This window comes from Tachypleus tridentatus, chromosome 7 (assembly GCF_004210375.1).
Source record: "Tachypleus tridentatus isolate NWPU-2018 chromosome 7, ASM421037v1, whole genome shotgun sequence".
In the NCBI taxonomy this organism is placed as follows: Eukaryota; Metazoa; Arthropoda; class Merostomata; order Xiphosura; family Limulidae; genus Tachypleus; species Tachypleus tridentatus.
In genome coordinates, this window is record NC_134831.1 from 9,136,691 (window position 1) to 9,392,180 (window position 255,490).

The 255,490-nt window shown below is 33.8% G+C and overlaps 2 protein-coding genes across 2 annotated transcripts; one reads left to right on the forward strand and one right to left on the reverse strand.

The window, feature by feature from the left end:
- Positions 1–6,131: 6,131 nt before the first annotated feature.
- On the reverse strand, positions 6,132–161,612 carry LOC143255065 (uncharacterized). The gene is made up of 3 exons (XM_076510114.1): positions 161,495–161,612; positions 133,818–133,993; positions 6,132–6,482 (listed from the first exon to the last, which is right to left on the reverse strand). The coding sequence occupies exons 1-3, from the start codon at positions 161,599–161,601 to the stop codon at positions 6,460–6,462; spliced, it is 306 nt and encodes a 101-aa protein (XP_076366229.1). The 5' UTR covers positions 161,602–161,612; the 3' UTR covers positions 6,132–6,459.
- LOC143255064 (neural cell adhesion molecule 2-like) lies at positions 142,306–241,678 on the forward strand. Its single transcript, XM_076510113.1, has 14 exons — positions 142,306–142,690; positions 189,442–189,774; positions 213,864–213,974; positions 217,643–217,846; positions 218,541–218,837; positions 220,816–221,106; positions 222,431–222,718; positions 224,172–224,477; positions 225,833–225,964; positions 227,725–227,752; positions 230,066–230,151; positions 230,926–231,062; positions 231,479–231,691; positions 241,346–241,678. The coding sequence occupies exons 1-14, from the start codon at positions 142,594–142,596 to the stop codon at positions 241,394–241,396; spliced, it is 2,574 nt and encodes an 857-aa protein (XP_076366228.1). The 5' UTR covers positions 142,306–142,593; the 3' UTR covers positions 241,397–241,678.
- The last annotated feature ends 13,812 nt before the right edge of the window (positions 241,679–255,490 follow it).

Below are 255,490 nucleotides of genomic sequence, written 5' to 3' on the forward strand. Positions count from 1 at the left end.
AAGTACTTTTCATGAATGAAACCACAAGTTCTTTAATGTATTCACGTAAATAATTTTCGATACAATAATTTTCAAAGCGTGCCGCTAATGCGTTAGCTCTTTGAAGCGATATTACCTATATATATATATATAAAGACAGAATATGTAAAAATAAAGACACAACTAAAGATGGAAGAAAATATCAAATTACTATGTACAAGTTATACAATCTGTTCGTACTGCTGCTACACAAAGGAGACAATATTAATAATAAATATTGGTTCTTGAGTGACACACAAATAAACATCTGTGTTTAAATCTAATACGCTAACCATGTTCAACCTATTAAAATATTTTCTTACGAAAGTTTTTTTAGCAAGAGCTGGTGCATTGTTCAAAGTTTATAATCATGTTTAACCTATTTCAGTATTTTTGTAAGCGAGTTTTAGAAAAAAAGTTAGTGGAGGCCTGGCATGGCCAGGTGGTTAAGGCACTCGACTCGTAATATGAAGCTCGCGGGTTCGAAACCCCGTCGCACCAAATATATTCACCCTCTCAGCTGTGAGAGCGTTATAATTTACGGTTAATCCCAGTATTCGTTGGTAAAAGAGTAGCCCAACAGTTGGCGACGAGTGGTGAGGACTAGTCTTACACTGCAAAATTAGATAGCCCTCGTGTTGCTTTGCCCGAAATTGAAAAAGAAACAAGACTGGTGCATTATCAAGAGTTTTCAGCCACGTTCAACCTATTTCAATATTTTCTTACGTGAGTTTTAGCAAAGGCTGGTGCATTCTTCAGGATTTTAATTTAAAAAATGTTTAAAGTTATATACATATTTTACGTACTGACATATTATAGTAAGCAAATTAGTTCATCCTTAGAGACGTAGGGGGCAATGAGTATCTTTATATGTATGAATATATTAATACATCAACCAAATCATCTTACTCCAACATAAAAGCAAATTCAATGTAATTGAATATTGGAACTGAATATAATTGAAAACTCTAAGTTTTTAACATATGTAATAATACGGATACAATAAACAGGTGTAATTTTAATTTACGCACGCTGAATTTAATTTTTAAATATTTATGTATAAATTAGTCATAAGTTTAATTAATTCACTTGTTCTCATTTTCTTAAATTTCCTTTAAAATATAAGACTTTATTAAGTTGAATATTTTCTGTGGTAACAACAATACTGCTTCCAAAACAAGCCCTTTGAGGTTTTAATTCGCGATTCCAACACAACAGTTCTTCAAAAGTTGAGAACTTTAATAATTAATTGAAGTTAACTATTTACTGTTTTATCTTAACCTTTTTTATTTTCATATTCCTACGACGACTACAAGCATTTAAGATTTAATAATTCAAACCGCACATTCTAAACAAACGTGTCACCAGACCTTTATAAATCCACGACCCATTTCAGCCATAATATCGCTTAAACGTACCAAGTTGTATGTACAAACAACCAAAGTCGAAATTGAGTGATAATCTTCAAACAGAATCAGATTTCTAAAAGGTTCGCCGTGAGGTAGAATATGTGTTAATACAGTATTATAAAATAAAGTTATTAATAAAAGGTGGCTCATGATTACTGAAATTCTCTATATACATGTTCAATATTTCTTCTCCATTTTTTGTAGTAATAGCATCATGTAAAAGTTAAACATCAGTGAATATTTGTTATTTCTTACCCAGCTACAAAATCCCCAGCAGGTACTAGAAAATTCAATTATGGACTGTCTCTTCCATACTTCACGTTCAACAGAAATGCTTCGAACATACCCTAAGAAAACAGGATTTCAAGAATGCACTTGTTTCATAAAGAGAAAGATCGCATGACATGATGACGTCATCGCCAATCTCGGACACATGACATGCAAAATGCGATCTTACTTAGTAGTTTTTAGTTTGTAAATCAAAGCGGGTAAATTCAATATTTGCATATTAAGTGGGTAATTTCATTATCAGTTTGTTACAAGTAAAGATATAACGCGGAATGGGGATATTTATCAACGGTAGTTTATCTTTTACATTTTACTAATATCCTACTTCTAGACAGCATTCCTAATCATAACATATCTAATTAGAAGATACACTGTTATATACGTGCACAACGAAACAAATATATTTTGCTAAAAGAAGTGACCAATAAAAATGACTTTGAAATATTTTAAAACCCCTTATTTATTACTCTTAATTTTAGAGAAACAAAACAACAAATATCAGTTTCGTATCATTTAGAATATTCTTAAGTTTCTACAGTAAAGCTTTCTTGAACGAGACCTACTTAACAGTGTAAAACTCCCAGATATATTTTACCTCATATTTTATGTTTTCAACTCCCTCTGTATATCAAAATATGTAACAGTTAATATGGTTTTAAATTTATTAATAAAATACTTTACATAAAACATTCTTTATTTTTCAACATGAACACCAAAATGGAAATATTTGGAAAAAACGAATCTTCCAAAGTCTGATATATTTCCATAATACACTTCTTAATGTTTTTGTTCACAAGTAATGAGTTTTTATTTCTTATATAAGATTTATGTAGATTTATTCTCAAAATATATTTTTTTCCAAGATACATTCGCTTAAGAGAAATACAACATAATAAATGAACAATATTATGTGAATTACAACTAATTATTAATTATTTATGCGTTACGTTGTATTTGTTGTAAGCAAATATATCGTAGAGACACAGAAAAAAAAATACGTTTGGGAATCAATTTACACAGATCTCATATCACAAATATAAATAACCAGTTTACAAACACACTAGTAAGTGTATCAGAGGGCGCTACGAAAGAAGACGTTCTAAAGACAAGCTATTGTACCATTATAGATTTTTCAATATTATTTAATATTATAATTTGTAATGATTGGGACAAATAATAAAAGGATAACCAGATTTAATAAGATTGATAAATATAAATACTAGGGTTCAAGTTCTAAGTTAAAGCTTAGTGGTCTAATCGTAATCTGTACAACGATAGATTAAGCTTACGGCGAGTAACGGTACTTTTAGGCTTACCTGTAATTCATCTTAATAGTAAATCGTATAACATGTTAAATGTATTCTTTTACTAAACAAATACAATCTAAACCTAGTTAATTGTCTGTTTGTATTTAAAGATTATCTTATTTAAATTCAGTTTATTGGGAGGTTATAAATCATGTGAAATAGACTGTATCGTTAATACGTAAACATATCAAAATAACTTGTTAGCTACAAGTTAAAAATAAATTTAATTACTTTAGTGTTACAAAGTAGTGATAAAATAGTGTACTATATTTTATTATAAAACATTAGGTTTAACAGTGTTGGGAACAGACTACTGGCATTTATATTTAGTATTTAATATTTATTTCCAGCCTACAAATGGCTAGTGTTGGAGTTAAGTGTTCACGGTTTGTTAGGTGTGATGGGTACAATGAGTGGATTTAGTTGACTCAAAAGATTTTACCAAACGACATTAAAAGCAGAAAGTACCACATCAAGATCCTGTTTCATGGATTATGTCCTTCGTGGATGAACCTTTAACTACTTGCCTTCTTCAAGTGATCAGAAGATCTGGTCTGAATATCAAAATCATACAAAACCTAGTAGGAAACTAAAGGATATACTCATTCGTTTACTACTTAATAGGCCCGGCATGGCATGGTGGATAAGGTATTGACTCGTAACCTGAGGGTCGCGGATTAAAATCTCCGTCACACCAAACATGCTCCCCCCTTTCAGCCGTGGGGGCATTATAATGTTACGATCAATCCCACTATTCGTTGGTCAAAGAGTATCCCAAAAGTTGGAGGTAAGTGTTGATGACTAGCTGCCTTCCATTTAGTCTTACACTGCTAAATTATAGAGACTACTAGCGCATATGACCCTCGTGCAACCATGCACGAAATGCAAAAACAAACAAACAATACTACTTAATAACGATAATACATGTAAATCAAAAAAGTGTTTTGGAAAGATGAAAGACTTAGAGAAGTCCTGCACACTTAAAAACACTGTCTATGAAGACACAAGTAGAGAGTGCTTAACCACACATATTTATGTAGGTGAATCCAGTCGTCCAAGACACGATCGTTTCAAAAAACACATTCGTACCACTGGAAATCTTGACAACAAAGAAGCTACCGCCTAACATTATTCAAGAGAACATATCACAATCGATGGAATACATGATACAATCAAAGTTTTAGAAACTTATGACAATTTTCTCGATAGAAAATATAAAAGATGGCTTCAGATTCAATCCACACGTCCTCTCATTAAAAGATACAATGTTGGCCCCGTTAACATTTTATTATTATTATTAAGTTTGTGATTTTTTGATTTTTATCTATTTTTACGATCAACGGCTCAATACTGTTCGACTCTACTTGTATTACGTATACTTTTTCCTGATATTGTTGTAGCTGTATTTTGATTTCGATTAATATAATTTAAAATCAGTTTAGTAACCAGTGACGTTCATAGTCTCTTGATTTGTTTTTGTTTTTGTTTGGGAATTTCGCACAAAGCTACTCGAGGGCTATCTGTGCTAGCCGTCCCTAATTTAGCAGTGTAAGACTAGAGGGAAGGCAGCTAGTCATCACCACCCACCGCCAACTCTTGGGCTACTCTTTTACCAACGAATAGTGGGATTGACCGTCACATTATACACCCCCACGGCTGGGAGGGCGAGCATGTTTAGCGCGAACCCGCGACCCTCGGATTACAAGTCGCACGCCTTACGCGCTTGGCCATGCAGTCTCTTGATAAAGGCCTAAGCTGAAACGTCGGATACAATTAATTAAACATTTTTTTCTGAAGTTGTTTGACGTTTTTACATAATAGTTTATATTCTTCAATCAGCACTGAAAGTTTTTAAAAATAGCAATAATGCTATTTTAGTTTTATTGTTAATTGCTATTGTAGGAACTATTGGGATGGTGGACACTGGAAAGTATCTGGGTGCAAGTGATCATTGCTCCATTACGTTTAATGTTTTTCTGGATATGGAGGTCAGGAATAATGATATTTTCCTTACAGATTTCGAAAACAGCATATTTTAAACGGATGCGACAAAAACTATTTGTTGTGAATTGGGCAGCTGAGTTGTTTAAAAATTAATTTTCAATAATTAAAATAAATACATTCCTTAGAGAAATAAAAGGGTGGCTGCAAGTAAAATTCCAGGTTGCTCACAAAGGGTTTAATGTATTTAAATTGATTTTAAATTGTCTACGTCACTGATTAGGTCACACTTGGAGTATTGTGTTGAGGAAGGATACTAGAATGATATCCGAATAAACCCCAGTAGTAAAACATTACATACGAGAAACAAAAAACTTTTGGAGGCACGTTACCCAACAAAGCAGTCTTTAATCACGTATTTTCCGCTTCCTACCTCCTCTCCCACCTAGGATTTAACCCTTGTTCAATTGTTTTTCATGATTTAACCCTTGTTCAATTGTTTTCATGATTTAACCCTTGTTCAATTGTTTTCATGATTTAACCCTTGTTCAATTGTTTTTCATGATTTAACCCTTGTTCAATTGTTTTTCATGAGTAACTTGAAGAGACGGAATTTACTAAACTTTTTTTGAGTATGTTATGGAATGATCGCTGTCTTTATCGTTGTGAAACTACACCCTGTGATGTTCTACGAACAGTATAATTATCTCTATTTGTTTCTGGGGCGCTCCGTGAGTTTAATTTCATTGCTTATCTTTGCATTAAAGTTCTGAGTTTATCACCCATTTCCAGTAGAAGATTATATAGTTATGTAGCATTTATATGCAAAGATATGAGGACTTAATATAAGTTTCATTTCTTATCAGTTTCGCGTTTATATATGCTCTTCAGAGTAAAACCATAAAACACGAAAACATGAATAACACGATAAACAAATCTAAATACATACTTCACATTTTAATATCGTTAAAAGAATAGTTATTCAGACACACACACCGAATATTGTTTTTCAAATTATCTTTACGTTCTGTATAAACATATATAAAAATACATATATATATATATATATATATACAAGTAAATAATGTAGTATAATTTTTGTTAAATTTCGCGCTACGCTAATCGAAAACAGTCTCTAATTTTGTAGAGATAAGACAGCAAGTCAACATCGCCCACTGCTAACTCGTGAGGTACTGTGATCGAATAGTGGAAGTGACCGTCATTCCACATCCTTAAAGTGATAATAATATATGTATTTTTTTTTTCAAAATTCAAACCCCCGGATAATAACCAGCCACCTCTTAATTTATGATATAAAATGCTTCAAAATTAATGACAAAAATTTTCGTCATAAAAACTTTCAAAAACCTGGATTATCTGAGAAAGTGTGTGTGTGTGTGTGTGTGTGTGTTGTTTAAACACAATCACATTGGACTATCTGTTGTGTCCACTGCGGGGAATCGAATCTCACATTTTAGAGTTGAAGGTCCTTAGACTTACTGTCGTTCCACAGGTGGTTCTGAGAAAGAAACAAACATATTTAAAACAAAATTACACAAAATAAATGACTAACTTACAGATATAGCGGCTGATGAAATTCCCAGGATAGTCTGACAAACTTCAATGGTAAGTACAAAATTGGTCGTTTTTACTTTTAGAGAAAAGGAAAATTTTAAAACCTCAAACTTCAGCTTCTCGTTCAAGTTTTAACTTAGCCTAATAGTTAAGTCGCCGCCTCAAATTACGGGTCATACATTCGAATCCCTCACCGAACATGCCTGTCCGTAAAGAGTTGAAGGTATCTTCCTTCCCACTAGTTCATCACTTCTAAATGAAGAATAGATAGCAGAGATAACACTGGTGTAACTGTACGCAAAATTAAAACTTTTCTTTCATAAAAACTTCAAGTTTTAATTAAGAAACGATGTTAAATTTCTGAAGTTTCTATAATTCATGAGAACGTAGGGGAAGCTTCAATTCTGATATTACCAGTTTTTGTTTTTTTATGTTCGGTAACGTTGGAGTCCATAAGTGTTGGTGAATTTTATATTTTTCGTGCTACAAAATTCGGTGTAAAAATGATCAAAATATACGTAGAAGATCGTTCAGAAAATGCTAAAGATTTGACAAAACATTTAATTTATTATATGTGACTAATTGTTTATAAAGCACCCTGTAACCAATAAAATCGTGGATCGAGAAGCCGTGTGGTTCATGGATTGGTAAAAAGTTAGGGGGATTAGGCCCACTTCGGTATTTCTAAAACTAAAGATAGCGTTTTCAAAACGTGATGTTTTTACCTCTGTACAGAGCTAAGCTGTAAACTGTTCAACGTAAAATTTTCTTCGAGACAAACTTCACAGGAATAAGTTCTTCGTTCGTGCATTATTTTAATCTACAGCCAAAAATACAACTACAACAAAAACAAAATTCATATAATTACATGCAAACAACCAAAAATTTCATAATGCACTAAAGAAAAACCAAGTAGACACAGACATCTAATCAATAAGCCAACAACTTTCTTCCAATGAAGAAACGAACCTACTGCCCTTCAATAGTTACTTTTGAACTAGTCTCTACGTTTGGGCGTCACGCACTGGGTGTTTGAGATACTTCTGGTAAATTTTCGAAACTTTATTTTTTTTGTCCATGAACCACTTCATCTTTGTTATGGGAGAGCGATATCATCAAATCTGTCGTAGAGTTCTTCGTGACGACAGCCACCCGCGTGACAGCTCATTAACGGATACCAGGCCAGTGAACAAACAAACAACTTTCAATTGAAAGAACAAAAAAAATATAAAAGAAAATTGACTGAAGAAGAAAAAATATTTGCGTTGGCCGAACTCAATTATGGATAGTAACACACATGAATATCGATTTTCACGTAACAGACTATTTGTTTTTCTGATGTTAGCTTCAGTTTCAAAAGAAATGAACTATATGTGTGTTTGTTTGTTTGTTTTTGAATTTCGCGCAAAGCTACTCGAGGGCTATCTGCGCTAGCCGTCTCTAATTTTGCAGTGTAAGACTAGAGGGAAGGCAGCTAGTCATCACCACCCACCGCCAACTCTTGGGCTACTCTTTTACCAACGAATAGTGGGATTAACCGTCACATTATAACGCCCCAACGGCTAAAAGGACGAGCATGTTTGGCGCGACGGGGATGCGAACCCGCGACCCTCAGATTACGAGTCCCACGTCTTAACCCACCTGGCCATGCCGGGCCCTATATGTGTGTGTTTTCTTATAGCAAAGCCACAATGGGCTATCTGTTGAGCCCACCGAGGGGAATCGTACTCCTGATTTTAGCGTTGTAAATCCGTAGACTTAACGCTGTACTAGCGGGAGACAGTGATCTATATACTCACATATATTGCTCGTTCTAGACTGATCAGTAAATAATTAAAGATGAGAAGTAAAATACACTTTGGTAAAACATTAAATTTTATATTTTAGAAAGAAAAGGATTTGTGCGTTCGGTTTGTGTTTTCTTAGAGCAAAGCCACATCAGGCTATCTGCTGAACCCACCGAGGGAAATCGAAATCCTAATTTTAGCGTTGTAAATCCGGAGACATACAGCTGTACTAGCAGAGTGCATTGTGCGTTCGGAGAAAAAATTCTTAAAAATTCATTGATCGTGCACGAAACTAAGTTTATTCTTCCTGCACAGGAAACTAAGGGCTTAACGTTCTAGAAGAAAGTATACATATTGACACAAGAAAACATTGAAAGTGTTTATCACACTGTTGGTAAAAGTGTCACAGATGATTGTTATAAACACAAAACACCATAATTCGTGACTCAGTAATACTTGTTTATAGCACACAATACTTTAGAAATATTTTTTCTGTATCTATGGAAAACGACTAACTGGTATTTGGTCATATTAAGAATTAGGCTTAGCTGTATTTTCTACGACAAAACATACATGTGTATAGCGATGGCAAACGATCAATTATTCCAGTTTTATTTTTGAACTTTCATCGAATATTTCTCGTGTTTAAGCTTCTATTTTCTTCTTTGATTATACAAGGAGAATTAAAATCCCAAGAGTGTATTACTGATAATGTTTAATAAGAAAATGTAGCAATAGACTAACATGGAACGCTTATCTAGCTTTATCTATTATACCATCGTTAGATTTTATATTCCAGACACTACTTTTGTTAGATTAAAGGTTGTGTTATATACGAAGAGTGAACATGACATCACACAGTTCTGAAGGTATTAATTTACTTTTTTTTTTATATTAAAGTTTTCAGAAAGTAAAGGTTAGTTTTACGCAACAAAAGCCCTTCAACCAATTAAACACTTATTGCGAAAACAAGTAAAATGTAATTATTAACGAAAAATCAACTTCTAATCGTGCAATTGTTTGTTTTTAAATTAACTTCATATTGAAGTTCGGATTAACAACAGTTACTCGTCGAACTAATCCTTTTCTCATATAAAATAATAACATTTTTCATTTCAGTAAACTGGATACAAAATAACATATTGCACTTATTGTCACGTTTCAAAAAGTTGATGAAATTTAGATATAATGAGTGATGGCTAAACAAACGTCAAAACGGCCCTTATTCCTCGAATCAACACAGAATGTTGCTACTCGTTATTAATGGAAAAGAAGTCAGTCATCAGTAAATCCCCAGACCTTGCCAGAGATCTCTTTATCTTACCCACAGACAAACAACTGAAGTTAGTCCTCACAAACTTAACATCATGAAGTTTGTGGATAGAGTCTTCGGATAGCGTAAAAGAAAAGGTGGGAACATTACAAATAAAGGTTCCTTAAATAAAAATTATACTGTTGTTAATTGTATATCTATGTTGTTGTTGTTTTTGCCCCTAATTCTTCAGTGACTATAGTGTCTAGAACAGTGGTTCTTACGATATTCTTGTCTGCAATGCTACTACAGAACAATGGACCCTATACCAATTGTACATTTTTATCTACAGTGTTACTCCTGGAGTAATGGTTCTTACGATATTCTTGTCTACAATATTACTTCTAGAACAGTGGTTCTTAACCTTGTTGAAGGTACTGAACCTCGGAAGTTTCGTACTTGCATTCACTGAACCCTTCGTAATTGGAAAAATAAAATATGATATTTTCAAATTCAAAACATAAGTAGATATTTTATTAGTGCACAAAACCAACAAAACATGAATTTCACACAAAAACAAAAACATGACTCAATGAATATTTACTGCAAATCAATGTGACTTTTGCTGTTGCCTTTCAGAGACAAGTTCAGAAATGCGTAGCTTCACCTTGGCAAGTGCCATTCTCATATCATTTTCGCAACAAAGTCTGTTCCTTTTCTTCGTTTTTATGTCTACCATCCTCGAAAAGGATTGCTCGCAAAGATACGTTGTATCTTTCGATGATGTTGAATCCACCGCCCTGCATCTGTTGATTGAGATGATTGAGAGCATTGAAGATATCGGCCATGTACGGCAAAATGAGAATGAACTCAGATTTTTCGAAGCAATCTGCATGACAATGTTGGTGCTTTCGCAAAAACAGGGCGAATTACACACGCATGGCAAAAACACGATTCAGCACCTTTCCCTGGGATAAACAATGAACGTTAGAATGGTACAGAAGTACCTCAAATTCAGAGCCAATTTCATTACACAGGTCTTTGAAGATGCGGTGCTTCAGGGCACTATTTCGCAGAAAGTTCACACATTCCACTGCAATTTTTAATACTTCTGCCAGTTTCGAAGGCAAGATTTTTGTTACCAACGCATGCCTGTGCAGAATACAGTGCGTTACAGTGATGTGTGGTGTATCGGCTTTCACCAGTGCACCAAAACCAGAGTTTCGTCCCAGCATGACTGGAGCTCCGTTTGAACAAACTGCATAAACCATATCCCACTCAAGATCATTGTCTCTGAAGAAGTTATCCGCAAGTTTCTTCACGTCGGCTGCCTTAGTTGTTGTTGTAAGAGGCTTACAAAATAAAAAAATCTTCTTTTATCTCGTCGTTCTTCACATAGCGCACGAATACAACAAGCTGGCTTAGACTGGAAACGTTGGTGGTCTCGTCGAGTTGAAGGATGAATTTTGCTGCGCTTGAAATCAGATCTGCAACGACTTGAGCCAAAATGTCATCGCTCATGTCATCTATTTTACTGCTGATGGTGTCATTTGAAAGAGGAATTTGGGATAACTTATTTTCAGCAGCTTTTCCCAGCATGATGTTCGCGATTTTCAACGCAGCTGGTTTTACAAGTGTTTCACCAATGGTGTGTGGTTTGCTCTGCTTTGCGATCAAGTACGCAACTTCTTACGATGCTGTGAGGATCGGTTTGTCGATGGGTGCAAAGCTGAGAACAGGCAAAGTAGCCTTTTCATCGAACCTGGCTCTTTTTACCTTGAATTAAGCAAGCGTTGTGTTCTTGTATTTCCCATCTCCATGCAGCTTTAGGGAGTGTCATCTTAGTTTTACCAGTGGTAGACTAGAATTGCTCAACTTGGCATTGCAAATCATGCATTGAGGACGCTGACTCCCATCATGTTACGTTATACACGTGAATCCATATTGTACTTATTCGTTCGACCACTTTCTGTTTTTGCTCGACATAGTTAGTATGAAGGGATTGAAAGATTAGGAAAAAATCACAAATGATGCACGATTACTACAGTCACAAGTAGACTGATAAGCGCACGAAGTTCCCTGCAGCACAGATATCAAGACCAAGTGATGTGACGTGATCAGCCGTAGCCAATGATGGCCAAGTGGAGCATGACGTCACGAATCATACGATGGGGTGAACGGAACGGACACACACACAGTGTGTGTATCTTGACTTCCGCGGAACTCCTGAGACTGACTCACCGAACCCCTAGGGTTCGATTGAACCCAGGTTAAGAACCACTGTTCTAGAAGTACTTAAAAATTTACAAGCAGAAATCTATATCTGATACAATGACATTTTGAACAGTGTTACAAGATGAAGCCCCAAAGGTTTTATATTCAATAGTAACTTAACCAATGTTCGGTTATTTTTAAAAATAGGCATATTTCACGAGATACCCTTACCATTACTTTTAACAGCTATTTAAACCTATTTTGAATCTCAATTCTTCTATAATAACATACGTTCGTTGTCGTAAAGCAAATTTGTGTGTAATGGACCAAAGTACAACCTTGCCACGTTTCAAGTCAATAGGCCGAGATATAACGGAATATCGATCGATTAAAAATTGTTTGGAAAATAATTAAAGAATAACGAAAGAAAATGAAACATAAAAAACAGTAACACGTGTCAGGTCATATATCTCTAGGTTACACATAGGATTACCCTGTATATACAATAACCTTCCTCAATAGAACGAGGAATTGTCAAAACATGTAGTTTCTGTGAAGCTGTAGATCGTTTTCATTAAATAAATAAATAAAAATGGCTGAAATCAAAAGTTGTCTACATTATTTATTGATTTCAGTGTGAATTAAAGTTTGATTTGGTTTCTTTTTAGTTTCGCGCAAGCTCTCCCTAATTAAATAGAGATGGACTACTTACTCAAAACCATATGCTTGAGCTACTCTTTTTTCAACGGATAGTCGGATTGACTCACGACTTATGGGGATTCAAACCCGCAGCTTACAGGTTGAAACCCCTTCACACTGAAATGTTGGAAGGTGGCATTTTTGAATAAAAATAGCTTAGTATAAAGTCCACGATAATCTCAAACTCTATTAAACGTTATCATAAAACCATATTACATTCAGCAAAAATTGTTTTTATTTTTATAAACATCTTATCGTTTACTTCAAGCTTCAACTAATGTAAAACATTGTATCTACACACATCCGTTTCTTTTACAGGCATGCCAATAACATTTATGAAAAAAAAAGAAAAAGGTATATAGCTTGGCGCCAGAGGCCCCACAGCGCGACGCAGCCGCGCCTAACTAGGGGGGTCCGGGGGCATGCGCCCCCGTGAAATTAAAAAAAAAATGGATGCTATTTGGTGTTATTTGGTGCAATCTGGGACATAAATTCTTTATGTTTTTTGACATTGCAATGTTGGAAAAGTACACAATATATATCATATAAAATAACAAAAAGAAATTAAAAGACTAAATCAAACTAATAAAACCTATAACTTTCATTTACAGTTTTTAGCAGATTGATTTATTCTTTTAATTTGCATTCATTTTTTAGAAGATATATCAAAATATCTAAAATTAACAAATAAAATAAAAAGTAAATAAATGAAATTTAAGATTGTTTGTTTACTATTTATTCAGTTTATTTTTTTTCTAAATCAAAATATATAAGTAATATGAGATAATAAAGCCAAAATAACTCAGTAAATATTTCAAATACAAATAATTTCATTATTATCCTTTTTGTCATCAATAACATCATCATCATCAACTACTGGTATGCTGTCAATTAAATGTTTTACAGTCATTGCCAATAACGACTTCTCTGCTGCATATATTCCATACAATTTTCAAATCACATAAAATTACTCTTTTGACTAATCATGACTACCAACAGTTCAAATTTTTCATCTATGCAATCTTGTCATTATACTACTGGTACCTTAATGTCAGTGAATTTTCCATTCTTTCACAAATTGACAATACAAACTAAAACAGCATATGAAGGAAAGCTATGACATGGCTTAAAAATTCAACTACTGATATGGTTCAATATTAAACTACTGATATCAGTGATATGCCTCAGAAATTAAATTTTGTACAGTCACTGACATCAACAACTACTGCTCTGCTGCATGTTCCCATTAAAATTTCAAATTACTTAAAATTACTCTACATGACTACCTACAGTAAAACTTGTTCATCTATACAATCTTGTCAGTAAATTACTGGTACCTCAATATCAGTATATTTTTCATTCTTTCACAATACAAACTGAAACAGCAAATCAAGGAAAGCTTTGGCATTGCTTCAAAATAAAATTAATGATATGCTTTAAAATAAACCACTGGCACTGTATGCTGCAGATAATAATAAAATGTTTTTCAGTCACTGATATCAACTTCTGCTCTGCTGCATAAATTACAGTCAAATTTCAAATCACTTAATTTCCTTTAATCAATCTTGGCTACTTTCCTCTTTTTCGAGACAAGGGTTTCCAGTGCTCTCTTCCGAGCTTTTGTTCTCTCCTTCTCTGAATGGGCAGCTCTCTGTGCCTCTGCGGCTTTCTGGACTTTTTCTTTAGCCAAGGTGGCTGGGCCAGGTTTCACAGAACCATAGGCCTCAAGCCTTTCTGCCCTTTTCTTCTGATTCTCCCTCAACTTTGAGGTATACTTTGAAGCTGCTGATCTAACGTCCTTACACATTCTCTTGTCTACAGGATCAAAATGAACATCTTTCCTTTTAAACATTTCAATCGCTGTTGTTTCTTTGGAGCGTAGAGAATATTTTATCGTCTGGTATGCACACGATACCAGACCACGAGACCTGCAACGAGACGACACGAGACTGCCTCCAAGATGGCGGTCAGATTTTTTTTTTTTTGCAATAAACATTGAAAAAATACGATTTCTCCTCAAAAACCACCTACCCGGCCCCCAAATCGCTCATATTTTCTCCTCGAATTTACACGAATCTCGTGGGTGATCGTTGGCCGTTTGAAAACCGCGGAAATCCGCGTTTCAGCGGAAAAATGGCACGCATGCTTTTAGATCACAACATCTAATTCAACTTGCTTTTACCATAGTTATGGAAATTTTGTTTTTCTGCTTATCAAATTTATGGTTTTAAGAAAACATGAACTGATTGTGTGTTTTTTTTATAATTATAAATACAAGAGTTTGGGAAAATAAATAACACTGGTACATTTGTACATTTTTTTCTTTAAAATCGAGAGAGGACTCAGTAAAGCGCATACGTTCGCCAAGCAAGTTGAACATTTATGTGTATGTTATGAACAGAAACGGAACATTTTGGGAAAACAATTAGAAATATTATTTTACATTTGTCCGCCATATTTGTCAAAATACGATCACTTTCGACAGACTTATATAGTAAATATTGTGAGGAAAATTGTTGCTTTTGTTAACAGATCGGGAGGTTCGTAACCTTAATCTTTGCCCTTATCCTCCAAAAATTAAACACTTCTAAATGGGACCATGCTCCAAATATAAACCAATTTTCGCTTTAATCCACTCAGTCATTTTGAGAATCATGCTAGCAAACACACACACATACACATGAGAAAATATAGACCCTCCTGCTCCCTCTGGGGTATATTTTTACTGTATCTATCTCGTTGGGCAAATGCCATAAAATATAAAGACTCATAGATCTATGTAGCCGAAAAGGAAAGCTAGTGCCATCGGTAATTTGTGTGTTCATGTAAATGTAAACATTATTATAAGATATAACATTAAGTTTTAATATAACTAAACGAGGAAAAGCAGTACATGAAAATGCTTTCTGTGTTCTTAGTGAGCGGATTTATTTTGAGACGTTTCGGTCTTAGACCCATTTCAGACAAAGGACAAAATACAACTGGCTTGGAAGAAGAGTCAGTTGAAAGTAGAACACAACACAAGATACACAGATGTGGCACGTGACAGGTCGATAATACGTAAATAAAACATCATTAGCGAAGTACGGAACAAAAAATGCTTAGACACACATAGAAATATGAATATTTATATTTGATAGAAATGTTTTTATTTTGAGTGTTTTATGGCAAGAGTAACATATAAATATAAATTTTATCTATAATGAACAACCACCTTTTATTTAATATCATTTATAAAGACAATTTTGTTACAACTTTTTTTTCTGGATAATAAATTTCAGTGTTGAATTATATTATTTAATTTTTTATACTAAAATCGTCTACAGAGATCTAGGTTATTTTGACTTCAATCAGAGTTGTACTACACACAGCACAGCATCCTATATATCTTATCATATATGAGAAAACCTGCGTTCGATTCAACCAACAGCTAACTCAATTTTTAACGTAACGGAAATAAAAAGCGAAAAGAAGACATGCAAAGGTTAGAATGGCTTACGGGAGCAACATAATATACATACAGAATACAATCATAAGCCTTCACGGTTAACAGAGTTAACATAAGATCTTAGTTAATCCACGGTTACAATAAATTAGCTTCAATTACCTAATTATAAATAAGCTTTCGTAGCTGTTTCTAAAATATTATATTTCACATTTCGTGTCATAACTAAAATTACTTTTCAATGACTATTCTCATGAGGCTTTCGTTCGTCAAAATTTATATTTATTCTTAAAACTTAAATTTAATGTGACGTATTTAATTAAAATAGAAGGAAAAAGCCGTAGCACGAAAATTTTGGTATTGTTTACGGACAAAATATATTACTTGCTTTATTACTAGGTCAGACTTTAATGTGACGTATAATTCACAATGATCTCAAATCAGCTCATCTGTCCACACATGTAACACCAGTATAGCATTGGAAGTAAATATAAGACACTGGGTAAATAGGAACTTAATTTCCTAGATGTGACGTATGTTTTCAGTTGTCCCACCATCGACATTTCATTGCAATTACATAAAAAAATTATAGCTATCTTTGTATCGTAGTAACGTAAGTATTCTTCTAGCTGGTCCTTTGAAGATTTTTTACTCTGTGTGATGTTGATATGGTTCATATTTAGCTACTGGACAGTGCTTGACCAGAACCTTTAAATAACTTTTTTTATAAAGTCCATTTTACATAAACAATTTCAATACAACTTAATCCTTTCACTTCCACAGTAGGATATCTGCTCTATCCACCATAGGGAATCGAATCCTGGATTATAACGTTATAAGTCTGTTGCCTTACTGCTGTCCCATCAGGGGAACTCTTATCATAAGAATTGTTGTGTGTTTTCTTCTACAATTCACAACACTAGCCGTTTTATTAAGGTCAAAACCAAGTGATGTTTTATCATTATTTATAGCAGCTACCATGTCATCGGAATGGTTTCATGATAACTGAAACCAAAAAGAAGACATTCAAGTACTAAGTTGAATAAAGTTTCGTACAAAATTACCTTAAGGTAATTCCGGAATTTCAGTTGTGTTGTAAGAAAAGACACATACACTATGGAGGCATGCAACTTTGGAAAACATTTATGCCATATTTTTTTGTATTTTATATGATGTGGTTGTATTTACGAAATTCTTGTACAGGAAGTTTTGTATATTTTAAACTGTGCAATGACATCAAACCATCTGATGTACAACAACAGAATAAAGGTTCTATTGACATCAGAGTTTTGTTATTTAACTTTTAAAGGTAAAATATAATTCTGGAACAACTACTTTTCTAACAATATCTATTTTTATTGCAGAGAAATTCTTAAAACATAACGTGTGCCATAATTGATGTGATTCGCTAAAATATATGGTGGCTTTTACAGTTATTGAAGCAATCCCACAAAACCTGCTTCAACATTAATGTAATGGCGCCTTTCCAACAGACTGATCCACATTTTCTTACATCAGCATTCTGTTTTAATAACATGACGTATGTAACGGAGCATACTCTTAAACTTGTATCTAGTAATAGGTTTTCAATATCCTTTCTTAAAATATTCGAGACATGGTTGAATATTTTACGATACCAAATATGTCTGAATTTGTTGCTTTTAAGAAAAAATAAGGAAATTAAAAAACATGCATCATCATCTCCAAAACGCCATTTTGTTGAATTCCAAAGCAAAAGAAAATGAATTACACTATATCACAATAACGGTTTAAATCACGTAATTCTTTACTGGCCAATGAAAGGTTTCTTAAGAGTTCAGTAATAAACTGAACCTTGTCAATGTCGCTTCCCATTTCTCCTTGTACTAGAATTAATCAGTGAGATTAGCTTATTTATATTATTAGTTCGTAAACTACAAATCTTTGAATGTACCCTTATTAGGTAGAACACTGTGTGTAATAGTAATGTATAAGTAATACCACCTCATAATAAACCACACTACTCACAAATGTTAATGTTTCAGGGCTGTTTTAGTATTTTAATAGTGTAGAAAATATTTTTTATAAAAAAATAATCATAAGATAAGATGAAGATTTTAATTGAATAATTTGCTTAAAGCAAAACGTAATTAAATATGTTTCAGTTTTGGTTTTTAAATATAAAATGTAAACATTTAGCAATCATCGTCCACAAGTTGTTCTTCCAGTGGCTTAGTGGTAAATCATAGGAATTATAATGCTAAGATTCTGGTTTTGATACCTGCGAAGATAAGACTACTGTATAGCTGAAAATAAATAAAAAGAAATTTAAAATTATTAACTTAATTTGTAAAACATTAACTCCTTTCTTACTACTTTTCTCTGGTAAGATGTGGTTCACCTAACACAGGAGACTAAGTAGTTTTTAACATACACCCATTTTAAATTCGTGACTTCTTTATGGTCACTATGAAGTTAACTACGATATTTTAACAGTAAAAAAGTACCTCGACTCTTGTGATTTTATATTGAAACACTTTTCAATACAAAGCTTTAAAGTTGCTAGCACCTCTATGCGATCAGTATTGTTAGCAATGGAATTATATGCCAGCCTGATCAGTGAAGGGTACTTCCACGTCAGTAAAGGGTACTTCCACGATCTGGTCAATAGTTGCGAAAACTTGAGCATTGTCATGGTATTAAACCACGTGCTTAATGTGCCAGAAAGGTATGTAGACTAAAAAAAATATTTTTTTCTTCTGAACAACGGTTATTTGGAGATCAGTAATTTGTTATGGGTGTAATTACCTGTGTCAATGTATCAAAGTAAACTTCGTGTTTAAAATATTTACGGGTAATTAAATCCACTCGCTGTTCCAACATCAAATACACAAAGGACAGACCACAAAATACTTATCAGTAAAACAAAACGTTTGTATCACAACATAAATCCAATGATTTTGCTTTTGTATAATAACAATTGAAGCACCGTTATAAATAGTTACATTTGTCATAATACATTAGTATCAGGGATTTACTGTTTTCATCCAGTGTAACAAATTCTAACAGCAGGAATGTCAAGTAACTCTGTTACCTAAAGTATATTTTGTAACAAATACTGAACTAAATGTATAAAATACATAATTTATAGTGGAATCTGATAGAATAAAAAATTAGTTTGTAATCAGCTGCTTTATTTTTCTAATATAATACGTAAGGTTGTAGATACTAGACATTCTCTACACATAACCTCAAGTTATTTAAAGGATATGTGTAGCATCACAATGGCTCAGAGATGTCAAAATGTTATGTCTTTCGAATCTTTTCACTGGCATAATGTTTTATCTGTAAAAATAAAAACCACATAAAGTCTGAAGTCCATTATGAAAATACTACTAATAATATCTTGTAAGAAGAAACCTAATTTGAAACACTTTTCCAAGTTATATGTGAAAAACAGTAGTTTTGTGTGTGCGTGTTGTGTGGTAATGTTTCTTATGTAAAAACTTTCAAAACGGTAAAATGAGACAGAATTATGACAGACGGACACAAAACACGATATCACTTCAGTGTTCGCCTAATGACTGCAGATACACCTTGGTGGATTTACGTGTCGTTATATATTCTTTGTAGTACAATGTTAACAAGTCACCATAACTGATATTTTACAATGAGTACTGTTTGTTTGCAATGTTAACAAGTCACCATAATGAGTACTGTTTGTTTGCTAGTCGTTCTTATTAGAATTACGTCAGTGTCTGGGAAGTTTATATACAGAGTTAGTTAATGAAAATAGAGGAATAATATAATAACCTTATTTTATTGTAATTAGAAAAAACATCCGATGGAATCTAATGACAAAAATCTAATTTTTGTTTAGTAAAAATTAACAGATGTCTGTGTGCTTCAAAACTATCGCCAGTTGGTGTGCATTTATTTATTTAAACTCGTAAACATGTTAACCATGCTAATTGTTCCGTTTGATAAAAAAACAACTTTAAATTCACGATTATCAAGTAAAATTAAATATAATTGAAGTAAATGTACGTTATTTATAGCGTAGTTGACACAGCGTATATTTTTCTTGTTATTCCTTGTGCTTTTATAATATTCTAATTTAGAACTACTTTTAGTCGGAAACATCAAACACACAGTAGTTCAGTCTACAGCTATTTTGAGCTCTGTGTTACACTGATATATCACTTTGCTTTGACCAGGTTGGCAACAAAAGGTGATTTTTGTTCAGCATGAAATAATGTGAAGCCAGAAACACCAGGCCAGGCATGGCCAGGTGGTTAAGGCACGCGACTCGTAATCTGAGGGTCGCGGGTTCGAATCCCCGTCACACCAAACATGCTCGCCCTTTCAGCTGTAAGGGCGTTATAAAGTGACGGACAATCCCACTATTCGTTGGTAAAAGAGTAGCCCAAGAGTTTTTAGTGGGTGGTGATGACAAGTTGCCTTCCATCTAGACTTGCACTACTGTATTAGGGACGGCTAGCGCAGATAGCCCTCGAGTAGTTTTCCGCGAAATTCAAAACAAGCCAAACCAGAAATAGCATGTAGTTCTGAATCTTTCAATGATTAAGACATAGCCTATAACATTATCATATCATTTAATTGTGAAACCTTAGCTTTTCGACTGGGGACACAAAGATATTTAAACAAGGTAGAAGCCGTCTTCAGCAAGTATAATTTTATTTTTCTAATAGGGTGACTGGCCTATGGAATGGGATTCTGATGTTGTTGAGACAGAAAAGTTTAGTGGATTTTAAACAAAGCTTGACAGATTTATGAATGATAAGAGCTGGCTTTAATTATTTTTAGTCTCTTCTTCTTAAACATTATGTTACATGTTATGTCGATCCAAGAAGTTCAAATGTGCAACATAATTCATACACATCTTATGCTAAGACAGGGTAAAATCTCAGTTCCTAAAATTTGTATTTAGCTCACATACAACTGTCCAAATTGAATACGGTATCTAATTGTGATACATTTGGATAAGGCATCTTATTGTGATATATTTGAATATGGCATATTACTGTGATATATTCTCAGGAACATATAGTTTCTGGGTATTTTGGTTATTTAATTAACCTGATTTTTCTTTCATACTTAACACTTGGAGAACGTACATAACGCATGAGTTGAAAGCTTCTACATCTTCACCGTAACTACTTTCTGACCAGCATTTTCACTAATGTTCACACTTCATACTAGTTTTAGGAATTATTTCTACTTTTTAATCGTATTTCGTAACCCTTACACTGTGCCTAAATAAATAAATAACAGATTCTAAGAGCTTATTTAAGTTTCAAAGTTCGTTTACTTTATCCTATTATGTATATTTATCCTATTAGGAATAAACATTCATTAGCTTGTATCATTATTAAAATGGCCACTCAAATAAAAACACTCAACGACATTAATATCAGCATTTCGTTCCTGCTTTCCTATTTATTAAGTTTCAAATATTTCGTGATATTATTTTAATGAATGGCTATTTTGATTGTATTATATGCTGTGTTATCATCACTCAAAGGAGTAAAAATATGTGCAATTGTATGCTGTTTAGAAATTTCGAAATATATTAGCAACATTACTCTATTAACACCAATAGCAAACTAACACCACAAGATGTGTTCATCTCAAACCTACGCAATGGACTATTTGTGCGATGCCCGTTACAGGTATCGAAACCAAGTTTTCAGCGTCGTAATCTTTCAGATTTATTTATGCTTAGAAATGTATCAGTTAAAAACTCTGTCCAATCCATTTTATAACAGATAACTGTTTCCATTCCTAGTTCCTTATATACTCTAACTTAAGTTATAAAAACGTTCGTAGTTCACTGTATTCTATTATTTAATTAATATAACTTAAGTGATAAAGATATTTTTTACTTTTCTATATTCTTTAACTTTGGTAATAAAGGCATTTGAATGAATATTAGCATGATTGTAGCGAACACACTTCATCATCTTTAACTGAATAGTTCATGATTAATGATCATTTAGTTTTTATAATTTTTCACTTCGTATTTCAGAGAGTTTTTGGAGTGCTTGGTAAAATTAACTTCTTTTTTCAGACAACTAAAGACAGCTCAAATTAAGACATATCTAACAAATAATTAAGCTGGAAAAGTGAATTAACCTTTGAGATCGGTTAATAAGACACTCGGGTTTATTCGCGAACCGCGAAAATGAAATATGATTATTGCAATAATAAACACGTAGCTCGTTAGAATATATAAATATATATATACAGTAAATATAGTACGGATGTTGGAGAGAAAGTTTAGATACACAATTGGCAATTAAAATAAAACTATATATTAAACAAGTATTGAAAACTCTTAATATTACTGGGAATATACATTTAATCTCCAGGTTTTTACTTCGAGAGATTTGACAGCTCTGAAAATGTTAGTTTAACAGCGTTGAATTACGACCATTAAATTATCTCATATTTTTAAGCGCGTCAGATTGATAAGTAAATAAATAACAGTTAACTCACAACGACTTGTTGAATATGTAGCATTACAGTTAACTCACAACGACTTCTTGAATATGTAGCATTACAAGAACATATCTGGATAGTTATAAAAGTATAGATGGAGAAAGCGAGAGAAGCGTATGCGTATAGGAACGTATGCATCTTTCATCTAAATACAACAAGGCCTAGAAATCGATTAAATGGAGATACGAAGGACTGAGGCATAACAGTGGACTGATTGAATGATATAGGAATAAAAATTATGGTGGTGTCTCTGGTATATATTAAGTAAGTTACATATTTTAATGAAGCAAGAACAACTGCCTTAGTTTTCTGTTGTATGTACAAAGTTTCGGCCTACGAAAACATTTTCATTAGAAATGTTATTTAAAATACGAAAATATTATGTAATGAGCATATTATTCATAACGAAAGTATGTTCGCTGAGTGAGGAGAGAAAAGAGAAGGAACAGCGTTTAGAAAACGAGGAAATAGTTTAAAAGGAAAACATTTTATCCTATTTATTATTCAATGGAAAATAGTAGTTTTGTGAAGCATTGTAGAAATAAGATAAAGCGAACAAGAAGTAAACCGTAAGTAAAACAGAGACTGAAGTATACGGCTTTTTGTGTTTTTTTTTTACGATGTAAAATTAATTCATTTATATAGAAACCAAGTTCAAGAGAAATTCTCTCAGTCTTACACTGCTTTCGGGAAAGAAGTTATTTTTAGTGGAAGTACAAATATTTCTAAGATCTCTGTTTATTCAAATAATAATTAGTTTCTTTTTCTTATCATTAATAAAACTTCTTTAATTACGATGGTCATTATTAAACAGCATATTATAAAGCGAGATAATGTGTCAAAATTATTTATGCTTTCAATATGAATGGTGTCTTATATGTGAGCTAAACAGTAAGGTCAGAGACATCTACGCTATTTACAACTGCTAAACAGAAGTTTACCAGCTGTGATGTATGTTCAGCAACATATTATGAAACAGAAAACCGTGGAATTTTCGATACTCAGCCCAGCACGTTATTAGTACATTCAAGAAAATATATCCACGAAAGGAAAAACAAACACCAATTAACACAGTTAAAATCAGTCTTCACATACTCGTGAATCAGTACGTAATAAAACTAATAATAACTCGATATATACCAACAGAATATACACAATAAGCTATTGTGTAAAAGTCATTCATAAAGTTTTAAACTGGCTTCGTGACTGAGCTTCCATGGGTGACATTTTGAACGGAAAGGCTGGAAAAAAGAGCACCCATCGTCAATCTAACAGTGTAGTTTGGCCAGTACTTTTCATACTATCACACCCATAGGCCTAATGTAACACTAGATTGCGAGAAATGGACCTCGGATTCATAATCCGCTATTCTGACTCTTAGACCACGCTCGATCCAAGTGGTTTGTTTTGAAGAAGTGAAAATATAATTCATAAAGAAAGAACAAAACACTAAACAGTGAATAAATCTGTGAGTGACATCACGTTTTCACACTTATCACTTCATTACTCCACGACGTTTTATGTACCACAAATAAATGATTTAACCAGAAATAAGTATTTATTATAGCATAACTTTTGCTAATCTGAATAAAGTCTTGATTAACTTGTAGTCAGAACACACACACGCCCGACTTTTTTAGCATTTAATAGGTAAAATGTGAACACTATGAAATTAGTCTAAATACTAGCTGGTCAAAAATTTAAAACCATACCAAAAAGAAGTCCTAAACAGGGTAGGAAATGCCCAACAAGCGGCCTCACTAGTGAGTTGCACGGCCGTCATTCCGAATAACTGCAAACATTCGCTTTGGCATGGTCGATATAAGCGTTTGCAGAAGGCTGGCTGGAATGTTATTCCAAGTGGTAAAGATGGCTTCACGAAGATCATGCACTATTTGGAATTTACGTCCATTTCTATAGACTTCCCTTGCCATCTACCCCCAAACGTTTTCAATGGGGTTCAGTTCGGACGAACACGCTGGATGGTCCAAAAGAATCTCATTATTCGCCATGAAAAATTCCTTTGTCCTGCGGGTATTGTGGATTGCAGCGTTATCCTGCTGAAAGATCCAGTCATTTCCACACAAGCGAGGATCTTCAGTTAATAAGGATGCTCTCTCCTACATGTGAACGTATCCAGCTGCTGTTTGACGCCACTGTATAACCTGAAGCTCCATTGTTCCATGGAAGGAGAAAGCACCCTAGATTATGATGAAATCTCTTCCACTGTGTTGTGTAGAAAATGTCTCCGGTGGGATATCCTTATCATGCCAGCAACGTTGGAAGCCATCTGGTTCATCCAGGTTAAATTTTTTTCTCTTCAGAGAACAAAATCTTCTTCCACTTTTCATCGTCCCATGTTTGGTGCTTCTCAGCAAAGTTTAACCAAACTGTTTCGTGATGAGGAAGGAGGCGTGGCCTTTGAAGACGTTTACGGTTTTTAAAGTTTTTCTCGTAGATGCCGTCTTATTGTTCTTGAGCTGCATTCCGCGTCCGTAAGGGACTTAATCTGGTTCAACGATCGGCTGGTGACTTTGCGGACAACCCGTCGAATCCTCCTGCTCAACGCCGGCGAAATGTTCTTGGGCGGATCGCTTGAAATTCTCGTTCCGTATCCCTCAGGATGTTTTAAGAAATTTGCAACAGCAGTTTTGCTACGCCCAATCTCAACAGCGATGGCACGTTGAGAGAGACCTTTTTTTGCATCTTGACCATTCAGCCACATTCAAAGTATCACAACTTTTAGCCTTTGTCATGTTTTAACTCAATGTAACATTGGAGATGTCAGTGGGTAATGTTGACAACTCTAATGTTTGAACACAAATGACTAAATTTCGTTACGTGTTTACCGATTAACGCTTCATTTCAGTATGGTCTTAATCTTTTGACCAGCTAGTATTTAGGCTAATTTCATAGTGTTCACATTTTCCCTATTAAATGATAAAAATGTTTTTATTTTTATTTTTCCTTTTCTTATTTTCATCTTTCGAAGCTCTACTCAAATACCTACACTCATATATATGACATATACACTGCTGGCCAAAAACTTAAGGCCAATGAACATAAAGAAAAAATATGCATTTTGCGTTGTTAGACTCAACCACTTATTTGAGTAGAGCTTCGAAAGATAACACACGTCTCTCTAACTTTTGTTTCATCACTTATAAATAGACTATTTAATAAAATAAAATCATTAGTGAGACGTGTATTATAGATAACATATAAGTATCCTCTTTGAATATTGATGTAATGGCAAGTTATATAATGAATGTTTCACTTGCACATTCTGGAAAGAACTTTCAACCGCTAGCCGAATCAATACCTTGTTAAATCATTTCATTTTAATACAAATAAGATGATAGATTTGTTTGTTTTGGAATTTCGCACAAAGCTACACGAGGGCTATCTGTGCTAGCCGTCCCTAATTTAGCAGTGTAAGACTAGATGGAAGGCAGCTAGTCATCACCACCCACCGCCAACTCTTGGGCTACTCTTTTACCAACGAATAGTGGGATTGACCGTCACATTATACACCCCCACGGCTGGGAGGGCGAGCATGTTTAGCGCGATGCGGGCGCGAACCCGCGACCGTCGGATTACGAGTCGCACGCCTTACGCGCTTGGCCATGCCAGGGCCGAGATGATAGACTTAGTAGAGAAAGTAATACAATTCCCTAACAAAACACGGTATTGTTATTAATTAAATGTATTAAGCAAATGTATTAACTAAATGTATTAATTAAATGTATTAAGTAAATGTATTAATTAAATGTATTAACTAAATTTAAATACTTTTATCTCCACCTTTTGTAAATTTTAAAATCAAAAAATATATAAATAAATAAATGTTCATTTGGCAAAATGAAGAAAATACTCTCATTTAAACGTTTTTATGTATTAGAAATATTATAAATATTCCAACTGGAATAATTCTAAATACTTGCATCAACTTAAAGTGTCGTTCAAGATCGTCTAATTAGTTTCATCTTATTTTTAACTCAACAATCTACCTAGAACTATGGTAACAATTTGTTCAGTAAATTATTTAAAACTAAAATCTAGTTTAAACTCGCCATTTTAGTTTGAGCTTACATATAGTTCATTGCTTTAACTATGATATAGTTGTATAAATATATAATTCGAGCTAATAACAAATTTACGAGAAATTTTGGAGAATAAAATAATCTACTTTAAAGTGTGGTATTTAAATCAACAACAAAAAGTATAATTCACTTCTTCCTAAAGTAGAAGCCAAAACTATCCACTCACGAGACTAGTGTATAATGTAATAATTTCATTATCCTTAATGAAAACACAAAAAAAATGTATCACAAAATTCAGCCTTTATTACAAGAAATTGGAATGTTGCCAGAGGAAAGATCCCTCCTGATACACGTTTTACTAAAATGTATTACGAGCGTAATATGGACTTGTTATTCACTTTGGTGTTACTAAGCAACTATGTAAAGTATTAGAATTATTTTGATAAACTGAGAAAAGTTCATAATTGGTTATTAGATCACATAATTTTAGTCACAACGTCTGTTGTTTCGTGAGAGAGGATTAATCTCATTATTTATATATAAGAGCCCAGCATGACCAAGGGGGTTAAGGCGTTCGAATCGTAATCTGAAGGTGCGGGTTCGAATCCCCGTCCCACCAAACATGCTCGCCTTTCAGCCGTGGGGGCGTTATAAAGTTACGGTCAATACTACTATTTGTTAGTAAAATAGCCCAAAAGTTGGCGGTGGGTGGTGATGACTAGCTGCCTTTCCTCAAGCCTTACACTGTAAAATTAGGGACGGCTAGCGCAGATAGCTCTCGTATAGCTTTGCGCGAAATTCAAAAACAAACAAGTAATTATCTATAACAACCACCGAGAATTTACACGAAACATTAGCGAACTGCGTTAGTTACCGGTTTATCACATGTTTTAATATTAAGTTAAATGAATTTCATTAATTATCGAACAACATTATTTTGATATGAATATTAACGTTATTACAGGATCATAAACTATGTTACCTAGAGCGTATACCAGGTGTGTAATGAATATAAACTGATTGTGTGTTCAGCTATTATATATGCTTTCAAATTATTGATTTCATCAATTGTTAATTAGGCGATTGAATCAGCATTATAAAACACCAGTGAATTAAATATAGTATTACCGTTATCAGCTTAAGTTGTCAACTTAGTGTAATAGCGAATAATGTCTGTGTTGCTTAATCGATAGTTTAGTTAATGAAATATTTTTATGTTTATGAAAAAGTAATGTACGGTGTTTCTTGTTTGTCTTTATAGTCGTTATCTTACAGTTTATTTTATAATAATAAAACATTATCCACAAAAATACAACTATCACAAATTATTAGATACAGTTTCACTTGAGATGTAATAATACCTTTTAATATGATACAGAGAATAACACTGTTATGTGAGTACACCAAGAATGAGAAAATTCTCTTTTATCAAAAATAGTCAATCACATTGTTCCTTCTACAAAGGCAATGTCCAAATCTAAATAATTACCATGGGTCTTATTATTACTTTCCTATTGTACGTTTTACTAGATATAATAAATTTGGTTAAAATTCATATTATTTAGGATTGTTACACCATTTACGTAATGGGAAGTGTAAATGTGTAAATTAGAATACAGGTTGGTGAAATTTGAAGAGAAGTTCGTTCCAGTTGGAATGCCCTCCGATTAAGCAAAATACTTTATAAAAATAAAATAGAGAGGGCGTTAGTTACTTAGATTTATAAATATCTAATAGTAATTTTTAAATAATTTTATTCAGTATACCGGGATGGAAAGAAAAACTTGAAATAGTTAGGCTTGTCTCAGTGTTCTTGTGTTATACTTGAATCCAGTAATTAGGCTTGTCTGGGTGTTCTTGTGTTATACTTGAATAAATCCAGTAATTAGGCTTGTCTGGGTGTTCTTGTGTTATACTTGAATAAATCCAGGAATTAGGTTTGTCTCAGTGTTCTTGTGTCATACTTGAATAAATTTTATGGAAAAAATAGAGGAAATATTAGATGTAAGAACTATATAGGGTAGAGTTAAAAGTAAGAACTATATAGGGTAGAGTTTATAGTAAGAACTATATAGGGTAGAGTTTATTGTAAGAACTCTATAGGGTAGAGTTTATTGTAAGAACTATATAGTGTAGAGTTTATTGTAAGAACTATATAGGGTAGAGTTTGTAGTAAGAACTCTATAGGGTAGAGTTTATTGTAAGAACTATATAGGGTAGAGTTTGTGGTAAAAACTATATAGGGTAGAGTTTATTGTAAAAACTATATAGGGTAAAGTGTATAGTAAGAACTATATAGGGTAGAGTTTATTGTAAGAACTATATAGGGTAGAATTTATAGTAAGAACTATATAGGGTAGAGTTTATAGTAAGAACTATATAGGGTAGAGTTTATTGTAAGAACTTTATAGGGTAGAGTTTATTGTAAGAACTATATAGGATAGAGTTTATAGTAAGAACTATATAGGGTAGAGTTTATAATAAGAACTATATAGGGTAGACTTGATTGTAAAAACTATATAGGGTAGAGTTTATTGTAAGAACTATATAGGGTAGAATTTATAGTAAGAACTATATAGGGTAGAGTTTATAGTAAGAACTATATAGGGTAGAGTTTATTGTAAGAATTTTATAGGGTAGAGTTTATAGTTTTATTGAGTTCCATCGAACATCTTGTAGTTAGTTCTATTTAGGTCTGTCTAATATTTTATAGTTCTATTTAGATTTATCTAATATATTATTAAAGTTCTATTTAGATCTATTTAATGTCTTATAATTCTATTGAGTTCTATCTAATATCTTATAGCTCTGTTTAGTTCTATACAATTTCATATAATTCTATTCAGTCCTATTTAATATTCTTTTGTAAGGATAGAAGGTTGGGAGTTTAATTAGTAGAAATATTACAGTGTTTTCATTTCCACTTTAAGAAGTTTGAGGTAACTGTCTTTCCATAACTGGCTATAAGCAATAAAAGGCAGTGGAAGCTGAGACGTTGTGGGTGTAAGCACCCAGCTTGATATCCTTATTTGATTTTTAACGACGACTGAATAGATTAACATCAGCGTTTTAATTTGTCTGATATGTGGGATGTCACCAATGCAATTGGGTGCTATTTTCACAGACATTATCTGGGATGTCCCCAACGCAATTTGGTGCTATTCGTATTTACATTAAAGTTTAAATTCGTCCGATATATGGGATGTCACCAACGAACTTGGGCGAAAGTTCCAAAAGACATTATCCAAAGTGTTTTTTATAGCTATATTCATAACTTTCGAATATATATTCGTGCAAAACTACACAAGGTATCTGCGTTAACCCTTTATAATTTTGAACTTATAGACTAGCGAGGGAACTGCATTTACTGCCATTTATTGGGCTAATAAAATAGTAAAATTTAATAACAGCTCTTACAATAAAGATATTGCTCTCAAAAGAAACAGTTTGACTTTACGACATGGAGACGCAAATCTTGGATCCTTGAATTCACAACTCGGCAAGATAACCACTGTACCAAGCTCGGGCCATCGAAATTCAACCTAATAATGAATTAACATTTAATTTTAACATCAACTTTATGCGAAGTAAACAGTTGTGTTAAAAACTGAAGTTGTCTTAATAAATGAATATAATAATGTGTGCAAAAAAATTCATATGATTAACTCAACTTTCATAACATGAAACACTGAAACCTTACTCATTCAACATTCATAACATAAAATACTGAAACCTTACTCACTCAACATTCATAACATGAAACACTGAAACCTTACTCACTCAACATTCATAACATAAAATACTGAAACCTTACTCACTCAACATTCATAACATGAAACACTGAAACCTTACTCACTCAACTTTCATAACATGAAACACTGAAACCTTACTCACTCAACTTTCATAGCATAAAACACTGAAACCTTACGTAAGTTTTAATAACGATTGGATAATTTATAATTTTTCTTCGCGACTTCGTAGAAAACAAATATCTATCTTGTCAAGAAACCTCTGTATTCTCTCTTTACGTTTGACTGGAGTATTAATGTGGTAATTTTATATACCTAAGAAAGAGATATTTGAGCAAATGAACGTTTTTACATTTATCCTTAAAGTGTAGAAAATATTCAGTGTTTGCATTAAGCGAATGCCTTTCAATAAGTTTGTCCAGACATAACTAATGAACTATTCTTTCTAAAGTCGTTTATATTACTCACGAAGATACATTAAACCTAAACTCTGTATTTGGACTGTTCATAATTTTATATTCTTATTTCTGTCTATTATCCAACAACTTTAGTAAGATAACGTTAAATAAATTTTAGGAGTATTGTTTGTTTGTTTGTAATTAAATACAAAGCTACACAGTGAACTATCTGTGTTGTGCCCTACGTGGAAATCGAAACCCGTTATAAACCTTAGTATTTCTGCTGAGTCACGAAGAAGAAATCGTAGGGGTAGCGTTTACTTTTCATTCTCATCAAGAAACACGTGATTTGATAAAATCCAAAATCAGGTTTTATATAATGAATGCCGTACGAACAATAAAGCGGTTCATGAATTTATATGCAATTAAGATGAAACTTGGAAGAATAGAGTTTCAAGTTGGTTTAACTGGTGTTTGTCATCCTGAAACAGTCCCTGAAGGCATAGTATAGACGTACTGTTATGATCAGACTGAATCTGAACAAATTATTGACAGTCGCTTAATTAAAGATACAACTAGTGTGTTGAGACTGAAGCTAAAAAATTAGTTGTATAATATGTTATATTTTTCCACTGAAACTGTACTGTCGAATTCTAAATTGGATATTCTACAATATTTTGAACAGAGTTGTATAAAATTGTCAAGAAATTTCACTAATATACTTGAAAACCAACGATTAACTAAACAACAATTTAAAAATATTTACATGGTACTAGTAAGCAGAACAAGGGTGAGCTTCTATCTTTAAAACAAAAAAAACACTTATCTACAGACGTAAAGGTAAAAACCAAAACTAGTGTTCACTGCAGAAACACGCGAAGAAGAGAACAGGATTTTAAAAACAAAAAATAGAAAGACTCGGTCATGATATTTCTGCATGTGCTTCAGGGAGGAAGGGAAGATTATATGAGGGATAAAGTGAATTACATTTACAAACAACAAGCACTTCGAAATGAGACGGAATCCTATAAAGTCCTCCAGAAAAATAAAATAAAACCGAATACAAGTCCACGAATTCTAAAACTGACCAGAATAACGTATTGTTTTCTCTAGCCACTCTAAGAAAAAAAAAACCTTCAAGGATAGCGAGTTAAAAAAAATGAAAATGACTTATAGTTCATTCTGTTAATAAAAACATTTCACGAAAAGCCACATGTAAGACCGGTGAAAACAATAAAAACATACTATTGTTTGTTTGTTGTTATCCGCAGTCTTCCTATCACGGGTATAGAAACCTAATATTTTGCGTTATAAGATCTTGGTCTTCTCACTAAATCACGTGGAGCAACAGACAATAATTAAACTTTTTTTTTCGCTCGTTCCAAATGTTGACACTTTTGATAATGACTTGATAATTAAATGTTTTCTTAGTCAAACTTATGACGAATTCCACATCAACCGAATAAATCAATAAAAATAAGTAAACAACGGTGGGTCCTACATCAAAACAGAAAAAAAAAATTAGTACACGAAAATCTGTTCTACCTCAATCGAGCAAAGCAATGTAAATAAATAAACAATGGCGGGTTCTACATCAACACTGCAAAACAAGTATACACGAAGACCTGTTCTACCTTAACAAAGAAAAGCAACAAATAAATAAATAGTGGAGCGTTCTACATCAACACAACAAAGCAACAAATAAATAAGTAGTAGAGGGTTCTACATAAACACAACAAAGCAACAAATAAATACATAGTGGAGGGTTCTACATCAACACAACAAAGCAACAAATAAATACATAGTAGAGGGTTCTACATCAACACAGCAAAGCAACAAATAAATAAATAGTAGAGGGTTCCACATAAACACAACAAAGCAACAAATAAATACATAGTAGAGGGTTCTACATCAACACAACAAAGCAAGAAATAAATAGTGGAGGGTTCTACATCAACACAACTAAGCAACAAATAAATGGTAGAGGGTTCTACATCAACACAGCAAACCAACAAATAACTAAATAGTGGAGGGTTCCACATCAACACAACAAAGCAACAAACAAATAAATAGTGAAAAGTTCTACATCAACACAACAAAGCAACACTAAAATAATTAGTACAGGGTTCTACATCAAGACAGCAAAGCAACAAATAAATAGTGGAGGGTTCTACATCAACACAACAAATCAACCATTAAATAAATAGTGGAGCGTTCTACATCAACACAACAGAGCAAGAAATAGACAAATAGTGGAGGGTTCTACATCAACACAACAAAGCAGCAAATAAATAGTGGAGAGTTCTACATCAACACAACAAAGCAACAAATAAATAAATAGTGAAGGGTTCCACATCAACACAACAAAGCAACAAATAAATAAATAGTGAAGGGTTCCACATCAACAAAACAAAGCAACAAATAAATAAATAGTGAAGAGTTCTACATCAACACAACAAAGCAACAAATAAATAAATAGTGAAGGGTTCCACATCAACACAACAAAGCAACAAATAAATAAATAGTGAAGAGTTTTACATCAACACAACAAAGCAACAAATAAATAAATAGTAGAGGGTTCTACATCAACACAACAAAGCAAAAAATAAATAAGTAGTGAAGGGTTCTACAACAACACCACAAAGCAAGAAATGAATAAGTAGTAGAGGGTTCTACATCAACACAACAAAGCAACAAATAAATAGTGGAGGGTTCTACATCAACACAACAAAGCAACAAATAAGTAGTGGAGGGTTCTACATCAACACAACAAAGCAACAAATAAATAAATAGTAGAGAGTTCTACATCAACACAACAAAGCAACAAATAAATAAATAGTAGAGGGCTATACATGAACACAGCAAAGCAACAAATAAATAGTGAAGAGTTCTACATCGACACAGCAAAGCAACAAATGAATAGTGGAGGGTTATATATCAACACAACGAAGCAACAAATAAATAAATAGTGGAGGGTTGTGTATTAACGCATGAAAGAAATAGAAAGTACAGCTTTTATAAGTATTTAAAAGTGTTCTTATATGGCTTAACATTCATTATTCGTAAACGTTTTAAAATACGAATAACAGTCTTTGTAAATCTGTATGGTTCACAAGCAAAGGTAGTTCTTGGTGCATGTTTGTGTACTAGTTCGAGGTTAATTTACCAACTATACATGTTTGAAGTTCAAAACAGAGATATTCTCATATGGACTTGAGCGTTTCGTGTTTTTATGTATTGGTACATAGAACAACCAATTTTTAGCAGCTAAAATTGAAAACATATCCGACCCATTTATTCCGAAGCTATAAAAACTTTGTTCAACATTGATTGTAGAAAACAGTAAAAAAGATCCTGATTATTAATCATTTGATTTCTTCACCACTTATTTCAAGTACATAAATTTTAATGTAGTGTTTTTTGTATTTGTTCAAGTTACACAAATTCACTTGATTTTTTTCGCGTGCTACGCAAATCTCCATTATTTCTGTTCAAAGCAGAAACTGTGTTCTGTCGTTAACACGCCTTACTAGTAATTACTTTTTCCTTCTAGAGGCTTTTCCCTTCGAACATTCATTTACAAAATTCAAGGTTATTTTTTTTATTGCAGAACTATAAAATATTTTACTTACTTCCAAAGCTAATCAAAACGTAAATGTTAATGGAAGGTAATTTCCATTACAGGAAGTGGGTTGTCTTGTTTGTTTTCCTTGCAATTTTGCATAGTGCAAAAAGCATCCTACATGAATACAATACTGCTGCAGCTGCGCAGTCTCATTTAAAAGGATAAATGTTAGGTCTAATAGACATCGACATGAAAAGGAACTTTTCTTTTTTTTTTTGAAAGCATAATTCGTAAAATTTACTCAAATAGTTAATATTTTGGAACTCCTGACCTTACAAGAAGTAAATTACAACACTTGCATATGCTTAAACCACTGTAAAATAAACTACGAAGTTTAAATAATCTATGGATAAATATATAAGGATATACAGGATATTGCTGTAAAAAATCCCTTTTTCGACCAGTTTGTCATCCCAACAAAAACAGAATCAAGGGGATTATAATGAACTGTAAACATTTTGTTTTCCTTTCAAAGACATTGATACTGCAGCATTTACTTTTTTATTTTTAAACTCTGAATTATTTGTTTTATTCCCAGAAGTTTAAATATATGACATATAAATATCTTTCCGAACTATAACTAAAGTCATTTTCGTGTAAAGCCTTGAGACAGATTTTTGTTATAATTGTCCGGTAGCATAGTTTTGCTACCAGTAGCAAGCAAAAAAGCCAAAGAAGCAAATAAATGATTTTACTTATTTGAGACGAATTGTTTTGGACCTTTTTATCAGGTCATTCCACAATTTATGTATTTTTCGGGGCTAGAATAAGTTTAAATGCATATTTCTTGGCTAAATGAAGTTATTCTCAAAGTCATATACGTATATGGGATGACTTGATGGCATTAAGTGTGAGCCAGTTCGTTTCTTTAATAGTTTTTGTTTTATTTATTTTAGGAGCCCCAATTATCATGGAGATGTCAGAGGAGAACATAAGGCGTATAATGTTTTACGAGTTCAGAAAAGGAAAAAGTGCTACCAAAACATTCAAGAGATGTATGGCAATAACATTATAAATGTGAGGAAGTGTCACTGCAGTAAAAAAACAAAGACCTGCTTTGGTGAATGGAAAAGGAGCTGTTTTCCGCACGTTCTCACACCTCTAGGATCACTTCCAGAAAAGGTGAAGAGCTTGGCTGGGAGAAACTTTCCCATCCTCCTTATTCTCCTGATCTTGCTCCTTCAGATTAACATCTTTTCTGAAGCTTGCAACATCATCTGTTTACTACTATAGATGAGTTAAAAGATAGCATTTGTACCTTTTTTGTCTCAAAACAACCTAATTTTTATAAGCGTGGTACTGAAAATATTTTCAGACGTTGGTAAACTGTTATTGAAAGTGATGGAAAATACATAATTGATTAAAGTTGTTATTTGAATTCTTTTTAATCATTTTAAATCTTATTGTTACAAACGACAGTATTTATGGGATGACCTGATACATCTCGAGTGTTACGAATACTTCATTAACGACATGTAACTCGATACCTCAAAGTAAATGAACTAACACTATGCACTGACAATGGTTTGATAATTGTTTACAACCATTATAATTCTGAATGCTATATTTCTACTACTTTTATTGTAATACCCCAATCAGAAATACGAGTTAAAGTGACTAATATGGAATTATGTTCGAATCTCAATAGTAGGAATTGATTCCACCCTTCCTCCAAATAAAATTATTCTTATAAAATATATAAAGTAAAAAAATAAAACATTTGTAAAAATGTTCTCTATGTACTCTCAACATACACAATGTATATATCCCAGTTAAACCTAATAGCATATATGATGTACACGGAAACTTTATTCCACATTCATTAAAGCGTCGTATTTCAGTGATCCAAAATTAGTGAGCGTTTACAATAACAGAATGAGACTTAAGAATAATCTATGGGTAATATTATAAACATCAAGATATTCACGTATTGTAAAACCTTTGATTTTAACCAAGTTGTCCTTTTCTTCTGCTAAAATTTTTGTTCAATTATGTCATTAAGTATCAGTTGTGTCCATACAAAATTACGTTCTATTGTTATCGAATTCATTTTTTTTAATTTTCAAATAAAAGAAACTGATAAATGTTCTTCATGATTATTTATGAAAGTAATATTACATACATGTGGTTATGCATCACGATTAATCTTCATTGAAAATGCCACCTTGGTGTAAATATAAAATCATGCGTTCGAACACTATCTCTGTTAACTAAATAAACATTAAAATGTGAGGTATGTCACATACGCACATATGTTTCAATTACGAGTAAATAAAATCGAATACGATGTGTTTTACAAATCAAACAAAGTTTTTAAGATACGTATATCAACATCAGACACAACAATATAGTGTATTTTACAATTAATGTTGTTTAGATGCACACATACCACGATTTCCCAATGAATCATTGTACAAATTAGGTAATTAATTATTTTCCTGAAGTTTAATTATTGAATATGGCACCAGAACCATGCGCTCTGTTGACTGGGTCAAAGAATTTATATTTTCAACCGATTTTCTATATCTCAAGACAGGTAATGATTATTTCAAATAGTGTTTTAAGATGGAAAATATGCACACGAGCAGACAGAGTTTCAATAAAATAACCTTTCAAATAATAATAAACAGATTTTTAGTCAAATCCAGTTCTTAAAGAAAAAGGTAAAGCTGTTTGAAAGAGGTTATTTAGATTAATGTTATACGAACGAACACCCATTAAGTTTCTTCTTAGTGGATCACGTAGAAGTTTATTTTGGATCTGCTCCTTGAGAGAAAATCAGTTGGACTGTTGGATTAATGCGACAGTGGAACGTAATAAGTATGATTTAAAATCAATTAATTTTATCAATCAAGTTAAAGGTTTATGTCGTTCTGGGTCCAACTTAAAGCTTGACTAAAATATTTATTCTGAACCCGAGTTACAAGTGTGTTTAAAGTGCTGGAATCAGAACCCGAATTACAGGTTCATTTTAAAGTGTTAGAATCAGACTTAAAAATATATTTCTCATTTTTATTTAGGTCTGGATCGAAGAAGGAAACTCAGGTACAATTTGTCCTGATCCGGTTCTGAGCTTGAAACTTATTTAAACGTTCATGAATGAAAACGTTTTCATTAATATAATAAAATACTTGTCACGACCTTTATAAATACCGGATAATTTTTGTTGGTGTTGTATTTTTTAGCTTAATTTAAAATTACACCGGTGTTGAAATGACTTATATTTTTCCGTTAATGACCTCTAACTCCTCAAACATGCATAAGTTTGGTGCTTGAACTAGCTTCATGCTGTTACCATGGTAACCGATTCTAATTTTTTGCTTCTGTCATTTATCACCAAGTTGTGATATAACGTTTAATAGAATTTTAAATAGGGAAAAAGGGGGAAAAACCTGAAAGTGAGAGTAGCCCAAAAGTTGGCGATGGGTGGTGATGACTAGCTGCCTTCCCTTTAGTCTTACACTGCTAAATTAGGGACGGCTAGCACAGACAGCCCTCGAATAGCTTTGCGCAAAATTAAAAAAACAAACAAACATAAGATGGAAGGTATTCTTCGTATGTTGTATAAGTAAGATCAATAGCTTGCAGAAGCCATGGCTAATTTATTCTTTGATAGATTGTTTAGGCAGAGTATTTATGCTGAAACTATGCAGAATGGACGGCAACTGCCTGTTGTGGAGGCACAAGTGTAGGAGAACGTTTCGAAAGTTTTTCGTCTTTAGGTCAGTGTGTGTGTGTGTGTGTGTAGGTGTTGTCGATCTTTTATAGTGGAATAATTGGTTGGATAACACACTCTCCACAATCCACCAGGACAGTATAAAAGACCGACAACACCTACACACACAAACAATGACCTAAAGACAAAAGACTTTCGAAACGTTCTCCTCTATACTTGTGCCTCCACACTAGGCAGTTGCCGTCCTTCCTACAAAGTTTCATTATGGCTAATTGGTTTTCTCTATGGTCTAAGCTTGCTCCAGCTGTGGCTAATTTGTATTTTACGTCTGAGCTTGCACTAGTTATGGTTAATTTCTTTTTCTATGAAGTACAGGAATTCTGCACACCTTAATAATTCTGCACCAAAATAACTCTAATATATTTATGGGTTTTAACATAAACATGGGGGTTTATCATGTTGTCTAATTTCTCCATATCTTATTAAGCCTAAAATAGATTGCAAAATAAAATGAAAAATTATATTCCTACGTCATTACATGGAATATGTGACATACCACTTTGTCATGTGGAACAATTTTGTTGAAACAGAGACATCCAACGTCGTTTTCCACTCTGCCGTATCTTGTAAGTAACCTTATGTTTAGATTAATTTTCGTAAATACCAAACCACTACTAATCGTTTTATACATAAGGAATTTTAATATGCTGTAGTCGTAGAACATGGTAGCTAAAATGTGGCTCCATGTTTAATCATATATATATAGTATTCAACAGAAAGAATGAAACGGCTAAAAACGAATCTGAAACCTGGTAACAACAATGAGAAAAGGTGGAAACTGAAACGTAACGTAATTACACCCAATTAACGAGTTACCAAAGGACTGAACTTAGTTTGGGCCATTGCGTATGATTGCTAATAAGGTGTTACGTCTTTCACATGACTAACTGTAATAATGTCTAAGGGTTTAAGAATGTAAAATATTTTGTTTTTCTCACGCTACCTATTCAATTAGATCACGACATATAGTCAGTAATATATTTTAAACTGGAATAAGAAACAGGAAACTGCTTTATTTTCCAGCTGTTTTGTTGTTTCCAAACTAATATAAATCACATCATTCCTGCCTTAAGAGTTCCAAGTTCCACTCACATACTGGTATGACAATATATAAGGTAATAGATACCAACCAATGTCTCATACTTAAACAAGAAATCGTGGTTACTCGCACGAAGATTAATAAGGCTTAGGAACGTACAATAAAATCTCTCTCAGCTGTTGCCTTATTGCAGGACAATGTTTATGGATTCCACTTTTAATACCAAAGGCAATAATATGGTACTGTATAAGCGTCTTCGCTTTTTAATGAGTTAACTTCAAAACTCTAATACCATCTAGAGTTAACAGCGAAAACTCTTATCCCGCAGGAAGACGAGGTGATCTAGTTAAAACTTCTCGTACAGTAGAGTGGAATTTAAAGTTTTTCTTATAATGAAATCCAGGACCGGAACTAATCTTATCTGTCTAAAAATTGAAATGGTTTACTGTTTGTGTGTTTACTATAATCACCTCAGTAATTTTCACTGCTTTAACAGCTTTAATTTATTTAGTGCAATCTATTTTAGAAGCTTGCCTAAATATTTTTAAAAATAAAAGGTAAGGCAGTAAAGAGTAGCTTTCGTAATGTTCTCTGTTACTGAAAACAGTCCCGGTTTCACCTAACATACCTGTTTCCTTTTTATGGTGTTAGACATAAATATATACAATAGGCAACTGCATTGTGCCTACTACGAGAATCCAACCCTGATATTTAGCGTTCCTTCAAGCTCAGGTTGTCTCGTTCGATAAACAAGGTTTACTTCTTAGTTCCATTCACTTTTATAATTCTCAGAAAACTGTTCGAACTTTCTAATATGAATACCTAAATATAACATTACTGGACAAGCATGGGTGACAAACTAATTTTAACTTACTTAGTAATTTTAATCTTTTCGAAACTGAACTGTTTTTGAAACTAAGTTGTTTTTCCTACGATGTTAGATTAGTGATTAAAATTAATGGCTGTGTATTTAACAAGCTTCTAATTAATAAAACGAAATAAACTCTAAACTGACAGAATATCTTGTCAGATATTTGAAAACCGACGTTTTAAAATGGACTGTAGATCATGTACTAAATCATAAATTATGATAAACAATACCAAATTCTATTTCTGTGGTAAATTTATGTTTGACATCAAGTCCATGACATATGGATGTCATCTCAATGAAAGTCATATAGTTGTCGATAAATGCAAATTAAATATTTTCACACAATTCCAACACAAAGAAAATATTTTTGTTATTAATGCTTTAACGTTACAACAAATGCGCATGTAATTAGTTTGATGCCCTAAAATAAATAACGCTTGAAAACTTTTGTGATATAATACTAAACAAGCTGTTACCTGTACTATTTCCGCTTTGACTTAGCGGTTATTACATTTAAACCACGTAACTCCCATTTTACAAGTTTTGCCAATAAGCAGTAAAGCCGCATAAAAGTTTCGCATGGATGATCGATTCACAAAACCATTTCTAGTTTTTTTTCTTTGTTGTGAAACTCAAAACTACACAATGAGCTATCTGTACACAGCTCATAGTTTGTATCGAAAAACCGATTTTTAACATTATAGGCCCTCAGTCTGTTCTGCTATTGGACTGTTATAAATGAGTCTACATGTACAACACATCTGCTAAATATAACAATACTATTTTAATTAGTTAAAACCTGAGGTTTCATTCCCCATGAAGAACGGAGAGCATATAGTCTTCTATGTTAAACAGTACTAAAAACACGACACAAATAATGGCTTGATCAAATGGTATTTATAAATGGCATAACCTTGCAGTTTAGTTTGTATAAAATCAAAATTAGCATCCAAGTTTATTGATAACGTATGTCGTAAAAAAGTTCAACTTGCTGGTGTAGATGGATTTTTAAATATTTTTGAAGAGAATTTAAAAATTATTTCTCAAGAATATCACCCGTACAACAGACCATTATAACTTTTACTGCAAGAATGACATTGCAATTATAAAACTGGCAACGAAAATATCAACTGGTTTTCTTTCAGGCTGAAATAATTTCAATTCACGTCACTACAAACTGAAGCTTTAATCTAATTAGTTACACACTGTGCACTAATCTGTACTAATTCCTTTTAATAAAGTCCAGGTAAAAATATATTTTCTTGCTAAAAATGACTCGAACTTAAAAAGATCTATTGGACAAGATATTCAAAGTTTTCAGACAAACGAAATAGAAGGAAATAAAAGCAATATGAAAGAAAAATAATGAACTAAAACAATGATAAGTTATTATTTTTCACCTGACAAAGCTGATATAGCAGAATAAGTAATTTGTATAATTAAGAAAATAAAAATATTTTGTTTCGCATTCTTTATACGTCAAACATAAGAAGTAGCATAAAAGGCTCGATAAACCTAAATCTGGCATTAAGATTAGTGACCCCTTTCGTAACCTCGGGGATTCAAGGGTTTCCAGACTTTCTCACCATAAGGTCCTCCTGGCGATTCCCCACCTTTTGCTGAATCCTCTCCAAACTTTCACCCATTTAATTTATAGATACTAGCAATCTTAACAATACTTCATACTGTTACGACCCCAGTTTGGAAACTATGACCATTATGAAATGTCACAATTTTAAGGAATGGATAGTACTCAGTTTCTGCCTAGTTAGGAATAGTTTGAAGAAAGTTTATCAAAAGTGTTATTGAAAGAACAACTGTCTAATCTTTTACAAAAGGAATATTTCACTATAGCCAAGCAAATACATCACAATTCTAATTAGGAACTTTGAACAATGAAACGGTCTTTCGAAACGTTTAGTACTATTTTATAGAATTTTAACTTCGTTTAAAAAATATAAATTCCAATAGATTACTTTGTTATAAATGAATTTACTTAGCTTATATTTCATTGTAATAATTTCAGTTACGTTTACATATCTCTGTGCAGAAAATAAAGACAAAAAATTATTAATTTCAAGGGAATCAATTAAAAATGTCGCCAGCTGATTAGGGCGCTCGAGACGCAATCTGAGGGTCGGGGGTTCAAATATCCATTACACCAACCAGCCGTGGAGGCGTTATATATGACGGTCAATCCCACTATTAGTTGGCAAATATCCCAAGAGTTGGCGATGGGTTGTGATGACTAGCCGCCTTTCCTCTAGTTTTACACTGCTAAATTAGGGACGGCTAGCGCAGATACCCCTCTTGCAGTTTTGCGCGAAATTAAAAAAAAACAAACAATTAGGAATATCCCCAAATAGTAATGTAGTTGATAATTTCAAAGAAAATAGCACTAGTTCAGATAATCCTATTTTTTACATGATAGTTATTAATTTATAATTGCTGATATGAGAAAGACAATCAGGCAGTAACACCCTCCGCCAATGTGGTTATTTCCTGATATAATGCGTCTCGAATCTTGTACCACCTCATTCTCATGCAGACACGCTAACCCCAAGGCCAGGCCTGTCCTAAGTAAAAATGTTTGTTTTTGAATTTCGCGCAAAGCTACTCCAAGGCTATGTATCTGCGCTCGCCGTCCCTAATTTAGCAGTGTAATACCAGAGGGAAGGCAGCTAATAATCACCACCCACTGGCAGCTCTTGGGATTGACCGTCATGTTATAACGCCCCCACGGCTGAAAAGGCGAGCAGGTTTGGTACGACAGCGATGCGAACCCGCGACCCTCAGATTACGATTCGCACGCCTTAACCTACCTTTCCATGCCGGGCCGAAAAAAGGTTGGATCTTGCTAGAACAGAATGTTAAACAAGATAATTTATGATGGTTTAGCCTCTCAAATGCATAAAATTAAAGAAACGTTGTTGAAAAAAGACGTATTTTTAACTATTTAATACTTAAAGGGGAAAGGCATATTGGTATTAAAATATTTCGACATACTCTTATTGTCCGTACTTTACATGGAGCATGTCAATTGTTTTTGTATTTTCCATGCAAGTTTTTTCTTTCCTAAACATATTCCATGTTCATTCTCTAATTTATAACATTTTGAAAGTTTGCTTTCAAAGCAAATTTTAAGCCACATTTCTTTAAATTATGTAGTTGATCATGTTCAGTATTAAATTTACGTTTATTGAAACGATTGTTTTGCCATCTATTGACAAAGAATTTAATTATTTAATTGCTTACTTCAGATCCCGCATGGAAGCGTCAAGAATACCACGCAAAAGTAGTACTAATAAATATGACGTAATTTTTAGCGTTAGAGCTTGGTGTGTTGTTGAAACATTTTACATTAATACATAGATTATATAAAATCAACAAAAAACGTTAAAATTATTAGTTGTTTTCTAAATAGTAAAAATGAAATAATTTTAAAGATATTCAAAGTATTTCTTAAAACTGTATGAAATATAACGTAGGACATCATATAAATATCTACCTTTAACAACTATAGTACATGGAATAATTTCGACGAGTTAGTGCTGTCCTCTGCAGGTTATAAATGTAAATACTAATCATTACGAGAGAGAACGATTTATCAGTCAGTATATTTTAGTGTCTTTACTCATTTGTCAGTACATTTGTAGTTCTTGGGTAGCAGGTATTGATTAAAAATTAAAATGAATGCTAGTAACTTATATATATTTATTAAAGTGGGAATTTATTCTTTAAATCTAAAACCGCCCCAAAATGAACATTTTTTCTCAGGGTCATGATCCTGAAAGGTATAGCATCTGTGTATTTGAGTTATCTACCTTTTTTTATGTTAATATTCCTATTTTTAAGCACTTCATTCATACATAACAAAGGATGACCTACCCAATCTCCAAATTCGCCAAAATCAAATAGTTTTTAACCGTTAAAAGTTGTGTGTATTATCAGGTTGTTTATCTACCTTTAGCTCAAACATTTATCGTTTATTAGCGAAACGAAGACAGAAAAAACATTTTCAAGAGATGATTATAATGATTGCTGATTTTACGCAGTTAAACAATGTTCCCAGACTACTAGATATATTTATTTAGATAAATTAGCTTAAAATAATTTTAACAAGGTGAAGAGTGGGTATGTTTTCTTACAGCAAAGCCACATCGGGCTCTCTGCTGAGTCCACCGAGAGGAATCGAACCCCTGATTGTAGCTTTGTAAATCCATAGTGTTACCGCTGTACTAGCGGGGAACAATAAAGAGAAACTGTGCTACAGTTTAAAACTGAATAATGAGTGAAATATGTTACATATATGAATCAAATAATACATACACTTGGACACAAGTAAATCAGTTAAATGTCCTTGATATTCCTTAAAAGAAAATACCAGACGATAAATTACAACAATAGAAACATCTCCAAGTTCAAAAGTTTTACACATGTGTAATGAATTCAAAATTAAGTTAAGCTGTTGAAGTTTAGGTTTGTTTATATTGTTGTTTTCGAGTAATACATTTAGTTAAAACAATAAGTACAAAATAAATGTATAATAGAGAAATACCTTTGATTTTAATAAAAAAATTAAAAGAATTATAAAGGCCTAAAGCCAACTGTAGGCTTGAAGACGTGGCCTATTTGAACAGTATTACTATCTCACATCATGCACTTTTCAGTATAGCAGAAACAGGACGATAAAAATATTTTAAAGTAATTCAATCGCCGAATGCCATAGCAAGAACACGAAAATGAGGTATGGACAGTGGTGTCTTTAATAAGAAACAGTTTCAGTTGAACTACGTTCACTGCTCAAATTTTTAAATAAAATTCCTTTGAATTACCACGCAAACCAGATAGCCAATCAACGCTGGTAGGTTTAATTTAGAAAAAGGTTTCTTAGCCTTAACTCATCCTTAATGTCCTGTAAATTGACAGAAAGCCTTAATGAGTTGGCAGGCTTTAAATAGGTCTTCCTATTAAAAACAAGCTATTTTATTAACCGGTCTACTACTTCTCTTCCCACACTTTTGATTAAAGTATCACTTACGACAAACAGAGTAAACGCGACACAAGGGGTGTCCTATCGGACAGATTCTTGGAGTACCTCACAGGTGTAGTCACACGTACGTCCCTCTCTCCTGGGCTTAATTTTAATAAGAAAACATTAAAACGTTCGTCACAGCAAAAAAATAAATAAATAATTGCTTAATGTACGACTTAATTTTTTTATAATGCATATTAATAATGAGATATTTCTATGTTATTTCCACTACAATCACATCACATATCTCCTGAACTATTTGTCATAGAATGGGTACAGTGAACTGACAAATCTAGGTTAACAAATAAAACTTTTAACCTTATTAGAAGTGTGGAATTTTTTTTACATATATAATAGAAAAGAGAATTAAAGTAGATACAAATCAACTTCTTTGTATCTGTTTACAACAGTTTATTATTATTATTAATAGGGCTTGTTTTTAGTCTATTAATGTTGTCCTCTCTATTGAGGATATTTACCTGCGAAAGACTAAAAGTGTGAATTTTATAAATATAGTTCTTTCTAACGTTTAATAATGAAAACATAGTTCTTTTTAACATTTAACTATAAAAACATAGTTCTTTCTAACATCTAATTATAAAAACATAGTTCTTTCCAGCATATACTTTTAAAAACATTTCTTTCTAGCTTTCAGTAAATGAGTGTTTACTTGAAATGAGAGCTTAAGACGCTAGGTTTTGTAACGTGTATTCACGAAGACGATGACCAGAATATGTTGGCTGAATTGAATATGCTGACCTAGCTTATCAATACATTTAACCTCCGAGTGTTTTCATATACCAATAAGAAAGATTGTTACCGATACCTTCTTTTATATTGCTTTTCTATTGTATAACTTATATTTTTTGTAGAGCCGAAAGACAACCAACCAGTTTCAAACACTTCACGCCATGCGGCAGTTTTGTCAACACTAATCCAACATTCATTATTTTTTTACTCCGCTTACTCCGATCACTCATTAGACAAAAAAAGACATATTTAGCCATAGTTTCTTCTTTCGGTTTAAAGAGGAAAAGGAGTGGGTTAGGTTAGGGAAGAGTCGTTGTTTAAAGAGGAAAAGGAGTGGGTTAGGTTAGGGAAGAGTCGTTGTTTAAAGAGGAAAAGGAGTGGGTTAGGTTAGGGAAGAGTCGTTGTTTAAAGAGGAAAAGGAGTGGGTTAGGTTAGGGAAGAGTCGTTGTTTAAAGAGGAAAAGGAGTGGGTTAGGTTAGGGAAGAGTCGTTGTTTAAAGAGGAAAAGGAGTGGGTTAGGTTAGGGAAGAGTCGTTGTTTAAAGAGGAAAAGGAGTGGGTTAGGTTAGGGAAGAGTCGTTGTTTAAAGAGGAAAAGGAGTGGGTTAGGTTAGGGAAGAGTCGTTGTTTAAAGAGGAAAAGGAGTGGGTTAGGTTAGGGAAGAGTCGTTGCGGAACATTGAATATAACTTCTGCTAGAGCTCATTTTGAGAGAACAAAACAATGGACTCTCTGTTACAAGAAATAATAATAAAAAATGCGTTTATGATAGAGGTTTGAATAGCATATCGTAATGGAGTATAACCACATTAGACAGTGACAGATTGTAATGGATGAAGGAGAAATAGTTGAAAAATCAATAATATTGAAGGGAACAATCGAAATGAAAGTACCATTAATCATGGAAAGTAAAAATTGTGATGTTTTCCATATAACTACATTTCAAGCAATGTTTTAACGAAATATCTTAGGCGTAGACTCTAAATAATACTGAAAACTTGAAGGTCGTTTGGTTTTATAATAAGGAAAAGTAACCAATTATTACTTCTTTACAATAGGCATGCTCATTGGCTGCTTAATCTTGAGTAACAAATTTACATATTAAAAACCCCATAAATCAATTAAACGTTGCTACATTCTAAGATACATTTTCTAACTAATTTCTTCCTTAGTTTGTCTAGTATTTAATGTTATGCTTTATAGCTCATTATAACACACTTCTAAGTTGATATATTATCCTCATTATTAAAATTATGCGTTAAACTTTTCTACTGGTGTGAACAGCAATAGTTGTTATTCAAATTTGTCTAGTTCTGAATCATTTATTCGCCTGAAATAAGGTAGAATTTTTAAAGATTTTCATATCACATTATAGTTTTAATGGTATCCTAAACGATTTTACTTTGGATAGTCTGTTATCAGTTAAAACTTCAAGAACATGGTCACTTCTAAAGTTTATCCAAATCTTTCAAAACACCAAAAAATCTTTCACCAATAAAGAAGGCAAGATGAAAGTCAATATATATTTTTATCGCATTCTTTAGTAAATTTTAATTTTAACAAATGATCCTCACACAACAAACAGAATCCACAAGTCACATACCTCATCTTCATTTCACGTACGTTCAACCGACAAAAAATTTAACGAATAACAAGTTTCCTTCAGAAAATACAAAACCACAAGCACACGTTTATTTTATTTCTCTGAACACTTACAAGTCATGTGGATGTGCAGTGTAAAAATTTTGTATATTTCCAAAAGTGTAAATGTCTGAAATTATCTTTATAACTTTCTCAAATTTCTCTATGAAAACATTTCAGTAAAATATGACATGCACATAATACACGAGCACCTTCCAGCTCAATACTCCATGCAATCTAAACAAAATTTTATAACAATGCTATGGGATGTAAAGTGCTTCAACTTTCATACTAAACTGTTTTGAAACTACATGGTTACGGACGTGAAAAGTGGTAAAAAAAAACTAATATTTGATTCAATTTTCTAAACAGCTAATGTATGACACTTTAATATAGGTACACATCAACTGTTTGAAACAGGAGAACTTGAACCAACAAAAATATAATTCAGCAAATATTAAACCACTTTCTGTTCCCGGTTCGAATGGATTCATTTTTCATCGAAAAAACGTCTAGAATGGAATGAACTAATAACAGCTAAGGTTCTACCAACTGGAGATAAATACAGTAATAGCCATGAACCTAAAAACTGGAACTGAATACATTAATAATAGCTATGATCCTAACAACTGAAACTGAATACAGAAATAACCATGATCCTAAAAACTGAAACTGAATACAGTAATAATAGCTATGATCCTAACAACTGGAGCTAAATACAGTAATAATAGCCAAGATCCTAAAAACTGGAGCTAAATACAAAAAAAATAGATATGATTCTAACAACTGGAACTGAACAGAGTAACAGCCATGATCATAAAAACAGGAGCCGAACACAGAAATAATAGCTATGATCCTAAAAACTGGAGGTGAATAGAGTAATAGACATGATCCTAAAAACTGGAGCTGAATACAGTAGTAATAGCTATGATCCTAACAACTAGAGCTGAATACGGTAATAATAGCTATGATCCTAACAACTGGACCTGAATACAGTAATAGCCATGATCCTAAAAACTGGAGCTAAATACACAAATAATAGCTGTGATTCTAACAACTAGAGCTGAATAGAGTAACAGCCATGATCATAAAAACTGGAGATGAATACAGCAATAATAGCTATGATCCTAACAACTGGAGCTGAATACAGTAATAATAGCTATGATCCTAACAACTGGAACTGAATACAGTAATAGCCATGATCCTGAAAACTGGAACTGAATACAGTAATAATAGCTATGATCCTAACAACTGGAGCTGAATACAGTAATAATAACTATGATCCGAACAACTGGACATGAATACAGTAATAGACATGATCCCAAAAACTGAAACTGAATACAGTAATAATAGCTGTGATTAAAACAACTGGAGCTGAATAGAGTAACAGCCATGAAAATAAAAACTAGAGCTTAATACAGTAATAATAGCTATGATCCTAACAACTGGAGCTAAATAGAGTATTAGCCATGATCCTTAAAACTGGAGCTGAATACAGTAATAATAGCTATGATCCTAACAACTGGAGCTGAATAGAGTATTTGCCATGATCCTAAAAACTGGAGTTGAATAGAGATTACCCATGATCCTAAAAACTGGAGCTAAATAGATTAACAGCAATGATCCTAAAAACTGGAGCTAAATACAGTAATAATAGCTATTATACTAACAACTGGAGCTGGATACAGTAATAGCCATGATCCTAACAACATGAGCTAAATATAGTAACAATAGCCAATATCCTAAAAACTGGAGCTAAATACAGAAATAACAGCTTTGATCCTAACAACTGGAGCTAAATATAGTAACAGCTATGATCCTAGAAACTAAACCTGAATACAGTAACAGCCATGATCCTAAACACTGGAGCTAAATACAGAAATAATAGCAATGATTGAAAACACTGGAGTTGAATACAATAATAATAGCTATAATCCTAACAACTGGACCTGAATACAGTAATAATAGCTATAACCCTAACACAGGAGCTGAATACAGTAATAGCTATGATCATAAAAATTGGAACTGAATACAGCAATAATAGCTATGATCCTAACAACTGGCGCTGAATAGAGTAATAGCATGATCCTAAACACTGGAACTGAATAGAGTAATAATAGCTATGATTCTAACAACTGGAGTTGAATAGAGAATTACCCATGATCCTAAAAACTGGAGCTCAATACAGTAATAATAGCCAAGATCCTAAAAACTGGAGCAAAATAGAGAAATAATACCTATGATCCTAAAAACGGGAGCTAAATACAGTAATATTAGCTATGATCCCAACAACTAGAGCTAAATACAGTAATAGCCATAATCCTAAAAACTGGAACTAAATACAGTAATAATAGCTATCATTAAAACAACTGGAGCTGAATAGAGTAACAGCCATGATCATAAAACCTGGAGCTGAATACAGTAATAATAGCTATAATCCTAACAACTGGACCTGAATACAGTAATAATAGCTATAACCCTAACAACTGGAGCTAAATACAGTAATAATAGCTACGATCCTCAGAAATGGACCTGAATACAGTAATAGCAATGATCCTAAAAACTGGAAATAAATACAGTAATAATTGCCATGATCCTAAAAACTGGAGCTAAATAGAGTAATAATAGCTATGATACTAACAACTGGAGCTGAATAGAGTAACAGTCATGATCACAAAACCTAGAGCTGAATACAATAATAATAGCTATAATCCTAACAACTGGACCTGAATACCGTAATAATAGCTATGATCCTAACAACTGGAGCTGAATAGAGTAATAGCATGATCCTAACAACTGGAGCTAAATACAGTAATAATTGCCATGATCCTAAAAACTGGAGCTAAATAGAGTAATAATAGCCAAGATCCTAACAACTGGGATTAAATACAGTATAAGATAATGAGAACCGGGAATTAATACTGTAATAATAGCCAAGATCCTAAAAACTGGAGCTGAATACGGTAATAATAGCCAAGATTCTAAAAATTGGAGCTAAATACAGAAATAATAGCTATGATCCTAACAACTGGAGCTGAATACAGTAATAGCCATAATCCTAACAAAATGAGCTAAATATAGTAATAATAGCCAATATCCTAAAAATTGGAGCTAAATACAGAAATAACAGCTATGATCCTGACAACTGGAGCTGAATAGAGTAACAGCTATGTTCCTGAAAACTGCAACTGAATACAGTAACAGCCATGATCCTTAAAATTGTAGCTAAATACAGAAATAATAGCTATAATTCTAACAACTGGAGCTGAATACAGTAACATCCATAATCATAAAAACTATAGCTGAATACAGTAATAGTAGGTATGATCCTAACAACTGGAGCTAAATACAGTAATAATTGCCACGATCCTAAAAACTGGATATAAATAGAGTATTAATAGCCAAGATCCTAACAACTGAGAATAAATACAGTAATAACATCTAAGATAATAAGAACCGGGAGTGAATACAGTAATAATAGCCAAGATCCTAAAAACTGGAGCTGAATACAGTAATAATAGCTATGATCCTAACAACTGGAGCTGAATACAGTAATAATAGCTATAATCCTAACAACTGGAACTGAATACAGTAATAGCCATGATCCTGAAAACTGGAACTGAATACAGTAATAATAGCTATGATCCTAACAACTGGAGCTGAATACAGTAATAATAGCTATGATCCTAACAACTTGACATGAATACAGTAATAGACATGATCCCAAAAACTGAAACTGAATACAGTAAGAATATCTATGATTAAAACAACTGGAGCTGAATATAGTAATAACAGCCATGATCCTAAATACTGGAGCTAAATACAGAAATAATAGCTATCACTCTAACAACTGGAGCTGAATAGAGTAGCATCCATAATCATAAAAACAGGAGATGAATACAGTAATAATAGCTATGATCCAAACAACTGGAGCTAGACTAATAGCCATCATCATAAAAACTGGAGGTGAATACAGTAATAATAGCTATGATCCTAACAACTGGAGCTGAATACAGTAATAATAGCTATAATCCTAACAACTGGAACTGAATACAGTAATAGACATGATCCCAAAAACTGAAACTGAATAAAGTAATAATAGCTATGATTAAAACAACTGGAGTTGAACAGAGTAACAGCCATGATCATAAAAACTAGAGCTGAATACAGTAATAATAGTTATGACCCTAACAACTGGAGCTGAATACAGTAATAGTAGATATGATCCTAACAACTGGAGCTGAATACAGTAATAGTAGGTATGATCCTAACAACTGGAGCTAAAACAATAGTAATTGCAATCATCCTAGAAACTGAAGCTGAATACAGTAATAATAGTCAAAATCCTAACAACTGGGAATAAATACAGGAATAACATCTAAGATACTGAGAACCGGGAGTGAATACAGTAATAACATCTAAGATACTGAGAACCGGGAGTGAATACAGTAATAATAGACAAGATCCTGGAAACTAGAGCTGAATACAGTAATAATAGCCAAGATCCTAAAAACTGGAGATATATACAGAAATAATAGCTATGATCCTAATAACTGGACCTGAATACAGTAATAGCCATGATCCTAAAAACTAGAACTGAATACAGTAATAATAGCTATGATCCTAACAACTGGAGCTGAATAGTGTTATAGGATGACCCTAAAAACTAAAGCTGAATACAATAATAATAGTTATCATCCTAACAACTGGACATGAATACAGTAATAAACATGATCCCAAAAAACTGAAACTGAATACAGTAATAATAGCCAAGATACTAAAAACTAGAGCTAAATACAGTAATAATAGTCAAGATCCTAAAAACTGGAGCTATATACAGAAATAATAGCTGTGATCCTAACACCTGGAGCTGAATAGAGTAACAGCCATGAACCTGAAAACTGGAGCTGAATAAAATAACAGCCATGATCCTAAAAACTGGAGCTAAATACACAAATAATAGCTGTGATTCTAACAACTAGAGCTGAATAGAGTAACAGCCATGATCATAAAAACTGGAGATGAATACAGCAATAATAGCTATGATCCTAACAACTGGAGCTGAATACAGTAATAATAGCTATGATAATAACAACTGGAACTGAATACAGTAATAGCCATGATCCTGAAAACTGGAACTGAATACAGTAATAATAGCTATGATCCTAACAACTGGAGCTGAATACAGTAATAATAACTATGATCCGAACAACTGGACATGAATACAGTAATAGACATGATCCCAAAACTGAAACTGAATACAGTAATAATAGCTATGATTAAAACAACTGGAGCTGAATAGAGTAACAGCCATGAAAATAAAAACTAGAGCTTAATACAGTAATAATAGCTATGATCCTAACAACTGGAGCTAAATAGAGTATTAGCCATGATCCTTAAAACTGGAGCTGAATACAGTAATAATAGCTATGATCCTAACAACTGGAGCTGAATAGAGTATTTGCCATGATCCTAAAAACTGGAGTTGAATAGAGATTACCCATGATCCTAAAAACTGGAGCTAAATAGATTAACAGCAATGATCCTAAAAACTGGAGCTAAATACAGTAATAATAGCTATTATACTAACAACTGGAGCTGGATACAGTAATAGCCATGATCCTAACAACATGAGCTAAATATAGTAACAATAGCCAATATCCTAAAAACTGGAGCTAAATACAGAAATAACAGCTTTGATCCTAACAACTGGAGCTGAATAGAGTAACAGCTATGATCCTAGAAACTAAACCTGAATACAGTAACAGCCATGATCCTAAACACTGGAGCTAAATACAGAAATAATAGCAATGATTGAAAACACTGGAGCTGAATACAATAATAATAGCTATAATCCTAACAACTGGACCTGAATACAGTAATAATAGCTATAACCCTAACAACAGGAGCTGAATACAGTAATAGCTATGATCATAAAAATTGGAACTGAATACAGCAATAATAGCTATGATCCTAACAACTGGCGCTGAATAGAGTAATAGCATGATCCTAAACACTGGAACTGAATAGAGTAATAATAGCTATGATTCTAACAACTGGAGTTGAATAGAGAATTACCCATGATCCTAAAAACTGGAGCTCAATACAGTAATAATAGCCAAGATCCTAAAAACTGGAGCAAAATAGAGAAATAATACCTATGATCCTAAAAACGGGAGATAAATACAGTAATATTAGCTATGATCCCAACAACTAGAGCTAAATACAGTAATAGCCATAATCCTAAAAACTGGAACTAATCACAGTAATAATAGCTATCATTAAAACAACTGGAGCTGAATAGAGTAACAGTCATGATCACAAAACCTAGAGCTGAATACAGTAATAATAGCTATAATCCTAACAACTGGACCTGAATACCGTAATAATAGCTATGATCCTAACAACTGGAGCTGAATAGAGTAATAGCATGATCCTAAAACTGGAGCTAAATACAGTAATAATTGCCATGATCCTAAAAACTGGAGCTAAATAGAGTAATAATAGCCAAGATCCTAACAACTGGGATTAAATACAGTATAAGATAATGAGAACCGGGAATTAATACTGTAATAATAGCCAAGATCCTAAAAACTGGAGCTGAATACGGTAATAATAGCCAAGATTCTAAAAATTGGAGCTAAATACAGAAATAATAGCTATGATCCTAACAACTGGAGCTGAATACAGTAATAGCCATGATCCTAACAAAATGAGCTAAATATAGTAATAATAGCCAATATCCTAAAAATTGGAGCTAAATACAGAAATAACAGCTATGATCCTGACAACTGGAGCTGAATAGAGTAACAGCTATGTTCCTGAAAACTGCAACTGAATACAGTAACAGCCATGATCCTTAAAATTGTAGCTAAATACAGAAATAATAGCTATAATTCTAACAACTGGAGCTGAATACAGTAACATCCATAATCATAAAAACTATAGCTGAATACAGTAATAGTAGGTATGATCCTAACAACTGGAGCTAAATACAGTAATAATTGCCACGATCCTAAAAACTGGATATAAATAGAGTATTAATAGCCAAGATCCTAACAACTGAGACTAAATACAGTAATAACATCTAAGATAATAAGAACCGGGAGTGAATACAGTAATAATAGCCAAGATCCTAAAAACTGGAGCTGAATACAGTAATAATAGCTATGATCCTAACAACTGGAGCTGAATAGAGTAATAATAGCTATAATCCTAACAACTGGAACTGAATACAGTAATAGCCATGATCCTGAAAACTGGAACTGAATACAGTAATAATAGCTATGATCCTAACAACTGGAGCTGAATACAGTAATAATAGCTATGATCCTAACAACTTGACATGAATACAGTAATAGACATGATCCCAAAAACTGAAACTGAATACAGTAAGAATATCTATGATTAAAACAACTGGAGCTGAATATAGTAATAACAGCCATGATCCTAAATACTGGAGCTAAATACAGAAATAATAGCTATCACTCTAACAACTGGAGCTGAATAGAGTAGCATCCATAATCATAAAAACAGGAGATGAATACAGTAATAATAGCTATGATCCAAACAACTGGAGCTAGACTAATAGCCATCATCATAAAAACTGGAGGTGAATACAGTAATAATAGCTATGATCCTAACAACTGGAGCTGAATACAGTAATAATAGCTATAATCCTAACAACTGGAACTGAATACAGTAATAGACATGATCCCAAAAACTGAAACTGAATAAAGTAATAATAGCTATGATTAAAACAACTGGAGTTGAACAGAGTAACAGCCATGATCATAAAAACTAGAGCTGAATACAGTAATAATAGTTATGACCCTAACAACTGGAGCTGAATACAGTAATAGTAGATATGATCCTAACAACTGGAGCTGAATACAGTAATAGTAGGTATGATCCTAACAACTGGAGCTAAAAACAATAGTAATTGCAATCATCCTAGAAACTGAAGCTGAATACAGTAATAATAGTCAAAATCCTAACAACTGGGAATAAATACAGGAATAACATCTAAGATACTGAGAACCGGGAGTGAATACAGTAATAACATCTAAGATACTGAGAACCGGGAGTGAATACAGTAATAATAGACAAGATCCTAGAAACTAGAGCTGAATACAGTAATAATAGCCAAGATCCTAAAAACTGGAGATATATACAGAAATAATAGCTATGATCCTAATAACTGGACCTGAATACAGTAATAGCCATGATCCTAAAAACTAGAACTGAATACAGTAATAATAGCTATGATCCTAACAACTGGAGCTGAATAGTGTTATAGGATGACCCTAAAAACTAAAGCTGAATACAATAATAATAGTTATCATCCTAACAACTGGACATGAATACAGTAATAAACATGATCCCAAAAACTGAAACTGAATACAGTAATAATAGCCAAGATACTAAAAACTAGAGCTAAATACAGTAATAATAGTCAAGATCCTAAAAACTGGAGCTATATACAGAAATAATAGCTGTGATCCTAACACCTGGAGCTGAATAGAGTAACAGCCATGAACCTGAAAACTGGAGCTGAATAAAATAACAGCCATGATCCTAAAAACTGGAGCTAAATACACAAATAATAGCTGTGATTCTAACAACTAGAGCTGAATAGAGTAACAGCCATGATCATAAAAACTGGAGATGAATACAGCAATAATAGCTATGATCCTAACAACTGGAGCTGAATACAGTAATAATAGCTATGATAATAACAACTGGAACTGAATACAGTAATAGCCATGATCCTGAAAACTGGAACTGAATACAGTAATAATAGCTATGATCCTAACAACTGGAGCTGAATACAGTAATAATAACTATGATCCGAACAACTGGACATGAATACAGTAATAGACATGATCCCAAAAACTGAAACTGAATACAGTAATAATAGCTATGATTAAAACAACTGGAGCTGAATAGAGTAACAGCCATGAAAATAAAAACTAGAGCTTAATACAGTAATAATAGCTATGATCCTAACAACTGGAGCTAAATAGAGTATTAGCCATGATCCTTAAAACTGGAGCTGAATACAGTAATAATAGCTATGATCCTAACAACTGGAGCTGAATAGAGTATTTGCCATGATCCTAAAAACTGGAGTTGAATAGAGATTACCCATGATCCTAAAAACTGGAGCTAAATAGATTAACAGCAATGATCCTAAAAACTGGAGCTAAATACAGTAATAATAGCTATTATACTAACAACTGGAGCTAGATACAGTAATAGCCATGATCCTAACAACATGAGCTAAATATAGTAACAATAGCCAATATCCTAAAAACTGGAGCTAAATACAGAAATAACAGCTTTGATCCTAACAACTGGAGCTGAATAGAGTAACAGCTATGATCCTAGAAACTAAACCTGAATACAGTAACAGCCATGATCCTAAACACTGGAGCTAAATACAGAAATAATAGCAATGATTGAAAACACTGGAGCTGAATACAATAATAATAGCTATAATCCTAACAACTGGACCTGAATACAGTAATAATAGCTATAACCCTAACAACTGGAGCTGAATACAGTAATAGCTATGATCATAAAACTGGAACTGAATACAGTAATAATAGCTATGATCCTAACAACTGGCGCTGAATAGAGTAATAGCATGATCCTAAACACTGGAACTGAATAGAGTAATAATAGCTATGATTCTAACAACTGGAGTTGAATAGAGAATTACCCATGATCCTAAAAACTGGAGCTCAATACAGTAATAATAGCCAAGATCCTAAAAACTGGAGCAAAATAGAGAAATAATACCTATGATCCTAAAAACGGGAGATAAATACAGTAATATTAGCTATGATCCCAACAACTAGAGCTAAATACAGTAATAGCCATAATCCTAAAACTGGAACTAATCACAGTAATAATAGCTATCATTAAAACAACTGGAGCTGAATAGAGTAACAGTCATGATCACAAAACCTAGAGCTGAATACAGTAATAATAGCTATAATCCTAACAACTGGACCTGAATACCGTAATAATAGCTATGATCCTAACAACTGGAGCTGAATAGAGTAATAGCATGATCCTAACAACTGGAGCTAAATACAGTAATAATTGCCATGATCCTAAAAACTGGGGCTAAATAGAGTAATAATTTCCAAGATCCTAACAACTGGGATTAAATACAGTATAAGATAATGAGAACCGGGAATTAATACTGTAATAATAGCCAAGATCCTAAAAACTGGAGCTGAATACGGTAATAATAGCCAAGATTCTAAAAATTGGAGCTAAATACAGAAATAATAGCTATGTTCCTGAAAACTGCAACTGAATACAGTAACAGCCATGATCCTTAAAATTGTAGCTAAATACAGAAATAATAGCTATAATTCTAACAACTGGAGCTGAATAGAGTAACATCCATAATCATAAAAACTATAGCTGAATACAGTAATAGTAGGTATGATCCTAACAACTGGAGCTAAATACAGTAATAATTGCCATGATCCTAAAAACTGGATCTAAATAGAGTATTAATAGCCAAGATCCTAACAACTGAGACTAAATACAGTAATAACATCTAAGATAATAAGAACCAGGAGTGAATACAGTAATAATAGCCATGATCCTAAAAACTGGAGCTGAATACAGTAATAATAGCTATCATCCTAACAACTGGAGCTGAATACAGTAATAATAGCTATAATCCTAACAACTGGAACTGAATACAGTAATAGCCATGATCCTGAAAACTGGAACTGAATACAGTAATAATAGCTATGATCCTAACAACTGGAGCTGAATACAGTAATAATAGCTATGATCCTAACAACTTCACATGAATACAGTAATAGACATGATCCCCAAAACTGAAACTGAATACAGTAAGAATATCTATGATTAAAACAACTGGAGCTGAATATAGTAATAACAGCCATGATCCTAAATACTGGAGCTAAATACAGAAATAATAGCTATCACTCTAACAACTGGAGCTGAATAGAGTAGCATCCATGATCATAAAAACAGGAGATGAATACAGTAATAATAGCTATGATCCAAACAACTGGAGCTAGACTAATAGCCATCATCATAAAAACTGGAGCTGAATACAGTAATAATGGCTATGATCCTAACAACTGGAGCTGAATACAGTAATAATAGCTATAATCCTAACAACTGGAACTGAATACAGTAATAGACATGATCCCAAAAACTGAAACTGAATAAAGTAATAATAGCTATGATTAAAACAACTGGAGTTGAATAGAGTAACAGCCATCATCATAAAAACTAGATCTGAATACAGTAATAATAGTTATGACCCCAACAACTGGAGCTGAATAAAGTAACAGCAATGATCATAAAAACTGGAGCTGAATAAAGTAACAGCAATGATCATAAAAACTGGAGCTGAATACAGTAATAGTAGGTATGATCCTAACAACTGGAGCTAAAAACATAAGTAATTGCCATCATCCTAGAAACTGAAGCTGAATACAGTAACAATAGTCAAGATCCTAACAACTGGGAATAAATACAGTAATAACATCTAAGATACTGATAACCGGGAGTGAATACAGTAATAATAGACAAGATCCTAGAAACTGGAGCTGAATACAGTAATAATAGCCAAGATCATAAAAACTGGAGATATATACAGAAATAATAGCTATGATCCTAATAACTGGACCTGAATACAGTAATAGGAAATGATCCTAAAAACTAGAACTGAATACAATAATAATAGCTATGATCCTAACAACTGGAGCTGAATAGAGTTATAGCATGACCCCAAAAACTAAAGCTTAATACAATAATAATAGTTATCATCCTAACAACTGGAGCTGAATAGAGTAATAGCATGATCATAAAAAATGGAGCTAAATACAGTAATAATAGCTATGATCCTAAAAACTTGAGCGAAATACATAAATAATAGCTATGATCCTAACAACTGGAACTGAATAGAGTAACAGCCATGACTCTAAAAACTGGGAGCTGAATACAGTAATAATAGCTATGATCCTAACATCTGGACATGAATACAGTAATAGCCATGATAATAAAAATTGGAACTGAATACAGTAATAGTAGGTATGATCATAACAACTGGAGCGTAATACAGTAATAATACCTATGATCCTAACAACTGGGAATGAATACAGTAATAACATCTAAGATACTGAGAACCGGGAGTGAATACAGTAATAATAGCCATGACTCTAAAAACTGGACCTGAATACAGTAATAATAGTTATGATCCTAACAACTGGACCTGAATACAGTAATAGCCATGATCATAAAAATTGGAACTGAATACAGTAATAGTAGGTATGATCATAACAACTGGAGCTAAAAAGAGAAGTAATTGCCATGATCCTAAAAAGTGGAGCTGAATAAAGTAATAATAGCCAAGATCCTAACAACTGGGAATAAATACAGTAATAACATCTAAGATACTGAGAACCGGGAGTGAATACAGTAATAATAGCCAAGATCCTAAAAACTAGAGCTAAATACAGTAATAATAGTCAAGATCCTAAAAACTGGAGCTATATACAGAAATAATAGCTATGATCCTAACAACTGGAGCTGAATAGAGTAACAGCCATGAACCTAAAAACTGGAGCTGAATACAGTAACAGCCATGATCCTAAAAACTGGAGCTAAATACACAAATAATAGCTGTGATTCTAACAACTAGAGCTGAATAGAGTAACAGCCATGATCATAAAAACTGGAGATGAATACAGTAATAATAGCTATGATCCTAAAACTGGAGCTAAATACAGTAATAATAGCTATGATCCTAACAACTGGACCTGAATACAGTAATAGCCATGATACTAAAAACTGGAACTGAATACAGTAATAATAGCTATTATCCTAACAACTGTAGCGGAATACAGTAATAATAGCTATGATCCTAACAACTGAACCTGAATACAGTAATAGCCATAATCCTAAAAACTGGAACTGAATACAGTAATAATAGCTATGATCCTAAAACTGGAGCTCAATACAATAATAATAGTTATGATCCTAACAACTGGAGCTAAATATAGTATTAGCCATTATCCTAGACACTGGAGCTGAATACAGTAATATTAGCCATGATCCTAAAAACTGGAGCTGAATACAGTAATACTAGCTATTATCTTAACAACTGGAGCTGAATAGAGTAATAGCATGATCATAAAAACTGGAGCTGAATACAGTAATAATAGACAAAATCCTAAAATCTGGAGCTAAATACAGAAAAATAGCTATCATCCTTACAACTGTAGCTGAATAGAGTAACAGCCATGATTCTAGAAACTGGAGCTAAATACAGTAATAATAGCTATGATCCTAACACCTGGAGCTAAATACAGAAATAATAGCTATAATTCTAACAACTGGAGCTGAATAGAGTAACATCCATAATCATAAAAACTATAGCTGAATACAGTAATAGTAGGCATGATCCTAACAACTGGAGCTAAATACAGTAATAATTGCCATGATCCTAAAAACTGGATCTAAATAGAGTATTAATAGCCAAGATCCTAACAACTGAGACTAAATACAGTAATAACATCTAAGATAATAAGAACCAGGAGTGAATACAGTAATAATAGCCATGATCCTAAAAACTGGAGCTGAATACAGTAATAATAGCTATGATCCTAACAACTGGAGCTGAATACAGTAATAATAGCTATAATCCTAACAACTGGAACTGAATACAGTAATAGCCATGATCCTGAAAACTGGAACTGAATACAGTAATAATAGCTATGATCCTAACAACTGGAGCTGAATACAGTAATAATAGCTATGATCCTAACAACTTCACATGAATACAGTAATAGACATGATCCCCAAAACTGAAACTGAATACAGTAAGAATATCTATGATTAAAACAACTGGAGCTGAATATAGTAATAACAGCCATGATCCTAAATACTGGAGCTAAATACAGAAATAATAGCTATCACTCTAACAACTGGAGCTGAATAGAGTAGCATCCATGATCATAAAAACAGGAGATGAATACAGTAATAATAGCTATGATCCAAACAACTGGAGCTAGACTAATAGCCATCATCATAAAAACTGGAGCTGAATACAGTAATAATGGCTATGATCCTAACAACTGGAGCTGAATACAGTAATAATAGCTATAATCCTAACAACTGGAACTGAATACAGTAATAGACATGATCCCAAAACTGAAACTGAATAAAGTAATAATAGCTATGATTAAAACAACTGGAGTTGAATAGAGTAACAGCCATCATCATAAAAACTAGATCTGAATACAGTAATAATAGTTATGACCCCAACAACTGGAGCTGAATAAAGTAACAGCAATGATCATAAAAACTGGAGCTGAATAAAGTAACAGCAATGATCATAAAAACTGGAGCTGAATACAGTAATAGTAGGTATGATCCTAACAACTGGAGCTAAAAACATAAGTAATTGCCATCATCCTAGAAACTGAAGCTGAATACAGTAACAATAGTCAAGATCCTAACAACTGGGAATAAATACAGTAATAACATCTAAGATACTGATAACCGGGAGTGAATACAGTAATAATAGACAAGATCCTAGAAACTGGAGCTGAATACAGTAATAATAGCCAAGATCATAAAACTGGAGATATATACAGAAATAATAGCTATGATCCTAATAACTGGACCTGAATACAGTAATAGGAAATGATCCTAAAAACTAGAACTGAATACAATAATAATAGCTATGATCCTAACAACTGGAGCTGAATAGAGTTATAGCATGACCCCAAAAACTAAAGCTTAATACAATAATAATAGTTATCATCCTAACAACTGGAGCTGAATAGAGTAATAGCATGATCATAAAAAATGGAGCTAAATACAGTAATAATAGCTATGATCCTAAAAACTTGAGCGAAATACATAAATAATAGCTATGATCCTAACAACTGGAACTGAATAGAGTAACAGCCATGACTCTAAAAACTGGAGCTGAATACAGTAATAATAGCTATGATCCTAACAACTGGACATGAATACAGTAATAGCCATGATAATAAAAAAAATTGGAACTGAATACAGTAATAGTAGGTATGATCATAACAACTGGAGCTAATACAGTAATAATACCTATGATCCTAACAACTGGGAATGAATACAGTAATAACATCTAAGATACTGAGAACCGGGAGTGAATACAGTAATAATAGCCATGACTCTAAAAACTGGACCTGAATACAGTAATAATAGTTATGATCCTAACAACTGGACCTGAATACAGTAATAGCCATGATCATAAAAATTGGAACTGAATACAGTAATAGTAGGTATGATCATAACAACTGGAGCTAAAAAGAGAAGTAATTGCCATGATCCTAAAAAGTGGAGCTGAATACAGTAATAATAGCCAAGATCCTAACAACTGGGAATAAATACAGTAATAACATCTAAGATACTGAGAACCGGGAGTGAATACAGTAATAATAGCCAAGATCCTAAAAACTAGAGCTAAATACAGTAATAATAGTCAAGATCCTAAAAACTGGAGCTATATACAGAAATAATAGCTATGATCCTAACACCTGGAGCTGAATAGAGTAACAGCCATGAACCTAAAAACTGGAGCTGAATACAGTAACAGCCATGATCCTAAAAACTGGAGCTAAATACACAAATAATAGCTGTGATGCTAACAACTAGAGCTGAATAGAGTAACAGCCATGATCATAAAAACTGGAGATGAATACAGTAATAATAGCTATGATCCTAAAAACTGGAGCTAAATACAGTAATAATAGCTATGATCCTAACAACTGGACCTGAATACAGTAATAGCCATGATACTAAAAACTGGAACTGAATACAGTAATAATAGCTATTCCCCTAACAACTGTAGCGTAATACAGTAATAACAGCTATGATCCTAACAACTGATCCTGAATACAGTAATAGCCATAATCCTAAAAACTGGACCTGAATACAGTAATAATAGCTATGATCGTAAAACTGGAGCTCAATACAATAATAATAGTTATGATCCTAACAACGGGAGCTAAATATAGTATTAGCCATTGTCCTAGACACTGGAGCTGAATACAGTAATATTAGCCATGATCCTAAAAACTGGAGCTGAATACAGTAATACTAGCTATTATCTTAACAACTGGAGCTGAATAGAGTAATAGCATGATCATAAAAACTGGAGCTGAATACAGTAATAATAGACAAAATCCTAAAATCTGGAGCTAAATACAGAAAAATAGCTATCATCCTTACAACTGTAGCTGAATAGAGTAACAGCCATGATTCTAGAAACTGGAGCTAAATACAGTAATAATAGCTATGATCCTAACACCTGGAGCTAAATACAGTAATAATAGCTATGATTCTAACAACTGGAGCTGAATAGAATAACAGCTATGATCCTAAAAACTGGACATGAATACGGTACCAGCGATGATTTTAAAAACTGGAGCTAAATACAGAAATAATAGCTATGATCCTAACAACTGGAACTGAATAAAGTAATAGCCATGATCCTAACAACATAAGCTAAATATAGTAATAACAGCCAAAATTCTAAAAACTGGAGCTAAATACAGTAATAATAGCTATGATCCTAACAACTGGAGGTGAATAGAGTAACAGCCATGATCATAAAAACTAGAGCTGAATACAGTAATAATAGCTATGATCTTAACAACTGGAGCTGAATAGAGTAATAGCATGACCCTAAAAACTAAAGCTGATTACAATAATAATAGTTATGATAATATAACAACTGGAGCTGAATAGAGTAATATTAGCCATGATCCTAAAAACTGGATCTGAATACAGTAATATTAGCCATGATACTATAAACTGGAGCTGAATACAGTAATACTAGCTATTATCCTAACAACTGGAGCTGAATAGAGTAATAGCATGATCATTAAAACTGGAGCTAAATACAGTAATAATAGCTATGATCCTAACAACTGGAGCTGAACAGAGTAATAGCATGATCCTAAAAACTAAAGCTGAATAGAGTAATAACAGCCAAGATCCTAAAAACTGGAGCTAAATACAGTAATAATAGCCAAGATCCTAAAAACTGGAGCTAAATACAGTAATATTAGCTGTGATCCCAACAACTGGAGCTAAATACAGAAACAGCCATGATCCTAAAAACTGGAGCTGAATACAGTAATAGCCATGATCATAAAAATTGGAACTGAATACAGTAATAGAAGGTATGATCCTAACAACTGGAGCTAAATAGAGTAACAGCCAAAATCCTAAAAACTGGAGCTAAATACAGTAATAATAGCTATGATCCTAACAACTGGAGGTGAATAGAGTAACAGCCATGATCATAAAAACTAGAGCTGAATACAGTAATAATAGCTATGATCCTAACAACTGGAGCTGAAGAGAGTAATAGCATGATCCTAAAAATTGGAGCTGAATACAATAATAATAACTATGATCATAACAACTGGAGCTGAATAAAGTATTAGCCATGATCCTAAAAACTGGAGCTGAATACAGTAATAATAGCCAAGATCCTAAAAACTGCAGCTATATACAGTAATATTAGCTATGATACCAACAACTGGAGCTAAATACAGTAATAGCCATGATCCTAAAAACTGGAGATAAATACAGTAATAATAGCCAAGATCCTAAAATCTGGAACGAAATACATAAATAATAGCCATGATCCTAAAAACTGGAGCTGAATACAGTAATAATAGCTATGATCCTAACAACTGGAGCTGAATAAAGTATTAGCCATGATCCTAAAAACTGGAGCTGAATACAGTAATAATAGCCAAGATCCTAAAAACTGCAGCTATATACAGTAATATTAGCTATGATACCAACAACTGGAGCTAAATACAGTAATAGCCATGATCCTAAAAACTGGAGATAAATACAGTAATAATAGCCAAGATCCTCAAATCTGGAACGAAATACATAAATAATAGCCATGATCCTAAAAACTGGAGCTGAATACAGTAATAATAGCTATGATCCTAACAACTGGACCTGAATACAGTAATAGACATGATCCCTAAAACTGAAAGTGAATACAGTAATAATAGCTATGATTAAAACAACTGGAGCTGAGTAGAGTAACAGCCATGATTCTAAAAACTAGAGCTAAATACAGTAATAATAGCTATGATACTAACAACTGGAGCTAAATACAGTAATAGCCATGATCCTAAAAACTGGAGGTAAATACAGTAATAATAGCCAAGATTCTAAAATCTGGAGCGAAATACTTAAATAATAGCTATGATCCTAATTGGAACTGAAAGGAGTAACAGCCATGACTCTAAAAACTGGACCTGAATACAGTAATAATAGTTATGATCCTAACAACTGGACCTGAATACAGTAATAGCCATGATCATAAAAATTGGAACTGAATACAGTAATAGTAGGTATGATCATAACAACTGGAGCTAAAAACAGTAGTAATTGCCATGATCCTAGAAACTGAAGCTAAATACAGTAATAATAGTCAAGATCCTAACAACTGGGAATAAATACAGTAATAACATCTAAGATACTGAGAACCGGGAGTGAATACAGTAATAATAGCCAAGATCCTTAAAACTAGAGCTAAAAACAGTAATAATAGTCAAGATCCTAAAAACTGGAGCTATATACAGAAATAATAGCTATGATCCTAACAACTGGAGCTGAATAGAGTAACAGCCATGAACCTAAAAACTGAAGCTGAATACAGTAACAGCCATGATCCTAAAAACTGGAGCTAAATACACAAATAATAGCTGTGATTCTAACAACTAGAGCTGAATTGAGTAACAGCCATGATCATAAAAACTAGAGCTGAATACACTAATAATAGTTATGATCCTAACAACTGGAGCTGAATAAAGTAACAGCAATGATCATAAAAACTGGAGCTGAATACAGTAATAGTAGGTATGATCCTAACAACTAGAGCTAAAAACAGTAGTAATTGCCATGATCCTAGAAACTGAAACTGAATGCAGTAATAATAGTCAAGATCCTAACAACTGGGAATAAATACAGTAATAACATCTAAGATACTAAGAACCGGGAGTGAATACAGTAATAATAGACAAGATCCTAGAAACTGGAGCTAAATACAGTAATAATGGCCAAGATCCTAAAAACTGGAGCTATATAAAGAAATAATAGCTATGATCCTAACAACTGGGCCTGAATACAGTAATAGCCATGATCCTAAAAACTAGAACTGAATACAGTAATAATAGCTATGATCCTAACAACTGGAGCTGAATAGAGTAATAGCATGACCCTAAAAACTAAAGCTGATTACAATAATAATAGTTATGATAATATAACAACTGGAGCTGAATAGAGTATTAGCCATGATCCTAAAAACTGGATCTTAATACAGTAATATTAGCCATGATACTATAAACTGGAGCTGAATACAGTAATACTAGCTATTATCCTAACAACTGGAGCTGAATAGAGTAATAGCATGATCCTAAAAACTAAAGCTGAATAGAGTAATAATAGCCAAGATCCTAAAAACTGGAGCTAAATACAATAATAATAGCCAAGATCCTATAAACTGGAGCTAAATACAGTAATATTAGCTGTGATGCCAACAACTGGAGCTAAATACAGAAACAGCCATGATCCTAAAAACTGGAGCTGAATACAGTAATAGCCATGATCATAAAAATTGGAACTGAATACAGTAATAGTAGGTATGATCCTAACAACTGGAGCTAAATACAGTAATAATACCCAAGATCCTAAATATTGGAGATAAATACAGTAATAAAAGCTATGATCCTAACAACTGGTGCTGAATAGTGTAACAGCCAAAATCCTAAAAACTGGAGCTAAATACAGTAATAATAGCTATGATCCTAACAACTGGAGGTGAATAGAGTAACAGCCATGATCATAAAAACTAGAGCTGAATACAGTAATAATAGCTATGATCCTAACAACTGGAGCTGAATACAATAATAATAGCCAAGATCCTAAAAACTGCAGCTAAATACAGTAATATTAGCTATGATCCCAACAACTGGAGCTAAATACAGTAATAGCCATGATCCTAAAAACTGGAGGTAAATACAGTAATAATAGCCAAGATCCTAAAATCTGGAGCGAAATACATAAATAATAGCTATGATCCTAACTGGAACTGAAAAGAGTAACAGCCATGACTCTAAAAACTGGACCTGAATACAGTAATAATAGTTATGATCCTAACAACTGGACCTGAATACAGTAATAGCCATGATCATAAAAATTGGAACTGAATACAGTAATAGTAGGTATGATCATAACAACTGGAGCTAAAAAGAGAAGTAATTGCCATGATCCTAAAAAGTGGAGCTGAATACAGTAATAATAGCCAAGATCCTAACAACTGGGAATAAATACAGTAATAACATCTAAGATACTGAGAACCGGGAGTGAATACAGTAATAATAGCCAAGATCCTAAAAACTAGAGCTAAATACAGTAATAATAGTCAAGATCCTAAAAACTGGAGCTATATACAGAAATAATAGCTATGATCCTAACAACTGGAGCTGAATAGAGTAACAGCCATGAACCTAAAAACTGGAGCTGAATACAGTAACAGCCATGATCCTAAAAACTGGAGCTAAATACACAAATAATAGCTGTGATTCTAACAACTAGATCTGAATAGAGTAACAGCCATGATCATAAAAACTAGAGATGAATACAGTAATAATAGCTATGATCCTAACAACTGGAGCTGAATACAGTAGTAATAGCTATGATCCTAACAACTGGACCTGAATACAGTAATAGCCATGATACTAAAAACTGGAACTGAATACAGTAATAATAGCTATGATCCTAACAACTGGACCTGAATACAGTAATAGCCATAATCCTAAAAACTGGAACTGAATACAGTAATATTAGCCATGATCCTAAAAACTGGAGCTGAATACAGTAATACTAGCTATTATCCTAACAACTGGAGCTGAATAGAGTCATAGCATGATCATAAGATCTGGAGCTGAATACAGTAATAATAGCCAAGATCCTAAAATCTGGAGCTGAATACAGTAATATTAGCCATGATCCTAAAAACTGGAGCTGAATACAGTAATACTAGCTATTATCCTAACAACTGGAGCTGAATAGAGTAATAGCATGATCATAAAAACTGGAGCTAAATACAGTAATAATAGCTATGATCCTAACAACTGGAGCTAAACACAGTAATAATAGTTATGATTCTAACAACTGGAGCTGAATAGAATAACAGCTATGATCCTAAAAACTGGACCTGAATACGGTAGCAGCGATGATCCTAAAAACTGGAGCTAAATACAGAAATAATAGCTATGATCCTAACAACTGGAGCTGAATACAGTAATAGCCATGATCCTAACAACATGAGCTAAATATAGTAATAACAGCCATGATCCTAAAAACTGGAGCTAAGTACAGAAATAATAGCTATGACTCTAACAACTGGAGCTGAATAGAGTAACATCCATGAGATGAATACAGTAATATTAGCTATGATCCTAACAACTGGAGCTAGACTAATAGCCATGATCATAAAAATTGGAGCTGAATACAGTAATAAGGGCTATGATACTAACAACTGGAGCTGAATACAGTAATAATAGCTATAATCCTAACACCTGGAACTGAATACAGTAATAGCCATGATCCTGAAAACTGGAACTGAATACAGTAATAATAGCTATGATCCTCACAACTGGAGCTGAATACAGTAATAATAGCTATGATCCTAACAACTGGAGCTGAATACAGTAATAATAGCTATAATCCTAACAACTGGAACTGAATACAGTAATAGACATGATCCCAAAAACTGAAACTGAATACAGTAATAATAGCTATGATTAAAACAACTGGAGCTGAATAGAGTAACAGCCATGATCATAAAAACTGGAGCTAAATACACAAATAATAGCTGTGATTCTAACAACTAGATCTGAATAGAGTAACAGCCATGATCATAAAAACTAGAGATGAATACAGTAATAATAGCTATGATCCTAACAACTGGAGCTGAATACAGTAGTAATAGCTATGATCCTAACAACTGGACCTGAATACAGTAATAGCCATGATACTAAAAACTGGAACTGAATACAGTTATAATAGCTATGATCCTAACAACTGTAGCGTAATACAGTAATAGCCATAATCCTAAAAACTGGAACTGAATACAGTAATATTAGCCATGATCCTAAAAACTGGAGCTGAATACAGTAATACTAGCTATTATCCTAACAACTGGAGCTGAATAGAGTAATAGCATGATCATAAGATCTGGAGCTGAATACAGTAATAATAGCCAAGATCCTAAAATCTGGAGCTGAATACAGTAATATTAGCCATGATCCTAAAAACTGGAGCTGAATACAGTAATACTAGCTATTATCCTAACAACTGGAGCTGAATAGAGTAATAGCATGATCATAAAAACTGGAGCTAAATACAATAATAATAGCTATGATCCTAACAACTGGAGCTAAATACAGTAATAATAGTTATGATTCTAACAACTGGAGCTGAATAGAATAACAGCTATGATCCTAAAAACAGGACCTGAATACGGTAGCAGCGATGATCCTAAAAACTGGAGCTAAATACAGAAATAATAGCTATGATCCTAACAACTGGAGCTGAATACAGTAATAGCCATGATCCTAACAACATGAGCTAAATATAGTAATAACAGCCATGATCCTAAAAACTGGAGCTAAATACAGAAATAATAGCTATGACTCTAACAACTGGAGCTGAATAGAGTAACATCCATGAGATGAATACAGTAATATTAGCTATGATCCTAACAACTGGAGCTAGACTAATAGCCATGATCATAAAAATTGGAGCTGAATACAGTAATAAGGGCTATGATACTAACAACTGGAGCTGAATACAGTAATAATAGCTATAATCCTAACACCTGGAACTGAATACAGTAATAGCCATGATCCTGAAAACTGGAACTGAATACAGTAATAATAGCTATGATCCTCACAACTGGAGCTGAATACAGTAATAATAGCTATGATCCTAACAACTGGAGCTGAATACAGTAATAATAGCTATAATCCTAACAACTGGAACTGAATACAGTAATAGACATGATCCCAAAAACTGAAACTGAATACAGTAATAATAGCTATGATTAAAACAACTGGAGCTGAATAGAGTAACAGCCATGATCATAAAAACTAGAGCTGAATACAGTAATAATAGTTATGATCCTAACAACTGGAGCTGAATAAAGTAACAGCAATGATCATAAAAACTGGAGCTGAATACAGTAATAGTAGGTATGATCCTAACAACTGGAGCTAAAAACAGTAGTAATTGCCATGATCCTAGAAACTGAAGCTGAATACAGTAATAATAGTCAAGATCCTAACAACTGGGAATAAATACAGTAATAACATCTAAGATACTGAGAACCGGGAGTGAATACAGTAATAATAGACAAGATCCTAGAAACTGGAGCTGAATACAGTAATAATAGCCAAGATCCTAAAAACTGGAGCTATATACAGAAATAATAGCTATGATCCTAACAACTGGACCTGAATACAGTAATAGCCATGATCCTAAAAACTAGAACTGAATACAGTAATAATAGCTATGATCCTAACAACTGGAGCTGAATAGAGTAATAGCATGACCCTAAAAACTAAAGCTGAATACAATAATAATAGTTATGATCCTAACAACTGGAGCTGAATAGAGTATTAGCCATGATCCTAAACTCTGGAACTGAATACAGTAATAATAGCCATGATCCTAAAAACTGGTGCTGAATACAGAAATAATAGCTATGATCCTAACAACTGGAGCTGAATACAGTAATAATAGCTATGATCCTAACAACTGGAGCTGAATACAGTAATAATAGCTATAATCCTAACAACTGGAACTGAATACAGTAATAGACATGATCCCAAAAACTGAAACTGAATACAGTAATAATAGCTATGATTAAAACAACTGGAGCTGAATAGAGTAACAGCCATGATCATAAAAACTAGAGCTGAATACAGTAATAATAGTTATGATCCTAACAACTGGAGCTGAATAAAGTAACAGCAATGATCCTAACAACTGGAGCTAAAAACAGTAGTAATTGCCATGATCCTAGAAACTGAAGCTGAATACAGTAATAATAGTCAAGATCCTAACAACTGGGAATAAATACAGTAATAACATCTAAGATACTGAGAACCGGGAGTGAATACAGTAATAATAGCCAAGATCCTAAAAACTGGAGCTATATACAGAAATAATAGCTATGATCCTAACAACTGGACCTGAATACAGTAATAGCCATGATCCTAAAAACTAGAACTGAATACAGTAATAATAGCTATGATCCTAACAACTGGAGCTGAATAGAGTAATAGCATGACCCTAAAAACTAAAGCTGAATACAATAATAATAGCTATGATCCTAACAACTGGAGCTGAATAGAGTATTAGCCATGATCCTAAAATCTGGAACTGAATACAGTAATAATAGCCATGATCCTAAAAACTGGTGCTGAATACAGAAATAATAGCTATGATCCTAACAAATGGAGCTGAATAGAGTAACAGTCATGATCCTAACAACTGGAGCTGAATAGAGTAACAGCTATGATCCTAAAAACTGGACCTGAATACAGTAACAACCATGATCCTAAAAACTGGAGCTAAATACAATAATTAGAGCTATGATCCTTGCTACTGGAGCTGAATACAGTAATAATAGCTATGATCCTAACTACTGGAGCTAAGTACAGTGATAATAGCCAAGATCTGAATAAATGGAGTATTTCATCTAACTTGAACAAACGATTTCACGAAACCAAACTGTTCGGAAAACTAATTATTTCTTTACCTATTTGGACACACTTCTGGTATTTCATATTGATATTGTTAATTTATATAACAAGTTCTCTTTCATAAATGAATACAATATTCTCTAACACACATTTTATAAATTACTAAGAGAAGCAATATTTCTTAATTAGTGTTTTGAAATGAAAAAGTAGCAAAGCTGAAATTCAAGAACATTTTCAAAGAATCACTCATTGATTGAAAGCTGATAGCAAATCAGTCCTAGATACCAATCAACGCCTGTGGAACATGTGCGTCTCCAAAATGAACGTTGCCAGACTTTAGAGTCTAACAGTTTTTGCTGTCTACAATAGTCACAGTAAGCGAAATAATATATTTTTATTAACTATTACTATCTACAAATATTGTTGAGATCTTTTTACGTTTCTGTACATGATGTTCAATTTCTCAGACACTTTGGTCCCAAACCCTCAATCGTCGGGTTTTGAGTACCATGAACTTCATGGTCAATCTGCGACCTCTAGAGCTGAAATTATGTCACTAGATACTATGTTGCATAAAATCAAAGTTTAGTCCGATTGTGCGCACAATTTAAAGTGAAACACGTCTAATAGTAATTGAATTCATCGTCAAACATTGACTCTGGCCCATGAAACAAACGATGTGTACATTTGTATCTCAAGACGGCTGATATTGGTATTAGCACTTTTACTTGTGTGTTTGTGTTTTCTTATAGCAAAGCCACATCGAGCCATCTGCTGAGTCCACTAAGGGTAATTAAACCCCTGATTTTAGGGTTGTAAATCCGAAGACTTACCTCTGTACTAGCGGGGGACAACTTTCACTTGTCTGTCTATAATACAAAGGCAAGCTTACTTCGAAGAACATCAACAACACCAATAAACACTGCTTTTCTTCTTGGTTCTAGATGTAAAAATTAAAACGATGTTATTTTATTATTATTTTCTCTATAAAAAAATGATATTTGATATTTTCAACCATGATATCTTTTACATACATTTAACTGTTCGTTTGTCATTTTACTGAAGTTCACACAAAACTAATCTACTAAGAGTACTTCCTCTAGCCGTCTCTAAATCAAGGTAGCTAGTAAACATTGCCATTGGCCTTATCGTAGGCTACTCTAATCAAATAATGAGATTTGACGGTCACACATATAACGCACTCACACTCTCAGAGTGCGGATCGCGAACCATAAAACTTCGGAACCATAGTCTGGCACACTAACCACTGGTCCGCGCTCGACCCAGGACTGAACAACAAAGTTGAAAACGTCTAAAATCATCTCTAAATTATGGTAAGAACAATCAGACAACAGCACTTACTGTTTTTCGCAGCTACTTTTAAAAGTTACATTATCCCATCATATGAATATAGGGTACCTGTTCAACGGTAAACCAACGCTTAAATATTGACTCTCTCATTACACTGACCACTGACTACATATCTCGTGCACGAACTTTGTTCGTAATCTCTTTAACGTTAGATTTGTTATTTTTTCTTTAAAAAATAGGTTTTCTGTGTAAAAGGCTTAAAATAAATCACAAGGAAACTTAAAGCCGAGGATCCGATGCCATGATTGGTGCTTCAGAAAAAACAACAAAATTGCGTTCAAACTTAGGGTCAATGGTTACATAATAAGTGTGACAGTCAAATCACATCATTTAATTAAAGTAGCACAAGAACTGGCGATGGGCGCTGTTGACTGTTGTCTTTCCCTATAGTAAACCAGCTCAAAATCATAGACTGCTGGCGTAGCCTAATGCTGCGTAGCTTTGAACGAATCCGCAAACAAAGCTTCCACACGGTGAATCGCATTATCATGGAGCATGTTCTTGATACGTACGATGAAAGAAACAAAAACACTGCTAAGTAAACTAGACACGACTGTCAGCTTTTACTGCCTTCCTCGAACGAATACAAACTAAACATAAACAAGAGACTCCACAGTCAGTAAACAGTAAACTGATAAAGATAGGACTTTTTTTTTAATACAATCGATAAAGATAGAACTTCTTTTTTTGATATAACCGATAAAAAGGGCCTATTTTAACAAAACCTTTTTTTTTTACTTGTCGTTTATTAATGGTACTATAAAGCAGTTTGTTCAGTCTTATTCAGAAATGGCCCAGCGTGGCCAGGTAGATTAAGTTGTTCGACTCGTAATCTGAGGGTTTGGGTTCGAATCTCCGTCGCACCAAATATGCTCGCCCTTTCAGCCGTGGAAACATTATAATGTGAGGGTCAATCCCACAATTCGTTGGTAAAAGAGTAGCCCAAGAGTTGACGGTGGGTGGCGATGACTAGTTGCCTTCATTCTTGTCTTACACTATTGAATTATGGACGGCTAGCACAGATATCCCTCGTGTAGCTTTGCGCGAAACTCAAATATCAAACAAACAAACTTATTCTTAAATACAAAACCATGAAAATAATACACAATTGTGATCGGGTGTTATTCTCCTACATAACAAATCATCATCAGACATGTCATTTAGTCACAGATATATCACACAAGTTCATTTCATACCAATGCAAGATTTATTTTTAAAATGGTTGATGCAAGTTGAATTGATTTTACCAAATTTATACGCAACTTGTTTTCATAAGTAATTTTAATATTTCAAGTTTCTGCTAAATTTTCTTATAATTATAGCATCTCCATATCCTTCCTCTTTTCATTTTAAAAGATAAAATTATATTGAGACCTAAAAGGAGAAACAAGAAAAATAATCATTTTAATACCACTTAACCTTTTGTTTCTTTGTATTTGAATTTTGCGTAAAGCTACACGAGAGCTATCAGACGAGAGGGAAGGCAGCTAGTCATCACCACTCACCGCCAACACTTGGACTACTCTTTTACCAATGAATAATGAAATTGACCGTCACCTTATAACGACCCCATGGCTGAAAGAGCGAGCATGTTTGGTGCAACCGGGATTCAAACCCGCAACCCACAGATTACGAGTTGAGTGCCTTAACCACCTTGCCCTGTCGGACCATACCGCTTAATATTAAGAAATAACTTTTGTATGTTCCACATGAATATGCATCGTGTGCAGATTTATGAATGTATTCAAGAAACCTATTTACAATCGCAAATTATTAGATGTAACATTCTGAATAGCAATAAGTTTCATGTTTTACACTGCTTTCCTCATCCTAGCCAGATTAATCGATTTACTTTGTGTTTCCACCGATAGAGGTCTCGAACGAGTAAAGCTTACTTAAGAATGTAGAGATAGTTCACAATCATATATGAGGTGTGTGCTTTGTAACTTCAACCGTAAAACTTCGTTCAGCACAAGGGTGCGAGGTAAAAATAGTTTCACAGTGTTTGTTCCCATGTGATCTGTTGTTTTCTTTTGTATGTTTCTTTTCTTAAGCACAAAGCTACACACTGGCCTACCGTGTGCTTTACACACAATGAGTATCGAAGGCCGAATTTTAGCATGATAAACATTCAGTTTTATCGCTGAGACACCAGAGGGTTCCTCAAAACAAGAATAAATGTATGAACAATACGTACTGAAAAACTCAGATACGTCGGATAATGTTTGGAAAATACAATACCAAAGGAAATAAATTTCTATTCTCATATTTCAAACTAAGGTATCAAACAAATTACATTTCTGTTGCTTTCCTATAGCCGTATCTTGTGAGTGCAGCTATCACAATTCAAATAATAAGATTACTTTACACGGTTAGGTTTGTTTGTTTTTTGAATTTCGCGCAAAGCTACTCGAGGGCTATCTGCGCTAGCCGTCCCTAATTTAAAAGTGTAAGACTAGAGGGAAGGCAGATAGTCATCACCACCCCCACCGCCAACTCTTGGGCTACTCTTTTACCAACGAATAGTGGGATTGAACGTCACATTATAACGCCCCCACGGCTGAAAGGGCGGGCATGTTTGGTGCGACAGGGATTCGAACCCGGGATCCTCGAATTAGGAGTCGAACGCCTTAACACGCTTAGTTATGATGAGCCTATACGGCTAGGACAAGTCTTTTATTATTTTGCTGAAACAGGATTCGCGTTTGGATTACATTTTTTTTTATATTCGTTATAATTCTTTCCTCAAACATATAGGTGTCGCTGAAATTGAGCAGTGTTTTACATTTCAGACGTGAAAGTGAATTTATACCAGAAAAATAAGTGATGTATAAAGTGTGTAACAAAGACAGTGTTTTATAATACTGGTTGATGCTTTGTTATAGCGACTTTGACACTGAGAATGACTTTGGTAAGGTTTCTGAAACATACATATATATATTATATTTATTTTTAGAAGCATCTATATACTTCTACAACTGAAGAAATATTCTATTAATTATAATTAAGACGGATATTTCTTTCTTTCTTTTATTATATATTTAAAGCTGTTTCATTACTAGTTAAACAGAAGATATTTAACTCTGATATAATGTCACATAATGTGAGTTAACCCTCGTCTAAAAAACAACAACACTGTTATTGAAAAATTATAAGATATTTGAAATCGAATTTAAAACTTCCTTGAAATTTATTAAAGTACCTTATTTTTCTTTAACTTACCCTTAACTTTAGCTACTTTCAAATTAGTGCAGTCACATTATGTATGTTCTAATACGCTATTTCCAGTAATCTATCGTGTTACTAATAAACTAATCATTCTTATTTTACTTTATGGAGCTTTGTAAATAAACATACCGAATAAAACCTTTTGTATGATTCCCAGTTCTTTTACCAACTTCTACGTATGCCTTATTTTGTACAAAAAAATCGAAAATTATTATTCATTGAACTATACATTATAACCTTCTTTTAATCTGTACAAATTTATTAAGAAAGTCCTTTAAATAATAATAAATAAATACAACGAAGTTCTGAAACTTCTCTTTCGATGGATCATAAAAGATGAATAATGCTAGTTTATTAATTCTCTAGAAGTTTGTGAATTAATATAGACGTAGCCAATGAAAAACAAGTAACCAAACACTGAAGAAGCTCTAAAGGCGAAACGTCAGTTGAAATAAAAGTTCTGTGAAAGTTGATTTTTTGTTCTTGTTTTTACCACACACATGAATAGCGATTTTACTTCGGAAAATAATCCCTTATATTTATAAGTCTCTTACATTATCCTGTTAAATGCTTTACACGAGTCCTGTGATGGATGATATTTTACACCTCAAACTGTGATTGAAAAAAATTGAAAACACAGACTTGAATATCAGTAGAGATGCCATCTTATGATTTTGTTACGTGTTTGTCCGTAAAATCAGAGGCGCTGTTTTGCTATCTTCATTGGCAAAAAACAGTAATAAATGTTTAACATAACTACAAACTGCAAAATGGGCTAAGTGTACTGTGCCGACTGTTAGCGCTTTAAGTCCTCAAACATACGATGGGCCACCAGATTGATCATTTAACTTTTCAACATGACATTAAAGAACAACTGGACTTAAATTGCTCTTTAATATTTGGTATGTTCTCCAATATGATAGTGTTTTCATTAAGGTTTTTGAATACTGTGTTCCAGTGAAAAAAAATTACATATAAATATATTAGACAGAGTTAAAAACAGTAAACCAAAACGAAAGCATTTTCGTGTTCAGTTTAATCTCAAAAAATCTGTTTATACATGGATTTTTATTTATTTTTTTTAGCAAAGTGTATTTCATAGTTCTGACAGCAGGTAGTTTGATGCACTTGTTACTACGTAATAGGGTTTAGGTGCCTATAGGATTTCTACCTTACTGGGTTTGAATGCAAGATATTTTTAAGTTTGACTTTAAGCTATTTTTGATGTTTCATACATCTGTTTCCCGTATGTCATATTCCCACTAACTTTTTCTATACGAAAACATTGCTATGCCATTTCTTTTCTTATCGAAGATGGAATCAAACTTTTTCACTGTCTAACTTTTCGGAAAAAGCTGAAATTTCTATATAATCAACAACTAAATAAACAAAGAAATCCAGTAAAATGCTGGTGTTAAACAGAAATGTACATTTTAACGGGTCAGTAAGTATAAAATAAACACAAAGTTAATATTGCTACAATATAACGTTCCTATACTGAAAATGTATTTGTCTGGCGTGACAGTGATGAGAGCAGACGGTCATATAGATTTTGCCAAAAGCTGCCCAAAACTTTACTTTGGAATTGGATTTTACTGCTATTTCTTGTGACAATGAACACTAGAGGAAAATATAAATAATTAATGGAACACCTTTTCCAAAGCCTTTTCTCCATAATAAACATTAATTTCCAATTAATAAATCGTGAAAATAATTAACAAATTATATCAAACTATTAATGTTTCGCCAGCTCACCAAAATTGGTCAAGGCTGGAAATATTATAATCAAAATTTTGAATCATAAAATTTAACCGTTCTTATACGAGATCTAAATTTTTGGAAGCAAAACATAATTGTTTAATTAATTATAATCAATCAACAGCAGATTCTGGTTGATAAAGGTATTTCTTGACTTTAATGTGTATTGGTAGCAGTAGTACCTAGTTATGGATTCATTCTTCACTTCTTCTAACCGCCAAATAAATATCTAATAACGAGCTAATCTCGTTATGAACTTTGGCACAGCAGGTGTGTTATAGAAGTGAAAGTTAAGCCTCACTCTTCGTTCAGACAAAGAGAAAAAAGTACTCCAAGAGTTGGTAGCGAGAGCTGTTGACTAGCTTTAAGAATAATTACTTCAGGTAGCTCTTCAACATCTTAACATATAGATATAAAAGTTACACAGATTTAATTTGTTGTTATATACGTTTCCTTGACCCTTAAACGGCGGCCATCATCAATTGATGCTACTGTCTACAGCATTACCGCTGTTTAAGGGTTAAATTAATTAATTAAATAGATTTGTTTAATTTCTTTATAGATTATATTACATCAAGTTTCTCAACAAAGTTAAAAAATACGTCGTTCGTTTACGTTTCAAGTGTTTCTATTCATTTTAGTTCATACATTTTTGCTTCTCTGTTAGTGAAACTGACATTTACTTTCTTAATACAAGTGTAAAAAAAATAATAATTTACTTCCACAGAGAAATGTAACAAACTGTTTTCTTCTTTTCAAATACAGAAAACTCAATTTAAATATTGAATATTAGTGGCTAATAACACTTTAATTAGAATAACATCCCCTTGTCTATATATGTATATTATTATGAAAATGAATACATTTTAATGAAGTCAAATAAGAGGAACGACTATGTTAAAAACAGCAAATCCTAACCTCTGACTGTTAGTTTGTTATAACATGGGATTATAAAAGGTACCCTAGGTTTTGGAGGTAACTGAAGAAATAGGACCCACATCGCGGCGGGGATAAACTGTCTATCAGTCTTATCCTCCATTCTCCAGTCTTTTATAAGAAATTAAAAGAGCAGCAATAGATATAGAAATTAAGAGAGCGAGATGTGGATGCTCAAGCCCACAACGTCCCACGTCTATATCACCCTTCTTTGCCTGCAGAAAGTTGTGGGAAGGTGACTGTTCTCCCAAGAAATAAAGAAAAAAATTAACTGAAATAAAAATAAGATAAAAAAAATAAGGTACTACCATATAGAGCTAAGTAAGTTGAAAAGTTATCTTTTGAAGTTAGCATTTCAGCCCCAATATAACAAACTAGTATAACTTCTAACCACAATCCACTGACCAAGTCTAATGTGACTATAATGTTCTAAACAATTTGTTATATGTAGCAAGGTGTACATCCGCATAAAGTCGTACCAAATTGTCGAACGACCTTATTCATAACTAAAAATAGTTATTAGAAATTTCAAGTAAATTTTCTCTAATTTTTATTTCTTTATATTTATAAAATAGTTTAATAATTTTATTTAAAGTTTCTTTATCAAATTCAATGATATTAATTTTTGCACTAATGAAATATTATAATTTATTAGAAATTTTACAATACCTGAATAATTGCGAAGTTATAATGCTTATAACAAAAGTGTATGATACATTAGTATTAAAAGAGGTTAAACCATATATTGGAAAAGCAAATATATTTACATTGATATCCTTATCAATTATTTTAATTTATAAATATAAGTAATGTAATTCTGTATTAGATACTGAATTATTTTCAATTGCTAATTCTGCTGGATAAATTATTTATTTCAGGATTATTTATACTAATTAACTCGTCTATATATCTCTAAGTTAAGGTACAAATATCTGGATCTGTGTAGTTTTCAAAAATATATATTCTCATAATAGTAAAGATATAAATTAGCTATACAATTAGAATAGTTAGCTCCTATTACTTGTTTAAAAACCTGTTTATTGAAAAAATATATAATTATTATAAATACAGAAACATAATAGATCTTTTATGTTTTAGGAACTAAATTTTCTTTTTTCCAGTTCTATAACAGGGTAACAAAACTGTTCTATTAACAAATTTAAAACAAAGACTAAATCTTTTAATGGAATTGTAGTATACTAGTATACCATGTGGTAAAATCAAATGTTTATATATTATTTATTTTTTTACACTTTTTTAGATATTTTAAAATGGGTTGATTATTTTTTATTATCCAAAAATTATTTTTATTATTAACATATATTTTTATTTTATCAAGTAAAATAATGATTAATTTATTCAGTAACATAGCCAGTTATTTGATAATTGTTATTACTGAATTGGAAACCTAAATTTAATTGGAGATTTATGTAGTTTGGGGATAGTGTAAAAAACGGTAAACATACATAATAATTTTCTTTAAAATAAAGTTTATTATAAGCTTTAATGAAATTATTAATAACTGTATCTTTGGTTTGGTTAACAAGTTTAAATATTTGTGTACTATTGCTTTCTTTTATCATAATTATTACATGAAACCTTTTACAAATGATACAATATTACAGTTAGCCTTATCAATGGGAACTATAGCATATTTTTCTTGTAATTCTTGAATCTTATTTTTTAACTGATGAAATGATAAATCTATATGGTATTTCTTTAATTTTATATGTGATAATTTTATTTTTATTTTTTGAAGTACATACAACTTTCATTAAAGTGACCATCTAAGCAGATAAGATGGAATATAGTTAAGTTTTAAAATATACTGATAATTTTTTTCAACAGATTTTAGAATATTATTCTTGTTATTCTATATTTAGATCGTTTGTGGCTATTCTATATTTATCAATAAATAAATATCAATAAATAAACTATTTTCACACTCACATGGTAAGTTGTTATCTTCATCTACATCTATATTAATTAAAAACTTTTATAATCATATAGTAATGGACCATTAGGAACTTCAGTTTATAATTGCAAGGAAAAATATTATTTTTATAGATATATGAATAATTTTAGAAATCTGCAAGTCATTCAATATTTTATGTCTATAAATAATTATAAAATATGAAGGCTTGAACTGCCGTTTCTTTTTTTTCTAAATTTGATAAATCATTAAATTTTAATCCATATTTTATAGTGTGTGTTGCATGATCATTTCGAAAATCAAATTTTTATGACATTAATTAGTGCCTTTATTTTGGGAAGATTAAGTTTATAAATCTTTTTAAAACATAGTTGATGCACACTGATACTATTATAAAAACTATTGTCCAAATAACTACAAAATTCTGAAAAGTTAACCGATTTTGATTTATTATTTCCTTTACTTCTGGTTTTCCTATTTTCAAGAGAAAGTTATGTATAAAGACAAAAATTATCAGTACAATAATTATTACTCAAGTTCAAAGTACTAGGATTATCAAAATATTGGTTTAATCCCTAAGGATATAATGTTATTAGTTTCAAAATGTAGAAGTTTTCTCGTATAAGTCTATTGGTGTCTTCACTAACAATTTCTAATATATAATCTTAACAGAAGTAAAAAGGTGAATCTTGAAATGTTTTAATTCTATAGAATTCATTGAATTCTTTTTAACTTGAGATCTATGTAAATTAATACATATATGCAATGGGTTTGAAGTTTGACCCACAAATTGCATGTTACATTTAGTACATTTTTTTTATTTTAACAAAATGAATTTCTCTAAGTAATAGGGTGAAAAGTAATTAGAGCAAGATATGTGAAACATCTTTTGCTATTACATTTTATAACATTTGCAGCACGATAATTTTTATAACAACGTCTAACTACATCTCACATTAACTTAACTGGGTGTTAATTTATCTTACTTTCTATATAACTAACTCGAACAACATTTTGTACGTGCATTTATAGCGTAACCGAGACCTATAACTTTCTATGCACTATGAGATACAACGTTTTAACAATACCCGATCCAAACAACGAGAAAAAATTAGAATGTTCTAGTGATATGAAGCAATAACAGACGAGCTAAATCGCAACTGATTGGTACACAGTACCTATCCATTATTCAGTAATCTCAATACAACAAATTCTCTAATGGTACATTCACTACTGGTAAAAGGAGTGGTACTGATAAAGCCTGAAAAGCACGTGAACAAGATAAAACTGAGTTCATGTGCATACGACTTGACCTAGTACAGGCAGATTAGACAGAAACTGTATAAAATAAAGTATGTTCTCTTTACAGGCAACCAGCTGTCAAAGAAAGAGACAGAAAACAAAATGTACTGTGCAGTAAAGTCAATATGGCAAGAACTTTATTATGGCACTTCTACAACCTTTTCGAAATGATTAATTACCAAAAACATGAAAATGTCTGTTACTTTCTATGTAGATGGGAAGCATTTAGTGTGTCTCGATACGGACTGATGCCTTTATTAAACCATCACTCAAACAATCAAAGGATCACTGTCTTCATATGAAGTGTTCTAATCAGTTTTAAAACCTCCCTGTTTACAAGTTGCAAATACTGTAATAATCACTCAGATGAAGAATTTTGAATTTGCAGCTTGTAAACAGGGAGCCTTTAAAACTCATTATAACACTCTGGCAATATCCATAGCCCTGTAATATTCATAAACAGAATCCAGCTGCTTATTGTGCAACATGACCCTTAGAATGAGTAATATTGTAACATGTGTGACATGAGTCATACCTGCATTAACTACAAGAAGACGAAGCATGATAGCCAGACTGGATTGTCATCAATACCAGGTTGCCTCAAGGATCACCACTCTTACCAGTTCCCTTCACTACATGTTCTCTGAATCCAATCTTCCTAACAGTTCAACTAAAGGCAGTATAGTAACCTTTACTTCTAGTATTCTGTTGTACAGCAAATGCTAAAAATATGAACTTAGAAATGGAATGTCATCGTTTTTTATCATCTCAAAATGTGATGTCCTGAAAGGAGAAGAAACGTAATAGCATCTGCAAGTGTATGAACCGTGAGACATGCCATTACCGACGACACCTAACCCCTTAGTACCTGTGTTCGTAGAGTAGATTGAAAATGTATCAAGGTTACGACAAACTGAAATTTGTATTCCGTCCTATGGAGGTTATAAGTTCCCCACTTTACTGCCCAAATGGTGCCGCTTAACGCTGATTGGCTGTCTCAAAGGAAGGTTTGGTTTGTTTTGGATTTCGCGCAAAGCTACACAAGGACTATCTGCGCTAGCCATCCATAATTATGCAGTGGGAAGGCAGTTAGTTAAAATATAACACACAAAGATATACATAGTCTAACTTCTTGAAGATGTATTCATTTACACACATACAGAAATATCATAACCGTCTATCTTATAAATTGGACAATGTTCATCTGAGGGTCAATGTCCTCTGACAGTACAATAACATTTGATATTTGAAAATCACACAACTAAAATAAGTTTCATATTAAAGAATAAAAGGTGACTAATACAGAAGGGAAACATTTTCACAATAGTTTTGTGATCGTTGACGTCTATTTATGCCAGTAAAAGAAAGTCAGGTCTAATACTGAGTAAAAGTAACTACAGGAGTAATTGAAATTTCCTCTCTCGTCTTCCTTCACTTACAGCATGTGACCACGTGACCATCTTTGACACAAGTTCAAGATTGTATAGTTTGTTTGTTGTTTTTTTATTTCTCGCAAAACTACACGAGGGCTATCTGCGCTAGCTGTTTCTGATTTCGTAGTGTAAGACTAGATGGAAGACAGCTAGTCATCACCACCCACCGTCAACTCTTTGGTCATTCTTTTACAAAAGAAAAGTGAGGTTTGGTTTCTTTTGAATATCGCGCAAAGCTGCACGAGGGCTTTCTTCGCTACTCGTCCCTAATTTAGCAGTGTAAGACTAGAGGAAAGGCAGCTAGTCGTCACCGCCCACTACAAACTCTTGGGTTACTCTTTTACCAACGAATAGTGGGATTGACCATCACATTATAACGCCCCCATGCTTGAAAGGACGAATACGTTTGGGCAACGGGAATTCAAACCCGCGGCCCTCAGATTACGAGTCGCACGCCTTAACACGCTTGGCCATGCCGGGCTAGGATTATATGCATCAATACTTCGTATACTTTTAACAGAAACAGTAAATCATTCATTTACTATTTTTGTTGTAGCAAAATTAATTACGAGACTTGTAATATAATTAAATCCAGCTGTATGATTCGTGTATTTTTAATCCTAAAATAATTGCACTGTTTGTAACATACGTACGTGAGATTGTTTGTTGTATAATTATTATGGTAACTGACGTTTCCAATGATATTTCAGACAAGTTGTATGTTGTGTGTGCAACTGTAATATATTTTCATTAACATGATTATGCAAATAAAACCTTTGTCTTATCATTGCTCTAAGATCGATCTAAACTGGCCATTGTCAATGATTTGAAATCCTCGTCTAATATATAGCAACAACGATTCTGAACACGAATAAATAAAACAATAATCAAACCACATTTTTTTAAGTAGAATCGTTCTTTCATTTTCTTTTAAAGCGACTGATACAAACTGATCATTTGGAGCATGTTGTGTGCAGTATGCTATAATTGTATGCTATACTCGTCAAATACTGAGAAAACACAATGTTCTGTACGACTGGGTAAGGAACTTACACGGTAGCAACACGTATTTATCATTGATAATTTCATTTTAGAAACTTACGGTAAACTAAATACAAAAGTTGTATTTGACTGATATGCATAACTACATATTTCCACTTTCATGAAGTAAATCATCTATTTTAAATATAAATACATAAATAGCGACAGTGAATTATAAATGTCTATTATTAATAAAAGTTTTTTTTTTCACAAGCATTAAATACATTGTAAATACGCAGGTAGTGACAATATGTTTCGGTAAATACTAATGTTGCACGTTTAAGTAGAATAAAATGAATTAGCGTCATTGTCCTTTATAGGATCAACCGTTATAGTTAGTGTTAAGCATTCTTTTCATGACGATTTAATTAATTAATTATATCTTGTTGAAATACATATTCTATGAGTCATGACCACCTCTCATGGCAGCCTGAAAACACATTCTCTACTTTTTGACGTAAACATCCATCATGACAGCTTGTGAAGTATTAAACCATAATTTCAGTTCTCTATAACTTAGTTACGCTCTGGTGACACTTTGTTGAACTACGACATTGCGGCCGCCTGTAATCTTGGCTTAGCACTGCGACTCTTATAACACGCTTTCTGGTGATAAAGCGTGGAAATTTGTCCTCGTCAACTTTGATTATATTATCCCTCTCCTCTCCCTTGAGGCAGCCAGCCATTCAGCGCTAGGCAGCATCCTTTGGGCAGTAACGTATGAGACTCATGACTTAACGGAAGTAATATCATCATCCTCTTTAAAGCACACAAAATAAGTCTAGTAATACCATCCGCCTTTGTCAAACACTTGTAAGAGAAAACTATACATTAAAGTGAAATATTTTGTCAAGATCAATCTAAGTTATGAGTAAAGGGATATTGATTTAAGTCATACAGTCAAGCTAGTAAAACAGTAAGATTGTATGATATTTAGAAATATCACGAAATGTCCGTCCTTTAGATACAAAAGCGACAACTATAATGTTAATAACGAAATGTATATCATGTATCTCAAATATAGAAGCAAAAACTTAAGAACCAAAGGGTTACTTAAGTGTTTTATACATAAACCAATGGTTGCGTGTAATAAGTATGCTAGGCGAATAAAATAAATTGCTATTTTATAACTTGTGATCCTACAAACTATATCCTTAGTAGTACCATCATCCGCCTATAAGCGAAAACTATAAAGTTGATAATATTAAAACAGTAATCAATTATCATAATTTTCGTAATGACAAAAAACCCACTTGAAATAAAAATGTATTATCAAGACAGCTTGTATGGGTATTAAAACATTAATAATTAAAATAAAGTACAGAACAACGTTTCGACCTTCGCAGGTCATCTTCAAGTTACGGGAATTTTAGGTCTTCTTTTTTTTTCTAATCACAACGAAGCCTACACTTTTATTTAACCATTTTGTTTGATTAAAAATTTTATATTTTATCTTACAGCTTGATTTATAACCATATTATACTGTTTTGAAATAAATCAATACGTAATTCTTTTTCATCTAGTTCGTAAATCAGCTCCATATGTTTATTTATCTTATGATTGTTGACAGCTCTTAGATAACTATTGACACACAGCTTACATTCATTGCAACAGTCATTACAGACAAGGAAACAAAGTTTGACACAAGTGTATGTTTAACAAATTTATTATGCCATTATGGAGTTCCCATCAGTTTTTCGTTACTACCAGCCAAACAAATGGATAACTTAGGTTTGAAATATCAGGAGTGGTGCCTAAGTTAGCATCTGCAACATAGATAAAACTAGTAAATTTTGTAAAACTTTCCTCATTAGTTCAAATTAACAAGTGCCTGTGTGAATAATATTCTTCCTTTAACAAAGAAAAAGCCAAACACTCTGTATTACATCTGTGAAAGGTGAACTCAGCTCTTATTAGATAGTTATCAGTTTTATCCACTGCAGTTTTAAATACGATGTTTAGTTCCTTTAGTTGACATCAATCAAAACAAACTACCCTCTTCAAAACATCACCGATTTACTAATACTTCCCGAATCGTTTGTTCCGTATCATCATGTTTGAGTTTGAAGAGGATATGCATTGCATTTTGTATTCAACTAGAGATCATAACTCCGATCGGTTGAACAATCAGGCAAATCAACCGGATTTAATTACTGTTTAACTCGATGATCGTGACGATTGAGAATATTTTAAAGTACGAGTAAATATTCCTTTTCAACCAACCAATGCTTTTTTGGTTTGTGTTTGTTTTTGAATTTCGCACAAAGCTACCCGAAGGCTATCTGTGCTAGCTGTCCCTAATTTAGCAGTGTAAGACTAGAGGGAAGACAGCTAGTCATCATCATCCACCGCCAACTCTTGGGCTACTCTTTTACCAACGAAAAGTGTGATTGACCGTCACATTGGCTTCACTGACATCTAAGTTACTTATTTTTTTACTGCGATTTACTTGGCTAAATTTACTGACTAACTTTCAATGCAAAAAGTAGATAAGAACAAAACACAATAGGGACCACAGACAATATGGTGTCCATGTACAATGAGCAGTCGAACCTGTACCAGGAGTTGCACAACTAATGCAATATGTTAACGACCTACATTTATCATTCGTAATGCCTGATCCAAAAACTCAAACACACAAAATATCGATACATATAATTTTGCTCCCATCCTTTTCAAACTGTGTTAAAAATCCAACAAAAACTTTTGTAGGAAGATCTACTGATATATTTCTCACTGGCTGCTTCTTGGGTTAATCAATAACAGGAGTTTGTGTTTACTATCCTCCTTCTTGTTACCATCTCCCAGCCGTGGGGGCGTATAATGTGACGGTCAATCCAACTATTCGTTGGTAAAAGAGTAGCCCAAGAGTTGGCGGTTGGTGGTGATGACTAGCTGCCTTCCCTCTAGTCTTACACTGCTAAATTAGGGACGGCTAGCACAGATAGCCCTCGAGTAGCTTTGTGCGAAATTCCAAAAAACAAACAAACTTGTTACCACCATTGAATATTAGCAGTAATTAGTAGCGTGTTTAGTTTAGTTTCTGGAATGTTGATAAAATTAGTAAAATTAATTAATTAAAATGAGAATTTGCTATTTCTTTTCTACCATACTCATCCTTCTTGTATTGTGTAACAAACTTTGCCAGCATGAAAAAAACGTCAAGTTATAAAAGAAGCTAAGCCATGCAAAATGAAGACGTTAAACACAAAGAAGAAACAACTGGAGTAACCGTGGCCCATCCAGTTCTTAGAGTTAGAATTTGGTCATTTTCGTGTTGGTAAACACTTGAAATAATTGTGTAATGCATGTGTGTTTGGGAGAAGGGGTGTCGTGGCTTTGTGATTAGGGCGATTGAGTAACTGTTTGTCTGACATGCTTGTCCTCAATGGTTGCCAACGGGACTAGTAGTCACCTGGGTGTAATACGTCTCTTCTTACAAATACACCCGCTTACCCCAAACACATTCACATATAGACGCGATATATCAAAAACATAATTTATGATTTCTTGTGAGGAGAGGACACCCACTGTACATTTTAAATACAAGTCCAGAGATACAGGTTTGGAGTGGATTGTTTATTTTTATTAAGACGTTTTGACCACTTGTGTGGCCATAGCCAGGTAACTGCTGCCTATTTTGCAAAACACAACGCGTGCATTTCGTTCCAACTAAGAAAACATACAGGGTGACACCTGGATTTTAATTTAAATCAGGTTTTAGTTCACAAATAATTAATGCTTCGTTTATTTTTCTTCTATTAATGTTATTCTCATTACATAATATCTTACATTTTTTTAATGTCAAATGAATGTTGATTTACTGTAATGTGTTCGTACATGTGTGATTGGGGAGTGTTATTTTCTTTGATCCTAGTGTTAAGGTTGTGTTCAGTTACCCTACTTAAGTGTTATTACACTGATCATGTTTGTACTTGTAGATACTTGTTTCATTGAAGTTGTCAGAATAAACCTTCTTGAGGTGAACTTTGATTTTGGTGCTCAGTTTTAGAATAAAAATATATTCACTGTTTATTTTGTGTTTTCCGATGCTTGTTTCCAAATGTTTTTGGTTACATAGTTATGACATGGTAAGACATCTATTAGTGTGTCTCAGTTTGTACATTATATTACATTCATGGTGTTTGTGTTAATTTCGTTTTATTTATTTTATGATATTGTTATTTTTTATTCTTGGCTGAGGTTCCAGTGACAATGTTTTTAGGGAAGTAACAGATGTGTCAGATATTGATTCTAGTCTATGGTACGACATACGTGATTGCTGTCTCGTAAATAGATAGTAACGTGTCCTTTTTTTTGTTTCGAGTCCCACTTTATATAGTTGTTACCATTGATTTGTGGAATATTTATATTAAACTGTTGACGTTTCTCATTCTTGTGATGTTCATATAATTTAAAACCTGCCTTTCAAGAGTGAATTGGATGTTAGAGTGAACGGTGATAGATACTGATTTCAAATACCAGTGATAGAGAGCTGCCCATACTTAGGCCATCTATTTAATCATAAATGTTGTCTTAAAAGGTGAAACACATTTGTTGTACAAAGTAAAAGCAGTCTTTCAAAACCTCTAGTTCTAATATTATTAATAGAATATTTCTAAATATAAATTTCTTGGTTCATTTTTTGGTATTACTATATCCATGCAAACCACGTCAAACTTTCAAAACATCAAGCTGTAATACTATTGTTGGAATATTCCGATATCATTTCTAGATCTAGGTTTGTTGCTTCATATTTTGATATCACTGTATTCATGGAGACCACGTCAATTTGTATATTTCTTGAAGACTGTTGAAGTTTAAGAATGTTTCAAAATTATAGACCAACTTCAATCTTGTATTTATTGTTGTTATACGATGGTTTAACCAGATAATCTACGAATCGCGCAAATCAGTTATATTTATTACTTGCCATAAGTTAGATGTTTTCAGTCGATTTTTTTGTAAATCTTCGGAACACCAACAACGAAAGTATCTAAAAGGATCAATGTGTTCAATGCAACATTACTTACACAGACGAAAATGCACACAGCATAAACATTAGAGCTGAAGAACATAATCTCCCATCACCTATTTGCGAATACATCACACGAAATCAACATCCAATTAACATTAACAACCTTAAGGTATTATAGAATGAGAGCAAGACTACTAAAAAAAAAAAAATAATTATTCTTGAACTAAATACAGGGGTCAGCCTACATGTTTTATAAATTGGAACAAAATGCTCGCGCAGTATTTCACACAATGAATAATAGTTACCTGATGATGGCTAGAAAAGTGGTCAAAACGTTGTAATAAGGTCAAAAATAAATAATCCAATCAAAATCTGTACCACTGGACTTTTACTGGAATGATTCCAGGTTATTTCAAACTGCATATTAAAAATGGAACGATATGTCTAGAAGGTGTAGTTTAGATGCACCAATAACACCCCAGAAACAAAACAATTATAAGTGCTGTATATAGGCTCTGACAGTTCAAGTTTCTATAAAACTTTGCTGATAGAACTACATCTCTGGATTTCAATACGAACATATTTTAAAACAAACAAGTACACATCATTTGTTCAGTCATTAATATATTCTTATGCTACTTTGGCTGACATAAAATTAAGTTACTTTGATTCTAGTTAACAAAAGTTTCCCCACTGAGAATAACTACTAAAAAACATAAAATAAATCTATTTATTTTAGAACGTTTAAAATTGATGTATTCTTAATGAAGTAAATCTTCATTCAAGTTAGGACTATTAATTGTCTTATCGCACAAGACAGACGAATCAATAACTGTGATGACAAGAAATGTGACTATATGAGATAGTAAAGATTTACAATGTATATCTATACCATATTAGAATGTTTAGAAAGTTGGAACTTACAGCTCGCTTCATCCTTTAGATTAGTGATTCTCAGTCTTTTACCTCTCAGACTTGCATCTCCCACAGTTTACCATTTGAGAGATTGCGCGCGAAAAGCCTACGCAGCTAAGTCTGACGTGTAATGATTGCTAAAGGATGTCACCTAGTGAGGTGAAAAGATAAAAAAAAATGCGTTTTCTTATTTTTGGGGGGGTTCACAAAACGTTATAAAACATATTAAAAATTGCCACATTCGGTGGTTACCCTAAGTCAACAATGATATTAGATTTACAACACAGATTTATGTTAGATAATATAAATGTACTCTATAATAACGTAGAAGCAACCACAAAGTTAAAACATTGTACTTTAAAATACGCCTTTGGTAATTAAGCAACAATGTTGTATTTGTTACCAAGTGCCTTTCTTATCATGATGAGGTATATGGGTACAAAGAACCAGTTTCAAAATGAAGATAAAACGAATGGACCAACTTGAAAAATCAAGAAAGATCAAGTTCCGGAGTTTATGCAATTTTTAATACGATTCTGAAGTAATTAAATTATAGCATTTGTGTAATCTAAATCGTGTTTGTGTGTGTTTAGATTTTATATATAACAGGTCAGTAATTATTTACCTGACTTTTCTATATAACTTTGATTATCGTGTAATAACACGTCTTATCAAAATATTGTTCACCTAAATGTTACAAAAAGATTAAGATTAATTAATTAAACCAGTACAAAACTATCATTACTAAAGGTACGTAATATATCAAGTTCGACTTACGTTCTATTTCACATGTAACAAAGACCTTTTGTGAATGTTTATAAACAATATCTATACGTTGATCTGATTCCTTTCAACATGAATCGTATTTAATAAAACGGGATTAATTAAACTCTACATCTTAACTAACCCAGCATGTGTTCTAACAATACGTTCATTATTTGAATCAATTTCTAAGAGAGTAGGTAACTGTATATTACATCTGTAGCTTTCTAATGTATATAGAAATTGTTCTACAAAAGTTGAATCTGCAAGTAGAATATTCGTCTCAGGAATGTGAAAGTTATGTTTTGTATGAGTTATTAGTACTGGAAAATGGTTATAAATAAATATCACAGCACATTCGTACATTTCTTCTAATTTAAAATCCCACAAATTCAGAGAAACAATAATGAGTATAGACGTGTTTAATGTACACATTGTTTCAAAGTTTTAATATAGGTTATGTCTGATGAAGATAACACTGCAATGCCTTCGGAACATAGCAGTACGTAATGCATGGTAAGCAACGTCATTATAAGTGTGTTACAGTGGGATGAATAGCACCGATAGGACTTCTTGTTTCCATCCTTTCATTAAGGTTAGTGCAGTACGCTCACTAATGATGCTTTATTGCTGCTGGTATACTAAGCCTATGTTTCGCTATTGTCATGGTGTCGTAAAGAGTCATTTCTATAAAATATTTATAAGTCAATTTAACAAAGTTTCAAACAACATGTTTCTAAGTTTCAAAGACAGCTGCTTCGTAAACCATTTCAGTTGAGTTTCATAAGTCCACGTTTTTCTCAGTTTGTTTAAAAATTTTGTCGAATTATCTGTTAAATGACCTTCCAATGTGCATGCTCCTCTACTTTTAAGAATTAACGTAGCTTTGTAGTCAACATAGTTGTATATTTTAAGTAGGCCTAATTAATACAAATTAATCGTATAATTAGTTCTGATATAAAAATAAGTTTTATTTTCAATTTGATTCGAAAGTTTAAATTTTTCATATGACTGGATGGTTTAGAATTTCAACATTGTGGGTTATCACTAGTGCATCTTCCTATATGAAATTAAAAAACGTTACCTATAACATATTGTTTTCATTAACCTTTAGGTTGTTTTCTGTTCCACCAAACTTCACAATAACATGCGAGCTCGATACGAACGTAAAACAGTTATGTACAATTCAGATCCCAAAAGAAGGCTCGATCTACTGAAATTGAGGACGGATTTACTGGTACCGTATGTATCAGAAGTGGTTGAGACTACCCTACACCGTGTTTATCAGAGTTCACAGCACTGTTTTTTGGATCGAATCAGAGAATTTAATATTATACTGATCAAGTGAAGACGGATGTTTAAACTTCTGCGAGGTAAACAGATAAAAGTAATAAAAGCTATTTAGAAACCACAAACTGTTTTACGGCTACTACACAACATGCTTGTAACCTATACCAGTGTGAATGTGAATTTTTCACAGCGTACTACTCGCGTCATAAGTTGCATATGAACTAAGCTCTCTAGCAAATCTTTCTTTAAAACTGAGATTCATCATAATCTGCAGAACCAGAACGAATAGGTACAGTTCTAACAAATAGCTCCAGAGAAAGGAAGGGACCGTGTGATGACAAAAATAAACTCACAAGAAACAGTGATAAATCAGTATCTCGCTGGTTATAAGACCCTCTTTCCTGTAGGTTCTATATGGTTCTGTTTCTTTTACGTTGTGGACAATGCTTTTGTCTCTCACTAAAAATACTACAGCCTTGTGGCTACTGCAATTCCTTCTTGTGTTATATCGATTTTCCGTTACTAAAGGCTGGCTTTCAGTCCGTGTGTTTGTTTAGAACAGTTCGCGCAAAGATGCAGCAACTTGCAATAATCGTCCCTATTTCTGAACTAATAGACTACACGTATCTGACAGTCACTCTTGTTGTGGCATAGCGTACCCACGAACGTAAATTTCGGAACGCGTTTTTGACCAACAAGAGGCGAGTGATGGACACTCACGCTTACAGTCCGGTACGTTAACCGTAAAAACAGATCCAGCCTAATATTTCTTTCTGACCGAATTTCCGTGCAGATGTTTTTATATTTTTAATTATTAAATTATTGTACTATGTTTGACTAACAAATTACACATCCAAAGTGTAAAGGCTTAAATCTTACAAACGAAAATATACAAATATTCCAGAGAAACAAAAAAACTATAAATCCATGTATATAAGATGTGTATTTCTCTAGAAGTATTACAGTTTCCATTCCATAAGGCTTAAGATAATATTTCTGATTGACTGACAGTACATAAGTATAAAATAATTCAACATAAGTTAGCATTCAATCCGGGAAGTAGCTGGTATATTTCCTCCCTGTTATGGATCACATGTCTCTTATGATAAGATGCTCGTCGTTCAGAGAGATGCCGAGTGAATATACTACCCCTTAACGTTACGTTGAGCTAGCATTTACTCACAGGTCCGCAACACCCATTAACAGATAAACGATCGTAGTAAGTAAATGCTATGTGAAACATCATCTGGTCTTTCAGACAACATATCCTTTCCAAACGTTTCACAGGACTACAGCAGTCTAAATACAATGTATAGAGTATAAAGCAGGATCTTCTTCTCTTGAGTATTGTGATACTAACTTATAAAATACAACCAAGAAAAATATGCAGGAAAAGGGTTTGGTACCCCTCTACTAGAAGAGAACTTGCTACGCCACACTGAGGCCTCAAGCGTATTCTACACCTTTTCGTGAGCGGTCAGCATTTCATATGATAATTTTTAAAATAAATTAGCATACTATCGTTGTGTAGATTAAAACTCAGTATGCTGTCAGAATATATCATTCTAAAGTTATCTGACATACTTCATATATTGTGACAGTTGTATATTAGTAGAGACTGGATCAGTAAGAAACTTTAATAAACACGTTATATTAAACTGTTTATTCCCCTGTTTTCATACCTGGCATTAGAATCGAACTCGTAAAATAATAACAATGTATGGTAGACAGAGGATTATGAGGAAATGAGATTTTTAAGTCTTTAATTATGTTTATGGTAGACTGTAAGGTGATTAAACAGAATCGTAATTATTGATTACTCTCTTTCTTCAAACAAACAATAATTTATTGTGATAAAAAGACTACAGTTATATCGTGCATTAGAACATACCAACATTATAGCATACCTGACAATAAAGTTTGTTGCTTGATGACATGGGTTGTCGAAATGTTGAACAGTTTCTTTTACTTCCTCCTATTAAAGACATCTTCAGAATATTTTCTAAAAAGAAATTTCCTTTTCTTCAGACTTGCTTGGTCCGGCATGGCCAAGCGTGTTAAGGCGTGCGACTCGTAATCTGAGGGTCGCGGGTTCGCATCCCAGTCGCGCCAAACATGCTCGCCCTTTCAGCCGTGGGGGCGTTATACAGTACGGTCAATCCCACTATTCGTTGGTAAAAGAGTAGCCCAAGAGTTGGCGGTGGGTGGTGATGATTAGCTGCCTTCCCTCTAGTCTTACACTGCTAAATTACGGACGGCTAGCACAGATAGCCCTCGAGTAGCTTTGTGCAAAATTCAAAAAAAAAAAAAAATCATCAGACTTGCAACTAAACTAAAACAAATAAACTATTGTATTTAACTAATTTTACAGAAAGAACTCACTAACAACTGCAAATGTGCAACAAGATGCTGCAAATGATCGAAAACTAACTATGTAGTTTTCCTATATTTCTTCCACGCCCATTTTGGCGTCACGCATCCAGCTGATGTAGTCACTGTACTGTTAGGGTTAAAATATATCTTTATAATGATATTTCAGTGGCCCCGATGTCCACAGTGGCGTATATCGTTCGTTATTGTAAGAGACACAGTACCCAGTTGTAATTATTGTAATGTTAGTGGTGTATGTTATATGCTATTAGAGTGACTAGTGTGTTATCATACATCCTGTAACTGAAGGTGTTCACACTATAACATCCGCTATTGTAATGGCTTGTATGACGACCGTCTTGTTAAAAGGATAATTAAGTTGAAGAAAAATTACTTTTACACACCAGTTTATTACAAGAAAATGTTTACTTTAATTAACTTTCGTCTGTACGGCTTATTCAGCGCTAGTATATAAAACAAACGTTAAAAAGACAAGTAAAATTCGTTCTCTACCAGCCGGCCAAACGACTTGTATTGAGCGAAATTCGTCGGCGGCTTGTTTGTTTGTTTTTGAATTACGTGCAAAGCTACTCGAGGGCTATCTGTGCTAGCCGTCCCTAATTTAGCAGTGTAAGACTAGACGGAAGACAGCTAGTCATCACCACTCACCGCCAACTCTTGGGCTACTCTTTCACCAACGAATAGTGGGATTCACCGTCACATTATAACGCCCCCACGGCTAAAAGGGCGAGCATGTTTGGCGCGACTGGGATGCGAACCCGCGACTCTCAGATTACGAGTCGCACGCCTTAACCCACCTGGCCATGCCGGGCCTCGTCGGCGGTAGTCGCTAGGGTGTATGTTGCGTGATCGAAATATTATTTTACGCTATTCCTCTTGAAAAAATCTTAAGAAACTAAATAAATAATGTAGTGTTAGAAATATAATAAGCCAAAGACTGAGGGCCTGCGATAAGTGTAAATAATTATAATAATTTAAAAAATGAGTTTTTGTGTGTTTTTTTTAATTTTTTTAATTTAATGAAAGGGTAATATATATATTTAGTTTCTGCTTGCAGCGAATACTTGGAAATTTTCGTTTGTTAGAATGCTTACAGAGTTTAAATAAGTTATAATAATATTGCGCTACTTTAGAAAAGGTGTTCACCATAACAATATATTAAAGACTCGATTACTTTTGGGCACCATTGAAACTGAGCCTCACCACGGTCTTACAATAGTATGTTACTACCAAACGTTTTTTCACGCTTTGCCAGTGTAAAACAACTTCAATCATATCTCTTTGTTGTTTTACAGTTTTCATACATCGTGATATTTTTATGATTTATCATCAAGTGTGAGATGAAACACCTCGTTATAACAACACAGCTCGCACAGGAATTTACAAGAATGTTTTATGACATATTTCTGAAGGAAAATCAAGTCGTGTGGACGTTTTTCAACGAATCAACAAAACGCAGTGCACGTTAAAACTGTCATTTCTTTCCTTTCTCGCGAGTGCTTAGTCCACACTCTCAGAACTCTAAAACTGGATATCTTCTAGACCAGTGGAGATCCGTAAAAAAAGTGTGGTTCGATTCATTACATTAACTTACTTTCTGCTTCCAATGGACAGGATGACCTCGTGACCTCTTTTCTCTGACGACATTGGTAAGCTGTGTTTGAACTTGCTAAATAATCAGCTGATCGAGGGCACTTTTGATTCAATTATTTGCTCTGGCTGTATATTTATATATGTATATCTACATATATACAGGATGAGCTGACTAGAACACAATAATGTTAATAACACTGGGCCACTTGTTGAGTGTGAAACTTATCAATAATGTGAGCAAAGTGTTACCCATGAAGTTAGGCGTTCATAATATATCTGAATGTAACACAGAGAAGAAGTGGTAGATTATTCAAGTTATAAAGTTAAAAGCAGGTAGCAGTGAATAATGAAACAGTAAGGTGTTCTCCTCTTTATTTTGGTAAAACTGTTAATACCCATACCAGCCGTCCTCAGACACATTTTCTTTTACTTCAAGTGAAACAGTAAATATATGAGGACTTTGAATATGGCTATACACATAACTGGTCGGAATAGTTATATTAATTAAAATGAAGAAAGAAGTCTCGCACACTTATAGGTTGTTTTTTTTTGTCCCCAACAAGGGAGGGAGGTTCTTAAACATGAATACATACCAGCCAGTAGACCAGAAAAACACTGCAAATTTAAATAACTGAGCATTGCACCTAAACTTAAACATATCATGTCTCTTAAAGTGACTATAATTAATATTATCACTGGTAATTTTGACTACGTTTATTTTAATAACCATGTAATCAACTGAAAATAGAAAAGAAAAAACTCCAATAATGTGGGAATGACATTGTGTCGCAATTTAAGAAGGTGTGATGAACAAACGTATACATTCTTGATGACGAGAAACATACTTGGAATAAAAATGTATCTCAGAACGGCTGGTATGGGTATTAACACTTTTATTGATAAGTAGAGAACAGCGTTTCGACCTTTCTAGGTCATCCTCAGGTTATGAACGAGAGTGTTTGAATGTGACCGTTGACGGACGCATGTCTTAGGGACGAGAGTATAAACGAGTACAAGATTGTAGGGGGCTTTGCGGTTGGTTGTTAGATTATATAATTATTAATTAGTATACGAATAAAGGTGTTCGTCTATATTGGTTTAATTTTCGTTATAGCTGTTATATAAGCAGGGCTTTTTTTGATTTTGTGTTTGTTTATATTTGTTTCCCTACTTATTATCTAGGAGTTTCCTATTTGTGTTTGTTTGATTTGCAGTGTTCAAAAACGTGCGAAGGAGTTTTTTTGTGTTCTATTAATCTAGTTTCCATTTTTCTGCTTATTTCTCCAATATAGAAATCGTGGCAGCTGTTACATTGTATTTTATAAGTTATATCAGTGTTGTGTTTGTCCAAAATCATTAACAGAAGAAATGACATTTATTTCATCCAACAGTGAAGAAAGGAAAATCTAATCCCTAATTTTGTGAAGATAAAACTATCGAATTATTTTACTTAGTGTATAAACATTATCTATAATTCACAGAAGAAAAATACTAAAAACCATGTTAAACTCGAAATATAAAGAAGTAAATGACCTGCAGAAACAAAAAATGAATCTAGGTTATCAACTGGCTTGTTGCATTGATCCAGAGATTTATGGACTCATACAAAACAACATCAATTAAATCAATAGTATGAACGACAAGGTAAAGAAGGTCCACCACAACAAGAAACTAGATAAACTAAGGTGCCAACAACAACAAAGACGTCAACACAACCAACCACCAACAAACCTCGTAATTAACACATCCGACCAAAAATTAAGTAACGATGAAATACATCCACTCAACAAAGGACTCAACTTCACAGTATAACCTAGAAATAATCCATCCATCGAAATGAAAGTCTGCCTGGAAGACCTAGCTAGAAGACTGGTGATTCACTCTACACAAACTGAAAACACCAACAAAACAACGGTAAAGAACCACCAGAAACAAAATAACTTCGACGACAATTCCACCAACAACCCATATTTCCTGATAGAACTGAAAACATCAATTTCCCCAACACACATCAAAACTGTATCTTAAACAATTTTTTCCAAGAATTTTCACACAAAACCATCAACTGAAAAGAAAACTAAATAAACCACCTCACACGAAAAGATATTAATTCTATAAACAACTTAAAACAAGACAACAACATCAAAATTCTAAAAGTAGATAGAGGCAATTCTATAGTTATAATGAATACATTCTAAAAGTGAACAATATCTTGTCAGATATGAACAAATTTAAACTAATAAACACAAATCCAACAAAAACACATGAAAATCAATTAAACAAAATACTACTACAGATGAAAAAAACAAACACATTCTCAGAAAACCTTTACTGTAACGTTCGAAAAACCGACTCATGCACAACACAACTATACGGTACTCCCAAACCTCACAAACCCGATTGTTCACTAAGACCCGTAATGTCGACCTATGAATGATTTAACTACAACCTTGGTAAATACATAGCGTGAGAATTTTCTAAATATGTAACATCAACAGGCTCCTTTTTATAGACTCTTTTAACTTTAAATATATTCTTAATCAACTAAATCATAAAACATTAATGGTCAGTTGTGATGTAATCTCCCTCTTCACAGAAATCACAACAACTGAAGCCTGCAAAACAGCTTTAGAACTTTATATCCAAGACCCCAGCCAATTGACACACCTCCCCAGCAACCAATTTAACAACCCTTATAGAACTCACTAACACCAAAGCTAACTTTACGTTCGATAACCAAAACTACCTACAAATAAATGGCCTAAATATGGGGAATCCCGTGTCATCAATTCTAGCCAAATTTTACGACACAGGTTGAAACACAAGCAATCAATTCAGCCTTACACCCACCACTATACTGGTATACGTATGTTGATGATACAATTGCTGGATTCACAGCTACAGAAGACACATTTAGTTTTTTTCAATCCCGTTAATTCGATACACGCCAACATTAAGCTCACCTGTGAACAGGAAAAACTAACCAAATAGCATTTCTTAACCTCAAAATCACTTGAATCGATACACAATTAAAAACAGAAATCCACAGAAAAATCACCATACTTGACTATACATTCCCTGAAACTCAGCACATGAAACAAAACAAAAACACAACATATTAAGAAACCAAATCAACACAGCCACAAAACTATGTTCACCGGATAAAATTAACGATGAAATCAACAAAATGAAACAACACTTCATCAACATCAACAAATTTCCTCTGTGGAAAAAATTATATGCACACACCTAGAACAACAACAAACAAACAACAATAAATTCCAAGATACAACAAACTACAAAACCTTATACTGCTGTATACCGTATGTTCTCGACATCAGCGGAAAAATAATCAACATTTGAAAAAAAACTTATAACAAAACACAACATTCCAGTAAACCCCAAATTTATTCAAAAACCAGGAACAGAACAAAAGTTCATACGATGTTAAAACTACACAACACCAACATAATTCATAAAATACAATGCAACAACTGCCACGACTTCTATATTGGAGAAACAAGCATAAAAATGGACACTAGATTCAAAGAACGTAAAAAACACCTTCACACGTTTTCGAACACTGCAAATCAAATAAACACAACATAACCATGAAAAAACCCCAAATACTAAGTAAAGAAACAAATATAATCAAATGCAAAATCAAATAAGTCCTACTTATACAGCAACTAAAACCAAAATTAAATCAATATAAAGGAACAACTTTATACCTATATTAATTAATAATTTACTGCAACGCCCACTACAATCTCGTACCCGATTATATTCTCGTCACTAAGACGCGTGCCAGGCAACGGTCAGTTGCAAACTCTCTCTTTGTTGAACTGAAGATGACCTAGGAAGGTCAAAACGTTGTTCTCTGCTTATCAAGAAAAGTGTTAATACCCATACCAGCCGTTCTGTGATGCAAAAGTATACATTATTGTGATATCTCTATTAAATTACGTGGGGTTTAAGATAATTCACTTAAGAATAAATTAGTTTCTACATTTATGGCAAGAAACATGACAATCAGGTTAACTTACACAGAACCAGGTAACAGAAACAGAATATATTAAAAACAGAATGAAGCAATATTAAGTTGTATGTGTGTGTAGTTAATATCTACATTAAAACCTATGATAAAATAAAACGTTTCCTATACAAGACAAGCCTACTTAACCAAAACAAAGTTATCGGGGCACAGTTCACAGTTTGTTTGTTTTTGAATTTCGCGCAAAGTTACGCGAGAGCTATCTGCGCTAGCCGTCCCTAATTTAGCAGTGTAAGACTAGAGTGGAGGCAGCTAGTCATCACCACTCACCGCCAACTCTTGGGCTACACTTTTACCAGTGAATAGTGGGATTGACCGTCACATTATAACACCCCACTGCTGAAAGGGCTAGCATGTTTGGTGCGACCGGGATTCGAACCCGCGACCCTAAGATTACGAGTCAAACGCCTTAACCAACCTGGCCTTGCTGCGCCACCAAAAAGGAATAATCCTAACTGAAAACAGTTTGAAAAGTGAAAGGAATAATAAAACACAACCCAATCAAATTTCTACGTTAACATGATAAATATATATATATATTAGAATGTTACATTAACGAAGTTATAAATATATATATATATTAGAATGTTACATTAACGAAGTTATAAATATATATCTATCTTTGCCTCTTTCACTGCCAAGAACATATAAATAAATTCTAGCCTTCACATATGTAAATACCCTGAATAAAAAAAAAACATAATTAATTTTAAAAAAGTCATTAATGTTGCATAAAAATGAGAAATGTTTGAAGAAAAAATACATAAACAATAACAATAAAAGATACACAAACAATAACAATAAATGATACACAAACAATAACAATAAAAACTAGACAAACAATAACAATAAATGATACACAAACAATAACAATAAAAGCTAGACAAACAATAACAATAAAAGCTAGGCAAACAATAACAATAAATGATACACAAACAACGACAATAAAAGCTACACAAACAATAGCAATAAAAGATACATAAACAATAAATACCTGAAATGTAAGACGTGAAAAACATGTTCTGAATTGTGAAAGTATACAATGAGCTTTCTATTTTGTGCCAATGCGGGGAGGAAACCTCAAGTCATTGCATTACTAACCTTTAAGCTAGCCGCTTCACAGAACATTCTGATGATATATAACTAAGTATGATGTAAAATAATCTCAAAATTCATCCTGATACAAGAAAAACAAAAAAACGTTAACATCACACAAACACCCTAAAGTTTCAGTACTAAAATTCATCAAAAATATCACGCACAACACAAATCACCTAAATTTTTACTAATCATATCCACCAGAAAATATGCACTCTGAAAAGCCCCCTAAATGTAGCAGACACAACATGTATCACAAAAACAACGATAAAGAAGTTACGCGCTTAACTGAAGCTTCACTAACGTTAACCAGTTCTCTATTGAAGTCGTTACAAAAACTGTTAATAAATTTGTAAAAAAAACAAAACAACAAGAGACGATTAACAAACAAACAAAAACTGAAACACTCCGCAAAACTAAGTAAACCTAATTACTTGTACCATTCCACGTATTATATACATAAAATATTGGCTTACCTCTATCAGAAAATATCTCAGATAGTATCACATAAATATAACCTCAACAGAAGAATTAGTTTCGTTTTCACTCGTGGAATAAAAATTAAACACGGGTAAAAAGAAAGTATACAATAAACCCACCTCACCAGGAAATATTTATAAAATACTGTGTAACAGTTGTCCAGCCCTTTATATAAGTGAAACAGGCAGTACCTTGAAGATCAGGTTAAAAGAACAACAAAAGATATCTTTTCAAGTCCGTAAACTATGAACAAAACGTTTTTCTGAACACGAAGTCACAACAGTAAAACATGAATATTACACTAAAAGAAGAAATATTAGAGATGCTTCATGAATAAGATTAAATACTCCCACAATTAATAAATACCCTGTCACATGTTTTTATGTCTTTCATTTCTAGTCATACCTGTATTACAAAATAATTTTAATTACTGTAAAAACTGTAAATTGTAATAATATATATCAAAATGTGCGGTGTTTTACAATGTATATAAAATTATGAAAATATTTTTTATTTTCTGAGCAAAGTTCCAACAATTTCAGCTAATGTTTTGAATATTTTCTTGTTGATACGAACATCAAATATTTTTATATTGATTGCAGAGATTTTAAAATAATTAGTTGATAAAATCTATTAAATGTTTTTACTGATATATTAATACTGAAAATTCTTTTATTTATTATAGACACTGTAAAATCAAAATAACTGAATTTGTAATATTTTTTTCTTTCAATATAATGAAACATTACTGTTAGGAGAAAGAAGACAGTAGATTTGAGATTAAACATTTCTTGCTTTCTCAAATATATTGATATCAATGCTACCATAAGTCAGTTTAATTTTAAGAACTAATGTATTTTGAATCAACAAACTGCTGTATTTTCAATACTTTAATTTAAAGGATAAACATATTATAATTATTAAGTTAAAATAATTTTTATTAATTAAATCACCTATATAGTTATCTGTAGTCGGAAGAAACAAATAAAGATGTGCAGTGCGTGTAGAATAATTTATAGTATCGAGAAACTTACTCTTTTTGTTATAAACTTGGCTTCCAAAGAAAAATTATAAATAGAAAAAAACAATACATTTGTAACATTTTGAGTGTTAGTTTTGAATTCAGTGCTGAAGATGAAAACAAAATACTGATCTATTAATAAATCTGTAAAACTAAAAAAATACAATGATGTAATGATGTGGTAAAGTAAATTTTGAAACTATACTTATACAACAACTAAAATCAAAATTAAACCAACATAAAGGAACAACTTTATACTTATACTAATTAATAACTTAATATCTAACTGAAACGATGCCTACAATCCCGTACCCGTTTACAATCTCGTCCATGAAACATGTACCCGGCAACAGTCGGTTGCAAACTCTCCCTTTGTTAAACTGAAAATGGCCTAAACAAGTCAAAACATTGTTCTCTACTTTATTTTAATAAAAGTGTTAATACCCATACCAGCTATCTTGAGATACATTTTTACTTCAAGAGAGCTTCTCGTCATCACGAATGATTGGTCTGTTAAAATCTGCACTCTTCTACGGGAAAGTTTGATTAAAGGAAAGCTTATATCACTAGAATATCAAGGAGTTGGACTTGGTTAATCAACACAGCTAAATGGTGTTACGTAGTAGTATATTTTGTATCCTTGATGTATAATAACTATATATTAATGTAAAGAAGTAAAAAGAAAAGACTTAAACTGAGTTGTATAAGCCTAGAATCATTTCAGTGCCCATCAGATAAGTTAGTCATTTTCTATAATCCAAAAATTATTTTTTATCTATTACAATAACGTATATAGAAGTAACACCTTACGTATTTCTGTGTATCTACAAATACAAGTGATATTGAAAGTGTTATTTATCTACGAAAATGACAGTAACAAACGTTTCACAAATATTGGTGGAAGATTAGTTTCTAAATGCAGAAATTTTCATTTTGATGGAATGTTTTGAACTTTAATAATTTCTTTTTACTTCTGTAGAAACTGGTTCGTTTATAGGAGCGTGGCATATGGTCTAACATATTTACATGAAACAAAAACCACTTACAAGCAGTAACAATCACGTCATGTGATATTAAACTATAATTGTAAAGAAAATTGATTTTTCTCACATTCGTATATGAAACAAAGTTTGCGCACTACATTTCGAAATCAAGGGAGTAAAAAATATAATAAGAGTGGTGTTACGGACACTGGGTAGTGACCTTTACGAAGTCAAAGGTCCAAAATGACTTTTGTTGTGTTTTTGAAATCATACTCTTATGATTTCGAGCTGAAATGAAGAAATTGCGAGTAATGTGAACAATTATCTGTATTTGAATTACTTTTACAACAATATTTAGGTCTATTGGTTTTCAAATATTTCGCCAGTTTTCGGCGTTTAAACATTAAAAACTGGGCAAATTATTAATAAATTATCAAAGGACAACGTTAAGTGTAGCTCAAAATAAATGTTCATATTATTAAAAGTTATTATAAAAGAAATATATATTTTCTAAAAGACAGTTTGCGAATTGAAATGAACTGGTTGGTTGGTTTGGTGTTTCATGGCGCAAAGCAACTAGGCTATCTGCGCCAAAATGAACTGAGAAAATAAAATATATAGCAGATAAACTGTACAAATAACATTTAGGTAATACATACTAACTTGGCAATTTAAACGCAAGTAATTTCCCTCACGCGAGTGCCTATAGGTGTCATGACTTGTTGGTAACGTAAGTCTATGAGTAAAACTCTCAAGTGGGTGAAAAATTATAAACAACAAAGTAAATGAATTCTAACTATTTAATATCATGAACTGACATGTCATTTGTTTCAACAATGATCGACATTTGTCATTATCCTGTATTTCTACATCCACTTTCTACTTATACAATATAACAGGTTTGTGTTTCTTTCCTGTCCATTACCCTTTCGTCTTAGGAAAACATTTGGTCTTCAGTTATTATATATTATTCACTTAGTAATACTTCGTTAGTTATTGTAAAACTAATAAAATTAATTAGGTCTAGTGTTTCTAGGTTGGGGTATTACAACATTTAGAAATAAACCTAAAAACACAGGTTTAAAGTTCAAGGTTACAACAAAACCTCTCCCACCAGCCTTAATAAACAATTACTTCAGCAAAACAATTGTTAACACATTGTTTTTCCTCCATGCCCGTTTGAAACACAAGGTTTCAGCCAGTGTTCAGTCTAACAACAGTGAAGGCTCACACACATCGAAAAACAATCTCTTAAAATTTAAGAAGACGATTACAGTTGATAACACTAGTTTACTTTCTAGACGTACTTGACTTATCTCAAGTCTGTTCATCTTTGATCCTTATTCATGACTTAGAATATTTCAATGGAGAGCCTCTGTCACACCCTCACGTGGACATGGTTACTCCAGTACACTCGATCTAGTTGTGAATCTCGAACTTCCATTACCTTTCACAGAGTTCATTTTATTTACTGGACTCAATATAACCTGTCATGACTCCACTGACAAGTACATTTATTACCTACATTTTATGACTTTAATGCAGATATATGGTTCTTAAATCTGAAGTACATAAGATTTTAAAATATTTTAAAACTCTTTATTTATTACTGTTCATTTAATACAAACTACATTTGGAACATTTTAAAGTCATTTTTGTAACCTTTCACTTTCATTAATCATGTTCAAAAGCGTTTCGGCTGTATTTCAGAACATGAAGTATATTTAACATGCCTAAAGAAGTGTATTTAACTCTGTATAGTAAGGAATTAACAAGAAGATAAATTTGAACTTTGAATACAGATGGCTTACTAAAACTTTCCCATATTTAGATAGTTATGACGCGTTAATAGTTAAAAACATTTTTTGTATAAACTTTTGGTGATGTTGGTAAAGATTCTTGAAACTTCAATACAACTACACATTTTTATGCATGGTGGAACAAAAACATAAACCAAGTATTATTTTAAAAAATAAATACAACTTTTAATACTGGAATAGAAGACAATAAGTTGCTTTTTATCATGTACTTGAGATTGGAAACAGCTGTGTTTTATTATAACTCAATGTGACAAGATATGGTCTTTTTTATTGTATGTTGTTATTTTGTTGTTTAAGCACTTAAGAGACCGAGAAGTTCAATCTGAGTTCCTAAACTTATCATGGACTTACCTAATGTAGTAAAGCAGTTTGAATGACTGAGTATAATCTTTCAACCATTGTACTTTTCCTGATAGCACAGAGAGAAACTGGTCAAAGAGGGAGACAATCTAGGATTCGTAGCGATTCCATTAAACCGATCATAAAAATTACCATTAAGAAGAAAATCACATTCATCTGTGGCAAAACAAGGTATTTCTAATAATACTGATTGAGAGATGTCGTTAAGAGAACCAGTCAGCAAGCAGGGTTAAAAGAAGAAGTAAAAAAAGTGACTCTTAAGGCTGGTGAAGAAAAAAGGAGTTGAAAGGTGAGTTAGAAGCAATAAAAAGCTATAAATTATTACAGATACAGCTTGATATTAAGCTGTACAAAACACTTTCAAATTTCATTCAGATGGTATTCTTCTGTTTATGTTTGTACAAATTATGTTTTGTAGACAACTTCAGAATATTAGCACTTGGTACAAAAACATAATAATTATTAATTATCTACAATAAAACTAAATAAATGGGGAAATACTTATATATAAGGTACTACTGTGATATTTAAAATTATACGACCACTTATGGTGCATTTTAAAAAGGATTAATATTTTAAGTGGTATAGATTATGCATCTTCTGTGAATCCCCACATTAAAATGCACATCAACTAGGTTATCAATCCACGTTAAAACACGCATCAACATCATTTGAAATGTCCCCACATTAAATCGTATGTCAAGAAGATCGAGAATGTCATTTTATTTGAATCCCCCATTAAAAAGCACGTGTTATACCGTGTCAAGACTTAAGTCGGCTATAAATTAATATTTGTACAAAATATTCATGTAAAGGATATTCCTAATTTACATATTTTCTTCACGTGTGTTACTGTCACTGTATACTACACTTTAAATGGCACTGCTACATTAGAAGACTTGTAGATAAGGAAAAAAATAACGTGTGCAAGCAGGCTCATTGGAAAAGGTTTTTTTTTCCAAAGAACAAAGCTTCGTAAATTTCTAAGACACCGATACGTTAGCTTTAAACTTTCTGTTATATTTTACGAAGCAAAACAAAATTTACTTTCTTTTCTGCTAAGCGCACGTGTAGAATTTATAAGTAAATAACAAACACATTTTAGATATGTCACATGGGCATGATTTTGTTTATTCAAATAACATGACCAAAGTAAAAATAGTATTATGTATTAGCCGTTCGGGAAATTTGTGAGAAAGTAAGGAGACTGGAAACACTTGTATTTACAAAAAGATAAATACAATATTTTTATCCTGAGAGGTTTGTTTATTCTGTCCGGTATGTTTGTTTTGATGTTTGCATTAAACAGGATGTGCGAAGTGTTTGAGTAGCACATGATTGCCTCTGGTTCCCTTTATTTCTGTTTTTCTCACATAAATCTACTGTACACAATACATAAATAAATATCATCTCTGGAAGTATAATATTTAGCTGCATGTGCATTCAAAGATAACAGATTATTCATGACTTATCAGAATATCGAATCACAGAACAAACATGTTCGATATTCTGTTTATAAAAACAAACACTTTGTTCTATAAGTTTTAGGTTTACTTAGATTATTTCAAATCAGAAAATATGATTTCATTCATCATCAGATATAGGCAATCATCTCTTTTTCATAAAGGTGGGAAGGAAAGAACGTTAAAAAAACGTATACAAAATTTCAAATATGTTAACATCTATCAATTCATGTCCAAAAACTAAGTGACAAATATGATCCAGCGAAATTGACGGTAATTAATTTATTACTAGTATTTCTATAATAAAATTAAATATAAATTAGATTATCGATTTTGTATAATTCAAGAACTAAGGAGTTTTTTATGGTAAGATTGAATAGAAATTATAGATTTTTTACAATTCAAGCACTACAACATTTACTATAAACGTGTCCGTTTTTCAAGGACGTCTATCTCACCGATTCCATACATTTTGTTATTGGTATTTCGGTAATTTGTTTCCTACTAAATACTTTTGAAATTATTAATTTGATTTAAAAAAAATGAAAACTAAATTATATTTCTAATAAGACATCAATATTAGTTCTATTACACACATTCACAATATTTGTTATCTAGTCTCTTTAGAATTTAAGAACTAGAAAAGTACATAATAATCGTTTTACAACCACATCATATTAGTCTTATCAGTTGATCCCGACACAATCTATATCTTTTCAGGCTGTCTGGGATAAAACAAACAATATATGAGATATTTGTTATAGCAGTGAATATAGCAAATATTAGTGTGGTTGGAATATTAGTGTTAAACACTCTTTTAATTATAATAGATTATGCAAATATTATAGTGTTTAGACACACTACTTGGACAAAAGTATGTGGACACCCCACCATCACACCCATATGTGTTTGTTGAACATCTCATTCTAAAACCATGGGCATTAATATGGAGTTGCTCCCTCCTTTGTTGCTATAACAGCCTCCACTCTTCTGGAAAGACTTTTCCTAGATTTTAAAACATGGCTGCGGGTATTCGCTCCTATTCATCCACAAGAGCATTAATGAGATCGGGCACTGATATCAGGCGATAAGGCCTGGCTCGCAGTCGGCATTCCAATTTATTCCCAAACGTGTTCGATGAGGTTGAGGTCAGGGCTCTGTGCAGGCCAATCAAGTTCTTTCACACCAGCTTCGGCATACCATGTCTTTATGGACCTTGCTTTGTGCACGGGAGCATTGTCATACTGAAATAAAAAAACGGCCTTCCTCAAACTGTTGCAACAAAGTTGGAAGCACAACTTCTTTAGAATGTCCCTGTATGCTGTAGCATTAAGATTTCCTTTCCCTGGAACTAAGGAAGCTAGCCCAAATCATGAAAGCAGCCCCAAACCATTATTCTTCCTCCACAAAACTTTACAGTAGGCACTATGCATTCAGGCAGGTAGCATTATCTTGGCATCTGCCAAACCCAGATTCGTCCGTCAGACTGTCAGATAGTGAAGCATGATTCATCACTCCAGAGAACACGTTTCCACTGCTCCAGAGTCCAATGAAGTTGTGCTTTACATTACTCCAGCCGACGCTGGCATTGCGTTGGTGATCTTAAGCTTGTGTGCAGTTGCCCGGCCATGGAAACCCATTTCATGAAGCTCCCGATGAACAGTTCTTGTGCTGATGTTGCTTCCAGAGGCAGTTTGGAACTTGTTAATGAGTGTTGCAACTGTGAACAAACTAGATGACATACTTAAAGACTGTTATGGTATGCTGGAAAGAATAGGCTAGGTGAATGGGCACAGAGACCGGCACGTGAGATAACATGGTCATCGTCGAGAGCGGCGGGATACGGAAAAGGCGGGCCACCCTTTTCCAGATCGCCACTGACGTCGGACAAAGGACCAACATGTGCAAAATAGACTCCACCTCAAAGGATGAACAAAAGACATGCCTCAGTTGCACATCGGTTTCTGAAGAATGTACGCTCCCTCACAGGAAGGATGTTATGTACTATGCGCCAGTTGAAAGCCTGGAGGTAGCTATCAATGCGGCCCTAAATAACGTCCCACAGAAGAGCAGGGTGGTGTTGCTCAATCCTGTGGGTACATCGAGGGGCCAGCAAGCGGTAGAGGGAACGGGAGTCTGTTGGAACATTATCGGACTCGATACGAAAACGTCGAATCGCTGCAGTAGCGTCCACGTACCAGGAAGGAAGGTTAAAACACATCGGTGTTTGCAGGCCCAGTGAACACCAAAGGTGAGGTGACAACAAGAATGACCCTCCAAAGACAAACAATGAAAAGTGGTTGATGGTTGACAGGAAAAGAGAAAAACATTGGATACGTACATATGGGATGTCCAGACCTCCCTTGTAGAGTGGGAGAGTCAAGGAAAAAAGAGACAGTTGCAGACTTGCGTCCCCACAGGAAGACGAAGACATGCCGATCGACAGCCCACGCAGTGTGATCATCCAGAAAAAGAATAGCCCTAAGGTACCAGACCAAGGGGAGTATCCTCCTCCTCACCACTTCTGCCCTGCCAAACAAATTAGCAGGACAATAACAGCAATCATGAACTGCTGAACCGACACGCTGCATCACCTTCCTCCAGGCATCCTGAGGGCTCACAAGAAAACAAACCCCAAAGAAAGTGAGTTGGTAAGGGGTCCAATCCAATCCAAACGGGAAGTCAGCAGACGAGACCCAATTGCCCAACTACCAAGCCAGAGACTTGTCGTAGTTGAGCCGGATAGCACTAGCCTGAGAGTAACGATGGACAATGGCCAGCGCCGACCCCAGGGATGTTTAATTCACAAGGAACAGGTTCACATTGTCTACATGGGATACATACTTCACAACCACACCCTTGGGCATCCAGAGGCCATGCACCAAAGCCGAGTGATACAAATAAGAGAGCAGGCACTTGATCACCAACGCATAAAATGAAGGGGATAAAAACAGCCCAGATGAACCTTCTGTGAGATGGGAAAGAAAGACGTCAGATATCCGTTTGTCAAGAGCCTGCTCAAAGCGGTTGCATACAAGTTTTGCACACGCCAGACAAAAACAACAGGAAGACCACACCTCTCCGGAACAAACTACAAATATTTGTGGTGAACTCGACCAAAGGCTTTTCACTGGTCGAGGGATACAAAGATTGCAGGGATATCCCTGTCCGTGGTGTAATGAAACAGGTCCCTAAGAAGCACCAGATTGTGTCGAGTGCTTCTACTTCACACGCCATACTTCTGAGTGCAGTGAACCAAACGGGCACACAGGACTTTTGAACTAATCTTTGCACCCACGTTCAAGAGAGATATGAGATGCTAGGAGGAAAGATATTCAGACTGGCTGGGATCCTTACATATAAGTGTGAAGAGTCCATCCAGCATACCTGGTGACACAGACAGTTGTTAAAAAGTCTGACAAAGAAGGGTCCGACAACATGCTACACATGGCGATAGAATTTCACCGACAGTCCATCTGACCCTGAACACTTACCATGCAAAATGGACTGAATGGCTGACCAACATTCGCCCATACTGATGAGTTTCACCAGCTGATTGTGAAAAGAAGGATCGAGAGAGGGAAAAACTGAGTGATGTTCTATATACATGCAGTGATGTTCTATATACATGCAGTGATGTTCTATATATATGTAGTGATGTTCTATATACATGTAGTGATGTTCTATATATAAGTAGTAATGTTACATATACATTTGTAGTTGTCAGAAGATGACTGACCATTCTCCAACAACAGACTAGAGATGTGCATGTTCTTGGCCACCTCCCATGTCATGCACAGTGTAACTCGAGTAACATTTCTAGGATCAAGTGATTCCATCAGACTGGAAATGCTCGCTGCACAGAAAAATCTGGAATACTCCAAATCTATATCCTTCCAGAGATTCTCAGTGTCCGATAATAATTCATAGTAATCCATTGGCCTGCCTAGAAGCAAGGCAGCTACGATGTTCTGCTTGCCTCACAAGGGCAGGCTTGCGAATGCTGTATGCCAGCTTGTTTCAATAAGGAGGCACAGGCTTCCTTGAAATTCGCCCACCACGACCCGTCAACAGACGCAACAGAACAAAGTCCCCAGATCAGGCATCAATTCGTCTCCAATCTCATCCTTGGCAGGGAGGGAGACGTTGAGCTTCCACACTTCTGGGCCCCGAAAAAACTGGGACAAAGTCCTGGAATGTGGCGAGAAGTGCCCGATGATCGGACACATGAAACGAAACATCACGAACCCGGTGAACTGCAGCCCTGTCAAGGCTCTTCTTAAGGCTAGGTGTAACATATAACCTGTCCAGGTGACAAGAAACTCCCTGACTGTTCCAAGTGGCCACAAAAGCAGATCCATAGATTGCACGCCAGACATAAAAAAATCAAAGTCCAACAATACTGTTCGAAGAGTCTGCGTATACTGATCACCAAAAAGAACTGCCTCGATCTCGTCTAGGTGAGAATCCAAGCCGCAGTTGAAGTCGCCAACTAGGACGATATCGGCCTGCATTATCAAGAACCTGTCGAAGCCCGAGAAGAAGGAATACACCTACCGGGACCGAACAGGCGCATACGCATTAACAAGCCGAATCTTACGACCCCCAGCGACAACATCAACGCATACGACCCACCCCTCAGCGTCACTATGTGACACGAGGATGGAACCATTAAAATGCGGGTGCTAAAAGGATCCCCACACCACACGCATGAATCAATCCCAAAGACCACAAAGCACGGACAGGAAATCCGACAACCACCGTTGCACTGAAGAATCAACCAGACCGAAGTCTGGGAGATTCACGGGATTGTGTGACCCCCGTTCCCCATTGATCTCCCCCTACGATCTCCAAAGGCTAGGAAGACTGGGGAAGCCCTGAACCTCAGCCTCACTGACCAAACGAGCCAGGGCCACCGCAGAGGCACCATTTCTCACAGCCAACCCACCCAAGACAGAGGGGGCCTGATCCTCTACAGAGGATCCCACCCCAACATCTACACGGGTGGGGAGAATTTTGGGAATAACGCAGCCCCAGTCCCCCTCACCACCAGACAGCGGGCACCAAGAATCGGATGGACAGCGGCGGAACGGAGTGAGGTCGGATGACCGTATCCATACCGACCAGCTGTGAACCGAAGTTTCACGAAAGTACGTGAAGGAAAAAGAGAAAAAAACAAACAAACAATAAACACGACTACAAATAACAAACAAACAAACTCGAACAAAATTTACCGAAAAACAAGAACTTGACAGCACACGGTGAAGGAAGGCACAACCCGATAAAGAGGCACTGAAAAACACGGCAGCCGGAAATGAAAATAACAGGCCACGGAGCGCCCCAACACGGCCCAATCTACTTCTAGTGTTTGTCTATAGATATTGCATGGCTGTATGCTTGACTTTATGCACCTGTTAGTAATGGCTAAAATAGCCGAACCTATTAATTAGGAGGGGTGCCCATATACTTTTAACCATGTATTGTATATAATGGACCGAACAGCAATGTCTTATGGCCAATATAACTACAAATAAAGCTTTGCCAACTTACAATGGATATTCAAACAACAACTGATGAAAACTAAATCGTTTTAATATTTGATTTATAATGTTATTTAAATTACGTTTCGTCTGGTAAACGTTTGTTTGTTTGTTTGTTTTTGAATTTCGCACAAAGCTACTCGAGGGCTATCTGTGCTAGCCGTCCCTAATTTAACAGTGTAAGACTAGAGGGAAGGCAGCTAGTCATCACCACCCACCGCCAACTCTTGGGCTACTCTTTTACCAATGAATAGTGGGATTGACCATTGCATTATAACGCCCCCACGGCTGAAAGGGCGAGCCTGTTTGGCGCGACCGAGATGCGAACCCACGACCCTCAGATTACGAGTCGCACGCCTTAACACGCTTGGCCATGCCGGGCCGTCTGGTAAACGATTATAAGCGTTCTTTGCAGAATGATTATTCTTCAAATCATAATTTATTGAGAGTTTCTAAACGTCAGCATTAATATTACTGATGATATATAAATGTCTTCCATTTAACATGTCCTTCATTATGGTAAAGTGTCACAGTAAGTGATTTACAGGAAAAAAAACGTTAAGCTCTTATTAGTCCCGGCATAGTCAGTTCGACTCCTAATCTGAGAGTTGTGGATTCGAATCTCGGTCGCACCAAACATACTCGCCCTTTCAGCCGTGGGGGCGTTATAATGTTACGGTCTATCCACTATTCGTTGGTAAAAGAGTAGCCCAAGAGTCGGTGGTGAGTGGTAATGACTAGCTGCCTTCCCTCTACTCTTAAACTGCAAAATTAGGGACGGCTAGCGCAGATAGCCCTCGAGTAGCTTTGCGCGAATTTCAAAAACAAACAAAGCTCTTATTTGCATATTAAAAGCGCTAAACCATTATGCTTCAAGTTTTCTTCTTCAATGCTGCGTTTACAGCTAATCTCAATAGGTTAACTTCAAAACTAAATTAATTCATATACGCAACTCAGACACGTACTGTTAGTTCATAAAATACTAGAAATAACTATCATATATTATTTACAGTACTTTTTTTGAAATATTTATTTTTGAAAACAGCTTCTGATGATTTGAAGACACTTGTAACATGTATTTACAAACGAAAACACTAGCACAGATGTTATCCAGGCTGTTATTAAAATTCACTAATCCGAAGAAATGAAACGTATTATGGTATTAATATTACCTGTCATTTTGTGGTTATTCGTAATATTTTGCTAATTGGTACAGTTGTTTAAAACAAGCAATTATAATGTTTTATAAACATTACAATCAAGACTACAAAAACCGATACACAATTCAAAATAGAAATCCACAAAAAATCACCCATACTGGACTATACATTCCCTGGGACTCAGCACATGAAACAAAACAAAAACTTAACATATAGAGAAACTAAATAAACACAGCTACAAAACTATGTTAACCTGATAAAATTAACGATGAAATCAACAAAATAAAACAACACTTCATCAACATCAACAAATTTCCTCAAAAAACTGTGTAAAAAGTTTTATGCACACACCTAGAACAAAAACAAACAAACAATAATAAATCTCAAGATACAAGAAACTACAAGACCTTATAGTGCTGTATACCATATGTTTCTGACATCAGCGAAAAAAACCACCAACATTTGGAAAAACCTTTTTACAAAACACATCATTCTAGTAAACACTAAATTTATTCAAAAACCAGGTACAAAACTAAAGTCCATAGTATTTAAAAACTAAACTGACGAATTTACACTTTTCCCATCACAAAGATTATAAGTAAAAAATGAAGTAAAACCTTGTTAACTGCAAAAAACAAACCACAAACAAAAACAGTTCAGTTGGTCGCACTAGGTCCGTTTTAACCATTTATACTTACCAACTTACTAGATGATTTTACATGCAGTATTATTCAAACATAGAACAGACAACCAACTAACTAAATTTAACTACATAGTATTCAGCTCCAATTTTCTAAATCAATATACAATATACAAGGCAAGTTTCAGAACTTCGTTTTACTTCTTTCACATTTTAGTGCACACTTAGCTAAAGAACTATATAACCCTTAATCTGTAATTGACAAAGAAAAGAGAAGACAGCTAGCCAATCTTCTGCTATATCAATTCTTGGCCTATAGTGATAGAATAGTGCATTTGACCTTCACTCTTATAACAATTACCAGCACAAAGCGTTAAGTACCTTTTTTGCTGCAACAAGCTGCGAGCCATACTTCTAGGATTAATATTCCGAAAAAACTAACGCTATGAGTCCACGCCCGGCTCCATTACTTTGTTATTTGTTGGTTTTGTTTGTTTTTTTTTACGAAACAAGCAAGCGCGCTCTTAACGATTTCGTGATCAGAAAATTTCTGTTTACGCTTTAATCGACACATAGAACCATTAACTTCGATCAACATTACGTTCACTTGAACTTCTCGATTAGTGTGGTTCAAAAGAAAGATAACTTTATAATGTAAACTGAAGTGTAATCAAACTTCAGGGGCTTTAATGACGATAAGCGGTACAGAACTGTTTCAACAATGTGCACTGTTAACAATGAGCGCTACACAGCTCTTGAAGAATGTGCATTGTTACAATGAAAAGAATAGATTTTTTCAATAATGTCCAATGTTATTATGAGCGGTACAGAATTGTTTCTATATTGTTCATTGTTATTATGAGTATTTTGCAGCTCTTCCTACAATGTTTGCTGTAATAATGAGTGGTAAAAACTGTTTCAACAATGTTCATTGTAATGTTAAGTTGTACAGAATTTATTTTACAATTTTTATTGTAATGATGAGTGTTATACAGCTGTTTAACAATATTGTAATGATGAATAGTAAAGAGCTGTTTCTACAGTGTTTATTGTGGTATTGAGTGGTATACAGGGGTTTCTATAATGTATATTGTTATGTGGTATACCACTCTTGATATTTTAAAGGATAATTATTTGGTGGTCAAATTCAAAAATGTTATCATAACATTATAAAAAGCATACATACATATATATATGAAATGTTATACGGGTATTAGTAGCAGCAGATTCTGATTAGATGTTTTTGAAGTACTACAACATGGTTGTAAGTTATAACCTGGAAGTGTCCAAGCACGTGATGGCTGTTCGCTGCGCTTCTGAGAAAATAAAGAGATTTACAGATTTCGTTAGAAATTTCAGACACAAATCAGATTTCCTTAAACACATTGGGTACACATCAATCTATTTCTTGTCAGTGCCTTATGTATGTTTTGAAAAATACTGAACGTATCTAAATCTTCTGAGGAGTCTAGAAGCTATCAGCAGAAAGTCCGCATTCTAAATTCGATTTTCCACAATCGGCAGAAAATAAATCAAACCCAGTTCAGCTATGAAAAAGAAGCCAATAGACGACTGATTGGATCAGCGCCATATTTGCAAGAGCGGCACTTTTCATTTACTATGTTATTTGGTATCACCAGTTCTAAAATTATCTTCTGTGCTGTATCGGCAAAACGATAATTACATTTTTATTTCTTAAAAGAAGGACGACTTCTGTTTCACGTTGCAAATGAACCAAGTTTTTACGAGCCTTTCGACATTATTTTTCGACATCTCACTGTAATAAAAGATACTTGTAATCACAATTTGTACATCTACGTTCATATAAAGCAACTAAAATATTTGCACGGAAGCAACTATGACAAAATGGCTCAAAATTCCAAAACAGAGTATCCATCCATCAACTTTACGATGATATGTTAAACTGTAAATACGTAATTTGGTCTGACATTTTAAAAGAAGTAAAAACAACAAAAGAATAGTCCATAACGTTAGCAAGTACTGTATTTTAAGATACATGCTCCCACACTTTCTCAGCACAAGGCCCCACCCAGAAGATTGTATCACGATGTATCCCAATATATCGATAGATATTAAGAACCTTAACAGTATTGCGTATTATTTATTCCAAATGTTGCTATTCCATCATTACCAAGAGTTTACCTTGTAGAGAAGTTATATCTTTATTTAATTTCTTTGGAAAACAAATCTTATTTCTATTGGGATTTGATTTTTATCTGTCTCCATAAGAAATCCAAAGACTGTTTATTAAAATTTTTCAGTTAAAAAAATTACACATACATTAGTGTAACAGAGTTATAATAAATACAGTTTGAAAATGAAAGATGTGTTGCATTCGCTTCAGAAATACTGAGTTCATTCAGTAAATCTCTTTAAAATAATCTTTAAGTAAAGTGCTGACAGAATATCGGTAAGTTTGGATCTGTGCACTTACTTAAGAAACGTTCAAAGGACTAAAACAAGATAGTGAGGGAACAAAGAACACAATAGTTTGCAGTATTTGCTAACACCTTTAACATTGTCACTCATTAATGTTTACATGATTTGATTTCATTTTATAATTACAATATCTAGTTACAGTGTTAGGTTTATAATTCCACAATATACGTGAACCCACGAAAAAAAACAACACCGTAAAATAAAAAAAGAGGTAATTTCACCTCTACGTTTCTTACTCCTGTTGAAACAAGTTTATCTGCATATAAAAAAGAAATGCGTTTGTTAATAGACACATATGTGTTAATAGACACATATGCCACTAATAAAATTGAGTAAATTAAAAAACGACTTCTCTGTGGTTAGAACTTTTAATCCGTATGGAATATAACCTATTCGTACTTAAAAATGCAAGTAGCTCAATTGTTTACTCTTTGTATTTATAAAAGGAACTGATGTCCATCTTTAGGCACGTAGCTGTATTTTCTTTCTCTGGTAAGTCAATCTGTGAATCAGTAATCGCCACTAACTGAATTGTTTATAATACCGTTAATGTTATTCTTTCACTCGTAAAGTTAATACCCAAATGCAAATGTACGAATAAAATTCACAATGTATAATCTTACAAAAAATATTGCACTATGTTATATACACACAATTTAAAAACGACAACGGACCTATTGGTTTATCACATACACTAAACTTTAAAACAAAAATAACGCTCAAAATCAGCCGTTATAATTCAAATTTTTATCCCTAAAGTCCACTAAACTTACATCTAAAGGTAACCCATTTCAAAGGTCGGTGGTACAAAAATAACGTTGTCTTTAGGTACATTGTGGACAACTCTGAAGAAATATTGAGGTTATTCAAGAAATATATGCGGCAAAAAATAGTCTGCGATGTTAGAAAGGCGATATAATTACGGAGGATTTGAGAAAAATTATTTTAGTTTCATTATACATAGTATTTGTAAGTGTGTATTTCAATATATGACTTGTTCTTTTATATCTAGTTATCAATATGCTTAACAAGCCAAATTATCAATGTTGCAGGTTTAGCAAACTCGCAACTCAGTCACTGCTATACATTCCAAATTAATAGGAAATTAGGATTCCAATCTTTCTTAACAGGGGTTGTTCTTCTTCCGATACGTGAATTTTGTGTTCATTTATTATTAGAGCAATTGTATGTATTATCTTACTTTAGAAAAGAAACAAATATGTCTACAATGTGGATGTTGTAACTAGTTTCAATACTTATAAGTATATAGAGTTATTTCCAGGAAATAGACATCAGAACCTGAATTACTAAACAAAACAAAAAACAGATCAGTTCTAGATCATTTGATTAAAATTTTTTAAAAAGTTAAAATTCTAAGTTCTTAAACAAGAATAAGTCTGATAAAGTTAAGTAGATCTGATAAGAAGAAGCTGATAGTTTCTTCACCGTTTTAAAAAATCATGTTAATTCGTCTATTTATTACTAACTAGGTAATACACGAACCCAGCACGCTTTCACAGTTCTAAAATGTTATCTAATGTCACAGTTCATCAAAGTCTACAACTGGTGGTAATCTAACTGTTTAATACAACATATTGTTAAGATGCTCCCAAGACATGAACCTGAGAACCAGGAGTAAACAACACTGAACACACATATTATATAACAGTGCACTGTTGGCCAAGGATCGTACATTAAAACCTTACAGTTGTAAGCTACGTCCCTGAACCGAAAAGAACGCCAGAGGCAGGGCGGAAAGAGCTACATTTACCGGCTCTTTAAAGTTAACAGAAGAGCTCAGACATAAGCAAGTGAAGAACCCTTGAAAATCTATGTGCCTGCAAGAAGACATCGTTCGATGTATACTTTGCGACGATTCCAATAGATTTTTACTTGTAAGTGCTTTATCAGCGCGGCTTCTTCAGTACTTTTAGTTCTGTTCAACTGAAATGCGAATATTTTTAGATTTCACATAGGAACAAGTTGAATTTTTTTGCCTCTTTACAAAAACATTATCGAATAAGGGTCCGTCATTTTCTTTACCAAAATACGATTGTTCTAAAGTTCGTTTGTTTGTTTTTAATCATTAACGACAAAAGTCCAGGGTTGAAATAATGTTATTTTTTTTTGTAACATTTGGCGCACATTACTCCAAAGTTTATGAATTATAACCGTTTCTAATTCTAAAATGTTATCCCAGAAGGAAGACACCTAGTTAACACCACCCACCACCAATTTTCTTTGTTACCAAGCAACTATGGAGTCCTTATATATAAAACAGACATAATACTGTAGACATACTATATAAACCTTATTAGCTACAAGTTTCAGAAGTTAAACGCTTGGAAAACTTCTCATATCTGAACAGTATCTTTCAGAACGTTATCGCCTGTCAACCTAAGAGTCACACGGAATTGTTTATAACGTATCATCTGAATAAAGGGGGAGATACTTTTGTTTTTCCGTTCATGATGGTGTAAGTTGATTTTCTTCTGTTTGCTTGTATTTTACAACACATGATAATCAAAGAGCATTGACTGACCGTCACTCTTATAACGCATCAACGTCCTCAATGAGCGTAACCTTAGATTCACAATTGTATTCTCTTTGTCACGCTAGTCGAAACTTACGAAAGGCTTAAGAGTGTATAAAAGTATTACTTTAATAGTGTTAGTGATAAAAGTTACAGCAACCTGGAAACTAGAAATGTTTCGGCTTGACATTCATTTCATTTATCGTATCGTATTCTATATTATACGTATAGATTACTACAATTGTCGCTCCTAGAAACAAGTATATTTTTAAAATTCAATGAAAAGTTGAAATGATAAAGATTATGCAATGTTATTGTGTTGGTTTCTTTTCTGAATTTAAAGCCTGAAAATGCTCACATCATGTCATCAAAAAAGTCATGGGACTAAATCATAGTCAGGCACAAAGCAGACAATATTAATAGGTTCGGAAACGTGTCTAGGATTCAAACTGCTTACACAAACAAGTCCACGTCAATTTAACCGAGAAAACATATCATTGAAACAGATCTATAAAAACAAATCAAACGACTTAGGAACGTGAATTTATTTTCTTACATGTTACAAAGAATAACAGCCAAATACTTTTATGAATTCTGTCTGGCTAGACTCTAGTTACGGGGTTGTTCCAGTAGTATAATAACCACTCGCACCACTTTACAGTAGTGTCTCGTTTGTCAATAACTCAGTGGACAGTAAAATGACGTCACATGAGGGTCATTGCAATTTGAACTATCTTGACCTCAGTAAAACGTGAGTACGTCATAAATCGTGAGAAAAATAAATCCACTCTATAGGCTACAAAACTGCATGATGTATGAAAAATAAAATCAAACAAAAATATGTTATTCTTCAATTAGGTTTTATTTACTCTTGAAACAGAAAACGTTCGAGCGACTCTGTGGAAGGACATTTAGTACTTTACAACGGCTTTCAACAAGTGAAAGAAAACATAATTCACAAACCTAAATTCACGTTTGATATCATGCAAGAAATTTATGTATATCAAACTGAACTCATCTGAATATTACCTTGACCATCAACAGGTGGTGGAATTAAACAGTTTCCAGAAAATATAATCCAAATGTCGTTCTTTTTTTTTTTTTTTTCAATATCAACTGCTACTTTGTTAGAAAACATGCTTGCCTTTCTGATCAACCAATGAATCTGCAAGTTAACGAGCCTGAATTCTGATGAAAAGTAACATTAATCTATCTGTTTATGGAATGACAGTCTTGGTTGAAGTTCGATAAATAGGCCATAAAGGTGATTAGTTAGTTTGTAGATGATTTAGTAAAATAATGGACACTCTAGCAGAAACTTCGTACAATCAATTGGGTTTTATTTCGTTGTTAAGCGAAAAGCTTCACAACTAGCTTATCTCTGTTATCGCACAGGTATCGAAACGCAGTTTAATAGCATTATAAATCTTAAGACGTACAATCGAACCACTTGGGGGACGGAAAACACAATAGAGATAAAGGAATACAAATATTTTGGTAACATTGAATCTCTACCTTTTCTAAAACCTCTAAGTTTACGCAGGTTTTCCTGAACATATGTTATTCTATTTGTATCTATGGGAAACCTACCAAGACTATCTGCTGTCGTAAATAACTTCAACAACTGACCACAAGGAAGGCAGATGATCAGCACCATTATGTCACCTATTAACTACGATATAGGATTGTATGTCATCTTTATATGCAATCAAAGATTACATTTGCAAAGAGAGTCGAGTCCGACTCTGCGACATTGTTTGTTTGTTTTTGTTTTTGAATTTCGCGCAAAGCTACTCGAGGGCTATCTGCGCTAGCCGTCCCTAATTAAGCAGTGCAAGACTAGAGGGAAGGCAGCTAGTCATCACCACCCACCGCCAACTTTTGGGCTACTTTTTTACCAACGAATAGTAGGATTGACCGTACATTATAACACCCCCGCGGCTGAAAGGGCGAGCATGTTTGGCGCGACGGGGATGCGAACCCGCGACCCTCAGAGTACGAGTCGAACGCCTTAACCCACCTGGCCATGCCGGGCCTCGTTACGTCTTGGAGTTTCTTGTATGAAATGAATGTTTGAGCGCAAACTAAGGTAAGTGTAACACACTTTGCGACATGGCAAAGCATGATTCTAGATGTTTTCTTAATTTCTAACAGTGCTTTTAATTACCAAGTTGGGGAAAGAAGTGTTATTTAACCACGGTGATGAAACTCTACATATAAGTAGTCAATATCTAGTCTTGGACTTCATCATTCAGTGTTATTTAACCACGGTGATGAAACTCTACATATAAGTAGTCAATATCTAGTCTTGGACTTCATCATTCAGTGTTATTTAACCACGGTGATGAAACTCTACATATAAGTAGTCAATATCTAGTCTTGGACTTCATCATTCAGTGTTATTTAACCACGGTGATGAAACTCTACATATAAGTAGTCAATATCTAGTCTTGGACTTCATCATTCAGTGTTATTTAACCACGGTGATGAAACTCTACATATAAGTAGTCAATATCTAGTCTTGGACTTCATCATTCAGTGTTATTTAACCACGGTGATGAAACTCTACATATAAGTAGTCAATATCTAGTCTTGGACTTCATCATTCATTGCCTGTAAAAAACTTTACTACAGGGTTCAAAATATCAGAGTATCAGGAAAGATGTCTTGATACTCACAAAACAAAATATGGTTATCAGTCAATCAGCGAAACACCTCAGTTGCCACGTACACCTAGATTACATGGTATAATAAATATGGGATAATGGTCATGAAACGTACATAACAACGCCCTTTAGTGTCTAACGCCTACGAGTTTAATCACTAATATGTATTATTATGCTTTGTAAAACTGTTTGCCACTTCTATACCCAGTTTTAAAAATCACTGTAATCGGCAACTTCTCAACAGAGGCAAACGAGCACTAACTGAAACAAAAAAATATTTAAATATTCATAATATAATAATTTTCCATAATCGATTACTCTAGCGTCAAACAGTCCCCCACGGTTTATGTGTATTGTGATATTTTAACAAACGATTAAAAAATTATAAATCCCAATTAAGTACACAATGTGAACAATCGATTAACCTAAATCGCTTTGAACCGCCAAATCTCGAATCAATATCAACCAGTTGAAAAGATTGTGATTATACTGGTTAAATTTCTTTAACTCGCACCCGTTGAGAAATCAGTGTATTGGAGTCACAAATCTTGAAACACACCGTGATTAGACTGCTTCAATTCAGTTTACCACCTAGGTGTTACCCCTGTTATCATTCATTGATTTGATTCACCAATTGGGGAATCTTTAACTGTTGCTCACATTTAAGTTCGTCATATCATTTTTCCAGAAATTCGATTCTAAGAAACATTAGTCTAGCCTGAGTTTTACATTAACTTAAAAGTATGCGTGTTGTATATATATGTGTGTGTTATTGATATCATCTCGTAAATTATATGTGAATGTTTATATAAGCAGTTATTTTAATATAATGTTACGAACAATTACTGTGATATATGGAAGTAGTGGCGACATACATGTCAAGGAAGTCAATCCCGCTAATTGAACAAACAAATATAACAACATATATAAAGTCTTGTTATTAAGTTAGTCATTTAAATGGATCTTGAGATTATTATGTAAGCAAATCTGATTATATGTAAAATAAAAATGATCACGTAGCTCTTAGACGATGCTGTATGGTATTAATACGTTTAGTTAAATGAATTATCGTAACATCTATTTGAGTGGACTGTGATCTTTATCTGCCGTAAAACCACTGTGAAAACAACCAAAGGGGAATACATTAAAACATATATAAATTCAATTGGCTGTTTGATATATTTGTAAAAAGCCTCACAAGTGAGTCGCTAGTCGACACTAATTTTCTGAAGTGACATATATACAAATATATATGCACACACACACGCGCGTAGTTTACTTATAAGCAATGTAACAAACTTCAACTACAAACACTTTTGTATAAAGTATCGTAATGTTGCAAAACTCTTTGTTTGAAACACATTTGCTATCAGATTGATATATATTCAGACTATGTAAGTTTGATTTAATTAATCTGTTCCTGTAGCGAGAGTCTAAGAAAGAAAGACAAAGACTGAAAGAAAAAGTATATCAGTACAAAATTAATAGTAAACGATTTATAGAAATCGAAACATTGTATAATCATTTGATTTTATGTCATTTTTAAGCACATGCAATACTGTTTTTTAATAACATTTTACAAAAAACTAGAAAAATTATACAAAGCAATGTTCACTGAGAATTTAATTTGAAATATCTATATAAAAATTAAAGTTGGTGATTCATTATTTTGTCTTAGTATTTGTTACCAAAATTACGGAAATGTAATATTTAATTGCGTATATTGTTGAAGAGTAATATCAGGTTTTAATTAAAGAGGATTATTATTATTACTACTACTAGGTGGAGCACACTTCCCCCTGGACGGTTTTTTTTGGAATTTCGCACAAAGCTACTCGAGGGCTATCTGTGCTAGCCGTCCCTAATTTAGCAGTGTAAGACTAGAGGGAAGGCAACTAGTCATCACCACCCACCGCCAACTCTTGGGCTACTCTTGTACCAACGAATAGTGGGATTGACCTCACATTATAACGCCCCCACGGCTGAGAGGGCGAACATGTTTAGCGCGACGCGGGCGCGAACCCGCGAATTACGAGTCGCACGCCTTACGCGCTCGGCCATGCCGGGCCCCCCTGGGCGGAAGTTAGGTAAATCCATTATTAAATTATTGTCTTAAGAATGGAAAGTTGTTTCCCTTATATGTAATTGTAAGAAAAAACCTTGTAACAAAAACACAAAATGTGAAACCTTAAAATTCGGATGTTTCTCCGCATTCACTCAATAAACTTTCAAATTTCATGAAAATCCATCCACACCCTGCAAAGTAGTTACATAGACATACAACAAACAGTACTATTTGTATAGATACTTGTTATAAGACACAAGTATCAGGCCTATTGTGTTTTAAACACTAGATTCTTTAACTAGTCTTTTAGGGATTTTCACGAGTTATGAGAATGTACAAGAATTATATCTCAATTACACTATGTTTGTCAAATCCATTGTTGACGGCACGTTTCGCTTAATCCAAAGCTATTCAAGCTAGCTGGGATACAATCAGTACAGAAGTTGTTGGAACACTATTTATAAAAGCCATTTCATACACCAACAGTTATGGTGTGTCGTTCTTTACAAACTGGGAAAGAACAGTTACAATTACGTTTATCATGAAACAACAATATTAGAATATCATTAGTGAAAGGAAGAAATTGAATTCAAGAATTACCCGCAACAAGCCTTTCAACAAGCCTATTTCTCACTCGTATCTTATAGTTTCAAATTGGCATTTACATAATGCAAGAAAGAAAACGCTATAATATTTTATTATCATATTATCCTAGCACGGCTCCCCAGTGGCACAGCGGTATGTCTGTAGAATTACAATGCTAAAAACGGGGTTTCGATACCAGTGATACGTTTTGTACTTAATTACAAACAACATCCTAGCTCTTTTCCGTCTATATAACATTATTATACTTGTTTTAGGGGTACTACATTTATCAAAGACACGTTAAGGATAACGAGTTTTATTTAAGAACGTTTATATGTTGAAAAGGACTTGTAATTAAATGGATTTGATTATTACTCTTATGACGCACCTAAGGACCAAACTAAAGAGTGCAAACCACAGAACCTATATACTCTAACCACTAAGTCAATATTGGCTCTTTAACAGAAATGGATTTACTATTAGATTAAAATAGATGACAGCATCAAAGACATTACAAGGAGTAATGAACACTGTTCACAGAATATTAACTCCTTAACCATCTCTAATAAACACCTACCATCAACTCTTAGTCTGACCGAACACCTAACATCTTAACCATTCCTAATAAGCACCTATCATCAACTTTTAGTCTGACCGAACACTAAACACCTTAACCATCCCTAATAAGCACCGAGCATCAACTCTTAGTTTGACCGAACACTAAACACCTTAACCGTTCCTAATAAGCACCTACCATCAACTCTTGTCTGACCGAACACAAGACACCTTAACCATCCCGAAAAACACCAACCATCAACTCTTAGTCTGACTAAACACTTAACGCCTTAACAGTCTTTAATAAATATCTACCATTAACTTTTGTCTGACCGAACACTAAACACCTTAACCATCCCTAACAAGCACCTACCATCAACCTTTAGGCTGATCAAACACTTAACATTTAACCATCCCTAATAAACACCTACCATCAACTCTTAATCTGATCAAACACTTAACATTTAACCATCCCTAATAAACACCTACCATCAACTCTTAATCTGACCAAACACTTAACATTTAAACATCCCTAATAAACACCTACCATCAACTCTTAATCTGACCAAACACTTAACATTTAACCATCCCTAATAAACACCTACCATCAACTCTTAATCTGACCAAACACTTAACCATCCCTAATAAATGCCTACCATCAACTCTTAATCTGACCAAACACTTAACATTTAAACATCCCTAATAAACACCTACCATCAACTCTTAATCTGACCAAACACTTAACATTTAACCATCCCTAATAAACACCTACTATCAACTCTTATCTGACTAAACACTTAGCATCTTCAGGTACACTAACTGCCTCAAAGTTAGGAACGCGATTTTCGTTTTTCAGAACGCAATCGAGACACAAGCAAATCCATAGCAAGCAGGAAACCATGAACCATGCCCAGTACTTCATCATACTAAGGTTTACTTGACAATGAAACTCACTATCAGTGGGGTTAAATCAAATATACTGGTGTTAAAAAATCAGTGATAATTCATACAAGCTGTGCCCTTCATCAGTCAAAGTTACTCAACTAATTAAGTCAAAAAGAACTGCCACTAAGTTCGCTCATTTATACATGCTGTAAACATCCATGGCGGTATCGTACGAGTCATATTTTCTGACAAATTGGTCCAAATTAGACGAATGGATAATTAGGAAAGAGCTCTGCGTTCGTATAAATTTATGATAATATGTTCGATTACACAAGCGATACTATACAGTCATGTGACAAAGTTAGGACACCCTATGAAAGCCTATGTATTTTTGTAACATTTTTGAATATATAAATATTTATTCTCAATTTCAACAATACTGAGAGATTATAGGAATATAACTAAACAATTAAAACTGAAGAAAAGACTTTTCAAGATCTTCTGTAAAATGTAATTCTACAAAAAAGCATATTTATATGTATACCTTTACTCACGATGTCTTGTCTTGTCTAGGTACTCACGTATTGTATAACCTGTGCCGAGGATGAGAAACCTACAAATATCGAGATCAGATTTAGTTAAAATTCAAAAGGAAATGAATTGTTACAATCGGTATACAAAGGGATTGAAAAATACGTAATACATCTGGATGTAGTAAGAAATTCATGAAATGACACATATTATTGATACACATGCAAAAATAAGTTTCCTTATCGAATACACACTCTCACCCGAGCGGTAAACCGCTCGGAAAACTTATAGCATTGAAATTCCAGGTTTGATACCTACAACTGGAACAATCCATGTTACTCACACGGTACATAGTTGTACGTATTATTACGAATATGACACATCTATGACTGAACATTCTCCCATGTTTGGAAAATAAGCAAAGTTAATGGACACAGGAAAGATGGCGCTCACAAGGGATGGTGTGTAGAAAATATAAACATTTGGTATCTTGTTAAAGTTAATAGCCAGTCAGGTGAGAATACCAGCCATCAACCCTATTAACTCAGTATTTCTACTTATTTTCAAAATGAACGATTTAAGTACACTAATTCCTTGGCGTTTTAGATAAATATTCACTGCAGACACTCGTATTCTTATTCTACAAACCCAAAATACATTTAACTCCACCAAACAGAAAACTAGGTGCAGATTTTCTTTAACTGTCAGCCTCGGGTTTATCAGTTCTTTAATTAACTCTATACTGTTGTTCTCTCTCGTCTGTAGTTTCTAATTATCAAACTTCAAGCTACATGAAGTAATTAATGTCTCCCTACGTTCTACTGAAGAGATAGTTACATCTGTTAGGAACCAATTCTTCCGGCTATGCTCATCTTTTCTTTTCAGAAACTTTTAGAAAAATTCTTATTTAAAATGTTAAGTCGTAATCATGTAAATGAAAATAATAATCACAGAGAAAGACTAGCACGAGTGAATTCTTTTTGAATACATGAAAATGTGTTTAGTCGTAAAATTTGAGGGGGGATGTAACAAATACAAAGAATCAGGCATATTTTGCCCAGGGAAGTTATTAATAAAAATTAAACATTCTAAAAATATGTTTTCAAAATGTTTTAAAACTCTTTACTGCTGTTAGTTTAAAAGAAAGAAATAAAACCATAGTGTAAGTTAAAGTATATTAACTTGTATCACATATATCTCGTTCGTTACTGTTATTCCAAACCTAAGTTATTGTGTATAAGTCGTTCGATACTGTTATACCAAACGTGTTATCGTATATAAGTCGTTCGATACTGTTATACCAAACATGTGTTATTGTATATAAGTCGTTCGATACTGTTATACCAAACATGTGCTATTGTATATAAGTCGTTCGATACTGTTATACCAAACGTGTGTTATTGTATATAAGTCGTTCGATACTGTTATACCAAACGTGTGTTATTGTATTTAAGTCGTTCGATACTGTTATACCAAACATGTGTTATTGTATATAAGTCGTTCGATACTGTTATACCAAACATGTGTTATTGTATTTAAGTCGTTCGATACTGTTATACCAAACATGTGTTATTGTATATAAGTCGTTCGATACTGTTATACCAAACATGTGCTATTGTATATAAGTCGTTCGATACTGTTATACCAAACATGTGTTATTGTATATAAGTCGTTCGATACTGTTATACCAAACATGTGTTATTGTATTTAAGTCGTTCGATACTGTTATACCAAACATGTGTTATTGTATATAAGTCGTTCGATACTGTTATACCAAACATGTGCTATTGTATATAAGTCGTTCGATACTGTTATACCAAACATGTGTTATTGTATATAAGTCGTTCGATACTGTTATACCAAACATGTGTTATTGTATATAAGTCGTTCGATACTGTTATACCAAACATGTGTTATTGCATATACTTGTACAAATTTGTTGAATTGTTCTTAAACACAAACTACATAATGTGACACTTATTTGTTTTGTGTTCACTGAACCCGAATTTTAACGTGTTAACCGTCTCAGGGGCAGTCGTACTTGTATATAGTAAAATCACACCTCTGAATGTATATAGTCGTATGTGTTACTACCATTATGACACACCTCTGACTGAACATAGTTGTACGTGTTATACTAATATGGCATACGAATGACTGTACGTAGTTGTATATATTACTATATATGGAACCTGTATCGACCTATATGCTATTAATTATATCATACCTATAAATTTCCGCCAACGTTGTCAACAGTCATATTTTAAAATGCGATTTTTTTTTATTTTCTCATCTCTTCCCTGTCATAAATTAATTCTATTTCTGGTTGGTTCATTCTCAAGTGTTTACATATATATATATATTGTCATTCAGAAAACGGTATAGCTTATGAAATGAGAAAATTGACTAAAAATTTGTACATGTAATAGAAAATACGTTTAGCGATTAGCCTCCCATTCTTAAAGCAAGCTTTCCTTAACGAAACGCAGTCAGTCTCATAAGTTTGTGTTTATAGCAAAACACCAAAGAGAATTTTTAAAAAATATATTAAATATGCAAAAACAATTTTGTTTGGAAGCCGGTAAAACGATTTTATACGGTAAAAAGGAACGTTAGAGATGTCAACAATTCAAGTGTAACAACCCAAACTTTAAGAACTGGTACCTTACGTCACTGATCCAGTATTCATGTTAAAAGAAGCCAATCATTTGTGACTTAGCAACGAAAAAGATTGTCAGCGTCCTATCAACTTAGAGCAGTCTTTTTTATAAATGAAAAAAACTCATGGTAAGAATTCTTTACCTAAAAAATATCGTTTTCCGTGGTAACTGGAGTGAGAAATGGCCTATGGTTGCTATCATGCTCATGTCCATCCTCGTGGTACCTTTACAACTAAGCATTATAATCTCCTTGTATTACTATGAAATTCTTGCAAAAAAGTCTCATAATTCATAAGTAATCCCACTTGATGACATATGCTATTTACCAAATTAAGTACCTTTAGTTTAATAATACGTTCTTCCGTGTCACAATAATAATAGGCGCTGTATATCGACAAATAATTCAAGTTAATAATAATGAGATTCACTTATTCATTTTTCTTGTCAGATTTTTCTTTCCTCCAAGCAGAAACGTAATATGTTTCCCGCTTACTTGCTTCTTTGTACACAAAGTTAAATTTTCCGTAATATTAAATATTAATACATTGTTATTTAAGTAAGATTTTTATGTTAGATGATTAAGCCTAATTCGCATCTTTATCGGTCACTGTCGAAAAACTTCCAAGTTTTTACTTGTATCTAATCATGTACTTGTGATAAATAAAGAAACGCTATTATTAACTCTTAATAAACAGAGCAACACTATTATGAATTATTACCTTGTTCAAGATTTGCTTCACTTTATCTCTAACTATTTACAGCTATTATTATAGTATTTTTAAAATACTATGAGTTACATAGAACTACATACATTCACATAAAGGCAAATTATAATTTAAACCGAAGTCGAAATACAAGGAGGCATAGCACAGTAATTCTGCTGTATTTCATGTGGAATAGCGATTTATTTAATTTTCGTTAGAGTTTGGTTTATCCGTGAATTTTTAGTTACACTAAAGTAGTAACTCACCTTTTAATTAATCACGTTATAAGTAAAGATGTGTGCATTGACATCAGTTTCCCTAGTGGTGTCGTACAAGTTTTGTTAATATAGTAAAATATCTAGATGCATAACTCCATGAGATTTACTCTCGTAACCTAAAGCAGACACAAAATGGTGAACGATAGAGTTAGTGAGATTTTGTTGTTTGTCAATTGATATTGTTGTAGAATAGTGATTGGAATAAATGTGTTATTTTTTTGTATCTAGTTTTCCTTCTTCTGGTTCTTATTCCTGCCTTCAGACGTGGAAGCGTTATAATGTGACGGTCAATCCCACTATTTGTTGGTAAAAGAGTAGCCCAAGAGTTAGCGGTGGGTGGTAATGACTAGCTGCCTTCCCTCTATTCTTACACTGCATAATTAAAGCCGGCTAGCGCAGATAGCCCTCATGTAGCTTTGCGCGAAAATCTAAAACAAACAAACAAATCTTATTCCTAATTCCGTTAATTTAAAATAATTGGTGATACTTATGTTTTAATGTTTATTAACATTAGTATCAAGTCCTGTGGTAGCATGTGTATGTGCTTTTGGTAAGTGCTAAAGTGTTATTACTGTTTAATAAATAGTTTGTTGTTGTTGTAGTTGAAGCCTGGCTGTAGCAGCGTGTTATTTCAGACAATTACACGCACTTCGATCAATTACAATGACAAAGTGACTTAGTAATCACAAAATAGATATTTATTTTATTATTTTCCTCTTCGAATTATGGGTCATCATTGTCATTGTGAAATTGAGCTATGACGTAGACATTCACCAACTGATATAGCATGTAACATATGAGCTATGACGTAGATATTCACCAACTGATATAGCATGTAAAATAATAAATGTGATTCTTCTATCCACGTAGTGAATATTGATGTAATTCTAAATTTATATTCCTACATCTAATTTTCTCTATATATATTCATAGCGCGTGGTGTATGCACAAAATTGCTTTAAAATATTTAAAGCATTAATGTGAACCAGACATTCATTTATTTCTTAGAATGAAAATTCAAATTTTTACAGCGTGTTTTTTTGAGAAACGTTACTACACTCAATCATTTATACGCAGAGAAATTCAACCAAAAAGTTGTGAACGGTTAAATAAAATGCCATACCTGAAACGCTACAATCAGGGATTCATTTTAAGTTTTAAACAGAACAGATTAAAACTTAAAATGTGTAGAAGTTTCAATACAAGTTATAGGTTTAACATATAATCTGTCTGTTCGAAATTGGAGAGGGCTTTAGATAGATAGCCCAATCTGAGTAGATGGTAGGTGCTCTCTTACCTCTAATCTGTTCGAAATTAGAGAGCGCTTTAACTGATAGCTTTATATGAGTTAACGGCGGGTGCTCTCTTCCCTCTAGCTGTAGCTTAGTACAAAATTTATCAAACAAAGAGCAAGTTGAGGTTTTCTCTTAGGTATGTTTAAAATCGATTTTAAACAAAATGAATGTCGTACACACATCGCAGAAATTGTTCAAAACTGGTATTTGTTAGTCGTTCAACACAAAGGTACACAATGTATCGTGCACCCGATGGAGATTAGAATCCGATTTTACATATAATAAAATTTTACATATAATAAAATAAGTGGTCAAATAACGTGACGACTCTTCTACTCTATCAGATGATAAAATTATAGTTACTACTAGAACTAAACGTGAATAATAAATCTTGATTTTGGTTATTCGCCTATTTTCCACTTTGGAACGCTTTGGTTAATTGAAAAGTGGCATATACAAAGGTACAGCGACTATACCAGTAAACTATTCATATCTGGCTTCTGATTACTTGTATTACGTACCGTTTTGTTTCGTTTTAATACTTCGTCACTTCAAAAAACAATATAGGAGTTGGCTCCACAAAGACATCAGTTGTACAGTGTACAAAGCACTGAGTATTCTACAAGTTACATACATCTAATATTAATCTGTTATTTGCTGATAATTTTTGTTTCACCTTCTACTCAAGCTTTTTAAAATAACAACAGATTTCTGTATAAAAAAAAAACTTCAAGGGATAATAACATCGTTTATACTAAAATTCCCATTTTGTATTTAATTTTGCATATAATAATAATAATAAAATAGGCAGTCAAAAACAGCGAAGACTGTTTTGCTCCATAACATGATAAAGTTATAATTATTACAATACCAAGATAGCCTCTAGGCCTGTTGAAGAAAGAATACGATGAAAGAAAATATAAAATCTCGGTTTCAGCTGTTTGCCTGTTTTCGACTTTGGACGATCTGTATAGCTGAAGAGCGGCATATACACCAGGAGATAGAGCGGCTATACCAGGAAACTCTTCATATCTAGCTTCTGATGACCTAGAGAAAAGAAGATCGAGATTACATTTGTATTTCTTTAATACAGACGTCCGTTCTAGCGCACTTTCCGATAGAATATCAGTTGGACAATACTGTGAAATAACTGCTAAAGAAAAAACGTTTTAGAAATATCCTTACATGTAATGGAATAAATAGTAATATACGAGGTCTGATCGAAAAGTTCTAAGACTTTTTCTGTCACAGGTGCCAGCACAGGGGCAGTAAGCTTCACTGAAGTGTGTAAAAAGTACAAATAGTGATCTACCCTACGAACAAGCTATTTCTTCAGACCTTATACCCCTGTTGTGAAAAACGTGTTCAAAGACAGACGTATCTCTTGACCTGTCGTAATAAAAAATGAACAGGAAAGAAGAGCAACATGTTTGCATCAAGTTTTGTGTGAAATATGGTAAAGGAGGAACAGAAATCCTCGAAATGTTAAGAACTGTCTTTGGTGATGACTGCTTAAGTAAGGTTGTCGAATATCAGTGGATAAAACGCTTTCAAGATGGCCAGAAATCAGTCAATGATGACCCACGTTCTGGGCGACCGTCGATTTCCTCCACTGATAAAATGGTCTCTAAGGTGAAAGAAAAAAAATTCAAAGTGATTGAAGATTAACTATCCGCAAACTTGCTGATGAACTGGATATTTAATTTGGATCGTATCAGGTGGGCATTTCCTTTGGATCGTGTCAGGCGATTTTACTAGCAAAAAACTGCATGCTTCGAGTGTCTGCAAAATTTGTTCCAAAGCTGTTGACGGATGACCAAATGTTTCACCGTCAACAAGTGCGAGAGGATCTGAAAAGAAAGCTAGAAATTGATCCTAACTTCATCAACGTCATTATTATTGGTGATGAGTCATGAGCATACGGTTATGACCCTGAAACGAAACTTTAATCATCCCAGTGTGAAGACAATGTTGATCGTGCTTTTGATGTTCGAGGTACTGTTCATCATGAATTTCTACCTCATGGCCAGAAAGTTAACCAGGCATTTAATAAAGAAGTCTTAATTCGCTTGAAGGAGAGAGTTAGAAGAAACCACCGTGAGCTGTGGTAGAATGGTCACTGGTTTCTTCACCATGACAACACGCCTTCACACACTGCTGTGTCTGTTCAAGACTTTTTGGCAGAAAAAATAAACAGCTCTTTGATACCACAGTATTCTCCCAATCTTGCCCCGTGTGATTTTTTTTCTGTTCCTGAAAATCAAAATTAAGTTGGAGGGAAAGAGATTTGATGACATTTCAACTATCCATAATAATATGAAAATAGAACTTAGCTGCATAACAGTTGAAGACTTCCAGCATTTCTTCCAAAAATGGGAGGAACATTGTAACAAGTGTATATCAGCTGGGGAGATTACTATTTATACTGATGTATGTACATTATTCTCCGGAATAAAAGTGAAGTCTTAGAACTTTTGATCGTATAATAATGATAGACATCTATAACTTTATTAAAAGATATATGCATCACAAAAGGTATTTTAAAAACTTCTGATGTAAAACTCTTTAACAAGGTCTATAATGTTTTAAATCTGAAAACTTAAAAAATGTTACCATAAAATATTAATTTCTTTAAAAAACAGAGATAACTATACAACTAATCAATTAATTTCTTGCAGCATTATAAAATGTATCGAATGAAAAGCTTATATTTTGGATCCCACACCACAAACTCTATTGTCGCCCATATACTAAGCATTCAAAAAGGTTCTCTCATCAAAAGATAGTTTAAAGTCTGTGTCAAGCAATCTATTATTGCATTATTGCTTTGGCGTCAATCGATTCGACTTTTTGTTTTAATTCACAAATCGGATTTCTCATTATTTTTATATGTGCGGTTGAGAGATTCTTTTATCTATCATATTAAATTATTTTTTAGTGTAGTTGTTCTCGACGTGTATTATGTTATTCGGTATTATAATAAATCCGTTTGTTTTTCTACCATTTCTGCAACTGATTTCCTTGTGAAAAAGATCTTGGAATAAGAGGTTCTCGATAAAATATGTAAAGTTCATTATTTTATAGCTGAGTAATCTCGTGTTTTTCACGAGTTCTTTTTTTTAGGTACATATATATATTTCGCTATACATGTATTACACTAATTAAGAAATGAAATGCTATTTCGTATTAAACGTTGATAACAAAAATAATTACTAGTAATTAAAATTTCAATACGTACAAAAAATTTTGGCTTTGTCGAACTAAACAGAATATAAAAGAACTTTATAGTTATTTCAACTAAAGTCATCTCATTTATGGTTGATTGTTAATTTCAATGAAAGTATTCTCTTATAATTATGGTATTTTTTTAAGGTTGCTGAATATAATAAACTACTAAGTTACTTATAGATGCGTCTAGACTTTACTACATAATTAGTGAGTGATGCGACAAGGTATTCTTAAGATAGCATTAGGAACACGTGTACCACATACAGAACATTGGTTAAATCGATGTATTTTGTAATTGTTAAATATACGCCACTTAAGAACAACCCGTTTCGTTTGATATCGACCACCGGGAAGAGCAGCTCAAGAATCAGTTATTTCAGTGTCTCATTAGATTCGTTAAGTGTAGTTAATCTTCTGAAAGGATGATAACTTAAGATGCGTTCTCATTAACTCTGACTGAGGAGATCTGGACACTCATAAAAACATTGATCTAGAATATGAAGGATGCACTATTTCATTATCAAACCTTAATGTTAGTATCCTATTGTCTGTGTATATTCATCAAAATGCTTTAGGAAAGACGGTAATGTTTATAAGTAGTACGTACTCTAAGGAAAAATGTTAACTTACATGAAGATTCCAGCGCTTAACATTACATTAAAGCCTTGCAAGAAATATTACGTACCTACAGTTATTAGAATGAGGGAAAATACCATTTATCTACAGGGTGTCCCAAAATAACGTTTACCCTCTTTGACTACGTATAGCTAATAAACCGTTTCATTTGTTTCACATTTGACTTGTGTCCAAGGACGGTGGATAATCAGCTTACAATCGAGCACAAAATATTAATTCTCAAAACTTTTTGGAAAGTCGAAAACAAAGCTGAAGTGCAAAGACGTTTTACTAGAAAGTTCCATATAGATGCGCCATCTCGCCCCAGCATTTCACGCTTCATCGCCAAGTTTGATGAACACGAAACTCTTCACCATATGAGAAAGTGTCGCTCCGGTCGAAAAAGATCATCACCAAGCCCAACAAGAGAGCAAGAGGTCATTGATAATGTTCTGAATTCTCCAAGAAAATCAGTGCGCCAACTGTCTTGTGAAACAGGTATCCCTAAATCCAGCGTTCATCGCATTTTGAAGCGTTCCCAATTCAAAAGTTTCATCCCATCGCTTGTTCACGCTCTGAATGAAGATAACCCTGATCGAAGGGTTGAGTTCTGTGAATGGTATCTTGCTAGATGAGCAGGCGATGATGAATTTCCACTCAAAATTGTTTGGAGTGACGAAGCAACGTTTAAGCTGAATGGCTCAATAAATCGACACAACTGCACCTACTGGGCAACAGAAAATCCACATGTTACAGAGGAACATCACTTGAATTTACCTGGAGTGACTGTGTGGTGTGGTCTGTCCGCTAGGGGACTCATCGGACCATTCTTTTTCCAAGACACCGTAACAGGATTGAATTATCTCAACATGCTACAAGAGTTTGCCATGCCACGCATCCAAGAACAATTTGGAGAAGAAGAGTGTTTCTTCCAGCAGGATGGCGCTCCTCCCCACTTCCATCGCGACGTGAAAGCTTATCTGGTTGCATCTATGCCAGACAGATGGATTGGATGAAGAGAAAGTGTAGAATTTCCTATCACCAGATTTGACACCCATGGATTTCTTTTTGTGGGGGTTTCTGAAAGACAAAGTTTACAGCACAAAAAGGGCAACAATTGACGAATTGAGAGTTGCAATTGTAGAACAATGTGCTTTAATACCAGATGAGATGGTGTTTGATGTGTGCACTTCCATTTCTTCCCGTTATGAGATGTGTCTGGAGCAGAACGGATTTCAGTTTGAACACCTGAAGTGAAACAAGCAAATTGTGACATTTTACAATTTCAACCAAGAAGAGTTTTTCTTGAGGAGAATTTTATTTGTTATTTTTCTCTTGCTTTCAATATTAAATCTTTAAATAAATCCTTTGGCTATCATATGTATCTTGTTTCATTGTTAAAATCAATAAACAAAGCAAGTTATAATGATCCAAAGAGTGTAAACGTTATTTTGGGACACCCTGTATATCAAAAACACCATCTTAAGTTTGATGTCTATTTCAAACCTTCACACTGTTATGTTGAAAATTTATATAGTTATAGGAAATTTACAAACAGATATAAAATAATTCTTAGTATCAAACGTTTAACAGTCTTGAAACCCGGCGAGGTGCTTCCTATATTTGAATTAAAGAAAATGATCTAATCTTGAAATCTAGAAGGGTGCTTTCTGTAGCTTCGTTGAATCACACAAATGTTGCACTTCGAAACAGCTTAAAACTATTCTACTATACAAAGAAACAAGTAGTGACGACTAATCTTACTCGGAGAGAAGAAGTAAAATGCACATTTAGTTGTTGTTGTAAACAGAAAACAACACTAATTCTCGATTGTTATTTTTGTGTCTAAAAATTATATCGTTGTAAGAAACGGTGTATTCTACGATAGCCAATATTTGAAAATGGTTGTATTTGGATTAAGAGGTTTAAGATATACAATTACAACTGAAGAGTAATTTATCCTAAACATGCTTAACACATGCAACATATCTGCACATGAGGATGACATATCAGAGTCCGCGTTAGACTAATGTAGACAAAACTCTTTACATGTTCACAAGATTCTTATGTTATTTCAGTCTTCTACCAAATGAATCTGGCCAAATAAAACTGTTAGAAAGTCACCTTAGTATAATGAAATAGTTTAAAAAAACTATAGACATGAGTGTTATCTGAATTAAAACTAAACTTGGTCAGTAACAAATAACCGCCTCAGATTTCATTTTAATATGATATGTATTCAACCCGACAAGCCAACAATATGAAATTCGATTTATCGCTTGAGATAATTACTTTAGAATTTAGAATAATTATTGACAGTTTTATAACAAAGTCTAATGTATTTCCAATTTAGTTCACGTTTTTCACTCTTATAATAAAAAGGTGTTTTGATAAATGAAATACATGTTAACTAACATTAAACTTCAACAGATGTTTCTATCAGAATGTGTTGATCAAACAAAATACGAGTTTTCAACCTCTCCGTTAATGTTTCCAAACAATGTATGGATTTTAAGGCGCCTGACTACTGACATGTGTAGCCTTTAAAATACATGAATAATAGTATTCTGACTACTAACATGTATATATCACATCAATTATACATTTGTAATAGTTATTAACTGACAATTTACCTCTGATGTAGATGTTAAATCTAACGACAGTTTATTAGGAATTTTACTCCTTATAAATATACGTGTCATTGATATAAAAAACAACAACAACAAAGTTATACAACAATGATAACTCCAATTTTACAAAAGAATAGACATACGAAAGAAACCCGAGAAAATATTGTGGTTTCTCAGTCCTTGAGGATTTGTTTGTTTGTTTTGAATTTCGCCCAAATCTATTCTACGGCTATCTGCGCTAGCCATCCCTAATTTAGTAGAATTTGGTGTTTTTTTTTTTTGTTAGGCAGCTAATCATCACCATCCACCGCCAACTTTTGGGCTACTCTTTTACCCACGAATAGTAGGATTGACCGCCATATTATAACGTCCTCACCACTGAAAGGGCGAGCATGACTGGTGCGACGGGGATTCGAACCCGCGACCCTCAGATGACGAGTCGAACGCCTTAACACACTTGGCCACGCTGAGCCGTCAATGAGGGATATTACATCTTAGTACAACTTTTAAAGTTAAATTCAAACATTTCACATTAACATATGCGTGCCAAATTAAAACTGATACGTACGGACGCCTTCCAAATAACATATCAATCTCCCAAGTGCAGTTAAAGCTGTTTTCCACAGTGAATTCATAGCTTTAGTAATTGCTTTTTATCCCTTTAGATGTCTGTAAAGTTTCACGTAAATTACGTTCATTATCGAGAATTTTCATTTGCGACAAAATTGATAATTCAATATAATTTAGTCCAAATTGAGTTAGGAAAATAACAACTAATCTTATTTCCCAATTAACACTTTTTAATCATTAATTTTTGTTATTAGCTCTCGTCCTATCATGTACTTTATATCCCTTTTTGACACAAATAGCAAATCGTAATATTCGCGTGAAATAAGAAAAAGTATTCAATAAATTTAAATTGCAAAATGTCCACTTATTACACGTAGATCGTGCTTCAAACTTAGAAGTAATTTATAATAATGTTTGTGACCCAATATATTCAATATAAATATATTGAAAACAAATATTCATGGAGAGAAAGAAAGTCATTCATAGTTAACTGATTACATTATATGTATAGCTACAGGTTTCGGAGGACCATGATATAATACCCTGTTATAAGTTTTTATAGCCACAGGTTTCGGAGGACCATGATATAATACCCTGTTATAAGTTTTTATAGCTACAGGTTCCGGAGGACCATGATATAATACCCTGTTATAAGTTTTTATAGCCACAGGTTTCGGAGGACCATGATATAATACCCTGTTATAAGTTTTTATAGCTACAGGTTCCGGAGGACCATGATATAATACCCTGTTATAAGTTTTTATAGCCACAGGTTTCGGAGGACCATGATATAATACCCTGTTATAAGTTTTTATAGCCACAGGTCTCGGAGGACCATGATATAATACCCTGTTATAAGTTTTTATAGCTACAGGTTCCGGAGGACCATGATATAATACCCTGTTATAAGTTTTTATAGCCACAGGTTTCGGAGAACCATGATATAATACCCTGTTATAAGTTTTATAGCTACAGGTTCCGGAGGACCATGATATAATACCCTGTTATAAGTTTTTATAGCCACAGGTTTCGGAGGACCATGATATAATACCCTGTTATAAGTTTTTATAGCTACAGGTTCTGGAGGACCATGATATAATACCCTGTTATAAGTTTTTATAGCTACAGGTTTCGGAGGACCGTGATATAATATCCTGTTATAAGTTTTTATAGCTACAGGTTCCGGAGGACCATGATATAATACCCTGTTATAAGTTTTTATAGCCACAGGTTTCGGAGGACCATGATATAATACCCTGTTATAAGTTTTTATAGCTACAGGTTCCGGAGGACCATGATATAATACCCTGTTATAAGTTTTTATAGCCACAGGTTTCGGAGGACCATGATATAATACCCTGTTATAAGTTTTTATAGCTACAGGTTCTGGAGGACCATGATATAATACCCTGTTATAAGTTTTTATAGCGACAGGTTTCGGAGGACCATGATATAATACCCTGTTATAAGTTTTTATAGCCACAGGTCTCGGAGGACCATGATATAATACCCTGTTATAAGTTTTTATAGCTACAGGTTTCGGAGGACCATGATATAATAAATACCCTGTTATAAGTTTTTATAGCGACAGGTTTCGGAGGACCATGATATAATATCCTGTTTTAAGTTTTTATAGCCACAGGTTTCAGAGGACCATGATATAATACCCTGTTTTAAGTTTTTATAGCCACAGGTCTCGAAGGACCATGATATAATACCCTGTTATATGTTTTTATAGCCACAGGTCTCGGAGGACCATGATATAATACCCTGTTATAAGTTTTAGCGGACATTAATTGTACATGTTGTTTACATTATGATTCTACACAGACAAAAGTGAACTCCTGGATTAGTAACATCGAATAATTTCAATTTATATAGTTCATTGCTATTATCTTTACTATAGTTTTCTAATGTTTTTGAGGTATTATATACACTATTAGTTATTAGTATATTCTATGGCTGTTCATAACATCTGTCAAAAATGAAAAATAAAGTATGAACACGTGTTCATTAACTAAGTTTATGTTAACGATTTTATTTAGGGTTGTATTGCATTTTAATATCGTAGCAATAAATATTTAATAAATGAATAACAACAACTACCGTTGTTGAAAATAACGTTCAAATACATGCGCAGAAACCGTCGATATAATACAACTTCTTCTAACGTGTATAGCTTTATTTCCGCTCTTTAATAGCAATGCGTTTAGAAATGTCAACTTTTAACGAAAATATAACCGGAATGGAATATATAAAAATCTTAAAAACTTAGGATAACTGTAGAATCCGGAAAGAAACATAAATCAGTATATAACCAATGGATAAGATGTTCCACAAGATACTACTTTCAGTCAGCGGTGGAAGTGAGTTCTACCCTACTATAAAAGTGGACTTTACCCACTATAATGTTGGGATCACCGCTAGGAGCTCCAGTCAGTTTTCTCTACGTTTCTCAATCCGGTGATCATTGTCCTGTGCTCTATGCTGGTTTTTATAGTTATGAGTACCAGAACTAGAGTCGATTATGTCGTAGTAAATGTACCAGCTGCTACCTGGACTGCCTAACTTTCGAATGCTAGTGTCAGTATTACCTTATGCTGTATGACCATGTCTACAAGGTTCTGCAGCTGGACTTTTTTACGAAGCAGTGTGTGGTTCGTGGTTTTCGCTTCCTACTTTCTTCTTCCAGCAGTCCTGAGTAAGGAAACATATTTTGTATTTATATACAAGTTCTGTTCAAATATATTTCTAAGGATAATCATACACAATTATTGAAGGAAAATAGAATAAATATCACTTATTTCGTTGAGTACGTACAAGTATTTATGAAATTTCTATAGACATTTTTGTCGTTGAAACATATATAAACACCCACTCTGTGTAAGTATTGTTTCTTATTGGCTGTAGTTTTACTGCTGTATTAATTTCCCTATGTTATCATGGTTGTTTTACGACATAAAGAAACTATCGTGCAGATAGTTCAAGTTCTTTAGAAGTCCCAAGAGCTTTTGCTTTAACCAAATACCTACACCGATTAGATATTTTTTGTCTTTGATATTATTTTTCATTTTCCCTTTCTTTTCTTAATTATACAAAATTACAGACATTTGGATACACGTGAACCATTCTCAACGTCAAATCTCTTTTATTTCCATTAGAAACTTGAATATTCAGCTTCTAGCTTTTCTCTTAAGTCGTATACTCTTCCCGTCTTGTCCTACTTTTTGTGACATATACATAAGAAAAATTTCTAGTTAGGTTTCGCAGTTTGTTCTCCTGTACTTCATACGCTTATATTATTAATTTTGAATACATAATTTCCCGTGGTTTGTTTTCTTGAAAATCCAATACCGCTGCATGATTAAGTACAATGAAACCGGTCCTCCGGGTACAGCAGGAAATCTAAGGACGGTCACAATCAATTTCGATCCTCTTAGTGGATAAAGTGAATGGAACATAGACGTGCAGCTGTGCGCTTAACAATGAACACCATATAGACGTTGAAGTATATATTTCCTAAACTTTTATATATTATATACACACACACACATCTTCTGCTAAGTTAATAATGATGACAGGTAATGAAAAAGTTTTTGACAGTTTAGTGACAAGAACTTGTGTTATCTGTTTATTTGTCAAGAACTTGTGTTATCTGTTTATTTGTCAAAACTTGTGTTATCTGTTTATTTGTCAAGAACTTGTGTTATCTGTTTATTTGTCAAGAACTTGTGTTATCTGTTTATTTGTTTAGAATTAAACACAAAGCTACACCGTAGGCTATCTGAGCTCTGCCCACCGCGGGTATTGAACCCTGGTTTTAGCGTATCCTGATATGAAAGAAATTTTAAGCTGTTGGGTCTTGGATAATTGGTGGGAGACGATAATCCTTAATTACACAGCCCCTGCCGTTGGCGGTGGGTGGTGATGACCAGCTGCCTTCCCTCTAGTCTTACACTGCTAAATGAGGAACGGCAAGCGCAGATAGCCCTCGAGTAGCCTTGCACGAGATAAAACATAAACTAATCCTGCACAAGATTAAACATGTTCTCTGCATAAGATGCTATTTGTACCTGCTTGAAACAACAGGAACAACCATATCCACAACCAGCTGTAGACATTGAAAGGCGATAAACCTACGATCATGATGACGAGAAATCCATTTGAATTAAAAGTGTATTCATAAGGTGACTGGTATACGTACTAAAACTTTATTTTAAATAAAGTACAGAACAACGTTTCGAACTTCTTAGATCATTTTCAAGTTAGCAAGACCTAAGAAAGTCATAACGTTGTTTTGTACTTTGTCTGATTAAAGTTTAATAGCCACACCAGCCGTCTCATGAAATATAAACCCACGACCAGCTGCAGGCAGTGAAAGGTGATTTTCAGTGCCCTATGGGCTGTTCTTCACTTTTATACAGTATGTTAGGCTACAAAATGAAGGTTGAATTTAATAGATGGTTAGATTTTACACACACACTTTTAACATTCCACGCAACAGTTTCTACCGTACATGTTGGTGCAACAGTTAATGTACAGCAGATGGGCAAATGTGCAATATAGGAAACCTTCATTCACCGTTAGTGCAAACATATCACACAGACAAAACATCTGACACAAGTATAGTCTACAAAGATGAAGAATTCAAATAAATTAACTAAATATACATGATTTCACCCAGGATATAATTTTATAGTGTTTTCTATTAAACATTTATTCTCTAATGACTTAATGCTAATACTTTCTAATACTTTCCACGAAAAAGTTTTTACCTAATAAATAAAAATTTATTGTTGTTCCAACATTTTATTATTTGTTTCTACTATTAATTATGTAATAAAAGTGAATAATTTAATCAAATTCACTGTAACAAACGCTCAACATGTATATATGCAGTTATATTCTACGAATGTGTTGCACCAGATGGAACTTGCTATGTTGTGTTATTTAAATCCATTTTGAACAGTTTATTTGTTGTAAAACACAAAGCCACACTATGGGCTGTCTGTGCTCTAGCCACTGCGGGTATCGAAACAAGATTTTTAACGATGTAAAATTAGAGATTTAATGTTGAGCAACCGCGGGAAAAATTCAAAACGTTTCAGATATTAATTCAGAAACATTTATATAGATATACACGAAACAAATCCCTTAATTAAAACCAAACGTAAAGCTCGTTTGATGTTGTCAAACAAATGGAAGTAATTCAACAAGGACATTGAGTTCTAGAAGTTGTCAAGGAGAACCAAAAGCAGCAACTATTTTAGCAATGTTGCTAAGGTCATCATACTATAATGAAACTCTTGTTTATATGATACCCCAAAAAAAAAAACGCGATGTGCAAAATTTTTATCTTGTGTGCATTTAGATTTGCTATAAGGGTCACAATTTTCCCGTTTCGCAAAGGAGAACTATTTTTCTAAATTATTATGGTGTAGATATGACATCATGAATATGTCACACGGATAATCGGCTAGCATTCGTATTTGTAAACCTCTAAAGTTTAGATACACTAAGCTCCCGAGTTCTATATTCCCCTTTAAAGGGTTAGTTGTATATTTTAATAGCTACGCTGAGGTTCTGTTTTATGTATTCCACCCAAGGTATTATTAGGTTAATAAGAAAACCCATTTTCTTATAAGTTGCGAGGATTAATTGTTGTTTTTCTTTAATGAGACCAAGCTACGTGATAAAGATAAGTATTTCATTGCTAGTGTACTTGCAATTAATAGTAATAGTGTGTTTTCAATGTCAGTATTGAGCCACACACATGTCGAACTTTGTTTGTTTTTGAATTTCGCACAAAGCTACTCGAGGGCTATCTGTGCTAGCCGTCCCTAATTTAACAGTGCAAGACTAGAGGGAAGACAGCTAGTCATCACCACCCACCGGCGACTCTTGGGCTACTCTTTTACCAACGAATAGTGTGATTGACCGTAACATTATAACGCTCCCACGGCTGAAAGGGCGAGCATGTTTGGTGAGACGGGGATGCGAACCCGCGACCCTCAGATTACGAGTCGCACGCCTTAACACGCTTGGCCATGCCAGGCCCCATGTCGAACTTAACTTGTGATAGCTGAAAGTAAGAGAGATTTTTTCTTAACATGGTACTTTGCATTTATTTGAAAGAGGTTATTTAGCTTACTCTGGCAGGGTAAAAGTTGTCTTTAGCTAAGACGGCTTTATGTTTACATCACGGTTGTTGGCCTTTGGAAAAGGTTGCTAATTAAGGCAGCTAATTTAATGGAAAACTTGATAAATATTTTGGTGGCGATTTTTTTTACAATTTAGAGGATATGAAAATCTACAGATCAACTGTTGCCCTTGATTACCTTGATATGCGTATTTACTTTCTACAAAAAAAAGAAGCTGCAATGTTGTTTTATGACTCAATGTCACTGTCAGCGCGATGCTGCTGCCATCTGGTTTGTGAGCGAACCTTTTGAGTCAGAACTATTTACTTTTATGTCGGACAAATAGAGGCACATGCGTAGCGCACGGGATCAGAACGAAAGACTGTTCCATAGTGAAGATAAACTTTGACTTATTCACTCAGAAAAACGTATTGTTTCAGCTGAAGAAATCTTGGAATACTGCCAAAAGGCGTTAGGTATTCACTCTTATCTAATTTTTATTATCGGTTTCTTGTAGTATAGTGCCTTCCCATGGTATGAAATGATTGAAAACTTTCATATTTACATGAAACTGATTTAGAGATCAAATGTATTTGAACTCTATATTTATCTAACCCTAACTCCTTGCTTAGTTCATTAAAGCAAGTCAAACTAGACATCGTGTGAAATGATTTATTTTCGAATAAACTGATCTCTTTCCTTAATACTCCTTATAAAATCGATTTTCGTAATTTACATCTTTAGGGTTTCGGGCCGTCGTATTCCTGGCGTATTTTTCAGATTACTGCCAATAACATTAATAATAGCAGTCTACAAGTTACTCCAACTAGTTTATAACTGGTTAATTTTACTGTTATCATGATCAATCTTAATGTAATTTCTACTGTTAAAATGTTCCATATCTTAGTAAACTGTTGTTACGCAAACTTTAACAATTATTGCTACTGTTACTGTTTTATCGAAACAATCATCAATCTTTTCAATCAGAGTTTAGATTTCACTAAAATCGTCACAACAAACAAGTTCTCCACAATCTCCGCCATTATCAATAATAAATCCACAGTTTTGAAAGCACTTTATTATGCATTCGTCTTTTATGCATTTGACTGAATGACTTAAAAATACAACTACTTCTAACACATCAATTTTCACGGTCATTTCAGATGTTCTCTTACAGTCGTCCATGTTTACAGTAATATGCTGAAACATAAAATTTTGTATTTCAATTTTATACACTGTATAATTCCATTATCTAGTGGCTGTAGAACTGATGTTGTACATGGAGGTAGAAAGACTAAACAAATATTTGAAAGTTGAACTTTTGGGTGACAAGTTGCATTATCTACGAAAAGTAGAATATTCTTATTTTCTTGTTCCATTCTTTTGTTTAATTTGTTCAAAAATTCCTCGAATATAGAACTTGTCATCCACACTTTATTATTTGCTTTCCATTCCACAGGAAGTTGCTTCTTCCTTAAATTTTTGAAACAGCGCGGATTTTTCACTTTTACCTATTACCCATGGGTTCTCTAGTTTTCCATCAGCAAATGCTACCATAAGTACAGTCAGTCGTTCTTTCGAATAGCGACCTCCGGAATAATGACGGCAGAAAAAAAGAACAGAATACATTTAACCAATACTTACTGTAACAAAATGTCCGAGAATTTATTAATATTTAAAGAAATTATTAATTAAAGAAGAAATTAATATTTAATCAAACATATTTTTTCCGCCTTATTCAGTTGTAATCCTACTTGTTGATAGATGAGGTAGGTGAAATATAGTTTTCCATCCACATTATGCAGGTTCCACCATATAGAGGGCCTTTTACAAGATAAATCTTAAGATAATGCTTCAAATTTTGATATTTCCAGCTTGTACAGGTTTCTGCCCTATGCAGTTTCTTGCTTAGACAGGTTTTACTGTATCATGTCTCTGACAGTTTCAATTACATATGCCTAAGTTATTTATAATTTCAGAATTTGAAAGGATTAGAAAGGTAGCACAAATGCATTTGTAAATTTGTTTTAAGAAATTTCATAGTATACATTCCTAGATAAAGAACAAATGTGCAAAAAATAATAATATCAAAGTAAAGTCTAATCTCATGTAGGACATCTTGGAATCTGTAAATACATATTAAAACTAAGCTGGCACAATACCGAAAAAATCTGCTTTCCAAGGGTTTAGAAATAAAATTTAAAATACTTTTTCCGCAGTTCACTAAAAACTGACAATATTTTGTGCCTACATATGTCATTTCACCCTTGGTAAGATCTTAAATTTTTATTACTATGAGAAATATTCATATATCTTCCTAATCTCTTAATACAATATTTCATATCTGTGCCACTATCTGTGGCAGGGTACACAGTTGTTTTAGTCATTACCTGACAGTAGCTTAACTCGAGAATACGCAGGTTCTCTATATATTTTGTTCAGTCCACGAAGACATTACTGAATAAGTTAAACATTTTATAACTTTATTTGCATCTAATATATACATGTTTATATTAGATATATATTTAAAAAATTCAAGAATTTATCAAAAAATAAATGCTAAAATAATACTAAAAGTCGGAAAACAGATTGTCGATGTCTGTGTTGTTACATCACAGATAGCCCATTGTGTAACTTTGTGTCTCAAACAAAATAAAATATTTGTTTCAAAAATTCTGGTAATGTATGTGTGTGTTGTGGTTTCAATTACCAATTTGCCTTTTACCCATTTGGGGTAAAATATTTGATAAGATTTTGAAATATAGATTGGCTAACTTTATTGAGAAATTTATATTAATTGATAATGCACACAATGGATTTAGGAGCAAGAGTTCTAGAACTCTTCATGTGTCACAGAAACTAAAAGATTATGTTCATGAAAGTATAAATAATAAGTGCATTACATTATTAATTTCTTTGGATTTTAAAAATGCTTTTAACTCAGTGGATATTATGATTTCAATAGCACATTTAAATAATCTAAAAATACATTTTAAGTTAAAAAAGGTGATTATTGGCTTTATTCAAAATAGACAAGTTTTAATGGAAAGTATAAGTAAGAAATATAATAAGGGGATTCCACAAGGATCTAGTATGGGTCCTGTTCTGTGGAACCTTTATACTGATGGAATGTTAAAATTAAAGAGTACGAATAATACATACATACAAGCGTCTGCTGATAACACCATTATTTTAATGCGAGAAAAAGCTTCATATCTATTTACGTCATTGTGTGAGGACATATTAAATAAGGTTAACAACTGGATTTTAGAAAATAACTTAGAACTTAATATAGATAAATGAAATTTCATTTTAATTTATAAAGGTAAAAATATTACACATATACCCACAATTACTATTAGTAATAAAAGAATTAAATTCACTAAAGAACTGATATACTTAGGTATTATAATTGATATGAAACTAAACTGGTTATCGCATCTTAATTATGGTAAAAGTAAAATAGTTAATATTATTCAAAAATTAAAGCGGGTTTCAAGAGTCACTTGGGGCTTGAAACCAAAAATTTTGAAAGATATGTATAAATTAAGTATAGAAATTGGTTTGAATATACAAAAAGGATTAAAAATAAAATTTTGCAAATTCAAAGAACTGCAACATTACCCATCGCAAAAACTGTAGCCAGTTTAACACTTAATACTTTAACGGGTATTCCCCCGTTAGATATAAAACTAGAAGTTGGTGTTAAACTATATGAACTGTTTTATCTTAAACAAAATGTTAAAATGGAAGATGAAGTAATTGAATTAGAAAATATTGAAGTTCTAACGGGACTAAATTTAGCTCCTTGGAGTAATCATAGTTTTAATTGATACTTGATGAAGATCTAAAACAATTCAGTAATAAATTTTATATAGATGGTTCAAAAATTAATAATAAAGTTGGATGTGCTTATATATATATATATATCCGTAATGATGAAATTAAAGATGAAAGTATGTTTAGATTGAATGATAATACAACAGTATCTATGGGTGAACGTTTTGCAACTTTTAAGTCTATTGATTTCATGGTAAATAATAACATTTATGAAGCAGCGATTTATTCTGATTCAAAGTCATCATTAATGGCACTTAAATCATATAAAGATAATAATTATTTAGTTAATAGAATTAAAGAATATATTATTTATAATAATCTTAATATTACTTTTGTTTGGGTTAAAGCTCACATTGGGATCATTTATAATGAAACAGTAGATCTTAAGACTAAGGAAGCCACAGATAGAATGTTAATTAACGCTGAATTTGGAAATAGTAAAAACAAATTAAAACAAAATAAAATAAATAATTATTGAGAAATTGGCAACAGAGATGGGATGATGCCTCTGTTGGTATATTAACTTATAAATATTTTAATAAAGTAAATGTTAATAGATGTAAAGGATATTTTTATATGAATCAAATTTTAACAAATCATGGGGTTTTCTCAGAACATCAAGCAAGAATTCATAGAAAATCTAGTTTATGTCTCTGTGGAGAGACGGGAACACAAGAGCATATAATTCTATATTGCAAAAATTATGACTATATAAGAAATAAATATTTTCCTAAAAACTATCTTAATTGGGAATTTAAAAATTTATTGTTAGATGTGGTAGCAGTAAATGGTATTAAATGTATTATTTCTGATATACTGGAAAGGTTATGTTGACATTTGTTTGATTCTATTTGTTTTTGTTTGTTACCAAGTAGGTAACTGATATAATACATAATATAATCTTGTATATTGTAAAAAAATATATATTATTATTGTTAGAATTATTGTTAAAAAAAGAGAAAAGAAAAATTGGATTTGGCGACAAATCTTCTAGGTAGAGGAAGTATTATTGTTAGAAAAGTTAGGTTTTATTAGTTTGATTTGCCCTACTGGCTGGGTTCATGTATTTTGATACTGGAGTGATTATTAAGCAGTATTGCTTCGCAGCGACTTAATCATTATTCGAATACACTCTAAGGGGTGGGATGATATCATTTTTGGTTACCTATAGGAAGAGATTTCATTTATCCGACATATCTGCAAATCATGGAAGTTATAAAAAGCTATTCTACAGCTATGATAATTATTTTTGTACTTTTTTAAGTTTAAACACAGCTAAGATCAAGAGGTTAACTTTTAAACCGAGCAATTTCCCAGCAACGTTATTGTACGATCAAAGCAATTCGTACTTCCCTTCCTAGTGGTTTATTGTGTTTAACAACTGGCTTATGGTGTTTTATAAACTTAGAGACAGCAAGTTGAAGAAAAAAAAAGGAAACATACGTTTAAATATAACTAATTACACTAATCTCCAGTCAGAACACTGAATCAGTACACAACTTTTAGGATGGATCCGGTTCTTTCCAAAGAAACGTTACAGAACGGATTCCCGAAATTATTTAAATTATCGAATTTAGGGTGAGAAACTAACTGCTGAAAGACATCTCTGCCTCACTTTGATTTGTCTTTTTATTCTTTCAGCAAATAGTTTCGTAGATATGTAATATCAATATTAATGTAATATGTAATATTAATAAACCAACCCGTTCTATAAATAAAAAAATCCGAGACCTGCAATCTAATTTAACCGATCGAAAATAACGTTCTTTACAGCAAAGTGAAGTGTGTGTAAAAACGATGTTTTTCTACCGAGTCACACATCTACCTGTAAACATTATTTAATTTTGGTCACACATCTACCTGTAAACATTATTTAATTTTGGTCACACATCTACCTGTAAACATTACTTAATTTTGGGCACACACCTACCTGTAAACATTATTTAATTTTGGTCACACATCTACCTGTAAACATTATTTAATTTTGGTCACACATCTATCTGTAAACATTATTTAATTTTGGTAACACATCTACCTGTAAACATTATTTAATTTTGGTCACACATCTACCTGTAAACATTACTTAATTTTGGTCACACACCTACCTGTAAATATTATTTATTTAAATAAATATGTCTAACGGCTGCAACAAGACTGAACGAGATACAGTTTTGTACTCACGTTGCAAATTGGAATAGTTGTCAAAATTTATATTAATTTTATTTTCTTTAAAGTGGAGCTTAGGGTTAATACATGGGGATTTCTTAATCCGTAAGGTATAAATTACATGGAAATTTCTTCATCCATATGGTAGAAATCTTGAGAAAGACGGAGTGGTAAGGAATACATTTACAAGATTAAATAATGCAATTAACGAACACCCGATTTAACATCGATAATGAACATTATCACATGATAACACTTATTAGTTCACTCAAACAATGTATTATTGATGGGACACTTAAAGCATACGAGCATAATTTTTTCTTTGATTCTCGTGTGTGTGAGAGTGTGTACATGCACTGAACAAAATTTATATAATACAGTTCGACACAGTACCTGGTTCGTGGACTTAGAGGAAAGAGAGGAATGGGACAGTGGTGGTAATGTACGAATGAGAATTATTTCTGTTCATTTCTCTCAAATCAACAGAAGGAAGTGCTCTAAGGAAATAGCCGAATCCTGTACTCATTAACCCTACAGTTTTTGTTTGACAAACAATAAAGGCTGTTATGATTAGTTCTTTAACCGTGCAGACTTTGTGTGCTTATAAACAACAATAACAAAAAGACACTTCTCATTCGACATTAGAGAAGTAAGAAATCGTTATTATATTGGAACAATTTAGTTTGTCATTAAAGTTCTTTACAATAAACGTATAAGAACACTTGGCAAACCTATAATTGTGGCTAATATCCACTATGGCCACAGTCATAAGGCACAGTAATGATTGTCTAAATTACTTTCAGAAAAAGAGAAAACAATCAAGTTAATTTTTTTCATGTCCTTCACCTTTTCTCATTTGGACGCTAAGGCCTAAACAAGATCACGTGCTTCACTAAGTGCTACATGACATGCCTAAATCTATTACTATTTCCGTGAGTGGTGCTGAGAATTGGATTTGAAACAGCCGGTCACATTTAATTAACGTTTCAGAGCGGCTAAAGATTAAATAGACATGTTAGGGAATAGGGCCAGATCTTTGTTTTAAAAATAAATAAATGTGAGGCCAGAATAAGAAAACAACATCGAAACCACAACGTGGATAGAAAACTGAAAGATGATTAATAGGTGTTGTTAATAATTATTTCGGTTTCGTTTCTCAAGACCGAATTACGTTTTATAATTTTATTGCATTTTTAACAAAACGCCAAACAAAATTTACCTTACTCTTATTTCTAAATATTTCAAGTATTGCTAAAAAACTTTATATGGAAGACTTATGAATTTGGTTTTGTTTTTGAAGCCTGATCAGACTACATTAGAATTATTCTATAATACAAAATTCTCCTCTGTCGGTAGGAAGTTATTTAAGTGATTAAACATGTTTTCTATTCTTGATTGTTTTCTCCTATAACAGATTTTAATGGAATAAAAAGTAAAGCCAAATATTATTTCGTAACTTCACCGTGAAGGTTAAACAGTGGAAAAATAAGATCAAAGGTGAAGAGTTTATTAATGTATAATGAATCAAATGTAGCCGAATTACTGTAGGATGTGCCTTTTCAGAATACACGATCACTAGATGTTAGATGTTTACCAACCTTCCAAGAAGAAACTCTGAGAACAACTCCTTTGTAAAACAATCGATTCCTAATCTCTAATCCAGGGGTGGACAACTTATTTTTCATAGTGGCCACAGCTGTGGCTAATGAAAACCAGTCTGGCCACACAATTAAAAAAAAATGAAATATGTTAGACTTTTCCTCTACTTAACCATCTTACATTTGCAAATTCAGTTAGATCATCAAAAGTATAGTCACTGCTTTTCTTCAAAGACTCAACAAACTTTCGATGGATGAGAGAGCTTCCACTTCTAATATAATTCCCAATTTTTATAATAATGTCCATCAAATTTTTCAGTTCATCACTTTTAGACATCTGAGCACATAAAGTTTCCTCATGTAAAATGCAATGGAAAGATGGCAGCGTGGATTTCACATTATTTTCAATTACATACAGCTCCAAAAGAGAAACAAATCCTAATTTTGCTCCAGTCATGGCGGGAGCACCGTCTGTTGTGACAGAAACCAGTTTTTAAAATCCAGATTGAACTTTTTTGACATTTCAAGAAATTTTTCAAAGATAATTTTTTCCACATGTTCGATTTCGTAATCCACAAAGGTCAAACATTTCTTGCCTCACTTGAAGATCTGAAGTTACATATTGAACTCAAAATATCAACTGTGCAGTGTAACTAACATCTGTTGACTCATCTAATGCTAAATAAAAATACAAACAGTCTTTTAGTTGTTTAAGCAACTGACTTTCTATGTCTTTCGCTAACTCTATCATTTTGCAGACAATTGTTCTTCGACTTAATTCCAAATTATTTACCTTCTAAAGAATATCATCTCTTATTTTTGAATCATAATTCTCCAAAAGTTTCAATGACCATAATCAATATTTCTTTTACTTGTTCAGCATCAGAAAATTCTTTTTTGAGCTAGAATCCAAGCTACTCCAAAGCTAGTTAACTTAACTAGTTCTGTCGATGAGAAAAGTCTTTTTAGGCCTCCATTTTGTTCATGAAGTTGTGCTTTGAGAAGCTAATTTCATTCATACAATTTTTGCTATCAATTGGAAATTTTACGTCAAATTCGTTGTGAAAATTGTTAAAGTGTTTCTTAAGTTTGTATATTTTATTATTCCTAAAGCCTTTGTTACAGAAAAGACACACTGGCTTATTACTTGCTTCAATCAATGTTTACGACGATTCGGTTTACTTTATTATACAATAGCTTTTTATTGTTCAATAATACTCTTAACTTATTAAACGGTTGAAGTTTTTAGTTCGAAAGCAACACCTCTAAGTGTTGCTTCCTAAAGTTCAGTATTAGTTTTTAATTATAAAAATGTTATTCACGTTGACTTGTGTGTAAAATTGGTGCAATTGTGTCAAAATACCAGTTTCTAACACGAATAAATTGTTTTTGAATAGAAAAAAAAGAAATCCGTTGTGTTTCCCTCAATCTTCAGTCAGTTTAACTAGATGATGGCTTAACTGTTGTAACTGAGAACTGTTTAGTGAAACAAAAGCGTGTATCAATGCTTAGTCGTGGTGAACGAATAACCACAATAATGCATGAAACTAAGCGAAGTAGTCCATTGGAACATTGAGCACATGCTTTCTTAACACTAAGACTTATGACGTTTACGGCATGTTTGTTACCACTTCAAAACCTGAGCTCCTATAATGTTCCAAGTATTTGTATGATCAAAAAGGTATACGTATCCAAAATTACGATATTTAATGTCGTAAAAGACAAATGATATAACCGAATGTTTTCATGAGTAATATTTTAGACAACGTTTTGGAGAAGTGTTAACTTTAACAGTTGTATTTCAAATATGTTATAAACAAATGTGTAATCTTTGCACATCTCCAGTTAGTGTTACATAAAACCCAAAGAAAGAAACGACAGCACACGAATCGACACATAAAAAGGCTAAAAAAGAAAAGTCTATGGTATTACTTTGTGCTTATTTGATTGCTCACTGACAAAAACTGAAGTTTCATGTTTATTTGGAAATTCACCCAGAAAGAATCGTAGTTTCGAGTACGTTTCAAATTTCCTTAAAAAGGATAGAGGAAAACAGAGTTTCTTACAGTTCCTTCCTCTTTTTTATTTTCATATCAAGTGAAAGTTTATGTTTAAATGTGTTAAAGTGTACATACGAAAGCCATTCTTTAGTACTGCCTTGGAATTCGCTCAGACTTACTTTGTTCAACGTATGGTATTCACGATTGAAACGTGAAGTAAAAATTATGTTATGTAATGCAAGTAAGTAAAATAAGCAAGATGGTTATAAACGTGTGCAATGAATGCTATCCTGTTGATAAATATGTTGTTTTTTTTCTCTTTCATAAAGACGTTATTGGAAACGCTAGCTGCTTAAAACTTTGGGTTAAATCAATGACACCAGAAAATCATTTTCTTTTTGAAAGTATTTAAATACATTACACGGAGGCAAGCATTATTAGCCTACATATATATCTACTCTAAAATGACGCGTGTGTGTAAAAGGCACACCAAAAACAAAGAACTGATCAGACCTTAGGTGAATACAAAATAGTTCCTCGTTCGCACGCTGAACTATTATAGCACGTTCGATTTGAACGAATTTAAGCACTAATGGCCGATACGTCCACGGAATTGATTAAAAAGCGACCTGTAGGTAACCCAGGAGATACCATTGGTGCTAAGAGTGATATTACGTGTTTTTCCTGACAGTGTCTTGCAATACAGTTATACAGATGCATATATATCAATATTTATCAGGCTTCAAACAATTGTTTATAAAAGTAACAATAGCACTATGGCTTGTTCCATGTTATACAGAGACCTATGGCAGGCACGGATATTTAAATGAAGCCATTACAGATAACATGTAATTAGGCTAAACCTTCCATCTGTAAAATATGCCCATTTTCTGCTATCTTTCTCTGAAGTTCTACTATTTTCTATCAAATTTTTCACATTTTTAAAACTCTATTTTTTATTATTCTCTCTATCATTCCAATTTTAGTCTCTCTATTTACAACTCTCCGTATTTCTTCATTTTGTAATTTCTCCTTTATCTCACTCTGATTTTCTTCTCTCCACACACTGACTGTATCGTTCTCTGCTTTTCTTTTTTCCATACACTGACTGTATAGTTCTCTGCTTTTCTTCTCTCCGTACATTGACTGTATCCTTCTCTGCTTTTCTTCTCTCCATGCACTGACTGTATCGTTCTCTGCTTTTCTTCTCTCCATGCACTGACCGTATCGTTCTCTCCTCTTCTTTTCTCCATACACTGACTGTATCGACTTCTGTTTTTCTTCTCTCCATACACTGGCTGTATCGTTCTCTGCTTCTCTTCTCTCCATACACTGACTGCATCGTTCTCTGCTTTTCTTCTCTCCATGCACTGACTGCATCGTTCTCTGCTTTTCTTCTCTCCATGCACTGACTGTATCGTTCTCTGCTTTTCTTCTCTCCATGCACTGACTGTATCGTTCTCTGCTTTTCTTCTCTCCATGCACTGACTGTATCGTTCTCTGCTTTTCTTCTCTCCATGCACTGACTGTATCGTTCTCTGCTTTTCTTCTCTCCATGCACTGACTGTATCGTTCTCTGCTTTTCTTCTCTCCATGCACTAACTGTATCGTTCTCTGCTTTTTTTCTCTCCATGCACTGACTGTATCGACCTCTGCTTTTCTTCTCTCCATACACTGACTGTATCGTTCTATGCATTTCTTCTCTCCATACACTGGCTGTATCGTTCTCTGATTCTCTTCTCTCCATACACGAACTGCATCGTTCTCTGCTTTTCTTCTCTCCATACACGAACTGCATCGTTCTCTGCTTTTCTTCTCTCCATGCACTGACTGCATCGACTTCTGTTTTTCTTCTCTCCATACACTGGCTGTATCGTTCTCTGATTCTCTTCTCTCCATACACGAACTGCATCGTTCTCTGCTTTCTTCTCTCCATATCGAACTGCATTGTTCTTTGCTTTTCTTCTCTCCATGCACTGACTGCATCGACTTCTGTTTTTCTTCTCTCCATACACTGGCTGTATCGTTCTCTGCTTCTCTTCTCTCCATACACTGACTGCATCGTTCTCTGCTTTTCTTCTCTCCATGCACTGACTGCATCGTTCTCTGCTTTTTTTCTCTCCATGCACTGACTGTATCGTTCTCTGCTTTTCTTCTCTCCATGCACTGACTACATCGTTCTCTGCTTTTCTTCTCTCCATGCACTGACTGTATTGTTCTCTGCTTTTTCTTCTCTCCATGCACTGACTGTATTGACTCTCCTTTTCTTCTTCTCTCCATACACTAACTGTTTGTTCTATGTGTTTTTTCTCTCCATACACTGGTTGTATTGTTCTCTGCTTCTTCTCTCCATACACTGGTTGTATTGTTCTCTGCTTTCTTTCTCATACACTGAACTGCATCGTTCTCTTGCTTTTCTTCTCTCCATGCACTGATTGCATCGACTTGTTTTTTTTCTTCTCCATACACTGATTGATCGTTTCTTGCTTTTCTTCTCTTCTTGCTGACTGATTGTATCGTTCTCTGCTTTTCTCTCCATGCACTTGACTGTATCGTTCTCTTGCTTTTTTTCTCTCCATGCACTTGACTGTATTGTTCTCTTGCTTTTTCTCTCTCTCCATGCACTGTTCTTCTTTTTCTTTTTCTCTCCATGCACTGACTGTATTGACTCTGCTTTTCTTTCTCTCCATGCACTGACTGTATTGTTCTCTGCTTTTTTCTCTCCATACACTGGTTGTATTGTTCTATGCGTTTTCTCTCTCCATGCACTGACTGTATTGTTCTTTTGCTTTCTTCTCTCCATACACAACCTGCATCGTTCTCTGCTTTCTTCTCTCCATGCACTGACTGCATCGTTCTCTGCTTTTTTTCTTTCCATACACTGACTGTATCGTTCTATGTTTTCTTCTCTCCATGCACTGACTACATCGTTCTCTGCTTTTCTTCTCTCCATACACTGACTGTATCGTTCTCTGCTTTTTTCTCTCCATGCACTGACTGTATCGTTCTCTGCTTTTCTTCTCTCCATCCACTGACTACATCGTTCTCTGCTTTTCTTTCTCTCCATACACTGACTGTATCGTTCTCTGCTTTTTTTCTCTCCATGCACTGACTGTATCGACCTCTGCTTTTCTTCTCTCCATGCACTGACTGTATCGACCTCTGCTTTTCTTCTCTCCATACACTGACTGTATCGTTTTATGCATTTCTTCTCTCCATACACTGATTATCGTTCTCTTCTCTTCTCTCCATACACTGAACTGCATCGTTCTCTGCTTTTCTTCTCTCCATGCACTGACTGCATCGTTCTCTGCTTTTCTTCTCTCCATGCACTGACTGTATCGTTCTCTGCTTTTCTTCTCTCCATACACTGACTGTATCGTTCTGTGCTTTTCTTCTCTCCATGCACTGACTGTATCGTTCTCTGCTTTTCTTCTCTCCGTACATTGACCGTATCCTTCTCTGCTTTTCTTCTCTCCACACACTGACTGTATCGTTCTCTGCTTTTCTTCTCTCCATGCACTGACTGTATCGTTCTCTGCTTTTCTTTTCTCCATATACTGACTGTATCGTTCTCTGCTTCTCTTCTCTCCATACACTGACTGTATCGTTCTCTGCTTTTCTTCTCTCCATGCACTGACTGTATCGTTCTCTGCTTTTCTTTTTTCCATACACTGACTGCATCATTCTGTGTTTTTCTTCTCTCCATACACTGAGTGTATCGTTCTCTGCTTTTCTTCTCTCCGTACATTGACCGTATCGTTCTCTGCTTTTCTTCTCTCCGTACACTGACCGTATCCTTCTCTGCACCCCCCGCTAATACAGCGGTATGTCTCTGGATTTACAACGCAAAAATCAGGGGTTCGATTCCCCTCGTTGGACTGAGCAGATAGCCCTTTGCGGCTTTGCTATACGAAAAACACACACACACACCTTCTCTGCTTTTCTTCTATCCACACACTGACTGTATCGTTCTCTGCTTTTCTTCTCTCCATGCACTGACTGTATCATTCTGTGCTTTTTTTTTTCCATGCACTGACCGTATCGTTCTCTGCTCTTCTTTTCTCCATACACTGACTGTATCGACCTCTGCTTTTCTTCTCTCCATACACTGACTGTATCGTTCTATGCATTTCTTCTCTCCGTACACTGACTGTGACGTTCTCTGCTTCTTTTCTCTCCATACACTGACTGCATCGTTCTCTGGTTTTGTCTCATTTCTTGCTCCGTTACTTTTATCTTTCTCAAACCTATCAGTAATTTTACTTTCTTTTCCTTATCCCTATATAATTAAGTTCAGGGTTAATCTGATCTCACTAGAATGAATCAGTCAAGATTAACTAAGCTAATGAAATAACGGTCCAGATCGATCACTAATTTTAAAGTACTTATTGGAGTTGTGTGTCCAGATAGACACAGAGGATTACACACAAATGTTAAGTAAATCCATACAACTTTCTCTGACCATGAAGATACACAAATTACTTCAGCTCACAGCCATATAAAAACTCGATAACAAAATTGATTAGTTTCTAAAGTCAATTTAAAATCTTCCATTTTTTGTTTATTCCACATTTTCAACTTGTATTTTCGTACTAGTAAAACCGTTAACTCAAACAAGAATAAATACAATTTAATTAATATTAAAATATTTTGCTTCATAAATTTCAAAATGAAAATTTTAATGTATTGTACCACTTACTTCAACTAATCTTACCCAGGAATTAAAACAGGTAAAAATTCTTTTACCAACGAATAGTGGGATTGACCGTCTCATTATAATATCCCCACGGCTGAAAGGGCGTGCAAGATTGGTGCGACGGGGATTCAAACCAGCGACCATCAGATTACGAGTGAAACGCCTTAACCCACCTGGCCATGCCAGGTCCTTTTGGGGTATGTGTGTGTTTTCTTATAGCAAAACCACACCGGGCTATCTGCTGAGCACACCGAGGGAAATCGAACTTCTGATTTTAGCTTTATAAATCCGTAGACTTACCGCTGTACCAGCGGGGAGCTTTTGCGTAGAGGAAAAGCTGTATCCAAACATTAAATGTTTTTATTCACATAAATTTACTTTTACGATAAATAATTTTCATAAAATTTCGTTTATTACTCAGAGATCTCAGTTTCAAAAATTCTGATGTAGAATTAATTATCCGATTTCTACACAGCCCCAAAAACTATTTTAAGGAAACTTAAAGTTACATAGAAGGCTAATTTCGTTTGTTGATTTTCATATGATGACATACAATTTTTAATTTTTAAAAGAGGTTAATCATTTTGTAAATTACAGTATCATTTCTACTAGTAATGTCCTTGTCAAACATGAATACGAAATTTACTGAATATAGACAAAAACATTTTTGAAAGGACTTTCACAAAATAACTTCATTAAAATTGACATGAAGTTCACAACCACAGATATGTGGTAATCATTAGTCCTTGAGTAATCAATCAAAAATGTTGAGGAAGTACTGAAATTAAAAATGGAAGTCTTTATAACACTTCGACTTTTCGGGTGGCATTCTACTTTCTACATTCTAAATTCGTTTGTGTCTACCTGGTATATTCACGATATAATTGTCATTATGATCCCAGTATTTAGGTATTAAAAATTGCCAGAAACAGACATCAGAGAAAAATAGTTTAATATTCAGTAAAATGTTGTCGTTATGTCTCTTCACGCAGCACAAAATACAGTGTAACATTAGTTAAACACCAATAACAAAGATTTAAGTATAACAGCAAAATCGCTTACCAAACCTCATTCGATTTTGTAAATTCGAATCCTTTGGTAAATAGTAGAAAATAAGCTTTAGAGATGAGTGTGTTATGGAAGTTTTCAAAGAAGTAAGACAATATCATTCGTTGTCCACTCTACGTCAACTGACTGGTTACTTGTGTTACTGAGTAAACGTGTACTCGTAGTTATGTCTTCCTTCACATTACCAACAATTGTGGTCATCTTCAAACCTGTTTCTGAGAGTACCTTGAACACACAACTGATGTTCTCGCTCTTTTCTTTGTGTTTTATACTGACTACATAATGTCATTATTCTTATATACTTCTGCTGTGTATTTTTTGAAAATAGAAAAACTTAATAAAATACTAAAGATTTTATGAAGAAGTTATAGAATTATAACTACAAACCCCAAGTTTTGAAAATAAGTACCACTTGTGTTGTAATCTAATTTGTCTTAAAAGCGCAGGAAATTAAAAAGAACTATACAAATTGGATTTAAATCCAACTTAGACAAACCTACAATAATGTAACTAGTACAAAAGTTCGTGAAAGTCAGACATTGTAAGCGCAGCTGTATGCTTGTTACGAACTAAAACAAAAACTTGATATTAGAAGGAAAGACAAAAATTATAAACAAAACATTAAGGCTTAGAACAAGGCCTACTTCTGAAGATCACACCCAAGTTTTAATTGTGTTTTTTATTTATTCTTTGTAAGTTATAAAAACCGTGAATAAAAAAACTGTATGAACGAATAGTCATGATAATTATACAATTTATTATCTAAACTTATCCCATAAGAACTGTTAACCATGGAAGGTTATATTTAATACGTGTGGGTTGGCAAGCCTTAGTAGTAGCATAAATACGTATCCTTAACTAAATTCCAGTAACCGGGTATAAAATTGGGTTGAAAAAAGCATTCATATCTAATACTAGTGACAGTTTTAGTCATAATGTTCAGTAAATTAACTAATCCCAAGAATCAGATTTAAACATGGGTTGAAAGAAATATTCAAATAAGATCGAATACTGCTGACACGTTTAGTGCTAACATACAGTTCATTAACCAAAGCTTATTCAAACTACACGAGTTAAACATAATATAGTGTTGTGACAGCCGTAATAATGTAAAATTATTTAAAATATTACTTAGTCATAATAAAGAATTGGATTCCTAGTCCAGAGTTGAAAACAATAATAATAATGAACAAATTAAAACATTTACATTTTAAACTGCGTCTGAGTTTATTTGCAGCACAAGATACAAAAGCCAAAGAGAACCTAAATTGGACTGTAGTTCTTATTAGGACTTTTAGCTCTTTCATAGCAAAGCTTCTTCCTTCACCCCCTGAAATATAAGTTTCAAGTAATCTTTAGAATGTTACTCTATAGCAACAAGAACACAGAACTCATTAATTGCACAAGTTTCTCTGTATGCCTTGTTTTATTGGTTATTAGTTAATTTGTAAAATATGTTTAATAATATCTACTTTCATCCTTAATAGTATACTTATTTTATTAACGTTTAATTAAATAGTTATTTTTATGTAAAATCATTTTAATCTTAACATTGTTTATCTAATGGCAAACAAATTAGTTTTATTAATAACTTAGAACTCAATATCATATCTAATTTATACTTAACTCTTGGTTCAAAGGTAACCTACATCAGAAGACTTAAGTATTGGTTTAGATATCAAAATGTTTATAATTTAGTATTGCCTAACTTTTTTACAGTTTATTTTGATTACGCCCGAGGACTGTACAGTTGTCTTTTAGAAATTAGTAGTTTCTACACTAAATACCTGTCAGTATACTACATGGTGTTCTGAAAGTCACTGGGCAGTTTTGAAAACAGCGATAACAGCATTCATTCAGTCTATTTCAAGCCGGCAACTGATAGCGGTGTTTAGAAACAAAATAAGAAGGATCCAGGCCTGTATTGATGCCAATACAGACATTTTACTCTGTCTGTAAAAATAACAATATTATTTAACATTGTTTATAATTGTCATTCATATTTACCTCCTGTATTCCATATTGAAACATGTCTGTTAATAAATATATAAGTGCACAGTAACATTCCAAACACCCTGTATAATGACATCAAGTACTGTTATATTTATTAACTTGAGACAACTATGCCATCCGTTCGTAAGCAGGATATAAACTTCTCAAATACCGTCACTAACAGTATCCCAATGCAGAGTTTTATAAATATTTAGGTTAAATAGTGGATTTGTAAGCAAATGAAGATGTGATTTTGGAGTTTAAGGTATCAAAAAGATTACAATACTGAAAGATGATGGCTGTTCTAAACCACTCTAATAACTGTATATGCATTAAAGAATTACACACTTCTCTAAATAAGGGTTTTTGATAGGACAAACAAGCTGGGGCAGGTGAATCGTAAAATTAAAGACAAAAGTAAATGAAAATGGATCATATTGAAATACAAATTATCACATGTTAGCCAATGATAAATGTTATGACGCAAACTAACAATTTAACTTGTAAAAGCATCACAGTAATTAAAAAAGTATTGAATAAGTGATTTTTTTATTGCAAACCTGCATAATGACCTATCTACACTATCCTCCGCGGAGAATCGAACCCCAGGTTTCGGCGTTGCAATTTCGTAACATACCCTGTGGCTGAAAAACAAAAGTTAAAATTCTATTGTTCTTACAGATGGAAGTCCTAGATGTACGTAAAAATACGTCAAAGATAAAATTGAAACTTACTGTATTTCGCAATCTATCAATCGGTTTATATTAAAGAATCTCAAAAACCGGTTAAAATAATTTTCAAATATTACTCAATCTACAGACAGTTTAATATTCTGTAAAAAGTACATAAATGACTATGAAATGTAGTCACGATTTGAAGAAAAATGTGCAATCAATAAAAACTCGTGTTATTATATACGAGTGTTATTATACACATTAAATAGCAACAACGGAACTTTTGGATGCATCTAAATCAAACCCTAAAAGCCTTTATCATTTAATTATTTATCACGATTTCTCTCAACTTCTGTTAAAAATTAAATGTATCTGCCAAATTTGAAACTAACTAGTTCCAGAGACCTACTATCCTATCAGAATAAATAATGCTTAGTTGAAGATAACCTCTCATGCCAAAATATATATTTGTGTCTATAATCCTCAACATAAAATAAGGAACAATAATGATGCACGAATATCATTGATTTTCTTAAACACATAAATCAAACATTTTAATTTATATTTACTAAGAGAAAATAAGTTGAGAGATCTCAATCTATTGTTGTATGACAGACTTTCCATTTCAGTAGCCCTTTCCAACAATTCAATTTCTTTTGGAAAAATGAACATATCATTGCAATTATACCCTATATGGCATACGCAATGGTATTATATCATTCAAAAACCATCTAAAATTCTATTTTCCCTACCGTAACAACAGCACATTGCTTCTACGGTTTAAGGGACAGATGAACCATGATTTCAAATTCTTTTTTATGTAACACTGACAATATTATTTCTATCAATATTATACACAATTAAAATTAATATCCCACACGCATCACATTCCCTTTATAATAATTCAACAAATACTCCAAATGCTTTTGTAAAAGTGGCAACATCAAAACGTTAATCTCATTGTTTGTTTTGAATTTTGCGCAAAGCTACTTGAGGGCTATCTGCGCTAGCCGTCCCTAATTTAGCAGTGTAAGACTAGAGGGAAGGCAGCTAGTCATCACCGCCCACCGCCAACTCTTGGGCTACTCTTTTACCGACGAATAGTGGGATTGAACGTCTCATTATAACGGCTAAAAGGGCGAGCATGTTTGGTGCGACGGGGATTCGAACCCGCGACTCTCGGATTACGAGTCGAACGCCTTAATACACTTGGCCATGCCGGGCCTCGTTAAGTTCATCAGTAAATCTGAGTGATCTATTGACCATTCTATCGCCTATCATTAATGTTAATGCTTTCATCATCAAGTCTTTTTCTCGGAATTTCGTCACAACAACCGTTCTCGGGATAGACAAGTTAAAAGATGGAAGTATAACTTAAAATCCAACCTAAACCATGAGGGAAGGATGCCTCTGACCCTCTAATCCATCAAACAACAGAAACATTCGAAACTGATCAACAGAAAAAGTAACAAAAGAGGAAATAGAAAGAAACCAAACCTTCATTGCGACAACGTCTTCTTCTGAGAACTATCTGCCAAAGGTGTTCTAAACAATGAAAAGCTCAAAGAGGGGTATTTAGTTACATAAGAACACATTCACCTCGCAGACGACATCGTTTTCGTTTGCGAAGGACTGCTACTAACAATGATGTAACCAAAATAAGTAATGGTCCTAACGCCGAGTGTCGAAGAACCCCACCTGTGACATCAGTCCTGTTTAACTAAGCTCCATTTATAACAACACTTGCCATTCGTTTCCATCCAACTAGTTTTTTTATCCAATGAGTCAACCTAAACACAGTACCTGCAGACATTCATTTCATAACAAACAGTTTATGTGGCATCTTATCAGTCCTCACTGAAAATCCAGATATACTACATCCATAACCTTATATTTATATAAGCAGAAAGTCACATTTTCAAAGAACGTAAAAGTGCTAATAATAACCTAAGATTTTCCACTACTGAAACCAAGCTGACTATACAATAAATGCCGAAACCTAGTTAACTGACTTTATAACACATTTTATCACACTTTCAAAAATCATTTCCCAATACTGATGGAAAATTAATAAGCCTTTAAATTACTTGGACAACTTTTATCATCTTTTTGAAAATAGGGGTAACATGGCCCATGTTCCAATGTTCTGCCAACTGTTTAAGGTCACAGATTAATTAGTAGCACGTGTTCAATCCTTAACCGTTATCAAAATCTTTATATTAATATTATCTGGCACAGAAGTATTATCATTCTTTAAATTTTCCAATTTTTCTTAAAAACCTAAGAACTAGTTTAACATTTTGTTCAGTTTTGTTTCCATTTAGGATCAGTGAAGGATCGGTAATAGCTCAAATCTTCATTGGTGAAAACTAAAGAGAAAAACAGAACATAACAACCAAACAATCCCATAAATGATTAGTCTTCCCGTACCTTACAACGTTAAAATCAGGGGTTCGATTTCCCTCGGTGGGCTGAGCAGATAGCCTTTGTGGCTTTGCTAAAAGAAAAACACAAACACACTTCCCGTACCGTGTCTCGAACGCCCTACTGCCATCGAAATAATTTTCTTACCCTTGATGCATTTAAAAAAAAAATCTATACTCAATTTTTACATATTTATATAACTTTTCCATTTGTTTTTCCTAATAGACCATTAAATAATTGGTATGACGGTGTAATAAAATTACACATTATTATTACTTCATACTAGTTAAATTGCTCAATTTGCATCATTTAATCATTGTCTCATCTCATCTGGGTTCGGATCCCATTTCTGACGACTCTTTTCGCCCCTCGCTAGTACAGCGGTAAGTCTACGGATTTACAATGATAAAATCAGCCGTTCGATTCATCTTAGTGGGCTCCGACGATACCCCGATGCGGCTGTGCTATAAAAAAAAACCCATAAAAACACACGTTAATATTTCCGATTCCCGAACATATCCAAGTAATTACAGAGTGAAACAAATATTGGCCGACATGGTCAAGCGTGTTAATGCGTGCGACTCGTAATCTGAAGGTCGCGAGTTCGCATCCCCGTCGCGCCAAACATACTCGCCCTTTCAGCCGTGGGGGCGTTATAATAGACGGTCAATCCCACTATTCGTTGGTAAAAGAGTAGCAAATGATGACTAGTTGCCTTCCTTCTAGCCTTACACTACTAATTTAGGGACGGCTAGCACAGATAGCCCTCGCGTAGCTTTGTGCGAAATTCAAAAACATACAAACAAACAAACTCATCTCTTCAAAACCAAAATACTGTTATTCCTGATCTCTATATGCAGAAAAACATCAAACCTAATATAGTATTGATCACTGCACCAAGATGCTCCTGAATTTACAGTCTCTCAACGGTTTCTATATTAAAATTTAACAATAAATTTAAAATAGTATTGTTTCTAGTAGGTTAGTTCCTTTCCCAATTGGTGAAGAAAAACATCCTCAACAGTTTTTAAAACCTGACCAATGCAGGGTCCATCTGTGTTTACAGTCCTTAAGAATTAAGACTAGACGAGGGTCCATGTGTGTTAACAGTCCATAAGAATTAAGACTAGACGAGGGTCCATCTGTGTTAACAGTCCTTAAGAATTAAGACTAAACGAGGGTCCATCTGTGTTAACAGTCCTTAAGAATTAAGACTAGACGAGGGTCCATCTGTGTTAACAGTCATTAAGAATTAAGACTAGACGAGGGTCCATCTGTGTTAACAGTCCTTAAGAATTAAGCATAAGACGAGAGCATCTACCATGGTTAACACAACCAGTCACCAACCCCAAGACTCCTTTATCAACCAAAATGGGGACTGACTTACATGTGAAGGAGTAAACATGTTTGATAATAGGTTTCCACCCCACGTTTCGCAAGTCGAATACCTTAACTATGATATCATACCTGGAGATTTTATTCGTTGAAATACATTTCACTACATGAATTTGTATTTTGTTGTTGTTGTTTTCCTTTTAAATATCTCAACGCTAAAACATTCTGTTTGTTTGTTTTTTTTAATTTCGCACAAAGCTACTCGAGGGCTATCTGCGCTAGCCGTCTCTAATTTAGCAGTGTAAGACTAGATGGAAGGCAGCTAGTCATCACCACCCACCGCCGACTCTTGGACTACTCTTCTACCAACGAATAGTGGAATTGACCGTAACTTTATAACGCCCTCACGGCTGAAAGGGCGAGCATGTTTGGCGCGACGGGGATGCGAACCCGCGACCCTCAGATAACGAGTCGCACGCCTTAACACGCTTGTCCATGCCGGGCCCAAAAACATTCTGAAACTTGTTCTTGGTTTAGTTGCACAATGTGCCTGGATACAACAACATTTTTTATTTACAATTTGAGAAATGTTTGTTTTATTGTTTAAAACATTTAGTGTACTATCACACTTAACTGTGAAAATAGTATTTGAAATTTAGTTTTAATTGTTTGTACATTTGTTTCTTAATTTGTTGAATATCACCAGCAATCAACTCGGAAAACTTTGAAAGACAGCTGACGAACTTACAACACGTTCTCATGTTTTTCTTAAATATACAAATATAAAACAATAACAACGTATATAATGTTTATATTTCAGTTGAATGATCTGCATTATAACAGTTTAATACAGTGGGTATCGTATATACTTTCACAATGCAGAGTTAACTACAACAGATATATCTTTAGATATCCCCACGTACTATAACAATTCATTCAGATAACTGGATGTTATTAATAAAATACGTCAAAGTAATCTCTGAAGTAAACTGTGGAACCTGTGTTCTAGACCAAACATGACAAATTATGAGAAATGTCACTTACACCGTTTCACATATAAACTCTGATAAAACTATTACATACACTTACAATGGACAGCGTTGGGAATAGTTTTCTAGTGAGAGCAAATATTTAGTGTCAGACTTGTACATAAAATCAAAGAAACCCGGAATAACGTGTTTTTTCAAGCCATATTTGTACTTACTCTCATATATATATATATATTATATGTAGACTAAACTTGCGCTGCATGATCAATTTCACCACAACTGTGCTACAACACAAATCTGTAGCAATCGGATGAATATTTGCTACTTAGTGAGTTTTTATGGTTTTGTGATATATTTGCCATTATTAGTGTGTGTATTTGTGTATTTTCTTATAGCAAAGCCACATCGGGTTATCTGCTGAGCCCTCCGAGGGGATTCGAATCCCTAATTTTAGCGTTGGAAATCCGTAGACTCACCGCTGTACCAGCGGGGGCGCCATTATTAGTAAAGACAATTTTTGACAGTTTCTGAAGACATTTTGTAAAATTAGTCAATACAACGTATCTACCTCACACTCAAATAAATAAATATGTATGGTTTCTTAAGAACTCAGGCTACGAAGTTTTAACGGGAAAACTTGAGCATTTGAATACATTAAACAAAAGTTGTGTAGATAAATATCTCCAGAACCTTTGTTTTTATTGAAACTCTCTCCAAATGAACGTGTCTAAAACAATGAAACGTGCTTTTTTGAACTCCATAGCAACACCAAGATGGATCAATATTCATGTATTCAATAGACGTTATCATAAGAGTCTGCTTAACTCTAGCATTTTTAGTTCGGCTTAAGAATAAAGGGGTCTCAAGACAAAAGAAGCAGAGTCCTAAGAAATATAGAATGTTTTATCGAACAAATTTAGTAAGGTTGAAAAGTTTTCAGTGGTTTCTAAAACAAAAAAAAAAAACATTAAAATTAGCTAAACTTTTACTTCTGTGCTATTATTAGAAAACAAAACTAAAAGTGGCAGTGAACATTTTGTGGCTCTGCCAAGTGTTCAAGAGTCATATGTAAGTATCTATTCTGAAACAATTACTAAATTGTTATTTAAAACCAAATTAAACACCGAGCAAAACGTGTATTAGTAGAAATAGTGTAATCCTACACAATGGATTTTATTACTACAATCTTCCTTCAGTGAACAATTTTTGAAACCAGAAATATTAATGAACGGCAACAGTTCTATAGGGCCCGGCATGGCCAAGCGTGTTAAGGCGTGCGACTCATAATCTGAGGGTCGCGGTGTCGCATCCCCATCGCGCCAAACATGCTCGCCCTTTCAGCCGTGGGGGCGTTATAATGTGACGGTCAATCCCACTATTCGTTGGTAAAAGAGTAGCCCAAGAGTTGGCGGTGGGTGGTGATGACTAGCTGCCTTCCCTCTAGTCTTACACTGCAAAATTAGGGACGGCTAGCACAGATAGCCCTCGAGTATCTTTATGCGAAATTCAAATCAAAGAAACAGTTCTATAGTATACCATAAATAAACACTTTGGTAATTTCTTCGGAACAGTGCAATCAAAAGTTACGAAGTTTGGTTTCATCAGTTATCACAGTAATCAAGTAACTTAAAGTTATTATCCTATTTCTTGATTTAAGAAGTTAGTCTTCAACAGCAAAGTGAAGCGCTATTTGTTTCATACACTAGAAATCACAAGTTGTTAAAATATTGTTCTATAACACGTAGTGATGTATACCCTTTCATAATGTCTGCTTGTCCCGTTAATAGAATAAGATCAACAATCCTGAATAATTATCGCATCCCCTCAAAGCTACAAACAGTTATGAAAGATGCAACATTAAAGTTTCGTAACTATGATTAAACTGAAAATTACGAAACCAAGCACCAATAACGAGACAGAGATACCCTCTAGCAGTTCTAAGTAATTAACGTACAATTAACATTCACGCTTCATTAGCACGCGGAGAATTACTTGAACTAGAAACATAACATTCTTTTTCTACCCAATATGTTTTGTGTTTACTTAGAATTTCGAGATCTCATACACACGTGCACTTTATACGATGATAACGTAAAATTCTTACTGGAAAGTAGCATCCAAACTTTGTATTATTTTTATTACTATGTTCTTCTTTCAACACAAATAATTTTGACAAAACGTATTAATTTCTACTAGTTTCTACAATGTTATAACAAATGACTTCAGACAAAACATTACTGAATCGTACGTTGAAAAACATCTTCCTGTAAAAGTTCATCTCATCAAACCTCAACAACGTCAGTACATCCATTTGGTTAAACATTCTGTATCATACTAATCACTTAGGTGACAACCAATACTATTTTGATGTTCAAGTCAATCAAGTTAATTTAGATTTTAATTATTTCCATAAACGTCGTTATAGAAACTACACAGTGTACTAACACATGGCAAACGTTGAAAGCTTTGAGCTCGTTCCGTACAATGAGATGTCCTGCAACGCTCTGGTCATCGATTATAATTGACAGAACTAAAACATCAAATAAGCCTAATTTTATCGGATGCCTAACGGGAAGACTATATAAGCACAAAATGGTTTGTGGGTAACTGTATGATTTGTGGGTTACTGTACGATTTGTGGGTTACTGAACGATTTGTGGGTTACTGTATGGTTTGTGGGTTACTGTTTGAGCATCAGTCGCAGTTATCACACAAACTTACTTATAATGCACATATTCCCGAAGAATGATGGTTCTTACAGCGTAGACGCTTTGTTTGTGAAGGGTGATTATAAAATATTTATAAAACAACACTATCAAGACCATTCGATTTGTAAACACTGCGTTTTTTATACAGTTAAAACAACACTGTCAAGACCATTCGATTTGTAAACATTGCGTTCTTTATACAGTTAAAACAACACTGTCAAGACCATTCGATTTGTAAACATTGCGTTCTTTATACAGTTAAAACAACACTGTGAGGACCATTCGATTTGTAAACATTGCGTTCTTTATACAGTTAAAACAACACTGTCAGGACCATTCGATTTGTAAACACTGCGTTCTTTATACAGTTAAAACAACACCGTCAGGACCATTCGATTTGTAAACATTGCGTTCTTTATACAGTTAAAACAACACTGTCAAGACCATTCGATTTGTAAACATTGCGTTCTTTATACAGTTAAAACAACACTGTCAGGACCATTCGATTTGTAGACATTGCGTTCTTTATACAGTTAAAACAACACTGTCAGGACCATTCGATTTGTAAACACTGCGTTCTTTATACAGTTAAAACAACACTGTGAAGACCATTCGATTTGTAAACATTGCGTTCTTTATACAGTTAAAACAACACTGTGAGGACCATTCGATTTGTAAACATTGCGTTCTTTATACAGTTAAAACAACACTGTCAGGACCATTCGATTTGTAAACACTGCGTTCTTTATACAGTTAAAACAACACCGTCAGGACCATTCGATTTGTAAACATTGCGTTCTTTATACAGTTAAAACAACACTGTCAAGACCATTCGATTTGTAAACACTGCGTTCTTTATACAGTTAAAACAACACTGTGAGGACCATTCGATTTGTAAACACTGCGTTCTTTATACAGTTAAAACAACACTGTCAAGACCATTCGATTTGTAAACATTGCGTTCTTTATACAGTTAAAACAACACTGTGAGGACCATTCGATTTGTAAACATTGCGTTCTTTATACAGTTAAAACAACACTGTCAGGACCATTCGATTTGTAAACACTGCGTTCTTTATACAGTTAAAACAACACTGTGAGGACCATTCGATTTGTAAACATTGCGTTCTTTATACAGTTAAAACAACACTGTCAGGACCATTCGATTTGATAACATTGCGTTCTTTATACAGTTAAAACAACACTGTGAGGACCATTCAATTTGATAACATTGCGTTCTTTATACAGTTAAAACAACACCGTCAGGACCATTCGATTTGTAAACACTGCGTTCTTTATACAGTTAAAACAACACCGTCAGGACCATTCGATTTGTAAACATTGCGTTCTTTATACAGTTAAAACAACACTGTCAAGACCATTCGATTTGTAAACATTGCGTTCTTTATACAGTTAAAACAACACCGTCAGGACCATTCGATTTGTAGACATTGCGTTCTTTATACAGTTAAAACAACACTGTGAGGACCATTCGATTTGTAAACACTGCGTTCTTTATACAGTTAAAACAACACTGTGAAGACCATTCGATTTGTAAACATTGCGTTCTTTATACAGTTAAAACAACACTGTGAGGACCATTCGATTTGTAAACATTGCGTTCTTTATACAGTTAAAACAACACTGTGAGGACCATTCGATTTGTAAACATTGCGTTCTTTATACAGTTAAAACAACACTGTCAGGACCATTCGATTTGTAAACATTGCGTTCTTTATACAGTTAAAACAACACTGTGAGGACCATTCGATTTGATAACATTGCGTTCTTTATACAGTTAAAACAACACCGTCAGGACCATTCGATTTGTAAACACTGCGTTCTTTATACAGTTAAAACAACACCGTCAGGACCATTCGATTTGTAAACATTGCGTTCTTTATACAGTTAAAACATCACTGTGAGGACCATTCGATTTGATAACATTGCGTTCTTTATACAGTTAAAACAACACCGTCAGGACCATTCGATTTGTAAACACTGCGTTCTTTATACAGTTAAAACAACACCGTCAGGACCATTCGATTTGTAAACACTGCGTTCTTTATACAGTTAAAACAACACCGTCAGGACCATTCGATTTGTAAACACTGCGTTCTTTATACAGTTAAAACAACACTGTCAGGACCATTCGATTTGATAACATTGCGTTCTTTATACAGTTAAAACAACACCGTCAAGACCATTCGATTTGTAAACATTGCGTTCTTTATACAACCAGAAAGTTTTCAAAGAAGAGTTTTGCACAGTTTTGTAATCCACAAGGTTACTCAATGAAATAATCTATGCTCTGACGAAAACGGGTATCGAAATTCAATTTTTACAGTTATAAGCCTACGCTGACTTACCGTTTGGCCACTGCCGTTTCAGATACCCGCTAGGGCTGCATCCAGCAGTTTAGTGAACATGTTAATATATTGTTTTTAAAACAAATTTAACTATGTAATTTCGAAAAACCTTTTTTTTTGGCAAACTCGGGTGAAAATGACAGTTTCTAAAAGTCCGTTTTTAAATGGTTTAAAATATCACTTGTGTAATACCAGGTGTAAATAACAAACTGGAATTAGTATTACAATCTGCACTGAAGACAACAGTTGGTATTATAGCAAAACCACATTGGGCTAGCTGATGTGTCCACCGACGGGAATCGAACCATTGATGTAAAACTTACTGCTGTTTCACGGAGGATAAGCAACGCTGTGAACTCTACAAAAAGAGAGTATTGTTTCAAGAGTATTGTTTCAAGAGTATTGTTTCAAGAGTATTGTTTCAAGCTCGAACTTTGTAGCTGTTTGGCGTAGGTAACAATCTAAATATTAAAATGTCCAGAACGATGATATGAAATGTATTTTTTAGACTAGTATATTTCTTAAAATTATCTTAGACGAATGACAAGCCATATTAATGATTCACTTTTAATAACAGTTTTATGAGATTTACGAGAAGACATTAACATTCTGTTGAAAAATGTTTTTTTCGAAGTACTTCAAAAAAGTATCGTCTGATAACATTTTTTCACAGAATATTAACAACTCCAACTTCATGTGGCTGGATTAACATTAAAATATACTTGTACATGCTTGCGTAATAAAAGGATCAAAACAAACTGTATTTCGTGGATCTCCTTATAGTTGGTGTACGTAGTAAAACAGAAGCTTTATTGTGGACCTCGATCAGAATGTGACGTGTATTATAGACAATCTTCCATCTAGTGACGAAGTGAGAGCTTTATTGACTGCCTCGTGCAATGTGCGACAAAACCAGTGAATTATCGATAGCCTCGTGCTTGGGTAACGAAAAATATGGAGAATTATTAAAAACTTCCATCTAAGGAAGAACGAGTGCATTATTGATAAGTTTGGATGTAGCAAGAAAATGAATGCTCTTAATACTTTTGTTCTAGCAAAAATAAATTATTGATAGCTTTGTATGTAGCATCAAAGCCTATTTATTATCTACAGTCTTGCATAAGTGCGAAGATGTACTTTTGACGGCACAAAGAATGTATTCTTCACAGCCTTGTCTCAAGAACAGAGTGAATGTACTACTGACGAACAGTGCACTTACAGCGACAACAATACTATTAGTGACTGTCTTACATGGGCAAACTAAGCGACAACAATACTATTAATGACAGTCTTACATGGGTAAACTAAGCGACAACAATACTATTAGTGACAGTCTTACATGGGCAAACTAAGCGACAACAATACTATTAGTGACAGTCTTACATGAGTAAACTAAGCGACAACAATACTATTAATGACAGTCTTACATGGGTAAACTAAGCGACAACAATACTATTAGTGACAGTCTTACATGGGCAAACTAAGCGACAACAATACTATTAGTGACAGTCTTACATGGGCAAACCAAGCGACAACAATACTATTAGTGACAGTCTTACATGGGCAAACTAAGCGACAACAATACTATTAGTGACAGTCTTACATGGGCAAACTAAGCGACAACAATACTATTAGTGACAGTCTTACATGGGCAAACTAAGCGACAACAATACTATTAGTGACAGTCTTACATGGGTAAACTAAGCAACAACAATACTATTAGTGACAGTCTTACATGGGCAAACTAAGCGACAACAATACTATTAGTGACAGTCTTACATGGGCAAACTAAGCGACAACAATACTATTAGTGACAGTCTTACATGGGTAAACTAAGCAACAACAATACTATTAGTGACAGTCTTACATGGGTAAACTAAGCAACAACAATACTATTAGTGACAGTCTTACTGATAACATTTCACTTAGTGGAAATTCGATATTCGATTTTAGATACGTTGTGTATTATGGCTGAGTATATCCCAGTAATAACGTGCTGAACTTTCTGTCCAAGGTTCCTTGGTTTGCTTCCATTACAACAGAAACTGTGGTTCATATTAAGGAAGAGCGAGTGCGTTATAGGTGTTATGATCAAATCCCAGAGAGGTGACAGTGGCAACCTCTAGTCAATCAAATTTCGGGATTTAAAGCAGTACCATCCCTAGTATTACCTTGCGCGAATTATCTAAACAAAAAAACTTCATTTGTTTCATGAGATTTGGGTAAAATTACTCCGAGATCTACATGCGCTAGCCGTTCCTAACTGTAAAGCGATAGACTAGAAACATTGTTGCTATTCGACACAAACCATATAAATTGTTCGGATATTGTTTTCCTAGGAATAGTGGGCTTACTTGTCATATTTTAGTATATCCGGTAATGGGTCTCAATCTCATGACTCTAACCATCAGGCCATACAAGTTTATAAAAAGATTCGTATTAGAAATTTTCGGTAACATATACTTTGATAGGACGTGGACATTGTTAGCTGGACGTACAACCTAATCTCTTGTGGGAGATACGTTTTTAGATTTCAACTAACTGCATATAGTATATACAAAATAGTGAACCTGTAGGCCTGTGGCTATTTTTTTTTTTTTCACTACTGAATTATTCTTGCTATCAAGTTCTTAAATTCGAAGATGTTTCAAAGTATCGGTTATGCGTTAATTTCTAATATGTCGTTACTTTACAATAATTTCCAGGATATTGCTATCCAAGAAAATAATGTATTTATTAAACTACTCTGGTTTCATTCGCAAGGCATTTGTTATATTCTGGAACGAACACTGGACACGTTGTATCCTAGTAAATGTTTAGGGACAGATTGTATTAAAAATTATGCCAAAATTCAAGTAATACTCTTTGTGATATAACATCATTATTAACAAAGCATTGGTTAAGTAGTACAATTGAAAGCTTTAACACATTCTAGATAACTCCATCTTGGTTGTATCAGCATATTCGAATGTGGAAATATAGGAGTGAACTTCAAGAACAATTTAAAAATATTTGAGAGAAGTGGCTTCTATGACCTACGATGTTATAAGAAATCAACATAGTTTAGAGAGATGTTTTTGTTCTAACGTTCGGGAAATAGCATTTACATTTTATATTTATTGCAAAACTACTAAAAATATACGCTTTCATCCCTAGTTCTAAGATAGGGGCCAGAGGGAAGATAGGTCCTTACCACATATTCCTGACTGTCACTCTTATATTGTGCTGAGAATATCAAGTGATATTGGCAGTATTTGAATGCGGTTTGCTAGTTTCAAAGTCCGCAATATTAATACAAAGGGCCACGTAAGCTTGGGAAAGGAATAGTATTATTGAGAATATATCTAAACAAAATAGTTGGTAGTTTTATGTTCAACTTGTACGATGATTATAATGGAACAAAACTTATCAGAAAGTCAACAAACTTATGTTGAACAAGTAGGTTGTAATGGACTTGCTGACTGGGTCCATTCCCGTACAAACCATTATAGATGTGTAATAATTAGCGAGATGTTTGTACGGTATTGGGTTTAGCGCTTATTCTAAACACTTGTAATTCAAAGGAAATGCATTTCCTGTGTTGATAGCGAAAGATACTTAAGATTCCAGCTTATCAAGCTGGTGTGATTAATCACTTGTAATAAAAGAAAAACTTTGTATAAGTATTTTTTCACAGCTAAAATAACACTCAGTTACACCTCAAATTGAATATTTTCACTGAATTTTTTTCATTATTGTATTTAAATTAAGAAATACATTCTGTTAGTTTACAGCTTTTTATGAAGAACCAAAGTGATTTCAGTGTTTGATAAAATACTAGATTGCTTATCATTTCAGTGTTTTCGTATGTCAGGAACAAAAGTTTCAAGATCAAGTTTCGATGGATTCTTGCCCAAAGATCAAGAAACCTTCATTGAATTTTAACCGAGAACCATCGTGAATAGATCATTGAAAACTGATCCTGAAATTTACCTCAATTTGTACCTCTTGGTATTCATACAAACAAAAGTATGTTTTACTTCAGTAAAACTACAAGATTAACAGACATCTGGGGTTTAAGTAACTACAGGGTATCAATAACTAAAATATGCATGATGTGAAAACTACAGGTACTGTACCAATGTACTTATCAAAAGGCTTACGATGCAACTGGTTGAGAATTAATTAGTATGTACCATTCTTTTTTTTGTGAAATAATATCGCTGGGTTACACTAGCGCAGCTGGTTGTTACAAATGTATTTTTATCTAGCTGTTCAGAATCAGCAGAGCTACAGGTATTCACCCACTAACGTCTTTACCTAGGTAATGCGGGTTACTAAGCCACAATGGTCTTCAATTTATTTACCCATGTTATTTTGTGACTAATTTACAGAATTACCTGCTGACTCCAGCTCGGTATTGATGTGTAATAATTAGCGAGACGTTTGTACAATATTGGGTTTAAATCAAGTGTAGCGCTCATTCTAAACACTTATAATTCAAAGGAAATGCATTTCCTATGTGTATAGCGAAAGATACTTAAGATTTTAACTTGTCAAACTTGTGTGATTAGTCACTTGCAATAAAAGAAAATCTTTGTTGATGTTATTGAATTCCAAGTGTTATCTGTCTCTAAATTAAGTGACAGCGACTTGTTCCCAAGTCATGTTAACCACTGCACGGGATAAGCCCATTTTCACTGTAAGGACAACGAATCAACAGAGCCTCATCACCCACCGCCAACTTTTGTACCTTATTTACCAGCTACACAGATTTCTGTTACATTATAACTCTACCAAACTTAAAAGTGCCAGGATGCTCAGTAAAGGACTTCAATTTGGCAACAAGGTCACTGTGAGTGAAACGTTATAATCGCCAGGCCATACCTGCCACATGTTTGAGAAGTAGAATTTAACACATTTACTAAATCCTAGCTATTTAAAGTATCTTTTCACTAATGAACACTGGCTCGGCATGGCAAGGTTCGAATCCCCGTCACATCAATCATGCTTGTCTTTTCAGCTGTGAAGGCGTTAAAATTTTGGTTAATCCCGCTGTTCGTTGGTTAAAGAGAAGCCCAAGAGTTGGCCGAAGGTAGTGATGACTAGCTGCCTTCCCTCTAGTCTTACATTGCTAAATTAGAAATGGTTAGAGTAGATAGCCCTCGTGTAACTTTGCGCAAAATTCAGAAAATAAACATTAATGAACAAACAAAGGAAGACAGCGAATTTAACGTCTTTCTTTAACTCTATACAGAAATTAAATAACGTTTAGTAACTATTTTTATCAGCTACGGTGTTATCTTCTGATCACTGACGACTTTCCAATGTTTGGGATACTTATTGTTACCAGGATTGAATAACTAAAAATAAAAATGAATTTCATAAATTTTCTACTATTTGTGTTTCAACAACTGTTTTAAGTCTTTAACGCTTAGTAATAGACGAAATAGATTAATTGTTAAATAATCAATTAAATAAGGTCTTATTAATATATATGACAGCAAATAAAATGTATTTTTGTATTATTAGATATGGCTGTTTAAAAGTCAAAAGTACTTTACATATCGTATAGTAGCTCATTGTGATGTTAGGAACGGTTAAAATCAATATTTTTTGTCATTTCTCAGAGCCTCATGAATATTCAAGCTCTTCTATAAGAGATGGCTGAGCAGAAGCTAAACTGTCTTGCAATATCTTCCTTCACTTGATAATTGACTGGAAGTAACGCCACCTATATTAACATTTCCTCAAACAAAAACAGAACAAGTATAATTCTTACATACAATGAACATACACCGTATGGCTAAAGCAATAATAGGGGAAGAGAGGATAAAAGAAAGAAGATAATATAATGTTCTAGGTTTACGTGCAAATAAAATATTTTATAGTCCAACCACACAATACTCAACGTTTTATAATACGGTCAGTATGTAAGGAGAAGATAAAACAAAAACAACACGTAGTTACGAACAGAAGATTCTTTAGTAACTCTTTTATCTAATGAGTTAATTTGATTTATATTTCGTCCAGTTAATTGTGAAATAGTTACAACTCCCACTAACGCTTCAATCTTTAGCCTAGTTTCGTGTTTGTACGTCTGAACAATGTTTAAATTCTACAGTAATTGGCAGTAAATTCAATATATTCAAGTAGACATTTTACCGTGAATCCTCATGTGCGGTGATGCCTGACCAGATTCTGTAACAGAATATCCATTTCAATGCCTTATTTTCTTGTCCAGTTTTTCACAAACCAGTAAATTCCTCACATTTACGAACTCTTATCACATTCTTAAGTAGATAGGTTTATAGTCGTAATATATTGTTGTGAATGAGGAATCTTCTAGTACCTTTCTCATGAAAACAGCCATTTATTCCCAAGTTTGTTAACCATTTCAATCTTTACTGCAAGGACAACGTACCAGCAGAAACTTTATAACTTCTGTATGGAAAGAAATGTTCATTCACAGAAGCTTGTTAACTTCTGCATGGAAAAGGAATGTTATCAGGAAAGCTTGACAACTTCGGTATAGAAAGGAGTGTTTACAGAAAGTTGATAACTTCTGTAGGAATATTCATTCAAAGAAAGTTGATAACTTCTGTATGGAAAGGAATGTTCATTCACGGAAAGTTGAAAACTTCTGAAGGGAAAGGAATGTTCTCAGGAAAGCTTGACAACTTCGGTATAGAAAGGAATGTTCACAGAAAGTTGATAACTTCTGTAAGAATGTTCATTCACAGAAAGTTGATAACTTCTGTAGGAATGTTCATTCACAGAAAGTTGATAACTTCTGTAGAAATGTTCATTCACAGAAAGTTGATAACTTCTGTAGGAATGTTCATTCAAAGAAAGTTGATAACTTCTGTGTGAAAAGGAACGTTCATTCACAGAAAGTTGATAACTTCTGTATGGAAAGGAATATTCATTTACGGAAAGTTGATAACTTCTGAAGGGAAAGGAATGTTCTCAGGAAAGCTTGACAACTTCGGTACAGAAAGGAGTGTTCACAGAAAGTTAATAACTTCGGTATAGAAAGGAGTGTTCACAGAAAGTTAATAACTTCTATTGGAAAGGAATGTTCATTCACAGTGTGTTGATAACTTCTGTATGGAAAAGAATGTTCAAAAAAGCTTAAAACATTTGGTAGTGATTTGTTTTTCCACTTTTTTTTATGTTAATAAAACATTTGAGTTGTTTCAACGTAACAAATAATGCGGTCCTGTATATCTATTTGTGAATTCGTGCATAAGATTGATGAGGTAGTTAGAACGTGCTTCATGTCACAAATTTTACATTTGAGAAATAACAATGTCAAGTAAACCTCCATATTTTAATGAAAGAGGATCTGGTACCCAAAAGAGTCTCTACACTGATAAGTGGAATCCGAGAACAGTTTTTATTTAGAGCTTTGTTATACGTTCTGTAATAGTACACGCGTCCCGTGTTATCCATGTAAACTTATAATAACCTTCCTGTCAAATTCCACTTTATTATCATGAAGATGTAAAAGGACGTGTAATGTATATTAACAAATAACTACGTTTATCTTCCAACAGCCATATGATTACAGTTCATTCCAGTATTATACTGTAATTAATATTAGTTATAAACGCACTTGATTATTAAAAATACGAATTTCTACATTTTTTTGTAGGAGGCAACGCGCGTTAATGTGCACCACGCGTGTTTTATTATTATTACTTTGCAGTAAAATCCGAAAGTTTAGTTTCAGTAAAGATGTAAAGTCAGATTTTTTTAACGACAGGTGCCATTGCCTGCAAACCTTAAACAATGAACTATAGATTTGCACAGGGCCCGGCATGGCCAAACGTGTTAAGGCGTTCGACTCGTAATCCGAGGGTTGCGAGTTCCAATCCCGGTTGCACCAAACATGCTCGCCCTCCCAGCCGTGGGGGTGTATAATGTGACGGTCAATCCCACTATTCGTTGGTAAAGAGTAGCCCAAGAGTTGGCGGTGGGTGGTGATGACTAGCTGCCTTCCCTCTAGTCTTACACTGCTAAATTAGGGACGGCTAGCACAGATAGCCCTCGAGTAGCTTTGTGCGAAATTCAAAAACAACAACAACTACATTTTAAATTACCAGACTGAATATTATATTAAAAAAAAAAAACATAACCTTATTTTTCCAACGTCACTCAACCATCATTCTTAAAGTTCGTGTACTGAAATAATTCGTGTTTTGAAATTTAATCAGTATTTTTCATTTTCCTTCATGGTAAAGGCTATCTACTTTCGTCCCTAATTTCAAGTTACTAACCAGAGTGAAAGCAGTTACTAGGTGGCATCTTAACACTCACCACCTATAATAAGATTATCACTTTTATCATGCACTCACAGCTTTAAAGTGATTGAAACATTTTGTAATGTTAGAAAAATTTTAACCTGAACCCCCATGTCCGAAATGTAGATTTCTATTTTCATCGTGCCAATTCACATACACACACACACAAATTTTACAGACGTTACATCCCATTACTTAAAATGCGGACGAAGTTTATTCAAAAAGCGTTTTACATTATTCCAATGAGACGAAGATAATTTACAATATTTATGTGCAGACAATAGTTCAGAATGGCATACTTGCTTTTTAAAATTAGTGGAGAAACAAAAAACGAATATATTAAAACAAGACTCGATAGACTTATCACGAGACGACACTTTTACCGTGTTGAGCTGAGTTTGAGAATATAACGAAGAATTGTCTTTCAGCATTTTATAAACATTGTTATTGTTTGAAATTAAGCATAACGCTACACAATAGGCTATCTGTGCTCTGCCCACCACAGGTATCAAAACCAGGTTTTATCGTTGTAAGTCCGCAGACATACCTCTGAGCCACTGGGAAGGCTTTTATAAACATCTTTCAGTCTTAGCCAGAAAATAAAGCTTCATACTTTATAGTGAATATACATTTACAAAATGTAGTCTTAAATAAACAATTGAGGGAAAGAGGGTATGTGTGTGTGTGCGCGCGCGCATAACAACACGTGCGTGTCTAAAAGGGACACATAGATAAAAATTAACCGAGAATTCAGAACTTTTTTCATTAATTGGGTTTCTGAGTTAAAGAGTCTGCATATTTGAAAACATTTACCACTGTTATGAAATCTCCAGTGATTTATTGTACAATCATGTGATTAGCAACGAGCTGTATTGAAGGTTAAACCTTTGAGCATGTGAGGGGATAATTAAATAATCAGCTAATCCTAGAATAGGATATATTACTTTTATCTCATCTGGGCTTTTTCTTCACAAGTTAGCATTCAAAGGATAATATGTTAAACACGTGGGAGGTATTGAGGAAGCATTGCGATAATCCAGTTAATACCACTGTAATTCAGCATTGACGTCATGGTTCCTTGCTCCAACCATGTTTTCCTATTACCATCACTGATGCATGAACACACTGTGATGTACCGTATGTAATCTGTAAATGTACGGTAAAGTAGGTTAATAAATTAACATTGACCTGCAAGGATGTTAACTGAGTTACAGTATGACAACCGTCAGCGGTACAACGAATAACATTTACCTTCCAACATGACTAGGTTTTGTTGTTAACATACATATTAACGCATCTTCTTAGGAATACATTGCACATTAAGTATAGAGAGGTATCTTAAGGCTCTAAATTGTACCTATTTAATATTTACTCTGGCTTAACATATTTGAATATATACGTATTAATCACCGAATGTAATTACCTTTTTATGCACTACAAAGAAGTATTAAAACATCATGTGAAATCGTTGTATTAGCTGAAATATAAAGCAATTGGACACTGAGTAAAAACGTGTCATATTTTCTTTGGTGAGAACAAAGATCCCAATTAATCGTTGTTTCGACTGGAATTAGCTACTAAATAAAATTGAATAGTTTAAACCTGAAGCAGTCCTCTGTGATGTTTCGTTTTACAATTTTACCTTATCATAAGAAGAATGGTTAAATATGAAGTTAAGCTGTATCTCTCAACTTAAAAAAGCCATATTTTAATCTTGCAAAAAGGAAAAAAAAATGATTTACAGATTTTAATCCCTGATAGTATAACAACCTTGTAAATTACATGATGACTGTGAGAAATAATTAAATATAAAGTATGTAGTCAACTTTTACAGTATAGTCAATTAACACTATAATCAATGATAATATATCAGGGCTGACCAAACCGCTGGCTCTTTGACATATAATGTGTGGCTCGTGGAAATATGTTGGCTGAGCTCCTTTTTGCCTCACAATTAATATAAAAGGTAAATAAAATATTTCAAGATTTATAATTATTTACCTGGTATACACTGAGAGTCCACTGGACTAAAACGTAAGTTTAATGTTCATGGTGAGTAAATATATTTAAGAATTTAAATTCTAATTTTAATGCTAGAGTTGAGTCAGAAATTAAAGAAATTTCAAATCAGCAAGAATTACAGAGGAATTGTGTTGAAGAATCAGAAATAGTACATGACAGTTCTGACAATGCTAGTTTTTAGTGGGCGTGGATTGCGATCGCATAATTGTGGCGTGTGTGGCTGTGTTGCGGGCAACGAATTTAGCAGAGTGTTAGTGTGATACTGGGCGCAGTACAGTTTGATTGCGTTGCGCGTGTTAGAGCTTATTGTTTCTTTTCACTTTAATCTTTTAGAAGTGTCTGTGAAAAATTTGTGAAAGAAGATGGCATCATCAAATTCTAAAAAGCGAAAGCATGAAGATGAAAACAGAAATTTTAAGCCACAATGGGAGAAACATTTTGCATTCACCGTTAAAGGAGATAAACCTTTGTGTCTTATCTGTAATGTATTACTCAGTCATTACAAAACCAGTAACGTGAAACACCACTATGAAACAAACCACAAAAACTTTTCGTCTGATTATCCACCTCAATCAAAATAAATTACGGAATAACAAGTTAACTGTGTTAAAATCATCACTAAATAGCCAGCAGCCACTGTTTACAACGTTTAGTAAGGAAGTTGATACAACGACTGAAGCTAGTTTTGTTATATCATGGAATATTTTTCGTGCTAAACTCACATATTCTAATGTTGAATTTGTCAAGAATGTAGCTGATGTTGTTGTAATGTTAGATCCAAATAATACAAAACTTCAGCGACTAATAGCATAAATATCAGCTTCATGCCACACTACAGAGAGACGTATCTTTCAGATCAATGTTGATGTTGCAAGCAAAATGATTTACAGAATTCCCCTGCATTCAGCTTAGCCCTTGACAAATCTACAGACATACAAGACAACCCACAACTAGCGGTATTTGTTTGTTATGTTTCCTCTGATGTAACTGTAAAAGAAGAGATGTTGGATTTAGTGACACTAAAAAAAACAACTCGTAGTGTTGACATTAAAAATACGTTTGACAGAGCCTTAACAAATGCTGATATTCCACTGGATAAACTCGTCACTGTTACAACAGATGGAGCACCTGCAATGGTGGAGAAAAATGCAAAATTAATTGCACTTATAAAAAGTGATCCCAGCTTTTCAGAGTTTTTCCTGTTTATTGGATTATTCATCGTGAATACCTGGCAGACAAATACTTCAAGTAAGAAGATGTGATGAAATTTGTTCCTAAAATTGCCAATTTTATATGCTTAAATGGAAAGACCCGTCCACAGTTCAAAGCTTTTATTGAAGAACTTGAAGATAAACCCAGTGGTGTCTCTTTCTTCTGCATTGTAAGGTGGCTGTCAACCAGCAATGTTTTAAATAGGTTTGTGGATCTGTTGGAGCCTGTTATTACTTTTTCTTGAAGAAAAGAAAAGAGTCTATCTTCAACTGGGAAATGATGAATGGATGCAAGATCTAATATTTCTTACTGGTATAATGAATCATCTACAAACTCTCAACTTGACACTCCAGGGAAAGGACAAGATTGCTTGTGATCTTCATCAGACAATTTCCAGCTTTCAGAATAAAATAACACTTTTCAAAAGAGACATATTGTCAAGAAACTTCAGTTACTTTCCCAATCTCAAAATGAAAGTAAATACATTGACTGATATTGAAATAAAAGACCACAACTGGAAGAATAAAAAGATAAATTACAAGGACTGCTTGATAATTTCCTAGACAGGTTTAAGGACTTGCAGAAGCTGAAGCCCTGCTTTGCCTTTCTTGTAAATCTATTCATGGTTGATGTGATCAATGATGGTTGTCCAATTCTTGAACCTCTGATTACAGAATCATCTGCTGTGGAAATGGAACTAATAGAGCTACAGAAGGACCTGGATCTAAAGATGATCCATAAATCCCATTCTACAACTGAGTTCTGGAAGCAAGTTCCAGAAATAAAGTATCTTGAACTGAAGAAAACCATGTGCGACTCATCTCAGTTTTCAGAACAACATACTGCTGTGAATCACTCTACTCTGTAATAAAGTTTGTGAAGTCGAAGCATCGTGCAATCCTTACAAATCAACCACTGACGGAGCTAATTCGTACACTCTCGACAACATATCAGCCAGAATTTCAACAACTAACAACCAAGATGGAAACTCACAAGACCTCTACTTATAGTAAATAGCCTGATAATTGTATCGATGTCTGTTTGTGTAAGAAAAGTATTATGATAAGACTAGAATTGTGTAATGTGGTATCTGATTAAAATATCTCTAATTTTATTGTTTTACATATTTTCCTCCATGTTTTAACCAAATATTTACTAAGACAAATAAATATGATTTAAAATATCAGTTTGTACCCCTTTTATTTTTATTTTTGGCAGTCTCAATTAATGTTAATCAAATGTAAATTTCCATATTTTTCTCAGATGTTTCTGTAGTTCACTACCCTATTAAATACGCTCAATATAGTCAAAACAATAATCAGCCAGAATTTTGTAAACATTTCGTATATATTTGTGTACTTTGTGATTATTAAAACTAATACAAATTAACAGTTTAAAAACTACATACATGAATAAATATTATTACGTACATGTATTTCTTAATATTTATATAAAATTTATGTAATACAATGTACATGTAATAATAAAAAACGTGTGTGTAATATTTGTTCATGTCTTGCAGCTCTCAAACATCTGAAGTTTATCATATGTGACTCTTACGTTAAACAAATTTGCCCACCCCTGTAATATAGCAACTTAGGACTAACACACGGTGCAAAGAAAATAACCGTCAAATACACGGTATAAACAGAATTACAGTCACAATACACGGTGTAAGCACAGTGAGTGTCATAATACACTGTGTAAACACAAAGACCTCAGTTAATCCATTCAACGTTATAAAAGTAACACTTGCATCTTCATACGTTAATTATATCAACAGACTGACCCAACCAAAGTTCGAGTTTCAGACTTGGAGTAAAAGAAGGCATGAAAGGTCTTCAGATCCATCTTGTATAATATGACAGATCGAAAGATGTGAATGAAGATAAATTACAAAATGAAAGGTGGCGTTACAAACATCATGTATAGATATTAAAGCCGTAAAAAATGTACAAATTACTGGCTGAATGTGATAATTTAAATACTTAACAAACTTATAAGAACAGCGGTGGCTGATATGACGTAAATATTAATTTTAGATAAAAACATTCAGACAGCTACAAATAATCATAGGTTGATAAATCTAATACAAAATTAAGATCTTTCCTTCTACAAACAGGAATATTAAGATATCGATAAGAAGGGCTACGAATCAGCCAGTTATAATATAAACATTGATTGCTGAAGTTACCAGAAAAAATCAACTGAACGTTCAGATATGACAGTTATTGTGTATCCAGATTAGAGCAACTGACTATGCATAAACGTTATTATAGAGTACGATCATACCAGCTGAACATACATACAGAAACATTATTATAAAGTGCGATCATACCAGCTGAATATACAGAAACATTATTATAAAGTACAATCATACCAGCTGAATATACAGAAACATTATTATAAAGTACAATCATACCAGCTGAATACACAGAAATGTTATTATAAAGTACGATCATACCAGCTGAATATACAGAAACATTATTATAAAGTACGATTATACCAGTTGAATATACAGAAACATTATCATAAAGTACGATCATACCAGCTGAATATACAGAAACATTATAGAGTAAGATTAAACCAACTAAATAAAGAAAATGTGACACAGTTAAGTGTATTGTCCTCATACGATCTGAACAGATAAACTGACTTGGTTAAGTAAATGAGTAGATAAACTATGGCGTCATTACTGGAACCGTTCTTGTGTATCCAGTTCAGACGATCTGAAGCGGACATGATTGCATTACCAATATTACTCTGGTGCATCTGGTTCAAACCATCATACTTAGAACGAAGTCAAAACACCATCTATAAATTCCTCTTTTTATTATCGTTTCAATGCCTTCACTTGGTTGTCATGACCTCGTGTTAAAAGGGACGTCCCTGTGCATCTAGCTGAGACTACTTAACATGGAGGTGACACATTAGTGACAATCAAGTTCATTATACCATTAATTAATGATTGCGGTCTCAATTAGCAAGTCGTCATCTTCTGTTAGAAATAATATAAAATTCCGCACTTCACCACGTAAGGTATCGTGTTTATTACTTGAATATCAGTTGTAATCACGTATTTCCAAACTTACTAAATACAACCACAATATTTTGGTTCAGATGCTATTTTCAGTACAGATAACCGCTATAGTTCCCAATGTATTAACGATTTAACTTTAGAGCCAATCGTAACATCTTTGTATTAGCGTTTTATTATGCTTTAAATATACAGATAAAATAAACATAATTAACCGGAAGTTATATTATGAAGTTCCCGGTGGCATGTTACAGTGTTTAGTGACTGTTTCTAGCCATTATATATATTGATTTATATGAATCATTTTTTTAGGTAATGTTTACAAATTCCAGCCTACCTCAATGTAACATGAAGAACAATTATTAAGTATTGTTCTATCTAAATAAAAAATCTGAAATATGTTTAGATGTTTCTCTATTCGCCATTACCACTCGTGTTTTGTTACCTTTACTAATTTTTACAACCCCCCCGGGTGAAACAATGACAAATCTTCGAATTTACAACCCTAGAATCAAGGATTCGATCCCTTCAGTAAACACAGCAGATAATTCAATGTTAAACTCAACATTTTCTATACAACTGATGTGAATGAACTCTCGATATGCGATATTTGACTATTCCTTTCATACCAGTTTTCTTGCTTTAAGCAAAACATTTTACAAAAGTACCTACAACATAAATCGAATTTGGAAATTGGTTGGATTGTAAGGTTTTTACTTAGTGGTAGAGTTACTTTAACTCCCAGTGATGATATGTAATAGCCATTATGATTAACACTTAAAAATACAATGGGCAATTCCTATATTTTACTGTAAATATACAGCTAAAGGTTACTTAAATATAAAATATTTAGTTGTAGATCTTTCTGGACCTAAAGCTCCCTTTATTCTACAGGTCACCTACTATACGAAAGTGTTGTAGGAGGGTTTGCCGAGCTGTCGTGCAATTTTTCTTCAGTCTATGAAGATAAAGTTTCTCTGATACTGTGGTATAAAGACAACGCTACGAAACCAATTTATATCTTAGATGCAAGAAACGGCATTAGGGATGAACCGAAGCATCTTCCCAGTAGAACCATAAACAACAGGTCCTACTACAATGTCTCTGTTTCGCCCTCCGTCCTGCAATTATGGAACATTAGGGAAGACGATAAGGGCAAATTCAAATGTCGCGTGGACTACAGGCACGAGCCCACCGAATATTTCATCGTACTCCTTGAGGTTATAGGTAAGACATCGAGTTTTTTAAAGCACAACATAATTTAGTACACCAGGTAAAATATGTACCGACATTATTCAATTTCTTTTTAATACAACATAGTGAAGGTATAGTGACGATCGCATAAAACAAAATCGCTGATCAACAAGACTTACAAATACGTGTTTCAGGTCTAGTGAATATCAGCTTCTCACGAACAGTTTTCTCTACCGGCAAAATAAGGTAGTTTGAGCACAAGGAAGGTAAACATTTTGCCATCAAATGTATCTTACAATTAGAAAAATCATTATCTGTCATATTATTTTAAAAACAAGCCTCGTGTATATTTCCTAGCGTACACGGCAAATACATAGTTACCATTAAATACGTATTTTATTTAAGACGGGTTCTACTTACATTTGGCCCAGCATGGCCAGGTGGGTTAAGGCGTGCGATTCGTAATCTGGGTGTCGCAGGTTCGCATCCCCGTCGCACCAAACATGCTCGTCTTTTCAGCTGTGGGAGCGTTATAATGTTACGGTCAATCCCACTATTCATTGGTAAAAGAGTAACCCAAGAGTTGGCGGTGGGTGGTAATGACTAGCTGCCTTCCCTCTAGTCTTACACTGCTAAATTAGGGACGGCTAGCGCAGATAGTCCTCGAGTAGCTTTGCGCGAAACAAATCTACTTACATTTAGGGTTAACGACGAGTTTCATTCAAATGGGAGAAACAATAAAATACTAATTAAATACTATTAAATACGTTTATTATTTAAGACAGAAGTCCTACTTATATTTAAGGTTAGCGACGAGTTTCATTCAGATGGGAGAAAAACGAATTAAGTACTCTAATTAATCCTTAATCAACGGGACTGTTGTAGGTAGCAGCATGATGGCCGCCATTTAAGGGTTAAATACTATTAAATACGTTTGTTGTTCAAGATAGGTTCTAGTTCCATTTAGGGTTAGCGACGAGTTTCATTCAGATGGGAGAAAAACGAATTAAATACGAACTAACCCTTAAACAGCGGGACCGTTGTAGGTTGCATCACGATGGCCGCCATTTAAGGGTTAAATACTATTAAATACGTTTGTTGTTCAAGATAGGTTTTAGTTGCATTTAGGGTTAGCGACGAGTTTTATTCAGAGTGGAGAAACATAATACGTGTTCCACAGTTGTACTGATAGTTACAAATAAATGAATTAATCTTGGTTCTTTTATTATATTATAATATCAAATTATTGTTCTACTATAATATATTTGTTAGTTCTCTAATGGGCATGTGATGTCATATCTAAAACATGAAGGGTCAGTAAGTCCATAAACGATCTCATTTCATTATGTCACCATGCTCCAAAATTACATAAGGAAAGCCATTTTCTTCTGAAACCGAAAACGATTTTAAAAATAAATATTTATTTCTAGTGCAAGAAGATTTTATTGGTCCTTTAAATTTTTGCTAAAAAGATTTGGTTGAAATATAAAACCTGTGTAGTTACCGTATAGTACAGCGATTATAGATTCCTATGATAATATTTGATACAAGATGTTATAATACTGTAACCCTTAATGTTAAAATTATACCTTTGATTTCTTGATGAGGAGAAACCCACTCGAAGTAAAAATGTATTCTCAAGAGAATATATTTTTACACTTTGGTTTACTTTACTATCCTGATTTGTTCTATTAGTTTTCAATAGACTGGATGCAAGACAAACAGGGCCTAAAACCTTCATGAAAATACTCGTGATGTCACTATTATTAGAACTTTAAGTTCCGATAAGTAGAAACAAATGAATTATAACTACAAGTTTAAGTAATCTAAGAAAGACGTCTGTTTATTAATATATGAAATTTTAATGTTTTTATCGTATTTCATTCACGTTTACGCGATTCATAAATCATGCCTTAAATGGCTTAAGGGCAGAAAAAAGTAGTGATATCCCTGGTACGTAAGATCATCTACAATAGACACAGCAAATGAAGACATTTCATAAAATAAGCCTTAGCAAATCTTAAAAGTGACATTGATAACTAAAAGTTTATAGAAAGACTTCAGAACTTTCTCTCACCATCTACAAAAAAAACCAAAAAACCTTGGAGACCGTTCTCATCAATTATATTAAAATTTTACACTCTTTATATAACAACATTATTTTTTCTTAAGACCTCAAATTTACCCTCAAACTAAATATTTGCTGGACTATAACACATATAAGGACTTGATTAAAAAATAAGTTTACAAATCTAAAACGACGTGTGAAAAACAACTGCCTAATGATGTTAGCACTAATATAAAGGGTTTAATATGTTAAAGATAAACAAAATATTGAAATTGAAATTGAGACCTTGGCGGATAGTAAGATGGCTGAGCTACTAAATCCTACACAATGTTTTTAGAAGAGAATATAATAAGTAGTCTTGGCTTTGACTGTTCTAAGAGAAATATTATGATTGAGCTCAATCATTTAGTTATTAACCCCCTGATATAGATAATAGTTCAAGATACATAAAGCAGAAGATCAAACTGATTATCTCATGGTTTTTCAAACAAGATTCTTTCTCTTCATTAACAGTGGGCACCATTGGTTTACTTGTCTTACACCTAAAGGGGGTATTACAAATTGTTCTGCAAACTGTAGACAAGTTAGTCTTAGTTCTTTGAGAGAACATGATAACACAGGTTTTGAAAAATGATTTGGTAAAATAATATATTACAGAAGAAAACGTCAGATGGAAAACTTTCCCTTACTGATTTGTTAATCTTTTTTTCAATAATATTGTGTATTTTAATAATGTACAGGCCAAGGACTGTATTTAGATTATTCCAAAAGTTTCTAATAAAATGTCATACTGAAGATTAGTTAAGAAAATAATATATCTTGGGAGGAGGAAGAATGGAGAACGACAAGGAAATTAAATTGTAGTATGATGGGGTGAAAGGTCAAAATGGACTCTTGTTATCACTCTAGAGCCCAAGAATTAAGGATGTTTAAGCATTAGTTATTTGAATCAATTGATTATTTAGATTATTTATGTTGTAAATTATATTTAAAGGGAGTTCAAGATAATTCATTTGAACCACATGTTTAATAAGTTGGAAATTACTCAAGAGATTTACAGAATAAAAATGATCTTGGAATACTGGTGGATATTTCACTCAAGTCTGTTGCTAGAACCACAGTTAGTAGAATTTTAGGGTGGCTTAGCAGACATTAGTAATAAGTTAAAACAGGTAATTCTCTCCATAAATCACTAATTAGGCCTCGCAATATTGTGCACAAACTTGTTTTCCGTATTTAAGAAATGATATTGAGTTACTGGAGTGTTCAGAAGGAAACTACCCTGGTAACTGCTGGTAAAAAAGGATTATCTCAAAGGAATAAAGTACTTGTTTTATTTTCTCTTGAAGAAAGAAGAAAAATGTTCGGTTTTATCGAATTTACAAGATTATTCCGTCAAGTTAGATTTAGTTTTCTAAAAAAGGTGATGTTATGGATTGAGTTGCATCAGTAATACAGGAGGCCAGAACTTTGAAAGTTTAAAAGGAAAATACATAGGTGCCTGTATGAAAAATAAAGGGTTTAGTGTGTATTCAATTTTCTTATAACTGGGTGTACAGAAACAGTCTTATTCTTTTAGAAACACCTGAATAACTGAGTTAAATAACTTTTTGACTTAGGATTTACTCTATAGAAACATTTGTCCTCAATGTTAAATTTTAATAACCATAAAAAGAGGCTTAAACAGTTTAGTCATGTTAAAAACTATAAAGTTAAACTAAGACAGACAAATGTTTCAAAGGTGCTGGTTTTTGTTTGTTTTACTTTTGTTTTGCTATCTTCGACAGTTACACTTCCATGTTAATGTTAATACTGTTACTTTTGTCAAAGCAATCGTTTTTCTGACTTAATATATCGATAGCTGTTTTTAGACGCGTGAAGTACAACACTGAAATACAAAACGATTACACAATATCAGAAGTTACTGAAGTTAATTTTAAAGTTACAAGAAAAAAGTAGTCCACATTTTAATTGACTCAAAACAGAATGCTAAACGGTTTGCGTCCTAAACTGTCAGACCACAAACTAAGCTCCAGAAATATAGAACCTTAAAGTTATCAACTCAGTTATGTAGATAAAAGTTGAGATGGCTTGACTGGTAATGAAAAAAGAAGTCGTACATTTTGTATAAAGTTTTTTCATTACCAGTCAATCCGTCTCTGAAATTATTTTCTACAAAGTGGTTTCCTTGTTGTTAAGTTTCAGTTACGAGAAATTGCAAACGCGCGCGACAAGAATGAAACAATACTATTGTTCTATTTAAGTTGTGAATATGCACATTGTTTGCCACAGATAATTCTGTAAAAATATTGGAGTCATCCCGAGCTAGACTAATTAAAATGTAATCTCTAACTCAGAAATACCTTTGTATGCAAATTTCCATCTTACGGTGTTTATCTTTTGAATTTAGGAACGTTTCTACCTGGTCCGGCATGGCCAGATGGGTTAAGGCGTTCGACTCCTAATCTGAGGGTCGCGGGTTCGAATCCCGGTTGCACTAAACATGCACATCCTTTCAGCCGCGGAGGCGTTATAATGTCACGATCAATCCCACTATTCGTTGGTAAAAGAGTAGCCCAAGAGTTGACGGTGGGTGGTGATGACTAGCTGCCTTCACTCTAGTCCTATTCTGCTAAATTAAGGACGGCAAGCGCAGACAACCCTTGAGTAGCTTTGCGCAAAATTAAGAAAAAAATACATTTCTAGTTAATTCTTAGCTATTCATTTACGCCGTAAGTTATATAATGATAATGCGAATTACAGTCCTCGTGCTTCATTTGTTTCGTTCACCAGTTTAATATAGTTTATTTCTTAGATCAATCAATATCTTTTAATACACTTTGCAGCAAGCCAAGTAGAGAAACGATATTTCAATTTCCAGTAATTGTTGTGACAGAATTTCTCGAAGTATAATTTTACATTTATACAAATTTAGTGCCATATAAAAAGTATCAAGTTATTTCATTAAAACAGTCATTTGATTCGCAAGAACGAAGAATTTATTTCATATTAACAAATATATACATAAGATATATTGTTAATCTTCCAAGTTTATAATTCCCTATTCTCTGCTTACTGTTACCCTCTCATTATGTTTATAATGTACATGTTCCAATTATTTCTTACTTAAATTTTTGTAAGCATAAACAATAACCTAAGCATGATCTGTTGCTGAATGTACACTAAATCATTTTTTTAATAAATACTTAGCACATACATAAATGTAAAAACTTACTGAAACGGAATGTAAGTGATTCAGGTAGACTCAAAAGAAGGAAAATTATTTTTAAATAATTTCATATGTGTAAGTGCGGTATTGCTATGACCCATATTTAACAAACTTCCCGAAACACAAAAATCTTGTTCGTTTATCCTGGTTTCGACCATGAAACTAAACTAAAATTTAAAAAAAAAACAGAACTCAAAACCAGCTTCAAAGTAGCTATAACTTTCTAAATATCTTTACAGTTACTACATCTGAAGGAAACCTATTCCAAAAAAAACCACCATGTCAGAAAAATACAACGGTTTCACAACGTCATCTAATCCTATCATACGATAAACAAAATATATCGGCACAATCAAATTCCACTAATTCTCAAACACCTAAACCAGATACACCTTTAAGTTTTTGTTGTTTCAAGACAAAATAATTTCAGACATTTGAATTTATCGCTGTGTAACAACCTTTTGTCACGAAAAACTCTCGTGATTCTATTTTATTTTAATTGTATAAGCATTGTATACAGCCTCACAGAAAAACAAACAACCTGAGAAAAAGCTTCCCGTTCTTAATAAGAAGTCTGACTGTCCTATTTCACACATTGGAACAATGTTTAATACATTAAACTTCCACAAATATGCATAATGTCTAAGAGTGTAAATTGCCTTTTGAGGGAAAGTAAAGATAAAATATATATTATTTTATATCTGATTACTATCCATTGTTATATTCTCATGAATTCAAAAACAACAACGTTTAAAGCGGCAAATACATGCTTACAACTATCAATCAAACGCAACGTTACGTTGTGCTGACATGTTGTCCTAGTTTCAGTATTTATCATACATAATAAACCGATTTATTACTAACACTTTTGGTTGCGAAGAATTTAACAAAAGAGAATTTTAAATATGTATCTCAGAACGGCTGGTACTGGTATTATCATTTTTATTGATAAGCAGAGAACGACGTTTCGACCTTCCTAGGTCATCTTCAGGCTAAGAAAAAGAGAGTTTGAATGTGACCGTTCACGAACACACGAATTAGGGACGAGAGTATAAACGGGTAAGGGATTGTAGGGGGCGTTGCAGAATTTTATGCATGATTGAGTGAGCGTTGAGAAGATACAGATATTCAGCATCTCAAACACGAATATGTTTACAAAAATGCAAATACAGAGATTCCAAAGTCTTAAATTAACGGAAGTCAAAATGTTAGTCCATGAATTTTGAAATGTCAGCTACCAACGTATGTCTTCTTAAGTACAGAGAAATAAGTAATATGGTAACTACTATTGCATTTTCCTCATTGAAACATACAAAAAATGAAGCTATTAAGCAATTCTGAACGTTTTATTCACCAGAGCCACATTTGAAGATAATTAACTGGTGAAAATCTCACGGTTTGTTTTTTGTTTTTTAATTTCGCGCAAAGCTACTCGAGGGCTATTTGCGCTAGCTATCCCTAATTTAGCAGTGTAAGACTAGAGGGAAGGCAGCTAGTTATCACCACCCACCGCCAACTCTTGGGCTACTCTTTTACCAACGAATAGTGGGATTGATCGTGACATTATAACGCCTCCGCGGCTGAAAGGACGTGCATGTTTAGTGCAACCGGGATTCGAACCCGCGACCCTCAGGTTACGAGTCGAACGCCTTAACCCACTTATTGTAGCCAAACTCAAACAGTTTTTATTGACATATTTTTAACTTCACTACAGTGAGTAGTGTTACTCCATAAAATGGCAGCAGTGTATTTGGCTTGTAGAGACCAAGTCAATGACTATGGAGCAGCGTAATTTCAAGCTTCAGTACAGGAAATAAATGTAACTAACACGAAATATCAGTGTAACTGGCGCCATCGTTACTGTAATTGTAGACATGTTGCAACGAAGGTGGACTGAAATCGAATATCGGTTAAAAATGTTTAGAGATGCTAATGGTGCACAGGTAGAAGTCTACTGAACTGTCAAGAAAAACTGTAAGATGTTGAAAACTGCTATGTTGTACTTATAATTTATTTATTTATTAATTATATTGATTATTAATAATTAATTTATATTAATTATATTTATAATTAATTATTTGACCATCTTGTATTCACAAAACGTTATAAAAACGACTCTCCAGATAATAACATTTTTTTTATATTTCAACCTACTTTTTGCCCACGTGGTTTTAGTATATCAACTACAAAAATTGACGAAGCTAGGATAGCAAAACGCAGAACAAATTTTAAAAGTTTATGTTTTGTTATCTAAATCCCACACGCATCAACTAGATTCTAAACACATTATACATTTCGCAAAAACAAATAAATGGTGAACATAGCTGTATCTAATTTATCTTATCTAGAGAAAAGAAGATTAGCAGGTGATTTTATTGAAGTTTACCATATTATTCAGGTGACGGATAGGATAACTATCTATCTTGTTGTTTTTTATGGTACATCTTTAAGACAAGGAAATGAAAGGACACGAGATTCTGAAATGACAGGCTAGACTGAAGTTAACACAAATCTAGGAGGGTGCTTACCTTAAGGCATGAGTTGTCATTTGCAGTAATGGAAACTGGCTCGTTGAGGACATTAAGATAGAAATAAAAAAAATAAGATTGAAAAATAAGAAGTGTGTTTATTCTATGTTATTCTTTCCTCCGGAATGGGAGTGCAACAACGTGTTTGGGAATGCAACATCGTGTTTGGGAATGCAACAACGTGTTTGACTGAAGGATGAAATGGTTTATTGTTGGCAGTGTGTTATCTTATTTTTAGATATTGTTATACATGACTTTCCGCTACCACGAGTCATCTGGTAAATCAGCGATAAGTTTCATACTTACCATGCTAATATCCAGGATTCGATTCCTTAAGGTAAGCAAAGCTCAGATAATCTACTTTGTAGTTTTTGCCAAAACAGCAACAATGCACATCTCTGACGAGGAACGCAAAAATATCGCCAGTTTGGTTTCAATAGAACAATTAAAAATGTGTCAAGACAGTAGTAGTACGAAGGGGTCTGATTGTTTTGTATTTGGTTTGTTTTGAATTTAGCTCAAAGCTACACGAGGGCTATCTGCAATAGCCGTTCCTAAGACTAGAGGGAAGGTAGCTAGTCATCACCACTCACCGCCAATTCTTGAGCTACTCTTTTACCAACGAATTGTGGAATTGACCGTCACATTATAACGCCCTCACGGCTGAAAGGGCGAGCATGTTTGGTGTAACGGAGATTTGAACCCGCGACTCTCAGATTACGAGTCGAGTGAATTAAGGTCTGATTGGAATCAAAACCATTCCTCAGAATAATAAATAAAAAATCATATTCTTGAAAAAGCATAAATTACATTTTTTGTTTCTTTTGAATTTCACCCAAAGCTACCCGAGGGTTATTTTTGCAAGCCGTTCCTAGGAGAAAGGCAACTAGTCATTACCGCCCACCGCCAACTCTTGGACTACTATTTTACCAATGAATAGTGGTAGTGACCATCACATTATAACGCCCCCATGTTTAGTGTGATAGACATTTAAACCTGCGACCTTCAGATTCAGAGTCAAGCGCCTTAACCACCTGATCATGCCGGGACTCCGCAAATTATGAAGACATTAAATATGTTTCATTTATTGTTTGTCTATTGTTTTTGAATTTCGCGCAAAGCTACTCGAGGGCTATCTGCGCTAGCCGTCCTTAATTTAGCAGTGTAAGACTAGAGGGAAGGCAGCTAGTCGTTACCACCCACCGCCAACTCTTGGGCTACTCTTTTACCATCGAATAGTGGGATTAACCGTTACATTATAATGCCCCCACGGTTGAAAGGTCGAGCATGTTTGGCGAGACGGGGATGCGAACCCGTGACCCTCAGATTACGAGTCGCACGCCTCAACGCGCTTGACCAAGCCGGGCCCATTTACTTCGTATTATAATCATATCTTAACTAGAATATTAGATAGAAGTCTAAAATATTAAATTTATCAAACAAAAATAATCAAAAGCAAACCTAATATATAAATAATAAAAAATAATGCCCCGACAAAAAAGTGAATATATTCTGTGAACTCGCTCATTTTTCAAAAAAAAAATGTTCTGATAAAAATCGTTCGAAGTAACACGATAACTGATTTTATATTGTAGTGTTGAGCGTGGCTTACTGTCTAGTATGCAAGACTGTGGTTCTGCGAGTGCATCTTTATGTCTCTTCACCACTGACAAATATCGCGCTCCCCTACTTTGGAACCATTCAAGCATTACAAGGGTAACAGTCAAATCTACTTTTTGGTTAGACAAGACTAACCCAAAAGTGGTCAGAGTGCTAATGGCTGATTGCACTTACTCTATTCTTTAAGTTCAAAATTATGAATTACTTCCGCAGGTTGCTCTTTATGTTAATATTCGAAAACTAATCAACTTATATCATCCTCTTTTCATTTTATTTTCAGAAAAGATTAGAATAACAGCGAACATTATACTCGTACTGTTTAAAAGAAGTACTAATTTTACAGCTACTATTATCTATAAAATGTAATAATGAACTGAAATTACAGACGAACGTTAACAAAACGTATTAGTTGTCTTAAATAAAGGGAAGATCTTAACTTCAGGTTATAATTTATCCTAAGAAATAAAATACCGCAACTATAAATCTGTGATGTAGTTCTTATGTACAGTTACCGAGATGTCACCACAAACTATGTCCATAGTAGATTTGACTTTCAGGTCTCTCTCTATAGAATATTTACCCGGTGGCAAAGCTATATGTTTGATAACTTAACATTGGAATTCGATTCATGCGGTGGTCAAAGCACAAGTAACACATTATTTAGCTTTGCGTTTAACACCAAATGAGCCACATAGAATAACTGATAAATTAAAAGAAATTACATAGAAACACTATAGCCAGAGGGCTTTCGAAAAGTGGACCTTTCTTCTTGAGGGGCAAACTCTTTGCCCCTGAAGTAGAAAGGTCCACCTTATGAAAGCGCTCGGGTTAGAGGGTTTCTATTTCATTTCTATTAAGACGTCTTGAACATATATGTTTTTCTAACATCATGAATGATTAATGGAAAGTGTATGATTTGTGGCCTTATAGTTGTTGATTATATTACTAAATATTTCAGGCTTTAAATAATATAAACTAAAGTAAGGTTCGTTGTTTTACAGCTGTATTTGTTTGTTGGTTTGTAGTTAATCACAAAAGAGTTACATAATAGTCTATTGTCGTCTGCTCGCCACGGCTATCGAAACCCAGGTTTTAGCATTGTAAGTCCGCAGACATACCGCGGTGCCATCGAGGGGTTTACAGCTATATATTATCAAATAAAAGTGTTTAAATAATATAAACTAAAGCAAGATTTGTGGCCTCACAGCTATTTGTTATCCAAATTTAAACTGTACATCTGTTTTTTGTCATAACGAGAGTGGAGTATCCTTTACATTAATTGAACAACTTTAATTTTGTCTTTCTTTCTCTCTGACATTCATAAAATCATAACTACACAACAGCTTGGTCGTACGGTATATTTCAAAAGCCATATTTCACTTATAAGTATGTAACGTTTAAGTATTATTTAAGTAATAATGTATATTGAACAATTTTACTTCTTTTCTTTGGAATAAAGTTTTCGCTGAGTGATTTCCAATGACGACATAAATTATTATAATCACTCAAATTTAAATGGGTTGCGCATTCTTACAAACGACTCACCACAACAGCTATCTCTCCGTCAGAGACCTCAGCATTAGAAACCAGAGAAACGCGCAACTTTGCTCGTGGTTTTGGAATGTCAGACCATTGAACATCCACCCAGTCCTGCCAGTCCTCTATGTACATTTGAGCTGACAAGTTGGTAGCATCTACATCCAGATTTAGGTTGTCAGAAATCTTACTAAGCAACAATCCCAGATCATCCACTGACGCTATTTTTTTTTTTCATTGTAGGTAATGTGGCAGGATAAAACCATCTCTCTGGAATCTAAAATTATGGTACTGATTAAAAATGATTTATATGTATACACATGCAGAAACGTTGTCATTGAAGAACAACTACAAAAATACCAAAAAATATATTAAATTTCCATAAAGTTAACATCAGTAGGACTGGTATAAATCAGCTAACTAAGTAATTTGGTTTTTCCCTAACAAAGAGTAGCCTTTAAAAGGTGAAAGCAAATATAAGTAGTCTGACCTCAATAGATGGTGATGATAGTGATGACTTTGGTTAAAATATATGCATGATACATATTAATATGACACAAGTTCTCTCTGTTTGACAATTTTGATGAAATGTGTCACAAAAAGGCAGAAACAAATTTATATAAAATATGTCAAATCTTTTGATGAAATTTGTCACTCGAAGATACACACCAAGTTACATAAAACAGGTTAAAATATACCACTGAATACCGAGTTCTGTTTAAAATTTGTCATCGTTCAGTCGCCACGAATGTAGTGATGTAGGATGACATATTTTCATCTTTGTTCACATAACAAGGCAATGGGTAATGATCGTAAAGATCTGGAATGCTCAGGAGTTCGTAGCTTCTCATCGGCTCTACAATGTAAGCATGAAGATGCCTGTGATAATCAACAGTTTGGTATCTTTGACAATACAAAAAAGGTTTTCCCCAAAGAACAAAGCAACAGATCACTGAAGAAAATTGAAGACTGTCGAATTCATAGCTACTGACAACCATTGTCCCTGTGTTGTATGTGAGGCAGTTGACTGTACAACCTGATGCTTTAGTGACAAAATCGCCTTCCCCAACAAATGCACTGACAATGTTTCGCTCTTCTCCGAGTGAATTCACAGGCAATCTGACAGGATTAGTCAGGTCAAAAGGCATCTATTCCAAGAAATCCAATGCTTTCCAAATGTGAACAGAGTTTATACCGCTGTGTAATTGTCATTGTTTTGGCTAGATTCCTCCTGTTTTTGGTACGTCTTGCAACATCAACAAAAAAACTATGTTTGGACTCAAATCTCATGGTCCACACATTCGTCAGTGGACCAAATCTGCGAGTCATCTCTGGGTAATGCAAGGCGAGATTTCCTTTTGGCTTGAGAGTTCTATTTGGAAATTCTTTTTCATAAAGAGAATGGAACTGTTGTATCATATCATTTAAGAATTCAATGCTTGCATATGACATTGATTGACACATTATCAATTCTTCCATATCCAGCAGATCCAACAGAACTTCCCATTTGTTGTTGCCTTCTGGCATTCCATCACCCACCAGTTATGGAAATAACCTTAAAAGACACCAAAACTTGCACAGATTTTTGCTTAATGTGTACAGACCCTCTCAAAATAACAAGCTCAGGCCTACTGATTTTGTCAGTTCCTTTGTAGTGGAACTCCTTCAATCTGCCTACAAGGTATTGAAGGCTGAAGTATCCAGACAAAACATACTGATCTACGAGTAAAACTAAAATTTCTGACACTAAACCAAATTCAAAAAGGTCATGTAATTCAGGTGGTAGAGCATTTGCCACATGAAATTGCTGCAGAACGCTCAGGGGCGATCTTTTTTTAACCCCATATGCACTTGACAAAGTTGATTCAGTTTCGACCATTGCAACTTGGTAATTATAAGATGCAATAGATTTCTCTGGACATTTTGAAATATCAGTCAACTTTCTTAAATCATCTCGAGTTACCATGCAGAATCTACATGATCTGAGAGCAGAAAATGATTCAAGAAACCCTCCAATAGCATGGCTTTCCAAATTATCTGCAACAACAACAACAAGAGATGCCCCTCTGAATTTGAATGTTCCCTCTGGTTTGACAATGTCAATACCAATGTTTTCAAGACCAGATAGTTCTTTAATCAAAGGTCTCATCACTGTATTTAGCACAAATTTTTTTTTACATTTTTGCTCTTCACCAAGATTGCTAAGAATATACAATGAAACTGAGATCTCAAAGCAGGCTCAATATTGCCTAACTGATAGTAGAAAGCGGCATATTTTTAAGCAGGAGCTCGTATTACAGCCTGGTTCACAGCTGTAAACTCATCAAAATAGAGAATGATTTGAAAGGCAAGGGGAGTTTCTTGCCAGAATGGATGGTTTTGAAATGTTCACCATCAACGACATCTCTAAGACAATCATCAGCTGACTGGCGAGGATAAACAACCTGGCTAAAAATATCATAATGTTTAAGCAAACACTTCAGAGTATCTAATAAAGAAACATACTGCATTGCATCATGTTTCCCATCACCAGCAATTCCCAGGTCATACTTAATAGGTTTTACAAATGTCATATTATCTTCAGTGTAAGACTGGAAACTATTGTGGTCAGTGAAATTTTCAATCATGGAATGAAAGTCAAGACTTTTTCTTGCAAGCTTCGATCACTGCAACTATACTATTTCTAGGATCCCCTCACTGATCAATGTTCTTTTTACGGTTTGGAATAAATGTTTATCTTTGGCAGCCATAATAGAACAGGACAAATTTAAAACACTACTTGTAGTTTTGTAAGTAATTTTTTTTTTTTCATTTTCACGCAGCTGCAGAATTATTTTAACTAAGGTTCTTCGCTTGTCTGTGACAACCATCTCCTTATTACCATCAACTGGCTCATCACTGTCAGAGTTTTTATACCTCAGTTCCACAAAGTACTCGGCACATTCACCACCAGCTTCATTATCATGCATACTGGTAGTAGCAAACCATCCATGCTTTTTATTTGTACAGTCATGTGAAAAAGTTTGGACACCCTGTGAAAGCCTATGTATTTTTGTAACATTTTTAGTATATAGATATTTAATCTCAATTTCAACAATACCGAGAGATTATAGGAATATAACTAAACAATTAAAACTGAAGGAAAGACTTTTCAAGATCTTCTGTAAAATGTAAATCTATAAAAATGCATATTCTAACTAAGAAAAAAGTTATGACACCCTTCTCTCTAATAGCTAGTGTTACCCCTTTGGCTGAAAAAAACTGCAGTCAGACGCTTCTTGTAGCCATCTACCAGTCTCTGACATCGGTCTGAAGAAAGTTTGCCCCACTCATCAATGCAGAATTCTATCAGCTGTGAGATGCTTGAGAGGTATTTTGCATGTACAGTCCGTTTCAAGTCACCCCACAGCATCTCAATGGGATTACGATCTGGGCTTTGACTCAGCCATTGCAGGACTCTCCATTTCTTAGTTTTCAGCCAGTCCTTGGTGGATTTACTGGTATGTTTTGGGTCATTGTCGTGTTGCAGGGTCCAGTTCCACTTCAGCTTTAATTTTCGTACAGATGGTCTCACATGATCCTCAAGCACCCTCTGATACGCGGTAGAAGTCATGGTGGATTCTATGATTGTGAGCTGTCCAGGTCGTGCTGCAGCAAAGCAGCCCCAAACCATGACACTTCCACCTCCCTGCTTCACAGTTGGTATGAGGTCCTTCTCTTGGAATGCTGTATTTGGTTTATGCCAAACATTTCTTCTGTTCTGGTGTCCAAATAATTCAAGTTTGGACTCATCTGTTCAAAGAACATTATTCCAGAAGTCCTGGTCTTTGTCTACATTCTCTCTGGCAAACTTCAGTCTGGCCTTCATATTTCTCTTAGAGAGCAAAGGTTTCCTCCTTGCACACCTCCCATGCCAGTTAAACTTGTGCAATCTCTTTCTGATTGTAGAAGCATACATTTTCACTTTTATGAAGTAGTCAAGGTGACTGGAAAGTGGTCAAACAGACTGGGACATGGTCATTCTGACTGGGAAGTAGTCAAACTGACTAATTGCTTAAATTGACTAAGAGTCAGTCAAACTGACTAGTACTAGATCATCGTTACTACTTAATAGTCAATTTCATATCCACGACTACAAATTGATAGTCATCATACATTTTAGATAGTCAATTTGACAGCGACCACGATATCTCTGAAGCAGAAAATAGACGTGACTATGCCCTGGTGGTCGAAATGAACAACTTTTATTTAGAGTGTATGTGCATTTGTGATGTCAAGACTGGGGAATGTTTTTGATTTCATACTTGCTTCAAAGCATTACCTAAATATAAATATTCTTACTCTACTACTACTAGACTACAGTAGTACAGACCTACACAATGTAACGGGCAACCATCCTTGTTTACACAAAACGAGTTGTACATAAAATACGGATGGATTCACTTCAGCTAATCTAGAAAGTTAAACATTTTACTGAAACACAGTATACGAAAATAAGACATAAACAATTAATATTTACCTGGATTTCTTCTTTCCGTCATCTGTGCGATTGCATGGCGATTGTGCAATGTCAGTACAAGTTTCGGTCATTATAAATTCTATAAACGTCATATGTAATTCTCCAATGTGCGACGAAATATTGCTGTGTGTGATTTCTCTCCCCGCCCCCTTTGGGTTTATAGTGTCGTCCCTACCTTCGACTGCTGCTAAGGAGTGGACCGTGCCGTCTTCACTCTCCCCTTGTGTATCTATTGTTGTATGTGAGCCCCTAAATCCCCCCTCGATCACCTTGAGGAATGATTAACCTCTCTCCACAAATAACATCTACAGCACTCCTTGCACAAGGAACTCCCGCCTCCAGATAAACTCGACCTGGTACACCCCTCTGGAAAAAAGACAGTCTCGCTCGCGCCTAATGTAGCTGCTTTCCATTTGTACTCGATTTACGCTGCGGACCACTAGACGAATCGGATGCATTTCCCGGACGTGTAGTGTGAGCGCGAGTGTGAACCACGTGGGGAAAGCTTATTTCAGTCACAACTTAGATCGTTGTGGATTGTAATAATAAATGTATTGCTTATTGGATTTCATATTCGAATATTCCAACACACGCACACAACAATATAAAAACACAATTGTCAAATATAACAGTGAAGAAATAATAGTGGTCGATAAATAAGATTTATTTAGGTAGGATTTATTTTGTGTGAAAGAAATTTATCCCCTCCTCTAATAAAAGTAAATAAATAAATTCTTGCAAAGTTTAGCTCTGGTCACGTTTCAATTGTTGCATTTATGGAACAAGATGCATATATCCAGTCATCTGCTTGAAGTGCGCCTTAATACTATAAGAAAAATCAAGAGTGTCAGTTCATGAGTTAATGGTGACTATGGTGTTGGTCTTCCTGACCACAAAGTAGTCCTTAAGACTAGCACAGCAGTGCTGCTATGAAGTAGTTAAGGTGACTGGAAAGTGGTCAAACAGACTGAGACATGGTCATTCTGACTAGGAAGTGGTCAAACTGACTAATTGCTTAAATTGACTAAGAGTCAGTCAAACTGACTAGTAATAGATCATCGTTACTACTTAATAGTCAATTTCATATCCACGACTACAAAATGATAGTCATCTTGCTTATTGATACATTTTAGATAGTCAGTTTGACAGCGACCACGATATTTCTCAAGCAGAAAATAGACGTGACTATGCCCTGGCAGTCGAAATGAGCAACTTTTATTTAGAGTGTCAATTTCATCTCCTTCGTATACAGCTTATTGTGGATCATTTCTGAAATACTAGTAATTTCGACTACTCGTTTTCTCATAGGGATCAGTAACTACCATTTCAAGACTAGACATATTTTATTATGGCTTTATTTCATATATTATGTTCTCTTTTAAACAGTTCATTATTCACTTCTTAACCGGACTGAGTCTCGAGTTCTTTCGCACAATCCTTCCTATATAGGCCCGGCATGGCCAGGTGTGTTAAGGCGTTCGACTCGTAATCCGAGGGTCACGGGTTCGAACCCCGGTCGCACCAAACATGCTCGCCCTTTCAACCTTGGGGGCGTTATAATGTGACAGTCAATCCCATTATTCGTTGGTAAAAGAGTAGCCCAAGAGTTGGCGGTGGGTGGTGATAACTAACTGCCTTCCCTCTAGTCTTATTATCATTATTTTGCCTGCTTACAATGAAAACTACTTTATATGTTTCACACAAACTTTTTTGTAGAATTGTAAATGAGATATTGCAAAGGTCGTAAGGGTATAGAAAAATAAATGTTTCGTCTATATTTTATATAAGCTAAAAACATTATAATTCTGGTGTAAATGATGCTATCTTTATCCCTTGAAGTTTTCATGTCAGTATTTATTGTTCCTTTTAAAATACTTATTACGGGATGAAATAGGAATACCAGCCAATAATAGATGAGCATTAGATGACTATAATATGTAGAATACTCAAAGCTTTGTACACTGTACAATCAATGTTTTCAGGGGAGCAAACTCATATTACGTAGTGAAGGAGTAAGAAAAAAATCAGTACACATAATATTAATTTTTTAAACATATTAGTAGAATAATTAGTTTAAAAGACACGAATATTTATTCAAAGTGATGTTTTAGACATATGTGTTTTATTTGAAGAGGTTGTTCTATTTTACTGGTTAACATTTTATACACACTTGTGTAGGTTGTGCCTTAGCCTAGACATACATTTATTAATTGCTATACATTATATAAATAGAATTTATTTACGGTGAAATTATAAATGCTCACTAAATTCTGAAACAAATCTATGTGACGAACTCCAACTGCAGGTTAAAATTTTACATCTCGGACTAATGCGATCAAATAGTCAATAGCTACAGTAAATCATCATGAACCGTATCAACCGTATCAAAATAAATAAAAACTGAGATTTTGAAAACCTGCAAGTTGGGATCGTAACAAAATTATTATTTAAATTACAGAACATTAACGACTAAGACAAAATTTCAAACAGTTACACTGGTCAACAAAATTTTTGTTGCATTTATATCAAACACTTGGTATTACATAATTTCTTGCCCAGATTTCAGATCTGAAGTTAGTTTTTTCCTCAGTGCTCTACTTTTTTTGCAATCAAGGTATTTGAAAATCTCAAAATTTCGTCATCATCACATTGACGTCGTAGTCTATCATGAAAAATATGTGATAAAATATGTTATAAAACTCTTTAATATAGCTGGGTAATAAAAAAAGAAAATGCAAGATAGTATAAATGTATTCAAGTTATTTATATAAATTCAATTTTATATAAAGTTATAATTCAATTTATTTATATAAAACTGATTAGTAGATAAGACATTTGCTACTATGAGGAGGCAAAGCTCAATTGCAGTCTACTCAAGCATGAATTTCCGCTTGTAGCTCTTGCGTTTGTGGACTGTCTCAGGGCATTCTCGTTTAATGCTCCAGGAGTAATCTGCCATCATATGTTTGTCCCATCTCCCTTGGTGACGCTCTTCCATGGTCTTGAGGTCCTAATGGAACCGCTTGACTTGCTCGTCACTTACAGCTCCTGGGTTCTCAGGGAATCTATCAAGATGACTGTACAGGTAATGGAGTTTGACACTCATGTTACATCCAAGATCGCGAAAAGCTGACAACATATTCGCTACAAGGGTTTTATAGTTGTCAGCTTTTTTATTACCGAGAAAGTTTGCCATCACCGCCACAAATGAAAGCCATGCAGTCCTTTTCTTGTCGTTCATCTTTCTGGCAAATTCTTGATCACGCACAAGTGCACGAATCTGTGGTCCATCAAAAACACCTGCCTTGATCTTCTCGAAGGACAAACCAGGGAGCACAGAAAATATGTGTTGGAAGCATTCATAAACTGTTTCATCAAGCCCAGCTTGATATGGAAGGAGGAAATATGATCTTTTCTCGACTGGCAATTGGATCGTTGACAATATTTGGCATACCTGCCTTCAGAGTCTCACGTATGGGCCACTCCTTCTGGTTCCAGTGCTTTTCTCGAGCTCGGCTGTCCCACATGCAAAGATAGCAGGGGTACTTTGTAAATCCTCTTTGTTGACCTAGGAGGAAAGTAACCATTTTGAGTTCCACACAAATTGTCCAGTTGTGCTCGTGGTATTTTAGTAGGTCAATCACAGTCTTAATGTCATTATATTCCTCTCGTAAATACACAGAGTGTCCAATTGGAACAGCTGCATAGACATTGTCATTATGAAGTAGAACGCACTTCGAACTTTGCTTAGAACAATCTAGAAATAATCGCCAGTCATTTGGATGGTATACTGGCATCCCTAATTCCTGGAGAAGGCCTGAGATATTATGACAATAAACAAACATATTTTCCTCTGTAAAAAATGGCACAAAAGCCTGCTCCCTATTTCGGAAGTATGACACTTTAGTTGTATGGCTCAGCTGATTCTTTTCTTGCATCCTGGAAGCTAACACTTCAGCTGCATTTTTGGTGAGACCCAAATCACGCACAAGGTCATTCAACTCTGGCTGGCTAAACTGTTGAGGAGTTAATGACTGTGAGGTCTCATAAGAAGGATCGCCAGATACTGAAAGTATTTCTTGAGTTTCATCAGCAGTCTCTTGCTCTTGGTCACTACCCACATCTTCAGATGGAAGAAATCCTTTAAAAACTGGGATTGGGAGCTCATCAGAGTGCAGAGTAAGTCGGATTGCTGAGGGATACTAGGATATGAGATTTTGTGTCTGTTTTCTTGCCAATGCCCTTTGTATTGACCAGACAAAAATAGCAGTCAGTTGTGTGGTCCATCGGTTCTCGCCAGGTCATGGGAATTCCGAATAGATAAACCCTTACGTTTCCCTTTTGTCCAGTCACGCAGCATTTCCTCGCAGTTATGATACACAATATGTGGGGCCCATTTCTTGTCTTGGTCACCAAGAGCAAGTCCAAAGTACGCTTTATAAGCACACCTCAGAAACGATGTTATATTACGCCTTTGACGAATAAGCGTGAGGCATCCACAAATATTACAGAAAGCGTCCGGCTTGTTCTCACATTGACGTCTCCTTGATCAGAACTGAAACAAAATCAAAACAATTTTAATATCTCTGTTGATAACATAAACGTGTAAGTAATTAATTTGACCACAAAATCTAAACAATTTTAATATCTCTGTTGATAACATAAACGTGTAAGTAATTAAGACGTTTCCTGCGATGGGACCCACCGGTGTCCCACTATTGTCTTACCTTTAACTAAGTTGCAGGCTAGAGACAAGTGTAACGACAACCTCATGCTATCATAGCTCATGCAGCACTGAAGCTGTCAGATGTTCAAGAGCATCGCAGCAGTTGCCGGTTTGCCAATATTGGCATCGCAGGAAACGTGTTAATTTGACCACAAAAGGCTAGAATGAAAAACTTAAAATTGCATTAAAACTAGAGCATGTAGAGCTGAACCGTTTTCATATTTGAATTTAGCAGGTCACAAAGGGTAAGAATGAGTAAAAAAATCTTATGCAACTGAGATTTCGAAAAAATTTGTTTACCTGTGTTATCGATGATGATTCATTTATTAGAAGACAACATTATTACAACGAGTTAAATTATCATTATTCAGTTAGCAGACGTAAAGAAAAACAGTTAAAATGGAAGTATAAACGTCAAAATATAACTTTAGATAGGTTAGTCAACCAGGGTGGTTGGATTGCTGGAGAATGCGTTTCTATAGAAACTACGGTTTCAATGCTGCGTTTGCGCCTATAGATATTTACCTTAAAACCTAGTAAAAGTATCCTCGGCTAATCACGTGATAAATCCCTCAAACTTGTATTTGACAGAATTCTACTCAAGTGTCTGCACAGAGAATTTCACGGAGCTCAGATTCACCATCACAAAACCTCAGGTTTTAGGGCATTTAATACATAAGTGCTTATAATAAACACTATAGCCTGGAGTTGGTAGATGGAATGTAATGGTCAGTGGTGTTGAAGGTTGTTTAGACAAACTGGAATTAGTTAACGAAACTAAACAACATAGCAGGACTAAAATAAATAATGTCCTGAGTTTGAAATGTGCAGGAATTCTGTACCAAAGGCAAAACTAATTATTTTGAGTTTGGTTTGTGGTTTTAATGTAGTATTATAAGGTGTGTTTAAAATCAACAGACAAGTCGCTAAAACCACAATAACATGAGGCTCGATACGATATATTTAACGGAGCTTTATTTAAATCAAACTAGATTGTGAAATAAGACACTAATTCAGCAGATTTATGCACAGTTAAGACAATGACTCGTGAATTATAAAGGCGTGGTAAGATGTTGTATATGCTAGGCATCAAGTGGGCAACAAATTAAATTATCATAACAGCCAAATATGTGAAAAATAAAACAAAAATAATTAACATTTTAAGCCTGAAGAACACATTATACGACACGTGAATGAAATAACTAAGACAGTTACACGAAATTTCGGATTATTCATCCCTATTTTAGGAGTTTTAACCAAAGAAAGATCACCTGTTAACCTCACCCGGCTGCTCTTAATAAAGTATCGAAACTGACTGTCACTTTCATATCTGACATGTTATACACTACATCACGTTTTTGAAAATATGTGCTGTAACATCTTGTAATTGTATGTTAAAATGTCATTGAAACACACGTAACTACTCGGATAGTTCCAGCGGAATATCGTTGATTGAACCTTGGACCTCGCTTCGTCACAATGAAAAACTAGTCTTCTTGTTATTACGTCACAATGAAATACTAGTCTTGTTATTACGTCACAATGAAACACTAGTCTTCCTATGAACAGTTCATCTCTTCATTATTTTTTATTGTTGTGTTCATTTGTTGTAGTCATTGTCTTATATGTTTTCCGAAGTGACTCAGCAGTAAGCTCGAAAGCTTAGGCAACAAAAAATGGAGTTGAACACAGCGCAGGTGGCAATTAAACAATAACAAGCTGATGTAGTTGATATGATATGCATTTTTGCTTTTATGCCTACGATTAGCTCTATTTTTATCTCCTACAGAATGGAAGTTCAACAGTTACTATGCAAAGTATACTCTACTAAGAATAACAGCTCGACAATGCTATTTTATCCTGACACAAAATAAAAGAAATGTTCATGGCAGTAAAAAAACAAATACATATAACAAGATACACCTTTACAGTAAGATTTCTTTTTAGATCAGGTGCGAAGTTTTGATCAGTGGTGTGATAATTCTTAGGTGCACAAGTACTCGGAGAAGCAAGTTAAAAACAACAATATATATTATTCCTATATAGGATCTTTTTACATCAAATACTTTGGACTACATGCTCCGTATAATAATAATATATGATAATCAACAGCTGTATTGTAACTTAAAAACGTACCAGCCATATGAGAAATAACTTGTGCGTAGGTTTCACCGAAATCATAGAATAAATTTAAAAATCAAGTGCATTAAACATTTTTGATCGAATTCTGGAGAACTGTTAATGATAAAGCCGATAGGATTAAGATACAAATGTTATTTACTTGTTTATAAAATACTAAAACAATGAGATTATATGAGACTTATGAATGTGTGTTTTCTTATAGCAAAGCCACATCGGGCTCTCTACTGAGTCCACCAAGCGGAATCGAACCGCTGACTTTAACCTTGTAAATCCGTAGACTTACCGCTGTACCAGCAGGGTACTATAAGATTAATGAAAATGTTATATGAATCCATTGTACGCAAATATTATTATATAAAACGTGGTAATAATTTATTTAATATACATTTTAAATTACTTAATGAATTACAGCTACGTTTACGTGTAAACACTTCGGAATACTTTAATTATCCTCGTTAAAATATCTAGCTAAGTCAATATTAGTCTAAATCGTTGAACAAATATTACTCGTCTATAGATTTCATAATCTATTTAACTAGGTTGATCTTAATATAAGTGTTTAAACAAATGATATTACGTCTTATATTTTTTTATCCTTGTTAGGCTAAAGGCTATAAAAATACAGAAATGACTGTCTATGCTTTGCCCACCGCGGGTATCTAAATATAATTCTTTTCATTATAAGCCCAAAGGCTTACCACTGACCCACTGGGGAGGGTGAATCATATGTTAGAAATAAACAATACAGTAATAGATGTAGGATTTTTTAAGGACAAAGATGTTTATAGCGACCACGATCTCGTAATTAACTTTTGCATCACTCATCTTCTAACATCATTAATATATATCTTACAGGATGTCATAACTTAATTTAGCATGACGCATCTTTTAACATCACTAATATCTATCTTACAAACTTTAACTTAAAGTCGCCACTAGATTTAGCACATCTTTTAACACTATTAACATGTATCTTATAGGGCTTAAATTAAAGTCATGACTTTAACATGACGCATTTTTCAACGCCGTTATTCTGTATTTAACAGGTTTTAAGTTGAAGTCATGGCTTACTTCAGCACTTTGCACCATTGATACTGATTTAACAGGTTTTAAAGCAGTTTATGGATTTAAAATGTATACTACAAATAATATTAAAATATATCTATCTAATGTAACTTACTGTATTTAAAGAAGTTTGCTATAATTATGTTTCATTTTGTTGACCAAATTCCCATATTTTCAAAGCAATACTTTTCGTATGAATGAAACAAGATAAACAAAGGTCACTAGATAAGTTATGACACAACTAATGACTTTGCTAACTATTGAAATGTTGCTAATTTCACTCCAGTGAATAAGTTTAAATGTAGCACGTCATGACAAATTTTATATTCTTTAGACAAGGACATAAAATGGAACGATTTCTTCATGACGTCTCACTTGTTAATTTAAAATTATTATTATTTAGATTAACTTAATTTACTCTCAAATGTGTCTTAAAAATTCCAGTTTAGTATAAGTTATGTTGGGCTAAATGTTATGGTAACTAATTTCGGATGTTTCATATGCTTTATACGATGCACAGTGAAGTGTTATAAGTAAACACTCTTTATAGTAGAATGTGTATGAACTGTATATTATTAATACCAGCGTACAGTTCCTTTTTCTGTCATTTATAAATGTAACTATTCTTGTCATTTAAAGGTTTTGAAATATTGATTTTTGGTAAAATTTTCATTGAAAATTTCTCTCAGTTCCCCCTAGAGAAACTATTATATTGGATAAATACGGCCAGAGGTTGAAAGATTTAATAGGTCCCTACAATGAAGACAGTTCCCTGTTGCTGATTTGCGAAGCAGATGGAGGTACGTTTATTGGACACAACATGTTTTTCATAAAGTCACAAACATAAGTAGAGTGTCATGTGTATTGTGTATTAGTAACACGAGAAAATGATTTACACATTAAGCTACATTCACACCACAGTAACTGATGGAGGTAGTTAACAAACTAACTTATATATATATATATGTATATATATGTGTGTGTGTGAAAAGTATTTTTTTCGAACATGTTTTACTAGTTCTTGTAAAAAAGTAATTTTAAAGAGTATTTTTTTTTAAATATAAAACTAAAAATGCACGCTTGTCACAAAAACGCCAATGATTGTAAGTAAACGTTTTAGTTTTTACACGGCTTATGTGAAAGTACAGATACACACTGATAATAATTTAGTCTACATTTCATAATCAAATCACTTAATAACTTCTGAGATCGGAGAGTGAAATGTTGATTATACTTCATCTACAGCTATGTCTGTTAGCATTACAAATATAGCATGCGTTAAACTAAACTATGTAAAAATAAATCAATACTTCGTTGATACCACTCGAATCTCTTACCACTCGACAGATTGAAATTTCCCCAAATAGAGTGAAATAAATATATCTTTGTAACACACGTATAATACTATACATTTGTAAATCGTGTGTATTATATATTTAACGTAAAACAAAATGCTCAAGAGTGAAAAGTTTCCACAAATCAGCAGTATGAAATAATAATGTTTAAACAGATATTATTCTGACCCAAAAGCAATTACAAGAAAAGAAAGGAAATTATTTTAAGACGTGCATTACGTAAAACGAGTCTTCGCTAGAAAGAGACCCGGCATGGCCAGGTGGTTAAGGCACTCGACTCATTATCCGATGGTCGCGGGTTCGAATTTCCGTTACATCAAACATGCTCGCCCTTAAAGCCGTGTGGACGTTATAATGTGGCGATCAATCCCACTATTCGTTGTTAAAAGAGCAGCCCAAAAGTTGGCGGTGGGTGGTGATGACTACACTACTAAATTAGGGACACTTAGCGCAAATAGCTCTCGTGTAGCTTTGCGCGAAATTCAAACCAATACCTGGAAAGCTTACCTACCGTCTACCTTATAACGAAAACGTTACATTCGCAACCAACGTATAAAGTGTTAGGGAATTTTAAAATGAGATCGTGGTAAAGTTGTCGTAGCAAAACTTTAATGTAATATAATTAACAGAATAGCATGTGTATGTAATTATGTTGTACAGCATAACACAATTGTAAAATTTTATAATGAGGAACCCACACTTAGAAAATAAAATTGGAGACGATTGATAGGATAATGAAAGAAACATTATAACGACAAAAACATGCATAACGTTTTGATAATTATGTGGTAACTGATGATGACAAAAACAAGACGAAATGTTCTACATTTGCTGTTTGTAATACATTGTAAAGCCATTATTAAATTTATTTTGCACCAATACACAGATGCATGTTGATTAAAACTAAATCTCACAGTTAAAGTTGCACTTTTACCTTTAACGTTGTCAGATAACAAGATTAATTTTGAAACAGGGAACTGTGAGTCGAAGCGTAACACATTAGTAACACCTCTGCTAGTTAAGTTAATGAAAATAAAAATAAAAAAACGAATAAAGATGGCTCCATTTTCCCAATTTCGGTCAAGAAACTTATAAATTCTAGTCCAATATTACACTAACCAGATATAACTTAGGTTACACTTGTAGAGATGACACACCTAAGGTGTGGTAAATAACAACAGGCATCTAATAAACCTGGCAAAATAAATAGGAAACATTTATACGACAGAGCTTATATGATGTCAGAATGACATATCAATAAAAAAAGCTGAATTACGTTTCAAATAATACTATGTCATCAGGAATTCGGCAAGTTCGACACATTTATAGACTTACAGAGCTTTCGAGATAAGTGTTAGTGTCAATTTCTCGAAACTGATTCATGAATAATTATTTCAATTTCTACTTTATGTAGTGTCATATATATTTAAAATTATTGAAATAGTTTGTAAATTATTCAGGAACAAGAAGTAATTAAATGTTAAATTATGTAACAGTGTTGTTTTACTAACATTTTCTGCTCTGTTTTCTCTTATTATATGTTGTATTATATTATATGTTATTATATGCTATCGATAACTATACTCATTAATATTAACTTCCAATTTGAGCAAGCTTCTAAACAGAAATAGAAACTTTTAAAAAGTCCAGTAACTGACATAGGTACCTAAATATTGCAATCTTACGTGTTAGAATTTATTGTTTCACGACTTTTGCACGTTTTTTGTTAGTGGTATTTTCGGCCAATAACCCAAACATATATCAAATGAGTGTCGATCATATTTCTATATATGCTTATTAAGTATGCATTATTTTTATTATTATTTTTTAATTCAAGTAACTCCAGATTTTTCCTTTTTTATATCTTTCCCGATGAATGCTTCTAATAATTTTCTTTTTATCTCAATACAATATTAAAGGAAGACTTAGCTGCCAAAAGATACCTTAGCCCCTAGGATTTGTTTAGAGGAAACTGAAGAAAAAGAATTTTTTCTGACTGGATAATTACATGAATGTTTTACTTCATATTAAAGCTCTTAGTTTGTTTGTTTTGGAATTTCGCACAAAGCTACTCGAGGGCTATCTGTGCTAGCCGTCCCTAATTTAGCAGTGTAAGACTAGAGAGAAGGCAGCTAGTCATCACCACCCACCGCCAACTCTTGGGCTACTTTTTTACCAACGAATAGTGGGATTGACCGTCAAATTGTAACGCCCCCACGGCTGAAAGGGCGAGCCTGTTTGGCGCGATGGGGATGCGAACCCGCGATCCTCAGATTACGAGTTGCATGCCTTAACACGCTTGGCCATGCCGGGCCAAAGCTCTTAATATCCATTCTTCTCTGAAACACCTACAGATAAAACTAATACAACCTTTTGAACACAAAGTTCTTACGTTTGTGAAACCTGCGCAATAAATATTCTACTACAATCAATACTTTATGACTACTATTGATCTGTAAAAGTTTTCTTGTAACATTTTGTACGAAAATATTAAGAAAATATTCCTCTATAGCACAAAGTGTGGTTACTTCAACACAATTTTTCCAAAGTCCAAGAATACCAAATTAAGAGCACTCTTCAAACCTAAATATAATGTCGTTTTCTTTAGTCAGCACAACCCTGATGTTAAACAAGCGCAAATAAGTAGTCCTGATGTTTACAAGTTCATGCATACTACGCTCAGCTAAATAAACACTTTAAGTGACCAGTTAAAGTTATGTATATATATAAGTGAAAATTTATATGATAATACAATGGACAATGAAATTGCACTCTGTATATACGTCTACAGTTATACGACAATGCAGTGAGTTACGAAACTACAATATATGTATTGTCATGTTTATATGATTATAAAATTACTTATGAAAAATGTAGTAAATGTGCTTCTGTGTTTGCATCATGTTGACACGATATATCCTGAGGTAAATGTTTAATATTTTATCACTTCTTTAACATGGCTGAAATTTTACGTGCGTACTTTAGCTACCGAAGGAAGTTATTAGATATGTATATATGTATTTAAAGAAAGATAATTCATTTGATCTCTTGATAACCAGTATTCATGGCTCAGAAAATGAATAAAACCACAATTTCATTTCCACTGTATTTAGGAAAACCTCCTCCGGCTTTAACGTGGTGGAACAGAAATAACCTGCTGAAGGCCAGCTTTACTCTCACGCCACAAGGTTTCCCAAGAAACGAGCTCGTGCTACAACAACTCCGCCGTGACGACCTCCTTATTTCTCTGACGTGCAAGGCTACTAACTCTAACCTCACAGCTCCAATATCTAGCTCGGTCACCGTAGACTTGTATTGTGAGAATTAATTCCATATACCTTTTACTATATACGCTGCACATAATAGCTTATTTCCTTTCTGTTAAGCCTTTAATAATATTATCATGATTTAAGTACCAGTGTCATTCAGTAACTTTATAAATGTCGTGTTACAAGAAATTTTTGAAACCAGTAACACCAATAATAACTAGTATAACACGAATTTCAATTGTTTGAATGCTATCCTTTATCAGTCAATAAACAGGACTGTTTATCACACAGTTTCTGTTTTTAATGAGTTTTATAATTTCCTTATAGTTTTATCTCTCTCGACTGGATTTTGTTCGTTTTTTTCAACCACGTAAAACATTTATCATTTAATAATGCATGTTTTATTATTATCAAAGCACCATAAACTATTGTTTATCACGTATGAACTAATCCTTTTCAGTAGAATGTGGTGTTACTAAAATATCCATTTTGTTTCGTTGCATAATACTGCCTTTTAAATCTTTAGTTTTCGAATGGTTACCATGTAACTTCCTTTCGATTATAAATTATACTCTCGATGACTCAGCATGAAATATGTTTCTAAACTAGTAATATATTTTTGAGTAAATATGTTATTACAGAAATAATAATCATAATATAACCGTAGAAGTTAATGCAATTTGATTTGTACTCAGAAGAGTTTGACTCAAACAAACTTATCAGAGTTTCTGTACTTGCCTAGTGAAGCCTTTAGATGTGAGAATCACCTCAGTCAACAAACCGCTAACAGCACACCTAGAAGCGGAGCTGGTTTGTGAATCCTGGGGAGCTAGACCAGCAGCTCAAGTAAGCTGGTGGAAAGGAACTGAACGTCTCTTTGTTGTGACCGATGCTGTGTCTCCTGACGGAAATCATACGATTAGCCAGATGTCCTTCATTCCTAGCATTGAAGATAATGGCAAAAACTTGACCTGTAGAGCGGACAATTTACTCATACCAAAAAGTGCCATTACAGATGTTTGGAACCTTGTAGTCTATTGTAAGAATGGAAATATAATTTCTGAATATAAATAATCCAAACGTAACAAATACTTTTCACATCAACTGGAAAACATTACATTTGATTTACATTTGGTGTTATTTTATTCGTGTTTGTGTGATTCATGTGAGAAGTTAATCTTGTTAAAAACACAATTTGAAAGAAAATAAGAATTTATCTCCTTTTTCAAAAATTTACTTATCAATATATATATATATACACTGCATGGCCAAAATAATATGGGCACCCAACCATCACACCCATATATGCTTGTTGAACATCTCATTCCAAAACTATGGGCATTAATATGTAGTGTCCTTCCCTTTGCTGCTATAACAGACTTCACTCTTCTGGGAAGGCTTTTCACTAAACTTTGGAATATGGTTGCGGGTATTTGCTCCTATTCAGCCACAAGAGCATTGGTGACGTCGGGCACTGATGTCGGGCGAAAAGTCCTGGCTCGCAGACGGCGTTCCAATTAATTCCAAAGGTGTTCGATGAGGTTGAGGTTAGAGCTCTGTGCAAGCCAGTCAAATTTGTATACACCAGCCTTGGCGAACCGTATCTTTATGGACCTCGCTTTGTGCACGGGAGCATTGTCATGCTGAAACAAAAAAGAACCTCTCCCAAACTGTTGCCACAAAGTTGGAAACACACAATACTCTAGAATGTCATTATATGCTATAGCATTAAGAGTTCCCGTGCTACGCGCTTCAGCACTCGGCGTTCCCGCTATGTAAACTTGTGTGGCCGACCGCGTCTTGGCTGAGCTATTGTTGCTCCTAGACGATTCCACTTCACAATAACAGCACTTACAGCTGACCGGGGCAGCTCTAGCAGGGCAGAAATTTAACTAACTTACATGTTGGAAAGGTGGTATCCAATAACAGTGCCTCGTTGAAAGTCACTGAGTTCTTCAGTACGAGCCATTCTACTGCCAATGTTTGTCTCCCTAGACATGGCTGTATGCTTGAGTTTATGCACCTGTTAGCAATGGGTGATGACTTAAATAGCCGAACACACTAATTAGAAGTGGTGTCCGCATACCTGTGGCCATGTAGTGTATATATATATGTGTGTGTGTGTACTTGTGTATGTCTGCTAATAGAAAGTAAAACTCACGACATGTGCATAACAAATTTATTTTGATACAGTTAACAGAAAAAAAAAACAACTTTCTACGTGTTTCAGAGAACAACAGAATCCAAATGATGCCATTGTACAGTGTAATTACTGTACACTTACCCTTGCTCTAGTACATGAACAGACCTCGTGTATCCTTTTTGGTTTCGTCAAGATGGTGGATTATGTTATCCATCGAAACATGTATAATATGTTGTTGTTTTTTTCTTTTACACACATATACAAATAATATTTATGGTGATGTAAATTGTCAGTGGCATGATTTACCGTATTTCCTGGCGTGGAAGACGTACCCCTCAATTTGATTAGGTAAATTCTGAAAAAAAATCTAAACATAAGAATAAGGTTTCAGCACTTCCATCAATCTTACCAAGATGTTTTGTGGATTGTTTAGTGACTTACGGTACATAAATTCTCTTGCCTGCTTCTTGTTTTGTTTTGTTCTTTTTGTGAGCTGTGTGCTTATCATATGTACCTTGAAAGTATATACTTTATATTACCATGGAATATCTGTATTATTACCAGTAATAACGTTAATCTAATCTTGAGGAGTTATAAAAGTTCCGATATTACAGCACCATACGTACAGTAACATGTTAGTGTTCATTTATTTGTTATTTAATACCAAGTAACTTATACATTTCATTCTGGGCCATATAATATCGAAACGCTTCCTCTAGCCTATAAGCAACGTAACCTCAGCCTGAAAGATGCAAGATAAATAGTTGAGACCTATTCTTGGGAAAAAATAGTATTTTATATCTTGTTTCTTGTGGCAATAATGTTTACAAAATTCAGCCTATTTTAACAGAACAACATGCTGTTTTTGTCGCAGACACTCCTCAAGTGACAATAACGCTTATATCTCCACTGAATGAAGATGGTTTTGTGGAAAGAGGTGAAGTCCAGTTTGATTGTTCTGTGGACGCTAACCCTACTGAATTTCATGTACAGTGGCTCTTCGGAGGCTTGCCTATATCTTCTGGTGAGAAACATGGCATCATTCTGGGTAATTACTCTCTTGTTATAAAAGATGTCCAGCAGCACCACAAAGGCCAGTATCAATGTCTTGCCACAAATCAAGTAGGAGAAGGTTGGAGTGAAGAGAAGACGCTTCTAGTTCAATGTACGTGTGTCATATTCATCAATGTCTTTATCTTAGCATTTTAGGATTAGATTCATGTGCTTTAATATGAGACTTAAGTTTACTGTAGATATTCTATCAATTTTCATACAGTAATATTATGTTACATACGATAATAGCTCTATTCTTCAGCTTTTCATGAAGCTTTTCACTGCTCCAGAATCCAATGGCGGTGTCATTTACACCACTCCAGCCGACGCCTGGTATTGTGAATGGTGATCTCAGGCTTGTGTGCGGCTGTTCGGCCATGGAAACGCATTTCGTGAAGCTCCCGACGAAAAGGTCTTGTGCTAATCTTGCTTCCAGGTAGTTTGGAACTGAGTAGTGAATGTTGCTTCATCACTCGGCGTTCCCGTTGTATGAGCTTGTGTAGCCTACCGCTTCGTGGCTGAGCTGTTGTTGCTCCTAGATGTTTCCACTTTACAATAACAGCACTTACAGTTGACCGCGGCAGCTGTAGCTAGGCAGAAATTTGACGAACTGACTTGTTCGAAAGGTTTCATCCTATAACAGTGCCTCGTTGAAAGTCACTGAGCTCTTCAGTACGACCCATTTTACTGCCAATGTTTGTCTATGGAGATTTTATGGCTGTATGCTTGATTTTATGCACCTGTTAGCAGTGGGTGGTGGCTTAAATAGCCGAACACACTAATTAAGTTGGGGTTTTCACATACATTTGTCGATGTAGTGTACCTGTTCTGTAAAAAAAAAAGTAAACAAGCAGTTGTGTAGATACTGACATGAGTTTAATGTTTCTTTAGTAGATGACGTCGTTTTTTTTTTTCCATTTTGTTTGTTTTCAATTTTCGCTCAAAGCTACATGACGGTTGTCTCAGGTAGCCATCCCTAATTTAGCAGCGTAAGACAAGAGGGAAGGCAGTCAGTCATCACCACCCATTGTCAACTCTTGGGCCACCCATGAATAGTAGGATTGATCGTCATTCTATAACGCCCTCAGAGAATTCGAACTCGCGACCCTCAGACTACGAGTCGGGTGCACCATCCACTTGGCCTGTTTGTTTCAGGATAAACATGATAAACAAGGTTAAGTAGAACGATGCAAGATAAATACCCAGTTGTTCAGTAGTTAAAAAAATAACATAATTATCAAGCTAAGTTTGTTTCTTGTTATCCACATTTGTTCAGATACTTAAAGAATAAACTGAAATTACTGTGTCGGTAATATTTTTAATAACTGAACTTCGGTAATTAGATACTATGTTAATCAAGCTGTTATTATTTAATAAGGAAAAGCTTCTCTGATAATCTGATTTCACACATCCTGCTTCAAATTATCATATTGCAGATTCTCCGGTGTGTAGAGATCCTGAAGTACAGATTATTACAGTTGCACTTGGCTCAGAAGCTAATATCTCATGTGAAGTAGATGCAGAACCTGAGGCTGTTGAATTTCATTGGGTTCTCACCAACACCTCGGGTATCGAGTCCGTGAAAACTGCTGTGACAAACCGGACGGCTAGTGTTATAGCTTTCTCACCACTTGGTTCCACGGATTTTGGGACTCTCTCTTGCTGGGCTAAAAATATCGTAGGACGACAGAAAATCCCGTGCATATATAAAATCCTTCCCGCAGGTACGAATAATGCGTCTACACAGATTTCAATACTGAAAGAAAAAAACAATGGAAACTATTTGTTTAATGTTTTAATGGCTTAAAAATATTTTAAAACTGTTTTCATTTTTCAAACTGAACTATTCCCAGCAGCCCGTTAATAAAAAGCAATTTAAAATTTGACTATTAAAACAGGTCCGTCATATTAACTTTATGACATTAGCTCCTTCCAAAAATGTACTTTATCATTTTTATAGGTTATTTCGTGCTTTTGGAACGTTAATAAAAAGTTTAAATCATTAAAGTTATAACTTTATGATGAAATTGTATGTCATTATCATGTGTTTTTTGTTGTTGCTCAATTAACGTTTTCTACTAAGTCAAACACGAAATGAAAACTTAATAGGACATATCTCTTCAGGGTTCCAAGAACTCATTAAAGTCCATTTACTCTCGAGTCTCTGTCACAACACATTCTGCTTTATTTTAAAAATTGTGATATTTTTTCAATGTTATGTAGCAACTTTATCGTGGAAAGTTACCTTCCTTAATTAACGGTAAATAGGAAAACAACAACAATATTTACATTCACAACTACATACTAAACTAACCACTTAACTAACCATTACAAGAGTCATTAATTAAATGTAACCAAAGGAACAATGAACTACTCTATATAACTATTATAATAAGTAGCCATTCTAGGTAAATAGTGTTTCGAAGTAACCAAATAAACAATGAGTTATTCCACATACCAGTGCAACAATCATTAATTCAATATAACAAAGTGAACAAATAATTATTCTACATACCAGTACAATAATTAGCGAATCAAATGTAACCAAAAGAGCAATGAATTATTATATGTAACCATTACAAATTCAGTTATTTTGTGTAGCCACTACAATAATAATTTATTCAGTTACTTTTTCAAATAACCGTCACTGAATGAAACACTTTACAATTTATTATTAGTAAGTTCAAGATATTCAACTTTATTTATACGATCTTACAAAGTAATAAACTTAAGGAAATTATCACAGTATAAAAATCGTTTAGAATTAATAGAAATATGCAGATGCTGATCTATACTGTGGAACAAAATACACAGATAGAATATGTATTGGTTTGAAATTTGTTTTGTCCATTTAAAACGGATTTCTTTCTATTTCATTCGTACGGGTGTGTATCCTTAAAGAGCAGAAATGTTTGTTTCGGTTATTCTTGCAGTCTGCACAAGAAATATCTCAATTAATTATCTCTAATTGTGAATTGACAGACTAGAGGAAAGGCAGCTAGTCAACTCGACGACAAGTATTAGGCTACTCTAATCATATAATGGGATTTAACCGTCATTCTTATAAAACACACATGGCAGTGTGTATACACTTTGAAGGTCTAATAAGATATTAACAAATTTTGAAGGTATATCAAGTTATTAACACACTTTAAATGTCATATCCTTTTTCTCAAGGTCTTCCGGAAGCTCCTAATGACTGTATAGCCATTAACAAAACCAAAGAATCCTTTATTGTAGCCTGCTCACCAGGGTTTGATGGTGGGTTATCACAGACATTCCAGATTGAAGTGTTCACCGACAGAAAAGAACGTCTTTTCGCCAACATTTCTTCTTCAGACGTTCCTTCCTTCTCCATTTCATCATTGCCTGCCGGGACCCAATTTATACTTGTTATATACGCTATCAATAGTTTGGGAAGAAGTAGGTCGATTTCTCTTGAAGCCAGGACACTGAATAGTCAGACTAAACCACTAAATAGAGGCAAGCTTTGTTTCTAACAATTTCAATCCATTTGTAAAACACCTTAATTAACAAACTGTGTTATCCTGAATATTGATTGTGGGTACTTAATGTTAATGACTGTTACATAGCAAAATGCAATACGATGATCTAGTATTACCATGATTTGGTAATATGATGACCGAGTAATATCATAACCTAATATTATGAATTGACAGACTATAATGATCTGGAAATACGATGATCTGCTATTATGATGATCTGGCACTATAATTATCTAGTAATACTGTGATCGAGTATTATGATTATCTGGTTATACGGTGATCGGGTATTTTGATAATCTGGTTATACGGTGATCTGGTTAGACGAGTATAACGCTACCTAATGTTCTCAAGTTACTTAAATTAATTAAAATATTATTTTAAAATCTGGCGATTGTTAATGGAATTAAAGAAGAATGATCTTAGTTCTTATGTAATAAGAATAACAATTAGTAACCATTCATAAGTGATACAGTCACTTTTCCTTCCTACAAACGTAATTTTCACAACACATTTATAACACAGTTCCATGTTATTGGTATCAGGTCAGAAATATTTAATACTGATTTCAAAAATGAAGTATTTTTAGTTTAGGTTTGCAACGTAAAACTCAGTCGAAATTTATTTTCTTAGATTGCTTTGAATATTAGCAGTTTAGTAGTTCTAGAAATAAAGCTTTAACTAGATGTAACGGCTTTTATCTAGTTACAAAAAAACATGCATGTTAACATCGTAATAGTAAATACAAGTGGTTATTTCATATGTTTAAGCCGATCCCTCGTGGCCTGGAAGGTATCAAATGTCATTTTAATATAAATACTAAGTGCTAAGATGCTTAAGATTTAGGTGTTAATGAATAAAAAATATTTGGCATACAACTTCGTTACTTAAATATATGTACATATACTTTGTCTATACATATATAACGAAATATTTCATGACTCAAATATGTCTGAAGGGAAGCTGGCTGTTCAACCGTTCAGAGTAGCTAGTATGATTAATGTAGATTGCCACAAAAACTGAATAACGTATCTTCAGAGTTGTACGAAGGTAATTTCAAAATAATTATGCACCGAAAAGTTTTAAACTGCCGGACGCTGGGTGATTAATATATCACTAAGGAAAATCATAAAGTTAATAAAATGTTTGCCATTGCTGTATGAACATTTCTATATCCGTGGGTGTTTCTTTAAAATTACTTAAGCAACTGTAATATCATATTTTACACTTTAATTACACGTTGCAGTAAATTATCGTTAAACGGAAGGATATAATAGTGTGGAAGATGATAGACCTTAAACTAGGTATTCTAATCACCGAATAATATTATTCCAGACACTGATATTGGGACCGTCCACCTACCGTACATACTTGGTACTATATTTGGGACTGTGGTTGTGTTGATGGTGATCGTTGCTACAAATGTCTTTTTGAAATACTTTTGTGTAAGAGAACAAGAAATTCGAGGTAGGTCGACTATTGTTAGTTCTAATTACCTTCATTATTTCTTACTTAATTAAAGGCTATAAACGTCTTGCATTTCGAGTATAAGTGAATGTTTAAAAAGGAATAACCCTGTTTCTTTCGCTTTCGAGAAGTTTCGTGAGTTTGTAGGTATATATAATCTCGTCTAATTACAGAATAAACGAGCTATTCTAGTACAAAGGTACTTGTTTTGCACTAACTATTTAACACTGTAAACCTAACCTTACCCACCGGTATGTTTTCTCATCCGTAACCATAGCCGCATATAATTCATGTGCAAACTGTCAAGTGATTACGTAAAACACGTTGAATAAACAGAGTTAATTATCGCACCTTACTTAACAAAAAGTAAGTTTTAAATAGATAATCTGTTATTAAAGTATTACTTGGCAAGTGAATGAAGTTAAAGTGGTTAACTTTGTGGTATTAAATTAGTACAAGAAATTAAACATAATAATAACATTATACACATTTTATGTTCAATATAAATAAGTTTTTAACTTAATCAAAATAACTTAAAACTTTTAACATAATTAAAGAGCGCTTTAGGTGTGTTTTTTTTTCCTTCAGCAAAGCGACATCTGGTTATCTGATATGCTCACTGGTGGCTTCACACAAGAAAAGTGTGAAGTATTCTGAGTTTATTTTACATAAAAGATGAAGATATGTGATTTTTCATCAAGAATCATTTTAATTTTTTGCCGTCAAAGAAAACTCTGTCTAATTATCACAAACCACGGTAGTAGTTACAGTAAAATGATGTGGGTTTAGGTATCTATGGTTCGAAGTTCCCTCGATTTCGGGAAAACTCGAGACAATGACAATGGTCCTTTATTCCACTTATATGTTCCACACGGAAATGTTAAGATTTAATTTTAAAACAGATATTCCCGCTTTTGAATATATAAACTCATTTCAATAACAAGACGTGAGATAAGTGGAAATTATACAATAAGAACTTTGAATATGATGTGACTCACTATACCAAATCATACCAACATATATGATGATGGTTACGTTGTTTCGTTTATTGGTTAACACAATCAATTTTTGTTCAGAATGTTAGCTGCTTCCAGTAAACATAGTTGAGTTTAGTAAGAAATAAATGTTAATGTTTTTACTTTGGACTGGAGGATTTTATTCTAAATTGATTTAGTAAAGAGAAGTAAGTTCTTGAAAATTTGTACTTTTAATTGTGTAAGCGCGATTTAACGGCAACAAAACCCAAAAGGAAACAAAAAATAAAAATTCCGACGTAATTTGTGGTGTTTAACTATTTACTAGATATTTTGTATCTGGTTAATGGTTGATTGTCGTTAAGTTATTTTATCTTAGAAGAAAGATAAACAAAATACCACTAAAAGTTCAAGTTGTCTCTTTTGTTTACGGTTATCTACAGTTCTTCTGGACATGCTGTTGTGTCAGTAAGTCTACAAGTGTTAAGTACTTAATAAAAATTAACGTTTCTTTGAAGCAGTTGCAAAGTTTTACAGTATTGTTCACTTGTTACGAAGAGAGTAAATAAAAAGTAGGAGTGTGTGTGTGTTTTTCTTATAGCAAAGCCACAAAGGGCTATCTGCTCAGTAAAAAGTAGGAACAATGTGAATCAGAGATATGTTAAATATACTGACATTTGTATGTAAATATTTTGATCAGTATTTAGAACGAGATAAAAGGAAACTAATGAAACTTAATAACGTACAAAATTACAGTGAATAATTAACTAATTTATAATTCTTCAGGCATAAAAGGAGACGAGAGGGCAGAAAAGTAAGTTACTTTACGTATATTTTTAATTCATAATGGATTTAAAATATTTTATAATGTTTTGTCTGTACCGTTTATTCAGTTAATATTACAACTATTATTGCACCGAAAAGCTTAATTTCGATACTAGCTCATTGCGTGATTTGTGTTTCTACATATGTTTCATAAAGTTTTTAAGAATCACATAAAAGCTAAAGATTTTAAAGCAGTAAATTTGTAGTTTTCTAAAATATTCTAATTGTTCAGAAACCTGTAGACATGGTCGGCTACAATTCATTTATTTATATATTTTAATATATATATATTTATATATTTTTTTTAATGTTCGGAAATATTGACAAAGGAATGGTGGATTAAATATCTATATTTTATCTTATATCTCTAGTGAAACTGGAACCAGAGAAGCTGTGATACTAAAATGGGTTTCGATACCCGCGGAAGGCACAGCACAGATAGCCTGTTATGTGACTCTATGCTTAACAAAAAAAAACCGAAACGTTGTTCTGCCTTAATTAAAGTAAACCGAATATTCTTGAGTTTAACCAACACCTAACAACAATAGTTTGAGCCTTTATCGAAATATTTCTCCTTCTTAAAGAAAACATTGTGGTGAAAAATAAAACTAAAAAATTTTTAATAAATATTAATCAAGCTACTGTTAAAGATTAGCTAACTGTTTGTCCATCCGTAGGACACAACCTGTTATTAACAGGAGTGTTAGTTTAGTCATTTGCCAGTTTCTGTAGTTGGACTGTGGTATCCAAACCATCACATATTTTTTCTAAATGTGTTCTGTTGGATTCTTACTTCACATACCAAATATAATCGCACTTTGTTAAGAAATAAACGAGATATAAAATCTCCAATTTTGACTGAATTTTTTTTCATTGTTTTCTAAGCACCGAAAATACGGAAAATTTTTTTGACAGAAAAACATGATTAAGTTTCATGGACTTTTACAAATTTGACACACTGACGGATATTTACAACGTACAATTAGGGGTCAACTTTGTTTAATTATTAAGCACATGTGTAAAATTATTTTTTAAAAAGAAAACATTCGTTTGACCAACACTTTTGCGCACGCCATCGCAAAAATTCACGGAAACTATTGGTATTAATGTTTCACTATGGATTTAACAAAGAGTAAAAGTGGATCATTTTTAGTTTTTTGTCGATCAAATTAAGGACGACTGATTTACAGCAGCAAATCTATAAGATGAAAGCACGTGCAGATACATAAATATGGGTTAGGCCAAGCAAACTGGATTAGCAGCTTCTTGTTGAAGTTTTCTAAAGAATTATACGGGTGAACGGATATTATCCATTACTCCTTGTCAACGTTTCAACACAAAATTGAAAAAGTTTAAGAAAGTCTTCTAAGTAAAATGAGTTTATCATTACATGATATTATCTTAAGCAAGTAGCATAAATAATGATGCTTGATAATGTTGTATCTAATGCATGTGTTGATCACAAAAAATATCTTAATCTAGATTCCATGGTGTTACTATAAAGCAAGCTGTTAACAATGTTTCAGAGAAGAAAAACTACCGTCATATATCTTAAAGAATCTGATTAGATCTGTAAAGTATAGGTCTGTTCCGAATAATACGGTTGCGATCCTAAAGCTAATGTTGGTTGTTATCTAGTGTCACTTTTTCTTACTTGCTGTAGTTTGTTTGGGTGTATTGACAAAAATGTCGTGTCATTTATTCAAAAACACTGTAGGTGTGAAAAAAGATGTGACCAAAGAGGAATGAGGGTGCAAGTTGAAGGAATAAAACCAAAACTAGCCGCCAAACTGATAGTTACACTTATAACACTGACATGAATTTTACAGCAAATGTTTATTGATTAATTAAACCTAGTTTTGTCTAATTTGGTGTATGATGATGGATGTAAACAACGTACTCGGCTCAGCCAACGAAAGAACGAATATTTGCTGTAAAATTATTAACAATGTTATAACCGTCACTTCTTTTATTGACTGCACCTTTTTCACTCGTAAGGTATTTCAGATTAGATTTATCTATATTCATAAAGGATTACACAGTATATATGTATATGTACTTTTTTATAGCAAATCCACATCGGGCTATCTGCTGAGCCCACCAAAGAGAATCGAACCCCTGATTTTAACGTTGTAAATCTGCTGTATTAGCGGGGGAGCATTCATAAAGTAACTTATTACAAGTTTTATTGTACTTGAATACATGTATCAGATACACCTATTATATCACATATATGTATTAATATCCATATAATTCAGTATTTCATCTTAACTTTCGTATCACTAACATTACTTTATTTCAGACAAGTTCATTGTATCGAGGAAGAAGAATCTCCTAAACATGATGCTCAGCTTCTTGACCTCATTTCAACAAAACATGATTTTTCAGGTGAGAAGATAGTGATTTTAGATAGGTGTCAATATCACTGTTTGCTGTTGTCAGTGTTCACTTTGTTTTTGTGGTGTTTTCAATGTTCACGTTATTTTGTTGGTGTTTTTAGAAGTCACTTAGTTTTTTTGGTGTTTTTAGAGGTCACTTGGTTTTGTTGGTGTTTTTAGTGTTTACAACTTTCTGGTTGTGTTTCAAATGTTCGATTTGTTTTCTTGGTGTTTTTCGACAGTTACTTAGTTTTTATTTTGTATTTTGGTGTTTCTAGTGTTTACTTCGTTCTGGTAGTATTGTATTTATAGTGTGTTTTGTGGTGTTTATAGTACTCACGTCATTGTGATGGTGTTTTCAGTGAAGAACTATTGAATGCTAAGTACATTAATCAGAGTGTATTGTATCTATATGGTGCTTCTACTTTATTGTTTTTTAAATTGTTTCGTTAACTCTATGATTTTCCTCATTTAAATACTCATTATATGATTCTTACTGATCAGCAAGTTTATAAAAACAAAACCTTGAAAGAGTTCAACTCCACAAAGTAAGAATACACCATTTATGAAGAACTAACTTTAGCATATTTTATTTGTTTCATTCTTAACTACTGTATATGTTTGTTTGTTTTCCAAGTATAAATGTGAAAAACTTTACAAGATAGATTTATGTTACACACATAGCTTTTGTGAGTAAATAACACTGGATATTCAAAACAGCTCTACTAAACCTTTGTATTTATCATACAGAGCTTTTAAATCTTAGCTTCTTCTTTGATTATAGGACCACCAGATGTTACACACATAAGTGCGAACTGGGGTCATCCTTTGACAGTGGAATTCCACCCAAAGAATTATTCAGAGGAAGTTGTTCTTCGAATGGACAGAAAACCATTGTTGTCTCCTGTAGAAACGATTCGAGTATACACCTTACGATAACTTTTCTATAAACGGAAATTGAAATGATTGATAACTTAAAAATAGATGTAAAAAAAACAAAGAAAACTCTTAAGTGATAACAGTTTTTAGAACCATCTCATGAGGTCCATTGGCGTGTGAATAAAGTATAATTTATTAATATATTAGATTTATCAAATTACATATATTAAATTTATCTTATTATGTAAATTATTATATTACATTTATTATATTATATAAATTATTATATTACATTTATCATATTATACAAATTATTATATCACATTTATTATTATATTACATTTATTATATAAATTATTATATTACATTTATCATATTATACAAATTATTATATTACATTTATTCTATTATATAAATTATTATATTACATTTATCACATGATATTATCTTTATTTCAGTGGAGAGAAGGTGAAGGTGGAAGTGGAGATAGAACAGCGGGAGAGAACAAACCGTCAACTTTTACTGCTATTGAAAGTCTCAACATAGACCATGAGAAAGTAAAGTGGGCACCAAAGTCTGTAGGGATGCCGTCACTACCAAGAATTGAAGAGGACGACAGTGGAATAAGTGCAGAAACTCCTTTGGTTTATGGTCTACTTGAAGTAGACAACGTAAGATAACTCATTTGATATATGATCTACTTGAAGTTGACAACGTAAGATAGCTCATTTGATATGTGGTCTACTTGAAGTAGATAACGTAAGATAATTCATTTGATATGTGATCTACTTGAAGTAGACAACGTAAGATAACTCATTTGATACATGGCCTACTTAAAATAGACAACGTAAATAACTACTGTATGTGGTCAACTTGAAGTAGACAACGTAAATAACTACTGTATGTGGTCAACTTGAAGTAGACAACGTAAATAACTACTGTATGTGATCAACTTGAAGTAGACAACGTAAATAACTACTGTATGTGGTCAACTTGAAGTAGACAACGTAAATAACTACTGTATGTGGTCAACTTGAAGTAGACAACGTAAATAACTACTGTATGTGGTCAACTTGAAGTCGTCATCTTGGCGATCCCCCGAGATCGAGGATAATGGTCCTCCAAGTTTATATATGGGTCTGGAGATGGCTAATGAAGCCAATCCTTGCTGCACAGGTATTCTGGCAGTAACGTCAAGTTAGTTCAGAGGGAAGGAAAGGTTTCAGTAATAGCTGGCGTTATTTCCTTTTTTCTTGCTTCTCTTGAAAATGTTGTTTTCTTGATGACTCAAAGAATTCTGCTCCCTGATGGATAAAGGATCTCCAGGTGGTTCGATCGTGAGCAAGAGTTTCCCTATTGTTAAAATCAACGTTGCGACTCTTGAGTGTTGTCTTCAGGCCATCCTTGAACCGCCTTTTCTGTCCTCGCTTCATTCGTTTCCCATTTTTCAGTTGACCATACAGGAGTTGTTTCGGGAGTCGGCTGTTATCCATTCGAAGCATATAGCCTGTCCATCGTAGGCGGCTCCTGATGATGGTAGCTTCAATGCTGCAGCTCTTGGCTTCTTCGAGGACGCTTAGGTTGGTTCTGTATTCCTGCTATTTGATCTTCAAGATACTCCAGAAGCACCTTTGGTGGAGTCGTTCCAGCAAAGTTCAGGTGTCGACAATATGTGATCAATGTTTCAGATCCGTACAGGAGAGTGGAAATAGCAACTGTATTGTATGTGATCATCTTGATGACTGTTCTAATGTCTCGGTCCTGAAAAACTCGTGTTCGAAGATGTACAAAGATAGCTCCTATACATTTCAGACGATACTAGATTTCGCAGTCCATGTCTGCAGAGTATGAGAGATGGATTCCCAGATAGCAAAAATTGTTGATGTTTTCCAGGAGCAGGCAATACAGGGTTGACTGTCGCAGGTGCTGGTTGATGGAGAATCTGTGTCTTGGTCAAGTTGATAGAGAGTCCCATTTTGTTGTAATCAAAGTCAAAAGCGTTAAGGATGTCATGAAGCCTCTGTTCACTGAAAGATGACACCTGATTGTTGTCAGCATACTGCACGTCAATCACAGAAGTCATTGATGTTCGGTTCTTGGCCTTAAGTTAGCTATGCCTGAAAAGATTTCTGTTTGTCCGGTATTCGACCTCGATGTGTGGTGATAATCTTGGCTCTATGAGGTACATGATGGCAGAAAAATGGTGAAGAGGTTTGGTGTGATGACACAGCCTTACTTCACTTCAGAGTTGACAGGAAAAGATTCTGTTAGGCCTCTATCAGTTTGAACCATAGCCATAATTCCGTCATGGAGAAGGCGCAAGATGGTGCAGAACTTTGCAGAGCATCCACTGGCAGCAAGTGTCTTCCACAATAACACGCTGTCAAAGGCCTTAATGAGATCGATGAAAGCCATGTAGAGGGGCTTCTGCTGTTCTCAGCATTTCTCCTGGAGTTGACGGGCAACGAAAAGTATATCTGTTGCCCCTCTTGATGATCGGAAACCACTCTGGGTTTCTGACGTGATCTTCTCAACCAGAGGCTTCAGTCGATTGTTAATAATCTTTTCCAATATTTATACCAGCAATGGAGAGAACTGAGATGCCTCCGTAATTTCCATAGTCCGATCTATCCCACTTCTTTTAACAGATAGAGACCACCAGGGCATCTCTCGGGTCTGAAGGAATAGTCTCAGTTTCCCAGATTTTAGGGATTAGCTGGTGGAGCTGTTGTTGGATCAGAGTTCCCCTTCCTTGAATATTCCAGTTGGGATGTTGTCGATTACTACAGCTTTGTTGTTTTTCATCTTCATAATAGTGATTTCACTTCACCTATAGTCTGGATTTTGCTGAGAGGGTCTTCAACAGGTTAGTGTGTGATGTTCTAAAGCACAGAATCTTCGTCAACATTTGGATAGCGATTGAGGATCTCTTCAAAATGCTCCCTCCACCGTCTGTTGATTTGCTCATTAGTCTTAAGGAGAGTGGTCCCATTTCATCTACGCAGTGGAACTCTATTATTGGTTGTTGTTCCATAGATAACTTTGGTGGTAGCAAAAAAAACCCTTATTTTGCTGGTGTCCGTGAGTTACTGGATTTTTCGGGCTTTGTTTTTCTATGATTGGTCTTTCAAGTTTTGAGTTGTCTTCTACAGTTGAGCCCTGCATTTCTGGCTCCTTGTGCGCTTCTCTGCTGAGTTAATATCGTCTTGTAGAGCTCTGAAGTCTTGGCGCTTATCGTCAATAAGTTGTTGAAGTTTCTCATCATTTTCATCATATCAGTCCTGATGATTGTTGAAGAGGTAGCCGATTGTTTGGATGCAAGTTGATGCGTTCTTCATTAATTTCCAAAGATCTTCAGTCTTGTTTGGGTAGTCTTTTGGAAGCCCTTCTTTGAGCCGTAATTGAAGTTCTATTTTCTTCTCACTGTTCTTCAGGGCTACAACGTTGAATCTTCTTGTTGTCAGCATCTTTCGGAGTAGTCGTTTTGGTCTGATTTGAATTATCATGGTGGAGCAGATGAGGCAGTGGTTGGTCCAACAGTCATCAGCTCTAATCATGGCTGTGATCTGAAGAGTATCCTTTTGATCTCTGGTCCTGATAATGATTCAGGTGCCAGTGTTTGGAACGAGGATGTTGCTACGATACCTTGTACTTATTCTTTTGTCGGAACAGGCAATTGGTGATAGCAAGATTGTGTTCCGCACATTTGGTCAGAAGGAGAGTTCATTTGGAACTAACATTCTCAACGCTATTCCTTTCGATGGTACCTTTTCAGAGGTTGTATTCGTTTTTTACTCTGGCATTTACATCTCCAAGGAGAATGATTTTGTCCTCTTTTAGTCGTCAGCATCGAGGGTTGGAACATAGGCACTGATGACTGCTACCTTTTGGTTCTTGGCAAGATGAAATCGTAGGGTCATTTGTCGTTAACTGATGCCAACAGGTAGTTCCGTCAACTTGGAAAGAATAGTGTTCTTGATGGCAAAACCTATTTCGTGAATCCGAGGCTCCTCAGGAAAACGCGCTTTCCAGAAGAAAATGTATCCTCCCTTCTTCTCCCTCAGCTGTCTCTCTCCAAATCTTCTGGTCTCACTGAGAGCCTCGATATCGAGATTAAATCTCTCAACTTCGTTAGAGACTTGCGCTGTGCACCGTTCAGGTCGGCTACAGTTGTCCGTGTTCATAAACGTTCATACGTTCCAGGTTCCGAATTTTAGCATTTGTGTGCTTCGACCGCAAAATGGTGATCCCCTCGGACGCGGTTATTCAAGGCAGATGAAATAAAGCAGGCTTTGTTTAGGGTGCATTTTTCAGCACCCTCCCCATGCGAGGTGAGCAGAGTGGATCCTAGAAAGGGCTGCTTAGTCGTGGATGTCGCTGACGAAGAGCTCCTCTGCTTCTGTCCAAGAGCTCAACGACTGAATCAGACATCCACTGCTTGATTGCCGGGTCTTACCTGGAAGCTTCCAAATTCATGATTCTGTCCCCGTCGCTCATAGACAATCGCCGCAAAACTTGAGTTGAAGTAGACAAAGTTAGGTAACTTGTTTTATTTGTGGTCTACGTGAAGTTAAGTAAGATAAGGATGTACTTAATTCATTGAAAGTGTTTCTTTGTTTTCTTCTGCACTTTAAAGTAGACTTATTCGTTCATTTATAACTATTCCTTCAAATTTATTAACCATAACTGTAAATTCTTCAGTACTATGAGATTATCTCTTATTAATTTAGTTATACTTGATTTACAAGAAGAATTTTACCGCATTCTATTCACATCCTGTTCCAAAATTGTCATTGTAGCGGACAGAAAGATACAAATCATGATGTGTTATGAGAAATCTAATAATATTTCCATATACAGCGTGAATATGAATACTAACGTGCTTGAAACAAGGTTAAGGCTGCTCGAAATTCAATATTGTTGGACCTCTTTTATATGTCAAACAGTCAGTTCTGAAGACAGCGACAGAGAAATCCTTTGGGAGTCGGTGTGTGAATCTTTATAAACTTTGGCGAAAATTTCTGTCGTTGTTAATCCAAGAAGCTCACAACTGGTCGAATATTTTATTGCACTGACAAATTATCCTCTAAGAAATCTTATTCGCTTATGAAAACAAAACATTATAAGTCCCTAAAGAGTTTATACCATAAATTGAACTATCAGCACATCCATCAATAAAATGGTAGTTATAAAATATATAAAGTTTAAAAGCAAAGCTATCCGAATTAGTTTTTACTGTACAATAATTATGTGTGTTTTTAACAATGAGGTAAAATATTCTAAATGGATTCGCTCTTTGTTTAGCTTTGTATTCCACACCTGACAAGAGAATTCTCCAATCCATGCAATAACACAATATATTCCCTGCGCTTTGAAATGTGAGTGCGCTATAAGAATGAAATCCGATGATCACTTATGTCTGTCTACCTTCCTTTTTGTCAGTACAACAAAATTACGGACGGCGGTAGGTCACCGCTGGGAGGCGTCTTAATAGCCTTATCATAAATACAGAAATTCAAATACGAAATTTATAAAATCATATTTTTTCACAAACAAGTAAAATTATCATGAGTTTAACAATTCTCTTTCATTTCAACATATCAACATGCATTTATATCTTGAACAAGTCAAAGATGCTATTAGAAGACATAATTCGATGAGCAAGATTTATAAACACTTTTTAACTGTAGTGTGCCTTTTGCCAATATATTTAATAATACATTAAATTGGAGAAACATCATTAAAAATAATGAAATAATGTTATAAATTACAAAGTTCTTACATATGTTAAAGACATTATTGGATATAACTTCGTAGTTAGATTTGAAATGTAGATCCTGCTGTCAGTTATTTAACTTAGCAAAATATCCACATTCACTACAGATATTTCAATGACCGTCCCCACTTCCCTTTGCTCGTTATGACCAAGGAGCTAGGCATTCAACTCGTAACTTGAAAGTTGCGTGTTTAAATCCCAGTCACATCCAACCAGCTCATCCTTTCATCCGTAGTGGCGTTATAATGTAACAATCAATCCACTATTTATTTGTAAAAATAGTAGCCCAAGAGTTGGCGGAGAGTGGTGTTGATTAGCTGCCTTCCCTCTAGCCTTACACTGCTAACTTAGGGATGGCTAGTGGCGATATCTTATTTGAATCTTTGTGCGAAATTTGAAAACAAATAGTTTGCTAGTAATCTCTGACATAACTATGGACATAAACTTCGGTTGGCTTAGCTAATTTTTGTTGATGAATTTCATATTATAAAGATCTTATTATATTAACTTCCTCTAATAAGGTTTTTCATAGCTTATCCTAACAGCATTTAGAAATAAAAAATATTAAAATATAGATCTATTAAAGGTTTGTGTTACAAGTCTTTCTGAATTCTAAAGTCTTTCTAAATTCTAACGTCCTTCTGAAATCTAAAGTCCTTTTGAAATCTAGTTATTCGTTTTAATCTAAATATCTGTTGAATCAATTAGTCTTAAGTTTATTTTAACAGTAGAGAAATAACACTAAGTTTTACATTTGTAATTAGTTTCCTCTTCTTATTGGTCTATATGCAATATTATTTTATATTTTAAATTTTTATATTTAACACACAAAACACTACGTTCATGAATGTTAATCAAAACTCACAGAAGTAATTATTCATAAAACACTAAGTTGATGAATGTTAATCAAAGCACACACGGATAATATTTTACAAAACACTGGGTCGATGAACGTTAATCAATATACAAACAGGTAAGTATATTTTTATTATACTCTTGCATATGTTTTGGTGACAAAGTACATTTTTTGTTTTTATATACATAAATATATATATATATATATACACACACATATACACGTTTTTATAATTAGTTTTACCATCTGTTTTACCATTCCACGACTAGATATCATTACAAAAGTCGAGTCCCTCCGTAGGACAGCGGTAAGGCTTCGGATTTACAATGCTAAAATCAAGGGTTTGATCCCCCTCGGTGGACCCAACAGATGGTCCGATGTCGCTTTGCTATAAGCAAAACCCACACACATGCAACAGTTGAACATGTGGTATGTTATACCTTGTGAATAATAAGTTAATGATAAAGTTTAAAAAGTAACTTGGACAATGATACTTTCTATCAAGTGACAAAAGCACATTGGCAATGCAAGTAACTTGGACAATGATACTTTCTATCAAGTGACAAAAGCACATTGGCAATGCAAGTAACTTGGACAATGATACTTTCTATCAAGTGACAAAAGCACATTGGCAAAGCTCATGAAACAGATATGTTTTTCAAGGTTTCGACTGTGCACCTTTTCTAAGGGTCTACGTTATATGAACACTGAAAAATATTTTATTGCTCACTCTAATTGCCTTTAAAGCGATTTTAGTCGTGATGTTCTATGTCACGCGTTCCCTAGTGAAATAACGGTATGTCTGCGGACAAAGCTAGCATTTTCATAGAACAGCTATTTTGCAAATCTGTCTTCTCTCCCTCTGTATATATCCACATTTTGCATTTTCAATTGAAACATGCATTGTTATTTCCAAATACTAAAATTCTGTGTTGCAGGTGGTAAATTACTTAAGATTATGCTTGTATGTCTCATAGATATGTTTTAAATGAATAAAACAGATCGAATATCTATGTATCAGTTCCTATAGAATACGCCCTTTTAATGTAAATGTTGCCGTTGAATAAGCTATCAAAACAGAAAATAAGTTTTTATATTTTACTTATGTTGTTCTTTCAAAAAGAAAAGATAAATTAGCAGTCCTAGAACAACATTTTGTAGTTCCTTATGATTATAATACTTCAAGCCATGTCCTAGAACAGCACTTCGTAGTTCCTTATGATTATAATACTTTAAGCCATGTCCTAGAACAGCACTTCGTAGTTCCTTATGATTATAATACTTCAAGCCATGTTCTAGAACAGCACTTCGTAGTTCCTTATGATTATAATACTTTATACCATGTCCTAGAACAGCACTTCGTAGTTCCTTATGATTATAATACTTTATACCATGTCCTAGAACAGCACTTCGTAGTTCCTTATGATTATAATACTTTAAGCCATGTCCTAGAACAGCACTTCGTAGTTCCTTATGATTATAATACTTTAAGCCAGGTCCTAGAACAGCACTTCGTAGTTCCTTATGATTATAATACTTTAAGCCATGTCCTAGAACAGCACTTCGTAGTTCCTTATGATTATAATACTTTAAGCCAGGTCCTAGAACAGCACTTCGTAGTTCCTTATGATTATAATACTTCATGTCATGTCCTAGAACAGCACTTCGTAGTTCCTTATGATTATAATACTTTATACCATGTCCTAGAACAGCACTTCGTAGTTCCTTATGATTATAATACTTCAAGCCATGTTCTAGAACAGCACTTCGTAGTTCCTTATGATTATAATACTTCAAGCCATGTTCTAGAACAGCACTTCGTAGTTCCTTATGATTATAATACTTCAAGCCATGTCCTAGAACAGCACTTCGTAGTTCCTTATGATTATAATACTTCAAGCCATGTTCTAGAACAGCACTTCGTAGTTCCTTATGATTATAATACTTTATACCATGTCCTAGAACAGCACTTCGTAGTTCCTTATGATTATAATACTTCAAGCCATGTCCTAGAACAGCACTTCGTAGTTCCTTATGATTATAATACTTTATACCATGTCCTAGAACAGCACTTCGTAGTTCCTTATGATTATAATACTTTAAGCCATGTCCTAGAACAGCACTTCGTAGTTCCTTATGATTATAATACTTTAAGCCAGGTCCTAGAACAGCACTTCGTAGTTCCTTATGATTATAATACTTCATGTCATGTCCTAGAACAGCACATCGTGGTTCCTTGTGATAACAATACTTTATGTCATGTCGTAGAACAGCACCTGGTAGGTTCTTGTGATTATAATACTTTATTTATGCCATGCAAAATGTTATATATACTAGATCTGAAAACTAATGCAATGCTGGGGTGAATAATATACCATGCTGGAAATGCAGTGCTGTGTTTCCTAGTGGTAAAGACACATCAGGGAACGACTAAATCCTGTCTACGATGGAGGGATTCTTTGTTGGAAAAATAGTAGTTGCTTTGGATATTTTTATTGCATCGTCATTGGAAAAGTTTTTCAAACATCGATAACTCGTAGCAAGAGAAATGATTTTAGTTTTTACTAGAAAGAAATGAGAAGTCTTACAGTATAATAGAAAGAATTCTGCAGATATGTTTTTAGAAATATAACGTCACTACCAGAGGCTACATTTCAAACAAAAACGATAAGGTGATTTGATATTTTTTGTTTTGTTTTTTGTTGGAACAGTAAAATAGCGAATATCGGAGATGAGGGCGCTGTCGTAGTTGCGGTTTGTAGTTCTTTAAAGTGTGTGGATTTGAAACGTGACAGCAAAACATCCCAACGGATGGTAATATCTTATATGAAAAGGTTGTCGGAGATGACGGACTGAACGTGTTTCTGACAAAATATTGACGTCATTTTTAGCCAATTCACTTCTGCACAAACACTAAATTTTAATATCTGAGTTTTATTTTACTGGTTATCGTTTAAGAAATTATACATTTAGCATAATCAAGCAACAAACATGTATAGAGTATATTTATTGACCAAGTGTATGTAATCCAAATGTTATCATAACTAGCTAAACGTCGGAGATTAGAGACACGATAGTCTATAAACACACAGGGTTTTTAAGGTAACCACTTATTAGCAAAATGCCTTAAGTTTTTGACCAAACCCTTTTGCCCCCTAGATACATAGCAATATGTATGTTATCTAATAGATGTGATGAAGGGATGACGTAATGGTAATTGTTTAATAGATGTCATGGAGGGGTGACGTAATGGAGGTTATTTAATACATGTGATGAAGGGATGATGTAATGGAGGTTATTTAATAGGTGTGATGGATAACGTAATGGTGGTTGTTTAATAAATGTGATGGGAATAACGTAATGGCGGTTGTTTAATAAATATGGTGGGGGATGACGTAATGGAGGTTATTTAATAGGTATAATGGATGGATGACGTAATGAGGGTTATTTAATAGATGTGATGGAGGTTAGTTAATAGGTGTGATGGAGGGATGACGTAATGGCGGTTATTTAATGGACGCGATGAAGATATGTCGAAATGTTAGCTTTTTAACAGATGCGATACAAGTATGCATGCTTAAGTAATATGATATAGTTCTATAAATATTAACAATCTCTTATTAAACCTGACATCTTAAATAAATCTTTTGTTTTATTGCTACCCTCACCTCAAAAATGGTTTCTTTATTTCAGACTCCACAACAGTCTTCAAAAAATGGTCACGTGTTTTCCACTGCTGTTTAAGGCCAGCCTCGTGTCCAACCCTGTATAGATGCACCGCTAATGGTGTTTCAGCTGGTGCCTTGTGTAGTGTAAATTAGAATGACAAACGTTTGATTGGATAGATATGTTCTGTAACTCTTACGGCATGAGTACAGTTTCTTGATACGACAAACTACACTGATGTCACTTCATATGTGCAACAATGTATGTGTTGTTTTTACCTGGAGTTGGAGTTGTTTTTATGCCAATGTGTCACTAGCCTGAGAACATATTGTAATTCATCATTCTTGTAAATGTTTAAAATAAATTATGCTTATTTCTTTCTTCTATGAAAAAAATTCTTTACAAACTGTAAAATTGAACGAGAACACTGTAGTTACAGAAATCAAAATGTTGTCAGATTGAACAGACATTACACTCCATTTATTTGTTGTTAAACATAGAGCAACACTATAGACTATCTGTGCCGTGCGAATCACGGGTATCAAAATCTGGATTTTAGAGTCATAAGCCTTCAAAATTATCGTTTAGGTTAGCTTAAACAATAAACTATATCAGGTGTATACATATTAATAACACCACTAACACTCTGTTAGAAATAAAAGTGCTAACAACATATTTGAAAACATCTTCACTAATATTATCTTCAACTAAGCTAATGTTTCATAATAATACAAAAGCCAGGAGAAATGGATGACAAAATTTTTACATAAATACTTCTTGCAGCGAGTATTGAAAACTACATTACGAACTTCTATCCGGTTACGTACGGAACAAGTAGATATAACTCAAGGTGTATTTATATTAGACTTATTAACTACAGAACCTCACTATCTAAAATGTTTGTTTTCTACAACCGATCGAGACAAATCTTGGTAAATTTTGATTCACGTTTAAATCGTTGCTGTTGTTATTGGAAAGTAAAATAATTAATTGTGTATATAGTTCTTTGTTTCTATTTAATTAATTACTCTCTGAAAATCATTGGTACATTTGGAAAATGTCCCTGGTATTGTTGATTAATGACTTGCTTAATAACATTTTTATATAAATCTTTGAAAATGGTTAGATTTTGGAAATAAACATGTGAACACCAAAGTATATTCATAAGTATCTGTCCTTATTGGGTTATTATTATTTGGTGATTGTGTCGCAATTCTTGCGTTAGTAAATAATGAAAGTACAGCCTATCGGCTTGTAAAATCTACATTAACAAAAACATTAACAGGTTGCCAATCAGAAAGGTAGAAAAGAAGGTTTTCCGTTTCATAAATCTCTACTGGTAAAAGTGTATTTCAAGTGAATTTTGGTTAACAAAATTCGGTTTCATCAACGAAATACGTTTGCAGTTTAATAACTTTACCCTAAGTAACTGTTTCGTATATTTGACGTTAAGCCATAAATGAAACAGACTGATACAAAGAATATATTGATATAAATATATGACAAACAAGAAGTTGTTTGTGGCTCGTGAATAAGTTGTTGATGAATTAATTATTCAGTTCACAGAGGTATTAAAGGATGAAGCAGAAAAACTAAATATTTAAAAAAGTGTAACAGTTAAGATTTGTGTTTTTATTATCATCCGTTTATTCGCTTTATTCAAATTTTTGTCTTAAATGTCTGAAATCTCGTTATAAAAATAAGGGTCACAGCTGGTTTAGTAACATTTTTTCTCACATTAATCAATACACGTTTTATTTAGAAATCCTGGCTGATGCTAATGAACCAAGATTAATGGTATACCTGTCACCATTAGTTTTACACAGTTCAGCTTGCTATCGTTAAGCCAACTGATACCAGAATGTATGGAAGACATAACGAGTAAGTTAAATTCTAAACGAGGCAGTTGATTTTTATTGTTGTATCTGAGTAAATGTTCCTCAACGAAAGCAATGTTTTGATCCGACAGTGAATACCTAAAACTTATGTATCCCATAATGCAAAATATGACTTTTACTAACTGAATATTAAAATAGTTACAAGTAACCCTGTGTAAAGTTGCTAGCGTACGTGAATAACAAGATACTTCAAACGTTTGTTCCTTCACATTCATCCTTAATTAGTTTTCTACAGGTTTCCAAAGATGAAAAAAAGATTTGAGGTCCAGACCTTAATACAATAAAACTTCGAATGTGAAGCATGCCATTACTTTATGTTTTTTTGTTAATGACTGATGTGTAAGACACTGGATAACTGAATTTGATCCAATCATGGTCTAATGAAAAAACTTGCGAAAAAGCATGTGTAAATAAGCATTCACAAAAAGTTAAAGCTTTCATAATAGCTCATAATCGTGTTTTTACATCATTTCTTATAATTAAATTCATGTTTGTTCTAAACATGTAAGGGATATGCACTTGAAAAGAAAAAATAATACATTTTCAATAATAATTTTCACCTACTAATTTTCAAAGTCACTATGACTGAATATAGACGTGCATAACAACACTTCAGTTGAACCTATTATTTAATCGACCAGTAAACCCAAATTTTTGTTGCCGAGTTTACTTTTCAGTGCTCGTAATTAAAAGACTTCTCATTTTCTGAATCATGAAAATTACAACAATAGATCAACGTGCTTAAAGTGTCAGGTAAAGACTAGAGATGATTGATTTATTTCGCAGTCTTTACCCTATTAACTGTCTGATGAAGAAGAGATAAAATTCTGAAAAAAACCGGAAAAGGAATTTTGATGAAAATACTTCTAGTTTCTGAGTTTGGCACGAGGAAGAATGATAGATAATAGATTCTCCAAATATAAGATTGAGTACAATCACAAAACTTATAGTGAAAGCCGTTAATTGTAGAACTCCAAAGCTCTAAAAAACTTCTTATACAAAATACAAAAAATGTGCATACATATGAGGACTAAATACACAGATTATAAATTAGAGTATATTCTAAAGTTGTTTTCCTTATTACAATAATTAACATTCACTTATTTTTCTCGTTAAAACTGTACTTATTTTAATAAATTTTCTATCATTTTACTGAATTAAGATTTTATAATACTTTTGATAATTCTGCAAAGATACAAATGATTTACTTTACAAGTCGTTTACTAATGATTTTCTTTTTACGTTGGCATACTTGGAGCAGAAAACATTGTACAGTTTTTCAGTTATGACGTAAAATCGTTTCTTATATGAAATTCAAAACTACAGGTCTACCTTTCTTTTAAATTCTTGAAAACTAGAAAAAGGATAAATTAAATTTATTTTGTTTCTATCAGTGATGACGACGGGTAACAGAACCTCAACTCCCCGTACGTGATGACGACGGGTAACAGAACCTCAACTCCCCGTACTCAAAACTTGTTTGGAGTGTTGTATATACCATCGAAACATGAATCAAAGTATGTGATAATTAATTAAGCCTTTTCTAACTTGCCATTGTGGACGTTTGGCTTTCAAGTCTCTTCTATCAACCAATCAAATTAAGTATCAAAATAATTAAATCTTCGTAATTTTACACCCAGAATTAATTTATTACTTTATCTCTAAATATTCTATTGATTCATTTCTTTATAAATTGCAGGTGGCAGTAAACTCCCAAAGAAACATATTTTCTGATTGGCTGTTATATTTTCATTCAAACACAAGTTCACATGACGTGTCTTAGGATCACTAATTCTAAAACAATTAAATCTGAAGATAAAATCGAAAAATGTTATATGCTACATGACAATAACATTATATAAAAATATAATTCTTCACCAAATATTGTATTTATTTCTTCAAATATAATTCAGGTAAAAAAAAGCATTGCCTTATAAATTTAATATTGATAAATACAGAGATATTTATTTATATAGCTTACTGTAACTTATTTTTACATTTCCAAAGACAAAAAACATTCCTTACCGCAATGGATAAAACTTCAGCTTTGTTATGATTAGTTAATTAATATCGTGGTGTTTTTTTACTTTTAACCACAAGCTGAACTTTATCATAATAATCAAATTAAGTCAAGTTTTAATTAATAAACCCTAATAATACTAATATTACCGGCCCGGCATGGCCAAGTGTGTTAAGGCAGGCGACTCTGAGGGTCGCGGGTTCGCATCCCCGTCGCGCCAAACATGTTCGCCCTTTCAGCCGTGGGGGCGTTATAATGTGATGGTCAATCCAAATAATCGTTGATAAAAGAGTAGCCCAAGATTTGGCGGTGGGTGGTGATGACTAGCTGCCTTCCCTCTAGTCTTACACTATTAAATTAGGGACGGCTAGCACAGATAGCCCTCGAGTAGCTTTGTGCGAAATTCAAAAACAAACAAAAAAAAAACTAATATTACCATCGTATTTTATGTTTCATCAATAGTTCATATTTGACATCAAATTACATCATTGACTCCTCAGTCGGAACATGTAGTAGAGTTTAAACTTCATGCTGTTTAGAGCGCCAGTAATACAAGTTAAAATTATATTTCCCAGAAAAATAACAGTGGGCTGATATTTAGTTACGAATATACTTTTAAAGTTTTTTCACATTGCAAGGTTATCAAGTACTACAGAAACTGGAAAAATGTAGTAAGAAAAAGGAAATAGTAAATGCATATTGAAAACAAAGTTTTAAATTATCTTCATTAAATTATTTTTATCAACACTTTGGTGTCATGATCGCGAAAATCACTTTGTTTTAAATACTTGGAAAACAATGAATATCTTATCCATTTTATTGAATAAAACAACAACAACAAAGCATAATAACTTGTTTGTTTATATTTAAATTTCGCGCAAAGCTATATGAGGGCTATCTGCGCTCGCCGTCCCTAATTTAGCAGTGTAAGACTAGAATGAAAGCAGCTAGTCAACACCACCCACCGCCAACTCTTGGGCCACTCTTTTACCAACCAATAGTGGGATTGAATGTCACATTATAACGCCCCCACGGCTGGGAGGGTGAGCATGTTTGGCGTGACGTGGGCGCGAACCCGCGACCCTCGGATTAGGAGTCGCACGCCTTATGCGCTTGGCCATGCCAGGCCCCCTTCAACTCTCGTGGACTATAATTACAGATCAAGAGTAAAACATTCTTATGGATATGAAACTGTCTTGAAGTATAGTATGCTGTGGTTATAAACCGAGAGTGAAAACCATCTTATGGTTGTGAAACCGTCTTGAAGTATAGTATGCTGTGGTTATAAACCGAGAGTGAAAACCATCTTATGGTTGTGAAACCGTCTTGAAGTATAGTATGCTGTGGTTATAAACCGAGAGTGAAAACCATCTTATGGTTGTGAAACCGTCTTGAAATATAGTATGCTGTGGTTATAAACCGAGAGTGAAAACCATCTTATGGTTGTGAAACCGTCTTAAAGTATAGTATGCTGTGGTTATAAACCGAAAGTGAAAACCATCTTATGGTTGTGAAACCGTCTTGAAGTATAGTATGCTGTGGTTATAAACCGAGAGTGAAAACCATCTTATGGTTGTGAAACCGTCTTGAAGTATAGTATGCTGTGGTTATAAACCGAGAGTGAAAACCATCTTATGGTTGTGAAACCGTCTTGAAGTATAGTATGCTGTGGTTATAAACCGAGAGTGAAAACCATCTTATGGTTGTGAAACCGTCTTGAAGTATAGTATGCTGTGGTTATAAACCGAGAGTGAAAACCATCTTATGGTTGTGAAACCGTCTTGAAGTATAGTATGCTGTGGTTATAAACCGAGAGTGAAAACCATCTTATGGTTGTGAAACCGTCTTGAAGTATAGTATGCTGTGGTTATAAACCGAGAGTGAAAACCATCTTATGGTTGTGAAACCGTCTTGAAGTATAGTATGCTGTGGTTATAAACCGAGAGTGAAAACCATCTTATGGTTGTGAAACCGTCTTGAAGTATAGTATGCTGTGGTTATAAACCGAGAGTGAAAACCATCTTATGGTTGTGAAACCGTCTTGAAGTATAGTATGCTGTGGTTATAAACCGAGAGTGAAAACCATCTTATGGTTGTGAAACCGTCTTGAAGTATAATGGACTGAATTTGAAAACATGATTTTCAAGAAACGTTTGAAAAACCTCAAACATTTATACTCCAGTACAGCAGAAACTATAAACGTTCATAGAAATTACCGAGAAAGAGTTAATTAATATAGCTGAGAAACGTTGTAATAAATAAACACAAGAATAAGACATTTTAAAATTCCAACAGTACGCGAATACCAAACAAAAATATCAAATTATTTGAAAACTACCTGGTGGTAAACGTTTTACAGTTGTCTGAAGAAAAGATCGAACTTTTGGCGTATCCACTTTATAATCTATTTTATAAGTGAATCTATCGTTTTTGAAAAGCTAATAAAAATTATACCCCCGTCAGTTAACAATATGCTCACTTTTAGAATTAGAATAACACAAACTGATTCTTTGAACGTTTATGCTAAAAAAATAAAAACAAACCAAAATATCAAAAGGAAACATACACTTTATCAAGCTCTGAGTGTCGCTAATTCGTATACTTATAAGCTTCCAAAATAGTTTTTAAATATATTACGTTTATAACAGGAAATTATCCCAGCCGTATAACTAATTACTTGTTGTTCACAAAATGCCTTAAAACTGTATTAGTCTACAAAAATAAAGAAATTATAGTAACTGATGCCGTGCTATTATGATTATTCCTACCAACATATCGATGAAAGTAACCAAAACTAGACTGATTCTAGACTCAAGTTTTGAAGTGCGTACCTATCTTTGACCAGGTGAAATGTTCAGTCTTTTACCTTTTCCTTGGCATGCTCTACAGCTTTAGCAAACCTGTTAAATCTAAAGCTATTGTAGACACATTTATACTGTTCAAATTATTTGTTTGTTTGTTTGTTTGTTTGTTGTGTTTGTTTTATGAATTTCGCAAAAAGTTACACGAGGGCTATCTACGCTAGCCGTCCCTAGTTTAGCAATGTAAAACTAAATAGAGGGAAGACAGCTAGTCGTCACCAACTCTTGGGCTACTCGTTTACCAACGAATAATTGAATTGACCGTCACATTAGTGATGTCGAGAAACCCACTTGTTGAGAAATTTATATGCAAAAAACGGCTCGTTTGGGTTGAGAAAATATTTTACATGGAAGAGCGAACAACGTTTCGAAACGTTGTTCGCTCTTCTATGTAAAATATTTTCTCAACCCAAACGAGCCGTTTTTGCATATAAATGACCGTCACATTATAATGCCTCCAATTGTGAAAGGATGAGTATGATTGTGGTGATAGGGATTCGAACATGCGACCCTCAGGTTAAGAGTAGAACGTCCTAAACACCTGGACATGCCATAAAAACTTAAAAATTCCTCGTTCATCTGAGTGCTATAAACACATACATCAAGTTTGCTGTTGAAAAAATTAAGAAACTGGAAAAATGTAGTAAGAAAAATGAAATATTAAATGTATATTGAAAACAAAGTTTTAAATTATCTTCATTAAACTATTTTTATCAACACTTTGGTGTCATGATCGCGAAAATCACTTTGTTTTAAATACTTGGAAAACAATGAATATCTTATCCATTTTATTGAATAAAACAACAACAACAAAGCATAATAACTTGTTTGTTTATATTTAAATTTCGCGCAAAGCTATATGAGGGCTATCTTCGCTAGCCGTCCTTAATTTAGCAGAGAAATGACAGCTAGTCATCACTTAATACTGCCAACTCCTGGACTGCTCTTTTACCAACGAATAGTGGGATTCACCGTCACTTATAACGCCCCCACATCTGAAAGGGCGAGCATGTTTGGTGTGACTCTAAAATTGCGAGTAGAGTGCTAGCATAACTTGTAATAGATTGAGTATTAAACTCCGATGTTTGCAACAACCAGAATGGTTCTACATATATTACCAATGTTTGCAACAACCAGAATAGTTCTACATATGCTAAAGTATTATCTGAACATATAAAATATCAGGTGAATATAATTAATGTTAATACAGTTTATTGACCTTATAGAAAATAATGTAATATTTTTATACGTAAAAAATAACCTATTTACACTAGAGCTTATATTGGTATGGTTTTAAAAAAGTGGTATTAAAATGACTAGGTCAATATTATCACGACAAAAGGCAACTTTTAAAATGTCAAGTAAAACTAAATGACAACTCCCGTTATCGCCAAAAAGAAATTACTCTCCGTAGCTTGAAACATTAGATGCGTTATAAGAGTGGCAGTGAAACCCCATTTTTCGGTGGGATAGAAGTAGGGTAGGCCAAGAGTTAACGGTGGGTACTATCGACTAGCCGCCTTCTCTCTATTCTAACATTTTAAAACTAAAACACAAATACAAAAAAATATATATTCGATATAAACGTAATAAATCTGTAAGGCTCAGTGCACCATTATGTTATACAAAAGAGATTGTAGAAACAGATAAATTGTTGCAAGATAGAGAATTACTAGGATTATTTGGTGACTCACTTCATATTATTTCATGAGACACACAGATACTATCGTTACCATAGCAACATAATATTTCAAGTTATATCACGAGATATACAGCGTCAAAACATATACTATCGTTACTATAGCAACACAGTATTTAATGTTATTTTATTTCATGAGAAACACTGCGTCAAAACAGGTACTATCGTTACTACAGCAACGTAAGATTTCAAGTTATTTCGTGAAACACACTGCATCAAACAGATATTATCGTTACTATAGTAACATAATATTTTATTTCATAGTTTTCAAGGGCCCGGCATGGCCAGGTGGTTAAAAGGGCCTCGACTTGTAATCCGAGGGTCGTGGGTTCGAATCCCCGTCACACCAAACATGCTCGCCCTTTCAGCCGTGGGAACGTTATAATGTGACGGTCAATCACGTTATTCATTGATAAAAGAACAGCCCAATAGCTGGCGGTGGGTGTTGATGACTAGCTGCCTTCCCTCTAGTCTTACACTGCTATATTAGGTATGGCTAAAACAGATAGCCCTCGTGTAGCTTTGTGCAAAATTTAAAACAAACCAAACCAACCGCAGACACAAGTACAAATGTTATTATACGAACATAATATCTCAAGTTTTCCCATTGAAGACACATTTTAGCGATTTAACACAATCCGCAAACACAGATGCTAGCTTTACTATGTCAATATAATATTTCATATTCATGTTGTGGTATTGAAGACATACACTAGGTGAAAACAGGTACTAGCGCTGCATCAACCACAAATAGATATACTAGCATTATTGTAGAAAATGCCTCGTGTTATAAACAAATTAGCCAACTAAAACTTTTAAAATTTTTAGAAGCCATAACTGTGTCCAAATATATGTAGTGTTATAACTTAACACTTTAGCATTTTATTATCTGGTACAACGTTAATATTTCGCAGACATTTAACACTGTGATGCTATTATACTTCTAGATTTAACAGTTTACTGTGAACACGTTTAGCATCGAATGTCTCTACACATGATAGTAATACTACGTAATAAGTTTTTAATCAAACGTTAAGTTATTATACATATACACTGAATTGAACTTTTAATTAATTGACATTAAACTCTGATTAAAGCGAGATACCCGCATAGACGAAAATTTAAAATTACTTCAATAATTAATACAGCTAATTTAATTTCGGTATAACCAGGAACACTCCTGTCATAGAACAAAATTTACAATGATTAGAACGCACTTATTCGATAAACGGATACCTTGGCCCATAGCGATGTTTCAGAATAACCATTAGTAGAAGAACATATATAACAATTATAGTAATTTGTATTTAATTGTCAATGCACGATTTGAGTGATATCAGTGTTGAAACTACAATTATTTATGTAGCAAGTTTCTCGTCGTAGGTTATTAACATCTATTTACTTTCTAACATTTCAACGTACTTTAGAACTTTTTGTAGTATTTATCCAGCATTTTGTGTCATATCTTTGTTAAATAAAACGTCCTGTATCTATCGATTCCGTACAACTATAAAACCTTTGGCATAAAAAGTATATGAATCTGGGTTACAAATTCCAATATTATAAAGTGTACTTTGTTTCATTTCACACGTGAAGTTTACAAGTATAATTAAAACATGGTAGACAGTGATTTAACCGTCCTGTATTGGACCTACAATTTTCATACATTTATTTGAGTACATATAACATTTACCTTTTAGCTGAGTACAGACTAAAGACTAGCGTGCTGAACTGTGTGTTTGAGATTCCATGGTTCTTATCTCGATACATTCTTCACCCCTAAACACACACACAACATAAAATTGCACTCCGCACTTAGGGACTCTGAGTTTGTTACAAGAGTAACGGTCAAACCTCACTATTCTATCTGATAAGATATACCCAATAGTAAGTGTCCCTCTGTGGGTGGTAAATTTCTGGACAACAATATTAGACTGAAATTCTGGTTCTGATCCCCATGTTTGAAGGAGCGCGTATAACACATCGTGCAGTTTTGTTTAAAAAACATCAAAGAAACAATCAAACCCTTTAATTTTATTACAATACAGCTATTTTGTCTTTAATTTCGCTGCCTGAAATAATCCAGAATAAGACGGTTCATTCATCTTAAGAGTCTTTTGTTCACACGATTAGCTTACGTTCTGGGGTAAGCATATTATCTTGCCCACCTAATTTTAGGCTTATAATGATATGTTTGAACATATATATCACAATAACGTTTATTTAGCTACTGGAATTACTACAGTAGCAAAACCTGTTTAGGTTTTCTAGTTTTGCGTATTTTACTTCGATTTCAATATTAATCTTAAAAAATAAACTTTTTTTAGTTAAAAGAAAACTCTTACATTTCAACACACTATTACATTTCAATAATGTGTTCTAAAGTATAAAGTTGATGCTGCAAATATTATCACACATCAAAGATACGTTAAAACATCATTTCGAGAGTACGTTTCTCACAAAGTAGCACTTGTTGATACATCTTATATTATTGCAAGGAACTCTGTAGTTCTATATCCATATAGGTGTGGAACTACAGTCAACATTTTGGCACACACATTACTATAGAAAAGGAATCTTGGTTATTCAGAATGTACAAGATGTATTTATTAAAACCATATAGCACACATTAATACAGGAAGAAATGTTGGTTATTCTAAATGTACAAGATGTATTTATTAAAACTGTGGCACACATTATTATAGAACATAATATCAGAATTTGCTCGACATAAATGTTGTATCCATACAAAACCCAAGGATATCAGATGTAATAAAAATGTGTTAAAATGAGTTTAACAACTACACATGTTACAGAAACAATCCTTTGATGTTGGCGTTCTTTAGAATAAAACAAATATCACAAATCTTCAAAATGAAGCGTCCATAATAATTCTACCCTCGCGAAATCTATAGCAGTTTGAATTCCTGATTGAAAATGAACTATTTCTATTATTTTTGTGACAGTTAAAAAACAATCAAATCTAAGAAATCTAAGAAGAGTGGACCTCTCTAAAGCAACCACCATTGGGACTTAGACAAACTGGCCTGATTAGAGGGGTCTCCACTGTACATAATTAAAGACTATGTAAACAAAAAAGGGACTGTGATTGAATGACCGCTTAGAGGGGTTTCACTGTAGTTTCATTTTGTTTGCTTCCGACACTTTATTCCCAACAAACAATAACTATAAAACACTAATTTAATCTTCTGTTAATGTTAATAAGCTCCCTCAAGTTCATTAGTAAAAACATTACAATTCATAATGAAATGTGTACTTGTTTCTTTCATTAAACGCATTTTTTTCCAATAAATCCTTCATAATAATCGTAATTTTTCATAAACGCTAATCTTGAAAGCCTTTTGTTAGTTTTTATAAGGAAAAGAAGCAGCAAAATTATGGTTTAATGAGTCAAATATTAGCTTAATTTATATTAAAATAGCGATTATTAGTCTTGGATAAAACCAAGAACCAAACAGCAATGAAAGTTAGTAACAAAATATAACAAAAATGTTTTTATCAATTTTGCAATTTTAAAGCAAGTTAGCTTTAGCAGAGAATTAAAAACAAAAACGTTATGAGTCTAATTTTGGAATCCCAAACTAAAAAACAAAAAAGTATTTGATTATTCTAAATATCAGTTTTAAAATTCTCCAAACTAAACATGCTATTTCAAATAACGATGTTAGAAACTACATTTATAATATGATATAAAGGTTTGTCAGATTTGGTTATTTATACAGCAAAATCACATTGGGCCATCTTCTATGCCCATCCCGTGAAAACGAGCCCCGAGTTTTAGTGTAGTAAGTCTGTAAACTCAGTCAGAGGAGATAATTGTTAGAGTTAAATTCTAAAGCCAATTAAAAATATTACGACCGTATGTAAAGATTATTTGTATATTTGTTGCTGAATATTCGCTGTCTACATTCGCCTACTCTCGTTTTAAACTCATAGACAAAAGCTTTCACTCTCTACTCTTTGACTTCTTTAACCATTTAGACATCCATATCGCACTTATACCCAAAATTACAAAATATAATTTTATTGTGGCGCGAAATATACACCCTCAAGCCGACAAGCTAGCCACTAGAAAGAGACCCGGCATGGCCTGGTGGACAAAGCACTTGACTCGTAATCTGAGGATCGCATGTTCGAATTCCTGTCACGTCAAACATGTTCGCCCTTTCGGCCTTGGGGGAGTTATAACGTGCAGTCAATCCCACTATTTGTTGGTAAATGAGTAGTCCAACAGTTGGCGGTGGGTGGTGATGACTAGCTGCCTTCCCTCTAGTCTTACACTGCTAAATTAGGGACGGCTAGCACAGATAGCCCTCGAGTAGCTTTGTGCGTAATTCAAAACAAACCAAACCTTTTGTCTTCAATGTTGACAATTCTCACAAGATGTGAACTCAGCAGCAAAATTCTTTGTTGTTATTAAGGGAGAAGTAACTTCATAGTATATTACGTTTCCACGTGTAATGTTCACTCGTTGACAGCTTCCTTATTAAAACTGTCGGGGTGAAAATCAAGTTTACAGTTCGATAGTAGCTGTAAACTGTCGAAAATGAACGTAAACGTGATACGACTTCCTAGGCAAGACGCTCAAGTGAGTTATCACCCGAGCATGGTTGAACGTTCCGGTGAGCTCAGATCAAAGCAAAACGAAGATATGCAAATAACATTAGAACACACTAAAAAAAGACGTTACGTCATTGTAAATGGACCTTCATTGAATAAAATAAGTTGCGCACGTATAATGCATGAGACAATTGGAATGTATTTCTAGAAGATAAAGTAAATATACACAGCGGTAAGTCGTAAGAAATGGTTCAAAAGACTAAAGGTAGGCTACTTAAAAAAAGAAATATATTGTTGTGAGAGAACGCCTCGTGTTATTGCTCATCTGGAGCTACTTTAAAACAATGATCTGTGTTTGAAAAAGTAAGTAATATGCGATATAGACCTGGCACGGCCAAGTGGATAAGGTACTCGACTCGTAATCAGAGGATCGCGGATTCGAATTCCCGTCACACAAAACATGCTCGTCCTTCTAACCGTGAGGGCGCTGTAATGTAACACTCGATCCCACTATTCGTTGTGAAAAAGTAGCCCAAGAGGTGGCGGTGGGTGGTGATGACTAGCTGCCTTCCCTCTAGTCTTACACTGCAAAATTAGGAAAGGCTAGCGCAGATAGCCCTTGTGTAACTTTGTGTGAAATTCAAACCAAACCAATATAAATCACAATCACACTTGGCCATATCTCTTATCTTTCTTCATATACAATGTTTTAAAACTAAACATACAAAACATTTGTTAGTCTTATTTTAATATCCCGTGAAATCATTTAGACTTGTATAATTATTAATTACTTCCTTCATTTTTATATCTCGATGGTAGCTGGTAATTAATTGTTATTTTACACTTTGACTAATAATTAGTTGGTGAATTTAATGTTTAAGTCTAGTGCGTTATAGTGTTTGTTTGTTTTTGAATTTCGGGCAAAACTACACGCTGGCCATCTGCGCTAGCCATCCTTAATTTAGCTGTGTAAGACTGTGGGGAAGACGGCCATCACAAATCACAGCCAACTCTTCTAGCTGTGTAAGACTATGGGGAAGACAGCCATCACAAATCACAACCAACTCTTCTAGCTGTGTAAGACTATGGGGAAGACAGCCATCACAAATCACA

Excerpts from the sequence above, each read along its gene's own strand:
- LOC143255065 (XM_076510114.1), bottom strand. The coding sequence starts at position 161,601 with ATGATATTGTCTTACTTCTTTGAAAACTTCCATAACACACTCATCTCT. Across the intron at positions 133,994-161,494 it reads ACAAAATCGAATGAGGTTTG|GTCATCAGAAGCTAGATATG; the intron begins GTAAGCGATTTT and ends TCTTTTCTCTAG. Across the intron at positions 6,483-133,817 it reads CAGGCCTAGAGGCTATCTTG|AACCACCTGTGGAACGACAG; the intron begins GTATTGTAATAA and ends TTTCTTTCTCAG.
- LOC143255064 (XM_076510113.1), top strand. The coding sequence starts at position 142,594 with ATGACCATGTCTACAAGGTTCTGCAGCTGGACTTTTTTACGAAGCAGT. Across the intron at positions 224,478-225,832 it reads GACTAAACCACTAAATAGAG|ACACTGATATTGGGACCGTC; the intron begins GCAAGCTTTGTT and ends ATATTATTCCAG. Across the intron at positions 231,063-231,478 it reads CTCCTGTAGAAACGATTCGA|TGGAGAGAAGGTGAAGGTGG; the intron begins GTATACACCTTA and ends TCTTTATTTCAG.